The sequence below is a fragment of the Molossus molossus genome, unplaced genomic scaffold, assembly GCF_014108415.1.
Source record: "Molossus molossus isolate mMolMol1 unplaced genomic scaffold, mMolMol1.p scaffold_m16_p_10, whole genome shotgun sequence".
Lineage (NCBI taxonomy): Eukaryota > Metazoa > Chordata > Mammalia > Chiroptera > Molossidae > Molossus > Molossus molossus.
The window spans coordinates 27,592,762-27,828,686 of NW_023425345.1; the positions used below are offsets into that span (position 1 = coordinate 27,592,762).

Below are 235,925 nucleotides of genomic sequence, written 5' to 3' on the forward strand. Positions count from 1 at the left end.
AGAACTTGACCTAAATACAACCCCAACAATTTGTAGGTAAACATCAAACACTGGCAGACACTTCTGTTCTTAGCTTGAGGTCTTTATCAAGCACATCAAGAGGCAGAAACAAGGAGGATACAATCAGATATGACAGGAGGAAAGTCCAAGTAATTCAAAATTACCCTGGCTATTTGAATCTCACCTTAGGTGTGTTTTCTGCCTTGAAATGTTAATTGATGATAATGTGGAACCATCACAATCGGTAAGACTCTTCGAATTTAAGCATCCAGAAAATGCAGGCCAACCTTTACAATATTTTCCACTGATGTTTCAAGCCCCATGAAACCCAATTTGCTGGCCTTTTCCGTTAGAACAAGTGACTGTCAGTAATATGCTAGCCATAAGACACGGATCCCAAAATGCACAAATATAATCTGTTCCTTCAGGGTAAAGGTGATATTTTAACAAAGAGTATGAACCTACAGGTATTTATTTATTTATTTTTTTAAAAACACACATTTTTATTAATTTTTTAGAGAGAGAGAAAAAGGAGAGAGAGACAGAAACATTGATGTGAGAGAGAAACATCGATCAGCTGGCTCCTGCAGTCACCCTACTGGACCTCTCGCCCACGACCCGGGAGTTGAACCAGGACCTCTCAGTCTGTGGGACAACGTTCAGTCCGCTGAGCCACACTGACCAGGCTGCATGCATTTAAAAAGAACTTTTCCTCATGCAGAGAGCGATTTGGGAACTGCTGTGGCTCATGTCGGCATCACTGGGATTTTGTTGCTAAAAATAATGTATTATCTATGAAAACTGTCATATCTGCACATTTAAAAACTTGACCATAGATTCATTTAAGCTGTCCCAAACATTTCCAAATAGTTTTGATAAAATTGAATCACTTTTTAAAAATATAAAAATGCCAAATATTTCCACTTATTTTCAAGAACAATGATTGGCATCTTAGAAGATAGAAGTATAGTAGCTACATTTCAACAAAAAATGTGTGGTTGATGGATGAAATAGAAAAATCAATATCATAATATAATAAACATGGACAACTAGGCACTTTACTTATTTATATCTATATATATTTGAAGTTATCTTTTTCAAGATATGACAGACATTCAAATCTATTTTCAAAATCTATTGAATTTAGGGTCTTTTGCTTCTGCCAAAGATTAAGGAATAGTAACCACATTTACCCTTCAGCCTAAAATTATTTTTAAAAATAGGCACAATGCCCAGCCCGTGTGGCTCAGTGGTTGAGCATCGACCCATGCACCAAGACGCCACCGGTTCAATTCCCAGTCAGGGCACATGCCCACCGTGTGGGCCCAATCCCCAGTGGGGGGCATGCCGGAGGCGGCCAATTGATGTTCTCTCTCAGTGATGTTTCTATCTCTCTCTCCCTCTCCCTTCCCCTCTCTCTCTAATATCAATAAATAAAAAAATAAAATAAAAATAAAAAAAGATTATCTTCTATTTATATCATTTTCAGCATATTCTCCGTAGGATGAGTGTTTTCTATAAGGCTGAGTGAAGCAGGAAGGAACGTGTTGGACGCCCTGGGTGGAAAGGGCGGCCTCCTCACTGGACGGCACGCTGAAAACAGTTGTATCTTGTGTATTCCTCGTGTCCCATCTTGTGTATTCTCCTTATCTAGCCGCCTAGCAGCAGTAGTTCAGGAGTTATTTTATTCCTGAACAGTAGCCACAGAGGTAACTTGAAAAGAATAGCAAGCAGAAATATTTAAAGAAAAAATAATGGGCAAAGATCTAAAATTAAGACCAGTCTTAGCATTAATTAAACCTGTAGTGATTGCTTAATACTTAATTTAATTATGAAATGCTTCACTACAATGCTGAAGGTAATATATTCTGCACAGTCCTGATGAATGCATCCTGGATTTTTAAATAATGGTTGGGCACAGTCATGGGGGGGAAAATCACCTGTGATCACCCACTCTGCTTATAACCACTACTAACCCTACAGTATGTTAAAGCAAATGTTCAAAAAAAAAATTTTTTAATGTAGCTTATACAATTATAAAGAAATCATACTTTTTCTTCTTTTTTTGATGGGGATTAAGCAAAATGGAATCAGAATTTCTGTATTTTTAGGGTTCAAATCACACTATTCTCAGATGGTGAATATGTGTGGGAAGTAAATGTTTTACACATGCCAAATATTAATAATAAAATATAAATTTTGATCAGTCACACTGAAATCCATTTCTATTCTTCAATTGAAAAGAATACTACAAAATTATTTTCAATCAAAGTGATACAAAAATTGTAGGAAAAAATTATAATAAAGATATGACAGACTAAAGTGTAGATTATTTTTCTGTTTGTGGTAATTAACTTAAAATTTTGGAATTTGTTGTGACTTCTTTTTCTCATTCTAAATAAATATTTACTTTCATGCATAATTTTATATTTCCCATTTTTTAATTCTTTTTCTTTATAAATGTCCCCCAAATCATGTAAGTTTCGGGGCCTTGGCTCTACCTCTGGGCTCTGAAGATGCTTAGTGTCAGTTGACGGGTCATCTCTTCCTTGCCAGCACTCGCTGTCAGGCCGTCACCATATAAAGGGCCTAGAATGGTCACTCTGCCTAGTTCTATTGTTAAGGTGACGTGGGAATTTGATTTTAGTTACTCCTGGAAGATCAGAAATAAAATTGTTCAGAGCTTCTAGGACCCACAATATCACCGAGCGCTGGGGCACGAGACATCACCCACAAATAAAATTGAGTCTATTTCAATATCCTGATGAAAACGGCGCAGAAGGATTTTTAAATATTTATTTTTAAAGAAAACTTGGCTGCCTTACTCTGGTTTCTAAACTGCACGCATTTTCTTAATCTTTTGTTAATTACGTGGTAACATTTCACATAAAATATGGAGATGCCAAAGTACTTTCAATTCTCTCTGATATGATTGGAAGTAAATAAATAACTTCCTTTGTGATGGAATGAATTACGGGTGCTCTGAGGTTTAGAATATCAGAAAGGACCAGTGCCAACAAAGAAAAAAATGCCCTAGAGTAAAAACTTGTGCTTGCTTGAATCAGAAATATAACAGATGTTTTATTCCTGTATGTTTCGGAATCAAATCATGTATAGATGTGTGTGTGTGTGTGTGTGTGTGTGTGTGTGTGTGTGTGTGTGAGAGAGAGAGAGAGAGAAAACAACCAAGAATCATTTCTTGTTTTCCAACCATCCTTTTCTCTGTTAACCATAAGAGGTTTAGTGGAATCATTTTGTCTCCATCATTTCAATACAGATGTCACTAACTTCTCTCAGACATATTTTTAATTGCTGTTAGTTCCTATTGAAATTCATACTCCTGAGGGAAAGTTAAAATTCACTGAAGGATCTTTTTGGCTTATTGCAGAATACTAAGCAGCACAAATGTCTGATACTGACATAATTAATAATATTGCATGGAAAGAAATCTATCCCAAGGTACTGGCAAAGAATTAAATGCATTAGATATTAAGCAGAATAACATATTTTCTAAGCTATCGCCATTCCAGTGTCATATTCTGCAACAATATTGGTATTTTTCTTCAAAACATGGACAGGGAATAGTTTATTTGTGACTCAGAAATTCATGGTCACTGATATACTTGTATTTTCTCATAACTGCCAAAGTGCAATTAGCCAAACTAAGATCACGGCATTGTTTTAGTAATGTTGAGCTAGTCTGAGAGACTTTTTCTACAAATGTTTATTTTGATAAAATATATATGACTAAACTTTTATTTATTTATTTTTATCATAAATGCCCCACCTTTTTCCCCCATAGACACCTTCCTCCCTGCCCCCCTCCCAGCCTTCACAGCACTGTGGTCTGTGTCCATTAGTTAGGCATATATGCATATAAATTCTTTGGTTTATCTCTTCCCATGCCCTTCCCCTGACTCCCTTTCCTCCCAGATTTGTCAGTCTGTTCCCTGCTTCCATGTCTCTGGATCTTGTTCTTCAGCTTACTTTGTTTATTATATTCCACAGTTAAGCACGATCATGTGGTACTTGTCTTTCTCTGACTGGCTTATATCACTTAGTATAATACTCTCTAGGTCTTTCCATGTTATCTCAAAGGGTAAGAGATTTCTCTTTCTTATAGCTGCATAGTATTCCATTATGTAAATGTACCACACCTTTTTTATCCACTCATCTATTGATGAACACTTGGGCTGTTTCCAGATCTTAGTTATTGTAAACAGCACTGCTATGATCTTAGGGATGCATATATTTTTCTTGATTGGTGTTTCATGCTTCTTAGGGTATATTCCTAGAAGTAGAATCACTGGGTCAAATGACAGTTCAATTTTTAATTTTTTGAGGAAACACAGTATTGTTTTTCATAGTGGCTGCACCAGTCTGCATTCCCACCAGCAGTGTTCCAGAGTCCCCTTTTCTCCACACCCTCATAGGCACTTGTTTGAAGATTTGTTGATGGCAGCCATTCTGACAGGTGTGAGGTGATATCTCATAGTCATTTTAATTTGCATCTCTCTGAGCATTAGGGATGTTGAGCACTTTTTCATGTGTCTCTTGGCCATTTGTATGTCCTGTTTGAAGAAGTGTCTATTCAGGTCCTCTACCCATTTTTAATTGGATTGTTCATCTTCCTTTTGTTGAGTTGTATGAGTACTTCATATATTTTGGAAATTAAGTCCTTATTCTAAGCTTTTAATATCTTATAATAATTTTTTTTTTTTATCCTCACCCGAGGATATTTTTCATTTTTTGTACAGATAGAGTGGGAGGGAGAGAGAGGAAGGGAGAGAGAGAGAGAAACATCAACATGAAGGGACACATCGAGTGGCTGCCACCCGCTCGACCAACCAGGGCCGGGGACAAACTGCAACCGAAGTACGTGCCCTTAGCGGGAACCGAACCCAGGTCTCTCCGGACCGCAGGCCGACGCTCTAACCGCTGAGCCAAACTGGCCAGGGCAAGCTTTTAATATCTTAGTTTGATCCCTACTTTCATGTCTTTGGGTCTGTTTTGTTCATCAGTTTATTTTGTTCATTGTATTCCACAAATAAAAGAGATCATGTGATATTTGTCTTTCTTGGATTGGCTTATTTTGCTTTAATATCTCTTTCAAATACATTCATTATGTTTCCACTTATAGCCCCAATATTTCCATGTAATTAGTAATTCATTCATTTATTTGAAAATTAATCTGTACTCTCACAAATATTTTTTAATTGGTGGCTTTTCTACATATTATTAGTTTGCATAATCTTTATACACTATAAAGCTAATGGACTGATTAAACATGTTCTTACTGTAAATTCTTTTTCAGCGTTATAAAAGTATGAAAGAATAAATGTGAAAACTTCTTTGTTTATCCATTCTGTGGGTTTTACAGCCTTCTTCAGAAATCAATACTCCTAGCAGTATTTTCTACCCATGATATATATGCATGTTTTTGTATGAGTAAGATTACATCATACATCGTGTTCTAGAATTTGTTCTTCTCCTAAATAATATGGTGGAAATCTTTACATTTTAGTACACTTAAGAGCACATCATTCTTTTCAGCAAATCACCATGGCAATATGAGATACTTTGCTAAGTATATGATTACTTCCCTGGGTTGAAACTTGGATTACTTTTCATATGGGATGCTTTGATAGAGGTAAAAAAAATAATTTTTCTTCCACCTTTCTAAATTCTTCTGGCTGAGCTGATAATCAAATTAACACAAGACAGATTAACAGGTGAAAGTGTCCAAAATTTATGATGAATGTACATGCAGAGGTGCCATGGAATATAAGACCCAAAGATTCACATTGGGCATTTGAGGTGTATATGTCATCCTGGAGCTAAGGAGAAAGATGAGGTTGTGGTTTAAGATTTCTAAGGACAGATACGTGATTCACATGCAAATGGAAAAAAAAATTGATAAATAAATGTTTGTTGGGTCCTCTTTAACAATGGGACACTGAGGGGACTTAGAACAAATGGACCTTGCTAGGGTCCCTTCTATCAGATACTAGTTTATATTAAACTATAGTTGTTTGGGATGATATCTTCCTGCTTGGTACAAGTCCTCTATCTAAATTCCTTTTAGGCAGGTAAAGGGGGAGGATCAAAGATTCTTCTGAGTCTTTAAAAATAACCAGATTAAAATAGTCAATACCCCAAAGAAGCATATATTTGGTGGCAAACTCTGTTCTTCTCTTTCCATAATCTATTGTTATAAGCAATGCTGCTAAGACCATTTCTTTTCATCTACCTTTGTAGAGAATTTTTAGGTTAGATTCATAGATGTAAATTAGCTGAGGCAAAGAGTATGGATAGTTCATATTTTGATTAATTCCCCCAAATGATCTTCCCAAATTAAACCCAATAGTTGATGAGTTTTTTTAAACCTTAGAAACACTAGGTTAATATCATTTAAATTAATGAAATATATAATATATATCCAACACATACATATAATTAACATTTTCTTGATTACCAATGAGGTTGACTATGTTATCTTTTTTTAAAATTTCTTTGGTTTATGTAGGTTATATCTGTTAGTATTTACCAAGTTAGAAATTTAATACAGAGGAAAGTAAAAATTATTTATTTGTTAAGTCATATAAATATAGTAAATCTAGCCCTGGCTGATTTTGCTCAGTGGTTAGAGTGTCGACCTGCGGTCCCAAGAGACCCAGGTTCGGATCCAGCTAAGGGCACGTACCTCAGTTGTAGTTTGTCCCCAGCCCTGGTTGGCCGTGCGGGTGACAGCCACTCGATGTGTCCCTTTCACGTCGATGTTTCTCTCTCTCTCTGTTCCTCTCTCTCCCTCTCACTCTACCTGAACAAAAAATGGAAAAATGTCCTTGGGTGAGGATAAAAAAAAAAAAAGTAAATCTATTACATGTTAATGTAAATAACATGTTTAGAGAAAAATATCAGTTTTGAAAATAAAAAAATTAGTAAAAAGTGTGCCATTGTTTCATATTTTTGCATATCATTTTTATGTTTGGTTTAATATAAATTGTCTGAATTATTATTACTGTTTCTTCATTTGATCTGTTAAAACATGTTTTGGTTGAAATAGATGAAGAAAATTCAGCTACAAGTAGATATTTACTTAAATCAGGAAAGAATATTTAATACCTTTTTTAGATAATTGTAAAATTTTTCATACTATCTGAAAACTTGACAAGCTAAAGTTTTTTAAAGGCTAATTGTAATGTGAAAGCAGAGAGTGTATAAATGTACTTTCATACTCTTTTGCATTAACTATACTGACCCATCAAGTATTTTTATTCTTGTTGCCCATTATTTGTTGTTTTCTAGAGAAAGCAGAAGTGTACTTGGAGTAGAGTTTGATTTCCCATCTTGAACCAAACAAAACCAAAACATTAATATAAATATTTCATATTTCCATATTTGATAGTGTAAGTATCATTGACAATTATACTCCTTTATTCATTCAACCAATACTTTCTGAGTGCCTCCTTTATTCCTAGAACTGACTTAAGTGTTCTGAAGAAAATGGTAAGCAAATACTTGACATAATTTCTATGCTTGTAGAATTTACAACCTAAGGGCACACGCCCGGGTTGGGAACTCGATCCCCAGTAGGGGCCTATAGTAGGCAGCCAATTGATGTTTTGATGTTTCTCTCTCTCCCCCCACCTTTCTACTCTCTGCAAAAATCAATAAAAACATATTTAAAAAAATAAAAATACTAGATGGGCCATGAAACCTTGAACTATGGGAGAAAGTGAAGTTTGAGCAGAGATCAGATTATAGAGAGGAGAGGAGCATTCCAGGCAGAGAGGACAGCACACGTCTCATGTCAGGAGGAAACATAAACGCATGAGTTTTAGAAGTTCAAAGAGCAAAGGAGATGGAGGTGTGGCAAGAAACTTGAGACACGGACAGATGGCCTTATGGACCATGCTGAGGAATTGGTCACCATCTTTGAACGGTTTGGAAGCTGTTGGCTGGATTTATGTAGAAGATGATCAGATTTGCACTTCAATAACTGGTTCCAACCAGCTGCAAATTGAAATACTTCTCTGTCATGCTTCTGGGTGAAGTAAGAGGGGGCCACAGAGGCCACAGGTAGACCCTTGCAAGTAGGAAGGTATATAGTTCAACAAAAAATAATGGTAATTTTGAACTGTAATGAAGGTGTTTGGGATAGAGAGAAGTACATTGACATAAGAATCTTGGCTGGTTTGTCTCAGCATCTGAAGTGTCATCCTGAGGTTTGAAGGGCCATGGGTTTGATTCCCAGTCAAGAGCACGTACCTAGGTTGCAGGCTCGATCCCCAGCCCTGGTCTGGGTCATGTGGGAGGCAACCACTTGATGTGTCTCTCCCACATCAATGTTTCTCTCCCCTCTCCCTTCCATTCTATCTAAAAAGCAATGGAGAAATATCCTTGGGTGAGGATTAATAAAAAAAATTGTAAAAATTTATTTCAGAAATTTTTTTGGCTTGTGCAGATGGTTTGGTGTTGGTATCACTTATGAGGATAAGAAGTTATGGGGGAATTATTATGAGTTCAACTTCAGACCTTCAAAGTTTCACCTGTTTTAAACATTCAAATGGAGAGCCAAGTGTGCCATTAGTTAGAGGGGTCTGCATGGGTCAAAAGAGTGTCCTAGGATGACTACTGATATGACCCCGTGGACCTCTGCAGAGGTGAAGATTGAAGATTGGTCACATCTTCATTGGCTAGGTTACATTGGCTAAGGCAGGAGTACAGAGTAAAACAGGAGCCTTTAAGATTAAGCACTGAAAATTGCAACGTTAAACGGACAGGAAAGGGAGAATGATCCAGAAATGGAGATTTCAGAAGAACAGCCAGAGATTTTGAAGAAAAACCAGGACGTGTAGGGTTATGGAAAGTCAGAGATGAGAGTCAGGAGGGAGGGAACAACATGGCATATGCTCGCACGAGATTCCCAGCGACCTCCGTGAGGCAGCCCTGCTGAGATGAGGGGCAGAGGCCAGACCAGAGGGCAGAAACGGAGCCGGAGCACACCCAGCACGCTGGAAAACACTGCTGTGAACGCACAGTGGTGGGTGAAAGATGGGGAGAGAGAAAGGGTAGCAGCTGAGGGCAGGAATGAATCAGCAAAGGGGTTTTTCTTCGATTGTAAAGATATGAACATGGTTAAAAACCCGAGAGATGAAATACATCTAAAGAGAGAGGTTAAAATAAGAGGGCAGGGAAAGATGGAAGGAATGGGCTCTAAAAAATAGGTGGTAGAATTAGCTTTACATAGTAATTGAGAGAGAGTGCTCCTTGTTTTTATCAAGAAAGATTCAAACAGGAATGGGCCGAATTATGTTTACTGTCAGAAAAGATAAAAGCCACCTGATGGGCTTTATTTCCTCTGTAAGGTAGAAGGTACTGAAGGGGTCTGCCGAGCAGAGGGGTGGTGTGTTAAGCTGGGTAGAAAAGGTTGGAAATGCCTATTGTAGCATCAGACAGCCAGTTCACAGAGAACGGTCTCAGTCTTGACATGTATTGACCTCCGACTGGATTTCATTCAAATCTCCTCTACACATTTGTTAAATGCTTACCCCTATAATTGTATACATTATAATAATATTAAACAAAACAAATGAAATCTGTATATTCAGTTGCCTCTCTTACTGATATCTACACGGTACAAGCACATCTGGAAATGTACAGCTTCCCAATTATGTGTTTTCTTCATGTCCCTCCATAAGGAGGATGTTCTTCTCGAGGACACTGAAATCTCTCCCAGAACATTCATGTTTCTAAAATTTTCTTCTCTAGGTTTTTCTGCTAAGACAGATAATGATACCATGTTGTCATTGGCATCCCCCGCCCCTCTCCAGATTATAGATATCTTCATCCCTTCTCTCACAAGTTGATAGTACTAACTTTGCAATTTTTAGCATGAAAGTTGATTTAGTGTGATTGATTTGAAGTAAAATTGTCAATGAAAAATTATTATACCTATTCATAAAATGCTTAGCTGTTAAGACAGTGCATTTTCAAAATATGTGATTAATGTTTTCATAGTTTCTACAGTAGCACCTGAAACTCCATGACCAATTTTTTCATAATTATACATTTGTAACTACTTTTTAAGTGATGCATATGTAGACTCTGGTTATGAAACATAATAGGTTGTAAATGTTGCATCACCTCTTTAATCTGAAGGGAAGTAAAGAAGGAAGAAAAGGGAGGATCAGCATGCACCATTTCCACTGAGCAAATAGTATGTTTTGCTTTATTGATACATTATATACAAGCTCTAGTCATGCATTTTTTTCGAGGCTAAAATGAATTCTTTCGTGCAGAATGTTAATGCTTTAAATTATAATTAGTTTAAAAAACCTAGTGTGAAGAACAGCTAGGTGAGTAGATGATAACAACGCCTACAATGGTTCAGAAAAAAGTAAGGCTGCTTATTGTCTTTAATTTTTAGAAAAATTAAAGGAAATGTTAACAATATGCAATAATCCTAACATACAACTGACTGCTAAAGGAAATAGTATCCAAAAATGACAATCTGCCTTCCTAATTTAGGACTGCTCATTTATTCCATAGACTGCAGTTTGTGTCCAATGATAAATATCTCCTCAGGTTTTCTTATTCCTTGGAGCAGATGATTTTTGTCATAAAACTTATGCCCTGTCATACAATATTTTTGTTTGATTTTTCTTAAAACTATGCAAGAGTCAAGCTAAAAAAAAGATAGATACCTCAGTAAATATTATATTCAGGAAGAAAAAAGAGGCAATGGGTATAAGAGCCTTCATGTGAAAGCAAAATAGCCTTCTGTAGTAAATTTCACTGTTTCTCAAGTGTGACAAGAATAATATGTCTTGGCAGTTGAAACATGCTATTCACCTGAGGCCTGTCAATCATTCTGATCTTGAAAGACACAGAATTCATGAATTGTCAACACGTCTTTTAGGCGAGAACCCAGTGCTCATCAAGAATAAAATTAAAGCAAATGTTCAAATCAATGGAAAGTTAAAATGCTGCCTGGTCATCTGATTTTAAGAACATATTACACATAATCTACAGTTTGTATGTCATAATAATTGTAAAATGTGAGAGGTGGAATGCAAACTACCTGACTATTACTATGCTTTTCAAGTGGAATATGGTCTGGAGATCAATGGCTTGGGTTTTTCCTGCATTCCATATAAAGCAAACTATTTGTCATTGAGCAACCCCCATAAATACAACTCTCTAATACTGAAAGTGCTGACAGCCTTGTAGGCGATTTCAGCAGTGAAGCCAGGACTGAACATACTGAACTACATTAGAGCTGGTCTCTGGAGGACAGAATTCAGCCTCACTGGCAAGGGCACTGTAAGAGTTCCATTTGACTCCTTATTAACCCCCTCGTAGGGATTGTAGCTCCTGCTCTGTAGCTGCTATTGCTTCTCTTTCTATAGAAGAGGTGGTGTGAACTAGAGAAGCATACATACAATTTTAGATATTTGGGGAAAGATTGCTTTTCTTAACAAAAACAAAGCCTCCTACAGATTTTAAAAAAGATCTCCCACTCTTTTGATCATTAAAAACTTATTATTATTTCCAAAGGAAATTGCTTTATTTCAATTCGTGAGAATTCATTTTAAATGCCTGTCTTAGGGCATGTAAAAGATTCTGCTTTCCTGCATTTATCTGTTCTTCAGGAGAAGCAGCATTATGAGGAAAATAGTTGGTGATAATGATCTCAGCCTTCTTTACCTAACAGTTATGCTGGCATAATGAAATCAGAACAAACATTTTGAAGCAAGCGGTGAAGCATACATTATTATATGCACTATATGTTGCCAGTGGCCATTCTTGTTGATTTGGGATCTTGAAAAAAGCATAGTAAGATTTATTGTATTTTGGAAGTATTGCATTGGAAACTGTTGATGATGCAGCATTCACATTCTTCTGGGAGTCTCTCTTAGGAGGATTCACAAGACTGTTTTTAAGTGCAATAAAAACAAATGAAACCATTTAATCTAGCAACAGCTGTGTCAAATACTTTATGTTGGAGAGAAAATTTTCTGTGATTATGAAGTAATACCTATAGTCTTTGACTATCTCATCACAGTGTTACTTAATAGAGTATTAAGAATGCTAATTACTGAAGAAAGCTTTATTTCGTACAGTTTACTGTTACTGTTTCCCCAAAGCGGTTCATATGTACAAGGGCATAAAAAGCTAAGCACATTTTTATAGAAGTGATGAAGAAAAAACAGAAAGACAACATAACAAAATATAATCATATAAAATATGCATCCAAAAAAGTTATTTTTGCATTTACAAGATGGATAGTATCAAACGATAGCTCTTGAAATTTACAAGAACTCCTGATTTCAAATGGAAAATGTATATAATTGTGCTATATCCTCCTTGGTGAGTGTGGGATGGAGGGTAGAGAGTGTTTAAATGGGATAGGGAAAATGGAAGAGAGAAGGGTCTCTCTCTCTCTCTCTCTCTCTCTCTCTCTCTCACACACACACACACACACACACACACACACACACACACCATGCACTCCATCACTACAGTCACAACCACCACTCCTTTCCAGGTGTTACTCGTCCTTTATAACCACGACTGAGAGCAGGTTTAGGAAGGTTGAGAGGGGACTAGGTTCTGGTCTCCGAGTTGCTCAGGAGGAGTCAAGGAAAGCCCACGGAACTCCTGAGTCCGAGACTGTGAAAGGGGTGGGGGCGGAGCCTGGAGGGGGGCTGTCCTGCAATCAGAGGCAGCGGGCGGACCCTGGTGGGAGGGCAGGGAGGCTGCTGTCACTTTATGAATCCCCAGCCCAGAGAACATTCCTGTTGCCAGAGGGCTTCGGCGAGCTGGGGCAGGGTCCCTGCTTGTCGCTCACCGCGAGGACCCCGCACCTCCGCTGGCAGCCGCGGTGGTGGCGGTGGCAGAGCCTCGCCCACTCCAATCCCCACCCTCTCCATCCTTAGCTATTTAAGAACAGCAACGCCTGGCACGTTGCTGGAGAACCCCAGGAGCAAAACGGGGAAGGGAGCAGCGGCAGGGAGACCGGAAAGGCAGCATGCGCCCTCCGGGAGCGGCCTCGGCGCCCAAGGTCTAAGGCTGCAGCCCCAGTTCGCCATTGTGAGCCACCACTGGGGCACCCCGCCTGCGCTACCGTCCCTCTAGGTCCCCGTCCGCGCCGCGATGGGGCACCTGCCCACGAGGACGCGCGGCGGCCGCCGCCTCCTGCCTCTGCTCTGGCTCTTTGTGCTGCTCAAGGTAGGGAGCCCTCCGCCCGCGCCCTGAGCTTCTGCCGGCGCCCCGCTCCGCTCCGGGGAACCGCGCGCCCCGGGACGCGATGGCCGCGCCGCTGGGAGCTGCAGCCTGGCGCACGCTTTGTTGTCCCAGCGTGTGCGTGTTCCCGGCGGTCTTAAGGGATGTGGTGGAAGAATAGGGAAGTTTGCTCCCTCCAGCTTTGTGCTCTTTCAACGCCGCTGCTATTCACATCAGAGGTGGGCTTGTTGGATAACGCTTCCTTGGGCAAAATGAGGTCACTGTCCTCTCTGGTCGCTGCGTACTGCTCCCCAATGCTGCTTAACCTTTCCGCCCTCCCCCAACCGAGTGTGAACCTGCTTTGTCTTAATTTACCTTCTGTTGGAGTTATACACCGGGGGCTAAGCTCCCTGGCTGCCAACGGACTGCCAGGGTTGGGTCGTGAGCATCGTTTTCTTTGAAAAAGGAGCGTCAGCTTGAGTCTGGAGAGTACTTCTCTTTCCAGCCCGAGAATGCCATTTACAAAGTCTCCAGACTGTCCCCCACTATTTGTACAGAGCATGGTGCCTCGAAATGTCAATGGCAGAAAAATCTGTATGATTTACTTTTTCGTGTCTTTGAAATATCCTACTCCAGGGTTTTACTTTGAGGAAAAGGGAAGGGGCTGCTTAAAAAAAAATAAAATAAAATAAATCCTAGTTTAACAACTATACAGTGCATTAAGCATTTTTAAAGAAATTTTAGCTCGATGTTTTCTTGGAAAGTGGTGTGAAGTTATGAGGTAATTGTCTACCACTTGTGTCTTCGGTGGACCTCCTTCAGTTCTGCCCGGAGTCCTTCCTGTCCATTCTAGGCAAAGCAAACCGTCTGCTGGGTACCCGGAGCTATTCTTTCAGCACCACAGTGATACCTTCCTTAGAAACGGATGAAACATTAATGCATGCAAATGTTTTCTTATCAAAGAGTCACTTCTTGCGTGCACACACCATTGATTATGAATGCTTGACGAGGAGCCTGTGCATCAGGACCAATGGATGGAGAACAGCATCAATTTAAAATATTCTGTATTTTCATTTATCTTAATGGAAAATAGAAAAAATAGTTTCAGGGAGAAACAACAGAATACATAAAGGAGATTCTAAATGATATTTAATGTTTTAAAATTTTTCTTGAGTTGATAATAATTTTATTTAAAATCTGGTTATTAAAAAGCTTGGTCATATGTTTTCACTCTAGGAGGATGCAGCTGTATGAGCACATGCCACAATGTATTAGACTTACGTTTTCTACTAATTTTTCTATTTGTCAAGTTCTGTCATGACTCTCTGTATATGCAACACTTGTCATGCATCCAAAGTGACAAATTGAATTACCACACATTTGACTAAGTAATGGCTACGACTTATATGTATGACATTGGATCCAAAGCAAACCTTTGGCACAACTGCAGGTTTTTATTTGAATTCTTTGTAATGGTTGAGAATTTCAGAGATGGTTTGGGAGTGGGCATAGAGTTCTGCAATTAAAATGTAAAATACATGGCAACAGTTCAAATCAAAACTTGATATTGGAATGAGAAAATAGGCAATGACGGCATAATGGTAGTCTCAGTGACGATGATAGAGGTTCACCTTGCTCCACTTAATAGGTGTACTTCTGCACATTTGCAGATTGGTGTCAGTTTTGGTAAACTTCATCACATAGAAAATACATTGGTAAAGGTTATCATTTAAGTACATATTGTAAAGAGACAAATAATTTTGTAAAGCTATGCTCTTTATTTTATATAAACACAGTGTTTTACATCACCTGAATATGAAGTATACCAGAGGAAGGCTACCAACGCTAGTCAGTTTTTTATACACCAAACACACACTATGTACCAGACAGTCTTCCAGATATTTCACATTTGTTAATTCATTTAATTTTTTTTGTTACATTTGACAAGAGATCTTCAAAGTGGCAAGTTGGGCTCATAGGGCAATACATTTACATATGGGGAATAGTATGTTACACAATCAATTGGGTACATAGTATAATCTTTTTATAATTTGGAGAAACTTTTGTGTTAAGGTCCCGAGTACATGTCAGTAAAATAGATCTAATTTGCAGGTGGTGACAAGAGAATGAAAAAAAATTCTATTATTAAATATCAAGTTGTCAGTTGAATCTCAGTGATAACATCTAAAAAGGTCTATGTTCACTGAGTAAGAGACAAATCATTCCCCCACTCCCCAAATCATTATAGTTCTCATATTTCAATAAAATCTTTCACTACTCTAGTTGAAGTATTCTCCATATAAAAATTAAAATCTATAAAAACCATACAGAAACTCAAGTATGAGGCTTGATTTATAGTTTTATCTTTTTCACAAATCAGAAACAACCACTTTTTCACAAATAAGTGGTGGGAGAGTCAGAAAGTTCGAATCTGCATGATCAGCTACAACCAGTTTCACTGAGGTATTCCAAACGGGCCTGGCCATGGATGTCTTTGTGCATCACCCCTTATCCATGGCTTAGTAATGAACACATTTAATCAGGCATTGAATATTGTCTAAACCAGCCACTGTATGAGGAGAATATCTGCACAACTGGTGTTGCATAGCACAATGTTGGTTATAAAAATTTTTAATTTAACCCGGCCGGTGTGGCTCAGTAGTTAAGCGTCGACCCATGCACCAAGAGGTTCTCAGTCAATTCCTGGTCAGGGCACACACCCAGGTTGTGGGCCTGATCCCCAGTGGGAGGCGTGCAGGAGGCAGCCGATTGATGTTCTTTCTCATTGATGTTTCTATCTTTCTCTCCCTCTCCCTTCCTCTCTCTCTAAAATCAATAATTAAAAATTATTGCCCAGCCTGTGTGGCTCGGTGGTTGAGCATCGACCCACGTGCTGGGAGGTCTCCGGTTCGGTTCACTGTAGGGGCACATGACCGGGTTGTGGGCCGGGTCCGAGTCAGGGGACGTGCGGGAGGAGGCGGGTCGATGTTCTCTCTCATCCATGTTTCTGTCTCTTTCTCCTTCTCCCTTCCTCTCTCTCTAGAGATCAATAAGAAAGAAAAAATTAGAAAAATTAATATCAATATTGGTGGTATATATAAAAATAGAAAGCAAAAGTAGAATTCAGTTATTGAATATACTGGGAGCCCACTAATCTCAAAATCTTCTACCCACATATGAATGTAAATGGAATGCTCATCTAGTGAGTCTCCCTCTTGTGCATCTTCCCATCATTCCCCTTGGAAACAATGTAACCTCTGTCATCGATCTTATCTTTACTAAACCTCTGCCTGAAAATTGCTTCCTGTATCAGTCCACCCTCAATCAGGATTTTGTCAAATAAGATGCAAATTGTAGACTATGACATCATAGGAATGTGAATTCTGCCTTCCTTGAAGTGATGCTCATTAGTAGTCAACTGGAATGTTTCCCTAAACTCAGGAGCTTGGCATAAATTCTTTCTTTCTTTCTTTCTTTCTTTCTTTCTTTCTTTCTTTCTTTCTTTCTTTCTTTCTTTCCTTCCTTCCTTCCTTCCTTCCTTCCTTCCTTCCTTCCTTCCTTCCTTCTTTCTTTCTTTCTTTCTTTCTTTCTTTCTTTCTTTCTTTCTTTCTTTCTTTCTTTCCCTCCTCTATATTTCTTTCCATTTCTGCTCTACCTGACTTATAATCAAAGAACATCAGATTTGAAAGGAAGACCTTAATTATGTTCTCTGAAAGAGGTTTATGTTTAGTGTTATGATGTTGGCCAGAGTACTCTTGTTCAGGAGAAATATTCACTTTCCAAGGTCTGTCTGCCTTTCTCCATTCCCCTATGCCTTCCTCTCTCCTTTTCTTTTTCTCCATTACCTCTCTCTCTCTCTCTCTCTCTCTCTCTCTCTCTCTCTCTCACACACACACACACACACACACACATACAGCTTTCACATTCCTCATCTACATTCTATATTATGCAATATTTGCAGGTGAATTATAATCTTTTCATCTTTCCAGAGCAGCCTAGACCATCCTCCTAGGAATAAAGTTTGCCCTTCTGTCACTGACTCCTTTGATAAATGTTGTTGCCAACCTTTTAGAGAAACCCCATGTACACATGACATCCCCAATAAGTTGAAAAGGGTTCATTGGGCTTGGCTTCCATAGGGGATTGGAGATTATACTTCCCACTGTGCACACTCATTTGCTTTTGTGCTTTATTGTATGAAAGATTATTATTTTATGAAAGAATAGAAAATTCACACAATATCTCAGCTTCATTTTGGTCCATAAAAATATACATCTATATACATAGGTAATTAAAAGCAATATATGAGTTGTACTTTATTTTAAATGTAGCACTATTTCTAACATCTAAATATGCAATAAAGGTATTTAAACTTATAAGCGCTTTGATTCTTGGGTCTTATAACTACAATTTGAACTTGAGTCTTGAGGGAGTGCAAAGGATCTTTGGTGTTAGATACAGTTGGTGTATATAAAACATTGTGATTGACAGCAGTATGGCAAAATCAAAGACTAAATATGGCAAAAAAAAAAAAAAGAAGGCTAAATAGCAACTTAACAGCAATGACCACAGATATTTGTTTTTCATTTTCTTCCTAAGTTATACCTTTATGTACATATTTCAGATTTTGTAAGTATTTTTTAGGTAAACGAATGTTTATTGTAAATGTTTTTCTTCTACTGTGCTTAGTGTGTGGTATTAGGCATATAACAGATGCTTAATAAACAGGATTTTATTTTTTGACATTATATAATTAGTTTCTGACTGAGATATGTTAAATATAATATTGACTTGTGAATATACTTTAAGGAAAATGTGAGGAAATTGTTGTGTGAATTAAATCTTTATAATTACAATGCGATTATTACACTAAAAACAAACAAACAAACAAAAAAAAAACTATTACCAGTCCCTTATATGAACAATTCATTAGAATCATAAATCAAAATACAGATGTTATTTTTTTCCAGAAAAGTAATACTCCCGATTCCTCATTCATTTATCTGTGTTACCTCAATTGCTATTTATTTTCATCAATTAAAATGTGGAGTGAAAATAGCTATCTGCACTTCTGTATATGACCTTGAATACAGGCAATACTCACATATGTAGGTAATATTCTTGCTTCTTCTCTCATATCATCCCTCTTTTATGACTACTGTCAGCCACAATTGACAAAGATTTCTGCATTACTTTAGTAGAGATCCTCCTAATTTATTTTTGTCAGAACTTTGCCCTTAAGAGATGAAATCTTTTCTACACCCTTTTGGTTATCTTGATGGTGGTGTTTAATTCAGGGGCATAATCTTAAAGAACTTATCTATGGTACCCTTAGAGACCCATTGTGTCAGCTCTTTCTACTTAAATAAATATGTGAGAGACTTCTTTGTGCACTTGTGTCATTGATTTGAGGAGGTGAAACAGGGTTACTTGGCACAAATAGAAATGAGTAAGAGGTGAATGGGGTGGGATGAAGCTGGAAGCAGACACAAGGCTCTTGTCCTCTTCTCTCCTGGTGCTATTGACTCGACGAGGTTCCGTATTATTTCTACTAGCCATTCAGAAGACTATGTCAATAACCTTCTGGTTTTTTTTTTTAATTATTTTTATTAATTTGTTTTTGTTACAGATGTTTCTCCTTTTTTCCCCCATTGACTCCTCCCCATGCCCCCCGCCCCATCCCCAACTTTATTGTCTATGTCCATTGGTTATGCATACATGCATATAAGTTCTGTGGTTTATCTCTTCCCCTATAACTCCCTCTTCTGAGGTTTGTCAGTCTGTGGCCTTCCTCCATGTCTCTGGGTCAAAGAAAAACACTATGGCGTTACCTCAAAAAGTTAAAAATTGAACTGTCATTTGACCCAGTGATTTTACTTCTAGGAATATATCCTAAAAAGCCTGAAACACAAACAGAAAGAATATATGTACCCCTATGTTCATAGAAGCACTATTTATAATAGCTAAGATCTGGAAACAACCCAAGTGTCCATCAGTAGATGAGTGGATTAAAAAGCTGTGGTACATGTACACAACGGGATACTATGCAGCTGTAATAAAGAAAGATCTCTTATCATTTGAGATGACATGGAGGGACCTGGAGAGTATTATGCTAAGCAAAACAAGCCAAGCAGAGAAAGACAAATATCACACAATCTCACTTATTTGTGGAGTATAATGAGCTACATAAACTGATGTCAATAACCTTCTTAAACATCTCTCATGTAGTCTGTGATCACTCATCACTCCTAACTAGTCAGCTTGGCCCTTTGCAAGCTTGTCCTGGGTTTTCAGAGTGCTGATCCTTAGTTTTTTGTTTTTCTTTAAAAAAACATAGTGCCATCAAATTTATTTCGGTGAGTAGAACCATATCTTCCTCCTGTGGCAGAAAATGGTTCTCAAATCATTAATTCAGAATCTAAGTTTCCAGTAAAACATGTGTCCACTTTCTGTAGGTATTCTGGTTACCTAATATTCTGAATGTATTAAAACCACCAAACAGAGGATGTTTGAAACAAGGTTGTAGAGATTTCTTGATGAAAGGGTTTTCCTTTTGCTTTTTGTTAAAATATTTATGTGAAAAAGAGAAAAATAATACATGCTTTGAAAAATATTTCAGAAACAGAGAATCAGAATTGGAAATAGGACTCTGACTTTGAGAGTTGTATTACAAATTATAAACACACATGGTAATTTTTATAAGAAATAAATACAGTGAAAATTAGGGAATCAAATGAACAACATTTGATGAAAACAAAGTATTGCTATTCTTCTATTTCTATGAAAATAAATACATTTTCTTATCATATATTTGTTTTTTAACTCTTCTTACATAGAAATGCTGTGTAGTTTATTTTTCTGAACAAAATTGTTCTTATCCTGAAGTAAATTAAACCAAAGAAATCAGGTGATTTTTATAAATTTACTAGCAAATAAAAAGAATAGGAATATAATGTACAACATAGGAGGCCAGAAGCAGAATTATATTTTTTACTACTAATGTATATGTGATTTAAGTAATGAATGCCTCCATTTAAAAAATATTATCTCATTTAACTGATATTTCATATAACTGAAATGTTTATTTGTTTTCTCCATGTGCCCACCTGCTTTTAAAAATAGATGATCTACGTGTGAGAAATATTATCACGGGTCTACCTTAATCCTATTTTCATTCTGACGCCCTATTCACTAAATCAAGTGCAGTGGCCTTTCTGTCCCTTGCTGCCTTTGCCCTTAATCTACACCAGAGACTAACTATGGGCCTATGTACCAGTCCTGATCATGATTCCCTCTTGGTTCCACCCAGAGCAGCTTGTGATTGGCATATACAAACCAGCTGTTAGTGCATTACAGAGAATCTTTTGTGAATTTGGTCCAGTCTAAGATCTGGTCCCTGACTCCTTGTACCTTACTTTCTGAATCAGAATTCTACTTTAACAATTATTCTTTTTGATCCTAGCTTTAACTTCCAATTAATATCTGTCTTTTAGTTTTCTTGAACATCCTATAAACTTTCTTGGCTGACCAGTCTTTCCCCAAAGTCAGAATGGTCAAATTGAGAAGTTATTTTTTCTTCAATACTAAGTTTATCTTTTGGATGCCAGGATAATAATTTATTGCCCAATACCATTCAGTTAATCAAATATTTATTGAGCTTCTATTGTGCCCAGGAATTATATTAGATATTGTATGTATAGGGGTGGAATATGTTGAATCCCTACAAATGGCATAGTGAAAAAATAAACATAGAAAACCAAAATGTCATTAAAATGTGGTCACATTTGTTGTGTTGTTTTAATTGAGGAAGATATGGGGTGTTAGAGAACACAACTATATCTCATGACATAGGAAATTATTTCTTATAAGATGGCACTTGAGCTGAGTCTTGAAGCATATATATGGGATGAGTTAGGTTGTGGCTCAGTGGTTGAGCATTGACCCATGCACCAAAATGTCACCAGTTCGATTACTGGTCAGGGCACATGCCCAGGTTGTGGGCCAGATCCCCAGTGGGGGGCATGCAGGAGGTGGCCAATTGATGTTCTCTCTCATTAATGTTTCTATCTCTCTTTTCCCCTCCCTTCCTTCCTCTCTAAAATCAATAAAGGGAAAAAAATTTTAAAAAAGAAAGAAAAGAAAATATGGACACACAGAGAAGCTGCATGAACCAAGACGATTCATGCTGTGAAAACATGGCAGGGTTGAGGAAAATACAAATGTATACAGAGGGAAATGAAGCCATAGAAGCCAGATCAGGGTGCCTTCTATATGCTGTGCCAGAAAGCAGAGTTTTTATTCTTCAGGTGAAGAAGATTATTAAAGGCCTTAATTAAGGCCCGGTAGGGTAACCTTTGCGTTTTAGATGGAGCCTTTGCCTGTAAGAAAGGCCCTCCTACAGGTGGAGCAGGCCCGGAAGCAGTTCAAGTGCCAGAAAGCTGTTGTGATGGTCCAATTAAGAGATGACAAATTTTGACCCCAGGGTGATGGGAAAAGGAGCTAAAGGAAGAGAGAAAATGTTAAAAATAGCTAAATTGACAAGACTGATTGAAAGCGGGAAACTGGGGAAGAGGCCCCGAGGGTAATTTCCAGGTAAAGAACACTTCTGGCTGGGGTGTTGCAGTGTTAGGACAGCGTGGGTGCTGGGTGGTGTCCATTCCCCTCCAGGTCAGCTCACCCCACTCACCCTGCAAACCATAGGGAGCTTCCCTGTGGAGGCTGCTTCTTCAGGCCCCCTTGCTTTTTGGCCTGTACTGAGTTTGACTGATAGGATTCACTAGCAGAAATTACTGGTAGGAGGAAGAAAGCAGAACACGAGTTCACCCCATCTCCCCCCTGGCTGGCCTCTGTTAAGCAGTGGCTTCATTTCATCTTCCAATCCTGTGATCCTGCCTCTCGTACAGGAAAAAGTTTTAGTCAAGTTCTAGAAACGGCTACCTCCCCTTGTCCCGTTTAGGGTGAGAGCTTCTCACTGCTGTTTGTCCCTGGATACTTTTCCAGCCCTACTCAGTATTATTATTGGTTCCCCACGCCTTTGTTAGTAGTCCTTTGATTAAACTCCCTAGAATTCCCACTATGTGTCCTGCTGGCATCCCAACGGATATCGGACATGATGAGTTTAGCGGGAGATAACTTGAAATTGAAGTGCCTAATAAAACTTGGTTATGACCAGTCATCTAGGGGAGAGGACAGGCCTGGAGATGTAAATGAGGATGTCCCAGCAGGGGGGAAGGAGAAGAGGACAGTGAGCCAGAATGGGGCATTGAGGAACATCAACATGTAATAACGAACATAAAACGATGAAGAAGGAACAGCCAGAGAGGTACAGAAAGCAGAATCAAGAAAACCCAGAGTCTAGAAAATGTCAAGTGGGAGGGATTGGCCAGCAACATCAAATGCCACAGAGAGGTCCCGTAAACTCAAGTCTGGAAGATACAGTTGGATTGAGGAGTAGGTAAGCTGTTGGTCTCCATGGAGCTTGGGAGGAGTAGCATCCTTCTAGGAGTGAAAGAGTAAGCTGGTGGCTTACTTGTTAAGAGCATAGGCAGCAAGTTGGAGAGACCTGAGTTCAGTCTCGGCCCTCAGCTCTGCCACTTACCAGCAGCAGGATGTGGGAGAGTTATTGCACCTCTCTGGGGCCCCTTTGCTGGCCTGTTACATATTTATCACAGAGGATTATTGTCAGGAATAAGTGAGATAATAACCATAAAGTACTTAAAACAGTGCCTAGAATACAGTAAGCACTCAATTAGTGCTATGTACAAAAATAAAAAGGGAAAAAAAGAAATAGGGCAGTAAAAATTGCAAAAGCAAAATCAATAGGTAGAACAATAAAAAAGTGTATAGAGCAGCATCTTCTAAAATGTGCTGCATGGAACGTTAGAAACTTGCAATGTTAGCAGGTGTTATTGAAAATAAATACTTCTGTAATGACAGGAATTGGGGTAGTAATCTGTTTGACTTTGTTTGAACTAGTATTAATTCATTTATTATTATTTTGTACCAGGATTTCTCAGAATGTTTAGTATGTTAACACACATTTTGTCTTTCAAAAAGGAACTGCAGTGTATGCATAGCATTTCCCAGGTTTGAGAGAGAGAGAGAAACATCGATGTGAGAGAGACACACTGACTGGCTGCCACCCACACGACCCCAACCAGTGCCGGGGACAAACTGCAACTGAGGTATGTGCCTCTAGTGGGAACTGAACCCAGGTCTCTCTGGTTCGCGGGCCGAGGCTCCAACCCCTGAGCCAAACTGGCCAGGGCAATACTTTTTTCTTTATCTCTTTTTTCCTTATGATAAGGAAAACATAGCAGCACAATCAATTATAATTTAAATTTCAGAATTATAAGAATTTTCAGGGAGGACAGCAACTATTTCCAACTTGCTTATCAAGGACTGATATTCAAGAAACTTCCTTGTAAGAAAAATGTAAATAGTCTCCTTATTTTATGGATTATGTTAATTCTGGGTTTGATCATTGTACATACAAAATATTTCTTTGGCTTTTGACTGTTAAAGAGATGGAAACTTTATTTTAACATTATTATCTTTTATTTTTTTAAAAATTTTTTTATCCTCACTTGAGGACATTCTTGCATTTATCTTCAGATAGAGCAAGAGGGAGAGAGGGAGGGAGAGAAAGAGAGAAACATTGACGTGAGACACACCAAGTAGTCACCACCCACATGACCCCAACCAGGGCTGGGAACAAATTGCAACCTAAGTATGTGCCCTTAGCGGAAACCGAACCCAGGACTCTCCGGTCCATGGGCCAATGCTCTAACCGCTGAGCCAAACAGGCCAGGGCTAACATTATTATCTTAATATATGTCAAGAGAATAATATATTTTGTCCAGTATATTTATTTCATTGAATCATAAAACGATACTTTTTAAAAATCATCTAGTTCAAAACTTAAGCTGGTAGTTAAGACTTTTCTGTAATATTACTGCCAATTGGTCTTAAATGGTGAAATTACTAATAGCTGAGAGGCGGCTCTTCCATGCGTGGACAACTGTTTTGTTGTTTGGGTTGGTCTCAAGAAGATCTATTTCTGGTTGTGGCTTTCACACATTACTTGTACCTCTATTTCATTTTAGGAGACTATGCTGTGATGGTTATTGCTTTCTTATACGTTCAGAATAACTGCTTTGCCAAAAGACCTGACAGGTTATAAAGATCAAACGTGTAAAGGGTGTCATTTCACTCTCCTGTCCTCAACTTCCTATCACAGCCCACGTTTTCTGCCTATTACTCTTTTTCCTCTTCCTTGGCCACAACAGCCAGTTGGGGAGAAGATGATTTCATTCTAGCCAAGGGGGTCTCATGATGAACCAAGGTAAGGAGTTGAGAGTACAAGTAAGAAAAATGCATGCTCCATAGTAAACATTCTATTATGCAGATTTTATTTTATTCCAGTCTGTCAAAGGGCATTTTCTCAATGTGTCTTTACTGAACATCCAATCATCCCTATCACTCTAAGAACGCATCACTCACAACATGACATTATATTAGGTCTTCATTATTACTTAACTCCTCCACTGGAATGTGTGTAGGTTCCATGAGAACAAGGACTTGATCCGCTTTGTTCACTGTTGTATCTCCGCTGCTGGAAGAGTGCCTGGACCATGGTAGATGCTCAGTCTGTTGAATATTTGGTAAGTGAATAATGTGGTGAAAGAGGTCAAACAGACCCATGACAGAGAAAGAGCAGGATGCGTGCATGCTAGTGTGAGGAATGGAGCCCATGCACAGTGAGGAAACCCAGGAGGCGGAGCCTATCAGGGAGGCAGTGCTGAGTGGGGCTTGAGGGTGTGCAATCAGAATGGGGAGATGAGCTGGAAATGCTATTTGGTTGATCTTGTGGAAGGAGCAGAGGTTTTGTTCCAAAAAGTGAAAATGAACTTTTAGACATGGTTCCTCATACAGTTTATTTTTCTTGCTATTTTATTCGGTCAGAGTAAAGCACTGAAGAAAAGTAGTGTGTGCCAAATAATTTTTCTTGGCTTTACAATTTGAAATATCAAAATGGAAAAAAGTTTTAAGTAATTTTTTGCTTGTTTTTCTCTTAGTATTGATGTACCCAGATTGGCTCTAGATCTTTAAAGACATTCTTGGAAACTCACACAAATAATTGAAGCTCAGATGATCAGTTATTATTTTTCCTCAATATTACACTTATGGTTGTTGTTTTTTTTTCCTGAAAATGATTATTTTATTTTATTTTTTAAAAAAAGCATATGGGTAATGCACAGATATTTTTACAATAGATTTTAGAAAATAAATGTAGTTTTCTGTATAAGGTTTCAACAGGTAATTATGGATAGAAACAAATATTCTATTATCTAAACCTAGATAGTTAGTCAAATGACCTAATTAAATTAGTGTTGTGTTCATGAAATATTTGTATATATACATCAAAAATTGGATTGTCAAGATTTTCAAATGACTAGAATACAAAAACATGCTTACAACAAATCTATTAGTTATATAATTCAGTATTTCATTAGAAACCTGAAAGATATTACATTACCTTATACTTATCGAAATCCATAATCTGCTACTGTACTGCTAAATTGAGGAAGTTTGGGTTAGTTGTCATTTTTTCCTGTGACTTTAATTTTGTGTTTGTTGATAAATCAATATATGCCAAAAATAGGGGGGGAAATGTGATCAGATTATTTATAAACTCATATAAAAGACATGGCTAAAAGGAAGTCCCTTACTCCATGAATTTATGATAAGGAGTACGCCTAGAGAGTATAAAAATAAAATTAGTTACCTATGATTAATAAATTATTTTTTTACATTTAATAATTATTTTAATATTAAATCAAAATTTCTAGAAGTCTTCAAAAACACATTTATACATTTCTCTTTCTGTCTCTGAGATGATGCATCAGAATTAAGCTAGTTGTCAGACATCATCATTTCAGAAACCAGGAATTCCCTATTTAAGTCAAGTTAGTGATCCATAAAATAGACATTCTAGCAATATTGCTGTGGGATTTCTATTTATGTTGATAGTGTGCTGAAAACTAAAGTATAATCATAAAAATGAAAGTGTTCTTGCCAAATGCCACAAAGTATAAGCATTATATTTACAATTAGTGCCAACACTATTACCATAAGAAATACCTCATTAGCTGGATGTATTTAATATTCTTAGATTGCATCTAGAAAGAAAAATTGGCCCCTAACATTTCTGAATGTTAAGTTGATTAAGGTGAATAATAAAATGCCAACGGAATTAATATTGTGTGTAATGTATTATTCAACAGTGAGCTGTTTGGTCCTTAACAGATTATAGGAAAAAAACTGGTTAGTATGAAAGGCATTGATACAATATAGTTGTTAACATATAAATATAGTGATACACTTTAGTCTACTTTATTTTGCATCATCAAGGGGAATTTCCTTAACAATTTCCCCTAACTAAATTATACTTTTTAATTAGTCTCTCAGAAATGACTATGGGCCTCACTCCAAATAGGTAAATATTTAAGATTTGTAATATGGAAATTCTGGTATTGTCAAAACTGCTAAAATGAGGGTAAGGACTTAGAATTAAGGTACCATGGACTTCATTCTACAAACTTATCTAATAAGTTGTTTTAACAAGTTGTTTTTAATTAGCTAAAACTGTTGAATCTGCTAAAAATCAGCCACTTTTTAGGTGTTCCAGGTCGCTTCCTTTAATTCACTTTTTGTATTCAATTGGTCTTCCCCCCAGCGCAGTAAAAAAACCCATGTATAACTTTTGACTCCCCAATACCTTAACTACTAATATTTGTCTGCTGACCAGAAGACTTACTGATAACATAAACAGTTGATTAACACATATTTTCTGTTATATATTTTATATATTGGATTCTTATAATAAAGTAAAATAAACAAAAAAATGTTAAAAATAGTAAGGAAGAAAAAATATATTTATAGTATTTATTTTAAAAATCTGCTTATAACCCAACCGGTTTGACTCAGTGAATTGAGCATCGGCCCATGGTCTGAGAGGTCCTGGTTCGATTCCTGGTCAGGACAGACACCCGGGTTGTTGGCTTGATCCCCAGTACGGGGTGTGCAGGAGGCAGCCGATGGATGTTCCTCTTTCACCTCGATGTTTCTATCTCTCTCTTCTTTCCCCTCTCTCTAAAAAATCAATAAAAAACATATTTAAAAAAATAAAATAAAAATCTGCTTATAAGTGGATCCACTCAGTTCAAATCCGTGTTCAAAGGCCAACTCTATTTGCAAATAAGGAAAGATAGCTAAATCTAAAGTCCACTTTCATATGATTGCTGCAACATTGCTTTATTTTTTATTTTTTTGAAGGTTAATTGGGAACCTAATGAGATCTTTTTATTGAAATTCTTGTTGCTATGCTGAGGCCTTCAATTTGGTGTTTTTACTATGTGGTTTCTTGTGGTTCTGAAGTAGGGAGTTCTTAATTTGAAATCTTTAAGTCTGAATCAGACACACATCAGCACGCAGAGGAATTTAATGAAACTATATTTAGAATTAGAAAACTAATACATATTCACCGAGGAAAATGTATGAAATACAACAGGCAGAAGAAGAAGAAATTATAAATTCTTATACACTCCATTCCCAAAATAACTACCATCTGGGGATTTATCATTCCAATTTTTTCCCTATGCCTTTGTATCTGAGTGTATATGTAAAAAAGAAAAAACCAGTATCAAACTGTCTTACTATTTTAATTTGCTCTTTTCACTTAAATATATTATGATTATTTTTTTTCAAGACATGAACATTTTTAGTCCTCTGCATTTTAAGACATTAAGCCATAGCTCTGTGGGTAAATTGCAATTTCCAGTTGTATTTGCATCAGTTAAGACATGGATGATCGTAGGTATTGATGATAATTATGAAGTGTTGAGGATCATCACCTATGTGTGTGCCTTTCATTAATCTGACTATTAATTACATAGAAAAACTTCAGATGGTTTATTGTCAGGCATTTATTTTCTACTTCTCCACAGCTAAATTTTATTTTTAAGAAACTGACGAATATAGGATTTCAAGAAGAAAAATATAGGATTGAATTCTGGCTGTGCTCCTTGTTAGCTGTATGGCATTAGACAATGTACTGACCTCTTCAAATAAGGCACCAGTTACAGTGGCTGCCCGGGTCACCATTCTTCCAACAGTCAAGTCTATCATCTTTTCCACCACCTGCTATCCTTTGAAAAAAGCTCCTCCTTTTTGATCGACATAGTCTGTAATGGGGATACCACTCTCCTATTTGACCTCAATGCCCTGGACAGAGTGGTCAGTCAAAGGATGAACTGTGACCCAAACTAAGCCCATTTTAGACCTGTATCTCACTGATCACTGTCTTTGAGATTGGCAGGTGATCGAAACCAGACTTACAGAAATTTATCTTTGCAATTATTTTCAAACTGGCAATGGCGGGGAAAAGTCCTTCTCTCTCCAGTTGTGGTGCTGAAATGAGTTTGAAAACTGTCCCCAACCATGAAAATGACTCACAAGAAAAATCATTTTTCTACCAGAAAAAGTGGAAGTAGGAACAGTAGAAACTTGTACATTGCAAGAAGACGATCACATTTCTCAGGTTCCAGAGAGTCACTGCACAGGTACTCAGAAACACTGCAAAACAGCAATCTACCAAAATCCAATTCAATTCACCATAGCTGAGCAGGCACATTAGTAATCCTTGGAATCTTTAAGTAATCTGAATCAGAGTGATTATATAATTCATCAAACCTGCCAGGGCTCTTCCAAGGGTGGAGAGATTATTATGCCAGACAACAGACATAAATCTATCTGTCCTGGATAAACCAGGACAGATGGTTACTCTTTCCTGATTATACTAACAAACATGTTTGATGCAGTATGTAGTCACTACCTCTTCATCCATCTCACCTATCTCTGCGAACCTCTGCCTCAAGCAAGATGAATTAGCCATAGAAGATGAGTTGTAATGATCTTCATCAAAAACTAAAACCTGTGCAGGGATGTTCATAGCAGCTTTGTTTGTACCAGCCAAACTCTGATAATAACCAAACTGCCCTTCAATAAGTGAGTGGTTAAGCAAACTGGCGCTTCCATACCATGTAATATTACTCAGCAGTGAAAATGAATGCAAAGAATGTACAAGTTGCTGATATACACAGCAACTTGAATGAACCTCAGGAAAATTATGCTGAGTGAAAAAAGCCAATCACAAGAGGTTGCATACTGTATAGTTCCATTTAGAAAACATCCTTGAAACAATAAAATTATGGAGATAGAGCACAAATTCAGGGTTGCCAAGGACTGGAAATTGGGTGGGGAGGTGAGAAGGTGTACATGGTTATAAAGGGGTAGCATGGGGGAGCTTCGCGATACTGAAACAGTTGTGTATCTTGGTCATGGTTGTAGTTACATGAAGTTATACATGTGATAGAAGTATATAGATCTATACGCACATACACAAATGAGCACATAGATAGCAGTGGAATCTGAATAAGTTCTATGGATTGTACCAGTGTCAAATTTATAGTTGGGATATATCCCGGTTTGGGATATTTCTCTCTTCTTCCTTTTTAAAAAAGAGTAGTTTATTGATTTTTAGAAAGGAAGGAAGAGGGGGGAGAGACAGAGAGAGAGAGAGAGAGAAACATCGATGTGAGAGTGCAACATCAATCAGCTACCTCCTGCTTGCCTTCTACTGGGGGGATCGAGCCCACAACCCAGGCATGTGTTCTTGACTGAGAATTGAACCAACAACCTCCTGGTGCACAGGAGTATGTCCAACCTTGAGCCAAAGGGGCCAGGGCTATTTTCTTCTTTTGATATGCAACATGTCAACATTAGGGGAGGCAGGGTGAAGGGTGCATGAGAACTTCCTATACATTTCTTTGAAACTTCCTATAAATTTATAATTACCTCAAATATGTTTAAAAACTCTCTCTCTCTTTTTTTTTTTTTTTGAGAGTCTGACACTCTGCTAAGTATTCTAACTGACTAGCTTCTTTCTTGGGGACTGGCTCTAAAAGACAATAATTACTCTTGCAGGGAAAGTAAAGATACCTAAGCAAATATGGAAAAGACACAAAATATACAAGAACCTCAATAAAACACCATTAGCTGCAAACTCAAATACATTATGAGGAACGTTACATATTGAACTGTAGTCTTAATGAGATTTATCTACTGAGTTCTGGAAATGACTAAATATTAAGGCATTATCATTTATATTTCCCATAACAACAATGTTAAAGACAACATTTTAATGACTCTTCAGAGAATCAGCTAAAAATGAAGTCATGGAAATTACCACTGTGGAAAGTAAGGACAAAAAGCTCTATTGATTGATGAAATAATGCCATTTTTCCATTTCTTTAACAATTATTATGTAATATCTTAGAATAATATAAATAAATTTAAAACAAGCTCAAGAGACTTGAGTAAAACAGGAGATATAAATGGAAAATATATAAAAGTGAATAGATGTTTAAATATTTCATCAAACATGTATCAAATTGGACATGTAAGGAAGGCACTGTGCTCATTGTTAAGAGTATAAAACAAAGTTATGCCATCCAGAAGTCTGTACTCTAAGGGAAAATATAATAAACATGTAGCAAGTTAAAGGGCAATAGGTAACTTAATAATATAGGTGAAGACTAAAGTAGTAATATATTAATTTGCAAATGAATGAGACAGACAACCATAGTCAGCTCAGTGCTCTTGAATCAGATACAGGAGAACACCTGGGCTTGAAGGAGCAATGTTTTCTTGGAGGAGGACACATTTAAATCTGAATCTTGTCTGATAGAGCTCAGATGGATGGACTAGGTTAAGAAACATTCCAGATTAGAGAAATAGAAGATCCAAAGTAAGAATGTGAGAAAATATGTCATGTTTAGGGGGCTTGAGTAAAACAGAGAAGATGGATATGGGTCCTGAGGAGGATAAGTGATTGGACGTGAGATGGAAAAGGTGGTTTTCCCAGCCATGAGCTTCTACTCTTAACCTTCTCTTTAATAGTGCTGCAAAGGCAAACATTAAAATGAGCTTTAGCTCAGCAGTGGTGTGCAGAAAAAAAATTATCATACCTCATTTTAGCTTTAATTGCTTTTATAGTTCTGAATTTGCTGTTAAATGCAAATGCTTAATTCTAAGTACGTGTGCTCTATCTTAATTAGATAAAATAATCCTTTGTTGCTTGGGTAGTTCAGTAAATTAGTCCCTAAATTTCAGCTCCCCTGAATCATGTTGTTTGTGCATGAATTTGTATGCATTCTTAGAGATACATGAAAAATAAATGAATTTTTTTCAGACACAAGTTGTCACTGTCAGTATATTTTCAAATTTATATTCCCTGCATGTGACCAAAATGTTGTCATGTCTCTTATAGTAATTATAATTCACATATATAAGCTCCCATCCTTGTAGATTTTCTTCTACAGTTTTATACTTTATTTAAAACTGCAAGTTAAAATTACATGTTGCTAGCCAAGACTAAATAGAAGTTCTCAACCTGTCTGTTATATACATTAACATCTTCCCAACTCTGCGACCAAGGTCCTGCTAATAGTGCCATATTTTTATATAAGGTATGTCTCAAAGGAAACAACCAATACAGTCATCTTAGGCAGAAATTGGAGGATAATTCTCCCAAACTTGACTGCCTTACTAGAGAGGATGGTGATGATACTGATAATCACTACCATTTACTGAGTGGCTGCTGTTTCTCAGGGACTGTCTCAGGGACTGTCCCAGGGATTTTACATACATAATCTTCTTTTGTTCTTATATATGCCTGTGTATCATCATCATCATTTCAATAAGGAGGACACTGAGTTTCAGAGACACCCTGAAGGAGTTAGGAAGGAAACCCGTCTGTCTGTGCGTAGAGCCCGTGCGCACAAAGACCTTCTGCTTTGTGTGAAAACTCTGAGGTGGTTTAATTTCCCTATTCCCTAAGTTGCAAGGTTCACCTCTGCCTCTTCCTCTGGACACATCCTGAGACACAGGGGACTGAGTCAGTTTCTAAGTCTGTGGTGGGGACAGCCACTTGGATAGAAATGGGGTACGGGTTACTGCTGGGGACAGTTGGTTCCTGCTCGTCCAAAAGCTTTTCTGCAGTGTCTCCTTTCTGTCAACCGGTCTGTCAGTCATATAGTCCCAGACCAAAGCCCGCTGACTTCAGAGGATTCCTGTAAATTCACAAGTGTCAGGCTTATCCCTTTGTTTGTCACCTTCTTCCGTTGAATGGATTTGGGGCTGTCGCACTGTGTTAGATAAAGGCACAGAGCTGAGTGTAAAGGAATGTCCTGACGTGGAGAAACTGGATGTCAATGTTCCTACGTCCGGAGCTTTTCTAGTCTATGACATAAGTACCCAGAAAGATTTTTGCCCTGGCTTTAGAAGCCTGCATGAGATGGCTGGCTTTATGTGACTTTTACACCTCAGACATGCCTTTCCCTCCAGGAAAGATACCACCTGGACAAAAAACAATTTGAACACTAATGTCTTCCTTTTGATTTCATTAGGTTTGCAAATTAAACAGATTAATGGTAGTACTCTGTGTTCCTCTCAGCTCTTCTGTTTAATACTCTTATCTGACAAAGTGTAAATAGAAGATATAATTAATTACTCACAAGTTGCATGTCAAGTTGCAAAAAAAAAAAAAAAAATTGCACTGCCAAGAGGCCCTTTATTACATATCTGACTGTTCTGTGAAATTAGTTTTGCAAAGAAAAAGCATACCTGAAGATAAGGGTTATATTTGTTTTACTTTTTAAATTTAATTTATTGGAGTATTTGCAAAGAAATATGAAAGAACAACATTAACTGTTAACACAATTTTAAGGAACTGATTTCATTTGCCCAAGGAAGTGTAATTTTTTCATTTTAAATCTTTTTGTGTTTGTTCATGAGAAACTAAACTCTGTATAGAGGCTCTGCAGAAGAAAGGCCCCAGAATATGACTATTTCCTCTTTAAGATATGTCCTGCTGAGAAAGTTATCAGGCAAGCACACCAGGCCATACCATCGCCCCCCTAAATTGTCTCAACCTTGAGCTGAGAAGTGTACTAACCATGACTGAAAAAAAAAAAATAATTGTTCATCCATTTCTTCTCTCTGATCTGTCTAGAGTTGATTTGAATGAAATGAGGTCTCTGCTTTAACTGAAGAGCTCAGCATTTCATATTTAGCTCTCAATCTGTTTCATTACGTTTGAAGGAACAGAGCGCTCATGACTAAGTGTGCTGTACTATTATTATAGGTGTACAGCCTTTATAGATTTCTCTCCCTTTGAAGCAAAATGACAGCTGGGAAGGGTTTTTGAATGAGAATATTTTCTAAGTTTTAAATAGATATCTTATAAAATGTAGCATATGCCTTCAGTTAGAGAAAACCAAGTACCCGATGAAAAAAGATGTTCAAGTTATCAATGAAATGAGACAGCCTAGAGGAAAGACTACCTGCCCACAGTCACTTAGTCACTTCACCTCTCTGTGAAAATGACAACCATAATCACTCCTGCCTCCCGAGACTACTGTGCAGTCTAAATGAGATCGTCTGTGAAAGCACTTTGTAAACTGTAAAACACAGTTTAAATACATGATATTATCTTATTAAAAATTATTACATTCCTTTGTTTTATTTGCTTTGGTAGAGAGGTGGTTTCTTTCTCCACACTTACATGTATCTGTCCATGTGTGTAGTGTATCACAGAAGGCTATAATTAATACTACAGTACATTCTCTATATTTAAAAAAAGCAAAGTTTGTCCTACCCAAGTTAACTTTGGATCACCTGTCATCATGGCTTGTTTATATGACTAGAATGATTTAATATATAATATTTATAAAATATTTATATCTCATGGCACAATATTTTCACCTCAGATCCACCTCTTAGCTACCGATCAAATCATTCCCATAAAAAAGTGATTTTCACCCAACTTCATAAATATAATACTGTCAGGAATTCTACTCATACAGTATTTATGTCCATGGTCACTTACCATCTCTCATAAATTATGTTCAACCATAATTCATTTATTTTTTCAGTGAATGTATTTTGAACAATTATATGCCAAATACTATACTGTGCTAATCATTCACTGTTTCTTTGAGTTTCACTCATCTGTGGGTACAAATGTGTATATATTTACAGTAATAACTCCAGTGATAGAGCAATTGACCCCATCAGTGCACATGAAGCATCAACCTTGTTCCCATAAAAGTGCCTGCTCAGGTATTTCTTAGACTGTCCAGTGGGATATTTGCCATGGAACCCCATTTCTTCTGGATGCCACCCACCTCTGTCCTTCTAGGCCCTACATGCCCTTATTAGACACCGCCCCCCACTGCACCAGGTGGTACCACTGCCAGCCCCAACAGCTTCCCTGAGGCACTCAAACTTTGACTTAATACCTCAGGTTTTCTTACGGGGTCAAGATTTTATTTTGTTTTTGTTTTTGGTCTTTCCCCTCAGAGCTTGTCAGCTGTGAGCCAGTGTTTCTGGAACTCCTGTTTCACTAATTCTGCAAGAGTGTCTGAATTCAATCCAGACGGAAGCTGGAATCTCCCTCTCCCTCTGCACCCGCCCCGCCAATCACATTAACAGTAGCTAAAGTTACTAAAATCGAAGGTAAATACAAAAACCAGGTTTTATGCCTTCATAGAAATAGGAAATAATAAGAAATTTGAGCCATTTCAAGATTCACTCTTTTGAACATTGTTAGTATTAAAAATCCCAGAATTTGGGGAACATGGAAAATATAGTATACTGTGAATATAACACTTATTGATTACATTATTTTCAGAATCATTGCTGAACATAATTCAAATGTTCTACAATACATGTATTTGGAAATTTAAATGCAAAGAGCAGATTATGGTCAAGTAATAAAATGTATTCCACAAACATGGCACTGAGTATTTGGAGCATACTTTTCCAAAGAAATGATTCAGAGTAGCCAAAGTCCACCAGATCACTGTCCACATATGTGTTATAAAAGTTGGACATATGCAAGTAAATCAATGAAAATAATATCAATTTCTTTCTCCTAACTCAATAACTTAAAATTAATTAAACACCTATTAAAAGAGATGAAAGCAAATGTGGTATATATAATTGAATAATAATACATAATTATTATTCAATATTTATATATTATTATATAAATATATAATAATGAATAATAATATATTATAATATGTTTTATATTATAACATATAATAATAAATACTATATAAATATATATTATTATTCAATTATATATCATTTAATAATATATATTATTGAAATGATTCCATATTAAAATTAAAACTTTTACATGTGATCTTTCAGATCCTATAAGATTTTTATATAATATTTCCTGAAAGTTTTCAAAGTACTATCTGAAAAAAATGGGGTTTAAGTTTGTGATTTAATGGCAGTTTTCATATGCTGATCTCAGTTCAGTATCAAGTCTCTCTCTTTCACAAGCCATCTGGGAGATTGACAAGTTGCATCTTACCAGATGGCCTCGCCTACCAACCTCTCACTTCCATGCCTCCATTCCTCCTGATAAATCCTGGAATGCTTTGATACAGTGCTCCTGCTTAGGAAGAATGCCACAGCTCATGGCCCGAGGGGCCAGTTAATCATTGCCCACTTCATTTCCCAAGGTTGAAGAACATCAGCCAATCTTTCCCAAGAATCCTACGTGGGGTGTGTGTGTGTGTGTGTGTGTGTGTGTGTGTGTGTGTAAAAAGAGAAATGAAAGAGTGATCTATTGAAAGAAATAATAGATTAGTTCCATCATGGGAGTGGGGAACAGCCAACTAATTCAGTTAGTTAATAAAGGAATTGAGCAAGACAAAACCTGTCATTTCATTTTCCTGTTCAAAACATGTCAATGGCTTTCCATGGTTCTTTGGATAAAATCCACACTCCTTCATGGGCTTAAAAGTTTTTCTTGATTTGTTTTCTGACTATTTCTTTTCTATCCTTTCTTCCCCATTCTTCCTGTTTTGTGCTGCAGTCATTCTGAACTTTCCTCAGTGCCTCAAACTTGGTACTTCTTCTCACCATCCTCCAGTCCCCTGTGTATGCCATTCTTCCTGCTTGGAAAATTCCTTTCTCTTACACTCGTCCCCTCACATGAAAAGTGTGTACTCATCCTCCAAGTCTCAGCCAAGATGACCTTTTATTCACAAATGCATTCCTGACCTTCTCTCCTCCTAAACAGGCAGAAATGCATAGACCTTCTTCCTAGAGCTCCTCCCACCCCATCCCTATATGTTCATCTGGAAAAGTCATGTTTATTCCTCAAGGCACAACTCTAAACATTCTCTTCTATGAAAGCATCCTAGCCTCACTCCAAGTGTGGTAGACTCTTCCTCCTTAGTGCATCGCTGTAACTTGAAGATATGTCTATTATCAGTTCACTGCAGTGGCAATATTTGTATTCCAGGCCAGTCTGTAACATTAACTCTTTGAGAAAAGAGATTGTCTTAGAGTATAATATGTATTCATTATCTTTGTATCCACAAACATGTTCTTAACTTATCTGTTCATCCTACAGATGTAATTACTTTTTAATTATCTGTCTTCCAATTACTCTGTGAGCCATGTAAAGAAGGGAGCACATTTTATTCTCCACTCTTCACCTACTACCTTTCACAAAGCTTGGCAGATACAGACATTCGAATACTTTTAGAACAAATGTATGAGTCCATTTATCATTTAATTTCATACAAATGATAAATCGTTCTGTAAGTAGTCATAAAAAGGACATAGTAAGAGGTGGCTCTAGGTAGGTTTTATTTAGTACTAATAATGTTTACAATTTATGGTAAATCAGAAATTATAGCAAGATACATTTGATCTGTTGCATTAAAATTCATTTGCATGGTTCCATGAAGGGCAAAGAACTAGGAAATATAATAATTAGGATTCTTATATAAAGTTACAGCAAATAAATCAGATAAAATATAAACGTGTATAATTTATTGATAGACCTATAATCACCTAAGATACACTCAAAAGACCTAAATACTTCAGATGTCATCTGCATGCATTCATTTTGTCATTCAACAAGTACTATCTATTGATCCCCTAAAATATGCTAGGCACTTTTTTTTCCTCACCTGAGGACATTTTTGCATTTACCTTCAGATAGAGCTAGAGGGAAAGAGGGAGTAAGAGAGAGGAAAACATCGACATGAGAAAGATACATCGACTGGCTGCCATCCACACAACCTCAACCGGGGCCGGGGCCAAACTGCAACCAAGGTACATGTCCTTAGTGGGAACTGAAATCCGGACTCTCTGGTCCATGGGCAGACACTCCAACCACTGAGCCAAACCGGCCAGGGCTGGGTACTTTTGATAGGCAGAATAATGGTCTTCCAAAGATGTCTACACTCTAACCTAGTAACCTATAAATACGTTACCTTATATGACAAAGGAGACTGTGCAGATCTTATTAAGATTGAAAACCTATGATAGCAAGGTTATTCTGGAATTTCCAGTGGAGCTCAACTTAATTACATGAGTCCTTACAACTGGGAGAATAAGGTAGAAGAACAAGAGATCAAGATGCAGTCATAGAGACTCTGCCATTGCTGGTTTTGAAGATGAAGGAAGGGGGCACAAGCCGAGGTATTCAGGTAGACTCTAAAATCTGAGAGCAGTCCTTATCTGACAGCCAGCAAGAAATGCAAACCTCAGTCCTACTGTGAAGAACTGAATTCTGCCAACGATCTGAATGAGCAAAGAGATTCTCTCCTAAATCCTCCAGAAGGAAAACCCTGCCAACACCTGATTATAGCCCAGTGAGACACATGCCAGATTTCTGACCTATAGACTTGCAAGGTAATAAATGTGTTATTTTAAATTTGTTGTAGCAGCAATGGAAAAGTAATAAAACATTGGAATAAATTCCTGGGAGAGAACAGTAAGATATACTCTTAATTATAGTCTGTTCTTCAAAGCATATTTGAAGACTGCAGAATAGTCTGGTCAGGAGGATAGATTTATGGAAAAATAATGGCAATATACTGCATTAAACTTATAATAGAAATATATTCATTTTATACTTCAGAAAACAGCAATGGAATTAAGGAAGGAGTCAACTCTATTTGGAGTGCGATCAGAGACAGTTTTAGAGAAGAGACAATTTTAAGATGATAAATGCTAGTTTTCCAGTTGGGTGGCTGGATAAATGGACAGTGGACCAGTTGGTAAAATGTTGGGCTAAGAAAGGGGGCTGTGTGAGATGAGGCAAATAGACGGGTAAGTGACACAAAGACTTATTTATCATACAAGATATTTTTGGATGAATAATGTGGAAGAGTTGCATTTCAGAAAGTTTAACCACCTCGAGTAGCATAGGGAAGAGGCATGACTGTATTTGAAGAGATTGCTACGATATTCTTAGCAAGAAAGGATGAAATCTCTGCTTCATAATAGCTAGCATTGCCTAGAACTTTATGTGTCAGCAATAGTACCAATGCTTTACATAGCTAATCTGTTTAATTCCTATTATCTGCTCCGTGAAGTAGATGTCACCTTTATTGCACAGATTTAGAAACCAAAGCTTAGAAAGATGTGCCTTCCAAAAAGATGTGCCCATTCCCCAAGGAGGTAACAAAAATGAGGCTCAAACCCAGGAGAGAGTGGGCTTCCAACCTGTACTCGATCCATCTACGTGGGAGGAACAGAGGAGCAAAATCAGAGGGTAGAATGGAGAAATTTAATAGGTAAAATCAACTGGGCTTAGACTGACTAGATGTGGTAACAAGGAAAAGGGAGAAGTCAGGGCATGGTGCCAGTTTTCTGACCTGAATTATTAAATTGAAGATGGTGCTGTTAGATCAAGAAGCCGCAGGAGAGATTGTCTGGATCAGGGTCATGGTGAGATAAAAGTTAGGTTTGGGATGAATTCATAGTATGGATGGGGTATTTAAGTAGAGATGTCCAGAAGCCAGTTAGATGTGAGTCTGAAGTTTACAACTAAGACATGGATTGAAGATGGGGATTTGAAAATCATCTGCCCATAGGTAACTCTCCTCAACTAGGACATTTTATGTAAAAATCTAGGTGGAATCTCCTGTTTCTAGGGTACAGTGTATGAATTTATCCTTAACTCTGATCTGAAAGAAATTCTCATCTGAGGATAGAAGAGGTCTCCGCTTATAGCATCAATGTGCTGAATTCCAGACTGGGGCTGCTGGTGGGGCCCAGAGGCCCAGACCCTACCGGCAGGAGCCCTGTTCCCATGGAAGACCCTCTATGCCCTACAGCTCTGTGGCATTGGCAGCCAGCATGAATTTAAGCACTTTGCTTTAGACAACTTTGTAACCCCTTAGGGAACATACTGACTTCCCACCCCACCCCCCAGTTAGCTGCGTGTCAGTCAGCAGATTGACAGCTCAGCCAAGGGAGCAAGGAAGGCTGATTTCACAAATAACTGTTAAACCTGCCTTGAGGTTGTTAGTGAAAAATGAGAGACATTTAGGGCATATACTGCTCCACCCTCCCTGATCAAAATCTTTTAACTAAAATAATTGCCATCAAATATTCTGGAATAGAGTTTCTCAACACTGCCTGGATACTTTACCAGAGGGAGAAGCAGCCACTAACTGAAAAAGACTACCTCTGTTGTACCAGACACACAAGAAGGGATTTTCACCATTGCAGAGCTATTTATACACAGCCAACTTCTGTCCTCAGTTCACAGACACACACAACTCCCATTGATATCAATGGAAACTCCAGGCATGTGTCTGGGAACAGAACTTGGCCCGCTGAGCCACGAGGCTTGGCATTCTTCTGCTCACTCAGACAACTTCAAAACTGGATCCATTAGCATGTGAGCTTTTAGAGAAGAATTATTGAATCCTTTTCTTCTTTTTTCTCTCATTATCTTGGCCGTGAACTACAAAGTGGAAACGTGAGAAAGATGTCCTTGCATAGAATTAACTTGGCGAGGGACTTCAAGAAACCGAGACCTGCCGTGTCTCTGGATTCAGAAACTTGACAAAATAGTTTCATGAAAGTGCTGTAGTGCCCAGGGTACAGGCAAACAGCTTGACTTCACAACCACTCTGGGAATGTAAACAAATAATTTTGAACCCATAAAGTTCACAAGTGCAACATTAAATTTGCAAATGACACGTTTCAGTAAATATTTAAAACCTGTCATGAATATGTACCTTCTATCCTTTTTTGTAAGAACTGTTCCTTCTCTAGTCCAGGTGATTCTGAGGCTACTGTCAGCAAGTTTCCTGCCTCCCTTATGAGGTTATATGTCGGGCTGGGCAATTGGGTATCCGATCCCTTAGACACATCAGGGTTTCCAATCCCTTAGACACAAAAATGGGTCCAGAGGTGGGAACCAAGAAAAGATCATCAGTGCATGCTATTTCAGAGATTATAGGGACCCAGGGAAACAGCCATCTGAGATCAGGCAATGAAGAAATACAAAACTTTTAGCTCTTCAGGGACAGTGTTCTACCACTAAGAGAAAATCTGGCAACAAATACTGAAGCCAACAGAGAGAAAAGTGAAGATCTCAAAGAAAAAACATTTTTTGATTATATCATTTAAGTACCTGGATCCAGTCATGCCTTCCTGGATTTCCCCAAGATAGAAGAAAATAAATCCCTTTTATTCATAAGCTGGTTTGAGTCTCTATAACTTATAACCTATAGAGATTTAGCAAAATATATTTTTTCATCCCATGTAAACACTCATAGTCTACCAATTCTATACATTCTGAAACTTTTCTAACAAATAACTTCAGGAGAAACATGTCACCTATAGATTGCTGTGGATTATCTGCACACTGAAGAGAATGCAAAGCATGCAGGGTCTCTACCTCTTTGTTCTATCGGGAGAAGGAAGCCAGAGGAAGTTCCTCTTTGTGGATGTGCTTTGAAGAGGCATCCCATTGTCTTGGCTCTTGGCTCCCCACAGTGAGCACCTGATGGGGTCTGAGCCAGCACGTAGCCCTGGTAATGGATCCAGCACCATGGAGAGTGTGTTCCAGGGCTCATTCCGCCAGACCTGCTACCATCACCACATCAGTTCTCCCCAAATTATTTGAATGACATTTTTAAAGAAAGTTAGGAACTTTTAATGGTTGGTAGCCACTATTTTCAGATAAGTGAACACAGAAGATAGAGGGTTAGGGGGTGGGATTTTCAGTAGTGTGAAAACCCAGAAGAAACAGCAGCGTCTTCTGTCATTGTGTCATTGTACTGCTCAGACCACCCTAACGACAGGAAATGTGATTCAGCCTTCATAAACATGAACTGGGAGAAGAGCTTACATAAACAGGTTTAGCCACCTTTATTCAGCAAACAATAAATGCACACTAATAGTTTCTCTGGGAGGCTGATTCTATCAGTCACCTGGAAAAATATTGTTAGGACTAAATATCTATTATCCACTTCCTGTGGAATTTGATTGTTAAAAAAAAACGTTTTCTTTCAGCATGGTCTGACTTCTGGCATCATTATAAATATGTATTTTCTAATATATAATAACTCATTTTCCAGATATTCACCTTAATGTGTTACATGCCATTGAGTTGGCCCTGACTCCTGGTGACTGTGAGTGAGTGACATCCACAGTGGCCTGCCCCCAACAGCCCTGCTCAGCTCCCGAGGTCAATCCATTGCATCTTTGGGTTTCCTCTTTTTCTGCTGCCTTCTATTTTCCCCAACCTTGTTATCTTTTCCTAAGAACCCTGCCTTCTCTTGATGTGCCTGAAATAGGACCGCTTCTGTTTATTACTTCTATTCATATGCAGATTACAATATCCATTAGACCTAGAATTCTCCATTACCACACACACACACCACAGCATAATGCTAAAAACTGTTCAATTTTAAGTAATTTTACTCATCTAAGAGAATCGCAAGCATATATTTAACTGTAGTGGTAACAAGAAAGCTATTTTTTTCTTCCACTTCAAAATGTATATTTATGTACTACTGAGTAATTACAATAAGGGGGCCAGTTAAAGAGGACTTGCTATAAAAAGCACCTAAATAGCCCTGGCTGGTTTGGCTCTGTGGTTAGAACATCATCCTGCAGACCAGAGAGTCCAGGGTTCGGTTCCTGCTAAGAGCACGTACCTCAGTTGCAGTTTGTCCCCAGCCCCAGTTGGGGTCGTGTGGGTGGCAGCCAGTCTATGTGTCTCTCTCACACTGATGTTTCTCTCTCTTCCTCCCTCTCTCACTCTCACTCTATCTGAAGATGAATACAAGAAATGTCCTCTGGTGAGGATAGAAAAAAAAAAAAAGCACCTAAATACTCACAGCAGTCCTACAAGACAAGGACATTGACACTTAACTTTGCAGATGAAGAAAACAAGCCTCAGAGATATGAAGTAACCAAGCAAAGGAGATTGAACTCCAGAGCCCATTCTCATGGCCACTGAGTAAATTGCAGTACATTGTTGCCTATTTTAAAGGAAATGTATTAAAGGAGGTCAAAAGACCAAATTCTCTAAGCACAGACATGTTACCACTCTGCATGTTTTTCCCCAATACATTTTCCTTTAGTCTAATTTGATCCTCTCAGTTCTAATATTTTTCAAATTCTTAGTAGTAAAGAAGGTTAGGAGAAGGAGGATGAAGGGAGAGAGAAAGGAAGAGAGAAGCACAGAGATTGAAGTGGTTTTAAAAGTGAAGCAACTGCCTCATGGTGGTGGCATTTCTCTGTCTCCTTCCAGAGCTGTCATCGAGAGGTTTGGTTGATCTATCCCACGGTTCTCCCTGCTCCATTCCCAAATCCTTTTTCCTACAATGAACTGAAGATAACAGCAAAAAGGATCTTTCTCATCATTCGTCACAGGTCCTTTTGGATTTCATGTAATAAACTATAACCGTCTTCTCCCTCTTTCCTGATTTCCAAGTTTACCTCATCGTCTTAGGCAGATGGTCGGCTGCCCATCTCCCTTCTCTGCCCAGGAAGAGCCCAGGTCTTGCTGGGCAATTTTAGTCCAACAATATTAAGAAAACACTTTCAGAGGAGGGAGTTAGTGGGGTGGGTAAAAAAAGCGAAGGGATTCAGAAGCACAAATTGGTAGTTACAGAGTAGTCACAGGGATGTAACTAGGGATATAGTCAACAATATTGTAATAACTATGTGTGGTGTCAGATGGTACAAGATTCATCAGGGTGATCCTTTGAAAGTTATATAAATGTCTACTACAGGGCTGTACACCTGAAGTTAATATAATATTGTACATCAACTGTTAATTTAAAAAATTTTAAATTAAATTTTAAAAGAAGAGAAAAGGAAAGAAAAGTCATCCTGTATGGACATATATTGACTGGAGGGACTGTTCCTGAGAAGCAGCATTTGTTTCCATATATAGGACAAGGGATTAGGAATCTATTATCTCCAATATACTGCAAAGATAAAACTAAATCATATTTTCATCTCTCTCCTCATCTGAAGATTCTTTTTTTTAAATGCTTGAAGTCTTGCCCCATGAGCAAACATTTTGGTCAAATCTATTTTATTTGATAATCATATAGCTTCATTAAAAATTACCAGATTGTTTAGTGTTTTTTAGATTAAAGTGTTAGGATTAAAGCTCTTTGTACATATAAACTAAAAATTTTCATGGCTATTTATAGTATAAAAACGAAAAATAACCAAAAAAGGACTTTTATTCATTTGAGGAGGTGCCTGGTATTTGCTAGCAAGGGAGAACTGCCATATAATTAACTGTGTCAAAATGTTTTCTTTGTTCACAGTTAATCTAACTGCAGCTGCTGGGAGGGAGGATGCATAAATATGACTGTGTACTTTTTTTTTTTTATCCTCACCGAGGACATTTTTTTTGCATCTATCATCAGACAGAGCAGGAAGGAGAGAGGGAGGAAGAGAGAGAGAGAGACATCCATGTGCGAGAGACACATCAACTGGTTGCCACCCGCACAACCCTATTTGGGGCCAAGGACGAACTGTAACCGAGGTACGTGCCCTTAGCGGGAACCGAATCTGGGACTTTCTGGTCCATGGGCTGATGCTCCAACCGCTGAGCCAAACCGGCCAGGGCTGACTGTACTTTTAATTACAGAAAATGGCAGGCGTAAGTTGTGACTGGAGCCTTGCCTGATATTGTTACAGGTGAAAATGTTGCTCAGAGGCTCTGAATTAATAAGTAAGTAGCCTTTTAATTTTTGGTGTCAAAATTCTATGGTCTTGAATAGTGACTAAAATAAAATTAAAATTCAGAGTGCTACACAGCTAGAGAAATTCTAAATAAAATCAATGCAACATTTATGGAGAAATCATGGCACACAACCATCTTATATTGAACTTTATGCAAAACAGTATTTAATGCACGTGTCTTTGTCTCGGAATAAAGAAATGCTGCACATCTGTGAATTCCTTAGAGACACCTTTAAGAATTAAATTATTTCCCACGATTTTCCTCTCCATTCTATGTAAAGAAGTCACTTCCAATTAAAATTTTTATCCTAAGTGCTCTAATAATATTGAAGAAAAAAATTGCGTACGTGCTGATTTTTCTATTTTCAGTGCTGTGTACTAAGGCCCATAAATGGAAAAGTCGGTATTCCTGAACCCTGAATTTTCTTTCCCTCTAAATGTTTATGCTTAGAAGATAAGATTCACTAGAAATGAAGCAGCACCTCATTCTCAGGACATTGTTCTCTTCCTCTTCCCCTTGTCTCTTCTACCTCTGATAGCTGAATGATGTAGCCGAATGTTCCCTGGGCTTTCCATCAGACAAATGTGTTACTTTCTTTGTAACATGACCAAGGTACTTGTAACCTCTCTGAAAACCAGGTCATTCTTCTGTAAGGATGAAATAGGACAATCCATGTTTACATCCTAACTGTAGTGGTTGCTTCAAAATGATATATTTTTTCTTCTTTTATGTCTTTCCTCTGTGATTGTTTTTTAATCATCTCTTTTCTTTTGTTCTTGGAGATCTTTCCTGTACAATGCTAGACGGGTAGGGAGTGTGGTCTTGGTTAGAGAGGTTTCCAGAGCCGTGGTCAAGGCTGTGGATAAGAGCGGTTTCCAGCTTCCTTGTTGCTTTCATTCCACTGTTTATCCCTCCACTACAGTCAGTGTGGGGGTGGCCGTCACCGTGGTGACAGCAGCTTTGTGCAGCGCATGTGGTATGAACACTGGCCTAATGCAGAGTATAAACAGGTCCTGCTGTCTCAGTAATTCCCCGTAAGCAGACAGGCTACTGCCTTTGTTCTTTTAGCAGCTCTGCTGCTGAAATAAACTAATGATAGAACATGTTAGTGGAAATTGTGCTTCTCCATCTCTAATTACTGCATGCCACGGTATTCTGACTGCTACTGTCAACAGCTGATGGCTCCGAGATTGTTTCAGATTGTGCTCGGGGGAGTTCTACTCATCCTGCCTTCACCCCTCTGAGTGGCATGTGCAGTAACTTGACGGATTCATTTCAATACGCTGAACGGTTTTAACAAAATGGAAATAAACATCAAGCACATATTTTCCATTCAGTAGATGTTCACTGTGGATTGACTCTGTATAAAGGGAAATGGACCTAAAGAAGACCCACACATTAAATTAATAACAGCTAGGAGGTACTGGGCATTTCATATGTTCTAAGGTCTATGCTCAGTATATTACACGTATTATCTCATTTAGAACTCATAACACTAAACATTGGGTCTCATTTTACAGATGACAAACTGGGATTCAGATTCCTTAAGGGCAACAGCCTAAATCATAAAGCTAACCAATGTCTGGGCTACTGTTTGAATCCAGATCTGTCTGATTATAAAGTTCATGCCATAGGCACTCTGCCTGTTGTTGATTAATTTTATTGTGGTGTTGTTGTTCTTCTTGTAAAATTTACTGCAGCATCTAAACTATACTTCTAAAGATTAAAAAAAAAAAAAAGAATAAACCATGCTTTTAAAGGGGAAATGGAACCATTATAGAAATAGTTTCGTTGAGATGATCTATCCATTCTTGAGTCCAATTTACCTGAGCTTGGTGAAGACAATTATTCAACGTCATCCCTACTCTTACCTACTCCTCCAAGTCTCCAAGCATTTCAGACAGGACTTCAGCCATGACCTGGCTTCCTGCCTACTGAGGACAATCTACTCTGCTCAGTCAGCTCGAGGTTTTAGAGAATCTCGAATCCAGTTGGCAAATTGCATAAATGAAAGAAACTCAACACTAAACAAATTATTCAAGTTCTCACAGTAGTTGAAGCAAGGACAGACAATTATGCAGGTTTCCCATCTGTTGATCTAATATGCTTTCTGCCTCACTTTATTGTCTGTCTCTTTAACTTATTAGTTAGGAATGTGGATAGGAGTTGTTGGTGGCAGGTAGAAATCCTAGGCCAACATGGAAATGTTGTCACTGCCAGAACTTCTGCTCAGTTTTTTTTTTCTTTAATTTTTACCCCCCTTTTTTATTGATTTTAGAGAGAGACGAAGGGCTACAGAGAGAGAGAGATAGAAACATCCGAGAGAACATCAATTGGCTGCCTCCTGCATGCCCCACACTGGAGATCTGGCTCACAACCTGGGCATGTGTCCTGACCAGGAATCAAACAGGCGACCTCTTGGTGTATGGGTCGATGCTCAACCACTGAGCCACACCAGCTGGACTCTGCTCAGTTTTAATTACATCTGCTAAGGATTTTGTGCTCAGTTTAGATGAATGCCTCAAAAGGCTCTTGGCAATTTTACATCACTTTCATTCATTTATTCCCTCTTGATACACTTTATGGAGTGAGACCAAGGTGATCAAATACAGTTTACATATCTGTGCACTCAAAGTTGAGTGTTAGGTGCACCCAGGATTTGTTTTAAGTCTGTAATATAAAACCTCAGTTAAAACTGAGCTATACTCCAAAGTAAGTTTGATACAAGTGAGGTGCAAAAACATCATGTATTTTCCAGAATATCCAGCCTGTTATTTCTGAAAAATAGAGTACATTACCTCAGAGACCACTGGAGGCAAATTGTATTTTAATGGATAGATTTGGGGGGGGGGATAATTTACATTTATAATAATATTGATTCTCATCCATGTATAAACATAGATTTTTCCATTTATATCCAGGCATTCTTTCAGGCTGTTCATTATTGTTTTATTAATTTTTGGTGACTTTGTTAGTTATTCTCAGATATCAAAAAGTTTTGCTTGCTGTTGTGAATAATTTTCTAATTTGTTTTTGTTGACTTACTCAAACAGAGTTGATTTTTTTTATGTTGACCTAGTGTCTAGCATCACTGCAGATTTCTCTTATTAGCTCAAAGAGTTTGTATTTTTACTTTCTAACCTCATCTTGCAGCTGCCCCCCCAGCTTTGCTTCAACCACATTTTTAAAGCATATATTGATAACACTTTATTATATCTATTGTCCAAGAACATAGATAATATATAATCACAGTGAATCTCCATGACAAAAAAAATTGCTAAATTTTTCTGTTTCAAGTATTGTCTCAAAGTACTATGCAGAAACAACCAAAAGTCAACATGTTGTTAGTCACCAGAATTTAAACAGTTTATAATCTAATTATCCAAATACATATATTGTAACCTACAACATATAGTTATATGTTAAAAACACACACCAGCACAGGAGAGTATATTATAAAAATTCAGTAAATAGATCAGGAATCACTTGCTTCAGAAACTCAAAACAGTAAAAGAAAATGGCATTAATTTGGTCAAGGTGCATTTGCAACGTGTTCTAGTAGTGAACCTTGTATCTGCCATAGAAAAATAAGTTATTCTGATATGTCAAATAGATGAATCAAATATCCACCAGTGTATCTGGTTTGGTTGAAGAGCACAAATGACTGAATGAATGAGTTAAAGACATTTTTTGTGGATGTTTGACAAATGTTTAATAAATTCCTTTAAATTTTGTAGGTATGTAAGTGCTAGGCTGTGTTATAATATACTACATAGCCACTAGTATTCAACATTAAACCAAACTTCTCTGTAGAGAATAACTCTCCCTTCATTATCCTTGTATTCATACCAAGCTCTTCTGGAACAGCATAATCTGCAAGCACAAACTGTTCCACGGACCCCATTTATGGGGACGTTTTCATGTGTGTTATTATTATTGGAACACACTGCTATTGCATCCCATTCTCCAAGCTTCTGAAGCATCCCTGATTATCACCGAGGACTCCAGAATCACCAGAAACTGTGAAAGCCACCACAACTAATGAGAAAACAATACAGAGTGAGATGTAACCCTGATTGGACAGCACATAAGGACTTGAGTGTTGAGTCCATACGCATTATTCTTGGCCATCTACATCAGAGCTAGATGTCAGAGTTTGTATGATAAGTAGTGTCATGCTTACTTTATTTTATGAATGCAATGTAATTTTAATATTAAAAGTTTATTTACTCTTACATGTTTCTAAATATATTTTCTAAATATTTTCTTATATTTATTCTGAACATGTTAGACCTTTAGAGAGCAAACAGCAAATAGGAAGTAATTGCTATTTACAAAGCATTTTCTCAAGTTAATGTATCCTATTATCACAAGCCCTTTCTCCTGTGATATAGTTTATAAAAGCTTAGAGTTCACTAGAAAATGAATGGAAACTAGGAACTATGAGCAAAATAGGAACCAATACAGCAAAAGGAATGATCTCCTAATCTAAAAGTGACTTAAATTATAATATAAATTCTAGTTCTAAAAATTGAATTATGACATGCATGTTCAATAAGTATTAATAAATTACATGAAACTTTAAAAAATTAAACCTGATTAAGTATTCTGATTATTATAGACTAAAAACACAGAACTTTCTAATACCAAAATGTTTTCAGTTGAAACATTTTTAAACATTATGTATTTATATTATTACTTGAGGTTTTTAAAGTTAATTATTCAAACTAAGCTAAACTAAATTCAAACTAAACTACAGTTAATTATTCAAATCTTGCAAAATATGAGTGGAATGAAACCTATAAGACGGAGTAGGCTACAAATTCAAGATGGCAGAAATTTAATTTCTGTGCCAACCTTGAGTCTGTCTAGGGAGGAAATTTGGTAATCTCTTAGCAAAATAAACTAGGACTTAGTTTCTGTATGGAATGAAGTTCGAAATTAATATGGAATGAAAGTAAATATTTGGAAGATTAATTCCTTGAGCTTCTTCAATATCTTACTTCTGCAAGACTTTGAAACTATCTTCTCCAGGGACAAAAGAAAGTAATTACCTCTCCTACACATGGTGCTTAATCATGCTCTATTTTTCGAAGAACAGCTGTGCAACACTGGCTGGGCTACAAATTAAACACACCTCCTTCAACTTGCCTAGATTTAAAAGATAATGAATATGTTGGGTGACAGAATCTGAATTCAGAAAGTTTTTAATAGGCTAGAGCTTTAGGCTGAAAACCAGACCCAGGATAAGTGTAAAAGCTTAGACTTGGGTCTGAGAAACCAACTGAGAAAACTCAGAGTGGAGAAGATATGACTGAATAACAACAGAATAGCAGAGTAAATGAAAACCCACAAAATTTAGAAGCTTTATTTGATAAGCAGTTAAATATGAGTCAGTAGTTTGACATGATTAACAAAAAACATGAATGTGACTCATACTACATAAGCAAAAGCAATCATATCTAAGACCTAACTTAGGTTGATACGCAAAAAATGATTGCAAAGGACTTTTTGCAAACAAGTGCCATCACTATTAAAGTTTCTTCCAACAGAGATGGGAGAATCTGACTTACATAATGTTCATTTTACTAGTTTTATTTAATCTTCAAGAATTCCTCTTATGACGTAATTTGTAAATGCATAGATACTTGGTGGCATCAGAAGATTATGCATATTAAAATATTAGCATATATTAAAATATTAGCATATATGACCAGGCTAGTTTGGTTTTGGTTGAGCACCGACCCATGCACCAATAGGTTGCCAGTTCCGTTCCTGGTCAGGGCACATGCCCAGGTCCCCAGTAGGGGACATGCAGGAGGCAGCTGATTAGTGTATCTTTCTCACATCGATGTTTCTATTTCCTTCTCTCTCTCTAAAAAGCAATAAATATTTTAAAAAATTTTTAAAAGAATATTAGCATATACATCAAACATAAATCAGTAAAACAAGATTTAGCTAAAATGAACTTGTATTGGAAAATTACTGGTTTAACTTATGCCACACTTGTGAAATCTACATTACTTTCATAATTCTGGCAAACACTGACAACTGATTATTGTCCACTGCAGAGGGAAAAATATAATCTACATAAGAATCACAAGAGGATCTGGGAATATGACCTATAAGACATTTCTGAGGTTTCATTACAGAGCATAAGATTGCACATGACCCATGTGCCAGGAGATAAAATTAACCTCTAAACATATGTACCTTTGTGAATACTCGTTATTATAGAACCGGTACATTTCCCAGGTGGAAAAAGTGTTTCCTTGGCTTCTCTCTCTACAAATAAATCATTATAGTAAAAACTCTCAAAGGAATGTCAGGTGGGTTTTCTGGAAATATTTACCATAATTGATTTCTGTGGCTTTCTAAATGCTTTAGTCCAAAACCTCATTTATCATCTTTCTGTCTATTTCATTGTAATTGCAGTTTTCTATGAGTATATCATGGCAGGTCAAAGCAGTGCTGTTACAAAAGAGTCCTTGTGTTAGAAGGAGAGAAGCCCATCCACACACCACCCAGCAATCCAGGTGTTTGACAAGGAAAGGAAGTGGGATGGTTTTCATGACCTGTTAACTTTTAGCAACAATGCTGGATATCAGCCACAAACTTTCTCTGAATTTTTGCAGTGTCCATACACATTTGGCTGAGTAAATAAAAGATTGAATACTTTTGTTCTGCAAAAGAGTGGGGCATATTGATGGTGCTGAATTATACACTTGAACCCTAGAATCACTGGTCCCATTCATTACAGTTAGAGACTTCTGGACTGGGATCCAAAAACAATGCCATTTTCAATGGGTTGATTGCTAAATCTCTTGACTTTTGCATTTTGACTTATTTCTCTTTTCTCCTTCTGAACTTGACTCCTTTTCCTTTTCACAATTAAGCTTTGCCCCTGCTCTGTATCACTTCTCCAACTCTGACCACTTGTTTCTATCTTTGCCAAGAATTCTGAATCTAATTTTGACTATATTGCTTTTTCTATCCTGGACGCATCCCCTTACCGTTCAATGGTCTGGAGGAAGCCTAGGTTCTGGATGCCCTGGTCACTTTCCCTACTTCCATCCCCTATTCCCTCCAGCCAGTTCTGGCCAGTCCACGTGGTCACTCACTTATGTAAGTGAGTTTCAAGTGAATGTGCGGCATGTTAATGTTGAAATACATTCTTTTTTTAAAATTTTTATTTATTTATTATTTATTTATTTATTTATTATTTAATTTTATTTTTGTTACAGATGTTTCTCCTTTTTTACCTCATTGACACCCTCCTCCCCAGCCCCACCCCCCCGCCCCATCCTCGGCTTTATTGTCCATGTCCATTGGTTATGCACACATGCATATAAGTTCTGTGGTTTATCTCTTCCCACCCCCCACCACCCCCTCTTCTGAGGGTTGTCAGTTGTGTCCATCAGTAGATGAATGGATAAAAAAGCTGTGGTACATATACACAATGGAGTACTATGCAGCTGTAAGAAAGAAAGATCTCTTATCCTTTGAGATGACATGGAGGGACCTGGAAAGTATTATCTTTTTTTTTTTTATTTTTTTATTTTTTTTTTATCCTCACCCGAGGCTATTTTTCCATTTTTTGTACAGATAGAGTGGGAGGGAGAGAGGGGAAGGGAGAGAGAGTGAGAAACATCGATGTGAAGGGACACATCGAGTGGCTGCCACCCGCACAACCAACCAGGGCCGGGGACAAACTGCAACCGAAGTACGTGCCCTTAGCGGGAACCGAACCCGGGTCTCTCCGGACCGCAGGCCGACGCTCTAACCGCTGAGCCAAACCGGCCAGGGCGGAAAGTATTATCTTAAGTGAAACAAGCCAAGCAGAAAAAGACAAATACCACATGATCTCACTTATATATGGAATATAATGAATATAACAGTCTGAGGAATAAGGTAGACCCAGAAACACGGAAGTAGGGTACAGACTGAAATATATTCTAAATGAATCACTCGTTCACATGTGCTGAGAATGTTGTATGCCTTTTTAGCATGTTGGGATGCAATTGAGAACTTGAGATACTTGATTACTATAAATCTTGGGGCCTAGGAAGAATAAGCTAGGAAGCTCTTCACCCTTTGTTGTTTATAGCATAAGCCATTGATACAGAAGTATAACTTTCTAGTCCATAGTGCCATTAATCAGAAAGACTCTAAAGGCAACTATGGAACTAATTGGTAGATTCTCACCAGTCATAAAACCCAGCCCCCTGAGTTTGACCACCACTGCTATGTGGCAGTGGCAATACAATCTGATTGTTTCTTGACTGTCTTAAGAGAGGAAGTAAAGAGTAACTTCTCTAGAGAGAAGTTACTTGTAGGTTAGATAACTTGCCCAAGATGACAGAGGTATTAGTGGCAGGATACGGTTAGCAAGAAAAAAGCAGGCAATGGGAAAACAATAACTTCTCTAATTAAAACCACAATGAATTGGTAGGATTTTTTTTTTAAGAGGAAGAAGAGTGTAATTATACAGACTGGAATGTAGCCAAAAGAGTGAAGCCAAGTACTTGAAAGTGAACTGCTGTGCAAGAACGTGGTCTGCATTATTAATACTCTGTTGGGGGTGTGGAATGGGCTTGAGAAGGATGCACAGGACTCTCCCTACTGGCTTGTGAGTGGAACCCACCATGAAAGGTAAGCCAGATATTGATTTTGAAATATGATGAAATACTCAGTTTTCCTTTATACTCTGGCCTAAGAAATAAATTGATTGTTGTGCCAGGGCCAGGGATTTTCATAGGCAATGCTGCAGAGGATTATTTTGTCCTGGATTCAAACTAAAACTGGTGTAGGCAGGTGAACCATCTATATTTTTTCTCTTGATTAATTAGAGTTGGTTCTGAGTCAGTTAATGACATGACTGTCACAAGGGCAAATCGGAGTGAGAGTTTTTAAGACAGGTAGTAATTAGTGACTCCAGATGTTTTTACATAGAATCTTGTTAAAATACATAGAAAATTAAAGTAGAAGAAACTACAGTACCTACGAGACGCTGTTGCCATATTCTGATCCACATCTAATATGCTAAGCAGAGTGGGCAAAGGGGCTTGGTAGAAACAAACATGATTATGAAATCACAAAGTTAAACATAGACTTTGCTGCTTTGGACCGTTAATACCACCATGTTGATGGCAAACTGTCTTGTGAGAGACGCACAACAGAACAGGAGGGGAAAGGAATTTGGACCCTGAGCGTGGCATCAAAACTGAGGCTCCTGAGAACAAATCTTCATCAGTGGTTTCATATTGTTTTATATTGAAGGCTCTTTTAGAGAAGGGGGTCTTAAGAATAATGGAAATACAGAGATTTCTAAAGCTTCCCAAAGTCTATTTTAAATTTAGTCTCAATCTCAACAGTACTTTTCATCTTTTTCTCCCACCATGCTGCTGTTTCTTGAGTGTAACATATTATCAAACTATTCTAGCTTTTCATTGAGGCAATGTTGATCTGTTAAAAGTTGAAGAAACAGAGAGGCCGAAATGATACAGGTAAGGAAGCATTTCCTTAAAATATAATTATTATTTGTGCTCGCTTTGGCAGCACATATACTAAAATATAATTATCAAACACCTATTATGCACAAATCATTTTCTGTAACAGAGTGACTGGCATTTAATTAGTACTTAAATAAATGTTGATTTTATTTTTTGTTTAATATCAAGAATAAAATCTCCCAGAGGAAAAGATGTACAAAAAACAGAAGAACAATGATTATAAACACATTCTAAGGGAAATTCATAATCTGTGTTCCAGAGTAATCTTAGAGAGTAAGGCTCATGAACACATTTTAAAAAGTGTTTTTTTGTTTGTTTGTTTTTTGTTTTTTGTACCCTATATACTTGGGGGCGGGGGAGTCCATACTATTCATCTTGTTTTTTCAAAGAACCTACCATTCCCCAAATGCAAAGAACAATTGATTGAAGAAAAAGAATGAGGATTCTGAATGAGTTAGGAAAAAAATGCTGATTGGTATAGACATTTGTTAAATGATTGTGCTTTGAAAATATTGAAGCTCAGCATATTCTTTATTGCCTAGTTTTTAACTGGTACAGAATAATTCTAAGGCAAATATAATATCCATGGGGAGGACCTTTTCCTCCCAAATAGAAATTGGGTCAATAAAATATTGGGAAGGGAGTAAAATAAAAATAAGAGTCAGTGAAGGGACTTTGAACTTCTGGGACGTCAGAGTGAGAACTATAAATGCACTCCTTCATAAAAGGAATGAATGCACAGAAAACAATGATCTAAATAAACTTCTTTAGAGATCTAGGAATTACCAAAGGCTTGCAATATACTGAAGAATGTTTATTCAAGAAATACTGCTGAACTTCAATAAGAATAATAGGAATTATGGCTTTTAAACTTGACCTACTCCTATCCCTCACTCCTCAGTTCTCAAGTAGCATTGAAAACCACCAGCCTTGAAGCCATGGGGGAGGCAGGTCATGTATGGACCTCTTCAAACAGTATCATCCTGAGAGCATCATCATTAGATTTGTCTCAAAGCTTCCTGGGAAAGTTCTATTCACAAGGCATTGTCATTATTTGACCTGTTCCTGAGCTCAAAGGTTCTATTTCTGGGGCATTTGTTGAAAATAGTTAGCAGATGCCTACATTACTAGCTGGGGCAAACACAAGCCTGGACAACTATATAAAGGAAGACCTGGCAATGAGATGTTCATAGGGGGTCTTTGAAAAGCTCTGACATGTGGTCGGGCTTTAGAAGGTCACGCATGTAAGTGGGGCTGTGTGCCCGCTGAGGAAAGACAGTGTCCCAATCTCTCATCTCTGGCTGAAGCCCTGTACAAGCTGGAAGGGATGGCAAAGGCAGAATTACAAATTGCCTGAGCATTACTAGGGTTTCTCAGTACATAAGTTCCTTGGAAAAAGGTAGAAGACTTACTGGTTCAAGGCATTTAAGAAAATCTCTGATCAGTGTCGGCCTGTGGTCCGGAGAGACCCGGGTTCGGTTCCCACTAAGGGCATGTACTTCGGTTGCAGTTTGTCCCCAGCCCAGGTTGGTCGTGCGGGTGGCAGCCACTCGATGTGTCCCTTCACATCGATGTTTCTCTCTCTCTCTCTCTCTCTCTCTTCCTCTCTCTCCCTCCCACTCTATCTGTACAAAAAATGGAAAAATGTCCTCTGGTGAGGATAAAAAGAAAAAGAAAATCTCTGATCAATTATTTGTTGACCACTTAGCTAATCAGAGACTGCAGCAAACACCCACTGTAGAGAATACAGACTTTGCAGAACTAGTTCCAGAAAATTACTAAACAAACAAAAAACCACATGCAAGTACCACTTGATATATATAACCTTTTCTTTGTGTGCACATATGTGTACATTATTTTGAACCATAGGAAAATGCCAATTTACATGCCAATAAATCTCCTATAAGGAATTTCATATGGTTAGTCCTACGTATTTATATTGGATTGAAGATGCACTATATATTATGAGTTTTTCATATAAAAACAAAAAAATTAATTTTTCTCTAAGAATTCTCAGAGTCCTGTCTCATAGCCAGTAGCCTGAATGATAGTAACATTTTTTTTTCAAGATGTAGAACCCACACGCAAGGTTATATAGCTTAGCTCTGCTCATGTTAATGATGTTCAGCACTTACCTGGCTTTGTCAGACACTCACCTGTACTTCCCCAACAGATAAGTATCTAGACCTAAGGCTCTTAGTTCTCCAGAAATTGCTTGTATAAATAGCTGTCTTTCTTGTCATTTATTTTGGACAGCCAAGTATTGGTAATAACTGATATTAGATTCTGCTAAGGGGAGAATAGAAGACTGACTTGAAATATCTATTCGAAGGCTTTTTTACTTCCCAATTATGTAGCCTATGAAAACTTTTTCTTTTCTTTATTGATTTTAGAGAGAGAAGAAGGGAGAAGGAGAGAGATATTAACATGGATGAGAGAGAATATCGATTGGCTGCCTCCTGCATGTCCCCCACTGGGGACTGGGCCCACAACCTGGGCATGTACCCTGGCTGACAATCAAGCTGGCGATTTCTTGTGCATGGATCAACGCTCAGCCACTGAGCCACACCAGCCGGGCACCTATGAATACTTTGGTAACCAAGTCTTCTCAGAACTAAAATAATATAAGCAACCTAAAGAAAAATTATTTCACATATATGCACATATCAATAAAACCACTGCTTTTTTGTAATATTGTCATATATATATGTATATATATATGTGTGTATATATATATATATATTTAAAAAAGACAGAAAAACACTGTTTTCATCATGCCACCTGACTGCTCAAACACTTAAAAAACATCTTCATTGCTTACAGGTACAATCTAGATTCCTTTCTTCCATGTTCAGATTCTTCTGAAATTGGCCTCCAGTCCTTATTTCCAATCTTGCACCCCAGTAATTTAAGCATCTAGCAATAGCCATCAGTTATCACCTCCGAAATTAATTTGATCTTCAGCCTCTCCCAATAAAAAGTGTTACTGCCCCCAGGAAAAAGTCTAAACTCCTTAAGATGTTGGAAACAATGAGGGAGGGGACTCTCCTGACCTCACAGAAGCCCTCATTTCCCGCACACGCACACGTGTCCAGAGCCCCATGCTTTTCCTCCTGCGGTTCCTGGTGTGAAAGCTCTTCTCACCCACCTGGTGATACCATCTCCTCCTCTTCAAATGTCATTTCTCCAGTGAAGCCCTCTCTGAATTCTCAGCATAGTTTGATGTGTTTTCCTAATATTTTATTCATATCCCTGCCTGCCTCTCCCATTTGACAATGAATTCACTTTTAGCAGGGGTCATGGGATCTGAGTATGCCAGTATCCAGAACGTAACCTGGTACTATATATCTCTGCTGAATGAATGAATGAATGAATGAATGAATGAATGAATGAATGAGCAAACTAACAAATAAATGAATAAAAGGCCAATAATGCAAACTATTTAAATAAGGGAAATAGTGTTGAAACACTAACATTTTACTACATAAGAAGCCAGAAAAAGCTTAAACGTGATTTTCAGATTCAAAAGCATATCTCCCTGATGATACCGGTCTTAGAAGAACGGTTTCTAGGTTACTCTTATGCCAGGGTTTTTCTGATTCTTCCAGAGATTATAGCTGTACATCTACAGGGCTGATTATTCCCCTGATCTTACAGTTTGATTTATATGAATTATGACACGATAAGAAAAGCAAAAGAGATACACTTAGCTCCAAGCAGCGCTCATTACAGAGCAGCCTCCAGCCAGGCCAGTGGAGAGGGCCTCAGGGAAAAGAGGGTCCCGTGCTAAAAGAAAGAGTGATTTTGTTTCTTGCAAGCACAGATTATTTTTTAACTGTGAAAAGCTATGTATAGGTTTGTCCTCATAGTAGAAGTATGATTTATTTTCATTATGTGAGAAACAATATATGGATTACCCAAGAAAGTTGTAATTTTTAAAACAAATTCAAGAAAAACATATGAATTCAAGAATAAATATTGCATATAAACTTTACACCCTTCTTATGGATAATATAGAAGAGATATCCACCCAACCACCTTAGTTATATTGCAAAATTCTGTGTTTTAATTAAAGCATTGAGACTTTTTTTTCTTCCCATACTTTAATCTGCTCAGAAATTATAAGATTTGAAAGACCTTTGGTGATACCAAAGTCCTGCCATTAGCAAATGCCCACCCCCATCCCAATAAAATAAAATAAAACATCTAAAATAATAAAATACTAGTATCTGGACCGAATAACTCTTTAATTGAAAAAAAGTTCATGTTTAGTATTCAACATTAAGTGATGATGAAGAAATAGATCATGTGCTTTTTTTTTTTTTTGTAGGCTAGATAGCAACATGTCTAATTTTAATGTAAATTTAGTGAAGATTTTACTATGTTACTCTAAAATGCTCTATCTGATTATTTTCAGAGGGGCTAAGAAATTTTTTTTTTATCAGTGAGCATATCCATAAAGTGTTAACAGTAAAGTTTCTTAATAATGTTAACTTCTAAATGGTTGCCATAAATGACTGGAAGTTTTTAATATTTAATAAGCATATGTCCTTTGGAAAAAATTCAAAAGAGGTGATTGTTCTTTTCTCCATCCTAGAAAAACATCTACTCTTGTCTGACCTCTTTCCTTGCTCGCACTGACTGATCATAGAAAAAGGCCTATATTTTTCTGTCTTCTTAAAGAAAGATCTATTTTGACAGTATTTTTTCCTCAGGGAATCTTTAAATAGCCAGGTAACGAGAATCTCAGAGTGAATGGCACAGTGAATGTGAAAATGAAGAATGACATTCAGAACAACTTTTTCTCTAATGGCATATTCAGGGAGCTCAGTTTACTAATAAAGAGATCTGGTCTAACCCTGTTTCCCAAATATTGCTGTCACGTTTAGTGAACTGCTATTATAATATCTATTTAGTACAATAATCTTATCCTTTCGCACAGCTTTGGCTATCATCCAATTTCATCCTTTCACCTTAAATTGAGGCATGTAGTGCCAAATGCTCTGTAGATGAATTCCATATTCAATTTACAACTTGACATTAAACTGTTAATCTCTCCAATCTAACAAGCAGCTCTCATGGCAACAGTGACTGCTTCTGTGGACACAGCCGGTTGGTTATCCAGGCTCAAGAACCTGAGAGACTCATCTGCTCCTTCATTTCATGTTTCTAGATAGTCTCCAAGTAAAAGTTTATTTCCAAAACTTTTTGAAGTCCTATTTTAATCTAGGTCTCCAGAAAGACCAGAGACCAAGGTTTATATAAAGGTAGTTGATTTTATTTGGGAATATAATCAAAGAACAACCATGAGGAGCCATGAAGAGGGAAAATGGAAAACCCAATTTGAAAATGAGTTATTTATAAGCTGCTACAAGGCCAACCAAGACCTTCTAGGAGGTCTTATGAAATATATTAGAGACTTGATGGCCTGGGGACAATAAGGGAAGCATTCATCCATTGGTCTCCATTCCCGTAGTTGGAACTTAATAATACACTTCTGATTGTGCGTACATTAGGACTGAGTGTGGTCCCATGGATATCCCACACAGTTATGCCAAGAAGTCCCATGGCAGAGGGTAAGACTTACATGGTCTAGACCCAAAATGAGTTACTGTATGGCTGAACCAGGGTAAACTTGTTCAAGAATATAATTCGGCTAGTCAGCACAGCAGTGGTTGGGCTAAGAGGTGGGTTGAGAGGATATGAAATGGCCAGTTCAGTCCACTCAGATCCTCCATGCCCTCTGTTTAGTACAACCTGTCACAGGGTCCCCCTCAAGATTATGATTAATATGAATCCATAAAAAGACAATTCCAGGAGTTATTGGAACACACTCCTGTTTTTGCTGTTGCAGCCAGTACCAAGGCCATAATTGATATTAATCATCTGTCCTCTTCTTTACTATTCATTCTATTCATTTCTCTCACCCTTGGCCAATATATTTTCTGGCTTAACTTTCTTGTCTGCTGAGATGACCCTGATTTTCATAAATGAGAGAACTGAGCACTTAGTTGCCTTTCCTTTTTGGAGCTACATTTGTTATAATTGCCTGTTCACATCTTTTGGCACAGAAACACAAATATTGATCCCTCATGGATGCTGTGGTTCCACACATACTTCTCCCTGTTCCCAGTATGTATCACCAGCCCAGCACCTCACAGCAAGTACAGTCAATTTCCTCCACCAGTAGAGTGATTGATTCTGCACCTTGGCTGCTCCAACGCCATGGGTAGCCCAAGGGACCAAGTGCTAGCTGTCATTGTAAGTTAAAGTGGAAAAGACTAGGTTGTTCTACTCTGTCCTCTGGTAAAAAAACAAAACAAAAACAAAAAAGTCTTTGTTTAGAAACCAAGACCACTAATCCTGTGGAGACTGTTTGTGAAGATGGGGAACATAAATTCCACAAGTGAGTCCCTGAGAAGGATGGTAAGAGAAACCAACACTGCTGTTATCCCTGGGCTCTGGACCCCAAACATTCCAGCTACTGGAAACAGTGCCACATATAAGCCATTGATTTAGTGCGCATGCCACATCCTAGAGGACTGCTCCCCAAGCCATAGGGTTTATGCCTAAATTTGTGTCTTCACGTGGCCTCTAATTGACCATTCCATTATCCTGTTCCTAGGTGGTGAGATACATGGTAAGATAGTGGGTTGTGTGTTTATGTGCCCATTTTTTAATCTCTTGTACCATAAAGCTGGTAAGTTAGTGTGAGAAACTATGAAAATATATATCAGATAATGTGTTAGCCCTCAGATGATGACAATGTCAGTGGTGGATCTAAAGGCAGAGAAAGCAAATCTATGTGCAGAGAAGGTGCCAGTTTATGAACAGATGAATTTCTGCTCCTCTAGGGAGAAGGAGTCTGATAAAATCTATCTACCAACAAGTGGATGACTGGTCTCCTGAAGGATGGCTTCACAGTATGGACTTGATATTGTTCTCTGTTCCTGACTAGTTGGCAGTAGCTAGATAAACTTTAGAGAAAGGGAGCTCTGTGATTGAGCCCGCATAGCTATATCCCATAGTTACAGCCACTGTGGTCATGTTCATTGGTCCCATTCTGCTAGCTGATGCCCACAGGCCAGGTCATCCTATCTAGTTGGTTATTGAGTTGCTTCTTCTGAGGTAAATGCTCCTTGGTGGGCATTAATATGAGACGTGAACAAATGCACACATTGTGTCCATTCCCATAGATCCAATCACATGCCTCTTCCTAAGATTTTATTGTCTTGTATCTTCCAATTGTCTTTCTTCTGAGAACTGACCAACTAGCTAAACCATTTATTCTGCCCAGAAGCCCTAAAACTCAGACCATGCATCCTTCCATGGAAAGTGAACTTTCAAATGTAATCATTGAAGATTTACTAACATCATCACATCTATCCCTAAGTGAGCCTAGAGTATAACAATTATTCAGTAAAGCCAACATGAACAAATGACACCAACTTCTCTGAATCAGGCCTCACCTCAGTTGTGTCTCCTTTTCATTTATTTGTAGGGAGCCCCATGCTGCCATAGCTATGAGTTATGGGAGCAGTTGGTACCATGCAGCTGAGTTAGGCCTCATGGAATTATGTAATTTGCTGGTGTCATCTGGAACTCTCAGGTTCAATCCTGAATGATACCATTATTTTTAGTATTATGTTTATTATAAATTGTTTCTCTTTATGCCCAAACTTATGACTTAGTGGGTTACAAAATATACAGCTCTATTCCAGTAGTACTTTGGTGTTACAAGATTGGGCATGAGGCCTCTATTGGGATTCAGTATCATATAAAAATTATGTTTTCCATATGTTGCCACAGAAGGAATGGTCTTGCTCTAGTACCACAGGGGTTTTTGCTGCGAGTCTTCCATTGAGGTTTGCCTTTTATTAAGCTGCTTAGAATACTGGCCACTTCCTGCTAATCATGTCAAATTACCCTTTATGTCACCAGTACTGGGAACCAACATGATGTGTAACAGAGTATAAAAACAATAAAGGTCTCTGCAGACTACATAGTGACAGAGAGCAGGAGATTTAACATAGCTCTGAGGCAAGACAATGAATGTATATTGCTGTCTTTCCCATGTAAAATTGATCTTATTTTTATTTCTCTTACACACGGGGATTGAGAAGAACACATTCACCAGATCAGTAGTATTCACATACTACAAGAGGCTGAGTTAATTTGTTCCCCAAATGATACCACCTCCAACACGTGGTGATTAGACTTAGCACTTGATAGTTTACTGTCATATGCCATGATCCATCTGGCATATTCAAGGGCCAGAAAAATTAATTAATTGGCATTATAAGAGGAATCTCTACTTTTGCAACTCTAAAGTTTTTTAATGGTGGTGCTTATGTCTGAAATTCATTTTAGCATGAAGTTTGATTTCTGATCACTGTCTTTGCATGAGGTGGTGAGGGAGTATACATTATCAAGGGCTCTTACATGGCCTTTCCTGCCACACTGACTGGTACCCCCTAATCAGGCAGCCAATGGGAGGGTTCTTCCAACTACAGAGCATGACCACCCTAATCATACATTGAGGAACCTGTGGAAATAATTACAGCATTTGTCCATGTCCACTTGAGACGGACTTGAACCCCAACTCTACTTATTACCTGGAGAAGACACCACAGGAGTGAAAAAATCACACATAACAGAACAGATGAGAACTCTGGTAACTAATATTTCAGAGGGAGGCGGAGGGAAAACATGCAGTAATAGAGACATCTAAAGAGGAATCAGAAAGGAGAATAAAGCAAATGCAAAATTCAACAAACTAGGGAGGAAAATATTGTAAAGAGGTCATCAGTGTGAAATATTGCTAAGTGTAACAAAGGAATTAAGGATGAAATAAGGTCCAGCCGGTGTGACTCAGTGGTTGAGCATCGACCCATGCACCAAGAGGTCACTGGTTTGATTCCCAGTCAGGGCACATGCCCAGGTTGTAGGCCCAGTCTCCAGTGGGGGGCATGCAGGAGGAGACCAATCGATGTTCTCTCTCATTGATGTTTCTATCTCTCTCCCCCTCCCTCTCTCTCTCTAATACCAATAAAGAAAAAAAGAATGAAATAAGGCAAATAGATATAAAAAAGGAGACTAATTTTCTTTGCTTGGGCAATTGAAGTAGAAGAGCAGGGGCAGGTGTGTGTGTGTGTGTGTGTGTGTAGTATGCCATTTCTAGAAAGTCAGATTACAAGGGGTTGAGAAGTATAGAAAAATTTAGGCAATGAATTTAAACTAATTTAATAAGCTGGCTCTTGAAAATACAAAAAGTAAAGGGATGATGGCTTGAAGGGGAGAAAGAAGTGGAGGCAGGGAGGCTGTTGTTTAGGATTGGGATAGTAGAAATAAATTTCAATCAGACGACAGAGAAAAATCAAAGATCAAGAGAGTGATAAAAGATTCTTCTTTCACCTAAAAGCTTTTATTCTTCAAATTCTAATGTGAATAATAAAGAATCTTTCCATAGTTCAGTTTTGGAATTGAATTTTTAGAATCTTATATTGGCTAATTTTATGATCAATATCTTAATTTTATTTTCTTATTGCCTGTAGCTTTGTGCAGTAGGATTTGTAAAACTATTAAATGTTAGACTGTGGCATGAGCGAAGAAAGGCATATTTCCACAATTATCTTGCCTAAATTGAAGCTGTCCAAATTTGAATTACTAGTGCTTTTAAAAAGATAACAACCTATTTTGTTTTATTGTCTCTCAGTATATGGCAGCACTGTAGAATTAAAGATCACACACTGATGATGAAAACCATTGTATTGGAAAATGGGATATTCTGGTGTGCCTGAAAAGATTGATTAAGCAATGAACCAAGACAAGTGTATGGTTGTTTCAAAGTAATCAGGCCTTTGGGACCACTTAAGGTTATAAACAGAAGCAGGTGTCTAATTCCTCATGAGCCCTTTTGCCATTGAGAACACAGACACCAATGTGTGTGTGTGTGTGTGTGTGTGTGTGTAGTATGCCATTTCTAGAAAGTCGTATATTCTATAAAAGTTGTTGTTTTATTTTATTTTTACAAGTAGGATACCTCCTTGGATGAATTCTCATAGAAATGTATCTATATACATGATGTGAGGTGTACAAATGTGTATGCCAATTTGCTCAGAAATATACAGGTTCATATATGTAAAAATATATATTTGGGTGTATACATTTGTATCTTTACATGTGCAGATTAATGTTTAAAAACAGGTGCTAGACTTTTTTGAATCATACTTGTATCTTTAATTGTGATTTTTAAAATTCCTTAAAAATATGGGAAAATAATTCAGTTAGGCATGTATGATTAATTTTCAGAAAAACACAGATATCTTTATTTATAGTATAGCCTTAAATGTTACTGAATGACTATAGTTTTAAATTGGAGTTACTGGAAATAAATTGCTTTGAATCAGCACTCTTTATATAGCTAAGATCTAACTATAAAAATTTGGATTCAAAATATGATTTTTAACATGATGTGATAATGATGTGTGATTAGAAAAAAAATGAAAAGAAAACTCTTCACTGAACAAAGAATCCAAAAACGCAAATTCATTGTGCCAGAACAGATATCTCCAGGCTCATTCCCTGTTATGTTCTCATCTGACATAGGCTCCCTCCTCATTCTATGGACTTTTATGATTCTGCAGAGGAAGAAAACAAAATGGAAGTCAAGGAAGCATTTTTATTAGGTCATTTACTCCTCTTACCATAGTCCTTTCCCTTGAGCATTTGCCATAAAAGAGACTTAATCTTTTGCCTGCCCATGAGAAGTCTAACAAAAGAAAATGGAATTATAAGAGGACCACACACAATATAGACAGGGTGTTTTTAGGAACTACTCCACCAAGAAATGGCTGAGTTCTGTGACTGAAGTAATTAAGGCACTCTTGGAGAATTTCACCACTGTTGGATCTCCAGGAGCTCAGTAAACATGAGTTATTGAAAATTTTTGTTTGTTTACAAAGCATCATTAGGACTGTACCACATGTGTCCTCAATACAAAGGTACTATGATACACTGAGATAATATAATGTGTTAGTCATTGACGTACCATCAAAATGTCTAACTCAGTGATTGCATTTCTTTCTGACTAGATTTACTTTCTTTAGCTACCAAAACTGATAATATTTATATCTCTAACAAATGTGTTTCATTTGTACAAAAGAAGAACAGAAATAGGCTTTCATTAAGCAACAACTTTGTGCCAATCATCGTGAAATACACTCTCCTGTGTGTTGTTCACTCCTTGTGATAACACTCAGAGATTTGTATAATTATCTCCTATTACAGACAATACAGTGAAGAAGTTAAATTCTAAGCCAGATCTTTCTGATTTAAAAGCCACCTTGGGCTGACAGAGACAATGAAGACTTATTTCAGCGAGATTGTTTTGAATTGGCCTCAGTTATCCAGTGTTCTCCAAAATATCCACACTTTAGTGAACATGGATGTCACAAGCTCACTTCACCTCTAAATGAAAATATGAGTATGGCCCTGGCCGGTTTGGCTCAGCGGTTAGAGCATCCGCCTGCGGTCCGGAGAGACCCGGGTTCGGTTCCCACTAAGGGCACGTACCTCGGTTGCGGTTTGTCCCCGGCCCTGGTTGGTTGTGAGGGTGGCAGCCACTCGGTGTGTCCCTTCACATCGATGTTTCCCTCTCTATCTCTTCCTCTCTCTCCCTCCCACTCTATCTGTACAAAAAAATGGAAAAATGTCCTCGGGTGAGGATAAAAAAAAAAAGAAAAGAAAATATGAGTATGCAGAACCTTCAATGCAGTACATTGAAGGCCAAATGGCCTACAGGGGTTAGGGGTTGTAGCGTTGGGCTTAGTTTATTCATCCATCAACCAACCTTTATTGAGCATCTATGTGCAATCTACTATTGTAGGAGCTAGGAACAAAACAGAAGAAGTTCAGGTGTGTAAGGACATTATATCCTATTGGTTTCTATAAGGGGAGAAAGAGGAGGTAAAGATAATCTACAAGAAATATCTGAATATTAATTAACCAATATAAGCAAACACATACTATTTAAGAATTTAACTTCTTTTATTTTTTATTATTATTTTTTTATCCTCACCTGTGGACACCTTTGTATTTATCTTCAGATAGAGTGGGAAGGAGAGAGGGAGGAAGAAAGAGAGAGAAACATCGATGTGAGAGAGACACATTGAGTGGCTGCCACTCACACGACCCCAACCGGAGCCAGGGACAAACTGCAGCCCAGGTACATGCCCTTAGCAGGAACCGAACCCGGGACTCTCTGGTCTGCAGGCTGATGCTCTAACCTCTGAGCCAGACAGGCCAGGGCAAGAATTTAACTCCTTTTAAAGTAGGCCTGTAGAAGTTGGGAATATGCATTGTTATGGCAATGCACTACCTTTCCTGACCCCAAACCCTGCTTTTAGTTACCCTGAAGAATTAAGTAAAAGAAATAAACCTCAAATCAAAACCAATATTCATAAAAAGGCAACATGGGAGCAAGGCAAGAATTAACAGTTCTGCTCCCATCTTTAAAGAGAAGATAAATACAAGAAAGGTAAGAAGAAATCTTAAATGGTGAGCACTTTAAATACTAACAATATCATTAGTAGCACATTGAATAGACTGCTTATTGAATTGGGGAAATCAGTTGTTCATAGGAGCACAGCATTGTTCAAATGTTCAGAAATAGACTCTTAATAGACTTTTTTTTTTTTTTGCATACTATTTTTAAATAATTGTTCTTGGGTACCATGAGACCAAGTCTTCTTCCTATGTGCAGTTTTGCCTTCTCTTATTACTTTTGTCCTTTGATCCTCTGATACAGTGGAAAAACCTGACAGAGATGTGTTCCAATTCCTGGTGTGCTATTTATATACTAGCTATTCCTATATATCTTCAAAAAAAAAAAAAACTCTCTGAATCCTGGTTTCCTAGTAACTTCATCTTACTCTCAGAACATTAGAGGGTTGTGAGAATTAAATTAAATTTAAATTGCCTGTCACATAGGTCGGCATTTAGTAAATTTAGTTAAATCTTTAGAATATCTGCTCTGTCTCAACACCGTAGGCCTGTAAGCCTTTGCAGACATTTATTTTAACTATGTTTCTGATTGAAAGTGGGTCCTCAGTAAATGCTTGTAGATTAGATGTTCATATTTTGTGTTTCAAACATTTTCAATATAATACACTTAATGAAAGAACTCTATCCAGCTTAGTAGTTACCATGTTTTAGGCATATCAAGTGATCTTACTACTAGTGTGTTAATTCAGGATGGAAGCCTAGTCGTCTCAGGATTTCCTTTATTTTAGAGTTTCCTTTCTTTAGAGTTTGGCTCAAACCCAGAAAAGTGTTCTAACCATTACAGATACCCCACAATGAAATAGATTGGCTGGTTCAGAGGTAAGCTCCCAATTTTTACAAATGCTGACAAAGAAGCACCCATTAGGAAAGTGGTAGAGCTTTCTAAATTAGTTGAAAAGTGCCCAAGATGATTCCCAAGGTCTCTTCTCACTCAGGGATCTCATACTTCTAAATAGCACACAGTGCTTTATCCATAAGCAAGATAGAAACAGGAACCTTTGATTTCCCACTGCATGTTTCACAAGGACACTTGAAGCATTATATAAATTATATAAATTCTCTGTAGAGGGAATAACCCTGCAAGGCACTCGTCTGAGGTCTTTGTAAGAGGTAACTTATTTAATCCTTGCAAAAATTCTGCGAGGAGGTGCTGTTTGTGCTCCCATTTCATCCATGAGGAAACTAAGGCACAGAAAAGCTAAATAACTTGTCCACGCTCAAGTAAGAACGGAGCGAGGACTCAAACCCAGTCAAGTCCAGCTTGACATCCTGCTAGTATTAAGTACAAGAGCCTCATACAATACAGTCCTGTTTCTCATATATTCAGGGTTTGCCCCACAAAACAAGAACTGCCATGAAGGCACAGCTTTTATACCAAGGTTATTATTTACCTGATTAGAGGTAGGAAGTGGTTCAGAAATGTTTGTTTACACTATGCTTAGTACCAAAACACATTGATGATGACATAACACGAACTCACAAAACATGGTAGGAGGCTCTGATTTAGAAGGAGGTAAGAACAACAAGCAAAACCAAGGGCAGAAACACACCACCAAGTTAATATGGATCCATGTGTGTCACACCTTTGTCCTAAGTTTTTTTGTTGTCACAGGGAAAGGGAAATTGATCTGTTTCCATTGTCACCTGTCTTTAAAATTCAAAAAGAAAATTGTCAAGGAGAAGCAGACATATTCTTAGAGACCCTGGTAAGAAGTGAACAATGTCTCCTACCCTCTGCACTGCCTCTTAATGTGAGACCAAGGCACCAAACCCACTGGTGCTCGTGAGCTGGGAGCTGCGTCGACTGTGGCTTCTCCCCCTGGGACCAGCCAGTGCTTACTTTTAGTCAGAAAGTGGAGGTCAGTTGCTAAGCTCCAAGTCATTGTGTTGAATTCTGAGTTAGAATCGAAAATAAATTGAAACAATACCCTGCATAAACTCTTATTTTTAATCTTCACAGTCTACTTTCACAGCAACCTGAGTGTAACTTTGAATCTCTTCCAATCCCGTTTTTCCAGACTGAAGTCTACAATCCTTAATAAGACCCACGAGGTCCTGCGTGATCCGACCCCCAGTGGTCTCCCCCACCACGTCTTGTACAACTGTGCCTACTGTCCCAACCTTAGGCGTTTCTCCATGGGGGCAGTGCCATTCCCATGTAGGTGGCTCTGCACTTGCTGTTACATTTGCCTGGGACATGCTGTTCTTTCCCACTCTGCCAGCCCTTACCTAGCTCGTTTCCACGTCTCACAAGCCACTGTCTGACCAGGTGCCACCTCTGTTCCCTTTAGGTGAACTGGGCACCTTGCATCATTACAGGCAGTCATCACACTTTGTACATTTCCAATACGGAAAGAATCAATATTTTAATTAGTTCTTTTAACTTCTTCTTTAGTTGTTCAACAGATATTTATAGATCAGCATCTATTCTGCACTGAGTAGATTTGTAGCTTTAGGATACAGACATGAAGAAATGTACAAAGATATCTACCCTTATGCAATTTCCACTATTGCAGTGCAGAGCTAAGAGCCTTCACTAGAATATAAGCATACATGGTCAGTGACTATTTCTGTCTTGGTCATAGAGTCAGCCCCTGAACATAGCAGTGTGCTGCACACAGTTTGTATCAGTTAGACTAGCTTGGGTAGCAACATGGAAACAAATGACCCTAAAATTGTAGTGGCTAAAAGTAATACAGGTTTATTTTCGGGTCATTTGCTATGACTGAATCTCTTCCCATCTTCCAATCTCAGTCATTCAGGGACATAGCCTGGTAGAACAGTCATCATCTCAAATATTGCCAGTCATTATGCCAGAGAGAAAAATCCCCAGAGTTTTAACCAGGAGTTAAATATTCTAACCCAGAAGCACACAAAACACTTCCACTTACAACTTACCAAAATTAGTCGCCTGGCTATGTCTAACTACAAGGGGTCAACAGGAAGAACTGTAATTACTTGGCAGATGTCAGTACTAACTACGACAGTCAGAACTTAATAGTTGAGGAAATGATGACTGAGTCACAAAGAAGAGTAACTGTGACTGAATAAAAACCGTGCCTCTTCATCTGAGTGAATTTCTCTGTGACTCATACAGGGTGTGGCAAAAGTAGGTTTACAGTTGTGACTATGTGAAACACAGAGTCTATTCTTGTACTATTGCTTATTAATTTTTGTACTATTTTCCACAAAACAACTGTAAGCCTACTTTGCCCCAGCCAGTATGTGTTTGTATGACCTGTGCAGTATATATATATTAGGTTAACAATAAAAGGTTTGCATTGCTTCAGCTCACATCTACTCAGCTTGATTAATCAACAGGGATGACAAAATTGCTATGCACAAAATATAAAGTACATATCTAAAGGCAAGTAACTGAGAACTCATTATGTATTAAAATTTATTTCTTCAAATGAACTATTTGAAGAAATGAAATATTTCTTAGGTCAGATTTCACTGGGCTGGTTCAATGGCTGTTCTTTTTCCCATCGCTTCGCAAATCAGACTTAGGCACACTCGGTAGGGTTGATTGAAAAGCAAAATCTATTGCAAGTTTGTTCTCCTGGCCAACAATAATTTTGTATTTTTCCTGATCATTCAATTTTCTATATTTAATTAAAAGTTAATTAAAATTCATTAGAGTATAAATTGTATCTTATTATTTCACTGAATCCTAACTATGGGTCATGCTTCTTGAACACAGAAAGGCCTAGCATTTTATTTCCATATGAAGTGGAAGAATTGTCAGGATTATTTTGGTGCCCAGATGGGGATTTGGTATTTGTTTGAATTCTGTCTTTAATTTAGGACATAAAAGAAAGTTTGGGAATGTGAATGAAAAGGTTTAACCAGAGCAATAAGAAAAACCAATAAGAATTCTTCCTTGAGGTATGAGATTGTTGTGAAATTTGTTTGCCTCCACTTAGTGGGATTTTCAGCTACAGAATTCTGAGCCCCTCTCTGGAGGAACTGGCCACATTACTATGCCTTAAAGCAGTGCTTCCCACCTCGGATCTTTGGACGTACTTTTGGGGAACTGAGAGTTTTCTATGTAAATTGTTATATTTATATACAAATTTAAATATCATGTTCCTATTTGATAACAATTCAAATGCATATAAATAAATATATACATAAATATGAAAATATTCTAGATTATTAAGATGGTAAATATTTACATTTCCTCTGTGTCTAAATTTTTTTAATGTTATTGTGGTAAGAACACAACATAAGATCTATCTTCTTACAATACATTATTGTTGACTATAGGTACAATGTTCTATAGCAGATCTCCAGAGCTTATTCATCTCATGTAACAGAAACTTTATGTCTGTTGGTTAATAATGTCCCATTTCACCCTCCTCATGGCTCCTGGTAACCACCATTTCAGTGTTCAATTTCACTAATCTATTTTAGATGTCTCATATAAGTGGTCATATAGCACTTGTCTTTCTATGTCTGGCTTATTTCACTTAGCATAGTGTGCTCAAAATGTTTTTTCATATTGCAGAATTTTATGCTTTTAATAGTATTCCATGGAATGTATATGACACATTTTCTTTTTTTATTCATCTATTGATGGACAGTTTCTATCTCGGCTATTGTGAATAGTGCTGCTATGAACATGGGAGTGCTGATCTCTCTTGGAGATCCTCCTGTCTGTTATGTTACTATCACCAAGCAAGTAGGTATTCTCACTATTTGTATATAGCATGAAAGAAAATAGTTATGAGATAAGAAAACAGGGGATTCAAGTCAAGCAAAACATAAATGATGAACTAAGTGAAGGATAGTTTCAAAATAACTAAAATAAGAAGATTGGTGTTAATATCAGAATATTTAACTAAGAAGAGCCTACACTGTCACACTTGGTACTAAGTGCATACGGTAAATGCCATGTAGTGTCAGCAAAGATTATCTGCCACATTACATTAATGTTGACAATTTATATCTAATCATTTTTGTAGTGTTATTTCTATTTGATTACTAAATTTTTATATTCTATTCTATGTGAACAATGACTTTGATTTCTTATTTGGAGTTTATATCTGTCTGACTTTATACTAAGAATAGCATTCAAACCCTTTACCATGACCTTTTAAGGCCCTGATGGTCTGGCCTCTTCCCACTTGGCTCCTTCTTATGTTGCCACACTCCCCTTGGCCCACTGTGCCGCAACTCCGTTGGCTTTTCTGACCATTCTTAAAGCTCATTCAGTCTTCTCAACTCAGTGTGGATGCACTTGGCTTTTCTCTGCCCGGAGACTTTTTCAACTCTAAACAAAGATAGTTACTTCTCATCTCTCCAATTTTAGCTAAATATGCTCTTTTTCAGGGGTCTTTCCTCACCTCCCTATCTCCTTTACCATTACTTTCCATCAAAGTTTCCTGTTCATTTCCTTCATGGTACTTAACTAATTCATAACTTTTTTTTCTTTTATTTATCTAATTGTTGCTTGAGTCCCCTAAACACCACACACACACACACACACACACACACACACACACACCCTCCAGAATGTAAAGTCTGTGAGTACAGTGATCCCATTTATTCTTCATTTTATTCCCATTTTTAAAAAGAGTGCCTGGTACATACAATAAATATTATTTGACTAAATAATAAAATGTGTCTTCCACTAGTCTCTCTTACTATCTTTCTAAAAGTCTTTGCTAATTTCATCAGTGAAAAGCAGCACGTTATTATTTTAATTCATCTCTGACTACTTATGATATTGGACATTTTTATATGTTTATTGACCATATATATTTTTGCTGGTGAATTTTATGTACTTTGCCCACTTTTGTATTGGGAATCTTTTCACTATTTATGTTATTTATATAATCAGGACATTGATCTCTTAACCATTTTGTGTGTTTAAAAAATGTGGCTTTTAATATTTTATGATTTTTTGTACATAATACTTGATGACCTAAAAGTTGTTGGTATTCTTCTGGTGGATATTATTAATCATATTACATAGGTGAAGAATCTGAGACTAAGAGAAAAAAGTTTATACAACTCATGTTTAATAAGATCTAACTCAAAATCCATATTCTTTTTATTCTAGATGTCAGCTGACTTGCATACATTTAGAGACACAAAAATGTCTCAATGTTCTGTAGCAGATAGCTAGCTAAACATGTATTTCTGTGCCTATACTAGAGGAAATAAAATAAGTCTTATTGCTTTATCACCACATTCACAAGAAGGTATTATGAATGGCACCTTGTAAAAGATGAAGGGACCAATACCAGGCTCTCCTGGTTTTTCAAATGGAAAGTGCTCATTAGCTTGCATTAAGATGTGTGGGTCAACTGAAACATTGTATTTCTGAGCTTTGGGCCAACTTTATAGACACCCCAACGTGGTAAAAGTTGTATCTCATACTAATCAGAAACTCTAATTGATGGTCTTATATGTCTTTCGTGAATTCAAACAGGAAAATGCTTTATTTCTTTCTTAACTATCAGGTAGACAGAAATGTCTAATAATATAGAATCCCTAAGGGGAGAAGAAAATCAATGGTACTGTTTCTAATGAAAAACAGAAAATGGTAAACCATTACCCATGATTAACTTTATTGTATTTGACTATACCGCACTTGTTTTTAAAAAAAGGAAGATTTCCCTGGCTAGTGTGGCTCAGTTGGTAGGAGCATTGTCCTGCCGTGCCTTACACTGAAGGGTAGCAGGTTTGATCCCTGATGGGGGTGTGTGTGAGAGGCAACCAATTGATGTTTCTCTCACATTGATGTTTCATTCTCTCTCTCTCTCTCCCCCCCCCACCTCTATTTCTGTCAGCCTCCCCTCCTCTCTCAAAAATCAGTAGATATATCTTTGGGTGATGATTTTTTTTTTTTTTAAAAAGGAAGGATTCTAAAGTGACTCTTTCTCATTTTTAATTTCTTGAAAGTCAATTAATTATCACTATTCTACATAATACATCCTGAACCAAGCACAACCATTTTTACATGCCAGAAGATAAGTTAACGGTTAGCTGCTGCTCTAGTCATCAAGGCTGATGGAACTGTGTAGTCTCCCCAGAACCGAAGGAGCAAGATACGAGGTACAGTGAAGGAGAGTGAAGAGATGTGACTATGATACCGCCTGTGGGCTCTTGGGCAAATGGTACATATTTCTGTATAGCTGCTCAAGGCAGCTTCATTTCCGATTAAGATATTTAATTTTTATTGTGTAATTTAATTATTTTATTTTAATCTCTGGTACACTTGAGTTGTCTTTTGTGTACCATACCATAAGAAATTAGTGACAGTGTTGGGACCAGAATTCAGGGGTCCTCTGAGTCTGTTGTAGTATTTTTGTAACCATAACTCACTGTTATAACTCAGAGGATGGTCTGATTTGTAATTTTCATAATTATGTACACACTCAATCTTCTCTTAGCCACTGGGGATGCAGTCATTGCACATGGATACTGTGAAAATAAAATGCACACCACATGCTAAGGATACATGCAAGGAAATGGTTTCTGTAAGCCCAGAAGATATATAAAGACCCATGAAACTTCAATAAAATTCATGTTTCTGGAACAACCAAATCAATCTCAAGAGCCTGCTTTGATCAGCCTCAATGTTTCTTACAGTTTTACATCCAGTGTCCACCTTGAAATACTGTTCTTTTAAAAAACGATTAGGATGCTGATGTTTAATCTTCTTTTGGTATGTTAGCCCCTTTGCTCACTTTCTGATTAGGCTATTTTATACACTTTTTTCTTTAGTGAACCTCCTTGGTTAAATAAAGATAATAATGACATAGTCTTAGATTAAGTTTACTTATGACTGTCTCCTCAAGGGTTTAAAATCAGGTCCCAGTGAGAAATAAATGCCATTGATTCAAAGTGTCTGATGTAGTTGTGGTTATAGAGCGTGCACCAAATGCCACATAAACGATGAGGCCAAGAAGGATCATTATAATACTCTGTTCCTTTTTGCACTCTCAGTTTACAGGATAAGAACTTGAAAAATCATAGTATGGGAACAATTTTGCATCAACATAAAGTGAAATAGTACAATGTTTTGCTTTTCCTGTTTTTCCCTCCTAGTCACCAAAGTGGTATGGAGTTAGAGATTATATAATATTATCCGATTAAAATAGAAGCTAAAACAAAGATGTGGGAAAAGTCAGTGGTTTGGATACAGAAAGTAGTTTACAACCACTGTTATTTAAACTATTTAATTCAGTCACAATCTGGGTGATTTCCAGGAGCTTTGGATCATAGGAATAAGCATGCCACTGCTTCTCTACGTTTACTTTAAGATAAACTTCATCTCTTGGTTAATGGTGAATTATATCCGACCTCCAATCTAATGCTTTTTTGGACTCAGCATCATTTAGAAAAATCTAAAGACAAATGTCAGTCTAAACCCTAGCATGGCTTCTCTTCATAATCCAATGTGTTTACAGTCTCATGGAAACTCACTTTGTACATAAACCCAAAGTTACTGGGTTTTGTTTTGTTTTTTCTTTTCCCAATTCAGTTGATCACCTAGTCTGAAGCACGGATTGAATCCCTACAATTTAGCACAGTGTATAATCCAAAAGCACTCCAAAATACTACTCTTTGGGCAATACTGGGTCCTGTGAGAGAAACAGAAACAGTAGAGGATGCATGTCTTCCCTTCAGGTAGCAGAATTTCAAAAAGATGAGGGGAAAATAAAAACTGAGAGGGAAAAGCATGTAGATGACCACTCTTCACATTTTTCTTTGATCTTTGTGTGAGAGACTTGAAACAATCTACTTATTTATTAGGCTCGTTCAATTTGCCCTCCTAGTAATTTCAAAGTTGACTGCTCCTACAGTATAAGGACATTAAATGATGAGAGAGAGCAGGTGCTGATGGGATGGGATGAGGCATTTGATAAAAGAGATGGATTTAATCTTTTCAAAATCCAGGACCCTAGCTCAAGACTATTTTCTTAAGTATTCTCCGTTATTGGTATTTAATTTCAGTCTCTAAGATTGAGATACTATTTTTTCCAAGAAAGAACATATATTTTATATTAACCATATAAATATTTCCCTCCTTTAGATATGCCTGGATGCTTCTCTATGTGGGGGATTTTTAATGATGTTAGTAATTATGGGTCTCTGCTAGAATCATTGCTCTTTTTTTTTTTTTTCATTATCCCAGATTTAAAAAAAAAAAGAAGTCTGTATTGTCAAGTATCTCTCCTCAGATAAGATCAATGTCATCATGTGTTTGATAAAATGGCCAAGTATTGGAAAGTGGATAAGTCACGTGAGGTTCTGTTCTTCTTGTATGTCATCGTGAAGAAGTGTTTTAATCTTGATGGAAGTAAAATTTTCTGTGTAGATTGTTTTTGCACAAACATGATTTCTGAGGTGTGAAAAAAAGACAATGCACCTTATTTCCACTTTATAAGTGATAAAGCACACTGGAATTTCTCTTAGCCCCAGCTAGATACTTGTAAAGAACTACGTTTGGCACATAGGATCCAATAAATGGTACTTGCTATTATTAGTAATACCTTGCCTCCTTTTGCTTCAAGGTTAAATGTAAGACCTGGTTCCCTTTAGAAAATATTTCCTGAAAACTCAACCCTTTGTGATTCTTACCTACTTTAAACTCTTCTCTGTATTTCTTTTGTCATATGTCTTTTGACATATGATATTTTGTACTTCTGTTTTTATTTTTATGTTTGTCTAATCTCCCCAATTATAAAGCTCAATAGATAAACAATAACACTGTGTTTCTAGGACCTACCTACCTGAGAAAATGCCCTGTGACTACTAGACTCTCAAGAAAAGTTGAGGGTAATCCAATTATATTTGCATTTCTATATGAACCTTCTAGAATTATTATTATTTAAAATAATACTTTATAATAATAACTAACTTAGGTGAATCTAAGTCAAACTCCAGTCAGGATCTATTATGGAGAAAGAGGAACTGGTGGAAGTCAGCCAATAAATGTCACACCTTTGTCAAAACACTGCAGTTGATTGCAAAGCCTGTTCTTGTCTCTCACTGCCAATTTACTTTCCCCAGGCTGCTCCAGCTGGAGAGACCTGACAACAGAGGGCTCAGAGGTATGGCCAATTTACACAGACCCTCACTGCGTTGAGAAACAACACAAGCCAAGGGCATACTGGCTTTCATTTGTCAATGCAACATCAATACTTCTTATAAGTAGTAGGCAAGAGTGTGAAAGTTGTGTTTAGCGTAGTGACAACCACAGGAAGTATCCTCTCCCTCTTACTCTCCAAGTAGGGGTACTAGATTCAACAAGCTTGACTGGTAGAAGAGAGAGCCTCATGGTAATGCCTGTGAGGTTAAGGGTTAAGGTACACCAGAATTACTATTTAAAGGATAATGCAAAAAGAGAGATGACAAGCAGAAAGAAGGGGAAAGAAGATGTACAATGTAAGAAGAAATATATGTTTGCATGAAAATGACACAAGTTGACAAAGAAGTATCAAATCAATCAACACAACTAGTGAAATTGCATAAGGAAAACTGTTCCCTAAATACTACAAGATCTTTGGCCTTTATTTGCTATGAGAACAAATGTTAATCAGAGTTGTCACAAAATAGTTAAACTCCATGACTATTTTTTTCCTCACATATGCATAATTATCTCAATAGAATTTTTATGGAATACATTACCATTGTAAATCAGAATAACAGAGGGAAAGAAAAGAGTATGCAAAGATAGATAGATAGTCCTGAATTTGAATAAAGTTTCTCTCATTCATTTTCTTAATGTGTAGCCACAGCAAATTACTCTGAGCCTCAGTACCCTAATGTAATAATGGAGATTTTTTTCTTTTACTAATGGTTGAGAGCATTTTTAAATAAATGTACAGTGCTTGACATTTAATATGGTGGCCCCTATTATGTTATATTTGTAAAGAAGTTTTGGACTTAAAGAATGATAATCAAGTTTATCATTTGATTACTATTTGAGGGAGAGCAAATTCTATCTGATGGGGTTGTGAGCTGGGGCTAGTGCTTTGAGGGAAGAGCTGGAAGAACTATAAAGGGGACCTACTCTGGAGGGTTGTGAGGAAGATGAATCGGAAAAACAGAAGGAAGGAAGAAGGCCCAGGTACTAGATACAGTGAGTACAAAGGCCTTGCTGATGGGATATCACTGGGGGTGGCAAAGCATTGCTGGTTTCAGAAGTGGGCTGGGGCCTGGGTGAGTGGTGTGGTAGGGCATTGTTGGGGCATGGGTTTGCCCCAAGAGGGCAGGACAGTGGGATTTGGTGATTAAACTGTTTCTAATTCACCAGAGGATCGTGCTCTTTTCAAGGACATTTTCACCAAGCAAGGATAGCCCTGAGAATTTGTCTTTTTATGACAGCTTCCGAAGTATAAGGGCCACCTGCTTTGAGGCTGAAGCCTTGAAGGGTAGAGTATCGCTGAGCTCTTCCCCCCATTTGCTCTTCCTCTTGGGGTATGTCTGATATCCCCTAAGAACAAAGGCACATGGATTATGAGTGGTGTAGGTTGGGGAACAGTTTTTAATTATACATCTAAATTTTTGAAAAAGTAGCACTGGTCTATTAGAAAAAATACACATATAGTACCTGAAGACTTTCTTTGAGCAAGGAGCTAAGCAGCTAGGTTACACCTTGCCAGTAATGTTTTTAAAATAGTTAACAAGGTTCATAAATAACCTTGTTTTATGAGAGATTCTCTAAGGTAATTATACTTAGCTTGATTTGTAGTGTAAACATCTGGTATCAGTATCTATTCATTAACCGAGATAATATTATCAACACAGGAATATGTATTATTTGTTATGTACCATTTACTTTCCATAAACAAACATTCAAGGTATTTTTTTTTATATTTTATTTATTTATTTATTTTAAATTAATTAATTTGTTTTTGTTACAGATGTTTCTCCTTTTTCCCCCATTGACACCCTCCTCCCCTTCCCCCCCACCCCATACCCAGTTCTGCTGTCTATGTCCATTGGTCATGCGTACATGCATGTAAGTGCTGTGGTTTATCTCTTCCACCACAAACACCCCCCTCCTCTGAGGCTTGTCAACCTGTACCCCGCCTCCATGTCTCTGGGTTAATTTGGTTCAGCAGTTTTGTTTAGTTCATTATATTCCACAAATAAGTGAGATCATGTGATATTTGTCTTTCTCTGCTTGGCTTGTTTCACTTAGCATAATACTCTCCAGATCCTTCCAGGTCATCTCAAAGGATAAGAGATCTTTCTTTCTTACAGCTGCATAGTACTCCATTGTGTACATGTACCACAGCTTTTTAATCCACTCATCTACTGATGGACACTTGGATTGTTTCCAGATCTTAGCTATTGTGAATAGTGCTGCTATGAACATAGGGGTACATATATTCTTTCTGATTGATGTTTCAGGTTTCTTAGGGTATATTCCTAGAAGTGGGATTCATTCAAGGTATTTTTATGACTCAAAAGTGATTGTGTGTAAATCACTCCTTCATAGCTTGTAAGGACACATATTTTTGGATCCTTTTTACCAAGAGAAAAAACTGAGACTGGAAGAAGCAAAACACATGCTAGAAAAACCACATAGAGGTTCAGTATGATCCTATATATTCTATATAAATTAAATTATATATACTTTGGATAAAAATAAATTTCACTAATATTTCCCAGGCATAAATGCAAGGATACATTTAAGTTATCCTCTGTAAATAGTTGGAGTCTATAAATGAGGTTCAAATCTGCTGACATCATCAGTTAATGAGAAGTCCTGCCAATTATAAAAATACTGTTGCATCTGAGCAGATATATAAGCATTGTGACAGAGAACACTGTGGTCAGGGGATTGGCATTCAGGACCGTTCGTGATGAGGAAGCCACAGGCTCCTTATTGAAGGGGTGATTTGTTATTGACTTCTACATCTCCTATAGCTCTTAATATTTTGACAACATTGGAAAGACAGTAGTTTAAAGCTTGGCACATAGAAATTATGTGTCCCTGACAGCTGATTTTCTAAGCTGAGATCAGGATGCTATGCAATTAACTTCCTAAAGGAATTACATGGACAATTATACAATATTTTTGACAATGAGAAAATTTTAGGTCACTAACTTCTGAGGGAGCAAACTGCTAAGAGAAATGTGAAGTTGATTATTATTTAACAAATTATATTTGAACTGTATCTTAAAGATAATGAATGGCCCTGGCCAGTTTGGCTCAGCGGTTGGGGCGTTGGCCTGCGGTACAGAGAGACCCGGGTTTGATTCCCGCTAAGGGCACGTACCTCGGTTACAATTTGTCCCCGGCCCTGGTTGGTCGTGCGGTGGCAGCCACTCGATGTGTCCCTTCACATCGATGTTTCTCTCTCTCTCTCTCTTCCTCTCTCTCCCTCCCGCTCTATCTGAACAAAAAATGGAAAAATGTCCTTGGGTGAGGGAAAAAAAAAAAAAGATAATGAATGCCCTTTAGGTCATTCAGTTACTTTAAAAAAATTAGTTTAAAAAGGGAAAAAAGATGTTGGTCATTCAGAATATATCTTTACTTCCAGAGTCAAAGCAATTATTCAGGTTTTTAATCCCATCCCCCTCCTAATTGGTATATTCAGATAACCATAGAAGGTCTAAGTTAATTATTTGTCAATTTTTTTAATATATTTGCTTCCATTGTCTCTGCATAGAACATAAGCTGCGTTTCATTAAAAATGAAATAGAGTTTTGTGCAGGTCTTTTTCCTAGTGACAAAGTGAGCTTGCTTCAGAGAGAGCAGTCCTGTTTTTTAAGTTCTTTAAATAATCTGCTTTTCTTCCTCCTCTTGGGCATTTGTCTTACCCTTGGAGAGGTAACTGAAAGTGTGACTGTCTGTGGGGAAGCTGAAGGCAAAATACTGAGGCTCTAGGATCTCAATGCAGCCAACAGTGACTATACTGATATTGAATGTTCTAATATAATTCATACCATTTCCAAGTCTGAACATGACACTAGCATATTCAACCCTGACGTGAGAGCTTGGTGGGCACATTTAATGTTTAAGCATTTAGGATGGAGAGCTGAAAGAATAATAATAAATGCTACAATGCTATTTAAATTAGTCAATCACAATGCAATCAACATGAAAAGTGATCTCATTATTCCTTTTTTTTTTTTTTTTCCCCTAAGAGCTTAATCCTCACATAGTCTATGATTTACCATAAAGATTCAGAACATTATTTTGGGTCATTTTACTTTATTTAACCTAGCCTTACCACAATTTGTAGGAAAACAAGATATTGGCCAAGCCATATGCTTCAAGGAATTTAAGAACAATCTAAGTAATTATCACTGAACAAGAAAAAGAGGGCCATCAAGCCTCTGAGAGGGGCTGTTGGATGCTCTGCCAAAACCATTTACTACCATCTTTATTATTTCCCCTCCCAGAGCCCTACTGAGACCCACCTGTCAGCAAAATTGCAGTCTTTGGGGTCACACACATGGTTGAAACCATGAATCTTTAATCTGGAAATGCCAGATTTTCTCATGAAAATAGCATTTGAAAAATGCCTTGCAATATTTTAAAGCACAGAATGTTATTATTTCTTGCCCTAAGGGATACTGTTCCTTTTGAAAACCAATCTTTAGAAATCATATTTTTTCAGTATTTTATGGGTCCTTAAACCAATGTACAATGTCAGCTACAACATTTTAGACACATTTCAAGACAAATAAGACTTTTTTTTATTAACAGTTCTATAACCTGGCCGTTTAAATGCTATAAAACAAAATGTTTCACTGTCAGAAAGTGTATCATGGGGTCATCGGGTAAGTCACCAAGAATGTGTTTTCTGTTTGTTAAAATATTAGTTTAGCTGTTGGTGTTTTGAGGATAGAGAAAACCTTTAATTAACATTCCTATGACTTCTATTTTTTTTTTTTTTTTGTCATCCTGTTTATAACTGGGTGAGTCATTATAAGAAAATGACAATAACAACCCAAAGTCATTGTTTTAAATAATATTTTATTCTGTATCTTCTTATAAATGAACATTTGATGGTCTTTACATTCTCCTGAAAGATTTAAGCTTTCAAGTGCTAATCATTAATTACTGGAAATAGCATTACATTTTATAAAATTCCTCTGGTACTTATAGAAATAAAGTCCAATAGATAAATGTCCTTGATACAATTAATGATTGGGTGGGATTTTTAGAGCGTATGACTATCTGCTTTGAATAAGAATATGCTTATAGATTCTTATACTCCTGCTCTTTTTGAGATTTATGTTTTTTATTTTAAGTGATTATTTTAGGTTGCAAAAATATTTCATTTGATCAAAGGATACCATAGCTAAATTAATAAGATGTAAAACAACTGACCTACAATCAAGTACCATGTTAAAAAATGAAGTTTAAGCATCAACATGCTAAATAAATATTTCTATTTATCTAATAAGTACAACATGTAAATTGCAAATAGAAGGGGAACGATTGATCTTTACCCCATCTACCTTTGGACAGATATTTACTTAGTTCACTATTTACCAGACTTGTCTAATCAGAAGGATCTCCTTGGCGCTTTGATAAAATACTGGTACCCAGGAGTAACTGCACATTTTGCTACACACATTTAGGATATGTTGATCTCCTGTTTGCATTATAGGAGTACACCTCAAACTTAAATTCTATATAAGTAAGATTTAGAAATCTTGTTAAAATGCAGGTTTAGATTCATTTATCACAGTGACACCAAAGCTGCTGCTCTGCAGGCCACCGGGTAGCGAAGCGTCCAGAGCATGCCTGGGGTCCCCCATCGAGCAGGTCTTCAATAAGTGTTTAGGGCTCAATCAGAATAGCTAGGTGCACGGGCATAAAACATCTTCTCTTTCCTCTTTATTCTCCTTTGCCCTAACTCAGTCCTACACAGAAAGTATTTTATTTTACCCTGATAAATGAAGCACTTATGTTTGTTCTACTGGAGGTGTGCCATTTCTGTTGAGTATTCTGAGTCATAAGGGTCTGACTCATGCTTTTGACAGTATTTATTTTAAATTTTAATTTATTTAGCTGCTTCAATCACAATTATAAATTACCTTTCAGGATGGCTTCTCTTCCTCACAATTACTTTGGCTAGAAACTCAATTATCTGAATCCCTATAAGAGAAACAAAGTGGCGACTCACATTTTGTTTTAAAAAGCACAAACACACACACACAAAGGAGGAAATGGATGGGATTATTATTTTCTTGGAAAGGTAATTTAGTCATCGAATACAGTCATTTAGGAAATTATTATTCCTGAATGTGTATTTTTTGTTTTGTTTGCTAAATTAGCTTACATCTACCCAATTATCTTTTAAGCCTATAATGTTACCATGGAGATTGTGAGGCCAACACTGCCCATTAATTTCTTCAAGAATAAGCTCAAAAGCTAACTCCACCAAGATGGTGTGAAAATTAAAAAGCTTCTTAAGCATGACGGCACTTTAATTTAAAAAATGGTGAAGAGTTGGTGCAGCTAAGACAGAGAGGCTAAGACAGAGTTGCTCAATACACCACAAGAAAATGCTCAGCTTTTCTCAGATTTTGGAAAATCCCTAAATACCTAAATTGTTTTCTTTGCTTACACATCTAGCTGCTCAAAGGCAAAATGCCCTAAATATCCTCTTTGCAGTCTCCCAAGTAACCAACAGCTTTGCTGTTTCATATTGTCCTCATCTCTCTCTCTCTCTCTCTCTCTCTCTCTCTCTCTGTCACCCTCCCTCCCTCCCCCCTCCCCCTCTCCTTTCTCTTATATATCAGGGTTTTTATTTGGTGAAATACATTTATTATACATTATTGATTATGTAAATCAAGTAATGTGCTAATTAACTATATGTCTACTATTCTTCGAAAAAAGAAATAGGTGCTTAGTGTGAAGGCTATCTAAATATAATTATATTATTAATATTATTGCTTCAAATATTAAAATGATATTGTGACCATGAGAGCAAATACCTCCTTTTCACGACTGAAAACCAAAGTTATATCAACCTGTAACACTCACAAGGAGAAAAATCTTTGCCATGACAAAGTTTTTGTGTGATCAGAATCCCAGTAAAGTCTCCTCCTCCAATTCAGGGTTTGTATAACTTAGACATGGGACAAAAAAAACCCAACAACTCCCTAACTTATTTGTCAGTCCCATAGCAGTGTACCACTTGAGGCCAGGGACTATTTCTTATCCATATTTGTATCTCCTGCACATATTCAGTGTCTAGCTCATATTCACTGGATACATTTGATTGAGCAGTAGTACAAGGCACAGCCTTACACTCTGAAACCTTTCCCAGTGCCACGTCCTTGTCACGTTGTTGAACGAACGAGTGAATCATGAGTCTCGAGCTTACTTAACGTTCCCCACATGCCAGGATTAACGGTCGAGCTAAGTCATGGCTCCTCTCTGTGACTCCAGTTTCCCAGGATTTTTATTGACATCCCTCTGCTAGGAGATGAGCAGTTTCTTCATATCCTGGGAGTGGTGGTACCACTTCCTCCTCTTTTGCAGCTAACGGGCTCTTCTCTGTGACTCAGTGGAGTGTTGCAGATTTTTCTCTCAGTTTATAACCAGGAACACTTGAGTTGCCAGGTTTTCTCTTTATTATTTTTGTGCATTTCCTCTGTGTCTGTGGTTGGCCTGAGCCACGTGATAATATAAAATCAATATTCCATATGAGGACATGTGGACAGGTAGCTGGAAATATAAATTTTACATTAGGTTCCTATTATACACACTTAGGCTGATTGGATATAATTGTAAGATTCTCTTATTTTTATTCACCTTAGCCCTGTTTGTGCTGTCCTGAGAGCCACAGGAATCCAGACTCTGTGGTTTGTGGAACTACCTGAACAACTTTCTGGGAAAGGTCAGGGCTTGCTTTCTACACCGCCCAGCCAAACGCAAAGCTACCCAGCAGAAGCTAAAAGAAGTTAACAATGCCTGTGCAGGTATAAGATATCAAGAAAGGAGTGAGTTCTCTGTACTTTCTTACATGTTTTTAATAACCTTGAATAGAATAACCTTGAATACAACAGTTAGATAGAGGATTTTTAATTCACGGAAACAGCAGAAGAAAAGATTGAGGGTGACTGAACCCCACCTGCTGTAATGATGTACACAATGAGCTGTAAATAGCACAAACACCAAGCCTCACTACTCTGTGACCCACTGTCCAGTAGTCCCACTGTCCAGGATTTGCTTGGAAGCTTGTTAAAAATGTAGAAACTAGGGCCTACCCCAGACTTACTAAATCTGAACCACATTCTCAACAGGGTCCCCAGGAGATCTGCAAGTGCATTATGTTTGAGAAGCTACTCTAATAAATACACAGTGTGAATTGATCACACTCCAATTCCTCGTCACAAAGGAGCTGATAGAGTCTTCACCAATGTGATTGAAGGAATGTAATTAGAGGACAGGGACCGTGGTCTGTCCCACATTCTCTTTTGTGTCTGGGCTGCTCCCACAGTCTACTCTAAACGGGGATTCTTCCAGGCTTTTCACACTAAGATTTAGACTTTCCTTAAATATGCCCTCAACTTAACGGCCTTTGTGAACTGAGTGTACAGTCGGTAGCTCTCAACCAGATAGGAACACAGAGCAAAGCCGTGCACAGTGAGGTGAACAGACTGGCTGCCCATCTGCAGATCGTTACTGGTCTGCAGCATAAGGACCTTGGTGTGACGAGCTTGGTGAGATAAGGAGCTTGTGCCAGAATGTAAATTACTTACATCATGAGGCACACTCTTAATTTTAGACGCTATTTTTTTCTTAGTCAGACGTTCCCAGCAAAGGCAGGGGTGTGCTGATTGTCATTCAGGCACGAGCTCTTGGACATCCTCATGGACAAGAATTTTGAGTAGTGCAGGCAAAGAGATGAAATGCAGAGGGCCTCTGCTTGCTGTAATGTGAGCATGCTTAGTCATTCCAAGCTCTTCATGTGATAGCACGAATTTATTACTAATACAGATTCACTTCTCTGGAAACTCTATACTGTCCATTGTATAGCCTAGAGATGGGCTTTAATAAATGTCTATGGAATAAATGAAGTGCCTGGCTCAACTCCTGTTGTCGTCTTCTTTCTTCTGGCTTGGATCACGAGCTTCCTGAGGTATAGGTATGGTTGGTCATGCTTCAAGAGTCTCCAGAAGTGATTGTAGGGATCGAGCACACTATACACATACAAAAGTGTTAAATGTTGTACTAAAAATAGAAAAAATTGTGATACTTCTGAAAGCTTCAAGGGTAAAACCTTGCATGGCAGATGACACATTTTCTACAATGTAAACGTTAGAGCTTTACTAAGGCGTATGAAATGTTCACTCAGATTTTCAAGCTAGAGTAAACAGATCAAAATAGACACAATTCTGAAAGAACAAAGGTGAATTTGAATCATAGAATGAGTAGGCACAGATCAGCTATAATTTTTAGCAGACATTCATGTGCTTCTCTAGAAAAGCCTTCATTAACTTCATTCATGCCCACAAGTTCATTTATCATCTTAAGATGCTTCCATCGTAATAGGAGAGGGACTGAGTGATGCAATCTAATTTTTTAGGCTTGGGAGTTTTGGAGAAAGGTCAATGTAGTAGTAAAGCCATCTATTAAAAATAGCATCTATAAACTGTCAGAAAAGAGTACATACCAGAAGATGAAGCAATTCAGACTGCTTCCCTCCTTTTTCAAGATCCATGGAAATAAATATTTTCACTACACATGAGAAATGTAGCCAAATATTTAACTGGAGCTAAGGAAAAGCATTTTTCTAATGGTTCAGGTGAACTTCAACCCATTGAAGCCACAGGATAAAGAGTGGTGACCTCAAAGTTTGACCTGTGGAGTCTTGTCTTCTAATTAATAAGAGACTATAGTAGAAAATTACTTGGTCTATCACATTTATATAATGCCCTTTGAAAGAATACCATTTAGGCAGCACTGTGTTCATGACAGAGAAAGTACACAGGAAAGAGAAAGATAATGTGGTTTGTTTTGTTTGTGTTTTTGCAGAAAAAGGAAATAATCCAATGTTGCCCAAAATTCATTATGATTAATAAATATGCATTCAAAGCATCCATTCCATAAATTAACTGAGTCAGTTACTCATTGGACATTGCCCCTCTGATTCATACTCTTCAGGGCTCCTTAGCTAATAATGTCACTTTCCTGCTCATAACCTGGCTCTTTCATAATTATTGCAACAATTTTTTCAAATGTTGGAACAAGTCCCAATTGTTTACCATGCCCTGAGAACTTCCAGATCCCAGGTACGCCCATTTATCTAACCTTGGACCAGCTCAACTCATGGACCAGCCACCTCCCATCCAATCTTCTTCCACTGCCACCACAAATGTCTGAATCAACACATCTGTGTGCATCTGGTCAGGATTCTCCCATTGCCTGGAATGGGATCACATCCTCTTCATTCTGGGAGAAAGCAGCCTTTCCCTTATAGAAACCTGGCTCAGACATCCGTTCCTCGCCCTTGTACCACTTTTCTTGATCAATCACACCACATGGAAAGGATCCTAAAACTTAAGTCCTCATATTTTTACAGGGATTGAATGAAATACTGCATGTAAAGTATTTAGCACAATTTCTAAAACTAGTGAATGACTTTTGTTCCACAATATGTTATAATGATTACCCTACACTGAGAGACAATAGAAGATGGTGGTTAAATGACTAAATTGTAGAGTCAGACATCTGCTACTCACTAGTTTTATGAACTTAGGCAACTACTGAAACACTCTGTCGGTTTCCTTTCCGGTACAAAATAGTTCTTAGCACACAGGGTAGTTGTGAAAGTTGAATGACTTGGTAAAGGAAAAGCACATAGTACCTGCCAAATAGTAAGTACTCAATAAATGTTAACAATAATATGATGTAGTGATTACCAAGTTTTAGCAGTTATCAAAATGTTGTCATTATTATCTCACTTAGCTATCCCTTTTGTCTACATATTGTTCCTAGAGTATTATAGACCAAATCTCAGACATCATTATCAGTTTACCTTTAAACATCTCTCTAAAAATGAAGAGTTCTTTAATAAAATACCCTTTCCACCCCTATCTTGCATCATCGTGTCTATGATATTTTATTGAACTTATTTATATCCCTGTCTTTCCTTCTAGGCTCTGAATGGTTCTGTTTGATTCATCTTAGCTGTAAGCTCACTGGCTAGAACATTGTCATTTCCTGTACTAAAGGTATTTTTTAAAAAGAAAGAGAGAGAAAGAAGGAAGAAAAGAGGCTCACTGAACAAAGTAATGCAGTTGACATTAAAAGGTACAATGTAGTACAATTCATGCCTGACTAACAGTAAGGTACCAAATACTGTGGTCCTATAGAGATAACTCAGAGACCTAGAAATAATGTTTCATTTGCTGGCAGGTTGTTATTTCATTGCCTGGGCCAAGTAGGGAAGAAGAAAGTAAAAATAAAAGAACATGTCATTCTGTACCAGAGCTGTCAGAGTGTTTATTTTGGAGTCTGTATCTACCAATTTATGGTGTTATTTATGATATTATTTATATTATTTACCTGAGGACTCCAATGTTTAAAGCCTTGTGATACCTAGTGAAAAGCAAAAGAGTGTGCAAAGTTCAAACATCAGATTGCCGAAGATCAGAATCTAGCTTGGTCTTTCCCAACTCTGTGACCTGGGTGAGTCACTCTCTGTGTTTTCCTTCTTTGTTGTAAAAGTGGGAAAGAATTAGCACCTCCTGGGATTATTGAGAGTAGGTGAGATGATTAGGATCATAACTGATTTACGATGAGAATTTTATTATTATTATTATTATGTAGTTAAAAAACAATAATGAAATAAATCTGAAGCTTTCCATTTAAGAAGAAAAAAAGAATAATATAATTTAAGATACTTTCTCTGCCACAGAGTTGCTAAACAAAACTTTGTAGCAATTCCAAAATAATTTTCCCAGGCAGTAGAATTTAAACATTGCCTAACTGAGGCTGTAAGATGCTTTTTGGTTGTAATGCATTCTCACCTCTGTCAAATGTGATTTTAAAGGGAGAAAAGACATTATCATCACATACAATGATTTGTGGTTTTTGTTGTTTTGTTTTGTTTTTTAGATTTTCCCAATTTTTTTTAAATTTATTTATTAATTTCTGTTACAAATGTTTCTCATTTTCCCCCTAGACACCCTGCTCCCCATCCCGCCCCACCCACCCCAGCATTGTTCTCCATGTCCATTGGGTATGCCTACATGCATATACATTCTTTTGTTCATTTCATCCATCTCCCCCTGCACCCCTATTTGAGGTTTGTCAGTCTGAACCATACTCCTTTTTATGTCTCTGGGTCTATTTTCTTCATCAGTCCACCTTGTTCATTACATTCCACAAATAAGTGAAATCATGTGGTACTTGTCTTTCTCTGATTGGCTTATTTCACTAAGCATAATACTCTCGAGGTCCGTCCATGTCTTCTCTAAGGATAAGAGATCTTTCGTTCTTTCTTACAGCTGCATAGTGTTCCATTGTATATATGACCACTTTTTTTTTGTTTTATCCACTCATCTATTGATGAACATGTGGGTTTTATCCAGATCTTAGCTATTGTAAATCGTGCTGCTATGAATATAGAGGTACATGTATTATTTCTGATTGGAATTTCAGGCTTCGTAGGATATATTCCTAGAAGTGGGATCACTGGGTCAAATGGCAGATCAATTTTTAATTTTTTGAGAAAACACCATATTGTTTTCCATAGTGGCTGCACCAGTCTGCATTCCCACCAGCAGTGTCCTAGAGTCTCCTTTTCTCCACACCCTTGCCTGCACTTACTGTTTGATGATTTGTTGATGGCAGCCATTCTGGCAGGTGTGAAGTGATACCTCATAGTTGTTTTAATTTGCATCTCTCTGATGATTAGTGACTTTGAGCATTTCTTCATATGTCTTTTGGTCATTTGTATGTCCTGTTTGGAGAGGTGTCTATTTAGGTCCTCTGTCCATTTTTAATTGGGTTCTTTGTCTTCCTTTTGTTGAGTTGTATGAGTACTCTATATATATATTGGAAATTAACCCTTTATCTGATGCATCATTGGAAATTATGCTCTCCCATACAGTGGGTTTCTTTTCCATTTTGATGGTTGTTTCTTTGCTGTGCAGAAGCTTTTTAATTTGATGTAGTCCATGTGTTCATTTTTTTTCCTTTGTTTCTGTTGCCTTAGGTGATGTATCAGTGAAAATTCTGCTGCGTATGATGTCTGAAATTTTGTTGCCTATATTTTCTTCTAGGATTTTTATGGATTCACAAGTCATATTTAAGTCTTTTGTCCATCTTGAGTTTATTCTTGTGTATGGTGTAAGTTGATGGTCTAGTTTCATTTTTTTGCATGTAGCTGTCTAATTTTCCCAACACCATTTATCAAACAGGCTGTCTTTACTCCATTGTATGCTCTTGCCACCTTTGTCAAATAGGTCAATTTCCGGGTTCTCTGTTCTGTTCCATTGATCTATATGCCTGTCCTTGTGCCAGTACCAGGCTGTTTTGAGTACAGTGGCTTTGTAGTATAACCTGATATCTTGTATTGTGATTTCATCTATTTCGTCCTTCTTTTTTAAGATTGCTGTGGCTATTCAGGGTCTTTTTTGGTTTCATATGAACTTTTGAAGTATTTGTTCTAGTTCTGTTAAATATGTTGCTGATATTTTGATGAGGATTGCATTGAATCTATAGATTGTTTTGGGTAATATGGACATTTTAACTATGTTAATTCCTCCAATCCATGAACAAGGTATGTGCTTCCACTTTTTTATATCTTCCTCTATTTCTTTTTTCAATGTCTTATAGTTTTCTGCAAATAGGTCCTTTACTTCTTTGGCTAAGTTTATTTCTAGGTATCTTAATTTTTTTTTGCCGCAATGATAAGTGGGACTTTTTTAAGTTTCTCTTTCTGTGAGTTCATCATTGGTGTATAAGAATGCTATTTCTTGATGTTAATTTTGTATCCTGCTACCTTGCCAAATTTGTTTATTAAATCTAGTAGATTTTTGATGGAGTCTTTAGGATTTTCTATGTATAGTATCATGTCATCTGCAAATAATGACAGTTTCACTTCTTCCTTCCCAGTTTGGATTCCTTTTATTTTTTCTTCACATCTGATTGCTGTGGCTAAGACTTCCAGTACTATGTTAAATAAGAGTGGCAGAAGTGGGCATCCCTGTCTTGTACCTGTTCTTAAGGGCAATGTTTTTAGTTTTTGCCCATTGAGCATGATGCTGGGTGTAGGTTTTTCATATATGGCCTTTATTATGTTGAGATATGATCCCTCTATTCCCACATTGCTGAGCGTTTTTATCAGAAATGGGTGCTGGATTTTGTTGAATGCTTTTTTAGAGTCTATTGATATAATCATATGGTTTTTATCTTTCATTTTATTTATGTGGTGTATCATACTTATTGATTTGCAAATATTGTACCAGCCTTGCATCCCTGGGATGAATCCCACTTGGTCATGGTGAATAATTTTTTTAATGTATTGCTGGATTCGATTTGCTAGTATTTTGTTAAGGATATTTACATCTATGTTCATCAGAAATATTGGCCTGTAGTTTTCTTTCTTTGTAGTGTCTTTATCTGGTTTTGGAATTAGAATTATGCTGGCCTCGTAAAATGAGTTTGGAAGTCATCCTTCTTCTTGAATTTTTTAGAATAGTTTGAGGAGAATGGGTGTTATTTATTGGAATATTTGCTAAAACTCCACTGTGAAGCTATCCTGGCTTGGGCTTTTGTTTTCCTGGGAGAGTCTTGATTACATCTTCAATTTCCTTAGTTGTTATTTGTCTGTTCAAGTGTTCTATCTCTTCCCAGTTCAGTTTTGGGAGACTATGTGTTTCTAGAAATTTATCCATTTTGCTTAGATTGTCCAATTTGTTGTTGTATAATTGTTCATAGTATTTGTTAACAATCCTTTGTGTTTCTGTGGTGTTAGTTGTTACTTCTGTTGTTTCATTTTTGATCTTGTGTATTTGGATTCTCTCTCTCTTTGTTTCTTGGTGAGTTTAGCTAAGGGTCTGTCAGGCTTGTTCATCTTTTCAAAGAACAAGCTCTTTGTTTCATTGATCTTTTGAATTGTTTTTTGGTGTCTATGTCATTTATTTCTACTCTAATTTGTACTATTTCTTTCCTTCTCTTTGCTCTGGGTTTTCTTTTTGTTTGCTTTCTAGTTCTTCATGTGGTGAAGTTAGATAGTCAATTAGAAATTTTTCTTGTTTCCTCAGGTAGGCCTGTAGTGCTATGAACTTCCCTCTCAGAACTGCTTTCGCTGCATTCCATAGATTTTATGTTGTTGTGTGTTCATTTTCATTGGTTTCCAGGAAGTTTTTAATTTCTTCCTTGATCTCCTTGGTAACCCATTTGTTGTTTAATAACATGCTATTTAGACTCCTAGTGTTTGAATTTTTGTGTGTGTTTTTGTTGTAATTGAGTTCTAGTTTCATGACACTATGATCTGAGAAGATGCTTGATCTGATTTTAACCTTCTTGAATTTGAAGAGACTTACTTTGTGTCCTAACATGCGGTCTATCTTCGAGAACATCTCATGTGCACTTGAGACTAATGTGAAATCTGCACTTTTGGAGTGTTATTCTCTGTATATATCTATTAAATCCATTTAACCTACTGCATTATTTAGAGTCTCTGTTTCCTTGTTAATTTTTTGTCTAGAGGATCTATCCAGGGTTTTCAGGGGGTTTTTGAATTCCCCTGCTATGATTGTATTGTTGTTGATTTCTCCTTTGAAGTCCTCCAGAAGATTTTTTATTTTAATTCTCACCCAAGGACATTTTTCCATTTTTTTGTTCAGATAGAGTGGGAGGGAGAGAGAGAGAGAGAAACATCAACGTGAAAAGGACACATCGAGTGGTTGCCATCCACACGACCCAACCAGGACCAGGGACAAACTGCAACTGAGGTACATGCCCTTAGCGGGAACTGAACCCGGGTCTCTCTGGACTGCAGGCTCATGCTCTAACCACTGAGCAAACCGGCTAGGTCTCCAGAAGATTTTAAACATATTTTGGTGCTCCTATATTGGATGCATATATCTTTACCAAGGTTATATCTTCCTGTTGGATAGATCCTTTCAATATTATGTAGTGGCTTTCTTAGTTTCTAGTTATGGCCTTCATTTTGAAGTCTTTTTTATCGGATATGGGTGTTGTTACCCCAACTTCTTTTTTTTCTTTCTGTTTGCTTGGAAGATTTTTCCTTCACTTTCAACCTATGTGAGTCTTTTATTGTGAGGTGGGTCTCTTGTAAACAACATTTATATGGGACATACTTTCTTATCCAATCAGCCACTCTGTTTCTTTTAATCAGAGCATTCAATCCATTTACATTTAAGATTATTATTTTTTTTATTTTTTAAAACTTATCTTTATTGTTGAATGTATTACAGGTGCCCCTCCATTTTTCCCTCATTGACCCCCTCCTCCCAGCTCCCCCCCTCTTCTGCCTTCCCCACACTATTGCCAATGTCCATGCATATATGCACATATGTTCTTTGGTTTATCTCTTCCTGTCCCCCTCTCCCTTTTAGGTTCCTCAGTCTAACAACAAATTTGTATTTATTAACCCCGTCACCTTTTATGCCAATTCCCCCCAACCCCCTTCCCATCTTGCAACCAACAAAAAGTTCTCTGTATCTACAAGTCTGTTTATTGCCATTTTTATTTATTGTGGTTATATTTTTCTTTCTATTTCTTCTGCTAATTACAGCAGTCCTTTTAACATTTCTTGCAGTGTTGCTTTGGTGCTAATATATTCCCTTAGACTTTTTTTTTTTGTCTGGAAAGTTCTTCATTTCACCTTCTATTTTGAATGATAGCCTTGCTGTATAAAGTACTCTTGGATTCAGATTTTTGTTTTTCATTACCTTGATTACTTCATGCCATTCCCTTATGGCCTGTAGTGTTTCTGTTGAGAAGTCAGCTGATAGACTTATGGGGGTACTTTTGTAGATAACCTGTTGCTTATCTCTTACTGCCTTTAGGATTCTCTCTTTGTCTTTAATTTTTGGCATTTTAATTACTATGTGTCTTGGTGTGGGCCTGTTTGGGTTCTTCTTATTTGGGGCTCTCTGTGCCTCTTGAACTTGAATGCCTTCTTCCTTCACCAAGTTAGGAAAGTTTTCTGTCACTATTTCTTCAAAAATATTCTCCAATTCTTGCTCATTTTCTTCTTCTTCTGGAACTCCTATGATGCAAATGATGTTACATTTCTAGTTGTCCCACACTTCTCTTAAGCTGTCTTTCTGTTTTTTCCTTTTGGTTTTCTGATTGGTTGATTTTTTTTACCCTGTCTTCTAATTCACTGATCTGGTCCTCAGCTTCCTCTACTCTGCTGGTTATTCCTTACAATGTGTTCTTTAATTCTTCTATGTCATTTTTTATTTCCACTTGGTTGGTTTTCAATATCTCTACTCATGATGTTGAGCTCCTTACTCATGCTGTTGAGCTTCCTCAAGATCATGGCTCTGAATTCTAGCTCCATTAACTTGCTTAACTGCATTTTATTTATTTCAATGTCAGTATAGTTTTCTTGTTTATTCATTTGGGATTTGTTTTTTTTTCTGTTTGTTTCACCATTTTGGCTATCTTAGTGGGTTTTGGAGCCTGCCAAATTTTTCTTGTACAGGTGTTCTGCTGTACGTGGCTTCCTCTACTGGGTTTGGGTGATTGTGGGAGGACCAACGTTAAACACCACTGTAAAGTCTTACTTTCCTGAGTAGATTTGCAAGCCCAGGAAAGGTTCAGTTATCCTCTAGCTTTTTGCCTGGAGGCTATTAGTCTCAGTTTCTTTATGAGCCTTGGGTTGTAGCCCTCAGCTGAATGAAAATCTTTCTCAAGTGTTCAGTGTAAAAGGATTTCCAGAGGGTGGGGCAGATGCTGGTTGTTAATGAGCCTCCATTTGAATTTCTCTGACCCAGCTGGGTGGGGTTAAATATCTGAGGGAGTGGCTGCTGCTTTTTCCCAGGGCTCTGGGAAGGGGCTTCCTGAACTAGTTGGCCACTGTGTTGTTTGCTTGTGCCTCAGCAAAAACTCTCAGCACCCTCCAATCCCAAGTGTCCCCACACAGTTCCAGTTCAGTCTTTCCTCCCTATGCCAGAGCCCAAGGTGAGTGGCTGTAGCTAATTTAGTGCTCTGTCCCAGCCCCCTGCACTGTGGAGCTGACTTGGGATTTTAACCCTAAGGAGCTGCTCACAACTAAAACAGCTGCTGTCCATGGGCTCCCAGTCCTGCCTCTGGTGCCTCGACAGACCTACCAGACTCAATTCAGTGTCCTTTTTTCCTGTCCTTGGTTATATGGGTCCTCTCCAGCTGCTCTTCTGTTGTTGTTTTTCTGACATTTTGTTATTTTAGTTGTAATTCCAGTTTGGCCCTGGGAGATGGTCTGTGTAGCTTCCATTCATTCTGCTGCCATTTTGGAATCTCAATTTGTGTTTTTTTAAATGAAATTTTCAGGGCATTTGAGATAATCTTAAAAACTTACCTGATACCCATTACATATATATTAAGGTGATGACTTGGTGCTAAGACAGCTTTATAATGAATAAAATAGGGGAGAAAGCTTTAACAATAATTGTAATAATTATCTTATCTTTAATTGAGTGCCTACTAGATGCTAAATGTTTTATATATTAGGTTGAACCATGTAACACTGCCAATATTTGACGTTTGACCTGAGAAAATGGCCATGTAATAAGGTTTAGCCTAATACATTTTTCTCCAAATAGTGCTGTTCTCATTTTCCAGGAAGGAAATCAGGGCCTAGAGAGCTCACAATGACTTTCCTAAACCACAGGCTGCAAAGTGACAGCATGAGATGATGGCCCCGGTCTGGGCGCTCACCTCATTAGTGGCAAATTCCAACACTTTTTGCATATTCTTGGTCATGTCAATAAATAATATGTAAGAATTGTTTGCTATAATAAATGAGAGACAGGGCAATATGTATTAAATATTTAATGGTTGATGAAAGGCAGCACAAAGCAAGGGACTGTCTCAGCACGTATGACTGAAGATGAGTCCCCTGTCACATAAAACCGAAAGAAAGTTTCTCCTTCATGTAATGAGATAATTAACATCCATCAATTTCTGTGCATCCTGTGTATTCTTTCCCCTTCAATTCTAAAAAGTCATGATCATATTAATATGCAAAGAGAATTTCTTATCTATTTGCTTAACTTATTCATGGGAAATGAGAAAGAGAAAATATTATACATTCAGGGAGAAAATTGTTCTAGAAAAATTAAGGTAAAAACTGGGCTAGAGGCAGGGTCATCTTGTAAAAAGAGCTGCTTTAGGAGTGAGGAGAGAAGATTCTTGACCTACTTCTAACTGCTGTGAAACTCTTTCCTTTCCTGGGTCTCCAATTCCACTTTCATAAAATAAAATTGTTGGACTAGGTGCTCTTTGAGGGTTCATATTTGGTGGGGTGTTTTTTGTTTTTTAATTTACAGTTGACATTCAATATTATTTTATGTTGGTTTCAGGTGTGCAGCATAGTGGTTAGACATTTATATAATTTACAAAGAGATCCCCCTAATAGTTTTTATAATACAATGGTTTTGTAAAATTAGACCATTGGTTTTCTTTTAAATATATGCTATGCAAAGTGTTAAGAGGAAAGAAATAAAATGGAAAACATGAATTAGCTTGTCATTGGAAAATCTCTTTCATTTATTAGTATTGTTATTGTTTTTTTCTTATAGAAGTGTAAACTTAGGGTGGTTATAGTTGAACTAATATTAGACCAACCTGTGAAAAAATAGCTAGAAATTACTAATCACTTTTAAATACTTTTGAAAAATTAGATATTATCCATCATTCTATCTACAAACCCTATTTTAGTACTTACTCAAGTCTTAAGATGAATGCAAACATTTTGATTCATTCGGACCTATAATACAATTGGGGGACCTGGAAGGGTTTTTGTTTGCTTCTTTGTTTTCCAGGTGTGCAATGACATCTCAGGTTTATTTAGTTTTAGAGTTGCTTCTTTGCTTCCAACATCACCCTGAAGAAGGCGAGCAACAGGGTAATCATAGGTTCTCTCACATCCATTGCTTCTGCCTGTCAATGTCCTAATTACTCTTGAGCCCACTTAGCTGACTCAGAGTCAATGCCATGAATACTGATGATAAGAGCTGATGCCAGGAAGAGAACTTATTGTAGTTCCATCCTGTCTTTCTGCTTTTACTTTTCTTCCAGCTGAGGATATAAGGACACAAGTTAAAGAAGATTCTGGCCATCAAAAGGAAATTCATTAGCCTTTTAAAATGTGACAGGCTAATGGGACATGCAATCTACAAGGAGAGGCTCTTCTGACTTTCTGGACAGCATTTTCAATCATCAGCATTTTTCTGGCACTTTAAGTTGTAACTGAATATTCTCAAATAAATATTGCAAGAATATGAAATGTAGCATATATATTTTCTTTTCAGAGAATAGATTCTTATTTATATAGAGTACATTCTGTTTTAAAGATGTATTTATAGAATATCTAAATTTACACATTTGACAAGGTCGTCTTTTTTCTTGAGGCTTTCCACTAGAGTGTGAAGATGGAAATAAAAAATGACATTGATTGATGGTGAAAGTGTCCCATTTTCCTTTAATAGTTAACATTCTATGTTTTAAGTGGGAATAGATCTGTCAAAGATAGTGGAATCAACTTGTAAGTATTCATGAAAATAATAAGGAAGTATTTTAAATAAATATTCATTCATCATTTACAAAGATTTATTAGGTCTACTATGTGCTGATTCAAGAGAAATAAAATGCCCTTGGTCCTTAAGGAGCATGCTGTCTTTTGGGAGACATGTATACAGAATAAAACAAGTCAGAAGATGGTGATCAACCCATAGTTGTTACATAAACAACAAGATAATGAGTGCATGAAAAGATGGAGCTTTATCTCTTCGGAGAAGCTAAGGAAGGTATTCCAGAAGATAAAACATCTGAGCTGAGTTTTGAAAGATGCAGAGAATATTTCCAGATGAAGAAACAGAAGGAGCACATTTCAGGCAGAAGAAACATCAACAGACATTAAAGAGGTGTATAAAGTATTTAAGAAATCGTTGTAGAGTATTTAGGAAATAGATGTAGAGTATTCAGGGAATGGTTGCCGTACCAAGCGGCTCAAGCGTGATGGTGAAACGAGCTGGGGTCCCATTGGTGCTGGCCTTTTGATGCAGATGTTTGTCACTTCCCAGGTCCTCAGTCTCACTTGGGAGGCTAGATAGGTGTCTCTGTCCTTTAGGCATTCAGTATATCCTTCCTAAAGCTGCAGTTATTTCACTGCTATTTAAGTTTGTGTTTCCTAATGACTAGAGACCATGGTAAAACTGTAGTAGCCACTATTTCTTTCATTGACTTGAATTAATAAATTTATTCTAAAATAAATATTTACATATACATGGATGTCATTATAACTCCTTGATTGCATTTCAGTGTTTAATTTGTTCATTCTTTCAATAATACCACATTGTTCCAATTACTGTAACTTTATAGCATTGATGCTGCTAACTTACAATATTATCTTTTTTCAAATTATTTGTCACTCCACTCCTACATTTACCCTCTAAAGAAATATATAGAATCAGCTTCTTAAGTTCCATAAATTCTTTTTTTTTGGGGGGGGGGGTGCATTTTGACTGGCAATGCAATGTACTTATAGATTAATTTGAAGAATACTGATAACATGAAAATGATTATCTATTTCGTACTAGAATATGGCATATCATTCTATTTACCAAAGTCTTTCTAATACTTCACTCCATTTTTATTTTTTATTTATTTATGTTTTTATCCTCACCTGAGGACATTTTTGCATTTATCTTCAGATAGAATGGGAAGGAGAGGGGGAGGAAGAGAGAGAGAGAAACATCAATGTGAGAGAGACACACTGAGTGGTCACCACCCACACGACCCCCTACTGGGTCTGAGGACAAACTGCAACCAAGGTATGTGTGCCTAGCAGGAACCAAACCCGGGACTCTCTGATCCGTGGGCTGATGCTCTAACTGCTGAGCCAAACCAGCCAGGGCCTTCACTCTATTTTTAATTTTCTTCTTAAAAGTCTTACATAATATTTGCTAAGCTTATTCCTAAATATTTTCGTTGCTTTTCACCTTTAATGAGATTTCAAATTTCATTATATTTTCTAATTGGATCCTGCTGATATACAGAGAACTTTTTAGTGTTTGCATGTCTTATTTATAATTGCTGTATTTAATTCTCATATTGGTGTTGTAGATTTTTAATTAGTCATCTTGGAATTTTTCTTAGACAGTCAAACCAAGAAAATTGTTAGGTTTATCTCTTTCTTTACAATATTTATACTTTTAAATTATATTATCTCACTTTGTATGTGTGTGTGTATAATGACTGCTAATGGTAACACTATTCTTAGTTTTCTAGTTCCTGGTTTTAATCTAAATGCTTCTGATGTTTTATCATTTAGAATGGTCTTAAACAGAAGTTTGATTTTTATTGTAGAGTAATTTATTTCAACCATAAATTTACATGACACTCTGGCTACTACATGACACTAGGTCTTCTTTGTCTGAACTCTCTGACATCTTTCCAAAGATAGTCTCCCATTGTTCAGAAGAGACACCCCATAGCAGTCTGAGAGTCATTCCATTGTGGTGACTGGTCAGGGTTCTCCAGTCTTTTGGTAACTGGTTAGGGTTCTCCAGTCTTTTCCTTGTTAGTTTCTAGAATTGTCTTTATCCTTGGAGTTCAAATATTTCACCTAAATGTATATGGATTTGAAATTAAGGTGGCTAGACAAAAATATCAAACACCCAGTTAAATTTACATTGAAGTAAACAATGAATTAAAACTGTCTTAAAGATATGTACTTTTATTTGCAAATCTGACAATCTTTATGGAATATTTATAGCTGTTATTATTATTACTATTTGTCTCTTCATGAGCTTTTTTTGAACTAAAGTCTCTTTTCAGCTCAGAGAAATATTTTTTCATTATCTCTTTGACACTTTGTACTAGGTCAGAAGACTCGTTCTTAAAAATAATTGTGTGTATTGAATATAGTGCTAATTTTATTCCCCAGACAAGCTGTTCTTAATTTGATTGTGTGTCTTGACTTCTAAAATGCTATGTGATAGAAGAGTACAAAAATGGTGGGTTTCTTCTTTATTCTCTCTATTTTTGTTTTCTGGAAAAAAATATTGAAAATTTTTAATCTGTTCTGTATTTCTTATAAATTTTTTATTAAATTTATATTTTTGTCTTTTTCAAATGTTTGGGAGCTCTCTTAGCCAAATCAGTTGACTATCTAGACCTTCCATTAAATTAAAAATTTTAGCTATCATGGTTTTAATTTATGAGTTTGTTTTTTTTAAATCTCTGCTTATTCATTTTAAATAGTATTTTGCTCTTGTTCTATGACTTTTGAAAGTATTTTCTATTGTATCATTTTGGGGAGGGTTCCTCTAAGATTAGTTCTGTCTGATCAGTTTTCTCCTTTTACATGAAGGTATTGGTTTTCCCCAAATTCTGGCAACCCAGACTCTACACACTGATCTTCTGGCTCACCAGCACTTTGCCTTTAGTCTCCAAAAGAATGGAGCTGGGTTTGAAAGAGAAGTACAGTGACTGTCATCCCTCATCACTGCAGAAGGGATTGGTTATTTCATTCACATTGAAAGAATTTCCTTCATAAATGTTACCTTTGGGAAAGCCATAGCACGTAATTATTTCTCTCCATTCAAAATATCATGAAATCTTTAATTTTTCTCTCACTTCAATTTTTCAACGATTTTAAGAAGGTATATCCAATCATCTGCTTTTACAATTAAAATAGTTAAGTGGATGAACAACCTAATTGCCAAACTAAGAAATATCTATAGTTATTTGAATATGCAATTTTAATTTAATGGTTCTAATAATTGCTATAGTTCGATGAAATAGGTTTTCTATGGATGCAATTATAAAAGCAAATGGAAACACAACAAGAAACTCATGGTTTTTCTATATTGCTACAAATTCATATAATTTTCAAGGGTTTATTTCTCTCATATATGGCTTTTTATTTTAGAAAAATATTAATATCACAATAACTTTGTACAGGGTTTTGAAATTGTAACCAAAAGAACCATATAGTATTTCAATAACTGTTTGCTACTCTTGATGAATTATTTCTTTGAAACCTGCTTCCTCAACCTGGAGGAACAGGCCAGTCTCCCTTCATATCCACGCTGCAGATGGCCACAGGGCATCATAGTTCATATTCTGCGACCACTCAAGCATCTTTAGTTCATTTATATTCATGTTCATTGTGATATTGAGCTCAGCAACTTCCTTTTTTCATTTTTCAAGATGACATATTGTCCTGTAGCTTAAGCTTCAAAATCCTCCCAAATTCTCTGTCCCTTTGCCAAATACACACTTGGTCTCTGAGTCCAGGGCAGCTACTGGATCCCATGTGTGCCTGCATCTCAGGCCCTTTTCTTCCAGTACTCACAGCTTTGCTGGTTTGAAAGTGAGTAGTCCAGCCAAATGTTCTTCACAGAATTATTTCATTTATTTCTTTTACAAATCCTATCAAATATTAGCACAACCTCTAGACCACTTTCAACAATTTAAAAATTATTGCTTTGTGACATAAAATCAAACGGAGACCCAGATGAAAAACCTTATGTTCAAATGCATTAAATTCTCACTTCACATCGTATTGTCAAATGCACGTAGGTCTTCATTCAGCATTTTGGTTTTGGTTTTGATTCACAAGCACAAAGTAAATTAATTTTGGTGGCATGTAACATATAAATAAAGGTAAAGAAACTAAGGGCAAGTTAAGTGCTTTATTTTCTCTCAGCGGGAAAGGTAAAGTAGCAAAGATCAATACTTCCTGGGGAACAGCAGAAAACCTAATGCTTTTGCCAGAGGTCTGCAAATCCATTGGAGCATCAAGAATTTTCTATAGACATATAAAAAGTATTACTTACACACACACACACACATATATATATATATATATATATATATATATATATATATATATTTGGAATTTGTTTTCTAATTTTTGTAGGTGCTGTTATGATGACTAAAATACACTTAATTTATAGTAGTCTTTTCACAAGCTGACAAAATTGGGATACTCTTAACAATTTCTAAAATTTCAACAAGGTGAATGTCAAAAATTCTTTGAAATTTAAAAGAACTATAAAATGTGTGCAAAGATACAGCTAAAGGGATGTTCCATGTTATCACTAATTATTGCAGTGAAAATGTGAAACAACCTAAATAAACAAAAATTTGAGTTTGATTAAACAAATTACCATATGTCTATAATTTTGTCCCTTTACATTCCAAGGACCACAGACAGCCAGCTTCAAAAGAAGAGGAGTTATTGCAAAGAAGCACTTTGCAGCTGTGCTGTAAGCCCTAAGTCTCATCCTTCTCAAGAGTCTCTTTGTATATAGCACCTGGGTCCCTAGTTCCTCTCTAACTTAACTTCCATAACCAGAAATACTCTGTTCAGCTTTTCCAATCACTATAATATACAGAGAATCTCCCATAACCACAACATGTAGACAGGGAGCTGATGTTTGAAGGTAACAGACCTCCCCAACTATTAAAAGATAAGAGTAATTGTAACAATCAAAATTATGACCTGTCTTTCCAAAGTATGTAAAATATGCCATTCAAATAATGACTCATATTAGAAAAAAAAGAGTCATGATTTCATATCACTTGTGATAGTTTTACAAAACACCATTTTCATCTATCTTGAACACTAAAGGAAAGAAAACCTGTAGGAATTTTTGTGTAACTGAACTGACATGACATATGGGTCATGCAGTCTCACTTGGTTAGTGTTCTGTCATTCTATCAAAAATAACTTATTTATTATGTCAATTCCAATGTAGCTTTGCACTGCCCGGGATATAAATCTGTTGTTCTTTTGGCATTTTGGCTAAGGTTGCCTGTAGTCTCTTAGGAAATGAATTTGCAAGCATCTCTTTTAAATTCTTGGAACTCTCTCTGTAAAATGCCTCTTTACCTCTATCAGTTTTTCTTTTCCCAGAAGACTCCACTTCTATATCACCACTTTGTTTTCTCTCTCATGATTCAAAATTTTTTAGAAAGATTGGTCTGGAGTAACCAGAAATCCAAGGTTAGAAGAAATAGCCATGCACTCATGAGAAATGACGCTTTGGTACCATGGACAGCACAGCGTGTCTCCCCAAATACTCCCCCAAATTAGTTACTGTATCACAGAAAGCATTCCTGTCAGCCAATCATTGGCTCAAACTGTGATTTCTGGGCCCAGAATTTGTAGTCATATATGCTAGATTGGTTTCTCTTTTTAAACAATCTGAGCTAAAGAAACAACCCCCACCTCCCTATTTATGTAGGCTAATACTTTCATCAAAAATAAATATATGAGCTCTGGCTGGTGTTGCTCAGTGGCTAGAGCAGCGACCCACACACTGAAGAGTCCCAGGTTTGATTCCTGGTCAAGGGCCCATACCTGGGTTGTGGGTTTGATCCCTGGCCCTGGTCTGGGTGCATGTGAGAAGCAACCAATCAATATGTCTCTCTCACATGGATCTCTCTCTCTCTCTCTCTCTCTCTCTCTCTCTCTCCCCCCTTTTCTCCCTTCCATTCTCTAAAGATTAATGAAAAAATATATCCTCAGGTGAGGATAAACACTAATAATAATAATAAATATATGAAAAATTAAATTGAGTTAGAGCAGGCATATAAAATACAGACCCCAATATGTTTATGATTCTCTCATGACAGTAGTCAGAGCATATTGTAACAAATTGTCACCAGCAATGTCAATACTTCCCCTTCGGGGGTGTGCTTACTTTGTCACGGATGACTGATAAACAGTTTCAGACGGACATTGTTCCATATACCACTTTTGGAGTGGTAATGACTGAGAAGCATAGGACTGCTTATCATTGTGGGCTCTGTAGGAGGCAAGCACTGTAAAATTTCAAGTACACGGAAGTGGAATACTATAAAGTCATTTTAAGTGAAGAGGATATTTATGGATGTGCAGAGATCTTTCTTTCCCAGGTATTAATTCAGAAAAGCAGAGATGTATACATGCTAAAAAGAAGTATAATCCCATTTTTACTAAAGAACAATAACATGGTGAAAGGGTCTGGAAGTGTAACAGTGGTTGCTTCTGGGCCATGGACTTATGAGGGATATTTTTTCCTTTGTTGTTAATATTTTCTGATCTATATATCCTAATTTTTGTATCATATTTTTAAAATAAAATATTAATGCCTGACCAGTGTGGCTCAGTTGATTGAGCATCATCCCATGAACTGAGAGGTCCCAGTTTGATTCCTAGTCAGGGCACACGCCTGGGCTGTGGGCTTGATCTGCAATGGGGGGTGTGCAGGAGGCAGCTGATCAATGTTTCCTCTCACATTGATGTTTCTATCTCTCCCCTCCTCTCTCTCTAAAAAATCAATAAAACATTTTTTAAAATGTTAGTGCTATAAAAATAAATTCTCATTTTTAAATTAATCATTTATTCAATATTTTTATATTTTAATTCAAAGTCAATCAGTGTACCTCTGTATACTTTGATAAGTGGCTAGGTTGAAACCCCCATAAATAAAGTACACAGCCTTAGAACATGACACAATCTAGGTACCTAACATGCATTTATTGTATACAAATGGAAGGACTGATGTTATTTGGATTTTATTTTTAAAGCGTTTAGTTCTAAAGATGAATTTTCTTAAATATCAGCGATTTCATCTGGCTTATCCTAACATTAAATGAGTTATATCTAAGTAATATATATTTTTCCTCTTCTAAATAATAATTAATCATGTGCCCATAACACATAGATAATCATTACTTCTCCCCATATTGCAAAACATACTTTGGTATCTTCATTTAGAAAAACAAATGTGCTTCGCCCAATGAACCCACTTGAACTGACATGAACAACAAGTTCTGCCAATCTCCACTAGGTTTTCGCATTTTCAGTTACCTTTGTTAATTAGTCCTTATCTCCCTAGGGCAGGCCTTTGACATGTCTGGGACAAAACTCAGCCAAATGTCAAAACAGGAAGGACAGAAGCAACTCAACTGAAACATATTACCAAATCCACTTTAGATAGATTTATTTCTTCTGGGACACAGAGCACTTATGAGATTGATATTTATAAAATAGAATTTAATAGCATATTAATAAAAAGTACTAAGTGCATAGGTTTTTAAAATAGCAAAGTACTTAGTTAGTTCTCCAATGTCTCTTTAATATGGTATTAAACTGTTTAGAACAAGTCAAAATAGCTGTGCACTTCCTCAGTAGGTTATTCCAGTGTTCTTTCATTTAAAAAAGAATAAATAATCCCAGATCTTTCTTAAAGTTTTAGGTTTATGTTGAGGTTAAAATTTTACTAATACTTACAACTCTGTAATTAAAATCTCCTGGTCAGGGTGAAGGGAATTCTTAGAAGAAGCAGAATCAGAAAAATACACCTCTCAAAACCATTTAGTCCTTTGTCCTGTCCACCAAAGAGATGGGGAAGGGGAGAAGAGGTACTCAAAGCAGAGAACTGAACAGTCCTTCCTCTCTTTTTCCCTGGGGTCCAAAGGCAAAGTGGGAAAAGACCCATGTCACTGAATGTCTAAGGAAAGCTCTCTCCTAAGCAAGCTTGGAGACAGCAGGCCAAGTTGCCCTTCCTCTTTTCTTTTCCTTATCACCAGAGGACAAAAACCAGAAAGTAACACCTGCAAGGATCCAACATTACTCATGCTCAGGATAATTACCACGCCTCCTTTGCAACCCCCTTCCCTGCATGGTGGCACACAGTGAGTGGCCCATCCACCAGTAACTCCTTTCATATTTGTGTCTTGCAACCTGCATTCAGTATGTGAGTCATCAAGCCCCCAGCAGAGGGCTGCCTGGAGAGAACAAGGTTTTCGAGACCCAACCCAATGGATTGAAGGTTGGTTCTTACCATACCAGTGAAATAAAGATAACGACAAACGGCCTTGCTTTTCTCTTTGTGAATGGGTTGCAGGAAGGAAAGGCAGTAGAAAGTATAAATGTCATAGAAGAATGGATATTCATTTCCAAAATTGTGCTTAAATTAATACCAAAATCATAGCAGGACCTTATTGCTCAATCCCAGCCCTTTTGCAGAGAATAAAAAGGCAATGCAGTGTGATTGAAAAGCAAGATAACTAGCTCAGCAGGAATTGGCCGCGTGAGCTTTAAAGGCTGTTGCATTTCTGATGAACTGCGTTACCACTAGCCTTCCCTGATCTCACTTGCTCTTTACCAGGTGGAGAGGGTTTGGATGAGCAAAGAAGCTCTGACACAAAATTGGCTCTAGGAATAAGTTAGCAGACCTGATGAAGGAATTACTAAAACTGAAGACAACTAATGAGTTCTTGGCGGAATTCCTGATGGATGCATTTAAAACTTGATTCTGGACTTCGCCACAAACCCATGCCTTGTAATTGTTGTTTTCCACATACAAAAAAAAAAAGACTCTTGAAAGCAGTTTTCGAGAGCTAAATTTGTCAGCTACTTAAATGGATTGCACCTTATTGCCTTCAAACAAAAAGGACAATTACAGATATGTGGGATTGATGGTTCTTTTGAAACTAATGGTTCAAGATCTTACATCAGGTTCATTTCAAGAGGATTGCCATTTATAAGAGAGAAATTGTGGCTCTCGTGTCAGTCTTCTCAGGAAATAGTTATTTTATTTGGAAGTATAATTCCAGTTGAACTGCCTCACAGAAACAAGTGCAAATTGCTTCTGTTGTCATTGAGATGAAGAAGGATTCAGTTTTCAAAAATTCCAAACTGTGTTTACTCACGGTGACTGTAACAGAGTCACAGATCTGCAGCAATATTGTAGCAGTGCAGAACTACTCTGAAACATATGATGTATGCCTCATTTTCGTAGCCTGTAAGATACTGAAAGGCCAAGCATTACGTACATATGCACATCCCCAGCTTAGCACATACCAACATAACTTGGTTACAGCATATGTTTAAAAGGATGTGTGTGTGTGTGTTTAATACTAGGAATTTTCCTTATGGAAACTTATGTAAAAGAATCCATCTGGGATTATGACTTTGCCTGTTCTATCCTACCCAGCCTAGCAAAAAGCACTGCTGTGAAGGAACGGTGGTAAGGATGGAGAATTGGCATTACCTGCCTGGCCTTGTAGACAGCCTTGGACAGCAGGTTCTCCTGTTGAATGGTTTCCTATTAACAATTTTCAAATTCGTAGCCTGGCATTCGAGACCCTTCTTCATTTCCTCTAATCTAACCCTTTGCCTCATCTCTCATTGCTTCTTCTCATGTGCCATGTGCTATCACTGAATAAAACTTGAACATATTTGAATGGGTTCTACACTTAATACTGTCTGTCTCTGATGAACTTTCCTTACTATTTTCATCAGCCCAGAGGATCTGACTGAATTATTTCCAAGACGCCTTCTCCAAATATATAATTTTTTTTTTTTATCCTCACCCGAGGATATTTTTCCATTTTTTGTACAGATAGAGTGGGAGGGAGAGAGAGGAAGGGAGAGAGAGTGAGAAACATCGACGTGAAGGGACACATCGAGTGGCTGCCACCCGCACGACCAACCAGGGCCGGGGACAAACTGCAACCGAAGTACGTGCCCTTAGCGGGAACCGAACCCGGGTCTCTCCGGACCGCAGGCCGACGCTCTAACCACTGAGCAAAACTGGCCAGGGCCAAGATGCCTTCTAATTTTAAATGTAATGACTAAGATTTTTTAAAAAATGCTACTTCCTATATGAAATATTCTTTGATTTCCTCCAGCTAAATATAATCTCTTTTGTTTACTTCCCTTTCTTTTCTTTTTAATGTTTTTATCTTTATTGATTTTAGAGAGAGAGGAAGGAAGAGGGAGACAGAGATGGAAACATTGTTGAGAGAGAACATCAGTTGGCCGCCTCCTGCATGTCCCCAGTGGGGATCTGGCCCGCAACCTGGGCATATGCCCTGGCCAGGAATCGAACTGTTGACCTCTTGGTGCATGGCTCGACGCTCAACCACTGAGCCACACCGCAGAGCTAGTTCCCTTCTCTATTGTTCAGGTCCTCTTACATATTTGTGTCCATGTCTTATGTTCCCTACTGTATTTGCAAGCTTCGGAGCAATGCTACATTTTTTAAAAATCTTGTGTCTCCTAAGACCCCATGACAGTTCCCTCCATTCCAAAAATTCTAATTGTTGAATTGTAGTGAATTACTAGGCAACACCCTTGACAACGCAAGACTTTTATACTGTAGCTTATTAACCAGTTTCCCTCTCCTGGGTATTGGAAACCGTCCGCCAGAAGCAGCTCAGGAAAGTGGCTCTTCCCTAGTCCTGATTCAGATCCTGCTCTGTCGCCTCAGCCCTTTCTCCTATGTTGACCACATGACGCGGCTGCTTTACGGAAACTGTTGTTGGGCCAAGTGCACACATTTTAAATCTTTCTGTCAATAATTGTTCAATGAAGTTTCAGTTCTTCAAGTCCAAGCTTTGTGCCTCTGCTGCATGGATTTATCGACCACCCCTGCTCTTCTAGATGTAGGTATGACTCGCAAGCCACACCCCCAGAACGTGCAGGTGCGGCCCTCTGTTCCGACGCTTTAATACACCATGTCCATGTGAAAACAATCGCGCGTACTTGCCTCCGGTGGAAGTGGCTTCATGAATTACCCACTCTGGGGTAAGGAAAATAGTATTTAAATCCAAGGCTTAAAAGAGTCGCACACAGTTTTCAAACATACATTCCTCTAATTCTACTGAACCGCTACTATGTAACAGACAATATCCATGCATATTATTTCATTAGCATCTCTGAATGATTCTAAACAAATAAATTAAAAATAAAACAAAAAACCCTGAGGCTTAAAATGTAAAATTAAGTAAAACAAAGGCTAAAAATGGTTAACGGGTTGACCTAGGTCGTTAAGCTGGTGGCAGGATTTAAACGCAAGTATGTCTAACTCAGATCCTAGTGCCCTAGGGTGACACCCAGGGTTTCAAGCAGATTTATCAGCTGTGGTGGCAAAAGACTAATGCTTCTCCTGGTTCATTTAAAGCCTCCGAGTCCCATCTGTGTGTCGTTCCAATGAGGGAAGACATCCTTTTCCCGAGATCACTTCACGGTGGATTATCAGACATTTTCTTGTTCACTGTCACCCGTTTCCACACTGCAAATGCCTCCCAGTTAAAGGGACTGACTCGCTCAGCCTCGGTTGGCCTTCATGTCACAGGGCCTTGCAGATTGTTCCTTCCTGCAACCTGTGAGCGAAAACTGCAAAGTCAGGCCTTGCTCCTCAGAGTGTGTTCTGCCGACCAGCAGCGTTAGCATCAACTACAGGCTTGTTAGAAATGCAGAATCTTGGGTCCCAACCCAGACCTCCTGAATTCATATGCCTTTTAAGTTTCAAAAGCCCTCATCTAAAGTACTGCAAGCATTTAAGATACTTTTCTTACAATATAATATATATAATTTTTTAGCACTGTGACTAAATGTAGTGAAGAAAAAAACTCATAATTTCTTGATTTTTGCTTTCAATTTCATCATTTGTTCTAAAAAATGACAAAGCCTGAAGGCAGTCTTCACTGTCCCCTGGCAAACAACCCTGACCACTCATCTAGGGCGAAGTTTGCCTAATACCTCTGCGGCATGCACAGAAAGTCCACCTGAGTAAGCTCTGTTTCTTGTAACAAAAAGTAAGAAAAAATGATTTGGTAGGTTTTGGAGGGCAAAATATTGTAATCAAAATGTCACTAGAGTGGGTTCAAGAAGATCTGCATTTAATGAGTTTTTCTCTAACCAGCCAGACACCCCTAGACAGACCCCTTTCCACTTCTAGGCTTTGGATTTCCTCGTTTGTATTAAGAAATGTGGATAACATAATCCTCAAGGCCCCTTCCCACTTGTTGGGATTCTACTAATACTTCCTTAATGATCTCTCGGTGTCCCCTTCGTCTCCCTCACCACTCCGAAGTCCAGATAAGTCTGGCTTCAATTATTGCCACCGCCTCCTAATCGATCCCCAGCTTCGTTTTGCCCTCCCCCAAATCAGGGCTCCATACCAGCACTAGTTCTTTTGTTCTCCAAATAAAATCTCATCGTGGCAATGATGCTTAGAACACTGCAGCTGCCCCAAGGTAGTGGCCAAGCACCTGGACATGACCTTCAGGCCCTTGCTGGTCCTTGAAGAAGCCCTGCTGTCCTCTGCCCCTGAGCACACTGCTGCTCCCATCACTCTCGCCTGAAACATCCCCCACACGTCAGCCTCGTTGCCAGCCGAGCCCGGCGAATCCTGCAACCATTAACTCCACCGTCACTAGGTACGGTGTTCTCGCTACACGAGTACTTTGTGCTTGTTGTCATACTATGTGATGCTTCTCAATATTGTTGCTCATTTAGAATTAATCTCCCCGAGAGCTGAAACCAGTCCCCCTTGCTCACACTCTTGCTCTTGTAGCTGACCCCAAGTATGTGTTACAAATTGTTTACTTGACACTTTGTAAGATATATGATTATCTAACCACTAGGCTGTACACCTGCAATGCATGCAAAATAATATTGAATGTAAAGTCTAATTGGAAAAATTTAAAAATAAATAAAAGAAAAGAAAATATTTTTTAGAAGTGTTTGAATTACCCCTATTTGAATTCCTGCTCTACTGGTTCCTAGTTACTAATGAAGTAATAATAAACTCTGAATATTATTTTCGGGATTAGGCATAATTCATCTAAAATACCTAGAACAAATCCGGGAATATATTAAGCATTTAATATATGCTAGCTATTACTATTGCCATCATTCTTTTCTCTATTTATGGCAGTTGGTCTGGGCTTAATTATAATTACCTGAAAATTGCTTTCTCACTCTGAATGCTAAAAGGAATACACAAAGAAGCAGACACAGTAATCAACTAAACAAATGTATCAGGTTAATGGTATTTCTTATTCCAATGAAACAGAGAATCATATTGTTATGTACTAAATGTACATAATTAATCATGCTTACTATAAATTATGTAGCAATAGATTTATAAAATATCATATTGAATTATCATAAAGTATTATTAAATTCTTCCAGTAAATGTTCCATGATGTTTCCTCAAAAAGGCTCAGGAGAAGGCTTTGGAGAAATTGTCGTTTGGAGGAAGACAAATTCTGCATTCTTACGACCTAAAAGGAAATCTGGCATGCATCTCGTAATATCCTTAGAAATTACTCATTGGTGCAGCTTGTATTAATCCACAGCTCTTCAAAGGGGTCCTGAAGTTCAGTTTTGAATCTCTACAGCACCCTCTTATCCAAGTGGATGAAAGACTTCTGCATGGCCAGTTAGATGATTATACCTTTATTAGTTCCCATAGTAACATATGATTTATTAATGGTTTATCTATGAGTCTTTAAGAATGTATCCTCTGCAAATCAGAAACAAATTATAACATAGTCATAAGAGAAAAAAAAAAGAAGGTGGACTGTAGATAAGGAAACAAATGAGATATTCAAAATTTAGTCTGATTTTTCCCCTCTGTCAGGTATTAAATAATAAGAGGTATAGTCATAAACAACAAAGATACAAAATGTTAGTCTTACTCTGTCATTTTATTGTTCACTATTACTCTTATTCCCAATTTATATGTGTCTTCACTATCTCCCACTTATTCTTTCTTTATTTATGTTCCTTTAGTCTTTCCTGTTTATCTAATTCCCTCACTCTACCCACTTACCTCCTTGCCTCTCCCTAGTATCTCTCTGTTTGGTCAAGTATTCTTTTACTTTTACAATACAGTGATATGACTTTGCCCTAATAATCCAGGAATGAAGCTATTATAATAAATAGTCTGACACATAAGAATAGACTGCACACACAGTAAGAAAATCTAGTTAAAGTCTCAATAAATGTAAGGTAGATAAATGGATGTGGGAGATGAATGGATGTATGGATTTACATTTACAAATATTTATTAGTTCCAATTAGCAAAGAATTGTGTTAGAGTATGATAGATAATAAATGAAATCTGGTTCTCCATTCTTAGGAGGTTAAACTCTACCAGGAAATCTATATACAAAACTAATTAAACATAGCACAAAGCAGACAATGGAAAGCAATACACAGAGAAGGGAAAAAAGAGGTGAAGAAGAAGAAAGAAGTGGAATTCTATTCAGGGAGGAGGAAACAGAAATAGTATAGTTAGTAAATGGAAAATCAATGTTGATTGTAAATATTGTCTGTCAGGGTATTCAAGATAGGAAAGACGTGTTTCAGAACTTAAAGCACATTGACATTGGTTTTAAAAAATCATGTGAATTCCACACCCAATTACTGCTAAAAGCACTGCATGCTATGACTTAATTAAATCTTTATTATGAATTGAATAAAAGCTTTATAAATAAAGATTGTTCAATGTAAACAGTGCAGATTATTGCAAATTGGCATAAGGTACTTGTGTCAGGCCATTGATAACACCTGCTGCCTGTAAGAACAGAAGCTTTGAAATAAAAGGCAAAGATGTGGGAAGAGATTTCAACGTTTCTGTAAAGAATTCTATGAAAAAATTTTACCACTGCAGTTAGATTCTACACCAAGATTTTGTAATGGTAAAAACCACTTCTTAAATTTTTTTCCATGACACAAACATATCTATTCTTCACCTTTTAAAATACATCTTGTACAGGGCAATAGGCAAATATTTAATGAAGAAATGCCAATGAACAATAAGTGCAGTATATCAAGTAAAAGTAATGATACTTCCTTACCAGATACCACAGCCTGATTTATATAAATGCCATCCTTTCCCAAAGAATGGGATCCTTTCACTTGGTGCAGTAAATTGCATTCAGTCTTTTTACAGCTGTTCCCAAAGACAAAGATATTTTTGAGCTTCATTTATAAAACATAAATATCAGATTGTTGTTCCAGCCTTCTTGTAATTCAAAATGGCATCAGTGCTGGTTGAACATATTACTCATGCCATGGAAACTAAGAAATGGTGACAATTTAAAGTTAACATTGTGAAATGAAGATGAATGTGCAAAATGTTAACTTCAAATGGTTTAAGTAGATGTGATAAATACTTAATGTGAGGAAAGGAGTGAAGAGCCATTTAAAATGATTCCCACCTCTTACTTGAAGAGCAATCTGCCTGTTCCTAGATCTGAATGATCCCAGGTGCAGGGCTGTGTCCTGGGGGAGTGTAGACAGAGGACTGTGGGGTTACAGGAGACGGATTCTTTCTGGGTGGTCACAGAAGCTTCTCAAAGAAGAAGGCATTTGATAGAGATGCAGTGACAGGCAAAATTAGATATTTGAAATAGGGAAGGGATAGTTCAGGCAGAAGGAAAACATGAATAGAACCACAGAGCAGGAAAGCACTGGGCATATGGGGTGGGTAGTTGGACTGCTTTGTGAGGTTCATGGGGTTCTTGACAGAGAAGTAGTAGCAGATAAGAGAGGATGGTTATTGGAGACAGATTGAGAGGGGGGTTGAGTATTAAGCTAAAGAATCTGTTTTTTATTTGGTAATGAACATAACCTCAGTGATCCCCCCTGGCATCCCGCTCCACCCCCAAGATTTTAAACCCAGAGTGTTCACATGACCAGAACTGTGCTTAGATCAGGCACTTCGAATGCACCCAGCTGTGCTGGGTAGTTTACAATATCCAATATGGTCATCCCAAAAATATAGTTGAAAATGGGTTAACCCACTTTAGAGATGAGAAAACTATCTCAAAGAGGCTAATAACTTGCCTGTGTTCAACAATCTAATAAGCAAAAAAATAATTTTTTACCCTAAATTCTGTTAATTTTTATAATCCTGTTTTCATAACTTTATTGTTTTACCAAGATCCTGTAACCTCATAATTCTGTTATTCTTTATAAGTCAGTATTTTGAAAAAGGGATAAATAAAAGTTAGACTAGTTTAGAAATTATTTTCATAAGACAACGAAAAATAGTGTTTCTCATTGAATTATATTGCTAACTCGCGCAGGTAACAGCAAATCTGAGCTATCATGGTTCCTGAAGGCTGCACATGGAAAACCACACGGTTATTCCTCTAGAGATTCATGATGATGTGGAGGGTTCCTAGACAGGGTTCCTATACAAGTGAAAACAAATGTCTCTTATTGTCCGTCAGGTGTCCTATGACGCTCAGAAAGCTTTGCAATGCAGCCCACAAGAGCTTCCTTAGCCAGATTATTCAGTGTAATTTCCACGTTTTTAACACCATCAAAATTAGGATGAGTGTGTGCAAGGCATAAAATAAGGCATATAGCTCAATTACTTTTTTTTTTTCCCCCTTTTAATCTCGTAACAACCTTGTGAGGTAAGCATTCTGTTCCCATTTGTATAGATGAGGAAACGAAGGCCAGGGAGGGCTCTAAGTGGTTGACTCTACGTGATGGAGCAGACAGTCATACTCAGCTCTACTTGCTTTCAGTCACTGTTCTTTCCACTGCACCCGAACGTCCTGTAACTCCCCGTGTAATAAAGATGAGTGATCTTAAGGTGACGTTCCTGCCTCATAGTTGCAAAGAAATGAAGTAAAGGAGTCTGAAGCGTGGCTCGTGGCAGTCACACAGCAGTGCAGCGTCGATGTTACTGCACAGACTTTGGAATCAGACAATTACATATTTAATTTAATTTCAGTGCACCACTTAAAAGCTGTGTAACCTTGGGTGTGTCACTTAAACTTTCTGAGGCTCAATTACTAATCTGACATGCAAATAATAATAATATCTATTTTAGAGGGTTTTTAAGAAAACTAACTGAAGTAATGCCTAAAAAGTTTTTAACACCAAGTAGATGTTTAATAAAAGTAAGCTCTATTCACAGTAGCAGTTTTGTTACCACACTATGGTATCTCCTCACTTCCCAGAGCTCCAGCTAACCATCTCTGAGTCAGTCTCTTCCAAATATTAGATCAGACCTCCCTCCTGAATTCTGGATGTATGTATCTCATCGTCTTACTCGGCATCTACACTTGAATATCTCACAAGCATCTCATACTCGTTACATATCAAACTGAACAAACTAATAATACATGTCACCCTTATTCCTATCTTGTTCATATCTGCTCACATATCATCTTTTCTATATATGATGATAATGATGATGATGATGATGATGATGATGAGTGTGTGTGTGTATAAAATCAACACCACAATCAATCAAATCTCAAGTCACCGAGTTCTGAGGACTACACCCTATAAATTTCTCCCGACACCTGGTCCTAGCACCTAGAATACTTCAATCACACCTACCTTTGCATCTGCTCGCCAACCAGCTCTTTGATTGTCCTGCCCTCTTGAAACCTAAATAAAAGTGGCTTTCAATCCTTTTCCATCAGAGATGGCAGTTCAAATACCCTTGGGACTTCTGTTGATTTGCAGGAGGTTTTCACTCTCATAATTTCCTCTGCCCTCAGGCTCCAACTTTCACAAATACCACTTCTGTGCCCAAACACATGGGCCTGAAACTCAGCCCCTCCAGCAAATTCTACAGGTGACCCACTCACACAGAGCATCTAAGAGTGTAGCAAACATTAGTGAAGACTGGGATTTGAGGAGGTGGGGAAGTGTTTGCTATTCAAAATGCACTTCCCATGAAGCCTGAGGCATTTGCAGTTTTAAATGCTCTGACCTTCTCACCATCTGGATATTTCCATTAGCTGTTTGTTCCTTCTATATCCCAGCATCACACCATCTTGCGGGCTCTTCACACCATGCTTTTTCTAGCCCCTTTGCTCTTATCTCTCCCCCTTACTTTCTGGAATAAAATCATTGTTCTCTGTGTAATATGAATACTAATTTGGCTGTTTTTCTGTTTGCTTAGATCCCTCTGCTCACACTGTCATTGCTCACTTCTCTCCCGATTGGCTCATTATCATGCATTTTTTCATCAAGCGTTCTCCCCAATAGGAATTTGGGAGTCAACAGTTAACATAATTTTTTTCTTCTAGTACAGAATGCAAATCTGATCATTTTACTCCCCTGCTAAATAGCCCATGGGTGGCTTCCCATAGCCTTTAGCATAAGCCTCAAGTTTTTTAGAAGGACCTACACAATATCCCATGATCTCGTCTCCACTATTGACCTTTCTGATACTATTCTGGCTTCTCAAATGCATTATGCTTTCTCCAGGCCCCAGGTCTTCACTTCTCTGTTCTTCAGAAATCCTATTCTTTCTCCACCTCATCACCAGGCCAGCTCTTACTGTAGCCTATACTGACCTGTAGTCTCTTTCTTCCTCTACATTAGATCCTCCTCCTAGGTCTTCTTTGATCATCATGAACTTCTTAACCATGCCTTTTGCGCTCCTAATTACTTATTTTAAATGGTGTATTTCCTCTTTTCTTGTAGACTACCAACACCACTAGGGCAGAAACCCCATTTCTTTTCCTAACCCTCATATCCCTAGCCCCAGGCAAACAGGAGGCACTCAATTTTTCAAGAACTGCTAGAAGGTAGACATTGCACAGAGCCTGTACGTGAAGTATTACACTTCATCTCCCTTAATAGTCTGGGCTTTCATTTATCTGGCACGGAGGGATCAGCCTTCTAGGAAAACCATAAAATCCCAGTGCTGATGGAGGACATGAGAAGCTATTTGCATGAAAGCTCTGATAACGTTGTTGTTTTTTTAACCACTCAACAAGGAGGGGAGTTAAAGCGCAGTGCTGGGGAAAGGTCACAGGGGACACACCTAAATATGCTGTGAACTGCGTGTTTGGTGAGCAGACTGCATTCTTTGTCAGCTATCATCAGGATTTAATTAACTGGTGTCACAGTTGGAGAGACACTTCATGCCTGTGGGAAAATTTGACTGAACCCATCCATTCTAAAACAAATGATCAGCACCGTCATCTTTCAGAGTATCTTTCAAGAAGTGGGACAGCTACATGTTTACAAGCATCTGTCTGAGGTAAAACCATTTCAATGCTATAAATACCGAAAAGGATAGAAAAGAGGGGTGGAGAATAAAAAAAAGAAAAAAAGAATTCAGGCAAAATTATGTTTGTCGGTGCTTCATTTTATGAGAAATAACACTTGTTCCACAGGCAGAATTAACCTGTCAGGAACCCCTATTTTTCATAATACATTAAGTCAGAAAAATATTGCATGTTTTTAGAATTTGTCAGGTCACTGAACTGTGGAGAACAAACGTGTTTTGGGGCTTTCTGGGTGCTGGATGGACCCACCTCCTCCCAAGCCTATCATCAGCCAGGCACAGCTTCACAGGTCCCTGGACTTCTCAGCACAGTAGGTCTTGGAAACTGTTCCCATGGTAATCTTCAGGCTAACAGGTTAGCTCTGAAATAATAGCAAAAGAAAGGCTGGCTGTCTTGCTTCTAATACTATAAAACAAGGTAATACTGATTACTAAATAATTAGACTGAAAGTCAGAATGGTCATTGAACAATATACAAATCATTGTATTAGTGACCAAAAAAGATACAATTTCTGACATTTACACATCCCCAGGAAAATCAATGAGAAAGCATAGATCATAAATTTTGTAGCAACAATTAGCTATTGTTTTTGGACGATCTATTAGATATCAGGTGTTGGGCTACAAAATATACACATATAATCTTGTTTTTATCCCACAAAAACCTCATCATATTAGACTTTAGTATTTCCATAATTTATCTTAAGCAACTGAGGCTCAAGGAATTAAAACAAGAGATTATCCCTTAAGTGCGATTTGAACCTCGGTTCAACTATCTCCAAATGATGCTCTCCCATACAGTGGGTTCCCTTTCCATTTTGATGGTTATTTCTTTTGCTGAGTAGAAGCTTTTTAGTTTGATGTAGTCCCATGTGTTCATTTTTTCCTTTGTTTCTGTTGCCTTAGGTGATGTATCAGTGAAAATTCTGCTGCGTATGACGTCTGAAATTTTGTTGCCTACATTTTCTTCTAGGATTTTTATAGATTCACAAGTCACATTTAAGTCTTTTATCCATTTTGAGTTTATTCTTATGTATGGTATAAGTTGATGGTTTAGTTTCATCTTTTTGCATGCAGCTGTCTAATTTTCTCAACACCATTTATTAAAGAGGCTGTCATTACCTCTTTGTATGCTCTTGCCACCTTTGTTGAATATTAATTGGACATAATGTTTTAGGTCAGTTTCTGGATTCTCTGTTCTATTCCATTGATCTCTATGCCTTTTCTTGTGCCAACACCAGGCTGTTTGATTATAGTAGCTAGCTTTGTAGTATAACCTGATATCTGGTATTGTGATCCCACCTACTTTGTTCTTCTTTTTCAGGATTGCTGTGGCTATTCCGGGTCTTTTTTGGTTCCATGTGAATTTTTGAAGTATTTGTTCTAGTTCTGTGAAATATGTCATTGGTATTTTGATGAGGATTGTATTGAATCTATAGATTGCTTTGGGTAGTAGGGACATATTAATGATGTTAATTCTTCCAATCCATGAACAAGGTATGTGCCTCCACTTTTTTATATCTTCCTCTATTTCTTTTTTCAATGTCCTGTACTTTTCTGCAAATAGGTCCTTTACTCTTTGGTTAAGTTTATTCCTAGGTGTCTTAATTTTTTTTCGCCATGATGGTAAATGGGATTTTTTTTTAGTTTCTCTTTCTGTGAGTCCATCATTGGTGTATAAGAATGCCATTGATTTCTTGATGTTAATTTTGTATCCTGCTACTTTGCCAAATTCATTTATCAAGTCTAGTAGATTTTTTATGGAGTCTTTAGGATTTTCTATGTATAATATCATGTCATCTGTGAATAATGACAGTTTCACTTCCACCTTTCCAATTTAGATCCCTTTTATTTTTTTCTTCATGTGCTTTTTAATGATGCGTTTAGACAACACAGGTACCCTCCCATTTTCTAACTATTCCATCATTCAATCCTCTTATGCTTGACTGCTTCTCACATTAATGTTACCTGCCTGACATTTGGGTTTGGATGCCTTAACCAAATGAGAGGCATGAAAGGTGAGGGCATTATGAAATTGTAAAGACAGAAATAAGTGTATCTGAGCATGTCAAACATGAAAGGCAGAGCTGGCGTGAATGTGGACTCCGGCAAGGTGAGAGGACTGACGTGCTCTCCCTGAAAAGACGCATTCGGGACACCCATGGAGAAGTCTGGTATTACACAGCAGAGCGGTGTATGCGGTTCAGAGCAGTTTCTGGCAGCATATAATAAGCACTGCATGAGTTCATGGTCTTTATTGTGCTATCATCATCCTTATCATCATCATTGCTATTATTATTGATCAGACACAATTCTAGGAAGGATGAAGGCACATTAGACCTTTGTTTTCTCTTTACTCCCAAATAGAGTGCATCCCCAGTGTCCTGCAAAGTTCCTAATACACCATTGCTCAAAACACATCTGAAGAAAATTGCGTAAAAAATGCAAAATAAGGGGAGCCATTTCTAGCCTTTGAGATCAACCTCCAAATTCTGCTCAGACAATTTTTGAAAGAGAGTTGTAAATAATTCTAAGGAAGTGCCAGGAGGAGCCTGCCCTGGCAGGGCAGCTCTGTGACTTTGATCTTCCTGAAGGACCTAAAAGGAGTGAATATCTTGCTAGAGATGGTTTCCTGGGAGATAGACAGGAGGCTAAGTGGATGAATTACATAATGTCTGCAGAGTATCACGGCTATCCATAAGTGCTATATAAGCACCGGATATCATTAATATTACTATTTAAAAGAGTTGAACATCCCATTACTTTTTATGTGGTAACCTTAGCACAGCAGAATTTTTTAAAGTGTTCTTTCTAAAATGCCCTCTAGTAAGTCTAATCATTGATCAGGTTGCCAACTGGAGCACTGGTAATGTGCTAGAGACACGCCACACAGGCAGATTTGGGGCAGCCAGCACTGGCTCAAGCTCTCATCACATCTTACCTGAACTGTTGCAAAAGTATCCTTACTGCCTACTGGCCTTTGATGGGCCCAGTCCACTGATTCCTAACTATGCTGGTCCACACTCCTAACTATATTGGTCTTTCTAAACTGTGATCTATCTAACCATGTCATTTTTCTGCATTGAAATGATTCATCATTTCTTTTCGCCCAGATGATATCTAAACTCCTTAACTCGACACATCTTGGACAGGGCTATCAACCCTCTCCTCTGAGCATCCTCCCACTATCCAGCCACTTCAGAAGACTGTGAGGTTTCTTTCCCCTTCTCCAGATCATTTTTCTGACCTGTGTTCCCCTGGTAAACTCCTGAGCATCTTCCAAGCATTGCCTCCACCCTGAAGCCCTCCTTCACCCCCATCTGCAGAAGCAGAACTGATTGCTTCTTTCTCTTTATGTCTATAGCACTGGCACATTCTCTTGTACTGACCAGAACATTTGGCTGGCTGCAAACTTTGGAAGTCCAGCTTCAAACACTTAAACCACAAACTGACATTTTTCTTTTCTTTTTTGATTTTAGAGAGAGAAGAAGAGAGAGGGAAAGAGAGATAGAAACATCAAAGAGAGAGAACATTGATTGGCCACCTCTTGCATGCTCCCCACTGGGGATTTAGCCCACAACCTGGGCATGTGCCCTGACCAGGAATCTAATCGGTGACCTCCTGGTGTATGGGTCAATGCTCAACCAGAGAGTCACACCAGCTGGACCACAAACTGAGATTTATTTACTCTTGTCCTCATACTGCACAGTGGCTGGGCCTTAGGATGATTGAGACCAGGACCTTTCCTTCAAGCAGCTTTCTTCATGGGACAGAAATTATAGACACTGGCTTTTCAGTTGTACATCCTGGGAGCTAGAGGAGAAAACTCCTCCCCACTAACTCCAGTTCTAAAATTTCAGAGCAAGTGTTCTAGTTGGTGGGTGTGGTTCACATGTGCATCCCTACAATGATCTTCATGGAGAGGGAGCTGGGTACAATGGTTCACCAGACTGAGTCAAGGTCCCCATCAGACCCCCTCTTGGCTTTATAGTGGGAAAGAATCAGGGCTCTAAAAGAAGAAGGTACGATCTTAGCAGAGATTCCAGACAGGCAGAGAAAACAGGAATCACTGGGCAGTTTTTCAGAGTCCATAGCTAATAACACTCAGCTGGTGTTTTAATTATGCATGTGCATGTGCCCTTGTTACTACAGCCTCAGCTCCTGGAGTCCAAGAACCTTGTCTTACTCATCAGCCTGTCGGCACACCTAACATGATGCCCGAGGCCCAGTTGACACTTAGCTAATGTTTGTTTGTTGTCGAATTAGCGAATGGATTGCTCTACAAGGTTGTGAATAAAATATCCAGTGAACATAATTAAGAATCGTGTAGTGTTTTGAAGTTAATTACATGAAAGTTTATAGAACCCCTATCAGTAAAAGGTCATTGAGTGATTTGAGACTTAACTAAAACAAAATAAGTACTTTGAAATACAACTAATAAGTACTGAGTTCATACTATTGTCATTTTTATGAAAGCCATTTAATTGTTACAAACATTTCACGAGTTGTAGGAGTTACCACTATTTCATACATTAAGAGGACGAAGGTAGGAGATGCTTGGGTTTCCCAAGTTCTCCCAGGTCATAGCTGCAGGGAAGAGATGGAAAGTCAGGCTCTCTGATGCGTTTATTGCTGTACTCCTAGGCAAATTATTTAACTTCTCTGAGTAAAATGGGGAGAGTAACACTTATTTCTCAAGATTTTTATAAAGAATTAAAAAAAAAAAAACATATAAAACATCTAGTGAAAAGCCTGGTCCAGATTAGGTTATCAATAGATAATAGTAGTTACATTTCTCAGGATGCTGGAGGACTTCCTGAGATTTCTGACTGGTATGTATCGGTGGCCAGTCTTCCTTATCCCACACCCTAGGGACTCATCCTGCATTGTCTGCCCCTTTGCTGCTGCCCACTCTGTCCCCAGCATGTTCTGGAGCCTCCAGGACTGGCTATGGAGCAGGAACAGGCTCCTGGGTTCCTCCTTCCTCGCTGCAGCCAAGCACGCCGGCCCTTTTCACCGCCTCAGCAGCTCACCGCAATCTTCAGGGAAGAGTCGTACCGATGACATGTGGGTCCCAGACCTTGTCCCGGCATCAGTTTGTATCACTGTTCTCTCAAGTGTGAAATGAGCTGTTGAACCGAAGAAATTTCTATATTAAAGTTTGTTATGCAAAGGAAATTTTAGTAATAATATTTTCACGTTTTCACTGCAGAGTTAAGCAATACTATTACCCAGTCTCAGAAAAAGGAAAAAAAAAAAAAGTTTTAGATATTTTCCTCTCCACCAAATTAATTAGTGTTGGCCTTGCCTACGTTTGTCAGATCCATTACTGTTACTATTAACTCTTCCTTCTTGCTCTGTTTCTCAGCAGGGGTTACATGCCTGCAGCGTGTATTCGGAATTGTTTCTTGAATATAGATTCTAGGAAGAGCTGAAGCAAAGAGACAGAGAAGAAAGAAATAGCACGATGACATTTCTTTTAGGCTCACTGCCTAGATCTCACTTGGCCTGTTGCCTTCTTCTCATTAACCCCACTACTGAATCTGATGAGCCCGCCCTGATTTATTTTTAGCAACCTGAAAGGCACTGCCAGAGCTGATTTTCATGGGTGATACACTCATCTACAAAGCTGCCCTTCGATTCTGGAAGATTAACCCCTTCCCTGGAAGATTTACTATCTACAAAGCATCGTGACACATTCGATATATATTTCTTAAACACTTTACATGATTGAGTCTATTCTTTTATCATCATAAAACTTTCAAATATTGGCTGTTAAAGCAGAGTGAAAAATTCTTGATAAATATGAATGTGATGTGTGTAAACTTACTGTCTTCTGAGTTAGTGAACCAGCTCTGTAATCACTAATGAATGGAAGCCAGACTTCAATGCTACTGCATGTTCAGTGCCTGGTTTAGGCTCACAGATCCACCAGGGGCCACTGGTAACAGAGTCATGCACCTCTTTATGACCAGGAGTCACTAGGAGAAATAAGCATTGTTAGGCAATTCTGTTGCTGTTCAAACATTATAGAGCTCCCTCGTATAATCCGCGATGGTATAGCCCACTATTCACCTAGGCTATATGGTCCTATTTGTTACTATACAAAACAATATGAGATTAAATCAAGCAGCACTTACGAGGCTGCTGCTGGCGTCACACAGCCTACTCTTCCACAGCAAACGTTTTCATAAGTAGAAAGAGTACACCTTAAAATAATGATAACATGTATAGTGTAGTAAACACGTAAATCAGTAACACAGTTGTTAATTATCGGGATCAAGTATTATGTACTTATACACAATGGAGTACTAGGCAGCTGTAAGAAAGAAAGATCTCTTATCCTTTGAGACGACATGGAGGGACCTGGAAAGTATTATTCTAAGTGAAATAAGCCAGTCAGAGAAAGACAAATACCACATGATCTCACTTATATACAGAATATAATGAATGTAACAGTCTGAGGAATACGGTAGACCCAGAAACATGGAAGTAGGGCACAGACTGACATCCTCAGAAGAGGGGGTGGGAGGTGGGAAGAGATAAGCCGCAGAACTTATATGCATGTATGCATAACCAATGGACATGAACAACAAAGCCGGGGACAGGGCGGGGGGGATGGGGAGGAGGGTTTCAATGGGGTAAAAAAGGAGAAACATCTATAACAAAAAATAAAATTAAAATAAAAAAAAAGTATTATGTACTGTCTGTAACTGTATGTGCTATACTTCTATGTGACTGGCAGCACAGTAGTAGGCTTGCTTACACCAGCATCACCTCAAACATGAGTGATGCCTTTTGGCTTTACAACATTACAAATGCTACGAAGACACAACAGCTACAGCCAACACTAGGCAATAGGAATATTCAGCTCAATCATAATTTTATGGGACTCTCTCACATATGCAGTCTGCTGTTGACCAAAACATCATCATGAAGTGCATGACTGTACAGAATGGGTCCCATTCTATGTTTGGTCCCAAAAGTACTCTTGGTTTGCTAACTGGCCAGGAACCTCTGGGGTGGAATTGGAAACCAGTCCTTGTACAGGAGGACAGGGAGAGCTGGAAGAAAGGCAAACCACTCCAGACTGGTAAGTGGCAGGTTTCATAAGCAAGGGGACTTACCTTCAGGAAGCTTGTCTTAGACTGCCCAAGCTGAGTAAATGTTCTCACAGCCCACAAAATCTTACAAGTTTAGAGTCCTTAATGGGGTTCAGTCACAAACACAAGAGGCCTTCACTGGGGTCAGTCATGTAGACCACCAAGGCGGTCTCAACAACACATTTCTATCTCAGTGCTGTAATCCTGGGGCAGCTTCGAGATCCGGAAAGACAAGCTGAACACATATTCCAAGGACAGGGGAGCCTCCAATTGCCAGGGTCCAGCTCTGGGGTCAACCAGAGGTCATGTCCTCTCGATGACCTCCCCTAACAAGTACAGAACTCAATATTAGAAACCTAACCATGTGTCTGAGGATAAGACCATGTGGATAAAGAGACATTAAAAAATGTTAAGGATTACCCAGGTCACAAAGCACGTAGCATAGGCGAGGGGGTGACTGTGAGTCCGGGCTTGCTGGGCGGCTGGACATGCGTGTAGGTGTGCACAGTGTCAGTGGTGGGGGTGGTCTTGGGCTGGTCCTGGAGCTGGATATACAGGTAGAAATAAGACACAGCCCCTGTCCTTAGAGGACTTAGGGTCTAGTGTGCTTAGAATATGAACACCATTAAATCTACTGAATGTTAACAGAATTAGACTGTTAAAAGTCTAGGACCTGTAAGAATTAGATTTCTGAAAAAAATAATAAGAAAAATATTTATACATTTTTAAGGTCTGTATAGCCTCTTTTATGGTACTGATAATAGAGTATGCTTTTTTATGGTACTGATAGTAGTGTATGCTTGATTTGTCTAATGACAATATGGGTGGTACCACAATCAATAAATCGATTAATTCTAAGGGGCAAATGCCTCCCTATAATTAATGCAATCAGCAATTTTTTCATTCATTTAACCAGCACTTATCAGCTGTATGCTGTATATCAGGCTCAGTGTGTTGAAAGGGAAACACAAACATATGTAGAACAACAATGAAACTCAATGTTGATTTGTGCTAACCAATGGTTAAGAGACCAGGCAAGAAGTGTCACCTTGGACAAGTGACTTAATCTTTCTGAACCTTGTTTCCTCAACTAAAAACTGAGAATGAAAATAATGTCATCTCATGAGGTCATTGGAGTATTAGATGAGATGACTGTGTTTATAGACTGCCTGGCTTAGCCTCTGGATCCTTATCCTTAACAACTTTCCGCAATTTTCTGTCCCACTTCCACGGAAGAGAAGTCTGAGGTTCAGAGTGATGAAATCACTTTCCCAGGGTCTGCATACCCAGAAGATCAATTAAAACAAAGTAACAAGTGGTGCAAAGTGTCTGAGTCTTGTGTGAAACCAGAGAGCAGAAGGGCTCATTCAGCCTGTGGAGTGTGGGAAAAAAATCAGGAAAAAATAGTTAAACCAACTACACAAATGGTTTTTTCAAATGCTGTCCATAAACATTTACCTGCAAACTTGGAGCAAAGTTTTCAGTCCATTAACTGCTGACTTTCCCATATATGCTGCGGATCCGCAGTCCGGTCCCTTCTACAAAGAGCATCTTAGCTTCTACTATTAAGGACTGGCTAGCCATTGATGAAAAGATTGTCACAGGTTTCTCAGTGCTGGCTTTTAGTAATTTCAGAGCTGACAGGTGAGAAGGGAAGGAGGAAATAACTGCCTTGAGACATTCTTCTAGACTTCTCCTAAGACGACCACAGCATTGCCCCCCACCGTAAGATAACGTGCTCCCTGAAACCATGGAGCTTCTCCAGCAGAGCCGGAAACAAGGACTTCTCTGGAAGTTGAATGCCAAGACGATTTTCATTCATTCATTATTTACTCATTTCCATGATGTTTATTTTGAGTTTTTTACATGACACAACCCATGAATTGGACGCAACTTTTCAATGAAGAAGAATCCTTAAAGTAAAATCCTAAAAAAATCATGAGACATAAGAGAGTTCACCTCTCTTTCTGCCTTTCCCTGTAAATGGTGTAACTGTATTTTCCAAAGTCATGCTTACCACAGCATTCGTCTTGGAAAAATTATTTCAGTATAATTTTATTGCTAATAATCTGAATTTGACCTCCATTTCCATGTTTTCTCTTTTCTTAAACAGAACGCTACAACATTCCATGTAACTGTTCAAGATGATAATAGCATCGTTGTCTCTTTAGAAGCTTCAGATATCATGAGTCCATCATCCGTGTATGTTGTGAAGATAACCGGTGAATCAAAAAATTACTTCTTCGAATTTGAGCAGTTCAACAGCACTTTGCCTCCTCCTGTTACCTTTAAGGCCAATTATCATGGCCTTTACTATATAATCACTCTGGTAGTGGTAAATGGACATGTGGTTACCAAGCCATCCAGATCAATCACTGTGTTAACAAGTAAGCATCATGTATAATATTGCCCTCTGTGTTTCTTCTTTGCTTGTATTCTCATGGGATTCTAATTAAGAGAAATCAGCTCAGAATGGCAAGATCAAGTGAAGTCAAGTAACATAATTTTGCTTTCAAGTGACATTAGTTGAAAGTTCTGCATATATTAAGAATACAGTTTCTTGCTGAAGTTTAGTAATGTGTTACTATTATATTTTGTTTAAAATGTTTAAAACGAAAAGAAGGCAAACCTTAATGAGGTATTTTAAGACTGAATGACAATTTCAGATTCATGATTGGACCATGTAATTTTTTACTATATAACTTAATAGTATAACCGCAATTAAGGTATTTTTTTAATAACACATATTCTCATACTAAGCAGTTTGCTTTATGAGACATGAGTTTATTCTCGAATATTTAGCCTGCTTAAATTCTATTTTACATTTTTATCTGAGAGACAGATAATATTATTTATCCAGTCACTATTCCCCACCTCATCTTGATAATAGCCTTGGCATCCAGTGCCCAAGAAAAATGCCAAGAAAAAAAAATCATTGGTATTTTAAAGTTCAGTAGTCCATGTCTTAAAAAGTTAATGCTGATATTAGGAATTTTTAAAAATTGGTTTTAACTATATGTGATGTTCACTTTACTCAGACTTTAATACCTGATCTCAAAGTAAGATGCAATTCCACTGTATATGTTGAGGTGTGGAAGAGAAACTGTTATCTATAATGTAGTAGAGCAATTTAATGGCTCAGCAAAGTTCTTTTTGCCCATTACTCTTCAGTGCAAATTTTTCAATACCTGCAATTTTTTAAATAACAGCTATATGTGATCATTCTGTCAACAGTTAAAGAAAAGGACATAGTGATATTTTCTGTTGGGATAAAGGACAGAAACACCAAGAAGCAAGAACTCAGAATCAAGCTAGAGGACATACATTTAACATGTCAATAAAAAATTAATTAAAGTTTGCCTTGGCAGAGTCCCAGATCCACTTTGGGTCCTAAAATTAGGAATGGCACAGACATAAGACCTTCAGGATTTATAGATATAATAAACAAATCTAGGGCCTAGTTGAATCAAAGGAAGAAATTCTCTGGAAAAATACTTTCTTAAACAAGTTCTACAAAAGGTGAATTGGGAGTAAATAGATCCAGACAGCAGATGTAGGTACATAATACTTATAATACATCTCTCTGAAATCAGAAGCTTTGCCTCATTCATTTTCATAATTTCATAAGCATCTAACGTGAGCCTTATGTTTAATAGGTGATCAATAAATATTAATTAAATTTAGTTAAGCAAATACTAGGAGGAAGAGCCATGAATAAAAGACTAAAACACAAAGCAAAATGAAACTGTAGTTACTCGCTGACTCAACATTCAGTTGCTTGCCCTCAGCCACGCCTGATTAGACAGAGCCGGACAAGTCAGTCCTTCAGCTAATGGCTCATAAAAAATTTTTATAAGTATTTGATTAGAAGATTTCTAGAATAACTCATTAGAACACGCTATGAGTTCTATTTAAAGTATTTTCTATGTTCCTTTGTGATTTAATCTTTGACATGTGGGCTTGAAAGTGCGTTGTTGAATGACCAAAAATTTGGGGTGAATTCGCAGAGATCTTTTTATTGATTCTTAAGTAGATGCTTGTGAACAAGGAACATACTTTGTGTGATTTCAATGACTTGAAACTTGTTGAGATTTGTCTTATGGTCCCACATGTGGTCTATACTGGTGTATATGCTGGGAGCACTTGGTCCGAGTTGAGTGTTCAAGTCTTCCATAGTCTTACTGCTTTTCTGTCTGCTCGTTCTAACAATGCTCGATAGAGAAGTGTGGAAGTCTCCACCCGTGTCTGTGGGCTTGACTGTTTCTCCTTTCACTTCTCTTAGTATATGCTTCACATATTTTGAAGCTCTGTTATGTTGTAGGTGCAAACACTTTTAGGATTGCTATGTCTTCTTATTGAGCTGAGCTTTGCATCATATGCAATGTCCTTCTGTGTCCCAAGTAATAAGCTGTGTGTTGAAGTCTATTTTATCTGATATTAATATAGACTTTTTAGTTTTCTTTTATTAAGTATTGTCATGGTATACTTGTTTACTTTCAATCTATTTATGTCTTTGTATGATGGAGGGTTTCTTGGGGACTCATAGAGCTGGATCTTGCTTTATTCCAATCTGGAAAATCTCTGCCTTTTAACTGAAGTGTTTAGACCAGCACTATTCAATAAAAATAGAAGATCCATCACATAATATTAATTTTTCTGGTAGAAAAATTTAAAAACTTTTCGAAAAGGTGAAATTAACTTTAATAACAGTTTATTTAATCCACTGTATTCAAAATATTTGTTTAATATGTAATCAGTATAAAAATGAAACAAAACTTTTTTAAGTTTTAAGCATAAATTAATCAAAGTTAAATAAAATTGAAAATTCACATTCTTGGTTACACTAGCCTCATCTCGAGTGCTCAGTCGCCTTGTGTGGCTAGTGGTGGCCCACTTTGATAGTGTGTGTTTAGAGAATTTATACTGAATGTAATTATATATAATGTTAAATTTAAATCTACCCCTGTTCCTGTGGGGGGGTTGGACTGGGTTTAAGGTATTGGTCACCTTTAGATCAGGATGGATGTCAAAGTCCTCCTAAGGCGGTGCCGGTAGTGGTCGAGGGGTTTCTCAGTGCTCTAGTTGGAGCCTCAGTGTTCAGCAAGCCCTGGACACCTGCCGCACAGAAGGGCTCCCTGGGGTGTCCCTCCCTTAACAATGCACTGCAGCTGCTTTTTACTACTGCTAAGATTTTGCTGGGGACAGGGGAGGTTTTGGTTTTCCTGGTCCAGCCTCAGGCTTAGGCAGACCCCGTGATTCTAAGTGAGGCGTTTTTAGAATTCCTACCCCTCATTATAAACTGACAGCCAAAGTCTGCCTTAAATGTGTAGAAGGTGTTCAGTTTGGGAGCTTCCTACCCTTCCCCGGCAGTAGCACGTAGTAGCAGAACTCTAACGTTTGTATCAGTGCGCAACCAATGGGTTCAAGAGAGTTTCTGCCCCTCTACCCGGAACTGCCGTCTTTTACTTACACCTGTCCCCAGAAGTGGGGTATCTTTGCCTGAAAACTGGGAAGGAAAGACTTTGCTGCCCCTCCGCAATGCCTTATGCCTTCTGCTTCGTGTTCGAGAAAGGTCCTGGGAATTAAATAAGGTTTCTCCATGATCTGTTGGTGGTTCCAGATATCATCTGCTTGCCTGGGACCCAGAGGGTGGCCCTCACCCTCAGGATTTCTCATTTCACTTAGAAAGACCCATAAAAAGAGCTGGAGAGAGGCTGTGGACTCAACGGCGCCTGGAACTCCAAGCCCTTGTACACCAGTGCTGCTCCAGTACTTTTGAGTCATGGGAATGTTCTCTATCTTCATGATCCAGTACAGCAGTCACTAAATTTTAATTTTATTTCATTCTGATTGATTCATTCATAAGTGAAATTTAAATAGCCACAGGTGGCCAGTAACTAACTTGCTGGACAGAACCATTCTAAACTGTCATTTAGAACCTACTCATCCTCATGAATTCATTGAAACCTTAGTTGCTTTCTTCTTTCCTGTTTTAACTTTTCCTACTATGCTCCACTAAGGAAAACATTTTGTCCCTTCTGTCCTCAGAGGAGCTTGTCACTCTTTGGAATTTACTTCATTTGGTTGTCTTGCAATCTCACCTCTCTGATAGACGCTAGAAAAATTATGATCTCATAAATTATTTGTCTTTTTCTTCTTGTTGTTGGGTGTCGGGAAATGAGATTGACTTTCTGCTTTCTGTATGTATGCTAAGTGGAAGAGGAAATTGGCATTGATCTAAAAAGTAAAAATGAATATGGTTTATTGTTTCTCCTCTTCAGTTCCATTTTTAAAGGCCGAATTATGTCATCTCAGATTTCAAAAGGGATACTTGGTTGGGAATATAAAAACTGTGTGTTAATGCACAAATATTTCTATGACATTAGGCATAAGGTAACATTTGGGGTTCAGCTTTCTCTTAAAAAAAAGAATTCAAATGCATGTTGACTAATATTACTTTTGAACTCTAAAATTATCATTACTTGTTAGTTAATGATGTAACCTTGCCATTGTTATTTTTCTAACAGGAAGTTTTCCTTAAAAGTTTAGGAAACCTTTGTAGTATCGACTCACAGAGTTCACACATTGCTCTTGAGAATAAAAGGGTACCTTTGTTGCAGTCATTTACTGTGTGTTAGAGCCTTGTCTTGATGTAATGAGCAACGGGAAAGCAATTGGCCCTGCAGCAGTCCTTTGATATTTCTCTGTGATTGTTCTGAGTCTGGTGCTCTCAAAGAAAGCAGAGGAACATGGCAAAGAATATGTTTAGCACAAACACAATGTTTGGTCAGTTTAAAAGCGTTTCGTAATCCTTAGGCTCTGACATGTGATTAATATTTAATTGATTGAGAACCTTCAGTATATTGTGTGCACTTTAGAGAGGAGATCTGATGTCTTGGAAGATGAAATGATACATAAAAACAATCGGTCAGAGATTCGGGGGATATTATGTACATACAGGTACCTTCTCAGTTCGTAGTCCTGGACAGAGTGGTGGCAAACACTCAGAGCACGTGCAGAAACACTCCACAAACATACAGTTCTACAAAAATCCATCTGCTCCAAATAAAAATAATAATTTATGAGTTTCTTTCTTATTTATTTTTTAAATTCTCTATGCCATGTTTAGGTGCCAGAGAAATAAAGATCAATAAAAATACCCACACTCAAAGATGGTATACTAACGTGGAAAAGACACATCAACCATTACAAGATATGATAAATGTCCTACAAGAATTATGTAAGAGAGCGTGCCTAGCCTTCCTGGGGAACATTGGGAAGATCCCACAGGAAAAAAACAATAGTTTAAAAATTGATGAAAAGTTGCCAAATTAATAAAGAATGTGAACTATTACAATCAGAGTCAAAGGGAAGCATATGTCAAAGAATGGAGGCATGCACCGGGTGGTACATTTGTGAACTGGAAAGAGTTAAGATTGCAAGTTTCATGCTTCCAGAAAATAGCAGGAAAGGTGGCTAGGAACACTGGGAAGAGCGTAGAATACTTTGCAAAAGAGTTTAATCTAGAAGTCATGAGGAAGGATACCAGATCTTCTACAAAGAAATGACCTAATATGACGATAGGACTGGGGGAAATTTTATGCTAGCAATAGAGCAACACACCACAGGCCCCTGCATCCTGCATTGGAATGGACAGATTACCAAGAAGGTGTTTTGAGCAGTGGTTCAAAGACTAAAACTGAGAGCCAAGGAGATCTGGAAACAATAACATAGCCCTAGGCAGATTATTACTTTCTCTATCTTAGTTTTCCAATCCACAATCTACTCCAGGGTTAGAAAACTCCTGTAAAGGCCTAGATGATAAACATTTGATACCATGTGGGCCATCCAGTCTGTATTGCTACTACCCAGCCCTGCTGTTGCAGCATAAAAGCTGCCACAACAGTCATAGACAGGCAAGCATGGCTGTGTTCTCAACTATGAAGACACCAACATTTGAATTTCATGTAATTATTTCATGTGTCATGCAATGTTATTCTTCTGTCCATTTTTGTCAACCACTGGAAAATGTAAAAGCCATTCTTAGCTCGCAAGTCATAGAAAAGCAAGGCCAGAGTTGGTTTGCAGGCTGTAGTTTGCTGATCCGGTAAGAGGGTGCTATGAAATAATGTAAATATTTTTATAATGTAAAACATTAAAATGAAATTCTTAACAAAGTGTGTAGCACCTAGTATAAAATCAATAAATATAAGCAATTTCAATGGCATTAAATAGAAAATTACTCAGGAGAGGGGTGGGAGAAAAAGAGAATCAAAACAGGTAGGGCTGGGCCCTAGTTGGTTTGGCTCAGTGGTTGGAGTCAAACCAAAGAGTCACAGGTTCGATTCCGGTCAAGGGCACGTACCTTGGTTGCAATTTGGTTCCTGGCCCTGGTTGGAGTCATGCAGGAGGTGACCGATCGATGTGTCTCTCTTGCATTGATGTTCCCTTCTCTCTCTTTCTCTCTCCCTCCCACTCTGTCTGAAAATAAAATGGAAACATATCCTTGGGCGAGGATTTAATAAAACAAACAAAAAACAGGTAGGGCTGGGAAAAGTCAGAGAGGTGGAGGTGACTGGTTTAAGACTGATTTTGACAAAAGTGAAGAGTATCACGTAGTCTCCAGGTATTCGAAGTTTTAAGCAGAAACAAGTAAGAGCAATCAAGGTGAGATTACAGGCAGGAAGAATTATTTAGAAAGCTGTTGAAATAGGCCATGGAAGAAATGAAGACTTGAACTAAGGTGGTGGGTTTGATAGTAACCACCCTCTTGAACCATGAGGGGCTGCTGCTGGGATATAGCTGAAGCTTCAAGTCAGCTCTCAGATCATCATCTAAACAACAAGGCAGGAGCTCTGGTTTGGGACCCAGGATAAATCTCTACTCCTGCAGTCAGAGAGGTGAGGGCCTAAACCCAGGTTCCTCTCCCTCAGAGGGACTATGTCAGAAGGGACACATTCTTAGGCTGCTTACATCAAAAGCAAAGGTTACTGATCAATGGCCCAACAGCTTCTTTAGTTTTAGTCCATCAGAACAGAGCAATCTCAGAAAGAAGCATCTCTTGGCACTTAGCAGTGGGTAACAAGTAGAGGGCTGCCTCTGCTCTCTCCAAACTGTTTCTTCATCTTGCTCTTCTTTTATGTCCTGTCTGAGATAGTCACATCCAGAACTTCTATTTTATTTATTTTTTATTGAATTTATTGGAGTGATATTGGTAATAAAATTGTATAGGTTTCAGCTATCAATTCTATAATACATCATCTGTATATTGTATTGTGTGTTTATCACCCAAGTCGTCTTCTTTCACCATTTATCTCCCCTTTACCCTCTTCTACTACCCCCCCTTTCCTCTCTGGCAATCACCATACTAATGTCTGGGTCCATAAGTCTTTCTTTTCACAACTTTTAAAAACTTCCTATTCACAATCTATTATGAATGGTTCAAAGGTATTTGAAGAACGTCAAATAATCTTCAACTTGAACATTAGCTTTCATTATGTGGGACACCTAATAAAGAAACATATTGTTAGAGAATGCATTTGAGTTCTATTGAAAACAGTAATTCTTGGATTGAATATGGCTCAGTAATGCCTGGGCTTGGACCTCAGAAAATACAGCTGACCTGAGTCACTTATGCTGAAGCTGAGGGAAGTATAAGAAGCAAACATGTAAGTGGGCATTTTAAAATTCTTAGTTTAAAATTTAAGTAGCTTGCAGCAGCAAAACAGATCACAAAATAAAATATCTGTGCTCTAATCCTCATGTACATCTTGAGTTTCAAAGTTTGGGTCTGCTTTGACGTGCAGACTCTGTATCTCGGGGCATGAAAGACTGAGTGGACCGCTAACTTCTCTGTTCAGCAGACAGACCTGAGGGTGAGGGACTGCTCTGCAGCAGAGGAGGGCTCTGCTCTGTGCTGGCTTTGTGCTGAGTTTTCATCTTGTTTCTCTTAGATGCAGAGCCAATAGCTGGGTTTGGTAGATGCCCTGAGTTAGTAATTAGACTGGGTGGAAAAAAAAGACTTTCAGATGATTCAAAAGTTCTTTGAGATTAATCAAAGAGAAATAGTCCACAAGGGGGAGGGTGTTTGTTTGTTTATGTGACACATAAGTCAGTTCACTCTATATCAGGATGGAGGCAAAGATAAACTAGAAACATTTTAACAGAGAGTATAACACATAGTCTACGAGACATAATCACAATACATGCTGCAATCTAAAGGCCTCCCTAATTTTTTGTAGATGTTGGCTTTTTTTTTTTTTTTTTAAGAAAATTCCAAGGAAAATCATGTAACTTCAATTTTCCCTGGATCTCTTTAATCAAAAGCAAAAACAAAAATAGGTTAAGATCTTGAGTAATAAAAGGAAGGTTATTTAGCTACATACTGAGGCAAAGTTTGTACTTGATAATTATTTGTGGAATAAACTAAGTCATATTTTGGTTTCCTATGTTATTTAAACGGAAATTTTAAATTAAAACTAAGGCTACTTCTTTTTTTTTGTTCAGATAGAGTAGGAGGGAGAGAGAGAGAAATATCAGCTTGAAAAGGACACATTGAGTGGCTGCCACCCACACAACCCAACCAGGGCGGAACCCGGGTCTCTCTGGACTGCAAGCCGACGCTCTAACTGCTGAGCAAAACCGGCAAGGGCTAAGGCTACTACTTAGTCTATAGCTGATGTCCAAAATTCCTCTCTATTCTAAAACTTTAAATTGAAGTATTTTTTTTCTATAATACTATAGTTGACTGCAAACCAAATTATTTCAAAAATTTTCTTGAATAGCCAGGCCAGTGTGGCTAGTGATTGAGCATCGACCCATGCACCAAGAGGTTGCTGGTTTGATTCCCAGTCAGGGCACATGCCCAGGTTGTGGCCCAGTCCCCAGTGTGTGTGTGTGGGGGGGGGGGGGCATGCAGGAGGCGACCAATTGATGTTCTCTCTCATCAGTGTTTCTATCTCTCTCTCCCTATTCCTTCCTCTCTCTCTCTAAAATCAATAAGGAAAAATTTTTTTTTAATTTTCTTGAATAAAATAAATGTGAGTAAAAATCATCCCATGGTTCCTTTAGAAGTGTGGGGGAACTCTTATTTTGCAAGTCTTTCGCTAAAGGGTGGGATGCGGAGGAAGGACAGACATACTTCAATCACAGGTTTGTCTGTTTTTCATCTTTATTGTTGAAAGTATTACAGATGCCCCCCTTTTTTTCTCCCATTTTAAAAATTTTGTAATAAATTAACATCTCAAGCAAAATAGGAATCAACATTTTTGAAACTTCCATAGAAAGAGTAGTTTGATAAACATCAGAAACTCTAATTCTCACAACACAGGATGGTTTACAATCTTATACTGAATATAAAAAGATAACTACTAAGTTTATACAAAGAAATAAATGATCACATAGCATTTATCCTTGGTCAGAGCCAAATGTATTTTCTGTTACTGGTCTGTTATTAATGTAAAATGTTATTGGCTTGGGTACAGATTCTGCCACATACTTGTTAAATTATCTTTGACAAGTAATTTGAAGTCTCTGAGTCATCATTAGTTTTATCTGTTGTGTTGTGAAAGGTCAATGAAAAAATAAATATAAAAGTTCTTTGAAAAGCCGGAAACACCATCTCAAATGAACCTTATTAATTACTGCTAAGGAGAACACTCAAGTCATAAGTACTGAGGAATTTCACACTCACAGATGATAAAAAATGTGTGTAAAGCTTGGACAGGTGTACTCCTTGGTGCTTCCAAGTGCAGATAACGGCCTTCTCCCTTTTGCCCCATTCCCTTTCTTCATTTACTTTTTTCCTGCAGAACCTCTACCTGTAACCAGTGTTTCAATATATGACTATAAACCCTCACCTGAAACAGGAGTTCTGTTTGAAATTCATTATCCAGAAAAATATAATGTTTTCACAAGAGTAAACATAAGCTATTGGGAAGGTAAAGACTTCCGGACAATGTTATATAAAGGTAAGAACCAAAAGGAAGATTGAATCAATGATGAGTAATTATTACTTTTCTACATGAGTTTTGCCAAATGGTGTCCACTCTTGCTTTAAAGAGGTTTGATAATTTACTATTTGACCATAAATAAATGATTACAAAACACTTATTGATTCATGGCAATCTTGTTATGAGGAGTCTTAGAATACCTGGTTCATTAGAGTCATGCGCCATGCATAAACATAAGAAATACTCAAATGACTGTCACTTACATGTTATTTTCGCCAAAGGTCACATGTCTGGTACAGGAAATAAATTCAAATTTTGGAAACACCTCACCTAACTGTTTCCTTCTAGGTGTGTTAGAAAGGCGTTTCTAGAATGGGAAGATAGAGAGATGCCTAGCACAAATTTCTTCTTGGACATGGTCCACGTTTATTCTCAAGTGCAAGAGAGAATGCTTTTTTGTTCCTTTGTATATTTATCTGTATGATAAGCTCAATGCATTAATATATGCAAATTAATTTCACTGTGCTTACTGGCTCGATTGGGAAACTGTGGAGAGAAGAGAGCCCAGGAGAATTAGTAATTTCGAAGAACCAAGCCCAGTTCTCTGAGTAGACTGTGGTGGCCTGGGGGATGGAGGAGAAGGGTGCAGAGGGAGAGAGAGAGGAGAGAGGGCATTCAGCTCCGTTTGGGGGTGAATTGAAGTGGAGGAACTTCAATACTCTCAGAACACAAGGCCATAACATTTCTCTGCAGGGGGCTTCAATGATGGTGTCAAAACTGACGGTTGGAACTGGAAACAGCATTGGTGAAGTGGGGAATGACTATTGAAGCACATAGGGCGTATGGGATTCAGAAAAATATCACTTTGACTTGCTGCTTCCACAAAATCCTTTCTACCATAGATTTTTTTTCTCTTTTCTAGTGAGACACTGTTTAAAGGATATGCGGTACATTTTACAGGGTTTTATTTTTACTTTTAAATATTTAAATAAACATAAACACAGACTCCACAAATTATTTCATTCTTTATTTTCAATGAAAATAGATTATCTGCAAAATAAGTGAGGCTTTATTTGTTTATTATGACACACAATTACAAGTTCATGAATGGTTGAAAAGCAATCACTGGAACATTTGCTGAGCTAAAAGCCATGACTTCAAAAATAAGTGAATAGCCCTGGCAGGTTTGGCTCAGTGGTTAAAGCGTCGGCTTGTAGACCAGAGAGTCCTGGGTTCGGTTCCCCCTAAGGGCATGTACCTCGGTTGCAGTTTGTCCCCGGCCCCGGCTGGGGTTGTGTGGGTGGCAGCCACTTGATGTGTCTCTCTCATATCGATGTTTCTCTCTCTTCCTCCCTCTCTCCCTCCCACTCTATCTGAAGATAAATGAAAAATGTCCTCGGGTAAAATAATATATATATATATATATATATATATATATATATATGAATATGCTCTCTTTTTTCAATTAATTTTTAAAATTACATTTGGCTTTTAATTTCATAAGTGGTACTTTCATTTCTTTCTCACTTGAATTAGATTTTTAAACTTATTATTTTCTTTAATGTTTTTCAGATGAACTCCAGACTTTTATTTTCTTCCTTTTTGAGCAGGTTCTGTCTGCAACTGTCAGATAAAACTATTCTACTTTTAAAATAGACTAGTTTGTCTGGCTGGTGTGGCTCAATGGATTGAGCATCATCCCATGGACTGAGAGGTCCTGGTTCCCAGTCAGGGCACATGCCTGGGTCATGGGCTCAATCCCCAGTGTGGGGCATGCAAGAGGCAGCCAGTTGATGTTTCTCTCTGACATTAATGTTTTTATCTCCCTCTACCTAAAAAGAGAAATAAATAAAAGCATATTTATAAATAAATAAATAAAATAAAATAGACTAGATTTTTTTGCCCAGCCAGTGTGGCCCAATGGTTGAGCATTGACCTATGCACCAAGAGGTCGCTGGTTTGATTCCCGGTCAGGGCACATGACCAGGTTGTGGGTCAAATCCCCAGTAGGGGGCATGCAGGAGGTAGCCAATCGATGTTCTCTTTCATCAATGTTTCTATCTCTCTCTCCATTTTCCTTTCCTCTCTCTAAAATCAATAAAGAAAAAAACAGTTTTTAAATAAAACAGACTAATTTTTGCTAGTGAACCTAAAGGAAATATTTCTTGTAAACTTACTTTTTTCTAAGTCATAAAGTGGCAAAATACCTTGGATAAAGTAAAGTACAGTAAATTTATCTTAAAGTAAATGGCTAACGTAAATCTAACCTCTACAGTTTCTATACATGTTCTTCACTTAATAAACCAAATGCTCCTGTAATCAAAATTTGACTCCAAATATATCTAATTCTTGCAGAAAAAGCTTTTCAGGACTGAGTCTAAAAATTCAATTTTTCATCTTTAACCTTATGCCAAAGTTTTACTACTCTCCATGCCAAAAGTGGAAGGAAATATTATTTATTGATATTTAATCATATTGGTAAGAACTTCCTAAAATTGTGTGTCATTTAGATCAATATTTTAACATAATTGATTTTTTCTCTTCTCAGATTTCTTTAAGGGAAAAACAGTATTTAATCACTGGCTACCAGGAATATGTTATAGCAATATCACCTTTCAGCTGGTATCTGAGGCAACTTTTAATAAAACGACTCTTGTGGAGTACAGTGGAGTTAGTCATGAACCCAAACAGCATAGAACCGGTAAGTATTCTGAAAAATTGTATTTAGTGAAAAAAATTTAATTACATTGTAGATTATATGCATAGTTTTTTTATCATTCTAAGAAAAATTCTGTTTCAGAGCTAAGGAAGAAAATATATATATTTGCAATAATCTAAAACAAATTATCAGTGTAAAAGGCAATTAGCAAAATATTTAATAAGGAGACTCTAAAATATGTCAATATAATAATAGATTTGTAATCTTTGAATAAAAAAAGTACATGATCCTACCAAAAGTTAGAATTAAATAACTGGATCAAGTAGATATCACCTATTCTATATGCCCATATAGCTGAAAAATAGATGGATAATGTTTGAGTACTGATTTTTAGATTATTAGAGGAGAATGCTGGGATTCAGATGTATCTCAAATTTGCAGTTCTTAATTTTAGTAGTGTAACTAATATAAAACACTGTTATAGGGTGGATGGAAGGGTGATGGATGGATGGATGAATAGATGGGTAAAACAAACATACACTTACTAAGTATCCATTACTAATACCAATATCAGTGTCTAATATAATTAGAAAATGTAATTTTCTGTGCCTCGTGGGCCTAAGTACTCAACAGGATGCTGGGGAGGCCATCATATGAACATTGGGAATGGCTTATATGAGACCACCCCTGAGACCCTTCCAATCTCAAATTCTAAGTTGTCACGATTCTCATTAATTAGGCCAAGACAAGCAAACTATGTAATTCACCTCCTGTCAACATCTAAGATTATATTTGTATTTTTCATTATTCTTTATTAAAATTTTGTTTTATTTTTCCCATCACCATTTATCCCCTCTTTGCCCGCTTCTCCCTCTCCCTCCCAATCACCACACTGTTGTCCATGTCCATGAGTTCTTTCTCTTTTTTGCTCAACCCCTCCACACACCCCCAACATTCCCCCCTCCACCCACCACCACCATACACACCCCCCAGAGCTGTCTGCCTGGAGTTGTTCTAAGTACTGAGAGGAAGACAGAGACTGGTGGGAAAGGGTCCCTGTTCTCAAAAATGGTAGACGTTCTACACAAATGGCAACACTATAAGGCAGAATACAATGAATGTTATTAAAAAAAAAAAAAAAAAGGTACAAAGTTATATAACAACCCAAAGGAGGGAGAGATTCATTTTTATTAGAAGTTCATGGAAGAGGAGATATTTGAGCTGCCTTTTGAAGAATATGTGGAAATTATTGTAGGTAAAGACCATGCAATGCACCTTCATAGTTTTCTACCTCTAGAAAAGTATGCCTCCGTAATTCATAAACTCATTTTGTACTCAGGTGTTTTATTTTAGACAGGTGAAGAGTACAGCCATATTTCCACCATGTGTATTAATGTTTCTAAAGGCATCTCATATATGCAACCCACCCAAGTGTAGCTATGTCACAGGAGTGTTTTTGTCTTGATAGCTATAAGGACACTAGATATAGTTACTTTTTTTGTAAGAAAGATCCAGTGACAGACACTCGGTTTTTTAAAATAGGAGATTATGATAAACTGAAAAATATTGACATAACTATCTCTGTCTTGAAAGTGGTCAAATTACCATTTGGACAAGCATAGTACCACAAGTTAAAGTAGATCAAGTGTGACTAGTGGTACACTAACGTGTAGACATCACTCACAACATCTTAGATGTACATGTACTGGAAACTACAACTGTTTTTGATATAAGTTAGAACATAGAAATATAAAAGTCAAACCAAACTCTATTTTGTAAATCTGCTTGTGTATCTCATTAATAGATTAAGCATTCACTTTAATAGAACTTAAATGTTACTTGAAATTAAGCATTCTTTCTCTTACAGCCCCTTATCCACCTCGAAACATTTCAGTGCGTATTATAAACTCGAACAAAAACAATTGGGAAGAACAGAGTGGCAGTTTCCCAGAGGAATCGTTCATGAGATCACAAGATACAATGGAAAAAGACAAACTCTTCCATTTTATGGATGAAACTCCTGAAATTCCCTCTGGCAACATTTCTTCTGGTTGGCCCGATTTGAACAGCAGTGACTACGAGACCACATCCCAGCCATATTGGTGGGACAGAGCGTCAGCAACTCCTGAACGTGAAGATGAATTTGACAGTGTACTCTCCCTGGGAAGTGACAGTAACAGCACTCTCAGTGAGACTGAGCCGACGTCAGGCTCTTTCTCATTCTTCCCTGTGCAACTGATACTGAGTTGGTTACCGCCAAAGCCACCCACTGCCTTTGATGGGTTCCATATCCACATGGAAAGAGAAGGTAAAGCAATGGGTCATCAGAGGGACTAGGAAATAATACAATCAAAGGAAAGGAAATGGAAACATTTTAAAATTTACGTTTAGGAAAAAGACTGATGGGAGACAGTTAATAGCTAAAGAGAAATGACCCAGAAAGGGAGAAATGTAATGAAGTACCCAATGAGAGCTGAGACTAGGAAACAAAACGAGCACATCGGATGAGAAGCTGCAGGCTTGGTTAGTTCATAGTTGCAAGTACTGGCAACTACACATTCCATTGCTCAACATTTCCTGAACCCCAGGCGACTGAGGAAGACTTTATACTGGGAAAGATTTTGAACTAAAGGTCTAACCATCATCACAAATTACACAATATTCTGGAGAAATGTTTTGTTTTCATTAAAACATACAGCGACACAGCATAATCTTTCTGACAAAATGACTGCTTTCCCAAAAGTCGCGAGCCTGTGTCCTGCTCATCGAGCTATTCTGACCTCCCTGGGGTGTGCTCTTCCTGAAGCAGAGCCACTTATATTTTCCCAAAGAGGAGCTGGTAGTAAAACAGAACATACACAGCAACTGGTACTTCCACTGTAGCTACTGTATTATAAATTGTATCCACTTATCCAGCATCTGAGAGCCATTCTTTATATTTTAGCCCACTCATTTATAAAAAGCAAAGCTATGGCATTCAGTAAATGTGGGTCATGAATAATATCTAAATTGTTGTTTGGTAGATTTTTACAGTTATTTGTTGTCTGTCTTGTTTTTATAATAACATACTTCATTTTATACTTTCCAGTATAGTAGTTTGGTGGTAAAGGTTGCCAAAATTTGAACTTACAATGACAACTTTATTTTCAGGGTAGGGCATCAGGGTCATGTAGTTCCTTACATAACATATTGTTTGCTCCTATTTTATTCAGTAGAATGAGATACAAGTTCTGTGGATGGATCCCTCTATACTAGATGATAGAACAGTAAGCCATACCCAAATATTATATAAAATTGCAATCCTTAGTCATTTCCAATTAGTTGTAACATTTGCCTGACATTACATGTATTAAAAAAAGAGTTTCCTATTCTGGCTTTTATTTTTCTGTCTCTCAATATAGTGTATGGAAAATAGGATCTTGTAACTCAAAAAAATGTTTAATGCCTATTTCTGTGAAGGTTCAAACATGCTTTTATCTGACTGCACTGTGTACTGTTGAAAGCTGTTATAATCACCTACTGACGATAACAACTTCAAATGAAGTAATAAGAGCAAGAAATGGACTTTGAAGCAATATAAAAATTACTTTTACTTTTAAAATTTCTGGAAGCAAACAGATAAAAGAAAAATATTACAAGTGTCAGAAAATATATCCAGAGGAATTATTTATTTATAACTAGAAATAACTTAATATATTTTAAGGCATTTCTGGATATTTAATGCTACCACGAGGAACTTATAGGATTTTTGTCACTGATTATTTTTTATCCTTTATTGAGATGAGAAAGTCAGTCATTGCTATCTTCCAAAATTCTACTTTTATTTTGTGTGTGTGATTTTGTTGGGTAATGTACATACGAATACACAGTATATACTCACCCTCATCTTATTGATTTAGACACTATATTTTAGTTTGGTTATTTAAAAGTATTGTGAAAATCAACTTGAACCCTTAGTTATCTTTTATTTATAGTACCTTTGGCTTAGAGGTATAATTGAATTTGACAAAAGGAAAGAGACAATATAGAAATATATTTTTAGCCCTGGCCAGTTTGGCTCAGTAGTTAGAGCATCGGCCTGTGGACCGGAGAGACCCAGGTTCGGTTCCTGCTAAGGGCACGTACCTCGGTTGCAGTTTGTCCCCGGCCCCGGTTGGGGTCGTGTGGATAGCAACCAGTCAATGTGCCTCTCTCACATCAATGTTTCTCTCTCTTCCTTTTTCCCTCTTTCTCTCCTGCTCTATCTGAAGATAAATGCAAAAATGCCCTCAGGTGAAGATAAAATATATATATTTTTAATTATTTATTTATTTAATACTTAATTGATTAATATTTTTTATTACAGATGTCCCTCCTTTTTCCCCCTTTGACACCATCCTTAAACATACATTTTTAATTAATTGACTTGTCTATAGTTGAGGCCTTGCCAGTTATCAATTTATATATATTCTCTTTTTATGCATGCTTTAGAAAACTTTACAGAACATTTGACAGTGGCTGAAGAAGCACATGAATTCGTCACAGAACTGAAGGAGCCTGGGAAATATAAGTTATCTGTGACGACCTTCAGTTCCTCAGGATCCTGTGAAACTCGAAAAAGTCAGTCAGCAAAATCCCTCAGTTTCTACATCAGTAAGTACCAAAGAGACCGTTCTGCTCTTCTAGGGGAGCTGGAATAATGGAACCAGTGTGGGTGATGCTCAGGCATCCATCATGCATCTCACCTTAGAGGCCCCAAGAATCCTTCACGGCCAGGACAGTCCCAAATCCATGACATTTTGAGAGCAGAAGAAATCTATGTATGTTTAATAGTCACAAACCTACTCATTTGATACAAGACTTTTTTTTGTTATTGTGATAACTGCACATTTATTAAGCTGACCTCTCACAGTAGCCACAACAAACTCTCAAAGGACATGAACACACAGTTTGGGAAATAGGAATTTTGCTTAAGGCTGTAATAAAAACTGATTGTTGGGATTTGTGAAAAGGTCTCATTAGGGTATTGAGCTCATAGAGCTCAAAAGAAAGACAAAGGTTAAAGTTTAATAGGACCTACGTGGTCACCATAACATTGGCACAAGAAGACAAAACTAGAGCATCCTCAAAGGCCCAGTGTCAAGTCTTAGGACGGCTTCTACTGATTCCCCGAACAGTGATAGCAGAGCAAAGAGTAGCCTCTAAAAATTGCACAGATAGTGCTTCTCTGTAACGTCTTTAGCAAATCTGACTTATGTTCACCAGAAATTTAGAGGCTGAGAATCAGGGACATAGCTCGTCAGGAGCTGGATGGGCCTCTGATCAGCAGAAAGAGAAAACAAAAGGGGATGGGTAAAAATTGCTCCCCGAAAAGCATGACCACCATACACTTTATCACCATTTGCAAAGATGAAATACCACCATTCATCAAATAATCCTCAAGGAGGTGGGCAGGAGAAAGAGGAGGAAGGCAAAGGGAAGAAATTGGTTTGTTTAGCAGCTTGAAAATGCCCATATAACCTTTTTACTTAAGAAACTGTAAAAATGTCCCTGGATGGTGTGGCTCAGTGGATTGAGCATTATCCCATGGACTGAGAGGTCCCGGTTCAATTTCTGGTTAGGGCATTTGCCTGGGTTTCGGGCTCAGTCCTCAGTAGAAGACTTGCAAGAGGCAGCTGATCGATGTTTCTATCTCTCTCTTTCTCTAAACAATCAATAAAAACATTTTTGAAAAAAAAAACCACAGCCCTGGCTGGGTTGGCTCAGCAGTTAGAGCATCAGCCTGCGGTCCAGAGAGACCTGGGTTCAGTTCCTGCTAAGGGCACGTACCTTGGTTGCAGTTTGTCCGCGGCCCGGTTGGGGTCATGTGGGTGGCAACCACTGGATGTGTCTTTCTCACATCGATGTTTCTCTCTCTCTCTTCCTCCCTCTCTTTCCCCCACTCTATCTGAAGATGAATGCAAAAGTGTCCATGGGTGAGGATTTAAAAAAAAAAAAAAGGAAGAAAAGGAAAAAGAAATCACAAATGTCACCACTGATAGAAGGCCCGAAAGAGCCGCTAGGAACAGAAGGAATAGTCGAATAGTCATAATTGCCTGCGTGTCGTCCAGTGATGGGAGATCTGTGATGCGATATCCCTTGAGAATGAGAACAAAGTTCATTATTCACTTCTTCACATGAGGCTAAAAATGTCTCCTTAATCGAACGATTTCCTTATCTGCTCACAGAGACCCCTGCAAGTGTTAACTGTTCGAGGAAACCTCCCTCAACCGTTCTGGCTTCTCCCTCCTCTGAGTTGCTGCTGTCTCATAGCACACAGCAGAGAGCACAGAGCGTACATGTGTCGTACTTCCCTAGGTGTATTTTATTTATGTACATCTTGCTTCTAGCACCAAATTATAAAATCCTAGCCTGGGATTATACTGTTTGCATATATATTAATTCTGCTGCACATTCAACAACTATTTATTGAACCACTGCATGAGTTTGGGAACCAGACTTTCTGGGGGTGAATTCCCGCATACACCCTCCCTCTGCCTTAATTACCTCATCTGAAAGTGAAAGTAATACCAGTAATTATATCACAGGTTTGTGATGGAAATAGGAATTAAATATATAGACACATATAGACTTAAAGCAGAGCCTCGTATGGAATGAATGCTAGATCTCTTTGCCACCATTATTATTATTGTTTTCATTGTTGTTACTTCCCCTGCCCAGTTCCGTGAGCCTGAGACTGCCGCCCCCAGCACAGCCACTCACTGCTCTTCCTGTACTGGGTTCGAGCCTGGGAATACAGCTCTCTGTTAAGGAACAGAGAAGTGTGTGCTAAGCAAGTAAAAAGAAGTTGCACATTTGAATTGTAACGGGGAATTTCTGTAGATGATGAGAATCACCTACACATGTCCGGAGTCCTTCCTATGGTCAGGCCCTGTGCTAATAACCCCCTTAGAAGTCTGAGAGGACAAAGCTAAGGGGGCTCTTCTATGGACATAGTTTGTCAAATGATCACCCAGGTTTTCCCCAGCCTCTGTCACGGAGCCAACCTTTGCCCATTTCTTCTCTAATGTAGTCACACTCCGCCCCTTCCATCCTGCCATTTACCAAACTCAGATTTTTTCCACACAACCATAGGAGAAGAAGCTGGTTTAAATCTCAAAGTCATTATTTCTAGAGACCAGAGATCCTAGCGGCAAAGAAACGGTACCCACTGGTGACATGTCACACTGCTAGACCCACTCTTTGTTAAAAGAGAAGCAAATGCTCTCTGGTGGAGAATTTTCCAGAGTAACCTCAGATGTACGTTACAATGGAATGGCCCTTCTGTCCCTCGGTAGAGCTGACTTGCTGCTGCTGCGGTTCTTTGTCAGGGATGAGAGCAGGGCTGTAGCTGGGCAGACGATGGCAAGAGCAGGCAGGCTGCCCATCTTACTTTGAATATCTTGGCTAGGGCAACATGATTTCTAAAAGTACAGCCCTTTACGCCAACCGTCTCAGCATGAAACGTCCCTGTGCTCTCCTTTGAAATGCTCAGGTCCTTCGGGAGAGTGGATTGAAGAGCTCACTGAGAAGCCCCAGCACGTCACTGTCCATGTTTTAAGCTCGACCACTGCCTTGATGTCCTGGACGTCTTCTCAAGAGAACTACAATGGCACCATTGTGTCTGTGGTGTCCCTCACCTGCCAGAAACAAAAGGAGAGCCAGAGGCTAGAAAAACAGTACTGCACTCAGGTAAAGGAAGGGATCCACCGTTGGGCCCACTCACCTCCTGCAGCACAGCCTCGCAGGCCATGCGAGGAGGCCAGGCGCACTCACCTCCTGCAGCACAGCCTCGCAGGCCATGCGAGGAGGCCAGGCGCACTCAGCTCCTGCAGCACAGCCTCGCAGGCCATGCGAGGAGGCCAGGCCCACTCACCTCCTGCAGCACAGCCTCGCAGGCCATGCGAGGAGGCCAGGCGCACTCACCTCCTGCAGCACAGCCTCGCAGGCCATGCGAGGAGGCCAGGCCCACTCACCTCCTGCAGCACAGCCTCGCAGGCCATGCGAGGAGGCCAGGCCCACTCACCTCCTGCAGCACAGCCTCGCAGGCCATGCGAGGAGGCCAGGCCCACTCACCTCCTGCAGCACAGCCTCGCAGGCCATGCGAGGAGGCCAGGCCCACTCAGCTCCTGCAGCACAGCCTCGCAGGCCATGCGAGGAGGCCACTGCAAGAAGCTGCCCTCGGGTGCAGCGAGCCTGGAGAGGAGCCAGGAAATGAGTGTGAGTGGCTCTTTGGTCACAGTCATCTTTCTTTCCCTCTTAGGGTGGCCATCTACCTTTCGCTTTCATTCTTCATTCAAGGGAACTTACTGGGCACCTACGCTGTGCCAGATACTGGGGATCTAGATAAATTTTGTATGTCCTCCTCCTGCAGAGTTTATAATTCAGTGAGAGCAATGGATAAGTGAACATATATTTTATACTGCAGAGTATAAAATAAGGCCTAAGCTAAAAGTAAAAGATCAAGAGGCCATGTGAGTTCACAGAAAGGAGGAACTGGGCGTGAGTAAATATGGATTGGGGCGATAGGATTTGGAAACTGGTGAGAAATTTTTCCCAGGGGAGGACAACCAAGCAGAAGGTTTGGGGAAGTTTTTGTTTGTTTTATTTTTTATTTTTCTTCTCATTTTTTTCTTGTTATATTAACTACAGAAGTAATGCATGTTTATTGAAAAAAATAATTCCAAAAGTAAAAGTATATAAAGGAAAAAATTCAATAATCACAACCAAGAAGAGTTTTGTGGGATGACCAGGAGTTAGTGCGGCACAGGGCAGGTGGAGACAGTGTGCCGATGAGTTGTTCTGGGAGTGGCTACTGGGACGGTGCACACACCCAGCAGGCAGTCCTGAATGAAACCGGGCAGTGCCGCCCAAGACCAGGCCTTCATGTCCAGTGCCCTGACTACCCACCTGAAGAAAGCCTGAAGCCCAGTCCAATTTCCCTAAAACCTGGCTTAATTATTACATTATATTATTTGGTTTTATTATTTTATTAGATCAGATTTACTATTTCTTGCTATCTTACAAATACAATATTTACCTCCCTAAAGGCAAAACAAATACCAATTCATGTGGAGTACACTGGAAATATAATACTCAAAGGAGATATTTGCTATATGAAAGCTATTTGGAAAGTTTTTATTTATGCCACAAAAATAGACATTTAGTGAAATTCCCAGGGGGAGAATTTTCAAATTGATCAGATAAATTCAGGAATTGTGGTCTTTCAAGCATTAAAAAGCCTTAGAGTGCTGAGATAAACCCATACTCAAAGATGAGGCCACCCTTGACTTGAATTAAATTAAGGAGTAAATATGCTAAACCAATTAACTGGTAATCACGGCTCACTGTGCAGCTTATAAACTTCCTTCCCTGAGCATAACGAAGATGATTGACTCTGTGCACTGATAGAAAAGTGTTTTGCTCTTACAGAACGTAACCTAGAACTTGACTGCTCCAAGGTGCATTTCTTCCTTGCCCCCACTAATGTACAAATTAGTATCTTTTACATGGAAGCGAAAGGCTAAAGGTATAGATAGATAGTATACATTACAAATGAGCCAGAAAAGGCTGGAATTGGTGCACTTTGATAATACCATTTTGAAGTTCAAACATGGAACTGTTTAAGATAATAGGCTAGGAGATCAATATTTAAAATGGAGAGTGGCACCCTGGCTGGTTTGGCTCAGCAGTTAAAGTGTCGGCCTCTGGACCAGAGAGACCCGGGTTCGCTTCCCGCTAAGGGCACATATCTTGGTTACAGTTTGTCTCTGGCCCTGGTTGGGTTGTGTGGGTGGCAGCCACTCAATGTGTCCCTTTCACGTCGATGTTTCTCTCTCTCTCTCTCCTTCCCACTCTATCTGAACAAAAAATGGAAAAATGTCCTCTGATGAGGATTAAAAATACATAAATTAATTAATTTTTAAAAAGTCTCAGAAATTGCCCCGCTGGTGTGGCTTAGTGGATTGAGTGCCGTCCATGGACTGAGAGGTCCCAGTTTGATTCCTGGTCAGGGCACTTGCCCTAGGGTTGTGGGCTCTATTCCCACTGGGGGACATGCAGTAGGCAGCCAGTTGATGTTTCTCTCTCACATCAATATTTCTCTCTCACTCTTTCTCTCTAAAAAATCAATAATAACACATTGAAAAACAAAAAGTCTCAGAAACAGACCTATTGTCATGTGGCCACTGATCAAAGGACTTAAGGTGTTCTCACCAGGATCATCTCTGACCTGGGCTTATTTTTAAAGTAATCATTATCCAGAAAGAAAATAATAATAATGATGATGATGATGATAAATTTCTTTAGTTTTTATATTCAGTGGTACTGTGGTTACATTAAATATAAAATTCAAAATACATCTCAAAAATAAGTGTGATTCTAAAGACACACATATTAACAATTAATATAACATTTAACTATTTTATAGTTTCATTCTCCCTATTTTGCCTCTACCATCAACTGTACCACAACATCGTTGCTTTATATCTCATCTAGATCATCCATGAAACCCACCGCTAGTGTCCCTAGTCTTCTTACAATCCACTGGTTTCTGTGGTAGGTGGGTCCTGTGTGAGATGTTAGGAATAAGACAAACTTGACTTGAACCTGAAGTTCACTGAGTTTAGCATCTGGTCTTCCATGTAGGTATATTGTACTCATTAATTTAAATTTGTCCTCATAGTATAAATGTTCTTCATATCTGGTTTTGTTTTGTATATGCATTTGTATGTGACTATTCATGGGAAAGGGAGTTTTGTGATGCATCTCTCCTAACAACAATTTTAGGGCTATTCATTAATAAATACACGTATGTTGAACACAAAGTCATGCTCAGTCAGTGTTATATAAAGAACCCAGTCAATTCTCCTAAGTAAATGTGCTTTGGGCATTTTCTCTGAACACTCACACACGATCGTAAATTTCAGACTCAAGAAGCATCATGTAATATATGTATGTATATTTATTTTTATATGTGATCTGCTGTGGTCCATAAGAGTTTTTTCAACAATTTACAGGAATGTATGCCTAAATGACAAAATCAGAAAACAGACAAATCAGTCTATTGGCTTTATAAATGAAGAAATGGTAGAGCTAAGAGCCCAACTATTTAAGGGACCTGCCTAAAGTTACACAACTGATTGATATTAGAACTGAGACCAGGACTCAGATGATCTGACTTCCAAGTCAATGCTATTTCTGTTGGATTGCATGTGTTTCACTGGGGGAAAGGGGTCACCCTCGCTGCTCTTCTTGACAAAGTCAAAAGTAGTGACTAAAAACATAGACTCCAGTGTCAAACACAGTTGAGTTTCGGACCTGATTTTAATAGTTAGCCTTGAGTCCCTAGGCAACTTTCTTCATTTTTATGTCTTAGGGTCTTAATCTGTAATATAAGGAGAAGCATATCCTCTCTCATAGAATTATAATAACTATCAACGTTTTGATGCTTAATGCAGTGTTTAGAACATGAATGTGCCAGGAATTGTCATATTTTATTATTATACAAACCTAATTGAATGTTTTGGGGTTTTTTTTTAATCAGGGGAGGGAGATGGAGCAATTCTAGGGTTTCTCCTCAGAAAAACCTGAATAATTGTAACAAATGTATAGAAAAGAACTAATAAAATAAGGATTGCATAAAGTAGAAAGAAGACCATTTCAGACTCAAAGGAGTCCTCATTATCATCTACTTCAACCCTGTTATTTAACAGTCAGCAGTCAGATATTCCCTATACTGTCTAGTCCGTCCTTCCTCTTATTTCTTTAGCTGAAGAGGAATGGGACTGGTGACTAGTAGAAGAGACATTGGGCTGAGTGAAATTCTCTGCAACGAAGACTATGCTTGTCAGGAATGGGAAAGAGGACATATTGGAATGAAAAGTTGGGGTGAAAATTGGATGAGGGGGTATGAAATGATCCTCAAAAGAATAAAATACATATCAGTTAGTAAGTAGAATACAGGAACATTTCCCCTTCCCACCTCCAGTCCACCCCCTAGGAGGTCTAGGATAAATGAGAAGAAAGGGATAGATAGAAGTGTAGATATAGGTTGGTAGCTCAACAAATATTCAAAAATTGGGGGGTATTGGTGTTTATGATTTGTTACAAAGTCATTTGCAATATTATTACTCTCCACATTTTTTTAGTATTGTGAGATATAGTGTGTCCTCAAAAAATGTATACACAACTTTGAATAATTATAAAGCCAGTGTTTAATAAAATATATTTCATTTTCAAAATGTAATAGCATCTACAGACACTCTGTATACATTTTTTGGCATATATAAAGACACACACACACACACACACATATTTATATATATTTATATATATATACACACACACACACACACATGCTTTTTATTTTAAAAAATATTACTGTAAGGTGCCCCTCAAACTACTACACTCACATGGTTATTCTCACACTGGTTCTAAGTGCACCAGTGGGCTGGGTGAATCCTTCCAAAGGACTGTAGTCCAATCCAAAAGCATAAGCCTTTTTATGGGTATTTAAGAGTACACACCACCCAGCTGGTGTGGCTCAGTGGTTGAGCATTGACCCATGAACCAAGAGGTCACCGGTTCGATTCCCAGTCAGGGCACAAGCCCATGTTGTGGGCCCAATTCCCAGTGAGGGGCATGCAGGAGGTGGCCAATCGATGTTCTCTCTCATTGATGCTTTCATCTCTCTTTTCCTCTTCCTCCCTCTCTCTCTAACATCGATGAAGAAAAAATAGTTAAAAGAAAAAAAAGAGTACACACCAATAGCCATTAGTTTCCATTAAAAGTTAATAAATTACAAATAATCTTTAAAAGTATAATTTTCCTAGGACAAATTTATTATGATGGCATATTTAAGTGGCTGTCATTCTAGGTACGCTTTTGAATAGCCAGAATTAACTGCTGCCTAAAATGTCATCAAACCAAAGGGACTTTAACATTACCCTGAAACAATCTGTATTCTTCATGTCCTGTGTTATTCTGATATTTTCAACAAGTGATTAATGAGCTAGGTTAACATTACAGATCTGGTAGGATGTCTACAATGTGTTGTGAAGTTGAAAAGAAAATTTTGGACCAATGTTGATAATATAACATCTATATGGTTCAATAACATATTATTTATGGACGAATAAGTCAAGGGAGTTCTGGAAGACTGCCCATCAAGATTTTGGAAATGGTGGGCAGAGGACAGTAATACTTCCAATTCATTATATTTACTCTTCTATGAAGTGAATAATTTTTACAATGAGCAAGTATTCGTTTATGGCTTAAAACGTATTTTAAAGAAATAAAACAGTACTGTTTAGTTGCGTGTAACATACATGTTCTTATTCATAGCTTATCTCTTCAAAAAATGCTCTATCAGATGAAGATATCTAGTTGACTAGCTCTATCTAGATGGCTCCTAGCAGAACTGAACTCTAAAACGTGGGCAAGCAACTCTGATGTAAAAGGAGTGTAAACAGGGAAAGAAAGGTTGGAAATACTAACTTATTAATTCAGTTTAATCTTATTTTGGTCAACTTAATGGACAAGACATTTTGGTACACTGTTCGCCCCACTCATGTGTAGAGCAATTTGTACCAGTTCAAATTACATAATTTCTGTTGTATAGATTCAGTTTCTGGTATCAGAAAGGTTTTACTTCACATAATATCACTAAAAGTATGTTTATTCTTGAAATGGTAATGAGACTTTGAAAAATTATGGCACAGGTAAGCTGTCAACAATATTGTTTTCCATTTATTTATGCATCTTTGCAGCAATTTCACAGTTTAATGTACTCTAGAGGCCAAAAATTGATGAGTAGTAAGAGTCAACTTTTTTTATATTCTGGCTTAAGCACCCTTAGAAATTTATGAGGTACATAACAGTATTATCTATAGTTCATCAATGAGGAAACCAAGGTAAGAACTATTTAAAATAATAAATTATCAATAAATCTCCATCTTTATGAGGGGTAAAGATTTGGTCTCAGGCAGTCTGAATAGAGAACCTGTGTTCTCCCCACTAAGCAAGACTGTCTTAGGATTAAAAGCACTAAAGGTTAAAGCAGCATGCTTCTTAATCATCCATCCCATGCACACCAACATTCAACATTAATGGGTACATTTTATTTATCTATCTGTTCTCACTATTTCTCTTTATATGGCATTTGTTATATAACCAGAAGTTTTTTAAACATCAGTAAAGAAGGGCTCATCTAATGGGAAATGTTCTCAACAACATTATTTCATGGGGTCACAATAGCCTTGCAAAGTGCTTATGGCTGTATCTCAGTGCTCAGCCATAACTTGCCTGTAGTGTGGACTAGAGGTCACACAGGCTAGGCTTCAGGTCTCAACACTGAATCCAAATATGTGACCTTGGCCATTCTCTGGCTTCACTTTCTTGATCTATGGAATGAGAGATTCGGACAATTTCTGAAGTCATTTCCATCTTGATAACTAGATATTATATGCTTCTCAGTGACAAGGGATAAAGGCATTCCTGCATGGATCTTTGTATGTAATTAGTTGACGCTATTTAGGATGTCAGACCATCCTATGTTATTGCAGATTTTATTACAGTGAGAGGCTGATGGCCCTCTTGTGTACATAGTTATAATTGACACTGTTGGGTAGACAGCAATTCACTGGGTGCTTATTACATTCAGCCATAGAATTTGAATGTCTGGGCCCTCTTGGGTGTTCATATAAACTATAAACCACCTTAATTTTAAAATCTGACCTTCCTGGGCATAAGAAACAGATTCTGGATGTCAAAGGCATTCGTGGTTCCGCAAAGAGTCTGAATACAATTTTAGCCTCTGCGTCACATTTTAAAAGCCCAGCTCTAAAAAAATCTTTTTGGGTGTTTGATTCAAAGGTGAACTCAAGCAAATCTATTATTGAAAATCTGGTTCCTGGTGCCCAATACCAGGTTGTGATGTATCTAAAAAAAGGCCCTTTGATTGGACCACCTTCAGATCCTGTAACATTTGCCATTGGTAAGTTGCCAGCTACAAGAATAATAACTTTATCAAAGTATTGTTTGGAGGGGTGCAGTGTCCATGCTCAGGTCATTATCATCATGTATGGGAGGCCCATTGGTGTTCACCCAATATCCTACCTTTAGAGTAATAAACTTACATTTGTATAACTAGAGGAAGTCCTTATTATTTACTATTTGGGGGAAAGGTCAGAGGCAAACATGTTTAGTTTTCAATGATTGTATCAGAAGAGTGAAAACCTTAGTTATGAAATAGAAGGTTGACGCCATTGCTAAGATACTAAACATTCCTTCTTGGCTTTCTGATTTCACTCCCCCTCCTCCTTCTTCTTAGTTCCAACTGGAATAAAGGATTTAATGCTCTACCCCTTGGGTCCTACAGCAGTGGTTTTGAGCTGGACCAGACCTTACTTAGGAGTCTTCAGAAAATATGTGGTTGAAATGTTTTATTTCAACCCTGCAACAATGACATCAGAGTGGACAACCTACTATGAAATAGCAGCGACTGTCTCCTTAACTGCATCAGTGGTAATCTTTCCTTAACCATATGTTACACTTCCCTGTGTGAACAGAAATACCTGTATGTACTGAATGGCAGAAAAAGGTGTCTGTAAATTAGACCATTCCGTAAGTATACACAGGTAGCTTGCTACTGTCAAGGTATTTTGGTTGTTTTTGCTCTGAGGGTTGTTTCATTTTTTTGTTGTTTATTTTATTTTATTTATTTATTTTTTGAGAGAGAGAAAGAATTGTGTGAAACTGGCTTTCATCCCAATTGAGTGTATTTGTTAACTCACTCTTTAGTAGAGCTACCAAGTGCTTCCTGTTTCTTACTGTTCCTGGGGAGAAAAACACAAGAGATTATCTTTCATCATTTAATAATTACTTGGCACTGCTTAACTGTAGTAATGATTCTTGACATCTACAAATCAGTTAAATACCTATAATATCAGGCTATTAAGAGCAGGAAAAGAATGCTCTTTCTAAAACTTGAGTAATTTTAAAAGTGAAGGTTCCCTGCAGGTCACACATGAAGTACGCAGTTGCCCTCTACCCAGCTGATGACTCTGGTAGTTGGCACCCATCAAGGGCACATGCGTATGGTCCAACCTTGGAGAATGCAGAGTTATGAAAGGTCATTTGGCTTAGAAATAAGGAGATGTAACACTAATTCGAAAGGATACATGCACCCATATGTTCATCGCAACAATATTTACAATAGCCGAGATTTGGAAGCAGCCCAAGTGCCCATCAGTAGAAGAGTAGATAAAATAGCTATGGCACATTTACACAATGGAATACTACTCAGCTGTAAAAAAAGAAGAAAATTTTACCCTTTGTGACAGCATGGAAGGAGCTGGAGAACATTATGCTAAGTGAAATGAGAGAAATACAAGTACCATATGATTTCACTCATATGTGAAATCTAATGAATAAATTGAACTAACAAGTAAAATAGAAACAGACTCATAGATAGAGAGCAGGCAGACAGTTCTGGGGTGTGGGTGGGATGGGGGGGGTGAAGGGATAGTGCAGAAAAGAAAAGAGAAAGAACTCATGGACACGAACAACAGTGTGGTCATGGCAGCAGGGTCTGAGTCGTAGGTGGAGGCTGAGGAGGGTATAGGGCATAAATGGTGATGAAAAATAAAATAAAATAAAATAAATACATAAGTGCAAAAAGGAGATGCACACATACAGTCACTTGCAAATAAGCACTATTTCATTTGTGTAATGTAACTTAGAAAACTGCAAAATGAAACCAATATTGCAAGTATTTCACTCTACACCTTGGAATTGTTTTTTAAAATTATATTATATTTTTGTATAGCATTTTATTTACCCCTCACCTCATTCCAAAAGAAGAGTTTGTTTTGTATTTTAATGAAAAATTTGGTGAATACAAGGCACAGAAAGGAAAATAAAGATCACTTACTAGTTCTTTTCACGGCCAAATAGAAATAACTATTCCAAAATACAGTTTTGCTCCTTGATCTTTTGTCTCCTTGCTTATTTTAGAGAATAGCGAATCTGTTGCCAGCGTGGTACTACAACTTCCGCGTGACCATGGTGACATGGGGAGAGCCAGAACTGAGCTGCTGTGACAGTTCCACCATCAGCTTCATAACAGGTGAGTGGGTGTGGGGAACGGTTTTCTAAGGAGAAAACACTATTTTGCGGAGGTTCTGAAGGGATGTTTCTCCAGAAAGGGCCAGTCACTCACTCAATGGAAGATCATATATTTGAGTCCGAAAAGTCATTTGTTTAAATGATGATCTTTAAAAATTAACGTATTTTACCCTGAGTTACTGTCCTTGATTCATTGTTACTCTGAGTCACCTCCCTTGAGTTATGTGCCCCCGTTTGGAATTGATTAGGATAGAGATGTAGCAGGCTTTCAGGTTCACACTGCACTCAGTCCTTGACCCATTTGATGATTACATTTGCTGGAGTGCCTCCCTTTCCTTATTAATTAAGCCATTTTTAAAGGCACAGGCTGACTGCAGTTTGTCCGCTGCAGGAGTTAAGAGGCTATGGCGACAGGTAGCGCTGGGTTTGAGTCAGGGCTCTGCTGCGTGCTGCGGACAACCTTGAGCAAGTTAACTTTCCGAAGCCTCAGTGTTTTTGATGTGGAAAATGGGATGATAATAGTGTCTGTGCTCTGTTATTATCTTTTATTACTTCCCAATTAAATAAGCTACGTAGTAAGATATATGGCACAAAGTTTAAGTAACTTAAAAATTGTTCCTGTTAGATCTCAGAGCCATAAACTGTTTAGTTCATCATCACATAGAAGAAGAGATAGCTGAGGGGATCAGAGGTAACAATGTAAAGGGGACATCCATCGAAGAGACGTAACCCTGGTTGTTTGAATTAAGATTTTCCAAGAACTTTTGATTGGACTGTAGGGCTGTAATTACAGATGTACTGAGAAAAGAAATGAGAAAAATATTTTTAAATGAAGAATAATTTTGGAAAAATGTTTTCCTCACTGGACATCTAGCTTTGTTCTGTTGAAATTTATAACTTAAAAAAAAATAGGAAAAAATTAATCATATGTGAATTCTTACACAATAAAGTTATATAATTCATCACTTTTCCTTACTGGCCAATGTCTAGCAGAGTGCTCCCCCTTTGCTCAAAAAAGGAGAAAATACTTAACAAACTGTGTTGTGCTGTTGACTGTATTAATAATTATATATATAATTATAATTAAACATCACAGTGTCAGTAATTTATATAGTTCGACTTTGTTGGGATTAACTGAGAATATACGTTTCTTCTCAGACTGCAATGTCTGGAAAAAGTCCAGACTTCTCATCTGAACACTTGATTGAACAGACCTGTCTCGGTTCATTTCTAGCTTTAAAACTCTAGGAAAATTATCTTAATGATCCTAGACTTCTATTTTCTCATTGGTAAAACTCAAAATATTGGCTAACACCTGACTAATAGAGAACAGCTAAGTGCATTAGAACTCACTGCAACAAGGCAGGACACGGCTTTGATGGTCACCGCAGCGACTAGGAAGGGGGACATTGGAAAGGAAGTACTGATAGGATTTGGGGTTCTGGACTCAAGTGATCTAGGTGTGCCTTTCAAAACTGGGAACTGACTGGGATTGGGCAAAGATGGTGATATAACAATTAGGTTGACAAAGCAAATCTGGACACATAAACTGTGTTCATCATCAGCAAGCTACTTGCCAAAGTGAGTAGTCCATTATCTTCAATAAACTGATCTTTGGTCATTTCTTATCTTTTCCTGAAACAAACTACTAGGTCATGCTCACATTGGTGGTCCACAGTCTTATCTGAGCATATTGATACAGATGGTCTCAATTGTCACATCTATAATGTGGACATAATAATACCCCACAGGATAGTGTGAGAATTAAATTATATAATGTAAATCACTATTCAAACATAATGGTAGCTGATTCATTTTTATACTTTTTTTTTTTTTGAGGAAGGCACTCCTTTATTTATTTATTTTTTTTATTAATTTGTTTTTGTTACAGTTGTTTCTCCTTTTTCTCCCACTGACACCCTCCTCCCCAACCCCGCCGCCCCATCCCCAGCTTTGTTGTCTGTCCATTGGTCATGCCTACATTCATATAAGTTCTATAGTTTATCTCTTCCTTCCCCAATCCCTCCTCCTCTGAGGTTTGTCCGTCTGTACCCTACCTCTATGTCGCTGGGTCAATTTTGTTCATCAGTTTGTTTAGTTCATTATACTCCACAAATAAGTGAGATCATATGATATTTGTCTTTCTCGGCTTGGCTTGTTTCGCTTAGCATAATACTCTCCAGGTCCTTCCATGCCATCTCAAAGGATAAGAGATCTTTCTTTCTTATAGCTGCACAGTACTCCATTGTGTATATGTACCACTGCTTTTTTAATCCACTCATCTACTGATGGACACTTGGGTTGTTTCCAGATCTTAGCTATTATAAATAGTGCTATCAAGATAGGGGTACATATATTCTTTCTGATTGGTGTTTCAGGTTTCTTAGGGTATATTCCTAGAAGTGAGATCACTGGATCAAATGGCAGTTCAATTTTTAACTTTTTGAGTTAACACCATAGTGTTTTTCACAGTGGCTGCACCAGTCTGCATTCCCACCAACAGTGTTCTAGAGTCCCCTTATCTCCACATTCTCGCCAACACTTGTTATTTGATGATTTGTTGATGGCGGCCATTCTAACAGGTGTGAGGTGATACCTCATAGTTGTTTTAATTTATACTTATTTTTAAAACTAGTTAAATTTTGGCTTTCTTTCTTTCTTTTGCCTTTCTTCTCATTTCAATTTTAAAGCAAATAAGGATCTCATACTTTACTTTTCTATGCTTTTAATTGTGACCAAATTGCCAAATTGTGTAGTATAAGAGGAAACAGGAAAAAAATATTTGAATAAGATGTGATTTATTAGGACCTCAAGTCTACTGTCTTTGTTAGGCAATTTATTTTGTCTGCAAGTCAAGTTCATAATTATGCTGGTGTACAACATAATGTTTAATAAACAAATAGTGACATCTTGTGGTCCTTCAGCATTTTGATGGATTTTGAAGTAACATGGAGTATAAAAATTCAAAGACCTTGTACCTCTGAAGGGGAAATATATACTTCTGGGTTTCCAATTTTAAATATGTTTTTGTCCTCATTAGAATTAGAACATGAAAAAATATCCTTTGAAGAAACATAAGTATAGGTAGTTGTATATAATGACGTATGTAAAATATATTAAGAGGCCATAAAGAAGCCAGGGTTATTATTCTTTATTAGACTATTCTGAAATATGATGTGGGTTTGTGTTATTTGCTAAGACACATTGTTGATATTTCAAGATTTTATTGTCAAACATATAGAAATGCTACTGCTATTTCATATGAAACAGAAATGTGTTTTTTACTCTCTAATTTCAAATCTTGTCAGTGCATAATTTTTGAAAGCATTGTTAGTTATGAATGTGTTTTGAGTATCAGTTACACATTAAAGAAAATAATTCTTTATGATGTATGGAAATTCTCCTCCAGATATTTGAGTTGATGTTTTGCAGTATCGTGGAATGGAAAACTTGCCTGTCTTTAAACCACTACTCACATGGAATTTAAATTCAGCTGGGTGTCTGTTTTTTTCAAATCTTCAGAATTATCAGCTACATAAAAATAATTGAAATATGCTTCTTTCACAGGTCATAAATTATAAACCTTTGATAAGCTCGTCTTCCCAATTGAAATTTTTTAAAAGTTTAAGTGTATAAAAACATAGAATAAACTAATAAACTCAGTATTATTTAACTTTGCAGAATGATGAAAAACTCTTTTTTTCCTTCCCTTAATACTTGCTTCAGCAACATTTGTTAAGAGCTAACCTGCAATGCTCTGGGCTGAGACACTGTCAATGATGTCACCTTATATTTTATAGAAATAATATTTATTTTCTGTTTCTCTATTCATTGTTCTTACTGTCCTTCATTTCCATAAACACCTTTGCTGTACCACAATGGAAAATATTTACTTTTATAGAACCTCAGAGTTTCCAGTACTTCTTTGAAAATAATTTCACCAATGCCTAATGATTAATTTGTTAATGCAACAAGCATACCCAAACAAGTGAACATTTTAGGAATTTTGAAACTGTGAAGTTTGTATAAAGACCTTGATGTCCTCAGGTTCAGATAGTACTGCCTCCTGTTTGAGCCATACAGGTGAGGTCCCATGAAATGAGTGCCACCTTGTGCTATGTACCTTCCCTCTGGTACTGAGCCCCAGGGCCACCATGTGGTGTGAACTTTAATTCTTTAAATTAACTTTATATGGAATTTAATGATCTATTGATAGGGACTCTAGTTATTAGTAGACTCTTATATTAAAGTGGTCCTCTTTCCCCCTTACAGCCCCAGTCGCTCCAGAAATCATCTCTGTGGACTATTTCAACAGCCTGCTATATATAAGCTGGACCTATGGAGATGACACAACTGACCTCTCCCATTCAAGAATGCTGCACTGGATGGTTGTGGCAGAAGGAAAGAAGAAAATTAAAAGGAGTGTATGTTTCTCTGAATCCCAACATTGGACATCTGAGCATATATTTGCATAAACTATGGAAAACAATTGTGCAAAATGTATTGAGACATTAAACAAGCATTTGGATGCCAGTTGGCATTGTTTTACACTCTGGAGAAAAGATAGTGAACAAAAATTAAATTCCCTTTTCTTTATGGCTCTTCCTTTTTAATCTTTAATAGGTAGCTGAAGTAGTTGTAACTATTGATTTCACTTATATTTAAAGTTATGATTTGAGCTTTTTCTTCAGGGTGCCAAACATTTTCAAGAAAACCACAGTTAATACATTTTAATATTTTCTCCAGATATCCCCCAACCCCCTAAATATCTGGGTATGTTAGGAACACTGATTTCTTTTCTCCTGATATATGAAGCTTTTTGACATTGTATTAGTTAGTTAGGGTACAGACTAAATGACTGTAATTAAAAAAAAAAGATAGTGGCCTAAAGAAAATCGAAGTGTAAGTGTCTCTCATGCCAACCCGGGACAAATCTAAATTCTCGTCCTTGTTGCTCCAGCTGCCACTGCATGTGGTCCTCACCTGCACAAGTGCGTTTTCATTGTCACTTCATCTAAATGTCAGCCTGAAGGATGGAGAAAGAGTGTGAAAGCCCAGCTATTACCGAGTGTGAATAAAACTATAAGTTGTCTATGTGATGTACAATCTATTGGTCAGAATTGAGTCACGTGGTGTCCTCTGGTTACAGGGAAGGCTGGGAAATACACTCTTTAGTTAAGAAGCCAGCTATCTTGACATGGCTAGGTTTCTTCTGAGTGTCTCCATTAGGGTTGAGATATATTCCTACCAGGAGCAACCCAGCAGTTGTCTTTTCTAAAATTTGCTGTGAATATGAAGGAAACTATCAGAGTGATACCTAACCAAACAAGAGAATCCATTGCAAAAAGGCTCTGATATGTATTATGCGTGTTTAGAACTGCTTTGCATTTAGCTCAGATGAGGACTTTATATCACTTTTAGAGAAAATAACGTATTTACAAGGTTGTAATCAATTGTAGATTGCAGCACAGCACGGAGAGGCCATGTCTATGATAGCCCTGCCGTTGTTTAGAATGGTATTATAGCTCAAGTTTATTAGAAGGTTAAACCCTCAATTGTGATGATCTTGCAGGTAACTCGCAATGTAATGACTGCAATTCTCAGCCTGCCTCCGGGCGATGTCTACAATCTCTCAGTAACTGCTTGCACTGAAAGAGGAAGCAATACCTCCAGGCTCCACCTTGTCAAGCTCGGTAAGATGCGCGCCGGTGTGAGTGTGAAAGGAAGCGTGCTGGGGAGACCAGTGTTGGCATTTCTTGGTTTAGCATGGTTTTCTCAACTCGAGGAAATAACAAAAAAATGGCTCACTCGATTTTAAGTACAAAATAGTCATTTATACTACCAAAAGAGTATGGGCATCTTAGTATAAGTTTCTATGAATGCAATGTTCACTGTGTTGGGAGACAGCTGTGTTCATCATTCACAGTACGCTTAGAGGAACTAAGAGTCTCCGGATTTTAGAGATGGAAGGCCCTTAGAGATTACCTAGTGCAGTGTACTTAACCCTATCAGAAGCCATTCCCTTTTCATACAACTACTAAGTAATGCTCCCTTTAATATCTCCAATTAAAATTCATAGGTAAAACAAGCCATATATTGATTTTTAAAAATTTGATATAATATCCTAACTCTAATATAAAATCAAGGTAACATAAAATAATTTATAATAAAAGAATATGTATTCCCTCAGTATATGTTCAGATACAGCTCTTCTAAAAATCGTAAGTTTGCCTGATGACTACACATTATTAGTATGAATAAGTTGGAGTTCACAAGAAGTAAAAAGATTAGTAATTCTTCTATATAAGAAGTATAGAAACAAATAAAGGAATGAGCAAGTTTATACTGATTAGTTTTAAATAACTGAACAAGCATAAACAAGTGGACTCTAGAATTAAACCTAAAGTTAAGATGAGTAATAAGAGATTAGATACATTTTTATATGATAAAAGAAAGAGGCAAATAACCTTAATTAAAGTAGAGATCACATGCCAAGAAAAATAATAGGCTGCAGGGAAAATGAGTACAGTATAATATTCTTGAAAATGAACTAGAAGTTATTGTGCAATATGATGTCAAACTAATTTTTTACATTATGAAACAAAACGAAGATGCGACACTATGTAACACAAACACATTTTCTACATTCAACCATCTACGATGTATTGAGATATAAATTTAGTTTCTGATAGTTAAAGGGACCTCAGAGATGATCATTCTATAATCAGCAGGCAAGAGGATGGATTGGCAAAAAGTTATGTGGTAGGCCTCATGGGACAGTATCAGTTTAAAAGTACCAACCCCTAAAATAAATGCATTTCAATTCAATATGTAATTTTCACAGCAGAGCTCTTATTTTGTATTTTAAAATTAAAATGCATAAAATGGTAATACAATATTTCAAAACAATACAACTCACTGACATCACTGTTTAGATGTCTGCTAATGTAATGTATACGCTGTGTCTGAGTGTATTCATAAGTGTCTCAAATCATCAGTTATTTCATATGTTTATATGTGCAGCTATAAGTCAAGACTAATCCAGGGTGTTTTATTAGCAGCTTAAATACCATGAGTAGCATGGCTGACAGTAATGTATCTTTAGAAAGCTCTTAGAACATTGCAAGCAAAACAGAGTATAATATTTCCTTAGTTTACCCAATAGTTGCATTTCTCTATAATTCATCGCACTGTCTTAAATTTTTTGTTTCATATTTGCCATGCAAAAACTAAATTCTGGCACTGAAATATTTTAAAATTAAATAGGTGGTTAGAAATACATGACATACTGAATAGACACTATGGGCAGAAAAAGTATTACATACTTCATGTGCAGTATTACATAACTTTTAAATAACATCTTAATTCCATTTATAAATCTTTCTTACTAACAGATTTCTTCTAAGTTATTTTACTTAACTTGAAAAAATATCCAATATTATGGTAAAGTACTTGCAATTATATTTATAGTGGATTTATTTTGGTGTGGCATTAGAAAGTCACATGGTACATTGGACATGAGACAATTTTTCTGTTTGGAGTTTCCTTGATCATTGCAGGACATCTAACATTTCTGTGTCCTGCTCAGAGACGTCCAGTTAACTTCTGTTGTGACTATTAAAAACATTTCTGCAAATTTTTAAATACCCTCAAGGGGGTGGTACCGTTCCTGTTGAGAATCTATGGTAGAGTTCAATTTGGGGCACTGAGGGTAATCTATTCTTCGTCTCAGTCTATACTTGCATTCTAGGAATGTGGAGATCACCAGCTTCCAGCATTGCATTGATCTTTCTATTAAAAAAAAAATAGCCTTCCTATCAGTTCCAACCACTGTTGGTAATTTTGTCCACGTACAAATGCCAGGTTAAAACTCATTTCTGGATAAGTAGAACTATTTGAAGATTATGTTCACGTTCCCAGTACCCTTCTCGTCCCCAGTTTTATCATTACCGGTAGCTGCGATTCTCAGGTGCCAGCTGCTTTATCCAACTTGTTCGATTTGTTAGTCTGCCTTAAAGTGCAAGTTCAGAGGTGGCCAAGCCAACATAGCATTCAGTGGGCCTAGCGCATGCTTCACTGTCATTTTATGTGACATTATGGATGATCTATGAAGCGAGTATGGTTTAAAGGTGGGAAATGGTGCAGTTATACTCACACTACATTGGAGCTGAGTAAAAACCATGATAGTTTCCCAAACTTATTATGAGTTTTAGAGCCTCCAAAGCTCCTTGTTAACAGACAGGACTACCTAAACTAGTTTAGAAAGTCCTTTAAACTTTTCAAGAATAAAAGGTCCACAGAAATTATTTCTAGTGAATCACCATCCTTGGAATCAACAAGCTTTGCCTTGTTGGTATTTTAATATCAGACAGAATATTGCTTCTACATTTTCCTCTCTGAAAACACAACCATCTGTATATAATTTACCTGTTCCCAGCCTTTTGTGCCCCCTGAAAACTAAATAACCTTACTTTTTATTCATTTGTCTAAATGTCTATTTTCTATTCCATGTATTACATCATTATGTTCTATAAGCTCTTTCAAGCTCCTGTAACACACAATGCCTTGCCTACTGCAGATGCTCAATACTGCTCATACTGCTGAATGAATTGAATTGAAATTACAGACCTCAAAGTTGAAAATAGTATTCCAATTAATATTTAACCAAAATAAGTTTCACCTTTCAGAGAAACAAAATCATTTTGCTTTAGTAATACTTAAATTGAAATTATTTTTTCTATCACAAAACTTTGATTCTAGTTCCTTTATGTTTCTTTAAAGCATTTGTTTGGTATGCGCAAGAATCAAATTAATTTTACTTTTCAGAAAAATGCCACTTTGGCACCCAGATTTTCATGGTTTGTGTGAATCAGAATGCTGTTGTTGAACCTAGGACAAAAATTGCTTGAGCTAACAACTCCAAATTCAAAGTCTGTGTGATGGAGACCTCTTTGTCCTTCTACTTGCTGTCATGAAGAACAAGATCTATATCTATGAAAAGAAATCACACTATGGATGAATCCAGTATAATATAAATTAATCCAAGATGACACATACAAGGGTAGAGAGGCTTCAAAACAATTGCCAAGAATTTTCAATTATTATGTCATCAGTAAACATCCACAGAAGACCTGCACCGATAGCAGTGCCGTTCTCGGGGTTTGAGCCAGTCATCCCTTTAGGAATTTCAGGTTGCTAGCAGTTCGTTCCATGGTCACTGTACTGGTATATGACGACAGCTCCCTTTGGCAATCAATAAAAGTGTTGATCAAAGTACACCAGGACTTGTTATTTTACAAGAACTCATTGATCTGCAGGCAACTGTGGCTTCAACCAGCAACCAGTCATAACTTTAAGTCTTTATAAATCTACCTGGAACTTCAGACAAACTTTAGAAAGATTTAATATGTTTATCTCAGACAATCAATTTTTGCAACTAAAAAAAGACAGGAGCCCGGCTACTGTGGCTCAGTGAATTGAATGCCATCCTATGGACTGAGAAGTCCTGGTTCGATTCCGGGTCAGGGCACATGCCCAGATTGTGGGCTTGATCCCCTATGGGGGGGTATACAAGGGGCAGCCAATCGATGTTTCTCTCGCACATAGATGTTTCTCTCTCCCTTCCTCTCTCTATAAAAAATCAATAAAAACATTTAAAAACAATAATGAAAGACAGGAAGAGAAATAGAAATGAGAAGTATTGGACATACCACAAAATAGCTCTATGGTTATATAATAACAATTCATTAATTTATTTAACAAATATATACTGACAGCCTTCACAGCACTGCTCAGATGCCAGACTGCTTGTAGCAGTGAACCCAAAGGACTTTCTCACTTGCTGTTCACAACATGATAGTGTGGTGCAGAGGACTTTCTGATGGAGTGAAAATAGAAAATGAGAGAAAGGGAAATTAAGAATGACTTCAAGGCTTTGCTCTTGAGCAACTAGGGTGGATGGTGGTGCAATTTGCTGAGATTGAAAAGACTGGAAAAACTAGAGAAGTAAATTTAGGGTAAATTGAGAACCAAGACTTCTTCCTTGGAAATAAAAATACTGAGAAAACGTTCAAGTGCAGTTGTAAGGAGATTATTGATACAAGTATCTGGAGATCAGGAGAGAATTCTAGGCTGGAAATACAAATTTGGGGGTTTCTGGACAAGATCACCAAATAGTAAGCAGAAATGGAGAAGAGAAGCCCTGGGTTTAGCCTAGAAGAAGCACCCCAGCATTTAGAATCTGAGCAGTGGAGAAGTCAGCAAGAGAGCCTGGAAGAAACGTCTACTAGGGTCAGAGGAAGCCGAAAGACAGAATGTCCACACCACCATTGTCAAACTTTCGTCTTATCTTGATCATAGATGTGCTCGGGCAGGTTCAGGATAAAGAATTAGAAAAGTTTGGTGCTGGGAGAGATTTGTAATTTAGTGCAATGTCCTCATTCGAGAAATAACATCAATGTCCTTGAGAAATTTGGCCACCACACACTGTTGAGCCTGTGTCTAGAAACAGTGATCTAATACTTTCTATTCATCTGTTGTTTATGTTTTCCTGGGCTTGCGTATATTTTTTAAATAAAAACTTCCATTTTCCATTAACACATTTGACAGAACAGGGAGGGGCCTCACACCCATCTGTGTGGTTTTCTGTTCCTGTTTTGAGATTTAGCCTTGATTTTCTTAATCTCAGCCTGAAAGATTTTATATAAATTAAAAATATTTAAAACATAATTTGACTATAGACAGAAAAAATAAACAAACCCCACTTTCAGATGTTAAGAATTTGGGGAATATTAGAATCTGTTTTGTTTCTCTCTCATAGTATTTCAGTAGATTACAAATGATTATGCACATTTGGATGAAATGTAATTTCTAACTGTATAAAAGCCCAGCCATTACATGTACTGCCCTTCATGGTCTCACTTCCAGCTGAGAAAATGTGTTTATTCTTAAGTTGAAGTCATTGAGTTTACAATTTTGGAAATTTTGGACATGTGCAGCCCTTATTTTTGGTAAGAAGTGAGTTCAGTGTTGTGAGTCACAGCATATTTCAGTTCAAGTTCCTCTTCCTATCTACCCATACTTTTCTTTTCTCTTTTTTTTAATTCTCACCCAAGGACATTTTTGGATATTTTTTCAGGTAGAGTGGGAGGAGAGAGAGAGAGAGAGAAACATCCATGTGAAAGGGACACATCGAGTAGTTGCCACCTGCACAACCCAACCAGGGCCAAACTGCAACTGAGGTACATGCCCTTAGTGGGAACCGAACCCGGGTCTCTCGGGACCGCAGGTCGACGCTCAAACCGCTGAGCCAAACCGGCCAGGGCTCCACCCATACTTTTTGTGAAGCCCTCCTAGTAAGTGACTAACTTGTTATCCTCCTTAACCCCACTGAAACAGAAAATGAGTTTAATAAAATAGGAATGTGAATAAAGTGTGTCCACAGAGCACAGAGAGAAGGAAAAGAAGAAGGAAGAATCAATGGATAAAAAGAAGAAAGGAAGTGAGAAAAGAAAGAAAGTGATATACATGCATATACTACAGTCAGTTAAAAGAAGCTAATAAAATAATTAAGGGTGTCTGTGGGGAAAAAGGAGAAACATCTGTAACAAAAATAAATTAATAAAATAATTAAGGTACTATACTTTTAAAAAACCAATTCCTTCTGTCAGTCAACAAATAATTATTTAGCATTTACTATGTGCTACACACTGTTCTATATGCAGAGGACAAAAATAAACTGATGAAAACGTCTACCCTTATTCTAGTGGAGAAAAAACGATAATAAACATGAATATAAGCTGTCTAATGATGATACGTTTATTAAAAAATGAAGCAGAAAATGAAGAAGTATTATGGGGCGGTGGTAGGTGTGCAAGTTCTGTAGGAGGGGCGGACTAGGAGCTTCGCCGTAAAGGTGATGTGTCAGTGACAGCCTGGAGGAGGGGTGAGTCCAGCGGATACCGGAGGAGACTGTTGGCTGAGGAAACCGCAGTGCAGAGCTCCAGAAGCAGCAGCGTGCCGGGCAAGTTCAAGGGAAAGTCAAGAAAGCAGTGTGGTTGAAGTGGAGTAAACAAAAGAAGTGTAGTGAATAAAAGCGCCCATAGGTAACAACGGAGCTGATAATAAAGGGTCATTGAAAAGCCATTCTACTCAGCGGAAGATGACACTCCATTGGATGGTTCATGCAGAGAAGCCATGTGACCTGGCAAGTGTCACAGGATCACTTTGGTGAGAGTAGGCTGTTCAGGGGAGAGGGTAAAGGCAGTCAGATAGATGACCATACATCCCCGTTGTCTCAAACACCAGTTTACATCTGTTATGGGTCAGTTAAAAACTTGTCATCCTCTTTAGCAATCCTTTTCTTCCCTTAACGTATTTTAATTTGGACACTTGATAGATTACACGGTCCCCTTAAAGTTAGGCTATCGCATCTATACAGACAAGAGATGATACTTGCTTGGATTGGGATAGTGGACATGACGGTGATGAAAATTTTATTTTGAAGGTTGCATTGAGAGAATCTGTTGATAGACTTAGATGCTGTCTGTGAATGAATGAAAGAAGTCTAGGGAGATGCCAGGATCTGGGGCCCGAGCTCTTGGAAGGATAGAGGTACTATTTATTGAGTAGGTAGACATTGTGGCAGAGACAGGTTTAGGGGGGGAAATCAGAAGTTCAGGTTTGGATGTATCATCATTTGAAGGTATCAAACATTAAAGAGCAGATCCTGGGTAGGCAGTAGGAGCTCAGAGACTTCAGGATTGGAAATACAAATTTGAGGGTAGGCAGGAAACTGACTTGATGAAGTTATCCAGGAAGGAATAAAGAAAAAAGAATGCTATCCAAGGACTAAGCCCAGGGGCACTCAGCCTCGAGAAGCGGAAGTGGTGAGCAGAAACCAGCAAAAAAAAAAAAAAAATGTGAAAAGGAGTGGCCAGGGAAATAAGGGGAGGCTCAGAAAAATATGATGTGCTAAGAGCCAAGCGAAGAAAGTGCTTCAGTGAGCACACTGTGATCAACCTGTCAAAGCCTGCTGGTAAGTCAAGAAACAAATGAGAATTGACTTTGAAACCCAGAAGTCACTGGTGATTCAAGGAGGAGGCATTTGGAGGGAGTGGTGAAAAAATATATAATTAAAATAATTTTAAGAGAGAATGAAAAGGGAAAAACTGAAGACAGCTGGAATAAGAAAACTTGTGAGGAGTGTTACAAAGAGGAGAGAAAATGAGCAGGAGCTGAAGGAAAGGATCAAAGAATATAATTTGTTTGGTTGGGTTTGGTTTTGTTTATTTACTTATTTTTCTTAAGTAGGCAGAAACAGCTTGTCTATGAGGTAATCAAAGTGATTCAACAGCGCAGGAAAAGTAGATGATACAGAATAGTTGGAGGTGACACTTGTTAGAGTTGATGGACATTAATGAGGTAGATGAGTAGGGTGGAAGTGATACTGGGAGTCTGTGGAAGGTTCTTCTGTTGACGTCTTATAAATACATGCAAGTTCTTTGGGTCTGCAGATGATCAGTGCTGGGCTACTCTTCTTGCACAGACCTGCAGGGCCAGACGCCCCATGCAAGCACTGTTTTCTGGGTTAGGCTGCCAGGCACGTCACTCTTTGATGGCTCCATTCCTGCACCCGAGGCTAACTGATCCCTCTTCTTCATACACATCTCTCCATGTTCTATTGTGGTCTTTGGAGTTTCACTGCAATTTGCCAGTTGCCCACAACCATGCCACACAATGTCAGCACTTCCTTAAAAGTGTTTCTCCTGCCCACCATGCAGTGACTTGCATGTTTTACACGTTTTTCTTGAATATTTTAGAAGAATGTGAATGATGGACTCACAGGGCAGTGACTGTGATGTTTTACACTGATTTATGTACAAAATAAGCAAGTGTCCGCTCTGGATAAGTTGGTCTTCGGGCAAAGGAACTTTTCAGGAGGCCTCCTTGTCCCCAGTTACATGGAAATGAATAGAAAACACTCATATTTTGTAGGGAGGAGACCGGGTGTGTGAAGGACCCTTAAGTAGAGTTACAGAGGCTTGGATCCCAGATAAATTGTGTTACTGTAAAAAGTGGGCTCAGGACCTCTGGATTTCAGTTGCCTCATCTGTAAAATGAGAGTCTGGACCAACTGGTCTTTAATGTTCCTTCAAGTTTTAGAATTTAATTTATACATGAGTTCAGAGTAAAGACAAGAAGGTTAATCATACATAAGTGCAGTGATCCTGTTCTAAGTATTGTGGGACCTGTAACTCCTAACTAAATAAAAATGCTAAGTAAAAACAAATATTCCTGAAACCAATAAAAGAGGAAATCAGACATTTTGTTTTGAAACTAGGTGAAGTTAAATGAGAGCTTTCTCTGAAAAATTCTACCAATCTTTAGAAGTTACATAAGCTGGTAAACCATAATCATATCCAGTGATTCACAGAAGGGAATATTACATTTGCTATCATTAAGCCATGAATAATTTATTTAAAATGTAATGGAAATGACAGGCATTTGTAATTCCTGAGAAATTTTTATTTTGTTTATGAATAGGGCCTACTTATAATTTAATGCTAAATGTTTGCCTGAATTTTTAAAAAATTTTCTAATGTTGTTTTTAAATGGTCCAATTACTTATTAAATGTATCTAGGAAGAGAATCTCCCAAAGTCAACAAGAGAATAGGCCTAAAACCATTTCTTTCTAACAAAGGTTTTTTTTGCTCTTTCTTATAATTTTCTTCTTAATTTTATTGCGTGTCAATCTTAACTCACCCTCAGTAATTTTCTACCTCTTTTTTTTTTTTTACCTTTCATATAGTGCTTTCTTTTGCAGATGTTTTGACCAAGTTGAAAATAATTTATGCAGCTCAGACTGCTTAAGTCACAGATGCTTTTTTTGGCCAAGTTTATACATTTATTCTGCTTAAGGTAGAACTGCCTAAGTTGACAAAAATAAAAATAGATTTTAGCCTGGTCTGTGTGGCTCAGTGGATTGATCATAGTCCCATGGACTGAGAGGTCCCAGTTCAATTCCCAGTTAGGGCACGTGCCGGGGTCGCAGGCTTGATCCCCAGTAGGGGGCGTGCAGGAGGCAGCTGATTGATGTTTCTATTTCACATCCATGTTTCTATCTCTCTCTCCCTTCCCCTCTCTCTAAAAAAAGAAATAAAAACATATTTTAAAATAAAATAAAAATAGATTTTAAAGACATATAATATAGATGTTAAAGACCATCTTTTGTACATTAGGATACTAGCAAATTGCTGGCAATGAGGTGGAGGATTGAAAATAGATTTTGCCATCATTGATCATTTTTACAATGTTTGTCTATCGAATTCCCCTTCATCACCAATGTTACACGTTTGTAAAATGACTCACCAACTTTAAAGGTATGAAATGTAAGTAGAATAAATCTAGTTGACCCTTATGGATACAATCTTGACCTCATTGACATCATTTTACCAGCAGCTAAACTAATGAGTCACATTAAAATAAAGAACAATGTAATAACTGTCAGTGAAAGATGAATTTTACACAATAAATACATTCTACTCTGCTCCAAGACTAAATGTTACACCGGGCTCTCCTTGGAATTCCCTAGGAAATAAGAGATTTGCTGCCAGAGGAGAGAATAAGAATCAGACACCAGCTTGTACTTTATCCAAGGTCACCTCCACTCCCCAGAGAGCTCGGGCAACACCTTGAGCCTTTCCTAATCCAATCTAAATTAAATGGTAGAGCTAGCTTGTCAGCTCCCCTTCTGCCCCTGCTCTGTGCATGGTACTTGATTTCCTTATAAAATTCGGTTGGATTCTCACCTCAGGTAGGAGAGGCATTGAAAGGGAGGGAGCAGAAGGAAAGGGAAATAAGGCCAAATAGTTTAGTGCAGCACCAGCAATGTTAGAAAGCTTTTAGAGAGTATTCAAAGCAAACAACCTTGTAACTATACCCTGTTTTGTAAAAATAGTCTATCTATTTACCCATAGCCATAGGTTCTCACATAAAACACCATAGACTCTGAAATTATTTTAACCAAAAGGAAATCTGACGTTATGGAGCAGGGCAATTTTGACGAAGTTAAGATTTAAAATATGATTTAAAGAGATAGAAAATTATCATCAGATGTTCTATAACTAGCTAGCTACATGATTCCTCATATTTTATAAAGTGTTTTTGTATACATCATCTTAAAGCTCACTTATTCTTCATAAAATGAACAAGGTATTCCTATCCTTCTCCTTTATATCTTTGGTATTTTGAACAATAAGACACTGTATTAGTTTGTTTGCTGGGGCTGCCATAATAAAATATGACAGACTTGATGACCTAAACCATGGAAATTTGTTTTTTCACAGTTTAGAGGCTAAAACTTTATGATCAAGGTGTTGGCAGGTTTGGTTCCTCCTGAGGCCTCTCTGCTTAGCTTACAAATGACCTCTGTCTAGTTGTGATCTGACATGGTCTTTTCTCTGCACCCATCCATCTTTGGTGTCTCTTTGCCCAAATTTTCTCTTCTTATAAGGACCCAGTCAGATTGGATTAGAGCCCACCCTACTAGCCTCATTTCAACTTGATCGATGCCTGAAAGGCCCTCCCTCTAAGTACCATCACATTTTGAAGTGCTGGGAGTTGGAGCATAACATATGAATTTTGTGGAGATAGAATTTAGGAAGACAGAGACGAATAGAAAAGGTTCTTGTGGCCCTGGCCGGTTTTGTTCAGTGGTTAGAGCATCGGCCTGAGGTCCGGAGAGACCCAGATTCGGTTCCCGCTAAGGGCACGTACCTCGGTTGCAGTTTGTCCCTGGCCCTGGTGGGTCGTGAGGGTGGCAGCCACTCAATGTTTCCCTTTCACATCAATGTTTCTCTCTAGCTCGCTCTCTTCCTCTCTTTCCCTCCCACTCTATCTGAAAAAAAAAAAAATTGAAAAATGTCCTCAGGTGAGGACTTAAAAAAAAAAAAAAAGGTTTTTGTGGCCCTGGCCAGTTTGGCTCAGCGTTGAGCATCAGCCTGCGGACCAGAAAGTCCTGGGTTCAATTCCCGCTAGGGGCACATACCACCAAAAAAAAAAAAAAAAGGTTCTTGTGTGTAACTGTATTCCCTATCATATAAAATTAAGAATATTTAAATTAAATATAGAATAATATTTAAGCCTTGGCCGGGTGTCTCGGTTGGTTGGAACATTGTTTTGTACACCAAAATGTTGCAGGTTTGATTCTGGTTAGGGCGAGTGTGGGAGGCAAGACGGATTTTTTCGTCTCTCTCTCCCCGTTCCTCTTTATTTAAAAGTAAATAAAAATATATCCTCAGTTAAGGATTAATAATAATAATAATATTTAAAATAAGCAATGGTTAGCAATCACCTAGATCCACATTCTCATCCAGATCAAAAGAAACCCTTACTCCAGTATTTAAGGCATACTTCTTGACTCTGCCACTGAAACCTGATAGTTTCTATAAACATGATCTCTATCAAAAGGCAGAAAATATAAAAATTCAGCCCCAGTGTGTCTGGTCTTGACTGATGCTGAATCCTAACACCTCTGGTTAATGAATCTTCACTTCTGATTTAAATCTGTCATAGTTAAGATATTGAGTTCTTATAGTTGGCTAGTTCAAGGTGAAAACAATATAATTTATTTATAACACATGGCTCATGGTCTTACATAATCTAGTAGGACCTAGTAGAATCAGAACTTCACTCACATAGATTAAATAGAAAATAATTAAGGGGTGTAGAAGGTCAGAGAAGGGCTAGATCATTGAGGGACAGTGTCATCAGATAAGGCTTCAAGGAGGAAAGAAGACTTCATGTTGACCTCAGAATAGAAGAAAGAGCACAATGAGGGAAAACACATGAATTAAGAAGAGTAGTGCCTGTACGATGGTCTGTGAGAAGACTGGCTTTACTGGGAGCAGCATGTCTGTGAAGGAGGGGTGATGGTGAAGGCAGATGGGTTGGATGTGGCCAATGTAAGTAGGGAAGTAGGCTCTTTATAAAACTTGGCCTCTGTGGATTTGACACAATAGACATTGATCACAATAGATCATGGCACAGATAGAATTTAACATGAATAAGGTGATGTTTTATTTTTTTAAATTTATCTTTATTGTTGAAAGTACTACAGATGTCCTCCTTTTTTCTCATGTTGTCACCCTCCTCCCCACTTCTGTTCCCCCCACCTTCCTTCACCACACTGTTGTCTGTGTTCATGGGTTGTGTATACATGCATCTAAGTTCTTTGGTGCATCGCTTTGTATACCCCCAACCTTATTCCCTCTGAGGTTTGTCAATCCATTTTGTACTTCCATGTCTCTGGATCTATTTTGTTTGTCAGTTTATTTTGTTCATTACATTCCACGTTATGTGAGATCATGTGATATCTGTGGTAAGTGGTATTTTAAAATGATTTAAGCCATCATTGAAAAATGAAGAAAAAGCTAATTAGAGGCAGGGGAAGGGAGTAGGGACTACTGTAATAATTGATAAGTGTGAGGACAAACCTGTAACATAATGAGAATAGATCCAAGGAAGAGATGACAATAGTTATTAGAATGATGCCGTCTGAAACTGGGAAGCAAGAGGAGAGCCTCAAAGTCGTTCACTAGATGACTGAAAGGATGGTGGTACCCCTGAGAGAATCACTAGATGACTGGAAGGATGGTGGTACCCCTGAGAGAATCACTAGATGACTGGAAGGATGGTGGTACCCCTGAGAGAATCACTAGATGACTGGAAGGATGGTGGTACCCCCTGAGAGAATCACTAGATGACTGGAAGGATGGTGGTACCCCAGAGAGAATCAGGAGTAGCTGGAGATTAGAACTGATTATGAGAGGACAAGGCCTCCAGGTTCCATTTTGACCACATGGAGTTTGAGGTAATAGTGAGGTATTTCAGTAAGTACAGATGATAGGTGATTGGAAGTTCATGTGTCAAAAAGGCAGATCAGGAGATTCGTAAGGATTCAGGCAATGTTCCTATCAGATAACTCAACTGATTTTATCTACCTGTAAGAAAAAAATACATATACGTGTCCTAGAGATTCTGATCATTGTCCAAGAGACACACTCTGAGGAGCAATTTTTATAAGAGAAATAGCTCAGGCTCAGCTTAACAAACAATGTATCTCTGCCTCAGACAACCTCATACTTGCTTTCAAATATCCAAGTTCTACCCAAGTCAGATTCACTGGAGGATTTATTCTCTGACTCATAATCCTATTAACAGTGACAGTTATGAAGGATGTGGGAAGTGGAAGTTGGCCTCTGTGTTTTATCAACAGTCTTCATCAGAAGGGAAGCAAGACAACACAATGTTTGGAGAAAGAGACAATTCATTGCAAATGAGAAAAGGGCCCTAATGTCCACTGTGAATTATTCTTGTCCAAGACTAACTCATCTGTTACCTCCTTCAACTCCCCTTGCCTAAGCTTGTCAAGTTGACTCCAGATAGAACAAAGGTCTCTTTTTATTTGGACACAAATTTAGGTTACGTGCAATAAATCATGTCGAGTGATTCTGACATACTTCTTGGTTCTGGACAGGACCATGAGGATGATATTCTACAAAGAAGGCCTAACCTTCCCACACAGAGACATATACTTGTCAAAGGACTGGAATGGCCTCCAGGGCTTTTTCAAGCACTTTGGAGACAGACTTTGGAGAGTGGGGCAGATAATAAAAAGAAATCCAAGTAACAAGCAGACAATGAGAATGGTTGTCTGCCAGGGACATGCAGGTGGGCAGATGTTATGTGAACCCAACAGCAAGATATAATATGTTCAAACAAGCAATGTCGAGTAGGTCTGACAGCAGGTAACAAGGACTCTGCTTTAAGAACTCGAGTGCAGCCCGGCCGGTGTGGCTCAGTGGATTGAGCATCATCCCATGGACTGAGAGGTCCCAGTTCAATTCTTGGTCAGGGCACATGCCCCAGGGTTGTGGGCTCAATTCCCAGTACGGAGCATGCAGCCAATTGATGTTTCTCTCTCACATCGATGTTACTATCTCTCTCTCTCTTCCTCTCTCTCTCTAAAAAAAAAAAAAAATCAGTAAAAACATTTTTAAAAGATTCAGGCATAGCAGTGTGTATACTGGAGGTCATCAAAGGAAAGGCAATGCCCAAGGACAGTGGCAGAGAGAGGGGATCAGCAGAGATTCAGGAATGGGGACACAAGACATCAGACCACACCCTAGAACTAGGGAACAGGCAGGGGTTTGGTCTCAAGCTAACAAGTTTAGTGATTTGATTACTGAAAATGAGGCTGAAGGGGCCTGAACAACATGGCTTACATGACTAATAAATCAATTTATTGATCATGATAAAATGTTTAAAAGAATAAGATAAAGAAACTAGTTCACTAACATTTTGTTAGCCATCTAGTCCCCTTCCATCAAGCATTTTCTTTAAAAAATTTTTTTGCAATTACAGTTTATATTTAATATTATTTTATATTAGTTTTAGGTATACAGCATAGTGGATATATATATATATATATATATATATATATATATATATATATTTTACAGTGTGTTCCCTCTGATATTTTCAGTACCCACCTGGCACCATACAGAGTTATAACAATATTATTGACGATATTTCCTACGCTGTATTTTACATCCCTATGGCTATTCTGTAACTACCAATCTGTGCTTCTCAATCCCTTCACCTTTTTCACCCATCCCCCAACCCCCTCCTATCTGGCAGCCATCAGTCTGTTCTCTGTATTTGTGAGTCTGTTTCTGTTTCATCAATTTTTTCTTTAAACAATAAATCATCTATTTATCTTTACCCCTTTTAATGTTGACTATATTTTCAAAAAGTCATTCCTAACTAAATAATTTTAAATAGTCTCCAGAGAAAGAAAGACAGGTTGTTGGCTAAGCACTGGGCTGAATCTCTCCCTTCGTAGGAGTATACACATTTTATTTCTCGCAGCCTTGTAAGTGCAGGCTCTAGTTTCTCACCCATAAAGCTCTGCATGATCAGGGCAGTGTAGATGACGCAAAAACTGTTAATAGATGATGTCTACCATAAACCTGAAGTAGGAAATGGAAGTGTTTCCAAAAGAGAAGTATAAAATAGAAGAAGAAGAAAAAGGTAGATAGAGGACTGTCTTTGTGAAGGGACATATTTCAGAAGAAATATAAAACCATTGTGGGGCTCTTAACTACTTACATTTGGATTGGGGGGGGCAGGACATTTTATCCTGCTGATTGGTGAAAGAAAGAAGAATATGTTAAATTGAATTAAATTTGTAAAACTTTTCTTTGCTCAGAACCGGCTCCTCCAAAGTCACTCTTTGCAGTGAATAAAACCCAGACTTCAGTGACTTTGCTGTGGGTGGAAGAGGGGGTAGCTGATTTCTTTGAAGTCTTCTGCCAACAAGTTGGCTCTAGTCAGGAAACCAAACTGCAGGTACTGTACATGTTGATTTTCCTTCTCTGAGTTCATTTTGATTAAGGCTAATTCGCTGAGCAAAATAAAGATATTTATTTCTTTGAACTATAAAAAATGAAAACTGTTCATTTATGCTTTTGTGTTTCAGGAATAGAAATTAAACAATATACTTAGTTCAAAATATGTCATGAGAATCAAGTTACTAAATCACCAAGTTTATTTTCATCTTGCCCTAAACCTCAGCCACTCTGGTTCATACTAAAGATATAGAGTGGTTCACGTTGTGCCCTGGCTGGTGTGGCTCAGTTGGTTGTGCATCGTCCCGTGTACCTAAAGGTCACTGGTATGGCACATACCCAAGTTGTGGGTTCAATTCCCAGTTGGGGTGCAGGGGAGGGTGAACAGCCAATTGATATTTCTCTCTCACATCAATGATGTGTTAAAAATCAATAAAACATATTTTTAAAAATAATAAAGTGGTTCACTTTTCCTACTGGACATTAAATTAATTGAAAGGTGAAGACACTGCCTTATACAACTTGATTTAACCAACATGAACTGATTGCCAGTTTTGTGGGAGTCACTGTATGGAACACAAATGGTAGAATTAACACTTGCCTTCAAAAGATTTTTTTTTATACAGTTGTGGATATTGCCTTATTCTAGAAACAATTAAATTATAACAAATGTCACAAGAGACATCCAGATTGTAAAGAACTGGAAAGCAAAGTCCATCTCTAGTTAGTACGGAGGCTAATTCTGTCGGAGGAAATGAAGGGTGGGGGAGGGGATCCTTAGAGCTGTGGGATCCCAGACAGCAGAGATGATGAATACTGAGTTGTCTGCCGGCTCAAAATGAATGGATGGAGGGAGATGAACCAGCAGCTCTCAAGGTAGCAAAGCCCTGAGAGAAAAAGACATTTTACAGTCACATGTGGGAGGAAAGAGACAGGTTTGTGAGGGATGTCACGAAATACAGTGTATTGACGAGTGCTCTGAACATGAATAATTGATGTCTTCAAATAATGAAGTTCCTGAGATTGAGAAGAAAAAGGATTTCTGGGAGTACAAATCTTTTCATACTGAATATTAAGATAATTTGCTTTATTCCTTTCCCCTTTCGAGATTCCCTTCTGGTAACTTATCTCTTTTTGATCTCTATAGAACAGCTGAATCTTTTTTCTATTCTGAGAATCCTTTTTGAAAATAACTGCTCTGCCAGTAGTGGATTATTTTCTGTTTGCAACCACAGTAGTATCTTCCTTTAAGAAAACAATGGTCAGGTTGCTATTTACTACAACTGAGTGTATGCAGAAGTCTTTCCTTAGAAGCATTCTTTCGTAGGGTGATGGAGATGGAGGTGGGAAAGAAGTACTGACGCCTTTCGTGTTTTTAGGTAGAGTCTGGTTGCACTGGCCCTTTTTCATACTGTTTGTCACTGGTCTGACTGTTGCCTCACCAAATCAGCAACTTGTTCTATGTAGAATAGGTTAATTAAATATTCGTGAGAATTCGAAGTTGCTCTGCTTTTGGCAGATGCTATTTAGAGCTGGGAATGCACCCAAACGGGGTGGTGTCCTTAATATTCCAAGAACTCCTACAAATAAACAAGATAGAGACCAACAACTCAAAGCAAATATTTCACAGGAAATAAACACAAAAGGCTCTTAAACATATATAAAGATGATCCACCTCACTCGTGGTGAATGAAATGCAAAATAAAATTACAATGAGGTATGATTTCCGCTAATGAGATTGGAAAAGCTCAAGGAGTTTGCGAGACACTGTGAGAAGTAGACAGGGAACCCGACATTGTCAGACATGGACGGTACATAGAAAACTTGGGAAAGTCTATGGAGGGCACTTTGTCAATATTTTTCAAAATTAAAAATACACAGCTTTTGACCCAGCGATCTAATTGCTAGCAATATGAAAATATGTATACCTGTCCTGTGTGTTTGCAGACATAACTGTGAAATTATGTTCACTGTAGTACTGCTGATAACTTGATTTTCACCGCTCTCCTTTTTCGTCTTTTCAATTTTTTACTGTCCCTACATTATCAACTAAACTATGAAACATTAAAAAAATCAAAATGAGTGAAGATTGCATAACATTTACTTTACTTTCTGCATCTCCAGGAACCAATTGCGGTCTCTTCTCACGTTGTGACCATCTCCAGCCTACTTCCCGCCACTGCCTACAACTGCAGCGTCACCAGCGTCAGCCACGACAGCCCCAGCGTCCCCACATTCATCACCGTCTCCACGATGGGTAGCTACATGCACCAGGGGAATCTGGTGTCTTTAAAAAGCTATATCTTTCCAAAATTGTCTTAAATTTTCTTTTTAAAGATATCTAAAGTACCCTTTCAATGGAACCCATGTTTATTCTATTGAAAAATTCCCAGCTTTGAGCTCAGGGCATGCTTAGTTTCAATCCCTATATGATTAGGGGAAGATATTTACTATCTCTAAACCTCTTTTTTTTTTTTTAATCTGCAAAGCTAGAATTAAAATATGTACCGTGTTGCATTTTTCTGAGGCTTAGAAATAAAGGACACGAAACCCTAGACAGGCTGTCTAAATGTCCATTGTTATCAATTTCATGGACTAATGGCAAGAATCACTAACTGGGTCAGAGCAGAAAAGTTTGCAATGAAGCAGAAACTATAAGTGGGGAAATTTAAAAGTAAGGGAAGCTCTAGAATAATGCTCTTTCCATATTCTTTTCCTGAGTTATACGTTTTATTCCTCTGTTTGTTAGAGTCTGATCCTACCATCTGAGATCTTCTCTGCAGCTGCCTGTGATAAAACCACTCACATTACCCTTTACTGGACCCATTTTATTTCTGTAACATTTGTCACATATTTAGACACTGTATCCAATGACGAATAGCATGGATTTGTTTGTTTGTTTGTTTTGTTTTTGTTTGTAATATCTTTTTTTTAATTGATTTGTTTTGGATAGAGAGGAAGGGAGAGGGGGAGAGAGATAGAAATATCGATGAGAGAGAAACATCAATTGGTTGCCTCCTGCATGCCCCCCACTGGGGATTTGACCCACAACCTGAGCATATATCCTGACCGGGAATTGAACCAGCTACCTCTTGGTGCATGGGTTGACGCTCAAATACTGAGCCACAGTTGCCAGGATGTTTTGGTTTTTAAATTTTTTTTTTTTTTTTAGAAGAGAAGATAAAATAGACTTGAGAAGTCTATCAATGGTCTCTCATTTCTACATCCTTTTACGCTCTTCTAAGTATAATTTCACATTGATTATTCCTTGTCATCTCTACAACAAGCCAGCGAAGCAGTTGATATTATTAAACTTCTTTGCAAATGAGTTCCAGAAAGACAGATAAAATAACCTCCTCAAATGGCAGTTAGTAGTCAAGTGAACCCTGCTCAAGTGCTCTGCTCATGACCCGGAGCCACATTGTCCCAAGTGGGAAGTGGCAATACCCAGAGACTTAGGGATGGTATATGCCAACCAGTTTTGTGATTTTATCATTTTAGTCTTCTCCTTTGGTCCACTGTTAAGAGTTTTATAAAACATTTGACATATCCCACCTTTAATATCCTGATATTAGGCATTGTGTAAGTGCCATGTAGAATGATCAGCATCTAAAGTAGATGAACAGGATACATCTTAGTGCCCTATAATGTATTAATAGGTTTAATCTCTTGAGTTGTACAGATGGAAAACCTCTCAACATATGGTTACAGATCATCAAAATGCCTGCTTCCAGCGATGTGTTAAATGCTGTAGCAGATGGTGGCTGGCTAATGCCTTTTTCATATACATTATTAGTTTTAAATGAAATATACAGTTGTGCTTTCTCACTTTAAAGTCATGGGCCTTAAATAAGAACGTGCAAGCTTCTGATGTTAAAGAATGAAAATATATGATGATGACTTCTAGATATTTTTTTTGTTTTCAAATGAATTTTAACCATGTCACAGGAATTACTCACAGTTTATAATTTCCCTTTATAAGAAAATCCAAAATGTAGGCCTTAAATACTTTTTATCAATCTACTAATTTGCAGTTGACCAGGAAGAGGTCATGTCAGCTTGGAGAAACAGCATTGTTGCCGTTGTTGTTGTCCTAAGTCCATTGCTCTTACAATCAGATGGAAAACAATGAATGGTTCTGAGCTGTAACTGAAATGCATGGTGTATCTGTTCAGTTACAGAGATGAATCCCAATGTGGTAGTCATCTCAGTGCTGGCCATTCTTAGCACACTGCTGATTGGATTGCTGCTGGTCACCCTGGTCATTCTCCGGAGAAAGCATCTGCAGATGGCGAGGTAAGTCAAGTTCAGGTCATCTTTTACTCACAGCCTTGGAAATATTTTATTTATCATACAAGCATGCGTTTGCAGACCTAAATTTTACAGCAGTAAGTTGTCTACTTCTATCCTGTGTTTTCTAAGAGACCTTTAATATTGTTTTAGAAAGCACTACCATTGAAATGGTAAAGCAAAGGATTGTTGGTTTACACAAAGTCAGACCTCTTAACTATGTATCTTGTCATCTTACGTGGCCCATACATTACCTTTGGATAATTTCAAAGTTGTTTTGGATTACAAGAGAAATCTATACCTATTCAATATGATTAATAAAAGAAGTTAATATAGATAGAGACCACAAGAAAAAAAAAAAAACACTCTCTTCATGAGTTCTGTTGAAGTTGTCTTGTGAAAAAGTATTTGTAGAGTTTGTGATTAAATCTCTTACAGGTCCCCTATCATTTTTGTTCATGTTATTCAGAGTTGTGGAAAATTTTATTTTTCTTGCAATTAGAACAGCCTTTTGATTTATGATTTTGATGAGTCTCTATTCCTTTGACCACTAATACATTTCTTACTTATCAGAGCGCATTGTCAAGAACTTGCTGCGGCCCCTATATTATCAGAACAATGATCAGTTCTCTTAAACACACACGCACACACAACTGTTACCTAGTTGAGTACTACTGGGTGTGGGACATTTGACTCCAATTAATATTTGCCCAATGTTAGCCTGCTGACTTGTCATCAATCAACATCCTTCTCCTTTCTCAGAGTTCTGTCATTCACCTATTCATAAATAAATTTATCCAGCCAATAACTATGTATATAATGTGCCTATATGGATAGTCAAAGAAAAATCAGACATCCAAGCTGTCCACTAGGAACTTAGAACATAGCTGGAGAGATGTACATAAATAAATATATTTAAATGTATAAATGACTTGTACCAGGAAAGAAATTAAAATGGATTAATATGAAAGGAAAGAAAAGAGATTAGTTAAGAATATAAAAATCAAGCTTCTTAATATTAGCATTGGAACAAATCTTAGAAGGCTAGGGAGGGTGGTGGCACAGCACTGCGCCGAGAATATGAAGCTCTGAAATCATACACCTTGGGGTCAGATCCTGATTTACAGCCCATGTGTCCTTGTGTAGTCCACTGAAACTTGATCCATTCACTTAACAAATAGCAGTGGATACCTGTTGTGTGTCAGACTCCTCAGGGTGCTTGGAATATGACGGCATACAAAATAGGCAAAAATGGCCCTGGCCAGTTTGGCTCAGCAGTTAGAGTGTTGTCCTGCAGACAAGAGAGTCCTGGGTTCGGTTTCCGCTAAGGGCATGTACCTCGGTTGCAGTTTGTCCCTGGCTCCAGTTGGGGTCATGTGAGTGGCAACCAGTTGATGTGTCTCTCTCACATCGATGTTTCTCTCTCTCTCTTCCCCCTCTTTCCCTCCCGCTCTATCTAAAGATGAATGCAAAAATGTCCTCGGGTGAAGATTAAAAAAAAAAAATAGGCAAAAATGTCTGCCTTCATGCAGCTTGTATTCTAGTGGAAAACATTGACAATAAATAATAAAGATCAAAGTTAAAAGATTATATTGCAGCCCAGCTGGTGTGGCTCAGTGGTTGAGCATTGACCCATGCACCAAGAGGTTGCCAGTTCAATTTCTGGTCAGGGCACATGCCCAGGTTGTGGGCCCAGTCTCCAGAGAGGGGCATGCAGGAGGTGGCCAGTTGATGGTCTCTCTCATGGATGTTTCTATCTCTCTTTCCCTCCCCCTACCTCTCCCTGTAAAATCAATAAAGAAAAAATATTTTTTTTAAAAAAGACGATATTGTATGTTAGCAGACAATAATAGGAAAATAATAAAGCAGAGTAAGAGAGATTGGCAGTATCTGTCTGGGGAATATGAGGAGGGGAGCCCTGGGAAGCAGGAAAGTCTCACTGCAAGGGTGACATTTGAAAAAAGACGAACATGAGGGAGTTGGCCGTGTGTTATCTGGGGGAAGAGTGTACCCAGTAGAAGGTATAGCCAGTGCAAAGGCCCTAAGGAGGCAGGAGCATGACCAGTAGGTTCAAAGAATAGCTGGAAGTTAAGAGTGGCAAAAGCAGAGGAAATGAACAGAGGAGTAGCAGGAGGTGGTGTCAAATCCTATGGGTTTCATAGCTGTTATAAGAGCTTTGGGTTTTGCTTTGGGTGAATGGGCAGCCATTACAGAGATTGAGCACAAAACAGAAAATTTCTGACTTACGCCCTGGCCAGGTGGCTCAGTTCAATTGAGCATTATCTGTACACCAAAAGGTTGTGGGTTCATTCTCAGTAAGGGCACATACCTAGGTTGTGGGTTCAGTCCCCAGTCAGGGCATGTATGGGAGGCAGCTGATTGATGTTTGTCTCTCACATCAGTGTTTCTCTCTCTAAAAATCAATTTAAAAAACAGATCCTCCTAGAAGTGGGATCACTGGTCAAATGGAAGTTCAATTTTTAACTTTTTGAGGTAACACCATAGTGTTTTCCACAGTGGTTGCACCAGTCACATTCCCACCAGCAGTACACTAGAGTCCCCTTTTCTCCACACCCTCGCCAACACTTGTTGTTTGATGATTTGTTGATAGTGGCCATTCTGACAGGCGTGAGGTGATACCTCATAGTTGTTTTAATTTGCATCTCTCTGATGATTAGTGATGTTGAACATTTCTTCATGTCTCTTGGCCATTTGTTTGTCCTTTTTGGAAAAGTGTCTATTTAGATCCTCTGCCCATTTTTTAATTGGGTTCTTTGTCTTCCTTTTATTGCTTTGTATGAGCACTCTATATATTTGGAAATCAACCCCTTATCTAATGCATCATTAGCGATTATGGTTTCCCATATAGTGGAATCCCTTTCCATTTTGATGGTTGTTTCTTTTGCTGTGCAGAAGCTTTTGAGTTTGATGTAGTCCCATGTGTTCATTATTTCCTTTGTTTCTCTTGCCTTAGGTGTTGTATCAGGAATATACCCTAAGAAACCTAAAACACCAATCATAAAGAATATAAGTACCCCTATGTTCATAGCAGCACTATTTACAATAGCTAAGATCTTGAAACCACTCAAGTATCCATTAATAGATGAGTGGATTAAAAAGCTGTGGTACACGTACACAATGGAATACTATGCAGCTGTAAGAAAGAAAGATATCTTATCCTTTGAAATGGCATGGAAGGACCTGGAGAGTATTATGCTAAGTGAAACAAACCAAGCAGAGAAAGACAAATATCACATGATCTCACTTATTTGTGGAATATAATGAACTAAACAAACTGATGAACAAAAATGACCCAGAGACATAGAGGTGGGGTACAGACTGACAAGCCTCAGAGGAGGGGGGAGTTGGGAGGGAAGAGATAAACAACAGAACTCATATGCATGTATGCATGACCAATGGACAAAGACAACAAAGCTGAGGATGGAGTAGGGGAGATGGGGAGGAGGGTGTCAATGGGGGAAAAAGGAGAAACATCTGTAACAAAAACAAATTAATAAAAAATTTTTAAAAAGAATTACAATGGCAAAGAATTCTATTCTTGCCATAATCATACAGGGAAGTCTTTAGGGTTTGCTTATTTTTTATTTTTGTTTTGTTTTCTTTTTGAAAGGTACAAAATATACTAGGAAGTACTGTAAACAACAACAACAACAACATATCCTCAGCTGAGGATTAAAATAGATATCTGACTTACACGTTAACATTTTCATTTGTACTGTTATGTAAAACAGGCTGTAGTGAGGCAAGGACTACAAAAAGCAGGCATGTGAACCCGGGCGGCCATGACCGCAATCCAGGCAAGAGAGGTGGAAAGGTCAGCCCAGAGGGGTAGCAAAGGTGGGTGGGGAAACTGATCACATTCCAGATATATTTTGAAAACAGAGGCAACCGCATTTGCTAACAAACAGCATGTTGAATGGGTATGAATAAGAGTCAAGAATGACTCCAAGGTTTTCAGCCCTAGCAACCGAAAAGATGGCATTGCCATCACCTGAAATGGGATTCCAGGTGAGAGAGTTTCAGAGTTGGGGGGACATCAGGACCTCAGTTTGGGAAATGATAGTTGGAGGTGACGGCAGCGCGGGTGAGGGCAGCCGAACGTCAAAGTCTGGTGTTCAGGAGACGTCTGGATGGAAGACATAAATTTGAGAGTTGTTAGCATGTAAATGGTATTAAAGACGTAGATGGGATGTAATCCAGGAAGTGTAAATTGGAAAAAAAAAAATCTCTGGATTATCTAGTATTAAGTATTAAGATTTTAATGAAGAAAAAAAAAAAAAGATAGCAGTAAAAGAGACTGACAAGAGACATCCGGTGGAATGGAAGGAAAACAAAGCCAGGAAAGAACGTCTATCAAGAAGATGATGATGACCCCTACACTAGGGGACAGTGAGAAGCAATCATGCAGTAACAGCATAGTAGGCAACTCACAGGGAGTGTGCAGTAAATGCTAGCTTCTGATAGGAATCATAAAGGGGCGGTGTGGAGCAATGAAAGGAGTAGTATTTAGTATTTGTGAGGCTGTTCTTGCAGGAACACCCTCAATGCACACAGCAAGATCTTTAGGACAAGTGTTCTACTTCAGCCAGCTGGTTATTAGGACAGAGATTCTCAACATTTTCGGTGCCATGATGCTCTGGCAGTCTGAGGAAGCCTGTGGATCTCTTTATTCCAAGATTAATGCTTCTTTTTCAGTGCATAAAATAAATATATAGGATTGAAAAAGAAACTAATTATGTTAAAATATGGTCATTGCCCTGGCCAGTTTGGCTTAGCGGTTAGAGCGTCGGCCCGTGGACCAGAGAGACCTGGATTCAGTTCCCACTAAGGGCACGTAACTTGATTCCAGTTCCCCAGCCCCGGTTGGGGTCATGTGGGTGGCAGCCACTCGATGTGTCTCTCTCACATTGATGTTTCTCTCTCTCTTCCCCCCTCTTTCCCTCCTGCTCTGTCTGAAGATAAATGCAAAAATGTCCTCGAGTGAGGATAATAATATAAAAATAAAGTAAATAAAATAAAATAGGGTCATCAAAGTACTTAAAAGAACAAATGTGTTGTATGTTTATTTATTAATATATTAGATAACAATATTTTGTAGGTGTCTAGTAATTCTCATATTTCAACATAGTGATAAATATGAACAATATTTCAATACCTGCAGCAAATCTATTATAGAAAAATATCATTTCAAACGTGTATTTAGGATCTTGAGTGCTCTTTAGAAAGAACTGTGTACTGAAACCTTTGGCCTCAAATAACTTGCTATGGGGATGTGCAACCTTGTGAAAAATTGTTTTGCTTTATTTTCCTATTTTGCATTTTATGCAAAAGAGAAACCCATAGAACTTATTTTAGCTTTAAAAAAAAAAATGTAATGTGATGATGATAAGCCGGTAAAGAAGCATTAACCTTGACTGTGATTCCTCTCACACAGGGAGTGTGGAGCGGGAACCTTTGTCAATTTTGCATCCTTGGAGAGGGATGGAAAGCTTCCACACAACTGGTGCGTATGCTCTTGGAACAAATCTCTGGACAGCGTAGCTATGTTGTGTGTTCTCCAAGCTTTATTTTACCATCTTCAGGGGATAAATGGTTTTGTCTGATTATCCTTTCATGATTTCTTTGGTCATGGACATTCAAAGGTTAGATCTTCACAGAGTATATTGGTATATATTAATTTAATACAATTATGAAGTAGAAAAAATGTCATAGTCTGTTCTGTATTTACTATGTTAAACAAAGGACTAAATAATCAATTATCAAGTGGTGCATAACTGTGCCCAAGGAGGGCTTAAATAGAGGAGCCACACTGAACAGGTGGTGGCTGAAGGCATGACAAGATAGCCATTGAAGCGGTATGAGACAGAACAGCATCTCTACTTAAAAGTCACATTTCGGTGCCTGGGGACATGAGCCACACTTCTGTTCAAAAATCAAGTAGAAGTATACAGCCCAGGGCCCTCAACTCTTGCACTTACCAGTAAACAAATATCAAATCCAGGAAGGTCCCATAAGAAAACATGGCACCATTTTTCTTTATTCTTGAGTATTAAGGACCTGGAGGGAGGTGACATTTTGAGAATTAAAAAAAAAAAAAAAAAAAGATTGTCAGAAAATTAAATTGGTTGACATTATACTTAACAATGATACATGAGAATTAACAGTATATGGCAATCAATACCCAACAAAATTGCTAGTGAAGTAACCACTTAGTGAAGCCAGCACTGCTTATATGATCTAGTGTGGCGTTGTGCAAGCAACCATGCAAAGCACGTTGAAATATATCCATTTCATATTGATTCTTGGTAAGTAATCTTGTTTTCTGTTTTTACTCATCCCCCAAAATGATTCATCTGAAAGACATAGACATCTGCATCTGGAAATTTTACTCTAGAGAATCAATGCAAGAGGGAGGGCTTTATTTAACACATAAATTCTACTGCCCTCGGCGGGCACCTATCCACTCGATGCCCACTCTAGTTGAGAGTCTAGTTGAAATAGGATTCTTTGGTGCTATTTTTACATTTTAGCCTGAATGGAATTTTGCTATTTAAATACGACTGATCCAACTGTGAAAAGAGAGAAACCCATAACCCTTGATGGTGAAAAGTTAGGAAACATTTCTAGCTTTGTTTGAATATATTAGCACTTTTTCCAAGATGAAGAGACTAATTCACTGATATTTGACTGTCACCTAGCCCACCCTTAAAAAAGGCTCAATCACAGAGCAGTGATGAGTGGCCCATGTAGGAAATGGTTCATTTATACCTGTGACTGGAGGGGGCTGTGCATTGATTACACAACAGTCACAGCTTATAGAATATGGGAGGCCTGTTATGGGAGAACTGAGGCAAAAGAGAATTCACTTCAGGACCTTTCTACAAAACCAAGAACATTCCCATGCAACTCTTGGCCAAGGTAGGTTCTCCAGCACCAGCATTTCCTGGCTGGCTGAGAATAGAGATCTCAGTGGACAATTTGTAATAACTAACGTGACAAGGTGACAGCATTTCCCCCGTAATTCTCAGAATAACTCGAGAGGCAACCATATGATATTTTAAAACCTGCATTCATGAATATTCTATTTTACAAATGGTTGGAATATCTGAAATTGGTTTTAAACCATGCATTTTAAACCAACAGTCTGAATTAGAATTAAAGTGAAACTAAATAACTTTGCTCCCACTCAGCTGAGTATTGGTTAAGATCCCAGACTAGGCATTTGATGAGCTACTTTTCTTGAATGAATGGTACCCAAGTGCCATGCCATACCTCTGAGTTAAGGGTTACTTTTTAGACATGATGGAAAAGTTAAAATAAAAACAATGTAGAAAGTCACAGGGGTGCACTGGACACGCTGCTTTATAAGGCTGTGTCCTGAAAGTTTTTAGTCTTCACCATGACCGGAACGTGGAAACTCGCCATTTGTATTCCCTCCCACAGGCTGCTGCGAGCTATCAAACGGTGTTATCCACGTTCCTTAAAATAGGCTTAGGCACTGCAAGGGTGCTATCCAAGAATAAGACCGAGATAACTAATGAGGCATTTAAGCACCTCATTTAGCTGAATGTGAAATGTAATCAACTAATAGCAGACTAATTAACACAAAATAAGTTGGGAAAACATATCTGAATTACAATAAGAGGCTGTGTGTGAATGAAACAGATTTTGACAATATTCTAGCGCTTCAGACCTCAGGTTTAAATGTCACAGAATGGAATAATATTGCTTTATAATGAAGGTGCTCATGTTACGGGATTCCAGTCAGGAAGGTACTGATATCTGTTCACAGTTTATCTGACTAACTCCTGCCGCTGCTTCATCTTCACACCTGTTATCTATTAATGCTCACAGGCGTAGGAGTGTGTTTGCTTTCCTAACCCTGCTACCTTCCTGCCTTTGGACTGATTATCTTTTGGCATTTTATATTAATCCTTGGTAAGTGAATTTTTAAAAAATTTTTACTGCTTACCTAACACAGTCTTTAAAAGTGAGCTTTAAGAAAGGAAACAAAACAGAAAAAGTCTTTTATGTGTTTGCAGCATCTTCAATTATGACTCATTCATGGAAATGGATTAAAGCGGTTCATGGTACCAAGATGCTAACAATAATGTTTTACAATTAAGTTTTCTTCTCATGATGTTCTTGGCATGCTCTCCTATTTATTCCTAGTCGTTTGTGTCTTCTTAAGTCAGTCCTTTGGCCCCTCATCTTTATAAAGGATGTTTTCTACTTTCTTTCCCATGACCATCCATTTCAGTTCCATATTCCCCAGAAGGAAGAAATACATTAAAATACGGAAACCCAGAGCCCTACACCCTGTATGCAGGGCCTTATTATAAGAAGGCTAACCTAAGGAATATGAGCAACTGACCATGTCCAAGCCCCTTTGTATAATTGTCTTATGTAATTGTCCCCACAACCCTGCAGAGGGCATTTTCACCCCATTTTAGAGATGTGGATATGGAGGCATCAGAGATTAACTATCAACGTCACCCTACATAGTACATCCGGGTTCCAATCCAGGTCTCTCTGAAATCTATTCTCTCCTTTGTAGAGAGCAGCCTCCTTTAGATACTTATTTTCTTGGCTTTTAAATTATTTTAATAATCAAATCTTGAAGAATAGTCTTCTCAGCTTTTGTAAAATAATAATAATATTAATCATCATCATCTTGAATTCTGAGACTAAAGTGTCTAGGACTATTTCTTTTCCTGAGTCATAAAAAAAAGTAGTGGTTTTCCAGAGAACTGGTGAAAAATGATTGTCCTTAAGTATTAGTCCCTGGTGTTTAGTAAATGATGTACATATAGAAAGATCCAGAAATGTGGACAACTTGAGAAGGACTCAGAAAAAAAAAAATTTAAGTTCATGGACTGGGAAAAAAAAAAAGGCCTGCATTTGGGGCAGAAGAAGGAAAGATGAAAAGACATCTGGAGAGTTATTTGTCCGAACGGACAATTGATCAAATGTTCTCCAGCTCCTTTGAGGACAGAATAAATACAGCTGCAAAGTTTAGGACTCCAAGTTTCAATGAGAGAAATAGAAAAACGATTTCCTCACAACACAGATGGGTAACACCAGCATTTGTATTTTCCTTAAAAAGAGGGACTGGAAGAAAACTTATGAAATGTGACTGAGACCAATGTGTAAGTAATAAAGCCAGAGGAAGGTGTTAGATTATGAGAACCCATTCACTACGATTCTGTTTGTTTTTAATAACAGTTTGGTACCAGACTTCACCACAGTCAACACAATATTTTTACATATTTAACATCTGACAGTCTTCAGGTATGAGAAGTGGTCATAAATTCCATCTCGTCCTTCAAAATGTAAATTTATTTTTAACTCAGGATCCAATCACCCTTGAATATTCTACCTATCATTAGAATACTTGTAACAAATACCCTTAAGGTACCCCACAGATTTCAATTGCAATAAAAGAAAGATGCATATAATTTTGTATTCATTCCCCTGCTTAATTCTCTGTTTTTCTCATTTTCCACAGATAATTTTAAGCTTATATCAGGCAAGCCTATGCTTATTTACATGTCTTTTATATACATATACTTTTTGTAATTGATTGATTTTAAAGAGAGAGAGAGATTTGTTGTTAAACTTATTTATGCATTCGTTAGCTGATTCTCGTGTGTGCCCTGACCAGGGATTGAACCTGCAACCTTGGCATATATGGACGATGCTCTAACCGAGTTAACTGACCAGGGCTTGCGTGTCTTTTTTAATAGCTCCCTCTGATGAGCACGAGATCAAATTTCAGCAACCTGCTTCAAGGTCCACTATTTATTGTCCTAGTCAAGTAACATCAGAGAAGTTAGAGACAAAAGCTCTTCAGCGGTTTGTAGAAAACCAGTCCTGAAACAGTAAACAGGTCATCTCCAGATGAGAACAGAAGGCAAAACCTAGAGCCCCAACTTCCTGTCACTTTCAGTAAACCACACACAAACCAACCAATGAAAATATCCTGATCATTCTGTTTTCAGCCTGAGGCTTGTGCCATGCCAAAAGGAAAAGAAGTAAAACTCAAGGTCCCTGCCCCTAGCTGGGTCCTCAGAAAGCCACCCGAATTCCCTACTGTTTGCTACTTCTCATCTAACAACTCACCCCCTCTTAACACACCACTCGGCTTCTCTAAACTGTCAACTTCACAAGATATGTTCCCATTGGTTTTCTAAAATCCTCCTGATGTCTCCAGTGGTTCACATAGAAATCAATTCTCTTTCTTAGAGTATTACTCAAGTCTTTTCCCAGGATTGTAGCAGAATCAGGGCAGAACTCCAGGGCTCACTCAGTTGGCTTAATCTCAAGATTGTATTCTGCTAGGAGTTCTGATTTAATGATCTTAGATTGTCTATGTGGATTCAGCATATTATTCTCTCCTTTCTTATGACCATATTCATCCTCATGCTGTTCTCCAGTATTCATCTGCCTGTTCTAAATCCTCAGCAGTTTACATTGTACGCATGAAGTAACGCTGACTTTAAAATGCTTAGCTTTACCCATGGTCATTGCATTGCTGAATTTAGAGAATGATATCTCTAATGACCTTCTTTAAGATTTGGGGATGATTTCCATTGAACTCATGAGAAAGTAAGCAGTGCTTATCAAATTGGGGATATCTAGAATTTTTTTTGGCAAGGGGAGGTGGTGTTGTTTTTGCTTTTAACCATCATAAATCCCATGTTTCTGGCATTGCTATATATTCTTCTTTGTGATAAATTCCAATCTGGCTGGCTTTCTAAGACTGTCATACCATGAAGAACTTACAAAGAATGCATCTTAGCTTCTTGGAATCATTGGGGTCTTGAGCTTTACCTAATATAAATCAACAGGCACAATTAAAAGAAGTGCATTACCCTGTATGCATATATACCATGGTTGTTTTTTATCAGTTATTCAGAAAATCTTTTGCAATGACAAGATGACACCCTACACATCACCCAAAATGTTCACTGTAACAGGCACACACACAGGCTAGCTTTTCCCATAATATGCTGAAGTTAAAATTATTAGCAAAGCCTTAACTATGTGTTTAAAATTAAACTTCCCCAATTTTAGTCTTAGAATTAGTACAGAAATTTTCCAAATGTAGGAAAAATTATATCATATTGCCATGAAGTCTCATAATTCAGTCTTTAGGATATCTATAGAAATTCAGCAAAATCTCGGCATAACAATGAAAACTGCGCACATCAGGAAGACATACACTTAGGATGGTAAGAGTATGACGGTGAGTCTTATAAAACGTGGCAGAATTTCACGTGGCTTAAAGTTCCTCCCGTCAGTGAATGAGATTGAAAGAACAAGTGCCTCTCCCCATGAATCAGATTTCTGCACGCCGTCGAGTAGTAGCAGCTTAATATTTCAGCACTGAATTTATTCAGTGTCACCTCCCACATACATTTGTTTCTTTCTAGTTTCCCTTCAAGTCTATTTGGATAGGAAAGGTTTCTGTCTTTGTGTAAAATTCACTCCCAGTCACAAAATATATTGGCAGCCTTTGGCTTTGCCAGAACTGTTCGTATCTGTGCTAACATTCTGCTTTCATAAAGCACTCGAGTAACTGGTTCCTGCCACACGAAGTAAATGCGGAATTCCTAAAGTTAACTAAATTACCACTGCAAGAGCTGAGTAGAAAATCATTCAGGCTCAGCTGGTGTAGCTCAGAGGTTGAGCGTGGACCCATCGACCAAGAGGTCACTGGTTCAATTCCCGGTCAGGGCACATGCCCAGGTTTCCGGCTTGATCCCAGTAAGGGGTGTCAGAAGGAAGCCAGTCAAAGTTTCTATCTCATTGATGTTTCTATCTCTCCCTCTCTCTCCAAAAACCAATAAAATCATTTTTTTTAATCATTCAAGAGGTATTTCTTTAGGTTCCCATTATTTCTCACTGTTATTCCCTGGTTCTTTACTTTTTGCTTGTAGAACTGGGAGTAGTCAGTTGATACTTCTATTTATTTACAAAATACTTGAGCAACTTAATCCCTAGTAGCAAGAAATTATATATTTCCAGAATTCTGTTACTTGCAAACATTAAGTATAAAGTGTACGTGTGTTCCTGCAATCAAATAGAGTTTTTAAAAATGAATCTGAAATTATTATTTTCTCATTTAAGGAAAAGTCATTAAAGAAACCTGAGATATGTTTACTAAAAATTCAATAAAATTGAGGTGCTTGATGTAATAAGTTTAATCACTATGGTAATCAATATTTTTGCCTAGATAAATTTGTCTTTTTTTCTTTTCTTTTTTAATTCTCAGGAGTAAAAATGGGTTAAAGAAGAGAAAACTGACTAAGTAAGTTGTTTCATTATTGAGACATAATTGATATTCAACATTGTGTAAGTTTAAGGTGTACAGTGCGTTGACTTGATACATTTATATGCTGCAATGTGACTCCCACGCCAGCATTAGCTAACAGCTCCACCATGCCTCATAGTTACCACTTGCTTTTTGTGATGAGCACATTTAAGGTCTAGTTTCTTAGCAGTTTTGAAGTATGGAAGGAAGGAAGGAAGGAAGGAAGGAAGGAAGGAAGGAAGGAAGGAAGGAAGGAAGGAAGGAAAGGGCAATTGCATATTAAAATAACTAAGCTATTATGTGTTGTGTGTTTACACATATGGAGGGCAGTGACTACTAAGAAAGTGTATCACAGAAACAATGTCAGGAATTTAAGAAAAAATTTGCCGTATGAAATCTGAGAAAGAATGAGTTGTTAGGAATTATTGAAGTCTTGCTGAAGGAAATCTGTTATTCTAAATTTATTTTAAAATTTAATTTTTAGTCACATCAAAACTGTACAAAAACCTTTGCCATTTTGTACTTTGAAGATCTGTGCTTATTGCAGGGAAAGGCTTTTACTGTATTTGATGTTATGATAAATGCTTTGAGAAATGCTGCCCTGGAAAATCATTATATTAATAGAAAAAGACAATTTCTCTTGCTAGCCTGTGTTTTCACTTATCTATTGAACTGCTAAATTGTAAAAATTTAAGATTCTGATAGGTGAAAATTAACCATCAGTTGATTTCACAGGCCTAATTAGATTATCACCTCCAGGCCTTTAGATAAACAGTGCATACAAAGAGTAAAACATCCCTATAAATAGAGTTCACCCTTGATACTTGCCTAGGATAGAATATTAGTGAATTAATATGAGGCAATTAGGGGTTCCAGCCAGATCTACAGCATCTTTGCTAAGGAGGAAAAAGTCACAGAGTACATTATACAAAAGAAAAGTTGATGCAAAAATATTTCTATTTAGCCCTGAGTGACATAACATTTTAGCACATATAAATGGCATTCCATTGGCATATCTATCAATTAATATAGGAGAGATGAGACCAGCCTATAGAGAACAGAGGTACTGTCACCTGGAAGAAATGATTTGACAGAAACAGATTTTGTTGCCCAAATCATTGGTTGGATTGTTAATGAGGTGGAGAGGCATAGACTAGAGCAGTTAAGGGTAGGGTCTCAGGACCAAAGGGGAGACTGTACCCCACAGCGAGGAGGAGGAGGAGCAGGGTGTGGACAGAATTTGGTAGAGTTTAAGAGTGCTGAAAACTGCTCACCAGCCAAAACATTGCATCAAACCAGCTTCCTCATTTCCACTTCTCGTTTTCCCTCTAATCCTATCTTCTTCTCCGAAAGCCATCTTGAGGGGCTTTCTATCCCCCTCCCCACCTTTCTATTTACTTTCTTTTCCACTCCAAATGTCCCCCACACCATGCCCCTGTGGCTCCCCTTTTCATTCTCTACTCCTTTCCTTCACTTTCTCTTTCCCCCTTTCCCTCCAAAACTTTGTCCTGCTGATCTCTGCTCTCTCCCAGCTTTTTCTCCTCCTTACCACTCTCCTCCTTTCCCTGATGTTCATACTTCGATTTTCTGGTTCTTCCTCTGTCTTTCTTTCCCCTGCCTTTGCTTTTTCTAACACATACATATTTTCTCTGACTTGCTATCCTTCTGGATGCCCCCACATTTAGCCTGTTCTTTTTGGAAGGATGGCAAGTTTGAAGTGGGAAAGCTTGTAACCAGGGATCCTTCTCCCTGGGTTCTAGACTGGGTTCCGTGACTCAGTAGCCATGTGACCTTGGTCAACTCACTGGTTCTCTTAGCCTTGACTCTGTCATCTGCAGCATGGGATGGCATTGGCCATCTGTACCTCTACCATCAATGGAGCAAGATAACATATGCAAATAGTTTAGATCTATAGTGTTTTATGTATATAAGTCATTCATGTTATTATTAAGAAAAACCATTAAAGTTTAAATGTAGTATCTGGGACATCTAATGCCCTTTGAAAATTCTAAAACTTTAAAATAACTTAATTATCAGATTAGCTAATCAACAACTCTAAACAAATAGCTATTACTTACTGAGTATTTGCTATGAGGACATAAGACCACACGTAGATGACATAAGCTGAGTAACTTGCAATAAGACTAGAGGAAGGTCAGCTCTGTGGCCCCTGACAAAGTAGAGGGGCTTGGATTGGGTGACAGTACAGCATGCTGCAGAAGTGGAGGGAGCAGGTTGGTCTAGGTAGGGTCTAGAAGAGAAAAGCAGCTACAGAACACTACAGGGAATAAAACATAACCTTTATTTTTTAAAAATCAAATAAGAAAAGAGATGAAGACTTTTGCTACAGATGCAGAAACATGTGCTCAGATGTCTTTTTTGATGGTACCTGTGAACCTACATACCATTTTACAGACACGCAAGCCCCTGGCGTGGCCCTCAGAGTGGGGCCTTGGGAGCTGTCGGGACCCTCGCTCTACCTACATCCTGCCTCTGTTCTGGGGAGAAAATGTAGCTGGCAGCATCACTTCTTGTAAAGCCTGTTTAAACTGACAAGGTTCTTTTAATATACTCTGTGTGTAAACTTGTGAGGTGAGAAGGCTGAATCTCAGAAGAGTTAGGTAAATTGTCCAAGAACACACAGTAAATAAAGTGGAACCGTAACCCCTACAGGTCTGCAGAGTCGAATCTTTTGTTCTTTTCTATAAATCAGAGTTTTCTAGAAACAATACATATTCATGTGTGAGTATGCATGTATGTAGTATTTTATTGCTAGAGTAAGAGCCAGTTGAAAATCTAGATATTTATCCTATCTCAAGGAAGTTTAAATAGATTAACTACAATATATTAAGGACTGGTAACTTTAACCAAATAAAAATAAAAATATAAGTGAGTGCTAACCTTTGAGAAGCAAAACTTCTCTAAGACACTGTTCATGTTTGAGAAGTACAGTACTAAACCATACCTATCAGTAGGATTTTTAAAACATACATTTCTTTGTGTTTGACAAAGCCCTGTTCAACTGGACGACTTTGACGCCTACATCAGGGATATGGCCAAAGACTCCGACTATAAGTTTTCTCTTCAGTTTGAGGTGAGTGAATAAAGCAGACCCTGCCTTCTGCGGCAGACAGGGCATGGGGGCACGCAGGCTGGCTTGGTGCCATGTCCCTGCTCACTGGGCCGGGCTTAGGATCAGGCTGCATATAGAGCGGAGTGGTAACTGAGCTCAGGGATATCTGATCTACTGGTCCAGATATAAGATGTCCACTCTTAGTTAACAGGTCAGGGTTTGGGGGGCACACATGAAGGAAAGGAGATGCAGGTACTGGGGTGAACACACGTGGTTACAGGAGAAGCCACCAATGAAAACCAAGGCGATTGAGACTGCAGGGGAGAGCAAGCTGACGACTGAGATCTGAAACCGAACTTCACTTTCGGGAGATTTTTAGTGGGTCTCTCATGCCACTTCCGCCACAGCAATGGTGGATGAAAAGGATCCTTTTGTCTTCTGGGCATTTAAGAGTCTATGGTGGGGCTCTTATACCTGTAGGACTCTGGCATTCTACTTAATATCGCTTTGTGAAGATTTGTTTTCTTTTCTTGGAGAAATGGGGGGAAGAGAGTTACACATGGTTTGTATAGAAGAAAACAATTGGCAGCACCTCCTCTTTCTGAAGCAGATGTATTTGTTTGAGCCCAAGAGCGTGCATCAGAGTGGGTGGAAATGAGTAAGTCTGGATCTCAGCAGTGTGCAGACTATCACTGGTCCTTAACGTTTTCTTCCCACACACTTCGCAGCACATAACACAGTCTGGATGGTGCACTTCCTCCAGGTTTCTACAGAGTGGTCTGTGATTCAGGGAAACCAGAGAAAAAGGAAAGATAAAATGAGTTTTCTAAATACTGTATATTTTCTTCAAGCCTCTTTCCTGTGAAATACCAGGTTGTAGGACATAGCTGCTTTCTCCTCATTATTCGTATTCATTTCTTCTTCCCACCCACGAGCCACGACAGTTTTGGTCTGCAAGAAGCAGCAGGAGTCCTGGTGTGGAAATTCTAACAGGGAAGTTAAGGATGAGAACCGTCGATGTTATCAGATACACAACCCCTAACCACCACCTTGTCCATTTTGTGCAGGTGCATAAAAAATTATAGATGCTGTGTCTCAAAGAATTGAAATGCTGTTTGAACTAGAAATCTATGGTGAGGACGGCATTTCAGAAAAGTATAGCAATGAAAGGAGACTCTTATAAGAAAATGTAAGGCGCCCAGATGGTATGGTTCAGTGAAATGAGTGCCTTCCCAGGGACTGAGAGGTCCGTTTGATTCCCTGTCAGGGCACATGCCCAGGTTGTGGGCTCGATAACCAGTAGGGGGCGTGCAGGAGGCAGCCATTCGATGTTTCTCTCTCCCTCTCCCTCTCCCTCTCCCTTCCTTTCTAAAAAATCAATGCAAAAAAAAACTTAAACCAAAATTTAGAAAAAATAAATAACTAGATGATTCTGATAATGGTGATAAAAATTATGATGTAGATACACTTTCAACCTCACTGAAGCAACAGCCTCTTAATTTCTACAAGATTACAGGCCCATGCTGACACAGCTATATCACTGCCTTTGCTGGGAAGGTTAGGAGTGCCTCCCATCCGATGTCGGTGTGACCATTGCTGTGTTTCTGAATTGCACAATGAGTCTTTTAATTTTTTTTTATGAAAAAAAATAGATTATTTTAGTTGTCAGTGACAGAATCACAATCCAAACTAATTTAGACCCAAGAAAAAGGGAATTCATTCAAAGGATCCTACGTTATATCATCTCATCAAAGGAAAGGATGAGCAGCTACACCACAAGGAGGGTCAGGAAGCAGCCTGTCCCAAGCATGGCTGGAGCCAGGGGCCAGCTTTCATTGGTCAGTTCTGCTTCTCTCTCTGTCTTAGCTTCATTTTCTTTCACTGTAAACCAACCTCTGTCTCTGTGGCAAACACGACCACCAACAACCCTTGTGTTATATTGTATAGTTTCCATGGTTTCCGAAAAGAACTCTTTTTCTTGTTCATGGTTTGAAAAATGACGGAGGAGTCTGCTTGGCTGTCCGGGGCCACTATGTCCACTCAAACCCACCAGCCAGGGCGGACAGAACCACCTGAGGACAGAACAGCTCTTCCTGGAAGCATGTGGTTCACTCAAAGGACAGAGAGCGTTGTTTTCAAAGCAAGGACACTGGGACAATCAGTGTAAGAAATTAGATTCCAGCTGCAGATGCTTCAAAACTATGAAAAGTAGATTGTAAATTTTATGTGCTAAATGCTCAATTTATAATATGTGAAGGGATTTTACACATATGATGTTAAAATAAACATGTCTGGGTTTATTTCATCATGTTATAAAAGAGGTAGGAATGTACTAAACTCAAAATTCAAAAACCTGGGTCCTCACTACCCTTTTGCCACTAATGAATATGGGAAAAAAAATCAAAATTTTTATCACCTGAATTTCTTCATCTATACACTGAGTCAGTGTTCTCAACAGGGTCAGGGCCAGAGAGTTCCGTAGGTGGGGTTTCAGATGTGTGGGAGTGATTTTTGGTTGTCACAATGGCTTGGGAGTAAGCTACTAGTGGTATTTACTGGGGACGGGGATGTCAAATGTTCTTTAATAAATGGGTCACTCCCACACAACAAAGAATTATCCCAAAACACTAGACTAAATGTGAGACAAGGGTACATCTAAACTTTGATACTTGTGTGTGTGAGGATTCTCCAGAGAAACAGAATCAATAGGAGATAGGCAAGTAGGTAGGTAGGTAGGTAGGTACGTAGGTAGATAGATAGATAGATGATAGATAGATAGATAGATAGATAGATAGATAGATGATAGATAGATAGATAGATAGATAGATAGATAGATAGATAGATGATAGATAGATAAACTTGAGGTAGAATAGGATTCAGAGAAAGTGAGATGGAGAGATTTATTTTAAGAAATTGGCTCACGTGACTGCCGGAGCTGGCATGTCTGAAATCTGCAGGGCAGGCTGGGGACCCAGGGAAGAGGTGATGCTGCTGCTCAAGTCCACAGTCTGGAAGCAGAATTTCTTCTTCCTCGGGGAACTTCAGTCTTTTCTCTTAAGGCCTCCCGTTGACTGGATGAGGCCAAGCCACATTTCGGAGGGTAATCTGCTTTCTGAAAGTCTACTGATGGAAATATTAATCATATCTAAAAAAAATCCTTACACACAACATCTAGACTTGATGTCTGACCAAGCAACTTGGCACTACAGCCCAACCGAGTTGACACAATTAACCATCATGCCCTGGTTTGAAGAAGTGTTTAGTATTTTTATTTATTATGAAGCTTTTTGTCATATATCTTTGTTCTTAGAATACTATTGGTCATATATATGTAATTTATTTGGTGCCAAGTTCTGATATATCATATCCTTGCTATGATGAGAAAATGCAAATGACTCTCCAGAAGTCTGCTTTATGTAAATCGCAAATTCGGACTGTTTGTTTTGGACTAACATTGGCTCAAGCAGACCCACCAGTCTGACTCACTTCCTTTTTCACTTAGCTTTCCACACATTGCCAGTTCCCAACCCTCCCCACCCACATCCTCGTTCAGTGTCAGGGTACCCTCTTCTATTTTCAAAGATGCACTGTGCTCCCACACCTGATTTCAGGGTGCATGTCAGACCTTTCACATGGCAGCCCTCAAATTTTCCTGAAATTGATCATTAATTGAGGCTTCGGGGGAAACAATATTTCCTTCTACAGTGGACACTTAAGAGGGCGTTAACATGGCTCAATCAGCTGGTCGAGCTGAATCCAGTGGCTGAACAGTTATTTGTTCTGTTTATACTAGTGCTTAATAGTTGTATTCATTTTGATTCTGACATTGAAAGATGGCACCTATATGGAGAAATTTCATCATTTGTAAGCATTATGCAAATGAAAACTAATGTCTGCATTTACATATATAACCAATACATCTAGAAGTCATACATGAAGCTATACAAGTTGCTAATTTGCATTCACTGAATAAATTACTCTTCACTCTGCATCTGATTTTGAATCTACTAGAAAGACTGCTTATCCTTCTAACAAAAATATACATCTTTTCTTAAGGAGGTTTGGGAACCAAAGATTAGATTTAATTTCTTATTTCTTATGTCTCATATGGAGAAGGTTTTGAAGAGCCAGAATTTAGAGCTTGAAATCCAAGAGCCCACAAGACATACCACAGACTGTTCGTTCAGCTGTTATTTTCTGTGCTCTGTGTTTGATCAGGATGCAAATGGAAGCCCTCACCATCTTTGTTCAGAAGTGTGTCTGCAAAGATTAAAACAAAACTACATTCCTTGTCATGCAGTCAACAAGGGATGACCTCTGATTTCTGGTAGGAGCTCCCATTTGCACTGGTTTCACCTGTGTTTCAGTTTAGTTCACTAGAGCCCTACCTGCAGTCCTTATTGAAAAAGTTGCCTTGAACCTTCTCCAACAGTTCTCACACCATGGGTCTTACATCGTTCCCACACCTGAGTTTTTTCTCCTTTCCGTTCAATTTCCTAGGTTTAGTCTCTGTTTCCAAGTGCCTGTACCAGTAATTTGTCCAGTGATTGGAGTATTGTCCCTAAGTCCCATCCGAGAGCCCACGGCCTTAGTAGCTATTGCTAGACATTCCTGAGGTTGACTTTCTTCCTAACCATCTTCCATCACCTGCCCAAGATTCCCATCACTGCTGCACCCCATTTTTCCTTATTTGGAAATAGGGTCATTTGCAGATGTAATTAGTTAAGATGAGTCATACTCAAGTAGGGTGGGTGCTCTTACAAAAAGACAGTCTTGTGAAGACACAGAGACAAACAGGGAGACTGCTGTGTGATGACAAACAGAGAATAGAGAGGTAGAGCTACAAGTGAAGGAACATCAAAGGCTGCCAACAAACCAGAAGCCAGGGAGAGGAAAGGAAGGATTCCTCTATACGTTACAGAGAGTATATGTCCCTGCTGACACCTTGATTGCAGACTTCTAGCCTTAAGAACTGTGAGACAATAAATTTCTGTTGTTTTAGGCCATCCACTTTATGCTACTTTGTTATGCCAGAACTAGGAAACTAATACAGAATCTCAATAAATACCTGTTCTAAATCCTTCCCTTTCCCTTTGTGTTTAATTGAAACATAACTGGACATTGCCCAATTCTATTGGACTTTTACTTGCCATAGATGGAAACTCTTCTTTCAACAGCTCTGGTCACATTGTGTCTCCTCACTTGTTCTGCAGTCTAGTAATCTAGCTCATCTGACTCTATGTCCAACCTATCCCAAAGTAAACATCAAGTGCTTAAGACTTCCCAACATCGCTACAAACTCTAAGGCCAGAATACAGCTTGGGCTCTTCTCATAAGATGATGGGACATTTCATATATTGAAATCCCAACTACCCAATATGATAGTATTTGGAGATGGGGTAGATGAGGTCATGAGGATGGGGCCCTCATGATTGGATTCGTGCCCTTATGAAAAGAGATATCAGAGAGCACGCTCTCTCTTTCCTCCCCACCCCCACCATGACCACAGAAAGAAGGGGTCATGTGAGCTCACAGCTAGATTGTGGCTATCTAAAAGCCAAGAAAAACCTCAGAATGATACTTGCTAGCACCTTGTTCTTGGACTTCCCAACCCTCCAGAACTGTGAGATATAAATTTCTGCTGTTTAAGCCACCTGGCCTGTGGTATTTTGTTATGGTAACCCTAGCAGATGAATATAGTGCATATATTTGTGCTTTGCTTTTCAAGACTTGCATGGTTCAAGATTAACCAAAGAACTTGTATGTTTATATGCATAATCAACAGACACAGACAAGAGTACAGTGAAGGCCTGGGAGGGGGGCAGGAGCAGGGTAGAGGGGCTCAAGGAGGGAATAAAAGGGGATATCTGTAATACTCTCAACAATAAAAATAATTTTAAAAAATTTGCATGCTTCAAACGCAGCCACACAGGGAGGACTTCCATTGGGCCTTGGTGACTGTATTAGTTTCCTAGAGCTGCCACAGTCTTGGTGACTTTAAACAACAGAAGTGTATTCTTCGGGTGTTAGTAGGGCCAGGCGCCCTCTGAAGGCTGCAGCGGAGACGCTCCCTGCTGGCACCTCCGGGCCGTCCTTGGCTTGCAGCTGCCTGGCACAGATCTGTGCCCCGCCTTGCTCGGCCCTCTCCTCTCCTCCCTTTTATAAAAACACTCGTCGTTAGAGTTGGGGCCCACCTGGATAACACAAAATCATCTCATCTCATGATTCTTAATTACATCTACAAAAACCATCTTTCCAAATAAGGCCACATTCACAGGTTCAGGGGGTTAAGATGTGGACTTAACTTTTGGGGGACCACCGTCGATATGGATGATTCCATGGCCGGGGGTGGGGATCATGATGATAAATTATATGAGAAACAAAACCGGCCAGAGAAAATTCAAAAATGATTTATGTTGGTTTCAGGCCATCCGTTCATACTTTGACTTGCTGGAGATTTAAGTCCCTGGAGATTCCGTATGGTTAGAAAGAAAATAACTGCAACGCTACTGAACTGGAAACTGTGTTCGATTTCCCGCTTGGTGACAGGCGGCATCACAAAAGATGGCAGAGCATGTTGTGTATACATGTGGCTCCCGCCTTGCAGTTCAGCTCTGGCAATTTCCATTACCAGTGTTCAGCCAATTAAACCTCTCTTATCAACTGAGGGCATTTACAGCAGGGAGCAACACACAATTAAAGTTCATTCAGCTCGTCAGCTTCCACACGGGCTCCAGCTCTCGGCAGCAATCTGTTTCCACCATTTCTTTCGTATCTGAGGCCCTTTCCTGTGGCTTATCAGTCTGTCCTCTAAGCAGGGAACTTGGGGGGAGAGTTGTTGGTCTGTTTGTACACATGACAAAGGAGGGAGAACTGTGGAGCCAGGCAAAGCAAACACACTTCACAACCATTATCTATCGCACTGCACCAACTCATGTTGAGACTGATCATTGTTTGGTAGTTGCTACACACCAGTGAGGTGTGGAGAAATTAGTAGCCTTATCTTACAAATAATTAAACTCATGTTAATGAGAGTTGAACTATTTTTCCAAGGCCCTGCCGTGTGTAAGTGGTACACCAAGATAAACCAGATGTTTTGACAAGCTATCTATAATGGCAACTGTCTAAAAGAGGTAGATTTCCAAAGTACTTGAAACAATGGAAGCATCATTTGAATAAGCTTAAAGCTGCCAAAAGGAACTAACCTAACACTGATTTAGTTGCAAAACTAAGTTTCATTTCTTACAAGAACGATATAGTCAGCCTTTGAAAACCTTTTACAATGAAAATGCCAGTAATAAAGTAACAGTGTTTAAAGGCTCTTGGTACACGAAGGTTTTGCCCAAGATGGAAAAAACTTCTAATTTTGTGAGTTCAGGATCAAAGTTAGCATAGTTTGTCTTTCCAATGGCTTTGATTTAGGTCAAAAAGCTTGAGATGTTGTGAGCTGGAAATGTCATAGTGATAGAGAAGCAAAGGAACAGAGAAATCTAGGCAGTTTTTGTTTGGTTGTCCATGAGGATTGCAGGCTTGCACACCAATGCCAGGAAGCACACATACTGAGCTACCAAGGAGCTCCTTATGTGCAAGCCACAGAAGTCTCAAGTACTAGATCTCTGAAGCGTGTGCTTTGCAAAGAGCACTGGAATCAAAACAAAGGATGTGGAAGAGATGTCGCTGCTCAGTCTCTCAGAACATCTCCGAATGTCTCCAACTCCATTCAAAAGTCTTTCAAAGACTCTCAAAAACTCTTTCCCCTGAACAGTATTCCTCCAGCTTATGATTTGTTGAAGGAATAACTGGGAGGAATTATGATGAGTAAGACTTGTTTTTAATATTAACATCCTACGCGAGTAAATAAAATGTACAAGTGGTTTCTCTACTGACTCAGTTAATATAAATATATTTTTTTTTAATTATCTTCTTATCCTCACCCAAGTAGATGTTTTTATTGACTTTGGAGAGACAGTAATGGAGAGGGGTGGGTGAAGAGAAACATTGATTGGTTGCCTCCCAGAAGCGCCCTGACTGGGGATCAAACCCACAACCCAGGTATGTGCCCTGACCGGGAATTGAACCCACAGCCTTTTTGGTGCACAGGATGATGCTCTAACCAACTGAGCCACTGGGCAGGGCCCGGTTAATAGTCTTATAGAAAAGCGCATTACTATATAAATAATACAATTTATTGATGGTTATGTGCTGTTTACTAAGAGTTTCCTCGAATGTGTTGAGGGACGGAACTAGAACTGCTGCACTGGCTGTGCCCTGTACAGCCGCGGGGAGCACCATTTGCACAGGCTGCAGCATGAACGATGCCCCCAGAAATGCAGATGGTCTGCCTACAAACCTGTTTCCTACCAGACACAGGACAAAGAAGTTTAGGAATCCCCTTCTCCAGTAGCATCGCCTTTTTGAGATGTGATGGTTGTCAGTTGTAGAAAAATCGCTCTGTGAATGCACCTTCTGAAAATAGGATTTATGGGAATACTGATACACACAGGCAGACACTTGGTTGTGTTTATTTTCACTGAAGTTTTCACTCACTTACTCCTTATTTTTGAGGTTTCTTTACCATATATTTGGGGCTGTCAATCTTACATCCTGTTCCGTGGAGACTACCCTGCACTGCCCCTCGCTCTCTCTTCTACTAGTGTCTCCGAGGCTCATTGCCTGAAAGAGAAATGCAGACATTCCTCAGAGAAGCGGACACATTTGTGCAAGTGGCATACCTTTCAGTTACCCTGCACCTCCTAAAATCTGAAACTGATTTCTTGTCAAATTTTCCACACCTTGAGCATGTTGTACACAGTCCTTACCTTCTCCAAATGATCACTAGGCTATCAGGGTAGTTATGTATTGTATTAGTCAGCTAGTACTGCAATGATGCTATATAAGAGCCAACATCGAAATCTCAGTGACCTACAGCAACGTTTATTTTTCTCACTCTTGGGTCTGTGGGACAGTAGGGACAGTTCTGCTTCCAGCCATGAATCAGGGTCAAGGCTGTTTTACGTGTCTCCTCACTCAGGGACCAGCAGCTTCCCTGCTCATGTGCTTTTCACGGCAGATGGCAGAAACACAAGAGGCAAACCAAACCTAACAAGCACATTTCAAGCTTCTCGTTGGATACGAGTTCTACCCAAGTTCATCGCCCAAAGCAAGCAGACAAGAGTGGGGTGGAGAAGTGCGCTCTGTCCCAACAGGGAGCCCTGCAGCATCCTATGGCAAAGGGGGTGTGAGGATTCTGTTACAGGCTGGGAGTGAACAATCGGCCATTGCGAACGACAGTCCATCCACACCGTGTACCAACATCTCTGATCTGTTCTCTGTCCCTTACAGGAGTTGAAGCTGATTGGACTGGATATTCCACACTTTGCTGCAGACCTTCCACTGAACCGATGTAAAAATCGTTACACAAACATCCTACCATGTAAGATTATCAGTGGTGCCAATCCGACTCATGTCTTTCAGAGGCAGAAGGATGACTGCAACTTAATCAGTTTCACCAATCTCGGAGCCGATCCGCTTGTGGTCTGGATCCTTGAGGCCCTCTCTGATCAAATCTGTGCTTAATGTCATTACATTGATCAGATCTGTGCTCCGATGTCAGTAGATCTTCTTGTGTGTAGGAAGATGTAATTATTATGCTTTTAAATGAATTGTATCTGAACATCTGAACAGGAAAGACTAATCATCTGGCCCTTGGATGATCAAATGTTTTAGCCAAATTAAGAATAAGATTATTTGCTCTCTCACAAAATATTTTTGGTCAGTTTTTTGACAATGGAAGGAGGCAAATGGAAAGGAAGTTCAACGTGTTAAAATGCCTCCTCTTTCTAACTTCTGGAAAGTTCTGGTGGTGCTTAGCACTTTTTAATAAAAGCAACATTCAAAGAAAAAGTAATATAAAGTACTAACAGGGCAATTAAAATATATTCCGATATAGATTTAACTTTTCTCTCTGCTGTATTCCAGGGAAGCCAAGGAAGAATGGAAAAGTGGAAAGAGACAGGGTGAAAAATCTCTAGAAAGAGAGCTTTTTCTTTAATCTGGTTTCTTGATAATATTGGGCAGTGTTAGCATTATAACACCTTACATCTGCACACATTTCAGAATTTACTCTTCTCACTTGAAGTCCATTCACAATAAGCCCATGCAACTCCATTTTCTCTTCTAGATTTCCCAGAGGTAGTGAATTCTCAGATGTCCCTGTGTGGAATGGAAATATGTAATTAGGTACATGTTATAGCCTTCCATACAATCTACCAAAAACTTTAGTTTCTGTAAATATTCTGCACAATCTCCCCCAACACATGGAGCTAATTCTTCCAAGAACAAGAGAGCTGGTTGGAGAAAATAGCAATTGAGAGATATGTATATATATATATTTTTTATTAATTTATTTTTGTTACAGATGTTTCTCCTTTTTTCCCCCCATTGATACCCCCCTCCCAATCATCCCCACCCTGTCCCCAGCTTTGTTGTCTATGTCCTTCAGTTATGCATACATGCATATAAGTACTGTGGTTTATCTCTTCTCTCCCCCAAACCCCCTCTTCTGAGATTTGTCAGTCTGTACCCTACTTCTATGACTCTGGGTCTATTTGTTCATCAGTTTGTTTAGTTCATCATATTCCAGAAATAAGTGAGATCATGTGATATTTGTCTTTCTCTGCCTGGCCTGTTTCGCTTAGTATAATACTTTCCAGGTCTCTCCATATCGTCTCAAAGGATAAGAGATCTTTCTTTCTTACAGCTGCATAGTACTTCATTGCATATATGTACCACATCTTTTTTATCCATTCGTCTACTGATGGACACTTGGGCTGTTTCCAGATCTTAGCTATTGTAAATAGTGCTGCTATGAACAGAGGGGTACATATATTTATTTTGATTGGTGTTTCAGGCTTCTTAGGGTATATTTCTAAAAACAAGAAACTAAGAATGAGGTATGGCTAGAATAGCAAGCTGAGACAAACTTTACCTACCTACTCTAACACTATTTTGACTTGATATTGGGAAGACAGCATCTAGACAATTGTTCCTTCCACTCTGTTTTTTAAATATTTCCTTTCTTCTTTTTCTTTATAGATGACTTTAGCCGAGTACGATTAATCTCCATGAATGAAGAGGAAGGAGCAGACTACATCAATGCCAACTACATTCCTGTGAGTAAAAAAAATGAAATAAAATAAAATAAAACCAGGCATCCAAATTCCAGCCCAGGCTGAGGAAAACCACTGAGGATACAGGGATTTGTCAGACAGTTAAAAAGAAAACTATTCTCCTTCTAAAGAACAGTCTCCATTATTCCATTTCAGAATAAACAATAGAAGTCCAGAGAGTAGTTATATTCCTATTTCCTTGTAAAGGACTCGTGAAAATGAACGTAGCTCATTATGTTAAAGATCACCTTTCTTGTGTTTAACTCTTGTTGCCAGCCAAACTCAAACGGCTCTACCTGAGCACCTGTGTTTTAAAAATATCTATACAAATAGCAGTTGTTATTATTTAAAAAAAAAAAAAAAAAGTGTGGGTGTGGTTTTATAGGCTTCCCAAGAATCCTGCTTAAAATCACCAGACCTATGCAGTCAGCTATTCTGATGTCCTCTTCCATGAGAACAGAACACGTTACAGAGGTGTGTGATCCTTTGCCAATGTATACCCAGTACATTTTCAGTTTTTTTCTCATTGTGCAGAACGGTATTGATTCCTTAGGTGACAAGTTTGTCCCTTACCTTTCAGGGATACAACTCATCCCAGGAGTACATCGCCACCCAGGGGCCGCTGCCTGAAACCAGAAATGACTTTTGGAAGATGGTCCTACAACAGAAGTCTCAGATTATTGTCATGCTCACTCAGTGCAATGAGAAAAGGAGGGTAAGTGCTCACGGGCTGTCCCCACTCAGCAGCAAAACCTGCACCAGCCACTGCCACGAGTTCAGTGCTCACCGTGCACCAGAATCGGTCCTCGCGTCATGTCTCACCTCACAGTGGTCACCCACAGCTCCTCAGACACAAGCACTTCTGTTTCCCTACGGGAGCACAGACTCCATTCCTTCCCCAGCGTGTCTGTTTGAAGATGCTGTGTTATTTCCACGCCAGGTGAAATGTGACCATTACTGGCCGTTCACGGAGGAACCCATAGCTTACGGAGACATCACGGTGGAGATGATCTCAGAGGAGGAGCAGGATGACTGGGCCTGCAGACATTTCCGGATCATCTACGTAAGTCACCAAGCACAGTTCGGGTGCTGTCCCCAGGCGGAGGGAGCCCCCACGTGTCGGGAGACACCCTCATACAAGATCATGAGCACATTAGGCTTTGCAACACTGCTTCCTTCGAGAGAAGAAGCCCCCTTTTCGTGTTCCTCATTTCATGGAGAAGGGCGGGTACGAAGTGGCTGGAGGGCCCCCAGAGACAGAAAGAAAGACTGCCCTGTTCCATCACAGGTTAGCCCAGTGCGAGAGCCATTGCTCGCCAGGCCTGACCGAGGAGGGTCGTGCTGTCATTACTTACACTAACCATGTATGGATATGATTAGGATACAGGGCACACTTCCATTTTAAATTAACCACTTAAATCATGATTTAGTAGTCTGGGTTTTGTTTGGCTTTTTTCCTTATTTTGTTCTGCTTTGTTTTTGGTGATTCATCATAATTCCACGTGTCTTTGGAAACGCTATTGATTTCTGAGTGTTAGGATGTCAGAACTGTGTCCTTCTCCCGTCTCCTCTCTGAGGACAGGCTTGGGGCACAGGTAGAATGTGTGCCCGGCGAGGAGGCGACATCGTCCACAGCTGCCCCACTGTATTCTCCTCGCACAGCCCAAATGATGGGAGGGCGCTTTCTCTAGTATTCTCCACTTGAACATGCTCTCTGCTGAGAACAAGTCTAACAGTAAAGTCCTCATTCAAAATGTGTTGCTTAGAAACAACCCTTTTTAACAGTCAGTGAGCATATTGACCGCTGTCTGTTTTGTAAAGCCTATGAGCCAAGAATGAGTTTTATATTTTTTAAATGCTTGCAAAAAAGTCAAACTAAGAATGATATTTCACATGCAGTACTACAAGAAAATTATATAATCAAATGTCGGTGTCCATCGATATACCATTTTATTGCAACACAGCTACACCTGTGTCCACGTACCGTCTGCAGCTGCTCTGTGCCGCGTCTAGCTGGAGCAGTCCAGAGACGTAGGACCTGCAAAACCTAAAATAGTTCTTTTTTTTTTTATCCTCACCCGAGGACACTTTTCCATTTTTTGTTCAGGTAGAGTGGGAGGGAGAGAGAGGAACAGAGAGAGAGAGAGAAACATCGATGTGAAAGGGACACATCGAGTGGCTTCCACCCACACGACCCAACCAGGGCCGGGGACAAACTGCAACCGAGGTACATGCCCTCAGCGAGAACCGAACCCGGGTCTCTCTGGACCGCAGGCCGACGCTCTAACCGCTGAGCCAAACCGGCCAGGGCTAAAATAGTTCTTATTGGCCCTGCCCAGACAGTGTTTGTGCACCCTTAACCTAGACCATGGAACTAAAGAGTGTCCACGTCAATACAACATATGCATTCATTAACTACCCATTTATTGATATTTACAAGAGATATATTATTTCTGAACTGCTGGTAGTTACCAATCGTTTGGCTACACTGAGGATTGAGGCAAATCCCTGTACAGCTAGAAGAGACTGTACTACATGCTGCCCCCTTCCTTTGAAATGTTCATTTCCTCCTGCTCCCTAAGCACATTCCTACTCAGTTTCAACTCCAGTGTCACTCCCTTGGTTCACCTTCCCTGGTCTCAGGAGACCTTCATCCCTTTCCTCTCCTGCTCTAGTCTCGTGGCTATTCCTCCACCACAGCACACCACCGAGTGTCAATTCTCTCACTTCGTGTCTGCTCCTTCCAGTGTGAGTTTTGGAAGCAAGTATCCTGTTTTAATAATTCTTGTAATCCCAACGTTTAGCCATTAATAAACCTATGTGGAATGAATACAGCAGTGAATAAATGAATGATTTCAAAAATAATAAAACGCTTGGAAAGCATCAGCAAAAATATTTGACAATCTGAATGCAATTTCAGCGGGAAAGCTGTTGGAAACTTTTGGATAAGTATAGAACAAATCTTTCCCTAGGTTTGCATCTTGGAGAACAAAATATTGTAGAGCACAATATAGGGTCTGTTTTTCCACTGGAAGAATGACACAGGTCACTGCACGACCAATACTATGCTTCTTGTCCTTGGTCCTAAATGATGACCTCTCAACGACAAGCATTTCAGTGAAGGGCTTGAAACAAAGGAATAAAATGTTGAATAATAATGTTTCCTGGTAAAGGGTTCATACTGTAGTTACAAGTATTAGGTCCTTAAGTGCCCCTTTTTGGCCGTAAACAGACAGAATCTAAATTTTAAGGTAACCAACGTTGTGCTGTGCTGATGAATACAGTTTTCTATTTGTTTCTACCCTTCTTTATTCCCTCTGTAATGATATGTAGACACTTTTATTGTATAACAAGGTAAAATTACATAAATGAAGAAATCAGGGTAAGAGACATTTTGGAAAGCCTAAATAAGATGTAACCAGAAGGAAGAAAATGACCATAATTCAAAATTTGTCGCTTTCCACTACTTGAAACTTGGCATGAACTGAGTAAGAATTGGAGGGGGGGGGGGAAACAACAACAACAACAAAAAAAAAAAACACAGCAAAAATGCCTTTGTTCCCTTGGCGTGTGCCCTGCGGTTCAGCCGCCACAGATCAGCCAGATACCGAGTCCTCTGCCTTGCAGCTACCAGACTGACTGAACTGTTTCCTATTTTTTTGAAGCATTTTGAATATTTTAGCAGGATACATTTTCAGACCAATTGTTATATATATCTCCAACACTGTTCAAATCTTTGTGCCATCAGCATTTGAAAAAAAGGAGCTTTTTTTATGAATTTTCTGGGCAACCAAAAATATCTAGTGATTGAGTATCCTTAAATCCTCATGGTGTTGAGTAACTGAGTCATTCTGCACAATTCATCATGCTTAGGTTACTTTGTTGCCATACTTACTGTAGACAGCAGTGATGGTAGCCAGCATTTTGCAAACTTCAGGCTCCATGTGTCCACGAAAGAGCCCGCAGTGAGGGAGGCACTGGGTAGGGCTGGGGAGGTATGGCCTTAGGTGCCGAGGGGACAATGGGTCTAGTTGAAGTGCTGACTTACTTATATTTCTATGAGCCTCACTATATATTTGTTTATATACTTCATGTATACATTTGCCTATACTTAGACAAATTTTACTTCACTCAAGACCACCGACTCTTTAGAATTCATTTATCTTTCATTCCTGAACCTAAACTTTAACTCCAAACTAATGGCCAGGCTAAACTCTTCCAAACTATAATAGAGCATTTCACCCACTGAGTGGATTCTTAGCTCTTACCAAGTTGGAAGGAAGGGACATGAATTAGAACCTTGTGAGTCCTGGGTTTACAATACTGGCCACAAGAGCAGAATCGATCTGTATGCGTACAAGTTAGTAGGGATGAAAAGAGTGAATCTTGAAGGATCTACATGCTAACTGATATTTACTCAGTTCAGCGGGAACAATACTATAGTTGATTTATATAGTTAATATGAATAGGATAAGTATACAAAACATACCCTCATACTAGGACTCCCAGAACCAACCATATAACTGCTCTGAGCTGGATGGGGTGAGGGGCAGTAATGATGTAGTAGTGGTGATGATGTTAAATAATAGTAGCTAACAGACACCATCTTTCACAAACAGAGCACACTTCATCCCCAAAACAACCCTTGTTATAGGTCAGGTTATCCTACAGCATGTGAAAAGACCCTTTTTAGATATGAGAAAATTGGTGTTCAGTGAGTTTGCCTTAGATCAGGTCCCGTAGTGTGAGAGCCCAAGACAGGGATTGTGAAACAGGCGATTTCTTTGAAAGTGTAATCTTGGGGAAATTCTGTAAGGGAACGAGGATAGGCCAGAACAGGGAAGAGACCACACACAGCTACGGGTACAGCTGAAGTCCAGCATCATTCAAGTCCCAGGGAGGGTGCTGGGGTGTCAATGGCACCATAGACTCAGTTGTCCCACTGCCATATGCGGCTGGCATTTTGTACCCCATTTTCAGTCACTGGTCAGCTGCAAATGCCCGGAGCAGGAGAACGCAAGCTCTTAGGCGTTTTCAGCAACTGTGAGAAGGGTGCAGCTGCATGCTGCTGGCAGCAGCTAGAAGGGGGACCCAAGGGGGCACCAACAGCATCTTCCACCGTGTTTAATTCGCTGGCCAAAGCGAGTGCACTTGCTAAATAGCAAAAGTTAGGATGCAAACCCTAATCTGCTTAAGCTCTTATCTCTACGCAGGCATGGATCAGCCTATTTATCTTACAATTGGAAGCTTTATACAGTTAGTATTTTTTTCCAGGGCCTGCTTTGTGCTGGACACAATGCTCAGAGCTGGAAAGGGAAGTGTAAAGACCAGGCGTGGAACGGGGCTTTGCCTTCGTATGCCGTTCATGCCGGAGCTGCAGCGGACGCCTGGGCCCTTCTGCCACGGCACAGAGACTGATGCTTGCTTTGGCTTCTTCTCCTACAGGCTGATGAGGTGCAGGATGTGATGCATTTTAACTACACTGCATGGCCTGATCACGGTGTGCCCACAGCAAACGCTGCAGAAAGCATCCTGCAGTTTGTACGCGTGGTCCGACAGCAGGCTGCGGGGAGCAGAGGCCCCATGATCGTGCACTGCAGGTAACTTCACCAAATGCGTTTTCCGTTAAGCACACAGGCTTGGTTTTATAAAGAAAAGAGCCAACCAGTCCATAAACTCCTGATCAGATTGAATGAATAAAATGAATTATGATTTTTTTTTAATTTATGATTAACTGAGGTCTTACTAGATACATTTTTTTACTTATAATATGGCTATCTTACATCTTATAAGATAGATATTATTAGTCTCCTTTTAAGACCAAAAAAAAAAAAAAACCACACACAAAACAAAACTGAGGACAAGCTCATGCCACTCAAACATGAAGTTAGGGTTCAAACCCAGGCAAGCCAGTCTCCATGCTATGCCTTTAAACACGGTGTGATATTACCCTATTCTGTCAAGGACTCTGAGTAGTTTATAACACAGCCAGATGCAAGGCCAAATTAAAAATAATTAACCACAGCCTAGAATAATATAAACAAACATAAAAACCAGGTGAGGGAAAGGAGAAATGAGAATGTTCAGCTCATTGAGGTAAACATAATTGTTATGATTGCTTTTCAAGACTGTCTTTAGTTAAATTCCAGATAGTTAAAATGAAAGGGGGTATTATGACCTATTGCATTATTGAAAATTGAGGACCGCACTGATTCCTTATGGGAAGAGTTATGTTTGAACTGAAGCTTTCTTTCCTACCAAGGGAACAAAGCTCCATCAAAATCCATAGGTGTGACATATTGTTGTAAAATGCCTATGCCATCTCTGAAGAGTAGGGGGTATAAAAATGCCCCTATTGTGTATCAGAGCTAGAAGTAAGATAAAGATGTTGGGGGGGGCATAGGCAGCCATGTCAGCCTAAGCAAATAGAGCTGTAATTTGGATCTAGCTAGAACCTGGGCCTCTGTGAACTAGAATGACTAAGGTGTGTGTGTGTGTGTGTGTGTGTGTGTGTGTGTGCGCGCGCGCGCGCGTGTGAGAGAGAGAGAGAGAGAGAGAGAGAGAGAGAGAGAGAGAGAGAATGTGTCTCCCTGGAAAGAAAAATGCTTTGTCAGTTATCGAGTTTATAATCAAAGAGGGTATCCTTGCTGTTGGTCCACCTTACACATTCACAGGTTAAAAACTTCCCTTCACCAAATGAAATTATCTAGTTTCACAATGGTTCCTTCCACAAACTGAACAGAAAGCTGCTCAGCCATGTGGTCAAACTCACAGTTCCTTTCACAGCAGGTAGCAGGTGCAGTTCTGGATGTGACTTTCCAGGTGTTCACCCAGGGGCAGAACATCTGACCTGAAAAGATAAGTCCTAGGAGGGAAGGCTTGTCCAGCACGGAAAGCAAACCAGGGCTCTGAACTCCAGGCTTTTACTGGTGGATTTCTCTCCCAGCCAATTCTGGGTAGAAATTAGTTTTGACTTCCTCTTTTCTCACATTTCATCGTACTTCAGAGTTTGGCATCACTTGACCCTTCAGTCTGAGCGACTGGATGAAAGGAAGAGCTGACTTTAACTTGCAGAACTGTGATGGGCAACTGGTCAGCGCAAATCACTCCACTTCCCTCTGCTCCCTCTGAGCTGGAGGAGGCAGGCTCTACATTTTAAATCTGATTTTTAGGCAACTACATAGAAGATGCCTGAAAGACTGATGCAGGCCTAGAACTCACTAGAAGGGAGATGTGCTGTGAGGAAGGTCTGGACTGGTGACCTCAACCAAAGGTTGAAAGGCACACACATTGGTCTGGCCCCAAGCTGGAGCTAAGGTGTGGGCACCTCAACTAGACTTCTGAGCTGGTTGTGCCGGCTGAACTCTGAGGCTACTCAGAAAGCTGGAATTGTTTATGTGTCTGGCTCCCCCAAAGGCAGGAACCAACTCTCTAGCCAGATCTGCATGCAATTATTACTTTTCTCAGATGCAGAGAGCCCAGGCAGGGGAGAGAAGTGTGGTCGAGGCAGTGCAGACCGGTACCTTTTTGACCACAGTAGCAGTGACAGTCAGAAACGTGATATTAGAAGACACACCAACCACAATTGCATGGTTAAAAATCTGCCCGCCCGTGTGGTTCAGTAGATTGAGATTCTGGGTCAGGGCACACGTCCAGGTTGCAGGCTCCATCCCCAGTAGGGGGCGCGCAGGAGGCAGCCGATCAATGTATCTGTCGCATGGATGTTTCTATCTCTCTTTCCTTTCTTATTTCTTTAAAAAAAAATCAATAAAAACAGTTTTCAAAAAATAGGTTAAGTGGAAAATACTGCCAGGAGTTTAGTCTTCCCTTTTCTCGGTGGTGTTACCTGCGTGGTTGTTTAATCGCCGGATGTTGTCAGCCGTGCAGAAGCACGTCTGAGTAAAGTGCTGTCTGACACTCTCGCAGCGCTGGCGTCGGCCGGACAGGAACCTTCATCGCCCTGGACAGGCTGTTGCAGCACATTCGGGAGCACGAGTTTGTGGACATCTTAGGGCTGGTGTCAGACATGAGGTCGTACCGGATGTCCATGGTTCAGACAGAGGTAGGCATGCAATCAACGTGCGCCTTTAAATTTGCCCTTGACTGCAGAAACTTCCCATTATTCCATCTCCTGTTTCAAAACAATTGTCTCGCTTTTTTTTTTTTTTTTTTTGGCATCTGCTATTCCTAGTTTCTTATTGTGCACAAACTGCCTGAAGGTATAAAAGAACTAGAAATCAGCTCCTAAAACTCCCTTCGGTGCACAGTGCTTGTACTTGTATCGGTGTTACATGCCCGTTAGGAGTTCAGAGCACAGGGTATATCTATAGTAGAACATAACCTCTTTGCACAGAGCGGGAGTTCAGGTCTGCCAATCTGGGTAAGTGCCACCAGGTGGAGACCGTGGAACTGATGTGATTCCGTTTATATTTGAAATGTTCGACTTGATTCAAAAGTTTTCATGAGTGTGTCTGCCATGTGGCTTTCTGTCTCAATTCACTTCAGATCACGATCATGGGTTGGATTTATGCTTTCTGTGCCCTTTATGATTTTTAAGGATTCCAGCCCCTAACCTACCAGCACTTCCTATTCCATCGACCTAAATGAATGGCTTTAGCGTTGTACCAGGTGGCAGCATCCCTCAAAACGTCCATCCCTCCTCCTCCTCCCAGGCCCCCTCCTCCCTTGAAGCCGCAGGATGCGCTCAGGCTGGAGTATAGCTCGGACGCGGCAGACAGCACCACACCACGCACAGCCACAGTGGGGTGCACCTGTGCCGGCCCCAAAACCTAAGCACAATAGCTTGTTCATAATCCTGGTCACCCAGCCACACCCGCAGCTTCTTAGCTTCCAGCGTACAGTAATCTCTCTTTTTTAAGGTGTTTGTGTGGGAGGAACAGAGTACAGTGGCCCTCGTTTATCGCGGGCAATACGTTCCAGACTCTGCGGCGATAAATGAATTTCCGCGAAGTAGGATTCGTAGACCGACACCTGGTCGGACCTCCTACTGAAGTTCCAAGGGGTTGAACACTGCCTGGGCCTCCTCGTGCTTTTCCGATGAAGCACCACTAGATGTCAGTATAGCTCAGAAGCCTGCGGTCATGGCTGCAGTCCCAAGGCTTCTGGGCTTTCCCCTTTGCTTTGGAATTTCTCCGCTGCCTCCCCATTCCCACCCGAGCCAGCCCTGGCACAGCCGTTCCAGTGTGTGTTTCTGAGCCGAAGCAGGATCATGCCACTGTGGAAAGGGGCCCATCCCATTCAGCTGTCCCACGGATGACTAGGAAGTACTCAGGTCCTGCTGTCTTGTCATTTTCCGCTGTGGGGACATGAACGTGACCCCGTTTAAAATGTGCTGATTTCCGCCCTGGCCGGTTTGGCTCAGCGGTTAGAGCGTCGGCCTGCGGCCCAGAGAGACCCAGGTTCGGTTCCCACTAAGGGCACGTACCTTGGTCGTGCGGGTGGCAGCCTCTCGATGTGTCCCTTTCACGTCGAAGTCTCTCTCTATCTCTCCCTCCCACTCTATCTGAACAAAAAATGGAAAAATGTCCTCTGGTAAGAATTAAAAATAAATAAGTAAAATGTCCTGGTTTCCCAGAGAGGCCCGCTACCTGATGATTAAACAGTGCTTTATGAATCGGTCCATATTTTTGGCTTTCACATTCATATATTTGCATCCTGATATGTGATTAAAATACCCCATTATGCATATTAATCCCCACGCTTCAAAGGGCCGCTCCTTATTTTAAGTAGTTTGGATTCGAAAAATTGTCTGCCACACTGACCTAATTGATACCTTTTATAACTTTATAGACTTTGATTATAGCCTGTTTGCTTTTGACTTTCCCAGTACAGAATCTTAATCGCTTTTTAAATACTAACTTCACATAGCAGCCCCCCCACCCAGTTCAGCAGGGTGATTTTCCTCAGGTGTGCTAATCACAGCCCCAGCCATGTGCCTCTCTGCAAAGCTGAGACAAGCTTTTCCTCCTAACTTCTTGCCCAAAACTTTGGTTGTTTGGCTTCTTTGTTTACCGCAGCATTTTAGGTAGACATCTCTAGGGAAACTGTCTTTTTAAAGTATGATCCCTTCCCTGAACTCTCATGGGAAAACTCAGAGTCAGTAAAAGAGGCGAGGTCACCAGAGCACATTTATTTTTCCCAACTGTCCCAGCTTCACTCTTGAGTTCCCTCAGAATTTTGCTCTGGGTCTACTCTAGTTCAAGTTTTTATGCATGTCAATAACATCTTGTGCATTTACCTTGGTTTTTCCTCGTTGTTATGCTCTTTGTGATACAACCTGCATTTTGAATGTTAGAATGTTCCCAACATCCTCCTTGAGCCCATTCATACCACAGTCCTGCTGCCTTCTACTTTACTGGTGTTAATAAGTAAAGAGCAGAGCAAGACATTCTTTTCTTCAGCGTTCTCCTCGTAGGGTGCACCTTTGACACTAGTGATTTTCAAGAGACCAGAATGATTCTCCAGCTGATTTCTGACTCTGTGAATGTATATCAACCACCTGTGTATTGTGTACCAGGCTTCTTCCCATGGCTGGTTTCTAATTTTCCAATTCCCTCGAGACTTCCCATCACCTGGATTCCACCACCCAGCCTGCTTCCAAAAATAGTGGGAACAGGTCATTCCTTCCAGTCCTCTGGCAAAAGCAAAAGGTGCACAGCCCCAGTCGGGGGTGGAGGGTGAGGTGCCGCCCTCTCCCCTAAAAATAAATAAATGAAGATAGTAGAAGTAACTGATCATGTTGGTCATGTCCTCAGATGCACACGTCAGGTTATTGCACCCTGTGGCATGGGCTGTTTTTTGGGGGGTTTTTTGTTTTTGTTTTTATCCTCACCCGAGGATATTTTTCCATTTTTTGTACAGATAGAGTGGGATGAGAGAGAGGAAGGGAGAGAGAGAGAGAAACATCGAAGTGAAGGGACACATCGAGTGACTGCCACCCGCACAACCAACCAGGGCCAGGGACAAACTGCAACCGGAGTACGTGCCCTTAGCGGGAACCAAACCCGGGTCTCTCCAGACCGCAGGTCGACGCTCTAACCACTGAGCAAACTGGCCAGGGCGCTTGGGCTGTTTTTAAGTTGCCCTCTTCCCCCTTCTCACTTGACCAGCCCCCATTATGGGCTTCTCCACAAGAGCAACAAGGGGTAAAGAAAGTAGGGTTATCAGGCCAGACCCCAGGGGAAGGCCTGGGTCCCAGCGTGGCCACTGCACAACTCAGTTTGTTTCTCTGAGCTCCCTTCCTCCTCTGGAAACCGTGAATGCCAACGTTCACGAATTGCTGTAAAATACACATTATGTAAAATGGAAAATCGAGTTAAGTGCTTTGTGTGGATGCCATTTGCCTCTCCAGGGCTTTCTTCTATTTTTATCAAATGTTTTGTTTAATTTTCCTTGAATAGGCTTTGCTGGAGGTCAGTTAGGGCTTTGCTTTGAGTAGCCCATCCTCCTGATCAGCAGCGTAGATTTCTCAGGTACTCTCAGGGACTTGTCCACAATTAGTATTTAGTTACTTTTCCTGTGATCTGGAGATATATATAATTTTCTGAGACTAAGTTTGGCCACTGAGTGATTCTAGGTTGAGAATCCAGGTGGCCTCTGCCTTATCGACGCCCAGTGCCGACACCGCTCTGGAAACGATGGAGTGATGTGTGACAAGGAGAAAGGTGACTCAGTTATTGATGAGATTCTATCACAAAATCAGGGCCTGTATGCTCCCTAAGTCTTATGGAAAAATACAGGTGAGGCTGAAGAATCAACCCAGGGAAGTTCAAAGAATTAACCTTATCCTTTGTATAAAGTTTTCATACAAAATGCTCCATAAGGTCCAATGAACATCTTGACTGGTTCTTATTTAAAGGTTATATTTAATGGTATTGCTTATAGACAAAGTCTTGGAAATAAAGAAAAAGAAGAAAGATCATGAAGTTATCTTGGTTTTATGGTACAAAGATTGTCGCTCTCCACAGTTGAGCATATCTCATCGTCCTTCCTTCAAGTGTAGCTTCCACACGATTTATACTCCTGAGCTCTGTCCATATGCTAATTTTACATTCTGATTTTTCATATTGCTATGTATATTATCCCAGATTGCCCAAAATTATATAAATTTCACTTTAAAGACTGAAAAACGTTTCAATATAGATATACCATTGATTACTTAAACCATGCTCCTTTTTATAGGATGTTAAATTGGATTGTTTCCCACTTCTTTAGCATTATCTGTTTTCAACATGCCATTTATTATTCCTCTATCTATATACCTCAACCAACCATAGCTAAAAACGACTGCTTCAACAAACTCAGGTCTTCGTTATTACTTTTTTCCTTTAGCTTTGCTCACTTTATAGATGAAAAACAATCATTTTGATTTACATCTTTGATTATTTGGCCATTTTTGCATGTTTTAATATTTTCTCAGTTGGTTTTTTTTATATAAAAGAACACTTAATAGGCATTAGGGATTTTTTGTTTTGTTTTGTTTTGTTTTCTTGTGGTACGTGCCCCTAGCGGGAACCGATCCCGGGACTCTCTGGTCCACAGGCCGACGCTCCAACCAACCACTGAGCCAAACTGGCCAGGGTGGCATTAGGGATTTTTTTAAAAAAATACCTCATGGTCTATGCCTTCCAGGAATATTTGGTTTAGTGGTCAATGTATTTATTTATATATTTGTCAACTTAAATGTGTTACTGTTTTGGATTAATTTTAAACAAAAATAATGGTATAAACATTGTCATATTCTAGAAAATATTGTCCCCTCCCATTTTTAGTTTGCTCTTTATTTTATTCTTTTCACTTTAAAAATATATATACAGTTGTCTGGCCAGTGTGGCTCAGTGGTTGAGCATTGACCCATGCACCAAGAGGTTGCTGGTTCGATTCCCAGTCAAGACACATGCCCAGGTTGTGGACCCAATCCCCAGTGGGGGGCATGCAGGAGGTGGCCAATCAATGTTCTCTCTCATTGATGTTTCTGTCTCTCTCTCCCTCTCCCTTCCTCCCTATCTAAAAGAAATAAAGGAATATATATACACACACATATACACACACAAGTAGATTGAAATTTTTATTTATGATTTATTCCATTGCTTTGAGGTTTAGTCCTTTCTTAAAGTAATCAGAGAAGAATTAACCTATATTGTCCTTTATATTTATTTGTTTGTTTTTTTAAATCCTCACCCGAGAATATTTTTCCATTTATCTTTGGATAGAGCAGGAGAGAGAGGGGGGCAGGGGGAGAAACATCGACATGAGAGAGGTACATTGACTGGTTGCCTCCAGCATGACCCCGGCCAGGGCTGGGGACTGAACTGCAACCCAAGTACATGCCCTTGACTGTAATCAAACCCTTAACTCTTTGGTCAGCAGGCTGATGCTCTAACTGCTGAGCCAAACCAGTAAGGGCTTCCTTTATATTTTTATGGCTTAATTTATTAAACTTCTTGGAATTTATTTTGGTGTATTAAGAGGTGATGAACTTTTTTTTTTTTTTTTCAAAATAGCCCATGATTTTTAGATTGACTATTCATTGCCTTTAGCATTAAGTATTGATGGTCTAAGCTCTATTATCATAAACATATGTTTACAGTTGATTCTTTTGGATTTTCTAGTTATAAAATTGCCTCCTAAACAGAAAATGGATTCCTTTGACATCAGGTCATGATATTTAATACTGTCATAGTACCAAAATATTATCTTTGTGTGTATTTCTGCAAAACTATCTTGCTCTGAAACGTGGCTTTGCCTTTTGCTCAGGAGCAGTACATTTTCATCCACCAGTGCGTGCAGCTGCTGTGGATGAAGAAGAAGCAGCAGTTCTGCATCAGTGATGTCATCTATGAGAACGTTAGCAAGTCCTAGTTCAGAGTCCGGAGCAGTAAGTAGGGAAGAGCCCCTCATGGGAGGGGATGTGATAAGATACAGCAAAAGGCGGCAGCAGCCTCTTGTCCTGACTCTAACCCCACAGAGGTGTCACTGGGATTTCACACAGGAAGAGACAAGTACTGCAGCAGGTCTTAGTACACCTTGGTTGGTAGGCATGACATGAAGGAGCTTCAGCAGCTCATGATGGCTTGACCTCCATTCCTTCCACCCTGAACTTTAAATTACTCTGATTTGGGCTCTGTGCCTGTAACATCAGGGTATTATCATCCACTCTATTTATCTGGACATTTTGTACAAATATTTTATGGATTACAAAGGGTCATAAGGGGATTACAATGGGCCATAAAGGGATTACAAAGAAGACACGAGCTGGAGTTAACGTCCAAAGAAGAACACATTGCCAGTAGTTCAGGACAGCAGAGTTTAGAAAGGCTTTGATCTTATCCATTCTAAGCAGTTACTTTAGAACTTCCTGAATACACTAGTAACAAATTCAATGTCATCTGCTCAAATTTGGACTAGAAGATCCGATTTCAGTCATGTAATTCGTCTTGGCTGAAGTAACAAGGAATTCGCCCATTCAACTCAGGAAGCAGAGTGTGGACTGTGTCTGAATGTACTGAGGGGCAGGACCATGGACAGGGTGGAGGAGGACAGGGTGCATTGTGGGAGAACTAGGGAAGAAGTAGCATATGGACTGGTGGGTAGCAGGATAGGACTGATATCATGTCTTTACCTCCATCAAGAAAGAGAGACAGAAAGCACAAGGAGGCAGGAATGATAACGAATAAGGAAAGAGAGAGAGAGAAGTTTGCAGGTGGAGAGGAAGACATTCGGATCCACAGAAAGTAGGAATTACATGCAGAAAGATGCACAGATAAACCACGTCCACTTGGGCTGTGGGGTGAATGTAATGGGAACAAGTGGTGGGGCCAGAGGAAGGTGCTGTGTTTCCAGCTGTGGGATGTTGATGTGAGGCTTTGCCTCCCAGGCTGCTTACTGTTTCTCTCTCTCGTTCACAGGACAGGACACGGTGTGTACCCATCCTCCCTTGCTTCCAGAGTTTTGTTTTTTTTTGGGGGGGGGGGGTGTCCTGCTAGCCATTTTGCTAAAAGGAGCCCCTGCTTTGTAACATGTGGCCAAGGAGATAATTTTTCTCATAGAAGCACCGGGAAGACTTAGCCTTAAAGAGCCTACAGTGTCTTTTGGACTCTTTCTCTTCTGGACACTTAATAAGGAGCCAGCTTCCACTGAACACCGAAAGATCCAGGCGCTCTGCCAGGGCAGGAAGCACAGCCCCTTCCGAAGACTTTCACTGCCCTTTGCTGCTCGGGCTGAGTTGTTTGTCCCTGTTTCTAAGTGCAATAATTTTTGTACGTGTGTGATCTTATCAGAAAGTTGAATTGTTTTCTGCTCACACCGTTGATCAAGCCCATAGTCCAGGAAGGAATAGGCATTGTTAGTCTAAAATTATACCTCATTGTTAAAAAGAGGCATGGCCACATATAAAGAAAGAGTAATTCTACTTCAAGAAAACTGAACCAGCGCTACCTGCACTTCAACATTAAGCTACTGGGTCAGGAGCCGGAAGGGTGGATGGGGGAAGAGAGAGAGGTTCTACCCAGAGATCAGTCACCTATCTTTTCCAAATATTAAAAGCTGTAATTCAGCTCCAAAGTAGAGTAGAAAAAAAAATATTTAATTCTTAATTGTTCTAGTTCTTGACGATTTTCTTTCGTGTTAACAGTTAAGCGTTTCTTCCTTGGTCCTCTTAGACTAATGTCACCATCCAGGTTCTTGTCCAACAAATCATATCTAATTCGAAGAGGTGGAAGTCTGGGTCTCCAGACCCCATTGCTGTCTGAGCAATCTTGGCGCCTAGACTTTGCGTTCTGTTCCTGTTGACCTGCATACATGGGAAGCAGTTTCTGTGAGAACTGTATAGGATGTAAAAACACACTTTCTTTCCCCAAAACAGCTGGGAATTTATGACGTTATGGCAATGTGCTGCAGCATGCTAGGACAATTATTTGACTACCTTTTTTTTTTATATATTGTCAAGTGTCACTATGAATTTTGACAGAGATTTCTTCTTTTCTTTGGTTGTCAGTTTCAGTTTAACGAGTGTAACTAGTAACATTCTATCCCATTCTTTAGATTTTGTATAATTACAGTACATGATTGTTGTGACATGAATGCTGTCAGAGTGGACATCGATGGCATCCTGAAGCCTGTTACTTTGTGTCCCTTCCAAGGAATAAGGGGTGATGGTGTGGATGTGCAGAGGAAGTCTTTACAAGCAGAGAGTAAATACAAGCTGGCTTCCGTGTGGCCGCGTGGCTGTCATGAGCCTGCCTGCGTGGGCTTCGGGAGGCTCTGCTCCTCTCTGTGTATCGGATCATTGCCCCTCGCCCTGGCCTCCCTCCAATCCTGATCATCTGCATGAAGCCATGTACATAAGATCAGTTTAATATTTTATCAGTGACCTTAGCAATGGTGAAGGATGCCAAGTGAACAGCTCTGCACCCCATTGTCTTGTCACTGAGAAGACCTGGCCACAGCAGACCTTGGCGCAGTTCTTGGCAAGTCCTGGCCAGCTAGGTGCAGGCTCACCTTGCAGGGGGAATGGCAGGGGGTGCCCACAGCCGGCGGGCTAACAGCTTAGGCTCCTGAGGCTGGTCGTCATACTCACCTCCCTTCCTCCCCTTCTGGCCTCTCTGCTGCCACCTCCTCTTCTCTCTCACCCCTTGATTTCCCTCTCGGACATGTTAATAATGTATCGCTCCGTTCTCAGGTACACACGCAGCTAAAGAAAGGTGGCAAATGTACGTGTGACACCCTTAGATTTTCACACAGGGACAGGTCAGGAGGGAAGTGTGCAACCTTGGATGAGCCGATAAGATGCATGGGTGTGCCGGAATACATTTCCAATTCGTAGACGGGAACATTACTTCCCCTGAAACTTAGAGGACTTCATAAATATTTCATGTTTTTCTTGAGCACCCATGCAGGGGAGGGATCAAATAGTACCAGATCAATTTTCCCAAAAGAGGAGATGAAATATCCAGACTTAAGACTGCAAGTTTAGAGCACAGGAGGGTCACACTGCAGCCCTTTCCCAGGTCTTCCCTCCGGGGTCTCCCTGCTCAGGCTCCTGCGCTGTCCCTGCACGGGCACCTGCAGCCTCTCCATCTGTGAGCTGATGGTGGGAGAATCATCGGCTGCCAAAGACTTGAGTTTTAATCTTGACGGATGACTTTGGAACTTCCCTCTCCTGAGTCTCAGTCAATAAACTTTTGAAAAACGTAAGAACCAGCTCTGTATTTTGAGGGTGTAAGGAGTGTCAGATATAATCATTCCCCCAAAGGTGTTCTGTGCCTTATTCTTTCATGGACCCTAAGGCCACTCTAACCAGCACAATGTCCACCTGGGACATGATTTTAAGCGTTCAGAGAGGAGGCTGCCTGGGCCTCTGTATTATTCATTCATTTTTTTTGTTTGTTTTGTTTTGTTTTTATCCTCACCCGAAGACATTTTCGCATTTATTTTCAGATAGAGCAGGAGGGAGGGAGGGAAGGAGGGAGGGAGGGAGGAAGAGAGAGAGAGAGAGAGAGAGAGAGAGAGAGAGAGAGAGAGAGAGAAACATCGACGTGAGACAGACACATCGAGTGCCTGCCACCCACACAACCCCAACCGGGGCCGGGACAAACCCCAGCCAAGTTACGTGCCCTTAACGGGAACCGAACCGGGACTCTCTGGTTTGTGGGCTAACGCTCTAACCACTGAGCCAAATGGGCTCATTCATTCATTCATTTTTATAAGCATCTCAGTGCTGTTTTTACTGAACACAGAGACATTAACACACACAGTTCACATGGAGCGGAGCCAATCTCTGAAGTTAGTTGAAAAACTATCATGAGGGTCTGATTTATACATTTAATATTGAACATCAATATATCCACACTGCATGATTTTATTTAACTGGAAAGGGAAAGAAAGCGGTAGATGACAGCATTTATTTTGGACAGCATTCTCATTCAGGGTTTGCAATTTTCCACTACAAAGTCAACATTGCCCCTACCCCCTAAATTTAAAATTAGAAAAGTTAGTAATGTTTTTTTAAAATCTCATAAAACTTATTTAACCTCCTTTAAAAATGTTAATGTCTCTCTTTCTTTAAAAGCCACCCATGCCCCTCAAAAGATGTGAACCTCTGAAGAAGACTGTGGTGTTACCATGTAAAGTGGGGGCTGGAGGCTTTGGATCTGACTTTTTTGCAGACCATATGATAGCTGCTTGCTGGAAGGTTGGACCTTAGCCAAGGAGTTCAGGTTACTGAATCCAATCTCTAAGAGCCAAAATCCGCCTGCTTTCTAGCAAGGAGGCCTTCCTCTCCACCTCGGGAAACGTCTGATGTAATGTGCCTCAAATGAGCTGGCTCGTGTCCTAGCTCACAGGTCGCTAATCTGGTGCTTGGCGTGGGCTCAGAGTCCGGAGGCCATACCCAGGGCTCAACACAACATCCACTTTGGCCAAAGGGGTTACAAAGCAACAAAAACACAACACATGCAGACACTGCAAACTTCTGCCCCTGGTTTTGCAACAGCCCCATTTGGATTCATTTGAAGAAGACTTAGGCCACGATGTCTCTGATGCCTGGCCTTCCAGAACAGCAGGACTTTTATTTTCAGTTTCAGCTGATGCTCATACAAGGCCTGATCCTGGTGCGTCACTCGACTAAGATGAAGTATGATGTTTAGCTCTGGGAGTTGTATTACAGGAGGGACATGAACACACTGAAGGCTGTCCAGGACAGGGTCATGAGAACCATCAGGGATGTTGAGAACAACAGGTCATGGTGACAACACATGGGGTGTTAAGCCTGAGTAAAGGAAATCATTCAGTCAGTCATTCATTGTACAAATGTGTGTTTACCTAATCATGTTGAATGAATGAATCACTCTGTCAATGAAAGGGTTCTTCACCACTTGCAATATGCTAGGCACTATTAAGTACAAATGGTGCAATGTGTCAATTTTTAAAAACATGTTAAGGAATCTGAGTTTCATTTTTGTTTTTGGAAGGACCAAAAAAAAAACCCCCCAAAACCAAAAAAAACAACCTAGTCTTTTTCAAGCCTTGGTACCTCTTCTTTGGTGAGATATTCCAAGCTAGCCTACCGTCTTGCTCAAAACAGGACCCCCTCAAACACACCCCTGGCAGGTGGCTAATTCTTTCCTATCAAACACTTCCAGTGTGTGGAATTGCCACCGCACAGGGCAGCCTGTCCCTTAATTTGCCAGAAGCATTGCCTTCCATTTGCACAGCCAAGGACCCTGCACAAAGGCTGTATGAGTCTGCTTCTCATCGACACAGGCTGAAGCCCAAACCCACGTCCCCGTTTCGGTGAAAGGGCGGGTGCGGTGAGCGTGCCACTACTGGACATGACGTTTAATAATTAAATTAGAGCTGCCCAGAGCTTTAACAGAGGCCAGGTGTTTCTTTTAGGCAATTACACCTGACTCCAGGGCAGTACTGGTGGTTTTGGTTTTAATACACTAAACTCTTTATATGCTTATTCTCTTAATGTCTCGAGAGCACCCATCTAATAGGCAAGGAAGAAGGAATAGAGAAGCTGTTCACTTTGAGTAACTTACACAACTACTGGGGATTCCAACACAGCTCTGTCTAGCCCCCAAAATTCCTTTTCCCCCACCACTCCATGCTGCTTCTCATTCATAGTTATCATTGAATCACTAAAATAGAATAGAAGCAATGGCTTCATTTTAGGCAATGTGTTTAATAGAGGGTGATTTCCAGTGCGAGAAATTTACATTTGTAACCCTCTGAGAAAATAATTTTACTTAACATCCCATGTCAGGGGCGGTAGGGGGACCGAGGCACAGAGACGGATGAGGACAGGGTTGCCTCCTCAAGGCGTTGACATCCCAGTAGGGGAAATCGGAAGTGGAAGTACAGGCGAGTTTTACAGATGCTGTGACAGAAATACACAAAGCATCCAATGTAGGCGCATGAGCAGGGCAGGTGGGGTTTTTCTGGAAGTCCCAGGAGAGACTATTCTGCCGCATTAAAGTACTAAAGGCTACAAAGCCACATTAAAGCGTACTAGCAATGCACACTCATTCCTGCACCAGCAAACACTCATCAAACACCTCCTGCCTCAGTCACTGGGGCCGTGTGGGTGACCAAACCTTCCTTCGGCCCTGCCTTCTGAAGCTTTTCATCTGGGCTGACTCCAAAGTGACAACGTCTTGCCAGGCCTCCCCAGATGCTCATGTGTTGCTCAGCAGAACCCACTGGATTCACTGTTGCTGCAAATGTAGCAGCACACATTGGGGCTACATTTCCCAGCCACCTGCAGTTACTTCTGGAAAATGGAGGGGAGGCAGGAGTAGGACTCCATACCCTGTGCCTGGTCCCTGAAAATCACCCAGAAGCATCCTTTTCATTTCTCTCCCTCTCCTCCCACCTCTGATAGAGAAGGTGGTCCCAGAAAGACGGAAGGAGCCTGGGTCCCTAAATCACCACCTGGACGGGCCCATGATGTGATCAAGTAACAAATTCCTGTCGTGTTGATGCCGAGATTTCGGCATTGTCTGCTACGGTCATCAACCTGCCCTTCACCTTTATAACCATGTTCGGTCTCAGGTACAGTGGAAGTTTTGTGACCATCCAATCCAATTCCCAGACAACAGGTGAAACATGGAACAGATCAGAGCAAGGTCAACCCATAATACAAACAAGGACACGGGAAAAGGCCACAGAACAATGATGGTTCTTTTAATAAAGTTTTCTATTAAAATCTATGCGTTCTTCTCCAGAAGTGGATTCCCTCCAAGTTAGATCTCTCCTCCTTTTTTCTTGTCTCTTTCCAAACCCCATAACATGACCATTACTTAAGAAACTCACTAGAATTTTTTAGACTTATGCAAGGCTATTGGCTCTGACTCAGAGTCCTGGATTCCTGTGAACAATAGGCCCCACAGTGGTTTTACATTAATAAAAGCCCAACACACAGGAGGCCAAGAGGCTTGGCATGTGGATGATGCTGAGCAAGCCAGACCTTTGGCTTGTGTGTGTCACAGTGAGTTCTAGGGCAGTGGATAGGAGTTCAAAGCCAGCTCACCCAAAATAGTTTTGTGCAGGTCTGAGAACACCACAGAGTCCAAAAGGCTGTTTCAACTAGGAACACTTAATTGCAACCACTACAAATACAGAACAGAATGGTCTTGGGAGGTTCCTTTATGTTCAAAACCAAACCAGATCACATACTCCCTTAACCAATGAACCAGGCCAGAAGTACGGCACAAGGCCCAACACACAGTGGAGCAGAGTGGTTTAGAATACTCTGCCCTGACTCAGTTGTCTCTTCTGTGAAATGGACTTAGTGATGGCAGCTTTCTCATAGGGCTTCAAGAAGATAAAAAAGATAACACATCAGGGGCTGAAAACAATATGTGGAATAACTTAGTCTACTATATTAGATGTTTCCTCTGTACAAGCAAACCTTCATGGCCTCCAAGGGCCATTTGAAATTTCATAAGAGCATCTGCAGCTGGTCTCTGAGCTGGAGTGGCTCGGTTTCCCCAGGGTGACACTCCATCCCCACATCCACACAGTCTCAGACCTCACAATAGAAAGGAGGTGCAGCCTGTGACCCAGCGTGGACTGTTGTGTCCTAGGCCAGTGGTGCCAAAGCAGGATCTGACCCTCTCAATCAGAGTCCTGGGCCGCCCTGGCCTGGCTCCCTGCTTTGACTCTCTACCACCAGGTGCCTCAGCTATGTGTATGTTTAGTGTCCTGTGCACATAAGCCAGGCTACAGGGTTTCTCAGCAAAGCAGTGCCAGGGTCTAATTCTTTTTTTTTTTTTTTTTAATATGTTTTATTTTATTTTTTTTTAGAGAGGGAGATAGAAATGTTGATTAGAGATAGAAACATCTACCGGCTGCCTCTTGCACGCCCCCTGTTGGGAATGGAGCCTGCAACCTGGGCGCGTGCCCTGACTGGGAATTGAACCAGGACCTCTCAGTCCACAGGACGATGCTAAATCCACTGGTCAGGGTCTGATTCTTACCCAGTGAAAACGTCTGCAATGGTGTAGAGTCTGTGCAAATCTGTGGCACTAAAATTGTCTGACAAGTTGTCTCCTTCTAAGACAAAGAAGCCGGTCTGTGCCAATGGTCACGTGTCAGTCTGCCTGGGTAGGGTTAAGGAGAGAGGCTTGGCGTGAGCAGGCACCACTGTGAACACCATTCAATCCCTCTGGAACCAGTTTCCTTGTTCGTATGTGGGAAGCAGAAGCGCTTCCTCCACGGGTTGTGTTGGGATGACGTAAAGCCCTTGGATGGTTTGGGGGTGCAGGCTGACACCCTTGAAAAGTACAGACTTTCAAGTCACAGCAGCCTGTGTTGACACTTAGTAGCTGTGTTCCCTTGAGAAGTCACCTACTATCTCTTAGCTTAAGTATTCCCACAAAAAGAAAAGAGAAAGGTACATCTACTCCGTGGGGTGGTGGGAAAACACAGAACTGGTTGTGTGAAGCACTAGCTGAGGTCAGGCCGAGTGGGCACGGGGTAAGTGATGGATGATTCTCTGCGTCTCTCGCGGCACGTTTAGACCAAACCCTCCCACTCATTCCAGCACCAAGACAGCTCCAGGGTGAGCATGCGCACTGGATCCGAAACCCCATGAGCGCACTTAACAATGAGCACGTGGTCCACCGGGCCTGACCTCCGCACTGAGTGCTGCCAAACCTGGAGTCAGCGCTGCTCCGAGGCCTCATCTGCGCACACACATCTGATAGAAATACGGGAAACTCAGTATAACAAATGCCAAAAGAAGTCGGAAGCATCTAAACAATTTCATATCTCTATCTTAACTTGCATTTTGCAAATCTATTGCACTGTCACCGAGGTTTTTTTGTTTGTTTGTTTTTTTTGTTGTTGCTGCAAGGCAAATGAATTTCCCAAATGTCTAGATTCTGCCCTATAAGAATGGCTGTAGAAAAGAGGCGATAAACTATCTCTCCCGTGTCATTTTCCTAACGTAAAATGAGTTTTCACTTACTGGCTGCAGGATACTGGGTTGCTACAGGTTATTAATACGCTAGACCTCCTCCCCGTGCAAAGGGCTGCATTTTGTAAGCTGGATCGTGGCCACTGTCTTAGCCTGAGGTCCAATAGCTCTTGCCTTTCATTCATTCACTAGCACATGTCAAACTGATTCTTCTGCCACTGGCCTTCTGGGAGCTGAAGACCCTGCCGTTGTTACATTTACTGAATAAACCGTAGCACAGATTAACTCACAGCAAATGCAGCTCTATTCCTGGTTCTGGCCTGCCTGGCTATCATGGGGAAGACTAGGACCAGGATTAGCTAATTTTTGCCCTGATTTATTGGTATTTTACATAATTTTTTTTTAATTTTCACCTGAGTATATTTTTCTATTTATCTTCAGATAGAGTGGGAGAGAAGAGGAGAGAGAAACATCAACTTGAGAGGGACACATCGACTGGTTGCCTCCCGCATCACCCTGACCAGGGCCAGGGATGAATTGCAACTGAAGTAGTGCCCTTGGCTGGAATCAAACTTGGGACTCATTGATCCGCGGGCCAAGGCTTACCCGCTGAGCTAAAGTGGCCAGGGCGGAATTTTATATAATTTTCACTCCAAAGCATAAATGTGGAACTCTGAGATAACGTCAAAAAGTAATTTTCCTATCTAAACAGAGTGTGCTTTGAAGGGCTGGTCAGCCATCTGAAATTCCCCAAAGATGTAAATAACTTTGAGACCCAGAACTGTATTTCCTGGTCTAACTGTTGCCGTGGAAAGATCAGCTCCCAATCCATCCTCATGTTCACCTGCAAGGGTCTTCATTGAGGAGATCATCTGAGGGACCTGCAGCGATTTCCACATGAGGCTCCAAGCCTCCTCTCTGCAGCTTCAATGAAAGAAACTGATTTTACCTTAATTTATATACTGGTACACTATTTAAATTTTATGCTTAAAAAAATGCTTGCTCTGGCCAGTGTGGCTCAGTTGGCTCGGTGTCATTCATGCACTGAAATGTCGCTGGTTTGATTCCTAGTCAGGGCACATGCCCAGGTTGTGGGTTTGATCCCCAGTGCGGGGCGTGCAGGAGGCTTCCGGTCAATGTTTCACTCTCACACAGATGCTTCTCTCTTTCTCTCTCCCCCTCTTTTCCTCTCTCTAAAAATCAATTAAAAAATCTTTAAAAAAAAGAAAAATGCTCTCTGCTCAAATTTTCAATACACTAACTTATGATACCCAAGAGAAAAGAAGATTTATAGGATCTATAGAAGTTAAGGAGAACTGAGTCTAAATTTAGTTGTTCCACTTACCTCTGTGTCTTTGTATAAGCTACTTAACTCACATCTGAGTTTCAATTTCTTTCTCTGTAGCAGTGGGGATATCTGTGAAACTTCTCAGCACATATGAGTTCAGTTCTTGTTTCCCTTTCTTTAAGAACAGATGGGAGGGCAGAAGGCCTTAATGTATATTACCAGCTAAGAGTAAGAAATGTTAAAAGAAGACAAGCTGTGAAAAACCTAGACATACTATGTTTCTCGTGTGTGTGTGTGTATACATGTGTGTGTGTGTGTGTGTGATCTCTTATTTTTCCATCATCTGAGACTGAGTTCATTTGTACGGATAGGCATGACTAAAGTTGGAGAAATTATGTCCCACTCCACGGCCAGCTTTGAGGGACAGGACCGACTGCCCGAGGGCTACCTGGGGCATCCCTGAAAAAAGCAGGAATTAGGTCAAGTGCCTGGGACTACAGTCAGGAAAGAAAAAGAGCCCTGGGACTAGCCTGTACCAAGACCATCTGGGCCTGGCAGGAGCCCTGGTTCACTGCCCACCTCATCCCAGCACCAGATAAAGGTGATGTGCCTACGGCTCTTCAGGCAGCATCTCAGCTATTAAAATACCCCAACTGGTGCAGAAATTCCACTTAAGAAGTACCTCAGTTCCCTGAGAGCACCTGATAGCCACATCTCACCCCAATTAAGTTTAGAGTCTAATAATGTAGTTCTTAGTAATGCCTTTTATCTTACTAGAATTTTACTAGCTTTTTATTTATTTAAAAATTTTTTCCTTTATTGATTTTAGAGAGAGAGGAAGGTAGTGGGAGAGACAGAAACATCAATAAGAGAGAACATCGACTGACTGCCTCCTGCATGCCCCCACTGGGGATTGGGCCCACAGCCTGGGCATGTGTCCTGACCGGGAATGAAACCTGCGACCTCCTGGTGCATGGGTCGAAGCTCAACCACTGGGTCACACCGGCCGGACTGGATTTTCATTTGTAACCCTTCTTTCACAGATGTGATGAGATGAACCTGAACAATTGAGTATCAGCAGAGAGTTTTTCCCTGGTAATTGTGACTGCCCACTCCACCAAAAACATGGAGCACTTTCCATAAAACTGAGCTCAAGGCAACCCGCTCATTCAGCTTCTTTCCTGCCCTCAACTCTGAAGATAAAAATGAACAATGAGTCCTGGAAAGAGGCTGTGAGGTGATGTGGGAGGAGGTCGTGGAGAGACCTGCAGGAAGAGGGGGTTAAGAAACCAAGATGATGAAAACAGAATGGGTAGGGGAAAAGATGAGAGTACGGATTGAAACTCCTGTCTCAGACCCAGAACTGTTAAAAGTATGCCCTTTGGGAAAGACTAAATGTCCTAAGCATAAAATCAAAGCCTCCAGCAAATAAGCAGTGCTCGTTTGGGGGTGATCAGGAGATCAATAAGACTAGCTCTGGGAAAAAATAAGGCAGGATGCACAGTTCCTTGGATTGCATGTTCCCTGAGGGCAGAGGATATATCTAGGATTCTCTTTAATATCCAGTTCTTAAAGTGTACACTTACTAAATGATTATTGAATGAAAATTGTCTTCTACTCGGAAACCATCAGTCCTTATAAAAATGCCTTCATTGAGTCTGTACAACTTTGTAATAATATTCCTTATGCAAGCCTCCTTATGCAAGCATCGATTAGAAAGTGAGAAGACCCAGCCCTGGAAAGATCTTCACCCACCCCACCCACAGTGCAGCCTCTACAAATTTAACTTTAGAAAATAAGTGAATCTTACATTTTCCTAGAGAAAACTATAAAATGTTTTAAGTGATTAGAGTGTTTCTCATATTAGCTTCCCACGACACAGTGCCTCTTAAGGGGTGGGGGCAGAGGACTATAATCCACTGCTCACCTTTTATAAACAGCACACGATTATAATTCTTGGGATAAGGAAACTCACAGCCCTTTGCTTGGGGACAATTCCCCAACTGCAGTACAACAACTGCATCCAAGCCAAGCAGTTAGTCTGGCTGAGCTGAGGATGTAAAGATCAGAGTTCAGGTCACTGGGAGTGGCTAGAATTTAAAAAAGGGGGTGGGGGGGCACCAGAGCGGAGCCCGTTGTGCAGGGAATTGCCACAGAAATCTCTCAGTGAATCCATCCAGTTCACATAGAGGAACATTACCCACCGCTTACAAGGGAGTGGCTGCCACAAGGCTGAGAGTGGACTACAGCAACCAGAGGTAGCTGTGCTGGGGGACATTAAAGATCCAGCCCAGCAAAAGTGAAGAGACCTGTTTAAACACCTTAGGCATCCGGCAGAGATACAAAATATTCTGGGAATTCATCCAAAAGAAAAAAAGGTATTCCTTAGAAGTAAAAACTCTACAGTACAAATTCTTTTTGACAGGTACAGACAAAGCCTAAATATGCAGAGGAGATTTTAGATAGAGTCCCATCAAGATAATAAGACCTTTTAATATACATTGATCTTACCATGACCCACCCTAACATAGCATATCACCAAAGGTATACAAGTTCAAAGTGATCCGCCAGTGTAGAATTGCTTACTAGAACAAGAATAAATATTTTCAGAGGAGGATAACATATTCTAGAGTATCTAAAACACATCTACAATGTCAAATATGTAATACAAATTATTATACATGGAAAGAAAGAAGCTATCGATAAAAACTGAGCCTGAGATGGCCCAAATGCTATATTTAACAGATAAAGATTATAAAGTAGCCTTTATGTACTATAGAAATAAAAGAAAATTGTTTAAATGATTTAAGAGAAATATTAACTTAATGAACAAATAGAAAGTCTCAGAAGAAAAATGGAAGCTAAATAAAAGAACAACATGTAAATTTTAGAACTGATCAAATACAATAGCTGGAAAGAAAAATTCTCTAGATTGACTTAACAGCATGTTGGAAAGCAGATCACAGGGGAAGGTAAGAAGAGCTGGTGAACCTGAATACATATTATGAAACATTTTCCGATCTGAAGAGTTGGGGAGAAAAAGTAAACAAAACAGTTTCAAGGATCTCTGGAATGATATCAAGAGGCCTAACATACATGTATCAGAGGCTGAGGAGAGTAAAAGAGAAAGGAACCAGAAAAATACGGAAAGGAATAAGGCCTCCAACAATAGCAAAACACTGATCCAGACACTCACTGAATCCAACACAGAATAAATACTGAGAAAATACATCTATCAAATATATAGACAAGCTGCAGAAAACAAAAGATACAGAAGAGAATCTTGAAAGCACACAGAGGGAAAAGCATAAATGATGACTAACTTATCAAGACCAGAGAAGCCAATGGAAGGACACTTCTGAAGTTCTAGAATAAAAATGGGCAACATAGATGTCTACATTCGGTGAAAAAATATACATTAAAAAGGAAGGTGACTTCAAGTTTGGGTTCTAATGAAATCAGAAGGACTGGATTTACCTTCTAGCCTGAAACAAGTAAAACACACACACAAAACATACGAAAGAACAGTTTTCAAGATAATGGACAAAATGAATGACAATGATCATTGGAAAAAAAGAGAGAGAGAGAGAGAGAGACAGAGAAAATTAAATGAGAAAGACCCTATAATTGCTCCAGCTTTTGGCCTGGAGATTCTTTTGAAGCCGCAGTGTAGGGAGGGAGAATCCACGGGAATTAGTGACTCCTTGAGATGAACAGACACAGCTTAGAGTGTGGTAACAGGAAGGGAGCTAACGACCACAACACAGAGGAATAGAGAGGAGAAAGCTGCATGAGGAGAGAGCTCTGGAGAGCTGCATATGGTCCCCAGAGAGCCTTATGCTGAGTATGGATCAGTGCACGTGGATGAGAAAACTGCTCCAGGCTGAAGAAAGAACCACCTGAAAGGATTAGAGCTCACACAGGACAAGAATAGTTCTTATCACCATCTGCAGGAGTGGAAAACATCATAATTCATGGGAGAATAGGCTAAGTACTCACTGCAAGTGACTTAACAGCATTCTAAAACAAAGCAATAGTATTTATGGAAATACACCTAACAAGGGAAAATTCATAATGCCAAGCATACAA

General features: G+C 38.8%; 1 protein-coding gene across 2 annotated transcripts; it reads left to right on the forward strand.

The window, feature by feature from the left end:
• Window positions 1-12,946: 12,946 nt before the first annotated feature.
• Window positions 12,947-223,853, forward strand: PTPRO (protein tyrosine phosphatase receptor type O). 2 transcript variants are annotated; one of them, XM_036251440.1, is made up of 27 exons: window positions 12,947-13,236; window positions 125,686-125,959; window positions 135,383-135,541; window positions 138,072-138,224; window positions 140,050-140,490; window positions 142,653-142,814; window positions 145,696-145,892; window positions 153,075-153,195; window positions 153,532-153,725; window positions 155,217-155,328; window positions 159,600-159,751; window positions 160,900-161,020; window positions 176,600-176,739; window positions 178,863-178,995; window positions 180,914-181,034; window positions 186,484-186,552; window positions 188,904-188,987; window positions 193,327-193,362; window positions 196,378-196,459; window positions 205,781-205,871; window positions 207,533-207,609; window positions 208,187-208,321; window positions 208,547-208,669; window positions 213,052-213,206; window positions 215,533-215,668; window positions 221,383-221,503; window positions 222,534-223,853. In XM_036251440.1, the coding sequence occupies exons 1-26, from the start codon at window positions 13,162-13,164 to the stop codon at window positions 221,485-221,487; spliced, it is 3,648 nt and encodes a 1,215-aa protein (XP_036107333.1). In that variant the 5' UTR covers window positions 12,947-13,161; the 3' UTR covers window positions 221,488-221,503; window positions 222,534-223,853. The 2 variants fall into 2 exon arrangements, with proteins under 2 accessions (XP_036107333.1, XP_036107334.1); XM_036251441.1 differs by lacking the exon at window positions 188,904-188,987 and having other exon boundaries at window positions 12,978-13,236; window positions 222,534-223,844.
• Window positions 223,854-235,925: the final 12,072 nt, after the last annotated feature.

Coding starts and splice junctions, on each gene's coding strand:
- PTPRO (XM_036251440.1), top strand. CDS start 13,162: ATGGGGCACCTGCCCACGAGGACGCGCGGCGGCCGCCGCCTCCTGCCT. Junction 142,815..145,695: donor ATCCCTCAGTTTCTACATCA/GTAAGTACCAAA, acceptor TGAAATGCTCAG/GTCCTTCGGGAGAGTGGATT. Junction 208,322..208,546: donor AGTGCAATGAGAAAAGGAGG/GTAAGTGCTCAC, acceptor TTTCCACGCCAG/GTGAAATGTGACCATTACTG.